Source organism: Prionailurus viverrinus, chromosome F1, assembly GCF_022837055.1.
Source record: "Prionailurus viverrinus isolate Anna chromosome F1, UM_Priviv_1.0, whole genome shotgun sequence".
Taxonomy (NCBI): Eukaryota; Metazoa; Chordata; class Mammalia; order Carnivora; family Felidae; genus Prionailurus; species Prionailurus viverrinus.
Window position 1 is genome coordinate 9721721 of NC_062577.1, and position 243793 is coordinate 9965513.

General features: G+C 43.4%; 6 protein-coding genes and 1 non-coding gene across 26 annotated transcripts in view; 1 reads left to right on the forward strand and 6 right to left on the reverse strand.

The window, feature by feature from the left end:
* Nucleotides 1-42200, reverse strand: part of SELP (selectin P) — a 47114-nt gene extending 4914 nt beyond the window's left edge. Inside the window, exons 1-14 of one of the 4 annotated variants that reach the window (XM_047840719.1) lie at nucleotides 41587-42200; nucleotides 26162-26252; nucleotides 24168-24554; nucleotides 21822-21929; nucleotides 21185-21370; nucleotides 20242-20427; nucleotides 19455-19640; nucleotides 17546-17731; nucleotides 15714-15899; nucleotides 11922-12107; nucleotides 5775-5960; nucleotides 4222-4431; nucleotides 2796-2981; nucleotides 1261-1380 (exon numbers count right to left, since the gene is read on the reverse strand). In XM_047840719.1, the coding sequence (XP_047696675.1) occupies nucleotides 1261-1380; nucleotides 2796-2981; nucleotides 4222-4431; nucleotides 5775-5960; nucleotides 11922-12107; nucleotides 15714-15899; nucleotides 17546-17731; nucleotides 19455-19640; nucleotides 20242-20427; nucleotides 21185-21370; nucleotides 21822-21929; nucleotides 24168-24554; nucleotides 26162-26252; nucleotides 41587-41751 (2569 nt within the window). In that variant the 5' untranslated portion in view covers nucleotides 41752-42200. Of the gene's footprint in view, nucleotides 1-1260; nucleotides 1381-2795; nucleotides 2982-4221; nucleotides 4435-5774; nucleotides 5961-11921; nucleotides 12108-15713; nucleotides 15900-17545; nucleotides 17732-19454; nucleotides 19641-20241; nucleotides 20428-21184; nucleotides 21371-21821; nucleotides 21930-24167; nucleotides 24555-26161; nucleotides 26253-41586 lie in introns of all 4 variants that reach the window. The other 3 variants (XM_047840718.1, XM_047840720.1, XM_047840721.1) reach the window with 3 other exon arrangements.
* A 19005-nt stretch (nucleotides 42201-61205) lies between these two features.
* SELL (selectin L) lies at nucleotides 61206-83126 on the reverse strand. The gene is made up of 9 exons (XM_047840728.1): nucleotides 82974-83126; nucleotides 82049-82130; nucleotides 79459-79845; nucleotides 78427-78534; nucleotides 73962-74147; nucleotides 72589-72774; nucleotides 70892-71020; nucleotides 66926-66944; nucleotides 61206-62121 (listed from the first exon to the last, which is right to left on the reverse strand). Exons 1-9 carry the CDS (start codon nucleotides 82986-82988, stop codon nucleotides 62103-62105), a joined length of 1131 nt encoding a protein of 376 aa, XP_047696684.1. The 5' UTR covers nucleotides 82989-83126; the 3' UTR covers nucleotides 61206-62102.
* A 6292-nt stretch (nucleotides 83127-89418) lies between these two features.
* SELE (selectin E) lies at nucleotides 89419-98988 on the reverse strand. The gene is made up of 13 exons (XM_047840671.1): nucleotides 98910-98988; nucleotides 98512-98595; nucleotides 97536-97922; nucleotides 97080-97187; nucleotides 96471-96656; nucleotides 95334-95519; nucleotides 94492-94680; nucleotides 94183-94371; nucleotides 93796-93972; nucleotides 93199-93309; nucleotides 92195-92216; nucleotides 92017-92089; nucleotides 89419-91120 (listed from the first exon to the last, which is right to left on the reverse strand). The coding sequence occupies exons 2-12, from the start codon at nucleotides 98567-98569 to the stop codon at nucleotides 92032-92034; spliced, it is 1671 nt and encodes a 556-aa protein (XP_047696627.1). The 5' UTR covers nucleotides 98570-98595; nucleotides 98910-98988; the 3' UTR covers nucleotides 89419-91120; nucleotides 92017-92031.
* Nucleotides 98989-144921: 45933 nt separating this feature from the next.
* On the reverse strand, nucleotides 144922-147888 carry METTL18 (methyltransferase like 18). Of its 3 annotated transcripts, none has more exons than XM_047839805.1 (2): nucleotides 147722-147888; nucleotides 144922-146291 (listed from the first exon to the last, which is right to left on the reverse strand). In XM_047839805.1, exon 2 carries the CDS (start codon nucleotides 146079-146081, stop codon nucleotides 144975-144977), a length of 1107 nt encoding a protein of 368 aa, XP_047695761.1. In that variant the 5' UTR covers nucleotides 146082-146291; nucleotides 147722-147888; the 3' UTR covers nucleotides 144922-144974. The 3 variants fall into 3 exon arrangements, with proteins under 3 accessions (XP_047695761.1, XP_047695759.1, XP_047695760.1); XM_047839803.1 differs by having other exon boundaries at nucleotides 147652-147788; XM_047839804.1 differs by lacking the exon at nucleotides 147722-147888 and adding an exon at nucleotides 147542-147669.
* On the forward strand, nucleotides 147768-193705 carry FIRRM (FIGNL1 interacting regulator of recombination and mitosis). Of its 5 annotated transcripts, none has more exons than XM_047839786.1 (24): nucleotides 147768-147967; nucleotides 150528-150567; nucleotides 151388-151476; nucleotides 153498-153602; nucleotides 154081-154221; nucleotides 155642-155807; nucleotides 157441-157525; nucleotides 159403-159541; nucleotides 167188-167268; nucleotides 168939-169003; nucleotides 172448-172596; nucleotides 172865-172994; nucleotides 174762-174948; nucleotides 175688-175770; nucleotides 176121-176172; nucleotides 177579-177668; nucleotides 182528-182713; nucleotides 184667-184789; nucleotides 185819-185914; nucleotides 187721-187834; nucleotides 189651-189755; nucleotides 190398-190478; nucleotides 191406-191525; nucleotides 193194-193705. In XM_047839786.1, the coding sequence occupies exons 1-24, from the start codon at nucleotides 147857-147859 to the stop codon at nucleotides 193392-193394; spliced, it is 2739 nt and encodes a 912-aa protein (XP_047695742.1). In that variant the 5' UTR covers nucleotides 147768-147856; the 3' UTR covers nucleotides 193395-193705. The 5 variants fall into 5 exon arrangements, with proteins under 5 accessions (XP_047695742.1, XP_047695743.1, XP_047695746.1 ...); XM_047839789.1 differs by lacking the exon at nucleotides 147768-147967 and adding an exon at nucleotides 148018-148278 and having other exon boundaries at nucleotides 150540-150567; XM_047839788.1 differs by lacking the exon at nucleotides 147768-147967 and adding an exon at nucleotides 148598-148667 and having other exon boundaries at nucleotides 150540-150567.
* Nucleotides 193525-237164, reverse strand: SCYL3 (SCY1 like pseudokinase 3). 11 transcript variants are annotated; one of them, XM_047839798.1, is made up of 15 exons: nucleotides 236906-237164; nucleotides 236252-236358; nucleotides 235822-235872; nucleotides 230441-230631; nucleotides 223257-223442; nucleotides 221143-221256; nucleotides 219159-219215; nucleotides 217884-217986; nucleotides 216541-216652; nucleotides 213679-213756; nucleotides 211754-211893; nucleotides 209848-210032; nucleotides 200105-200276; nucleotides 194673-195367; nucleotides 193525-194164 (listed from the first exon to the last, which is right to left on the reverse strand). In XM_047839798.1, the coding sequence occupies exons 4-15, from the start codon at nucleotides 230603-230605 to the stop codon at nucleotides 194105-194107; spliced, it is 2067 nt and encodes a 688-aa protein (XP_047695754.1). In that variant the 5' UTR covers nucleotides 230606-230631; nucleotides 235822-235872; nucleotides 236252-236358; nucleotides 236906-237164; the 3' UTR covers nucleotides 193525-194104. The 11 variants fall into 11 exon arrangements, with proteins under 11 accessions (XP_047695754.1, XP_047695753.1, XP_047695750.1 ...); XM_047839797.1 differs by lacking the exon at nucleotides 235822-235872 and having other exon boundaries at nucleotides 236906-237163; XM_047839794.1 differs by lacking the exon at nucleotides 235822-235872 and having other exon boundaries at nucleotides 230441-230671; nucleotides 236906-237163.
* A 5625-nt stretch (nucleotides 237165-242789) lies between these two features.
* Nucleotides 242790-242896, reverse strand: LOC125155925 (U6 spliceosomal RNA). Its single transcript, XR_007148433.1, has one exon. It is a non-coding gene; the product is annotated as a U6 spliceosomal RNA (small nuclear RNA).
* Between the last annotated feature and the right edge of the window lie 897 nt (nucleotides 242897-243793).

Genomic DNA, 243793 nt, shown 5'->3' on the forward strand with positions numbered 1-243793 from the left:
GCACAGAGCCCGATGCGGGGCTTGAACTCACGAACCGCGAGATCATGACCTGAGCTGAAGTCGGACGCCCAACCGACTGAGCCACCCAGGCGCCCCTAGAGCTCCTTTTTTGATGAACAGTCTGATAAACACAGCCTCCCTCATAGAGCGTCTTCATCCATTGGGTCACTTCCCTGCTTCCATCCTGCATCAGCCCTGCAAGTTTTCAGGAGAACGTACAGATCTCTCAGTGTGCCACCCCAGATCGTGACTAAGCAGCTACCCTCCACGCCTCCGGCTCTATCTCTCGCTTCCTCCACAGCATTTTTGGTTCAGAGGCACCAAAATGCTGAACGTAGCGCTTGCCTGGCCACTTACCCCTTTCAGGTCTTTCCACACACCATTCTCTCTGCTGGAACTCTATTTCCATTTATTTCCCTTTAGGGAAATCCTTCTTATTCTTCCAAGGTAGAGCTTAAAGGAGCCTTTGCAGACCTATCAGTTCGGTTGGGACACCTCTCTTTTGTGTTCCAGTCATATCCAGGGTGTGTTTTGGCCTCACACAGGTACTACTTCAGCATTAGCTTAGATTTCACTTATCCGTCTCCCTACTGGGCTTGCACAGTCTTTAACATCATGGCCATTACCCTGGGTCCCACTACCGAGCACTGCCGGCCAATAAATGACTATTGCATGAAAGAAAGATGAGGAGGGAAGCACGGTCCTTTCCAGTTGGTCTTGGTGGTAACTAAGGTTACCTAGACCTGAGGCCTCCAAATGCCAATGGGCCAAGGGGCATCATCAGAATTTGGAGGGGAGGGCTTTTGAGAAATTCAGTTTTCCAGACCAATTTCCAGATCTCTCTTTATAAGGATCTGTATTTTTAAAATTTTTTAAAAATGTTTTTATTTATTTTTTTGAGACAGAGAGAGACAGAGTGTGAGCAGGGGAGGGGCAGAGAGAGAGGGAGACACAGAATCAGAAGCAGGATCCGGGCTCCGAGCTGTCAGCCCAGAGCCCGACGTAGGGGTCGAACTCATGGATGGTGAGATCATGACCCTAGCCGAAGTCGCACGCCCAACCGACTGAGCCACCCGGGCGCCCCTGTAATTTTTTTATAAAGGTGATTCTGATGCGAGGTCAGTTCCCAAGATAACTTCTCTTGGGCTTGTTTCCTTTGAACGCAAACATGTTTTCAAACATGAACTCCTGACGCTGTGGTTTCATGGCCCCTCCCCCATGACACTAAAGAAGAAAAGGAGAAGACTCTTTCCTATTTACCTTTTTGCCTGAAACGCTTTCTTAGGAGAGCCAGGAGGGTCCCACACGTCACCAAACCTATTGTAGAAGTCACTGCCCCGCCAAAGTAAGTCAGGGCTTCCTGGATAGTCAGCGGCCCCGCTGCAAAACAAACATACACGCAGGGCATGAGAAGCATGTTGTGCAGAAGACCATCATTCTTCCAGAAGGGCCCCGAGAAGGGCCTCGGAGCTGTGAGATCAAGTCCTGTGCTGACAGCCTGGCGCCAGACATCCGGAAGCCATAAGACTACTGCAATAGAATGCTAACCGGGGCTCAGTTCTATTCCTAATGCTTCAGCATCAAACATAATTTCCAAGGGAGTCAGGTGGAGGGGCCCTAATAAAGTGGATGAAAGGATTACAGGGGGTGGGGGAGAGGGGCAAGTGGGTGATGGGCAGGGAGGAGGGCACTTGTTGGGATGAGCACTGGGTGTTCTATGGAAACCAACCTGACAATAAATTATACTAAAAAAATAAAAATAAAAATCTAAAAAAATGTGAATTAAATGATTAAAGAAGTAGAAACTTAAGCAAATAAAATAAACCATGGGTAATTTTTTTTCTTTGGCAATCAAAGACTTAGTTATGCAACAAAAGGTAGTCCTGACAAGCCGTAGAGAAAAAAATGAAAAAGAAAAAGGAAGGTGGGTGAGATAAGCCTTACAAACAGATGAAGCTTCATTTAAACAGATCCATGTGTTTTTAAATTTTTTTTTTCAACGTTTATTTATTTTTGGGACAGAGAGAGACAGAGCATGAACGGGGGAGGGGCAGAGAGAGAGGGAGACACAGAATCGGAAACAGGCTCCAGGCTCTGAGCCATCAGCCCAGAGCCGGACGCGGGGCTCAAACTCACGGACCGCGAGATCGTGACCTGGCTGAAGTCGGACGCTTAACCGACTGCGCCACCCAGGCGCCCCCCGTGTGTTTTTAGAGGCGTGTGGTACAGAAAATTCTTCTGAGATCATTAATTAGGAATCTTCACGAAATAACCTCCCATTAAAAACGTTCTGAAACTTCAAGATGTATTTATTACACACAGGTTATAAAGACATGAGAGGGTGCATCTGACAAATCTGAGCTCCGCACTGGAGTGGGGATTGTCTGTAGAGTCATTGAATTTAATTCCCACTGCTCTGCAGGAGGCAAGGAGATTCTGCTTGATTCATTGTGAAATATTTATTAAACATAGGGGAAACCCAGTGAAAGTGAGACCACTGTCAGAAATACACAGACCAGGGGCACCTGGGTGGCTCCCTTGGCTGAGCATCTGATTCTTGATTTCAGCTCAGGTCATGATCGCAGGGTCATGAGATCAAGCCCCACATCAGGCTCCGTGCTGAGTGTGGAGCCTGCTTGAGATTCTCCCTCTCTCTCCTGCTGCCCCTCTCCCCCACTTATGCCCTCTCCTCTAAACTAAAGAAAGAAAAAAAATTAAAGAAATATACAGAAAAGGAATACTGATTCTGTTATGTTCCTTATCAAATGACTTCCTAATCCATACAGAAAATATACCTTGGCAGGTTGGCGTGGGGGTTGACCACTGGCCATTCTCTTGGCATGCGGTTCTTGCTGAGCCATTAAGTAACTGGCCTTCTGGACAATGGAAGCTGCAGGTTGAGCCGTAGCTGAAATTTCCCCAGGGGTTGGAGCAGTTCATCGTGCCTGGCTCGGTAACATGCAGCTCAGAGCACTTGACGGCTGCAGAAAGAAGGAATGCGGGAAAAACAAACATTTAGAAGGAAGGTAACAGAGATTCTGGTTTCATTTGTGACCTGGCTAGCGTTGCCAGCAGCTGGGGTAGGAATGTGAACGATCAGAAAGGAGATGAGCCACTGCTGACATTCACACCAGCTCCTCCAAGATCACACATACTGAGATGTCCGCTCAGAGGATGACAGCTGAAGAACCAGGAGGGAGAATTCAACAAATACCTCCTAGTGGTTCCATCAATCTTACCTACAAAAATACTATTTTCAGTATTTGGCTTCTCAAAAGCACCGCTGTTCTAAATGTTATTCCTACTGCCATGGGCAATTTGCTGGCATGGCAGCACGTGTCTATCGAGACACTTGGTAAGCGTTCAGCATGGCTGGCCTCTGGAAGTTTGAATGAAGTAGAGAATGTCACCCCCTTTAAACTTTTCTTCAGGGAGGGGCGCCTGGGTGGCTCAGTCGGTTGAGCGTCCGACTTCAGCTCAGGTCATGATCTCATGGTTCCTGGGTTCGAGCCCCGCCTCGGGCTCTGGGCTGACAGCTCGGAGCCTGGAGCCTGCTTGGGATTTTGTGTCTCCCTCTCTCTCTCTCCCCCTCCCCCCTTGCACTCTCTCCGTCTCTCTCTCTCTCAAACATAAATAAACGTTAAAAAAAAAAAATCAAACTTATCTTCAGGGAACTTTGGGTTATTGTCCCTAATTTGTAGATAGGAAACTAAAGCTCAGGAAATAAAGTTGAACTCAAATAAACATTCTTGAGAAATGGTGACATTTACAAAGCGTTGTTCCTGTGCTTCATGGGGAATACAAAGACGGGAGAGACACGGTACTTCCCGCAGGGGGTGACAGCTCTTCCAGAGGTATCATACATGGCATATCTTTTCATTCAGGTTCCAGCTATGAAAATACGGCATGTTCACACTATCACATAATTCGTGGAACGGCAGCGCGTATTTCACAACTTGCTGTCCTCACACACTTGGACATTTTACAAGCGTTTCCTCCCTTACGTCTTCGAGAGCAGGCCACTCGCTTGTGACACCGCAAGGGGAGCGGCGACACGCCTGCGGCAGGTTACCTCTCACCGGGATCGGTGGGGACTTCACCGAGGAGCCGACACGTGAAGGGGTCATTGGGGCTGGATGCGATTTCAACAGGTAGGTGCGACGCTGTGCGTGGGCGCCAGCTGGAAGATAGCACCCGAACCGCCTGCCCCATTGCCATTACCTCTGCACTTGGGAGCTCCCGCCGTCCATTGTCCCGAAGGCCTGCATCTGAGAGCACGGCCTCCCGTGAGGGTGAATCCAGCGTGGCATCCAAAGTAACACGTGGTATTCGGGCCAAAGGTTCCCAGACCATGCCTACAGGACACTGTTCCCTGCTCCACAGTGATGAGGGCTGGGCATCGAACCTCTGAGACAGGAGCTGATACCACACCTGCTGTGAAAAAGCGTTTCCATTTAGAGAGATCCCAGTCACACGGGGCGTAACGGGGTGAAGACTGACGTGGCGTGAGCGCCTTCCGCTCTTTCTGTAGCAACCAAGGCTCTAGCGGCAGCTCCTCAAGGACGTTGAGGAAAATTGGCGATCTCAGGTATGGAAAACCAGGTGAGAAAAAAAAAAATACTGAAAAATACCCTTGGGGAGGTAATGCTCTAGGCCCCAGGAAGAACGGGGTGTGGGGCATGAGGTCAATGTTACCAATATTGACAAAAGAAAAAGAAAAAGAAAGAAAGAAAGGGAAGATTTGGTGCCAAAAGGTAGAAATTCAGTAGAAAGCGAAATACACACAGGCCAATTGCCTGCCCTCGCTGCTTCATTGGGACGTGGCATTGCCTGCTGGTCAAAGGTCAGCACGAAATGTAAGGTATGCACGATGCCACTGGCTTTGTCGCTGACTTTCCATGTCGCAGAAAGATGCTCATGACCTCTCTCTCAGTTCCTTGATTTGAAAAACCGAGTTAGTGACCCCACGCCTTGTACTTCTCATCACAATGAATACATGGAGAACATGCAATCAACTCAGTAAAGGTCTCTGAGCAAAAGAGGCCAAAATTACGAAAGAAAATTTCTGCTTAAGAATTGGGGCGCCTGAGTGGCTCAGTCGAGTAAGCGTCCGACTTCGGCTCGGGTCATGATCTCACAGCTCGTGAGTTCAAGCCCCTCGTCAGGCTCTGTGCTGGACGCTCGGAGCCTGGAGCCTGTTTCGGATTCTGTGTCTCCCTCTGTCTGCACCCCCCCCCCCACCACGTGCACTCTGTCTCTCACGTTACCTCAAAAAATAAACATTTAACAAAAAAAGAATAAATATAACTTCAGGGAGCCTGGATGGCTCAGTCGGTTAAGCGTCATGGCTTAGGTTTTGGCTCAGGTCATGGTCTCACAGTTGTGAGCTCGAGCCCTGCGTTGGGCTCTGTGCTGGGCAGGGAGCCTGCTTAAGATTCTCTCTCTCTCTCTCTCTCTCTCTCTCTCTCCCTCTGCTCCTCCCCAGCTCGTGTGTATGTGTGCACATGCTCTCTCTCTCTCAAAAGAAGGAAAAAGAAAACAGCACCAATATATCTTTTATTTCACAAAAGTGAGAAGTCCTGTCACTCCTTATAAATTCTTAAATCCATAAGCTATGTTTCCTAGATCCCAACAGATATTTCATAACAAGAAACAAAGCTTTCACGATAATAATGCAATCACGCATACCTGTCACATAGTAAGAGCTTATATGGGCTTTTGTTACTTTTGAAGAAGTTTCCAGAAGAAGAGTGGTCTCAGTGAGTGTATTTTACCTTTGCAGGTTGGTGGAGGTGCTGTCCATTTTCCGGAAGCTGTGCATTCAACATCATTAGATCCCTCCAGCTTAAAGCCCTTGTTACAGGAGAAATGGCAGGTGTAGCCAACACTGAATTCTCTGCGGGTGTCAGAACAAGCCAGGCTTCCCTGCTCTGGGGCAAATAATTCTGGGCACTTGATGGCTGGAGAGTCAAAGAAATTAGGTCACAATCTTCAAGTTTCCTCAGAAGCCAGTTTTGCACTGAATTCATTCATTCATTCATCTATTGAACAAACACTTATTGAGCACCTACTAGGTCAGGTGTTTTGCTAGGCGGCAGGTGTCCCACAAAAAATAGGACACAGGCCATTTACTACAGAGGCAGGAGGAGGGATGGCGGGCGCACAGGGGGAAGTGTAGGTAGGAGGGACAAAAATGAAGTCAAGGCTTTAAGCAGTCACACTGAAGAACCCACAGTTTCATCCTTTTCCCTCTGCGCCTGTGCCTCCCATGGCTCTCCCTATCCAGTCTGGATGGGTTCAGTCCAGGACTCACTTCTGCCCTGCCCGAGGCCGCTTCTTCTTAGGTAGCCTGCCATCTCCTCAAATTCAACATATCTAAAAACACAATGACCGTCCTCTGTCCTAAACTTTTGCCTCCATTTGGATCCTCAGGCTGCTTTTTTTTTTTTTTTTTTTTTTTTCAAATACCACAGTTCCATAGAACAGGAAAGCGGAAGAGCTCCTGGCTAAGCTAGATTAGTCCCTGGAAATTCCCTGAACTGACTTCATGTGGACTTGCCTCTCGTTCTTGGCTCACGCTGCCCTGAATTTCTTTCCGTTTTCATTGAAAAAAAATCCCACCCATCCTGGAGGATCCGACTGAATGCAGCCTCCGCAGAGCGTCTCCTGACCAGCGCAGCCTAAAGGCCTTCTCCTACGAACGCATCGGTTTTTCGTCTGAACTCCTATGTTGTCTTACCACATGCCATGTCTCCCCTCACCTACTGGATGGAACGCTTCTAAAACCCAAGAGCCATAAGACTTTGTGTCTTTCACAGCTCACGCTTCAGGGGCTCAAGAGCTAGTGTTCGGCAATCGTTTGCCAAGTGGATGAATACAGGAATTTTTAATTTAATAAACCATTCCCTTCAAAATCATTTTACAAATTATTGCAGTTGTATATTTCTGTTAGGATCATGTCTTTTTCTCCATTACATTCTGACATAAGACTGTTATTTGTTATCAAATATTTGACAAACTGAGTGACTATTCTTTTCATTTACTTATTTGTTCATTTATTGAGAGAGAGAGAGAGAGAGAGAGAGAGAGAGAGAGAGAGTGAGCATGCAAGGGAGGGGCAGAGAGAGGGGAGGGAGAGAATCCCAAGCGGGCTCCGCACTGACAGTGGGGCTCGAACTCATGAACTGTGAGATCATGACCTGAAGCCGAAATCAAGGGTTGGACGCTTAACCGAGACACCCAGGCGCCCCTACTCTTTCTTTAAATCCAAGCTTTCTGAAAGCAGTGCCTCGGTCAGTCAGGCTCATTTTGCTTAGCACTTTTGCCTTAAAAGCAAAAGAAAATAAAACCTCTTGAAGTCCTAGGTAATTACTTCACGGGAATGTGATATTTCTGGCCTTTCCATATCATCCCACGTGTTTTCCGGTGACAGGCTATCCACCAAAAGATTGTGGATCCTCATTGCCTGAGTCCACTCAAATAACTGAAGTAACACACTGAATTCCAGTTTAGAGTGCTCAGATTTTTGAGTAATTAACAAATGTATGTTGGCAGGTCAATTTCATTTACCAAACATCTATTAAATATATCTATTGGTGGGGCTCCTGGGTGGCTCATGGATTAAGCGTCCAACTTTCACGCAGCTCATGATCTCACGGTCAGTGGGTTCGAGCCCCACGTCGGGCTCTGTGCTGACAGCTCAGAGCCTGAAGCCTGCTTGGGATTCTGTGTCTCCCTCTTTCTCTCCGCCCCTCCCCCACTCACGCTCTGTCTCTCTCTCTCTCTCTCTCTCTCTCTCTCAAAAATAAACATTACAAAAAATTTAAAAAATCTATTGGTGTATGTCACAGACATTAAATCATCTGTGAACATTTTCACTAAAACAACTTTTTCAGACTCTTGGGATTTCATTCTCAAACCCCAGGAAATGCACAATGTCAGCGGCAGGAGAGCAGGGACCTTGTCATCTTTTCAACACCGCATCCACGGGACAGGGTCTGGCACATCGTAGGGGCTCCAGAAACGTTTGTCAAATGAACAAAAAAGCCCATGAGCACAGTTTAATTTGGATGCATTCTAACAAGTGTTTTTAGCTGGTCTGAAGAGAAGTGACTGTTTTAAAAAATTGATTCAAGTGACTTTCAGTACACAAAGAGAATTGCCGCAGCATTAAATCCACTTGGGGCTCTTGCTTTGGTCTGCGTTTTGTCCGTCTTGTTCCGCCAAGGTTGTCGATACAGGGGTGTGTGTGTGTGTGTGTGTGTGTGTGTGTGTGTGTGTGTGTGTGGTTTTTTTGGTTTGTTTTTGTTTTTGTTTTTGTTTTGTATGTGAAAGTCTCTGAACCCTCTTAGGTAAGAATTAACCTTGCCCAAACAAAGGCCTCTAAATAAATGTAAGGATTTGACTTTGAATCAAGTGCGGAAGTAGGTTTTCCTGCCTGAGGCAGCCTTGATGAGGTACACGGGAAGTCTAACTCCCATCTGGAACATCATGGGCTCCCGGCAAACATGGCCGAACTACATCTGTGGAAGAGCTGAGGGCAGACGTAGAGGAAGAGATTTTTACCAAAGAATGACCTCTTGGGTAACTTGAAAAAATAGTCCTATTCTTAAGCCTCCTGTAAAACTGTCCCCAAACCTGAGTGATTACAAGAAGAATAGAAAACAGATAAGGATTGCTTTTATCACATGATTAGTGCTCTATCTTCATGGACTTCTGAGACAGCGCTGTCTACCACAACCACCTTCACGGATATCTTCCTGTAACCCATGAAGTAAGTGTATGTGATTGCACGTCAATGCATAAATTGTCGGGTCCACTGGCACTCTGTCGTCACCTGACAGCATACTGGTTTGTATTATTTTAGACAGATTTAGTTAATTCTTCTCTGTTTCTTTGTATTATCTCTTTTGAGTTAGATATCGTTTCTGTCAGGAAACTTTTGGAAAGAAGATACAGTGTAAATAATGAGTTTAACCAAGTTGGCTGCTCTAGACTCCAAGTTTTGAAATGAACACTTGGAACCCCCATGGAGGTTCCCCCATGGGGAACACTCTGACCCCCATGGAGTCAGAGAAATGTTGGAGGAGGGGAGAGAAAAACAGAGACGCAAGCCAGGCCAGAGCTTAGAGGGTACTTGTGTGCTATATTATAGGACTTGGGTGAGCAGGGACATGGCCAAAAGGGCAGAGCTGGGACTGGGACTTGGAACAAGGACCTCCTTTCCCCACTAGGGGGAGGCTGATGATTAGGAGTTGGGTCCAGCGTCCAAATACGGTCTCCAGAGCTTCAATGACAAAGTGATGAGGAGAGCCGTGGTCTGAATCAAGATAGTGCCCCGACAGTTGGGGACCTGAGGGTCATAGCAACCAGATGTAAGCAATTCCGGAAAGGACTCTGGGTCCCAGAGGACTAAGGCAGTGAGGAGAGTGGGATATCAGGCAGCGCCCAAGTCCCAGAAGGCCAGGAACTGGTGTTCTAACTCGAAAGGAAATGTCTGCGGAACCACTCAAGAAGGAAATCTCTCACCGCACTCTGACGTGAGAGACCGAACGTTCCACTGCCACACTGGCCATGCTAACTTGGTGGCCCTCACACCACACCCTCTGATACAACCTAGGATGCTGCAAAACTGTGCAAAACTCAGGGTTCCGGGGTCAATGTTGAAGGGTTAAAACTTTATGGGTTCAGGCACGTAAGAAAAAAAGAGGGACTCTTTGCCCACATCTAGAGAATGCATTTGGAGAGTGGGGTGCAAACACAGGGCCAAAAACCAGAGCTCAAGATCAGGCTCTGACAAGGCTGAGGAATCGGAGGCCTGCTGTTGGCTAAGGCTGCTGTCCGTGGTCAGGACTGGTTCTAGGCCCCAGGTGGGGCTGGTCTGCTTGGTGGGGGGCAAATGCCTCCTCTCGTGGAGGACAGGGGGCTGGCAGGGTGTGTGTATGGGGGGGACGGGCTTCAGAGAATAGAGTTATAACAACCATAGTGGTTGCATGTATGATTTCAAATTTTAGTGAGATAGTTCTTAGGCGTTTTTTTATTCTTTAGCCTTACCACAGAATGTGGGAAAACAGAACTCACGGTAAATGTCAATGGAATAGGTGGATGAGCAAATGAAAACCAAGTGAGGAAGCACAAACCCTTAGTGTTAATCCCCCGTAAATGGTCTAGATTCCTCAGGTGCCTGTAGTATAGCGTTCTGACAGCAGATGGCAGCATTCTACGTCTTTAACCCCAGAATTCTTGACCACAAGAGACAACTCAGACATGATTGCGTCCACTCATCTCCTTTTGGAATCCAGAAAACTGAAGCCCACGGGTGCGATGGGACTTTTATGGCTCAGGACTTTGGGGAAGAGCGATACAGTTCTTTGGGTATTAATCTAGCATTCATTCCACAAGAAGGAATAAACGATATTTTAGCTTTTTTTTTCCCCATATAACTGATAGATTTCTATCAACATTCTCTCTTGTCTGATCACCAGGCACTGCCATCTCTGAAGTCAATTTCAACCCTTAGAGTGGCAACCTGGCCAGTGGAAAAGAGCGCCCTTAGGAGACCGACAAGGGACTTCGGAATGCTGCCACAGGGTGGCAGTGCAGGGTAGTGGTGAAAACACCAGCCCTTTAATCAGGTGAGACCTGGGTTGGAGTCCAGCTCCATACTGCCCAGCTACTTGGCCTTTGCCTGCTGTGGATCCTCTCAAAGTCTCTGTTTCCTCTTCTTTAAAATGGGGATCGTGGGCGTCTGGGTGGCTCAGTAGGATAAGCGTCTGACTTCGGCTCAGGTCACCATCTCACAGTTCGTGGGTTCAAGCCTCGCGTCGGGCTCTGTGCTGATAGTTCAGAGTCTGGAGCCCGCTTTGGATTCTGTGTCTCCCTCTCTTTCTGTCCCTCCCCCACTCACGCTCTGTCTCTCTCTGCCTCTCAAAAATAAACATTAAAATGGGGATCATAATAACCATGTTCAAGGTTGTCATGTGGATTGAATGAGATCCTGCCTGTGAAATAGCTGCTACTTATTACGCAAGCAATAAACATTGGCTATTAGTGCTGGTCTTATTATTACTGAGCACACTGAACAATAACTTGGGCCACTGGGGCCTTTGGAAAGTAAATGCGAGCTATGAATTAATTACTTCAGCAAACTCCTATTTTAGAGCACACTATATGCTAGGAACTCGTAGCCAGATGTTTTGGGGGAGACAAAGATAGATAGGATCCAGCTCCTCCAATCCACTGGCAATAGGGCTTGTGCTTGAGCAAATGTAACCAGTCAATGATAAGCTTCAGCTGAGCGGCATTTGTCACACAGCCACTTTGATTCTAATTGCTGCAGGGACACGAAGATGAAGAAGGCACGGTTCCTGTCCTCAAGGACCTCGTAATCCACATGGAGGCAGAGCCAGGAGAGAGGCGCGTGAGTAGACTGAGATCCTCAAGGGGCCAGGATGAAATCATCCGCATCCTTGCATAAGCTCGGTGCCTAGGCATTAGCAGTGCTCACGGACGGTGCATGGAGGGATAAATTAAGTCCGCAGAAAAAGACTTGATAAGGAAGTCAAAGTCCCAGGGACATAGCTGAACTTCATCACTTGTGAACCTGTGACTTTCAGCGAGTTACTTAACCTCTCTGAGCCTCTGCTTCTCTTCCGGAAAATGGAGAGGATACTGCCTTTCCTCGTTACATTTCAGAACGGTGGTAAACATCAAGTGTCATGATGACAATTAAAATGCTTTATAAAACTGTGCAATGTTTTAAGTTAGGAGAATATTCAAAGAGAGAGAGACAGAGATTACCAATGCTCTGTGGAGAGGGTGTTTCCTTTAGCTTAAGAACAGTTTTACATGAATCCCTGGTGATTCTTCATTCTATAATATTATCCGAGAAGCCGTAAGAAAGGACACACCCACGATCCTACCTTCACATGTTGGTGGGGGACCTGTCCAATGTCCAGATGGAGCACAATCCAATATTTCTGGTCCAGATAAAGAGAATCCTTCATCACAGGTGAATTGGCATCTGGACTTATAACTGGAATCTCCAAGAGGCTGGACACAGGTCATTGTTCCATTCCGAGGGCTTAGCAGAGGTGTGCAGGTAAAGGCTACCCAGAACATGGTACAGGAGAGAAGGATCATTTTAGAACACGGCAACCTGACATCAGCGTGTGCGCTGTGTATGTGTGCATGTGCGTGCTGAATCCACAGGGGCAGCATTCGGTTAGATATGATCGTTTGAATTTCATGCCGCTTTATCACCAGGTAGAGGTCGTGGTTGTATAAAATAGTGACCGACAGTTGATTGGCATTCTGGAACCTTCACCCACAGGGAGCTTTAGAGGTCATTTTAAAGCTGTTGTTGTTTTTAATGTTATTTATTTTTGAGAGAGAGACCAAGCATGAGTGGGAGAGGAGCAGAGAGAGAGGGAGACACAGGATCTGAAGAAGTAGGCTCCAGGCTCTGAGTTGTCAGCACAGAGCTGGATGTCCTCTCATCGGGCTTGAACTCATGAACTGTGAGATCATGACCTGAGCCAAAGTCAGATGCTGAACTGACTGAGCCACCCAGAAGTCCCTCAAGGTCATTTGAAAAGGAACTGGTGCTTTGGGAAGATAGTGACACAGCTCATTTCAGTTGTCCCCGCACAAGAGTGGAAGTGGCTGCTTCCTTGACACCTTCAGAAAGGGACCTAGTGACCTTGCCAGAAAACAATGACAAATGACTGGAAGTAGGAAAACAAAGTAAAATACTTTCTCCTCCCACAAAATCTACCTTCCCCAACCAAGGAGTATAAAGAATCCGGGTCTAAACCCTGGCTCTGTTACTTATTAGCAATGTGTCTCTAGACTTTTCTGAACCTCAGTTGCTTCATCTATGAAATGGGAAACATAATACTCCTTGCCTTGCAGGGCTCCTCAGTTATAAAATAATAAGCTAGTTAAATCATATGTAAAAATTAAGTTTGAAAATATTTTTTAAGTCATTGACATGCGGTAGGCACATAACGTAACTGGCCATCTGCAAAAGCTCTTTCCACCAATGTCATCCTACAGGGACCAGCCCCAGTGACTATACATGTTCACCTACAAAGAAAGGTAAATTAGATCTCATGGCTCTTTACCATAGTTTATGCATATAGAGTTTGAGGCTCCAGGGCATTTGCTTGGGTTGGAGATCATGCTCTGTGACTTTAGGCAAGTCACTTAACCTCTCTGAGCCTCAATCTCTTCGCTTTAAAAATGTGGAGAATAGGGGCACCTGGGTGGCTCAGTCGGTTGAGCATCCAACTCTTGATATCAGCTTAGGTCGTGATCTCACAGTTACGGGATTGAGCCCTGTGTGCGGCTCTGTGCTAAGTGGAGCCTCCTTGGGATTCTCTGTCTGCCCCCCCCCCAAAAATAAAATAAAATAAAATAAAACAAAATTAAATTAAATTAAATAATTCAAAAAAGAAAATGTGGAGAATAGCATTGCATACCTTCCAAAATTTTTACAAAAGCAAAAACACTCTGTGTGTAAATGTTAATAGTTGCCAACTAATGAAACTATAAAGTCCAGATTCAACGTGGTGACATTTAAAAATGAAGACTGAGAAAACGTATGGTTTAGGGTGTTTCTTTTTCACTGTTTGCTTTGACAGAACCATAGTCAGTGACAGCAGGTCTGAACCTGGGGCCATTCTCCAGCCGCTGACTTTGAACTGCCTGAGGTTCCAAGCGCAGTTTTTATACCTTTCTCTTCCCTTCACCTCTTTCTCTCTCCAGGTACATTCTCCTCGGTCTGATCGACTTTCCCAAAGATCTAGGCATTTTCTGCCACCTGAAACGTCTTTCTGTGTTCAGTGTGTATGTGTGTGGGGTGGGAGAGAGGAGAGGAGACAAGAAGACTAAGGACACAAAGGAGGGTCTCGATGACCTGGAGTCCATGTCCAGCTTTTGTGGCCGTGCCTGCTGATAGCTGGGGTGCATGTCAGAAGGCAACAGGGCAAAGGGGACACTGAAAAGGGAAACTGTCTGATAACACTCTCTCATAAGTCTTACATCAGCCAGTGGATTGCAAGCCTCGTGGTGCCTTCCTGCCCAGCCCACATTCAGGTATTTCACTTGATCTCACCCGGCAATAATAGGAGAAAGTTCAGTCGGAGTAAACAAAGAACTAAAAGCAGAAGGGAACTGGGAGGTCACAGGAAGCTGTGGTGAGTGTCAACCTCGTTGCTGTGAAACACAGGCAGGACAATGTGAGGCAACGAACTGTAATTCGGATTACTGTGATAGAATTCTATGGAAGAATTCTAATCCCTGTGATAACCCTCTTAGGGGACTCCAAGTTCTTCCCCAAAGTTCCATGGACTTTGGAATGTATCCAGTTTGCAATGTAGCCAGGATTAAAGCCGAGAAGGCGAAATTACAAGCCTTACTCTGGTCTTTCCAGACCCTGCTGGAAGGTGTATTCAACCCCAGGACCAGTGGCTTGCCTGCTCTCTGATGCCTAGAAGTGCAGGACATCCAACTCTGCTGAGTTCATTCATTCATTCATCCATTCATTCACTGTTGTCCTAACTTAGCTGTGGTGTGTGTGTGTGTGTGTGTGTGTGTGTGCACTTGAGTGTGATCTGAACAGCAAGTGGTTTCCTCTTCATTAAAAACACATGTCTGCCTGCTTTCACTCAGATGTTGAAAGCCTGTGCAAAGTGACAGGCAAAGGCAAACGATGCAGAATTATCTAGTATCATCCCTATTTGACTTTATTATTAAAATTGAATCTGCATCACGAAAATACTACTTGCATAGAGGGGAAAAAGGAGTGGGGAAAATTTTGGAAGAAGTCATACGAGAATGCCAACCATGCCTATCTCAGGCTGGGAGTATTTAAGACGATTGTTTTGTGTGTGTTTCTTTATTTCTTACTTTTCCGTAGCTTTTATAAATGAAAACCCTGCTTCGTAAAAGCAATTGCCGTAAGCCTGAAAAACTGGATGCACTGAGTGGAAAAAGGCACGAGGGGTATGAAAAGCCTCTATCTGTTCTTCAGTTGGCAAACACAAATGACCAGAGACAGTTCTGGTTCTTAAAATATTGGCAGACTACCCTGGCTTTCTTTTCAGCTCCATACGGTGTGGATATACATGCTGAGGCTGAATATGCATGTTTTCTCTACTGAGGATCCTGTAATCTTGCATTTATAGATTCATTGCTTCCTTCTACATCACTCTTCACTTTACCCTGGGTCTATTTCTCCATTCCTACGCAGATCGTGGAGGATATCTGCAGCACCTGTAGATCCTGCCTCTCCTACTGCACTGTTATACCCAGAGGTCATACGCCATGGTTCCCAGGAGCAGAGTGCTGGGTCAGCCTTGGTACAGCCATCCTGAAGCTTTTTTTTTTCCTTCTGGCCTTTCTAGGCACTGTTTTCAGCCACGTGAGAACAGTCTACCTGGTTCCTGATAGAGGCTTCCAGGTCCTAGTAAAGGTCCTGGTAAGGAGTGCACAGGGGCCATTCCCTAGCTCCGATTACCAGACACCCCGCCACTGGTGTCACCTGCCTGGCCCCGCATTTGGGATCACTGGGTCACAAGACGAAGAGTGTTTCTTAACTTTCCGGTCCATTTCAAGCTTCTGGCCCCTAGATGGTCACCGCCGCGAACATACAGCCTTTTAAAATGCAGCCTACCCTGGATTTCCCAGACGCTGGAGAGAACTCAGCTTACCCTGGCATTGTGGGGGAGGAGCACTCCAGGTCCCCGTACCCAAGCACCGCAGCTCGCCTGCTCCCACCAGGAGTAAGCCCTCGTCACAGGAGAAGCTGCAGGTGGATTGGTACCGAAAGGCTCCAAACGGGTGGGAGCAGTTCACCTGGGCCTGGTCTGGAGCCGGAAGATCCTGACACTGCAGCGCTGAGAGGTGAGGAAGTAAGGGAGTGAGGATTGGGGATCACACAAGCTCTCGTTCATTTTGACCCCTAATCCCGTCTAGCGCCAAGAGCAGGGATTTCTTTTTTTTTTTTAATTTTAATTAAATTAAAATTAATTTATGAATTTAATTTAATTTAAAATGAATTCAATTTAAAATTTTTTTAATTTAAAAAAATTGATTTTTTAAAACTTACATCCAAATTAGTTAGGATAGAGTACAACAATGATTTCGGGAGGAGATTCCTTAGTGCCCCTGGCCCATGTAGCCCATCCCCCCCTCCCACAACCCCTCCAGTAACCTTCACTTTGTTCTCCCTATTTCTGAGTCTCTTCTGTTTTGTCCCCCTCCCTGTTTTTATATGACTTTTGTTTCCCTTCCCTTATAAGAACAGGGATTTCTGAACGGGGCATGTTTAAACCGGAGGATGAGAAATGGCACAATGGCACATGAAGGATTTTATGAAGAAAATTCTGAGGCATCGTAAGCATTTTGGCAATATGCAGGAATAATTTTTTAAACCTCATACTTTTGGACCCACGAGTCTATGCTAAGTATGTAATCAAAATGAATAGCAAGAAATCAATCCACGGGGGCACCCGGTGGCCCAGTCGGTTAAGCATCTGACCTCACCTCAGGTCATGACCTTGCAGTTTGTGAGTTTGAGCCCCACGTCGGGCTCTGTGCTGTCAGCACAGATGCAGGGGATTCACATCAATTGCCCAAAGATCCCAGTAAATAGCAACGTGAAATGCCAACATTGCACTTCTGGGACCTGACTTCTGTGTGGGGTACCCCTCGTAAAAATAATCCTAATGACTTCCCTGTGTCTTTGTTCTCCTATAAGAGCAAAATATTGAAAACATGAACTACTGAAAGAAGGTCGCTTTGTAAAATCAGATCACAGACATAATTTATAAGGTAACATTATTATCCTTTTGTATACATTTGTAAAACTCATAGGAGTTTTTAAAGTGAATTTATTTATTTTGAGAGAGAGAGGGAGAGAGAGAGAGAGAGAGCACATGAGCTGGGTCGTGCCAGAGAGAAAGGGAGAAAGAGAATCCCAAGCAGGCTCCACACTGTCAGCACAGAGCCCCACACAGGGCTCGAACTCGTGAACCGTGAGATCATGACCTGAGCCAAAACCAAGAATTGGATGCTTAACCAACTGAGCCACCGAGGCACCCTCAACTCATAGCAATTTCAAGCTTGCTCTTTACCCACATTCATTCACAACAGTAATGAGGCACGTAGGTGAGGCAGATAATAATACTCCCGCTCTACAGAAGACACTGAACTTCTGAGAGACCAAACCCTTGTTGCCGGGGAATGACAGAACTAGACTAAATGCCCTGCCCCTTACTCTTCTACGTTGTTCCTCATGCATCATTCCTTCCTCCCAGTCCCATCTTCTTCATGCCAACCCACTCAGCGGGTTTCAATCGGTGAAACCTTCACCTTGAGTTCCAATATGCTGTAACGAACGGGTGTTTTGCTCACCATTTCGTCCCTGGGGCCAGCACAAAGGGCCGGGTAGTTCTTAGTGAACGTCTGAGGAATAAATCAATGACTGCTAACTGCATAATAAGCTGAGAGACACAGAAGGAACATGCCGATGTCACATTACCTTCACAGACCGGGGCGGGCGCTGTCCACCGTCCCAAGTCAGTACACTGGGCTATGTCAGCTCCTTTCAGCCTGAAGCCATCAGCACAATGGAAGCTACAGCTGGTGTTGTATGGCAGCGGTCCCGAGAGTGGGGAGCAATCCGTGCTTCCATGAACCGGACTCTCCAGTGGCTCACAGGCAATGGCTAAATGGAAAAAGTTGTCGTCTGAAACTGGGTCATGGAAGGGCTCAGTTCTTTCTCACAAGAGCCACTCAAGAGATGCGTCTTCCTACCCATATTATCAGTACGTTCAGAACCCTGAATCCTCCCTTTTCCAAAAGGGAAACTGCCTGGAACACCTTCCCGTGCCCTCTTTGCCTGGGTCACTCACCTGCCCTTTGATCTCAGCTTAGACTTCACTGTCCCTAGGAAGCCTTCCCTGACTGCCCCCCTCCCAGCAGCTCAGGGGTAGGGACTCCCCTAGTGTGCTCCCCACAGCCCCTGCACTGTGCGGAGACTGCTGTGGTCCTGCCCTTGGACCACAGTCTCCCTGAGGCTGGGCTTAGCCGTTCCTAGTTGCGTCCCACAGCCTGGCCATGTTTGGTACCTCGAAGGTACTCTTCAAATATTTACTGATGATATTTGCAGAACTGGATCAGGCAGGAGGAGATATATAACAGGCTGGACGTTTAAGGAAAAAGCTGAAATAACATGGCTTATTGTTGACATCCTATTAGCTAGGTTTATAAAATGGTCCTGAGTGGGCCATATCTCTGAAACACAGGATGTCAGCGTCATCAGACTTCAATTGCCAGGCGAGTGCAGGCCAAGGACAGTTCCTGCACAGAATTGAGCCCTGAGTGGCCTTAGCTCTGATACAGACCAGTTTCCTCATGTGCTTCCTTGATAAAGCATTTCATTTCCAGGCTATTCCTGGGTTTTTTTTTCAGAGTGTGAAGACCACCATCACACCCTGGGCTCAGACCTCTGGTTGTTACAGAATCGGAGCATCAAAGAACCAAAGATCCTCTAGAGCTTCTCTCTTTACAGAAGAGAAAAGGAAGGTTCAGGAATGAGTTACTTCCCTGACGTCTTGTATCCGGACGGTAGCAGAGTTGGGCTTGTGATCTCCATCTCCTGGGCACTCACTAATCCAATCTTCAATTTCCTGCTCCCCTATTCACCCTTTCTGCCTCAGAAGCTGAGGGCAGGGGCGCCTGGGTGGCTCAGTCGGTTGGGCGGCCGACTTCGGCTCAGGTCACGATCTCGCGGTCCGTGAGTTCGAGCCCCGCGTCGGGCTCTGTGCTGACAGCTCAGAGCCTGGAGCCTGTTTCAGATTCTGTGCCTCCCTCTCTCTGACCCTCCCCTGTTCATGCTCTGTCTCTCTCTGTCTCAAAAATAAATAAACGTTAAAAAAAAAAATTAAAAAAAAAAAAAAGAAGCTGAGGGCAGGAGGCAACTGCACAGAATTCAGCTTTGCGCTGTTGTGTAACCGTCTAGGGTTGCATCACGGCCCCCGTGGACGCAGCGCGCCTCGCTCCTTTGTCAAAGTCACCTCCAAACGCTAATGGGGAATCCCCCTCTTTGTCCTAATAGCCACCATTCTGGCTTCCTCTCAAGTAGAGGACATTGTCCCACAGCTTGTATTGCCAGTGAGGCAGAAAGGGAAAAAACGAGGCAGAAATGAAGGTTAATTGAATGCCCAGTCTAATGCTAGCTACTTTCTACGTGCTGTTTAACTGTGTGCTTTTTATATACTTCATTCTCACAAAAGCACCTTAGCTCATTTCATGGATGAAAAAACCATGCCTCCTGGAGGCTGAACAACCTGTTCCAATGTCAGAACCTGAAGGAGGCTACCCTGAGCCTTTCCACTGCGCCATGGCCCCTTTCTGGGTGGAAGAGGGCTACTAAAGGAAAATCCTACCCTCACAGGCTGGCAAGGGTGCGGTCCACTGGCCAGAGCCAATGCAGCGGAGAGTGGCCCGGCCTCTCACTTGATAGCCAGGTTCACACTCAAATCTGCAGCTGGAGCCATATGCAAAGGCAGTGAGGGGATGAACACAGTCCATGGTTCCTTTGCCAGGGGCTTCCAGGAGCGGACACCGCACAACTAGAGAGAACAACCAAGGACAGAGAGAAAGATACTAAGGAAGGAGAAAACCCAGACCCACAGCGGGAAAGTAATGATATAACTTCCAGGAAATCCAGGTAGAGCTAGGAATCTGTAAGGGTCAGGAGACCCTAATGATGATTTGTCCAGACTTGGACAATCCATCCACAGGGTGACCTTAATCTTAAAAAAAAAAAAAAAAAAAGACTCCTCCAAGGTTTTTATAATGTCCTCTATTCCTTTATCTCTATAAACCTGTCATGGTAGGTCTTCTCGTATCTAGAAGACACTAGAAGGATGTAGATGCCATCCTTTCCCTCTTGCGTGAAATTTATGAATGGAGCCATTCTGAAAACTGCTTGAGGGCTCTGAGTTTGGGCCAAGGGAGGACTTTTTAAATTTATTTGTAGTCAGATCAGCCTCTTGATTTTTCTGGAGCCTGGCCCTCTTTTCCCATCCTGATGTACTAAGTGGCAGGTGGAAAGGAGAGTCAAGTTGTGGCGATTCAGGCCAGCTTATCCATAGACCCCCACCGTCCTCCGTACTCACAGCAAGGACTGGCACGGTAGACGTCGCATATCCCCAACCACCGGAAACTCACCTTCACACCCTGGGGGTGAGGCTGTCCACACCCCCGAGGCTGTGCACTGCACCACCTCTGGCCCGACTAATGCAAATCCCTCTTCACAAGCAAAGTGGCAGCTGGACCGGTATTGGAGCGCTTCCGGAGAGGGAAGACACGTCATGCTTCCTCGCTCAGGAGTCTTCAGGGGTGGGCACTGGGCAGCTACAAACAACCACAGAGCAAAGGTGTGAGCCCTTGGGTTATGCCCAGCACCTGTGAAACCTTAGGATGCCCCAGCAGCCGTCTGCATCTTCCGTAAGTGATGGGCAAGGTGAAACACCTGGTTGGTTCAATGGTACTTTCAGGAGCCATTTGGAAAGATCCAAACATCCCCATTTTGCATTTAAAGAAGCAAGGTCAAAGTATCAAATTAATAAGACTCAACCCCTAAGTCCTCATTATTATACTGTTCACTCTGCAATTAGCAAAGGGAGAGAGGTCGCTTTGTGATGCTTTTGCCTGAGAATCAAGAGTTAAGGTGATCACCTCACTCTATAGATGCAAAACATCATGAAAATCAAAATCAGTGTCACTCTCATTGATGGGTAGTAGTAAAAATCAGAATTCCCCATCGAATGTAGATGCTCATTATTTCTCACGTTTTTCTAAGTTTTTTTTTTTTTCTTGAGAGAGAGAGAGAGAGAGAGAGAGAGAGAGAGAGAGAGAAAGACAGCATGAGGGGCAGAGAGAGAGGGAGACACAAAATCCAAAGCAGGTTCCAGGCTCTAAGCTGTCAGCACAGAGCCGGACATAGAGCTCGAACCCATGAACCATGAGATCATGACCTGAGCTGAAGTTGGACACTTAACCAACTGAGCCACCCAGGCGCCCCAATCTCTCGTGTTTTTTAATGGAGAAAGCTTATTTTCCCCTTATTTTCTAGTCGTCATCGAGGATGGAAAGAGTAGGGTCCACATACCTATACATTGCGGTGGGTTATTTGTCCACATTCCAGAAGCCAAACATTCCAGCTTGCTGGGTCCATTCAATTCGTACCCTTCGGCGCAGTGGAAGCTGCACTCTGAATTGAAGGAGAAGTTCCCGAGAGGGTGGCTGCAGTTCATGAGCACGTGTTGGGGGAGACCAAATTCCCCACACTCTTGGACTGTGGGGACAAAACATTAATTTTCTTTTCATTGCAGGTTTAAAGACAACATCAGGTTTGCTGGACGTTGGAACTATTTGTATGACCCTCTTAATCCTGTCTTTCTGGGCTTAGTCTAACCCAACCTGGTCATCTTTACTTGGTTCCTTTGTATTGGCTACATCTTGGGATATAATCAGTCTTTCAGTGGTTTTTATTTCAAGCTAGCAAAATCAGCCTTTGTTTTGCTTCCCTTTTACCGTGTAGGTTTTTTTGAACCAATGGTCTACGGATAAAAGGTTTCACCCAGAGGGTGTGTCTTGGGACAATTTGAGTGGGGCTGACTGACTGACCCCAGAGAGGACCGGGATGAGCTTTACCCCCTGGAGAGTTTCCAACATGATTTGCTTCCTGGACCACCTCCAGCACAAGACCAAAGGCCACAATAATATCAACAAAATAGCACCCTCACCGTATTCACATTCTGGTCCATAGAATCCAGGGAAGCAGGAGCAGGTGTAGTTCCCGATGGTCTCAATGCACTCTCCTTGCTTGCTACAGGACATGTCCTGGCAGGACGCTGCACGGATGCAAAAGGGTCAGTATGGTACGCATTCCCGGGAGGTGTGAAGAGAAGTTAGATTCCTTTCCAAGCCACAGACCCAGCCCCTCTTGGTATAAGACTGAGCTAGCCAAGCAACACAAAACTACAGTGTCCTCTGGAGCGCCAGCCTGTTCCCTGCAAAGGGCATTGTGGGAGCCTACCAGAGCATTGCCTAGCTTCCATTTTAAGCTGTTGTCTAAGGAGGAATTGCTTTGTGTAGCCCAGAGAGATAAAGAGCCACTGATCGATGTGTAGACAGAGAAACTCCTCTATGTGGTACAAAATAGATTGTGGCTTTTTAACCAAGAATGTGCATAGAGTTGTATTATTACGGAAACCCCTATGATGGGCATTACAACATAAAGGCTGGGCATCAGATGTGGCGGGGCGGGGGGGAGGGGGGTGGGTCACACATACGTCATCAGAGTCCTGGCTCGGCTGCCTACTATTACAGGACCTCAGGCAAGTGACTTCTCTGAGGCCAGCCTGCCCCGGGTTAGGGCCAAAGCCCTTCCACTGTTTGTTGATTTCAAATCTGTGCCCAGCGCCGCACAGTGGAGGGGCAGGGGAACCACATGAGACGCTTAAGACCTCCTCGTGGTACAGGACAAACAATCCCACGGAGAGATGTTTCACGGGCCTAAATATGCCAGGCTTAGGTAGTGCAGAGTACGACTGACTAGCCACACCCTTCTCAGTGAGTCCCAGTGGAGAAGGGCTGAGGTTCCTTTCCTACAAGAGACTCTTTGTGGGCGTGTGCATCATGCACCCGACGGAGGGTTCTGAGAATGTTGTCACTGATGAGGTCATAGCTGGGGGCAAGGCCTGTGGCTATATTTTCTGGTGGCGTTTCCTCTGCACACATTGGGCCACTTTAGGGTTGATTACAAGAGGGAAGTCATATGTCACATTCAGGCTTGTGCTAGATGATGTCTACCTACGTTCCCTCTCAACTCTGAGAGGCTCGAATTCTAGAGGTCGTGCCGGTTCTACAGGAGGGCATTCCCGAGGCAGCCGGCAAGTTTGGTGGGGCTGCACGGGGGCCCTGGGAAGGGTCCGAGTAAAGGGAAGATGCAGGAGGCGATAGAGGTCTGGTCCACATCTTCCATCGTATTCACCTTGACCCCACCAATGTCTTACAGCCGTGATACACGTGCCCTATGTTCTTGGAGCACACATGGTTTGTTCTGATCGTAGCTTCCTAAGGATCTCAGAATGATCTCATGTGCTACAGCGGGGGGGAGAAGCCACATCAGAGAGATGCAACCAGTTCCAGCGTAGGCGCGTGACCCCAGGAGGACCACGCTTCCACGCATGTCTGCCTACTCGGGAACCGCTCACTCTGTCGAGAAGCAAACATACTTGCAGGGTCTCTTCACTGTCAGTTCCCTTCCCTCATGCCACTGGTCCCTACCAGCACACCTGAATGCATGCTGCCGTCGAAGGGAATCTGTAAGCAGATTCCTTCATAGCCTGGACCTTCCTCTCATCAGTGAAATGAGAGGACCTGACTGATGAAGTTCTCACGAGGACTAAACGAAACTAATACGAAACAGGCTTACGACCCATGAACTAATAACATCACAATAACGTAGTGATGTACAATAGCTATCAGTTATAGCTGTGTCTCCTAGGGGCCAAGTTATCTTCCAACGTATACTGCCCATTATATGAGGGCGCCGTGGTGCCGAAAAGCTCTGGATATAAATTTTAGGGGACTAGAAACTCCTGAGCATGTATTTAATCAGTTATACACTGAGGAAGGTGGATCCGATGATTGTAAAATGTCCTTCCAGTTTCAGAAAAACCCAGGTTTCTCTACTCCTGATCTTATATTCTTCAAGGTGCTCCTTAATGCTGCATGATTGTAGTTTTTTCTTTTAATTAATTTTTTTTAAGTTTATCTATTTATTTTGAGAAAGAGAGAGAGAGAGAGAGAGAAGCAGAGGGAGAGAATCCCAAGTAGGCTCCCCGCTGTCAGTGTACAGCCCGATGCAGGGCTCAAACTCACGAACCGTGAGATCATGACCTGAGCAGAAATCAGGGCGCTTAACCTACTGAGCCACCCAAGCACTCCAACTGTCATTTATTCTTTGTTTTCACATACCTGACTTTGTGACTTGATGTTATTGACTCAGTGGCTCTATTAGTGAACCAGGGAAGGCTTTTTTTTTTTTTTGAAACAGATAAACTTCAGAGTACAGAAGCTCCTACCTGTGTAGCATAGTGCCCGCTTCTTTTTCCAGCAGGGCTCATCGTTCCACTTGCCAGGGGCCGACACGCTCTTGATGTAGATCTCCACACAGTCCTGGTTGTTCTTCTTGTTGTTGGGCTCGTTGTCAGCCCAGTTCTCGGCCTCTTTGGTGAGGACCTTTCTGGTTCCCACCCAGGTCCATTTATCATTGATCCTTCGGATCCCAATCCAGTAGTAAGAGTTGAAGTAAGGCATGACATCGTTGAGGTAAGCGATCTCTTTTTTATTCTGGATGGCCACTAAATCCGTGTAATGCTTCTGGCAGAACATCCGGGAATAATTCCATGAATATGCTTTGATGCTGTAATTATAGGTCCACGCTGCCACTTCTTTCTGCTTTATTAATTCTGAGTAAAGGAGAGCGAGTGCCAGGTTAGCTTCCTTCACCGGGAGTCCGTGAGCATAAATACGCTTCTGTGTAAGTCAGATGGGTTTCTGACTGGAAGACAAAGAGCTAAAATATGACTATGTTGTGTCTAATCTAGTCGTCTTAAGAAGGAAGAGTGGTTTCCATCTTTCACCCAAACACATATATATGTGAAGTCAAAATAAGAAAATGTACTGTTCTGAGGACGCTTGGTGCTAAAAGATTTGGAATCATAAGAGAACAGAGTTGGAAGGGACCTTATGAGGCATCTAGTCTCCTTTGGTAAACGGAAGAGACATAGTAAGTAATTTGTCCTGTTTAAAGGACACACAGAATGTCTTGGTGGCTGCCTCATATCTACAGGTTCAACCTCTTCACGTGGAAAATAAGATGCTTTATGATCCGGAGCCTACCTGCTGGGCCAGCCTCATCACCCGCCATATTTACCTTCTTAGCAAAACAGAACTCCCACTTCTGTGCTTTGCACATGCTCCCTGCTAGTCTGGCTGCCCTCCCCACTTATGCCTGGTAAACCTTTCCTCCCCCTGCTTTCCTTGACTTCCCCGGGTAGGCACGTCTCTGCCTCCACTTCCCGTTATCGCCCTCTGGGCGTTGGAACGTCTCTTCATATGACGCGGTCCACACCGGCCCGATTGTGAATTTTATCTCTGGGTCCTTAACACCAAGCACAGAGCATGGCGCTTAACAGGTGTTCAGTAAATACTTGTTGAGTGAAGCACAACGTGTTTGTGGCAGAGGCAGGTCGCAAACCAGATCTCCTGGCCTGCGATCCTACTCTCATTCCACTTGTTCTTGACTGTTCCTCTTTGGTAAGTTACGCTACGCCCTCCATCTCTGCTCACTCACGTGGCAAAACAGGGCTTAGAACAAGCCGTTTGAAGCAATGCCTGTGGCAGCAAGTAGAAATAGAGTTTGTGCCCTCTGAAAGTGTAAGGGGGACTCTGATGAAAGCTGTTGTTATCGTGGCCAGTGGGAGCTCACCCGGGCCAGAAGAGGCCAGATCCCACACGAAGAGGTGTACAATGTAAGCAATCAGGCCTGGAAGTGCCTCTTTTTCCTGTTTATAGAGTCTTGTTCCTATTCAACCCTGTCCTCTGCTGCCCGCACGAGGGTCATGTATGTTTGTCCCTCCCCCACTGACACCTCTACTGCATTGTTTTGCCCTAAGACTTTATTTTGGCATCACCAGGGCTGCATTATTGACTTTCATGGACTCTGGGCAGCTTTTCTTTTATAAGCTCCTTCCTCCGTAATAAAATACTAAAACCTATATTTTATAATTGCATTAGTAGAAAGACATACATATCAGTACGGTATACTAAGACGTTTTTGTGGGTCCCTGACAGTACTGTGGGCCAGGGCCTGCTGTGCCCAGTGGCTAATTGGTCCTGGATATGTCCATTTCGGTTTGTCCCAGAGCCTTTCCACCAATATGATGGTGTTGGGTGCATTTTTCTTCAAGGCGTCTGGGCGGGAACAGTTTTCCCATTCCTTGTAACAACTGGCTAGCATCCTTAACTTCCCCTCATTACTCAGGCCTAGACGAAAGGTTAACACCAAGTTTACCAAAGATTAGGGCACTGAAGCAAAGCAGTTGGGCAGTTCTGAAGATCACCGTCTGAAATCTCCAGTTCCAGATGGCTTTTAGGCAGCTGGCCTGAAACGAGAAAGGAAAACTTCCTTTTAGTCCCCATGTGAAATCAATGTGGCCCCCAAATCCCTGTTAGTAATCATTGTATTGAGTTCTAATCCTCCTTGTTTCCAGCAGGGTGGAGGTTCAAGTGCTCTGCTTCCTTCTTGTTTCTCCCTGCTCTGCTCCGAGCCCTGCTCTGCACCCAGGCTGAGGACAGAAGTTGTTTCTTCTTTCATTCGATAAGTATTTATCAAGTAACTACTTTGTGCAACTAAGATTTTTCATTTACGAAACATTTTATAATTTTCGTGTAAGAAGAGTATTGTCATTATTATTATGCAATAATCTCCCTTTAAGAACCACTATGCCATACCCCAAAATAATAGGAAGTTGCACGCAGACTCCCCGATCTGCACAGATACTTGGATGCACAGGGCATCGACAAATGGTGCTGGGCTATGCCGTCTGCTCTGTATTATTGACCTATGTCTTGTCTCCTTGCTTTACAATGGCGGCCTATGTCCACAGTACTGTTCAATATTTAATACATATGCACGGTACCTATATATTTAATATTTATTAATATGTATAGTAATTCTATTCCCTTTGGATCAATAGCAAGTACTATATTTAATGGGCTCCCTTCTGTGGGGACTTCATGAAATCTGTTAACATTTAAAAAATGTTTCGAGGGGCGCCTGGGTGGCGCAGTCGGTTGAGCGTCCGACTTCAGCCAGGTCACCATCTCGCGGTCCGTGAGTTTGAGCCCCGCGTCGGGCTCTGGGCTGATGGCTCGGAGCCTGGAGCCTGTTTCCGATTCTGTGTCTCCCTCTCTCTCTGCCCCTCCCCCGTTCATGCTCTGTCTCTCTCTGTCCCAAAAATAAATAAAAAACGTTGAAAAAAAAATTTTAAAATGTTTCGAGACAAATAAGTTCCGGGAACGCTCACCTTAGCCAACTCCCTCATGCTGCACATGAAAGTACTAGTACTAAACGTTGGTGAGTCTAAAATCGCATATGCTTTCAAAAAGTTGAACGTTTTAAATTTGGATTTATTATTACCTTTTTTGTAAAGGAAGTGAGATTTAGTGATCAAGAAAAGACTTCAAGCTTAAAGTTGTATTAGGTAAAAATTTTGTAGAGGAGGAGGAGAGAAGATGAATAATATAAAATTTCCTATTATTAGGAGCTCGCTTATATATTTTTTTAAGTGACGAGGGCTATCAGATCACTACAGTATTTAATTCCATTGGAATAAAAGACATGATGGGACATTTACTTATTGTAAAAGGCTAATCTTTACAATGTGTTGGAAATCCCATCGCTTGTTAATTTTAAAACTGATGATGAAAAATATTAGCTTTCCACTTAGACAGGTGTAAGGCGTTACACAATTTTCCAGAATTCTCTCAGAGGCACAAGGAACAGAAGCATTGCTGCTAAAGAGCACAATAGCGTAGGCTGCATGAAGGGGACCCCAATATTCACCTTTGACCTTGCGCTGGGCTCCTCCAGTAGACTAGAGAGAAGTATAGTATTTTCACCCTAATGGTGCTCTCCCTGTGCTCTTTGGAAGTGGTTTTCTCCCTGTGCAGAGCGTTTCTAGGGGTTTCTCTGGCTTTGGGGCAAGCTCAAGGAAGTGTGTGGGGAGGCTCCTGCTTCCCTATCAGCGTCCAACGCCGGCCACTATCCTAAAAGAGCTGTTTCATGTCATAACTTCTTTGTTTAAACTTTGAAATATGGTTTGGTTTAAACAGAATTGAGAGAGAGAGAGAGAGAGAGAGAGAGAGAGAGAGATGGTTTTAAACATTTCAAGGTTTTAGAGGACTTGGTAGATGCTTCTGATCAAGCACAACATGTAAGAAAGGGAAATACATTACGCATCTCCTACTTTGATCATATTTTTCCATTAAAAAAATCACTAAATATTAAGAATGACTCCTCACAGATTATTTGAGAGACGAAGGAGGCCATAAAGATTAATGCCAGGTCAGTTAAGCATTTCTCCAGCATTCTGCAGCAGATCTTTTGGACTGTGAATACTTGAGATGAGTTTCAGTGAGTAAGATGATTTGCCTAAGCTTGCTCACCTGGATGGATGTTGGGTTAGCATAGTGATTACCCTTGCGGGACTTTTGAACTCCTTTGAAAGCCAGATAAAAGCTATCATCAGGATTCTTAAAAAAAAAATAAAAATGCACAGTTGCAATGTTTTTAGACAGTTTCAGAAGACTCATAGATCCACTAAGTCTGTCCATGTTTAATGGACCGCAATTTCAAATCTCTGTTAACTGTAAGGCAGCACCTTGGCTCACTGGAAACTGACAAGGGTTGTATGTGGAGAATGGATGACGCCTTTGAGTGGTCGTTTTCCTCTGAGGCTTCCTTGGGGTGGGCAGGCCTTCCACACCTGCCCCTGTTCTACAGTGTCGTCTTCAGATCTAAGATCCTGGAAAGTTAAGAGCCGTGTCCTAGTGTTATTAAGCCTGTTTAGTGTTGAAACAAGAGGAAATGACTCTAGGAGAAATGGCCATGCGCTCTGCTAATCTTTAAAGTTCTCTGGCAGCCCACTTCAAACTGGAAGTAGCCGTCTGAGACTGGGTCATTAGAATAACATCCTGTGCCTGCATAAACCTTCATTAAAGCCACTTCACACCGCGATTGTCTTTAACTTTTACCTTTCCTAAGAACTACAAGTATGGGGTGAAGAGAGGGGCAGGGAGAAAGTGGAAGGAGAAAGTGTTTATCCCTTGCCCTCACTTGGCTTGGATACTGGATGCCAGCAGAAGTCCCATAGCTGCCGGCATTGCGAGCGGCGCACAAAGTTGGGAGAGATGGTACCGCGGAAAGGGATTCTGTTCTCCTGTCTACATTGTAGACCACAGCTTTGCACTTTTAGAGCAGAACTGACAAAGTCCCTCCCTGGACCCTTTGCCTTCTGCCCCGATGCTATCTGATTTCTCTCCTTCCTCTGGTTCAGCTTCCTTAACTTCCTTGCCTCCCTTTACTCTCCGGCCTCCTCCAAACTCCAGCCTGTGAAATGGCCCTTGCTACCTTTATCACTGAAATCCTAATTACCAAACCCAGTGAACATGTGCCCTTGTTATTTTCCTTGACCTTTCTGCAGCAATAAATACTGCTGAGTAGTTCCTTTTGTTTAAAATCCTTCCGTGGCTCCTTCTCTTGATTCTTCTCTTGCATCTTGAGCAATTTTGATGAGTCTCCCTCTGAATCTACTTCGACCCTCTTCTGGCACTTGTAGAGATAGACATTTCCCTGGGTTCTGGCCTCCATGACCCTATTCTCTTATCACTCATCTGCTGTCCTGAGGTCACCTTCTGGTCATCTCTTTGCCAACGGCCCCAACACTGTATCTCCATCCCTGACTTCCCTCTTGAGCGTGATGTCTGCAATCCAAGTGCAAAGCAAACAAATGATTGCCCAGCTGGAGGAGGATGCTGGCAGAGGCTTCTCAAGGGCAAGGGCTCTGCCTTAGGTCTGAATCTCAGCCATAGTAGAGAGCAGGTGCTTACTGCTTAATAAATATTTTATGAATGGATGAACAAATAAAGAGCAATGGCAGAGAAATGACTGAAAGTAAGACAGAAGGGTGTACTGAGTAGGAAAATGTTGAAAAATATGTGATCATTAGACCTAAGTATTTAAGGGCTACAGCAGTAGTTGTATCACATTTGAAAGTATATTATTAGGCAGAAGAGCATAAGAAATCGGTGCAAAAAAATGATCTTGGCACTTTTTCTCATTCTATTTGGGTGTGAGAGAAGCAAGGGGCATGATGGTTCACATCCCGCGTGAGGGAAGAAATGAGTAGGACTCACTCTCTTCACGCCATGCGGGTAAGATAGAGGGATATGTGGAGAAGTGCGGGAATCAAGGATTGTTAACATAGGTCGTGTGTTTCAGGAAAGCTGGGAAGGGTATCAAATAGCAGCAGCTCTTGGATGTTGGGGATGAGAAAGCACATTTCTCTCCTTTGCCCAAACCCTTCACATGAACCTGTCATCAAATCCCGCTGGCTTTACCTTTTGAGCTGATACCTGGTCGTTCTCCAGATTTCCACTTACTGCTACAGAACTAGTGCACACATCATCCTTTCCTTCCTGGACATCATCTGACTGGTCTCTTATCCTCAAGTTGCCCATCTTCCATTGTTTCTCTATAATGAAGTCAGAGTGATGTTTCTAACACAAAAACCTGACCGCATCACTTCACTACCTAAAATCCATCGGCTGTTCCTACCCCTTGAGCAATACCTACAAACTCCTCGAGATGACACATATAGGACCCCTCAAAATGTGGCCTCTACTTGTCAAGTCTCATCTCCTGCCATTAATTTTCAATTTATTTGTGCCTCTCCCCCCCCCCAACCCCAATTCTACAATGCATTTGTAACGAAACATCTCGTAGTTTCCAGAAGGCAGTGTATGTGCCCAATGTTCTTCTTATTGCCCAGAGCACTCTTTCCTTCTATGTGTGCCTGGCTCTATAAGTCCAAACATCTTCTCTTGAAAGGAGCCTTCTCTATGATCGATCCTTCCCCACCGGTCACCAAGACAGGCACTTCCTGGCCCCTTGTCTATTTCAGTAACTACTGATTTGCCAAGTGCCTACAATGTGTCAGGCGCTCTTCTAGGCACTGGCATTAAAATGGTAAAAACAGACATCATTCCTGTCTTACGGAATGTATGGTCTATTGAGAAAGACAGGTAATGAAGCACCAATAAATACATGGCAGTTCATGACAAGTAAACGTGAAAACTGGAAGCTAGCGAGAAGTCGGGGGAAATAAGGTGAGGCTATGTGATACAGGGACTTGTGGTCACCTTAGGCAGGGAGTTCAGGGCAGACTTCTCCAAGGAGATGATGTTGAAACTGAGAGCAGAATGGCCAGAAGAAGCCATCCAGGGAGAAGCAGGAGGAAGAGCATTGAAGACAGAAGGAAAAGCGAATGTGAAGGCTTTGGGTGGCAGCCAGGTGTGTGTGGAGAGTTCAAAGAACATGAAGCCATCAGTGTGGCTGGAATGGAATGAGCAAGAAGGGCATGACACGAAGCTGGTCACAGGTCACTCCGGGCTTTGGGAACTAAAGCTGGGCGGTGAGATTTGGTTCTAAGTGCAAAGAGGAGTCAGAGGCCGGGGGGTGTGAATTTTAAGAGAGGCAATGATGTCGTCATTTGGTGTGAAGAACTGGGAGGTCCCAGAGGTCAACTGGAAAGGTGAGTTGGGGCCCGATCTTGCGGGTCTGACATAAATGTCAGCAGAAGGGATCCAACCGTCAGTGTTCTGAACAGGTGCACGTAACCATGGTGGCTTTGATGACTCAGAGGTAGAGAGGCTGAGCTGTGGAGAGAGGAGACTACTGTACTAGTCCCAGTGGGAGTAAATGGGGGACGGGCTTGGGCTGGGGTCAATGGGAATGCAAAGTGGGGAGGTAGATATGAGGGTCTCTGGGGAGGCAGGACTATGCAAGGTGCTGGTGGCAGAGTCCAGGTTTCACAAGGCATTACAATGGACACAACACTTCCCTCAGGTTCTGGATGGGAGTGGTGGTGGCATAGCATGGATATTGGTAGCCCCAGCTTTATGTTTATGTGGATGTTTGCATTTTCATCTGGGACAGAGAGTTGTACTTTCCCCAGAATCCCAAAGAACTCCACAATCCAATGTGTTAATACACTTCCGAGATAGAGGAGGATCCCAAAGAGAATAGAAGGAAGAGATGACTAAGTCCTTGTCCATGTAAGTTGACCAATACCGGGAATGTCTGATATGCAAAAGAGGAGACAAAAGCAATCCACGTTCTTTTGTCACTGGAGTTCACACTCAGGACAGACTCAAACTCCTTTCCCCTCTCTCCCTAGTCCTCTTATCTCTATTTCTCCCCAACACAGAAAATCCCCATTGCCAATATTTGAAAAGTGAACGATAGTAAAGCAAAGAGGGGGTTGAAATCATGTGTGAGTGCTGCTCTCTTCTGGCATCCCGCAGAAAGGAGCTCAACAACAGAGATGTTCGGTTGGTTCCTTTCTAGCCACGGACTGCAGGGTTTGGGACTGTGGGAGAGACTCCTGGCAAGTTGGGGGTAAAACCGTGTGTATCTTATCTGTTGATAAGTTCATGAATGCCTAGTTTTCCTTGGATCTTCCCTGGATCCCAAACCCCCACGAATTTTTTTCTTTTCACAACAATAATAGCTGACATTGACAAATCAGTTACCATGTGCCAGGCTCAGATTTACACGCTTTTCAGAGCAAATCCTACTTAATCTTCAAAATGACACCATAAAGTAGAGCACCATAGGGGCACCTGGGTGGCTTGGTCGGTTAAGCGTCAGACTCTTGACTTCGGCTCAGGTCATGATCTCACTGTTCCTGAATTTGAGCCCAGCAACGGGCTCATGCTGACAGCACGGAAACTTCTTGGGATTCTCGCTCTCTCTCTCTCTCTCTCTCTCTCTCTCACACACACACACACAAAATAAATAAATAAACTTAAAAAATAAAGTAGAGGGGCGCCTGGGTGGCTCGGTCAGTTAAGCGTCCGACTTCGGCTCAGGTCATGATCTCACGGTCAGTGGGTTCGAGCCCCACGTCGGGCTCTGTGCTGACAGCTCAGAGCCTGGAGCCTGTTTTGGATTCTGTGTCTCCCTCTCTCTGTGACCCTCCCCCGTTCATGCTCTGTCTCTCTCTGTCTCAAAAATAAATAAAAACGTTTAAAAAATTAAAAAAAAATAAAGTAGAGCACTGTAAGTATGTCTATTTTACAGATGAGGAAACTGAGTCACTAACAGCACTGAGACTTAAGGCAGCTATGGAAACCATGTGGTTACTCTGCAAGAGTCCCAGCTGACTCCTAGGGCTCAGAGAAGGAACTAGGAGAGCCCAGATGAGAGAGCATTTACCCACAGGTGTGCCACAGGGCATTTGCTCAGCCTTGCCCTCAAGCCACAGAGAAGACCGATCCTGGAGAAGGGGGTTGAGGGTTTACCAAGATCTGTGCCCGCGAGAGTTTCTGTAAGCTCTAGTAGGAAAAACAGGCGCCGTGGAGCCAGAGGGCAGAAGTCTAGATGCAGACAACATCAAGCCTAATAGGGGGGCTGTAGGTGCAACACCTCATCTCCGCAAGGTGCAGCGACTTCATTTGTAACATGAAAATAGCAACCTCACCTCCCAAGGATGTTGGGAGGGTCAAAGCAGACAGCAGGTTTTCAGATGCTCACAGTCTAAAGGGCTACTCAACATAAATTGCCACGACCACTGCTCTTCTGCACTTTCTAAACCTTTGCCCGCCTAACTCAGCCTCCACGCAGCATCTCGTCCACTTCCCAGAGTACAGAGAAACGAACTTACCATCTCCTCTGCGCCTCGGCTTCCTCTAGGCTGTCTGCCCAACCCAGACTTTATAGCCTCCCTGCCTCCCCTCTGTGTCAGGCTGTTTAGAAAAGCAACTTCCTATTCAAGTTCCAGAATTTCACCACAGCCCTTCACATGAAGTTGGATGTTGATAACGCAGGAGTGGTTGATAATAGTTTGCAGTGGTCACCAAGGGGACAGGGGTCACCTACCTCAATGCGGGGGAGGGTCTGGAGACAGGGGCAAGTGTGAATCACTTCAGGACATCCCGGGCTAAGTGGTGCAGGAATAGTGCCCACACCCCCCCCCAGGAGTCAGGTTTCCTCTGATTATGCTACGAGCCCCAATTTAAGGTCGTACAACTGGAAAACATGCTTTGTCTTAATCATAATGTCCTAGTGTAAATATTCCAGTTACTGTGAAATCTCAGTGAATGTTGACTATTCCAGAAGCGAGGCAAGGGACCAAAAATTGTAATAAAAATAATTAAGGTGGGAAAGGAAAAAACCACTGAGAAAATCCTGGCTACTGGGGGCGATTGCCGGAAACAGTTTTGACACGAAATATAAAAGAGACATGGGTCGTTGTTAGGAAAGGGTTTCTGCTTCTTGTATCAGGAAAAAAAAAAAAAGATGTAAAACTGGAAGGTTTGTGTGTGGGGATAGGAGGCTGTGGGCTCAGGGCTGAAGACCTGGGCTCTGTGGCCCAGCTGCCTGACATCCGTGTTGGCTGCACGGGCGTCTCACCATTAGGCAAATGACCTAAACTCTCTATACCTGTCTTCCCACCTGTGAAACAGAACGATGGTACCAGAACTCACCCCACAGGGTTGTCGTGAGGTCGGATGCTTGAAGCAATGGCACACGGTCGCGCTCGACAGCCAGCTCTGCTGGCTCAGAGTTATCAGCCAGCAAAATCAAGTCTCCAGGACTCAGGTCGGAAAACCCTAACTCTTGATTTATTTTCTTGGGAATCTGGCTGTGCAGTACTGGGTGTTACTCTTCGCCCGCCGGGAGTGTGCCCTAGCAAGTTCCTACCCTCCTTGTGACTCAGTTCCCTCAGCTATCTTAGTAATAAACAAGGACTGTGGTCACTGCATGGAAGCATCAGGGCCATGGATGGATTTATACGGGAAGGACTTGGAGCATACCTTGTCCACGGTGGGGGCCAAGTACACGGGAGCTGTGGTTTTCACGAGACTTGCTTCCATTTCCTCTGTTTGTACTTTCACTCTCCAGACCCTCTTTTTGGCATTACCTGCCTTTTTTTTTTCTTTTTTTTTTAAGAGAGAGAGGGTGAGCAGGGGAGAGAGAGAGAAAGAGAGAGAGAGAAAACAAGGGAGGGGCAGAGAGAAAGGAGGACAGAGGATCAGAAGAAGCGGGCTCCGCGCTGTCAGCACAGAGCTGGATGTGGGGCTCGAACTCACGGACCTGGAGATCTTGACCTGAGCCGAAGTCAGATGCTCAACCGACTGAGCCAATGCGTTTTAAGTCGGATAATGCTGCTTTTAGGGAGTCTGAGGGAAGGAGAGAAGGATTTGGGGGAGGAGGAATGGCAGGACGACAACTTGACTTTGTTGAAAGGCTGTTCAGGCTGAACAGCCATTTGCTCACGTGGATATCGTCTGTGTGGAAATTTTAGGTTGTTTCTACTTATGTGGCCATTGACACAAGGAATCCAGACACACAAGGAATATTTGCATCCCTTCAAGGGTCCAGGCAGTGTGCTAGCACTAGGGATTCGGTGAAATCCTCGCGGACCTCACACTTACTTGTTTAAGGGAGGAGGCATTAGGCGTTACGTAAAAACCACACAAACGAATGCAGAAAGAAAAAAATGAGGCACCGTGAAAGGGTATGATAGGAACTTGACCTGGGGAAGGCTCCCCAGAGAGAGTGACTCCAGAGCCGGGGTCTCACTTTGAATAAACACTACATCAGGTGGGGAGAACGCTCTAGGCCAGTCAAGGTTTGGAGCAGCCTGGGAGTCTCTGGGCAGCCCCGGGGAGGGTGGTACAGGAGGCTGGACAGTAGGGAGCACTGGGACCGTGCCCGGTCTCCGGCCATGTTACAGCTGTCAGCACGTGCACCATCTGCCATCAGGTGAGATGGAAAGCAGTTAATTCCTCCTGCACAGCTGGTCCCTCTACTCGGAGAAGCGAGGGGACTTTCTACATCATAGGCTGTAGGATGATAGACAAGAACATAAAAAAAGAGCATACAGGTTTTCCCCCTTCTTGTTAATATAATACATTTGCTGTTAACAACAACAAAAAAGAGGCGCACCTGGGTGGCTCAGTCAGTTGACCATCTGACTCCTGATTTCAGCTCAGGTCATGATCTCACACTTAAGAGATTGATCCCTGCATTGCCCTCCGTGCTGAGCATGGAGCCCGCTTGGGATTCTCTCTCTGCCCCTTCCCCACTTGTGTTCACGTGTGCTCTCGCTCTCTCTCTCTCTCTCTCTCTCTCTCTCTCTCTCTCTCTCTCAAAATAAATATTTAAGGGGCGCCTGGGTGGCTCAGTCGCGGGGGCATCCAGCTTCAGCTCAGGTCATGATCTCATGGGTTCATGGGTTCGAGCCCTGCATTGGGCTCTGTGCTGACAGCCCGGAGCCCGGAGCCTGCTTCGGATTCTGTGTCTCCCTCTCTCTCTGCCCCTCTCCTGCTTGCGTGCTCTATCTCTCCCTCAAAAATAAATGAGCATTTAAAATTTTTTTTTAAAAATTTTAAATTTTTTTAAAAATTAAAAAAAAGTACTTTAAAAATTTTTTAAAAATAAAGAAAAAGAAAAGAAAATTCAGAAAAGCACAGGGAAGTGGAAACAAATCACCCGTGATGCCGCAGAATTGGAATGGAATTGGCATCCCATTACACATTCATTACGATGCTTTTTCTGTTTTGTTTGATAATACATCATAAACTTTTGTGATGCTTTAAAATATATTTCTGCTGTAGTTACAACTAAAAAAAAAAAACCCAATATACAAGTAGATGTAAGTACAGATACACCTACAACATAAAGATGAACAACGAAGGATAAAGTCAATCTTCCCATGGCTTAAATGGACTTTATCAAAACTTCCCAGAAAGGAGGGAATGGGAGAAGAAAAAAAAAAAACAAAACTTATCACACAAGGGGAGACCTTGTGGCCTATACGCCTGAAGTATCTGTCCCTCCCCTGATAGCTGACCCTGTCCTGAACAAATACGTCAATCTTCCCCGTACAGCTTTCGGAAGACATCCTACATCAGTTTTTCGAGCTTCTAAATCTTCCTGCTGAAACTCCATTTCAATTGGTCTGTGGTGTTATGATTAAGCATTTCTCTTCTCTATCTTTGCTCTCCAGCTTTTGAAAGGGAAGGAAAGGCAGTGAAAGCAGTCATCTTGGCAAAGGTCTCCGAAAGTAAGCATGTTCACCCACATAACCATGTTTATGTCCTCTCAGCCCTACCCAGGGGTTCATTTATTCATCCCATATATTTTTGTGAGGATGTGCTCCGTGCTATCACATAAATGAATATAGGACACAGTCCTGTCCTGAAGGAGTCAAAGACCTTTGAGGGACAGGCATGGAGACAGATAATGACGAATATCACGGAGGAGCCAGTATATACACCCATCCCTGCACAGACCCCATGAGAGGACAGCGAACTAACTGCCTGCTGGGGGCAGTGGAGAGGCGTTTGGAAGAGGTGCTGGAAGGACACGACCCTTCGGCTGGGTGGAATAAGCCGGCTTCTTTTGTTCAAGCTCAGCGGTTGGACACGGGCATGCAGAAGAGACTCTAAACTCAGCAGATTAACTAGGAAGTGGTTTTACACATTAAAAGTATTTTTACTCTTCCAAGAGCCTACGGTGTCTGGGGCCCTTTGATTACCAGAAGGCTGTGATAACCACAGAGAGGTTATCACCTACAATAGAACGCTAGCAACACAATTCAGTGGTGACCTGTTTATAAATGAACACCACGAATAGACTATTTAAAAGTCACTGAGGAAGTGGAGCAGAGATACTGTTTTTATGAGCTACCATTACTGAGCACTTAGTCTTAGGCCAGACGTTATGATAAGCTTTTAAAAATCTGTATCTCACTTAAATCCCCACAATGACTTTCTGAGGCAGATTCCATGGCACAGTTGGTCCAACTACTCAGAGATTATTACGATCGGCATTTTATTGAAAAGGATATTGAGATGGGGCGCCTGAGTGGCTCAGTCGGTTCAGCGCCTGACGTGGGCTTGGGTCATTATCTCACAGTTCGTGAGTTTGAGCCCCACATCAGGCTCACTGTAGTCAGCAGCGTGGAGCCCGTTTCAGATCTTCTGACCACCCCCCCCATCTCTCTCTGCCCCTCCCCTGCTCGTGCGTGCATATTCTCTCTCTTTCTCTCTCTCTCAAAACATTTATTTTTTTCAAAAAAAAAGGAAATTTTTTTTCAAAAAAAAAAAGGAAACACTTCTCTTGGTAGTCTGGCGAGTATTCTATGCTCAAAAGCTCTGATAATGAAAGATGAGTCCAGAGTGAAAGGAAATCAAGCTACTTCTCACATCCATGTCAGGACGTGGTGTCTCGTCTCAGGTCACCGAGGCTCTGTTACCGAGCCTGCTTGGGTTAAAACTGCCTTGATCAGAAAGGGAAACTGTAGCCAACTTGCTGATTGTATTCGTTGTCTGGAAACGTGAGGCAGACGTAAAAGTGCTCCGATTCAGAGGAAAAAAGGCAAGACCAGATGGGAAGTAGAACAGGCTAATTTCTGAGCCTCGCTGTTTTGCGTATAATAAAAGATTAAAGAGCTGCTCATATTTGGATCACATAATTTTCTTTCTCTCGATGCACACAAGGGAATGTTACCTCTAATGACAATTATGCCTGCTCTCTGCAGTCAGTTATTTCTTTGGGGATACATCTCCTAAATGGATATCAAACTGAGAGAAACCTACCTGACATATTTTCATCACACAATTTCATCCAGTAAAGCTGGTTTGATGACCCGAACTGCTCTTGAGACGAATAACAGCCTCACAGTTTCTGTAGGTCTGTTTCTAGCACCTCCAGCATTCTAGAGGCAGGGCAGCCAAATATAGAATTAAAAACACTAATTTGGCATTCAGAGGCACCTCTTGTGGTTCAGAAAAGTGCTCCTCTAGTTAATGAACTTTTTGTTTTTTTTAAACTGAGAACTAAGCAAATTATGCAGTGAGACCTCTCAGGCAAGCATCGGTCTATGTAACAGCATCATCACCAACAACTTATTGACTGGCTGTTGTGAGTAGGACATTGTTTTAGGGTTTGGACTTGACACAGCTATTGAAAGTCAGTTTGCTGAGTTTGCGCAGAAAGCTGCCTCTGGGTGCCCTTGGTCTGGTTGGAGATGTAGGTCACATGCACAGAAGGGAGAGATGGTGACCTGAGACGGGGCAGACCCACACAGACCGGGAGGGCAGCCTGAGCCCAGGGAGACAGCTTGCTGGGAACTGGCTACACACGAAGTGCATCTCGCACTTGCGACAAGTCTAGACGATGTGAATCTTCCCAGATAGCCAATTCTATTATTTCTGAAAACGCTAATATTTATTAGGTTTTAGAAACTGAGCAGTTTCAGATTAAGCAGAGAGGGATTGCAGGGGAGAAATGCATCTGCAGTTCCTTCTGATGCACACGTGCACACACACACACACACACACACACATACATAGGCTTTTTTTTAAAAAAAATATTATTTGGGACACCTGGGTGGCGCAGTCGGTTGGGCGTCTGACTTCAGCCAGGTCACGATCTCGCGGTCCGGGAGTTCGAGCCCCGCGTCAGGCTCTGGGCTGATGGCTCGGAGCCTGGAGCCTGTTTCCGATTCTGTGTCTCCCTCTCTCTCTGCCCCTCCCCCGTTCATGCTCTGTCTCTCTCTGTCCCAAAAATAAATAAAAACGTTGAAAAAAAATTTAAAAAAATATTATTTTCAACTACAATACATTTGTGGCACGCCTGGGTGGCTCAGTCGGTTGAACCTTTGACTCCGGCTCAGGTCATGATCTCACAGTCTGTGGGTTCGAGCCCCGCGTCGGGCTCTGGGCGGACAGCTCAGAGCCTGGAGCCTGCTTCGGATTCTGTGTCTCCTTCTCTCTCTGCCCCTCCTCCCACTCGTACTCTGTCTCTCTCAAAAATAAACATTAAAAAAAATTAAACATAAATACAATAAAACTGAAGAAATTCCATTTTTTTTTCCCCCCAGATAGATTTGGAGGTGTATTTTTGGAATGGCTTCCTGAGCAGTATCTCTGTCCTGAAGTTGGGACTAAGAAGTCTGACCAAGTGGATTCTCACCCAGAGGACGCAGATCCCCCAGGCCTGAATAGAACGAGGGTAAACTTTAACTGGACATCCCGCGGGCCTGACCGCCCCTGAGTGAGTCTGTCAAGTGCAGAGGTAATTTTGAACTATGTCCTTGTAAATATCTTGGTTCTCAAAAATGTATTGAAATACATATAAACTAAGACATTAAACAATAGATTAGAATAAAATAAAGAGCCGGAAAAACAGCAGCTGTTATAAAGTCCCTTGGCTGGAAGCAATCAAATCAAGTCCAAAGTTTTAATCTTCAAATAATTTTGCGATTCTGGCTCCTGATAAAAGGGAATTGTTTTGGTACAATGGCCACTTAGGGATTTGCTTTCCTTTTAACAATGAAGAGACAGGAAAGGGCGTAATTTGAGATTTTCATTTGGGTGACAGTTTTGCACTCACACTGTGCTTAATGAGTGCTCTCTTCCTATGGCTGATGTGTTGTTTTGCTCTTTGCTCTTACAAGAAAACTAAAATTTTGTAGCTCACCTGTCAATCTAATTAATGAAAGTAAGTTTCCACAATAAAATAGTCTTTTGCTAGAATGCAAACATAAAAGTAATATATTCTCTTATGAAAGATCCATAGCATACAAAAAGGCAAAAAAGAAGACGTGTAAACCATCCGTCCTATCAACCATCCCATCCCCCAACCACTGTATTTTTTAAGACAATCACTGTTAATATGTTGGTAGGCTTTCAGACTTTTTTAAGTTCGTATGTTCACAGATAAATTTGCGGCAAAAATGGATTCAAGTTTTATCTTTGTATATTAGTTTTTAAAACGAAACTGTACACTAAAGACATCTTTTCATGTTAATAAACACACTTCTACATCAGCCCTTATAATGGCTGCATAGTATTCTATTTTCTAATGCAGCATAACTTATTTAAACTTCATACTGATGAAATCTTGCTATTTTTGTTTCATCTAAAAAAAATTACAGGATGTGATTTCCAGCATATTTTATAAAAGTAATGCCTGTATCAAACATTTATGTCATTATTAATTCCATTGAAGAGCTGCCTTTTTTTTTTTTAAGGTACTAACTGCAACTAATGGGACACATGCCCTTAAAATAAAAAGTTTCTATTATGTATCCAAATGTCAAACTTAACGATTATTGAGAAGTGTACTGCTTTAAGGCTGAACACAAGGCTGCTACATTTTAGGTAAATAAAAGTCTTTATTAAAAACTAGGAGGTCAGGGAGCAGCCAAGATGGCGGAACAGCTTGGAAGGTTTTTGTGTCTCGCGTCCCTGAAATACAACCAGACCGACGCTAAACCGTCCTGCACACCTAGAAAACGGATCCGAGGATTCACACAACAATCTGCGCCACCTGAACCACCGAACTCAGCAGGTATGAGGCACAGAGATGGGAACTGGGGGAGAGAACTGTGGCGGACAGGGAGCCGCTTTTGCGTCTGGAGACAGATGGAGATGGGGGGTGGGGGAGAGGAGATACAGGAAAAGCACTCCCGCCCCCCCCCCCCCCCCCCCAGCAAAAGCAGCTAGAGAGAAAGCGGAAAAGTGGAAACAGCCGCAGGGACTGGACTAAAAAGGGAGAAAGGAGAAAGGAGAGGCTGTAAATTCCCTGAAGACTCTGTAAACATGGGGAGCAGAGGCTGAAACTCCGCAGCTCCATACCTGGCGGCGCTCGGGTGGGAAGGGCGAATCCCCAGGAGCAGAGTGGAGTCCGGGGGGCTTCGGGCCACATGGGAGAGGCGGTTCCCCCGCTGGGAGGACACCTGGTAGAGGCCGCGTGGCCCCCGCACAGGCAAAGACCCCGGCGGACCAGGAGAACGGCCACATTCGCTGGTGCTGGAACAAGGTCGCTGGGGGCGGAGCCTGGTGCCAGATGCGTGCTGTGATTTTCCATAATCGCTGAAACGCTGCTGCTACACGATGGCGCGAACTTTCTCTGGGGCGGGCTGGCCCCTGGCTGCAGTCTCGGGGCGTGGGCAGCAGCACGGTCCTGCGAATGCTCCCAGGTGCAGCCAGCACCCGGCCATTGCTCGGTCAGACCCTCCGCACAGGGGCAGAAAGGGTCAGAGCCCCGGTCGCTCAGAAGTAAGGCGTCGGGAGACACAGCCGCATCTGAGATAAAACTCAGGAGGGAGGTGCTGCCAGGGGCTTGGTCACGGACAGTGTAAGAGCGGGGAGTGGGCGGAAGCCAAAGACAGAAGACGGGTGCGGATTGCTAAACTAATCCGGGAGAAGGGAGTTCCATACTAGAGAGGGGGTAGCTGGGCCACACCATTGTCACCATCCCCGCGCATGCGCATACGCACCTACAAGCGCCACAACAACCCACCCCAGTAAGCTAAGCAGCGCCATCTAGTGGAGAATAGAGCCGTTACACTAAGCCCCGCCCAACTGGGCTAACCTCGCTCTTCAGGAACACAAATCTCTCCCCTTGCTTAGTTTATGGACTAGAAAGAAGTCATAGTTTGACTTCTAGGGGAAAACGAAGTAATTTCACTTGTATTTCAGTCTGTTCCCTGGTCCATCTATTCAATTTTCTTTCTTTTGTTCCCCTCTTTTTCATTTCATTTCTTTTTCTTGAATACAAAGAGAAAAAATTTATTTTTATTTTCAATTTTTATTAAAAATTTTTATCTTTAATATTTTTCTACTATATTTCTTACTTTTGTGTAATTTTTTTTCAAATTCTATTTTACTTCCATCATTTCATTTTATTCTACTTCAGTGTATTCATTTTTTTCAAATTTTCAAACAATTTCCTTTTTTTTCCTTTTTTACCCTTTTTTCTCTAATCTGTCAAGCCCCTTTCAACACCCAGACCAAAACACACTGAGGGTCTCGCATCATGTATTTGATGTGTGTGTGTCTTGTTTTTAATTTTAATTTTTTAAATTTTAATATTTATTAATTTATTTTTTTACCTCATTAATTCCTTTTCTCCCTTAAAAATTATGAAATGAAGGAATTCACCCCAAAAGAAATAGCAGGAAGAAACTACAGCCTGGGACTTTACCAACACAGATACCAGCAAGATGTCTGAACCAGAATTTAGAATCATGATAATAAGAATACTGCTGGAGTTAAAAATAGATTAGAATCAGATTATCAGATTATTATGCAGAGATAAAAGAAGTAAAAGCTAGTCAGGATGAAATAAAAAATGCTATAACTGAGCTGCAATCTCAAATGGATGCCACAGCAGAAAGGATGGTTGAGGCAGAGCAGAGAATCAGAGATATAGAGGACAAACTTATGGAGAACAATGAAGCAGAAAAAAAGAGCATGATTTAAGAATTAGAGAAATCAGTGATTCATTAAAAAGGAACAACATCAGAATCATAGGGGTCCCAGAAGAGGAAGGGAGAGAAATAGGAGTAGAAGCGTTATGTGAGCAAATCATAGCAGAAAACTTTTGTAACCCAGGGAAAGACATAGACATCAAAATCCAGGAAGAACAGAGGACTCCCATTATTCAACAAAAACTGACCATCAACAAGGAATATCATAATCAAATTCACAAAATACTCAGGCAAGGAAAGAATAATGAAAGCAGCAAGGGAAAAAAAGTCCTTAACCTACAAGGGAAGACAGATCAGGTTTGCAGCAGACAAACCTATCCAAAAAACTTGGCAGGTCAGAAAGGAGTGACAGGATATATTCGATGTGCTGAATCGGAAAAATATGCAGCCAAGAATTCTTTATCCAGCAATGCTGTCATTCAAAATAGAAGGAGAGATTAAAAGTTTCCCAGACAAACAAAAATTAAAGGAGTTTGTGACCACTTAACCAGCCCTGCAAGAAATGTTAAGGGAAACTCTCTGAGGGGAGAAAAGATGAAAATACATACATACATACATACATACATACATACATACATACGTACCAAAAGCAACAAAGACTAGAAAGGACCAGAGAACACCACCAGAAACTCCAACTCTACAAACAACATAATGGCAATAAATTCATTCTCACTCTAAACATCAATGGACTTAATGCTCCAATCAAAAGACATAGGGTAACAGAATGGATAAGAAAACAAGATCCATCTATATGCTGTTTACAAGAGACCCACTTTATACCTAAAGACACCTTTAGATTGAAAGCAAGGGGATGGAGAACCATCTATCATGCTAATGGTCACCAAAAGAAAGACAGAGTACTCATACTTATATCAGACAATCTAGACATTAAAATAAAGACTGTAACAAGAAATGAAGAAGGGCATTTTATCATAATTAAGGGGTCTATCCACCAACAAGACCTAACAATTATAAACATTTATTTACCAAACTTGAAAGCACCCAAATATATAAATCAATTAATCACAAACACAAAGAAACTCATCGATAGTAATACCATAATAGTAGGAGACTTCAACACCCCATTCACAGCAATGGACAGATCATCTAATCAAAAAATCAACAAGGACACAATGACTTTGAATGACACACTGGACCGGATGGACTTAACAGATATATTCAGAACATTTCTCCTAAAGCAGTGAAATACACATTCTTCTCCAGTGCACCTACAACGTTCTCCAGAATAGATCACATACTGGGAAGCAGATCAGCCCTCAACAAGTACAAAAAGATCGAGATCATACCCTGCATATTTTCAGAGCACAACCTATGAAACTCGAAATCAGCCACAAGAAAAAATGTGGAAAGATAACAAATACTTGGAGACCAGAGACCATCCTACTAAAGAATGAATGGGCTCACCAAGAAGTTAAAGAGGAAATTAAAAAATACAAGGAAGCCAATAAAAATGATAACACCACAACCCAAAACCTCTGGGACACAGCAAAGGCGGTCAGAAGAGGGAAGTATATAGCAATCCAGGCCTTCCTAAAGAAGGAAGAAAGGTCTCAGATACACAATGTAACCTTACACCTTAAAGGGCTGGAAAAAGAACAGCAAATAAAACCCAAAACCAGCAGAAGACAGGAAATAATAAAGAATAGAGCAGAAATCAATGCTATGGAAAGAAAGAAAGAAACAAACAAACAACAACAACAACAACAAAAAAACCCCAGTAGAACAGATCAATGAAATTAGTAGCCGGTTCTTTGAAAAAATTAACAACATTGATAAACCACTAGCCACTAGTTGGATCAAAAAAAAAAAAAAAAAAAAAGGAAAAGACCCAAATAAGTAAAATCAAGAATGAAAGGGAGAGATCACAACCAACACTGCGGAAATAAAAACAATAATAACAGAATATTACAAGCAATTGTATGCCAATAAAATGGGCAATCTGGAAGAAATGAAAAAATTCCTAGAAACATATACACTACCAAAACTGAAACGGGAAGAAATAGAAAATTTGAACAGACCCATAACAAGTAAAGAAATCGAATTAGTAATCAAAAATTGCCCAAAAAACATCTGGCCAGTGCCAGATGGATGGCTTTCCAGGGGAATTCTACCAAACATTTAAAGAAGAGGTAACACCTATTCTCTTGAAGCTGTTCCAAAAAATAGAAATGGAAGGAAAACTTCCAAACTCCTTCTATGAAGCCAGCATTACCTTGATTCCAAAACCAGACAAAGACCCCACTAAAAAGGAGAACTATAGACTAATTTCCCTGATGAACATAGATGCAATTATCCTCAACAAGATATTAGCCAACCGGATCCAAAAATACATTTAAAAAATTGCTCACCATGACCAAGTGGGATTATACCTGGGACGCAGGACTGGTTCAATATCCACAAAACAATCAATGTGATACATCACATCAATAAAAGAAAGGACAAGAACTACATGATCCTCTCAATAGATGCAGAGAAAGCATTTGACAAAATACAGCATCCTTCCTTGATAAAAACCCTCGAGAAAGTAGGGACAGAAGGATCATACCTCAAGACCATAATAAGGTAGGTGAGGCCTACGGGCCTCAGCCTAGTGGGAAGAACTGACTTAAAAACAGTAATTACTAATATGATATATTGATTGCAGGCTATCAGTGACACTTCACAGATGATAGATGGAAGCTTAAACCAGCTAGTTGCCTTGTCCAGGACTGCAGATCTAGTAAATACTAGAGCCACTTCCTGAATCCAAGGCCACAAAGTCTGACTTCAAAGCTCATGTTCTTTCCATGTCACCAGGCAGGTTTCTAAGACCTCATTTGGCCCAGAGAGGAGCCACTGTACATTACTCTGTGTGCCTCTGTGGCGCCACGAATGCTTCCAGAACACCCACACAGCACGCATTACCTGGGCACAAAGCTGCACAAGTCAGAGCTGCAACAGCAGCAGCAAAGTGCGTGTTGCGTGTTCACGCACGTCGGCACCGTGGGGCTCTGTTCAGGCCAAGTGGCAGCAGCCGTGATGTGATCACAGGGATGCTTCTCTTCTAAAAGCTATCCTCCCTGGGCTATTTCGGTTTCAAAAGATTCCATAATCGGAGGCTCAGGCTGCAGGAATTCTGGGAAGATGATGGGGTAAGTGCAACATCAGCGACCTCCTTGTCTTCAATACCTTAATGTAATTTAACGTGTTTCCAGTGACCGCAACGACGGCACAAAGGCTCCATCCTGCCCCACAAATGAGTAAGATTTTGCCACCGTCTGGCTTCCTCCTCTAAATTGCCTAATCTTGACATGTGGGTGCATCGTGGGGGGACACACTACATAGTGTGTGTGTGTGTGTGTGTGTATATATATATATATATATATATATATATATATATATACACTACTCCTCCGAAATGGGACCTGGGATCCCCCGCCTGGTGGCCCACCTGCTGGCAGTTCAGGGTTTCCACTCTGTACGGCCTGCTACTTCACCCCTGTCCTAAGAAGCTTCAGTGCGTAAGATGATTACTTAAAACTATCTGTTTGAGGGGCGCCTGGGTGGCGCAGTCGGTTAAGCGTCCGACTTCAGCCAGGTCATGATCTCGCGGTCCGTGAGTTCGAGCCCTGCGTCGGGCTCTGGGCTGATGGCTCAGAGCCTGGAGCCTGTTTCCGATTCTGTGTCTCCCTCTCTCTCTGCCCCTCCCCCGTTCATGCTCTGTCTCTCTCTGTCCCAAAAATAAATAAACGTTAAAAAAAAATTAAAAAAAAAAATATCTGTTCGAATTTGTGAATGACAACAGACAATGAAGATCAACAAGTCAAAATCATGGAAACTAAATAGTAGGGAAAATAAATGCTTCAGAATAAAGAGGAACCCATACAACGGGGAAAAGGCAGTTTTTAATAAGTGGTGTTGGGAAAACCGGACAACTATATGCAAAAGAACAAAACCGGGCCACTTTCTTACACCGTATAAAAAACTAAACTCAGTGTCTCCAAAGGCAAGGACAACAACCATAAAGATAAACACATGGGATCACATCAAACTGAACAGCCTTTGCAACAGCAAAGGAAACTGTGAATAAGATGAAAAGGCAACCCACGGAATGGGAGAAGATATTTGCAGATGATATAACTATGAGGGGTTAATATCCAAAATATATAAATAACTCACACAACTTAATATCAAAAATCCAAACAACTCAATTTGAAAGCAGGCAGAGAATCTAAATAGGCATTTCTTCCAGGAAAACATACAGATGGCTAACAGACACACACAAAAAAAGGTGCTCAACATCACTAATCATCAGGAAAATGCAAATCAAAACCAGATTGAGAGATCACCTCACACCTGTCAGAACGACCATTACCAAAAAGACAAGATATAAGTGTCAGGATGTGGAGAAAAGGGAACCCTGTGCACTATTGGTGGGAATGCAAACTGGTGCAGCCATTCTGGAAAACAGTATGAAGATTCCTCAAAAATTAAAAGTAGAATTACCATATGATTCAGCAGTTCCACTTCTTGGTATTTACCCAAAGAAAATGAAAGCATTAATTCAAAAAGATGTATGCACCCCATGTTCATTGCAACACTATTTACATAGCCATGAGATGGAAGTAACCTAAGTGTCCATCAATAGATGAGTGGTTAAAGAAGTGGTGTGTATATACAACAGAACATTACTCAGCTGTAAAAAAGAATGAAATCTTGGGGCACCTGGGTGGCTCAGTCCATTAAGCGTCCAACTCTTGGTTTCTGCTAGGTTATGATATTACGACTTGTGAGTTTGAGCCCTGCATCAGGCTCTATGCTGACACTGCGGAGCCTGCTTGGGATTCTCTGTCTCCCTCTCTTTCTGCTCTCCCCCATGCACACTCTCTCTATGTCTCAAAAAAAATAAATATTTTTTTAAAAGAATGAAATCTTGCTGATTGCAACAACATAGATGGACCTAAAGGTTTTTATGCTAACTGAAATAAATCAGAGAAAAAGACAAATAGCATATAATTTCACTTATATGTGGAATCTGAAAAACAGATGAACAACAGCAAAAAAAAAAAAAACCAAAAACAAAACCTAACTAAAAAAAAAAATAGAAAAAGACTCATCAATACAGAGAATAATTTGATGGTGATGGCCAGAGGGGAGGAATGTGGGAGAATGGGCAAAATAGGGAAAGGGGTAAAAGGTACTAACTTCTACTTCTAAAATAAAGACGTGGGGATACAATGTACAACATAGGAAATAGAGTTAATAATATGTAACATCTTTGCATAGTGACAGATGGTAGCTAGATTTATGGTAGTGATTACTTGGCAATATATATAAATGTTGTATCACTATGTTGTGCACCTGAAACAAATATAATATTGTATATCAAGTGTACTACAATAAAAAGATCATATGATACGGTTGAAAAGTTATAAAATATTGTCTACAACAGAGAAACCAAGCCATAAGCTAAGCAAAAACCTTCCTCCAGAAAGTGCTTTACTTCATGAATCTGAAAAGTCAGAAGACTATTTCATACAACTTGTTATCTGCTAGATTCAGTGAAAAGAGGAAGTGGCATCAGGAACAGGCATGAGGAAAAAAACAAGTTCACATTATGTGACAGAGCTAACAAAATAATGGCAGAAAGCAGTAAAACGCAGAATTGTTGCTCTAGAAAACGAAATGCAGAATATGAAAGAGTCTCCATGTTGTTATGATTGAGAACTTGGTTCTTGAGTCAGGTGGATTTGGTTTCAACTCAATTACAATTTGGCCACTTGTCAGCTATATGGCCTTGAGAAAATTACTAGAGCTTTATGCTTCATTCATAAAGTGAGGGGAATAGGATTGAAGAAGATAATACATTTATCAAGCTTAACACAGCACACGGCACCCAGCCAATGCTCCACACCATAATGCCTATTATTGTTTTTGTGTTAACCAATAAACTTGGTATTTGTTCTTTGGATTTAGGCACTCAGGATCTTCTATTAACATGCCATCATCCCTGGGAGAGATACACGTGCACAATACGATCATTATTGTTGAGCAAACACTTCACATAAGGCAAGTTGTTCAAGCAATTGCCTAAGAAAAAGGAAGAGATGACCAATATTTTGAAGAGTGAGGAAAGCTGAATTTCCCCAGTGCGACCATGACAAAGCAGGTAAAGAGAGGCACGAGGGAGGCACCAGATTCTGGGGTCCTCCCAATCTCCTGCACGCGACAGACCTGACTGCTGGAGAATTCTGATGGTGCTAACAGACCCTACCCCTGAGTATGGAATCATAAACTGTTCCCTATGGCCTGTAGAAGATTCATATTCTCACTAGGGTTCCCTGTGTGACTCGATTGTTCAACTTACATTCTTACTTTAGAGATGCTCAATCTTCAAGGATCTCGGGTATACAGACACAATTACACACAAAGCGTCATGGCATGGTCTCGAAAAATTGCCTTACTCATATGATCGCTAAGATCCCAACGGAGGTGATGAGTGGTGGCGAAACAAACAATCAGACCAGCAGATTCCATCGTTCCTAGGTGGTATGTACCTGTGGATGAAAAAGACGGTCAAAATCACGGCCTCCTTGAGGGGCAATATAAGAGAGCAGGTGGTGACGAGCAGAGTAGGTCAGCACCAGAGACTGGTCGTCACAACTGGGCCAGACCCCCGCTTTGGTTTGGGCACTGCCACAGGAGCCACGTGGGGGCAGCGTCCCTTCCTGTCCTCAAGCGCCTAGAAAATTACACAGGAAGCCGGTTACACTAACCTGGCAAATGTGGATGATGAATAGTGGCTGCCGTTCCCCAGGCATCCTTATACTTCCCCTGTGAGTACCTTCCATTGTAGAAAACTCTAAACAAACCAGAATTAACGGGAATTCGGCGTCTTCCTTTCCATCGTGAAAAGTTTCCTTGCCGAACCCTTTTAGGAAACTCCATTTGGGGAGGGAGGGTTAGAAATTGGAAAAAGAAAGCCTTAACATCAGCATGTTAACTATTTTTATGTGTGGAAAGCGAATATCTGATAGGAGAGATTTTACACAGAGAAACAGTTTGCTCTAAAAAGCAGTGATGGTGAACCCTCTCTACACGACATGGGCGAGTCTCATGCTGAGTGAATGAAACCAGACCAAAAAATTAAAAAAAAAAAAAAAAAAGTGGAGGTATACTGAAACTGAAAGATTCTATAAAGTTCAAAAACAGGTGGGCCCCACCTATGCTGCTAGAAACCAGGAGAGGGATTACCCTTGGTGGGTGCGGTCAGTTAAGGACTAGAGGAGGTAAGGAGGGAAGCTTCTGGGGTGTGTTTTTTTGAAATGGGTGCTGATTACACAGATGTGTTCAGTTTGGGAAAATTCATCAAGCTATACATCCTTGACATCTACCCTTTTTTGTGTGCATTTTGTATTTCAAACATTTCAAACTGGCAATAACAACTGGCTAAGTTAGTTAGCCTCAGCATTCTGGCTTGATCGTGGTTTCACCTTTCCAGAAGAGAAGCCATCAATCATTTTAAGAATGGGCAAATTTGGGGGGGGAGGGGGGAGCTGGAATACAAAATTCAGAACTTGGGCTTATTAGGTCATTTTTGGGTCGTGGGTTTCTTACATTTATAGGTTTATTCTCCACATAGCACAGCAGCATGGGTTTTTTCCTTGATTCCAGCCCTTAAATAGGGTATTTTCTCTTTTTTTTTCTGAGAAGACAAAAATGTGCCTCCAACACCAATACATGCATTTAACCACATTTGGTAAAGCAGAGAAAGGTATCGGGAGGAGAAATTTGGCTCTATTTCCTATCAGAGAGAGTAGAAAGTATTTAAAACTTGTCAGGGAAAACAATCTGCAAATGAATGTATGCCACAGAATGGAAGTTTCAGACTTCTCTCTTTGCTCTCAAGATCTGTTCCCCCATCTGCTGCCGTGTCTTCATTTCTCACTCCCAGAGCCAGCTCTGACAAAGGGCAGACTGGGCCAGAGACGGTTCACTTGAAACCTATCACCCAGAGATAATAGTAAAGAAATCACTGTATAACCAGTACATACAGACACGCGTGCACGCACACACATATATACATATATCACCCTAGACTTCTTTCTCTTAATACCTGCTGAGTATTGCTAATACAGTTCACCCAAAAGAAGGTGGGGGAGGGTTGACATGCTTTGGGTTATAAATCTGAGCATTTGTGTTAGAATAAGATGTTTAACTCACTGGAGAAATTAATATTTATTGAGCAAAGAGCCAGGTACCTTACATATATGATGTTTAATCTCACAATGAACATTAATCTTATAACAACCCTGCAGCACTGACATATCTATATCAATGTCTCTATCTAGCCTCAGAGAGATTAAATGCTGGGGGCAAGGTCACTTAACTAGGAGTGTAAGAATCAGACAGCTCAGAGCCTGTTTGTGATTCTCTCTCTCTCTCTCTCTCTCTCTCTCTCTCTCTCTCTCTCTTCCTCTCCCCTGGCTCTCTCTTTCTCTCTCTCAAAATAAAAAAACTACAAAAAAATAAAAATTAGATATTACAAAAATCATAAATAATTTTTAAAAAGTTGCTTGAAATCTCGGGATCCGGAGATAGGTGTGGTTAATAATTTGATGTAAAATATCTACATACATGCACACACACACATATACACACACATCCCTAGATTTTTCTCTATATAAATGCATCAATAGGTTTTAATGAAAACAGGTGAATAAAAAATAAATACAATGTTATGTGCTTTAACAGCATGCCTTTACTTTATGGCATGTGTCACAGCAGTCACGAAACAGCGATTTACATGATCATTGTTAGTATTGCCAGGAATTAAGTGCACAAAGTCTGGAGCTAAGCCCCCTGGATTTAAATCCCAGATCTGTCATTGACCAGCTACGTAATTCTGAGCGAGTTACTCTTCTTTCTCAGCTTCTTTGTCTGAAAAAAGAGACAAAAATAATACCCACTTTCCAGGTTGGTATGAGGAATAAGTGAACTGTACATAAAATATGTGGGACAATGTGTGTCACATATTAAGCCCAAACGTAGTAGCTATTGTCTTAGTTGCCCGAAGTTTTCCTTTCCAGTAAAATCCGTGCATGCGAGGACAGTCGGTTTTGTTTCATCCTGTATCCTCAGCCCAGTACATAATGTGTGTTCATTATTAATGGTATTTGATACATATCTATTGAATGGGTGAAGGAACACCCATTTACTGCTGAGGTATTTGAGATTGACAGAATAGTGGGAAACATCCACATTTTTGAGTCAGGCAAACAGATTTCAAACCTTATGTCCTCATCCTCAACTGTTGACTTTTTTAGGGGGGAGGGGAGGTCAACTTACAGAGCTTTTCTGAGCCTCTGATTTCCCATCTATAAAATGGAAGTAATAATTCCTTCTTGCAACACTGCTGCATGGATTGTGACAGTTTATCGATAAATGGCAGTGATTTTTTTTGTACAAATGTTACATTATAGTATCCAGAGTGACTGCTTTCCATGACCCAAGGGGTTGCGATCCATATGGCATCCAACATAAATGGTGTCCCCCTGATAACACAGCATAGGAGCCCCGAGGCCCCTTCCACAGAAGACTTTGCCGGTCATGATAATTATGCAGCAGCCCTCCATCAGAGTCTCTCATGGTTGGGTGTATTTGGGGTCCATAAGAGCAAATTAGGGTTAATATTAGCTGCAGAGACCTTCTACAAGTGATACTCCCTTCTTAAAGCCACGGAAAATGAGGCGCAGCTATAAACTTGGGACCTGGGTTTAAGCTCAACCCTTTGAAATTCCAGGTTCACTATTCTCTAAAGCCCAATAAAAGCAGTGGCAGAGGAAGAAGGGTAAGGTAACCTCTGAATGAACAAGTGGGTATTGGTGATTGAGCTATGTGCCGCTTTATTATTCGTCAACATCTGTCATGCTCCAGAGCTGGGTACCACCAATGTCATTCTGCACACCATCTGTCTCTTGCTAACCCACAAGCTCCTCAGCGGGCGCCCACAGTCAGGACAGAGTTACAGAGCACACACAGACCCTCCTCTGCAATCAGATGAACAGGATGTTTGGCAATAACAAGTGGCTTGTGAGGAAAAGTGAGTTTCTTGGCGTGTTCCTTGTCAGCATTACAAAGCTGAAAGCTAAATTTATCTTCCCTTACTCCACCGGCACACTCTGCTGCCCGAATGCGTTATTTGTCTGCCTCTGCTATTGTTGCTGCCAGTGTGTGAATCAGGCCCCAGCCTCGGGTTTCCCTAGGGCTTTCTTCTGGGCATCATCTGAAAGTGTCAGATGAGTAGTCACTGAAAGGCCAAGCTGGGGACCGACTAGGGCTCGTCCAGGGAGGCTTTACTTTTCAATAGAGCAGGAAGAGGAAGTGGTGGCCTATAACCTCAGGGAATTTTCCAGATGGCCCACCCAATCTTTCCCCTGCTCTGAGGAAGTGGCTCAGTCTAGAACACCGCCATACATGGGCGAAATGCAAACCCTAACCAGGAGAAGCAGACCCTATCCTGCAGCAGTAGTTCAGGACCACCACCAGATTCTGTTAAAACGTTTGAAAGCACTCAAGGACTGTCAACATGAAAGGATCTCAGGTTAACTGTGACTAGAACGTTGGCTTTCCCTTTGTGGAAGAGCGGGCCAATCACATCTGTCTCTACCAGTTCCCCCAAAGAAGAGAAAATATACTGAGGTTGCAGCAAGACAATCTGAGCTAGATGTAAAGAAGAACTTCCCGAATACTGGTTTAATCACATGTTGCAGCTGTTTGTTTGTTTGTTTGTTTGTTTGTTTGTTTTCAAGGGAGGATCTTTTCAGGGTCCTTCCTGGAAAAGGAAAGCTAAGATTATCTTGCAGCTGACCAGAACTCTGTAGGGTCTGGGTCCACCCTGACATTTATTCTAATATCCCTGTAATGAAATATGGTGGAATGAGGGAGAACGTTTTGTGTTCGAATGTTTTAATTTTTTTAGCCTTCTATTTTTTTTTTATTTTGGGACAGAGAGAGAGAAAGAGAGAGAGGGAGAGCGAGCACAGGCAGGGAAGGGGCAGAGAGAGGAAGACAGGATCCAAAGCGGGCTCTGTGCTGACAGCAGAGAGCCCGATGCGGGGCTCAAACTCATGAACCACAAGATCACGATCTGAGCCACTCGGGTGCCCCAAGATGTCTTTCTTCTTATTTACAAGACATAAATATATGGATTACATTTGTTTTTAAACCTTGATTTAATTCTAACATTTGTTGAGCACAGCTCAACAGTGAGCAGTTTTCAGGAGTTAATTATCTGGCCAGGGACAATATTTCAGGAGCTAATCATCTGGTAGAAGAATCACACACACACACACACACACACACACACACACACACACACCAGATATGTGTGACAGACTGTGATCAGTACTATAATCCCACAGAGTGCTGTTGCATGTTAGTAGAGGAAGAGATTACTCCAAAGTGGGGATTTAGGAGAAATCCCCTTTCATGAGCTAGGTCTTGTAGGATGGGCTGGGAGTCAATAAGTGGGGATTGGGGAAGGTATAGGCAACAGCTCCAGTGAAGATCTGGAAACAAGAGAGTGTAGAGCCAGTTCAAGGAAAGTCTACTCGTCTAGTGCATCTAGAACTGAGGACCAGAGACGGCACCAGCCAGACCCCAGCACACAGTGTAATGGTGACTAGACGCAGTGATAGCGTGTCAGGTCAGGTTTTCCAAGACACGGGCATTTAGATGGGCAGACAGTTAAATATTTAACTCACCTTCTGGCTCAAGAGCTGTGTTGGAAGGAACCCCCATGGAGGACAAAGGGAGCAAAGCAGAGGTAGGGAGGGAGAGCCTTCGGAGAAGGAGAAGGGGGGAAGGAAGGGAGGATGGGAAGGAGACTCTGCAGCCCTGACACAGGAGGAGACTCTGAGCCCTGACACAGCTTTGGCCAGACCGGCAGGAAATCCTCAAGGCCAAGTCCTGCATAAGAGGAGCCCCACACCCCTACGATGAGCCTGTACTGTATCACAAATGTCATCAGGCATTGGCCGGGAGCTGCTGGAAGGATGTGTAGCCCGGCGTGACATTGGTGGTGGATCCAGAGTGGCAGCAGCTGGGATTGCCAGTCAACTCTGCCCTCGAACAGGAGATCCGAGGGGGGGATGTCCATCCCACAGTTGGTCAGTATCACTGAATGACTCCTGATTAAAGACGCACAGCTTCCAACATTTCACCACGAAGGATAATGCTTGCTGAAGTATCTGCTGAGAATCCTCGTTCTTTGTTGTTGTTGTTGTTGTTGTTGTTGGTTAAGGCAATTCCCATTTCTGGCTTGCCAAAAGGCTTTCTTTTCCTTTTTAAAAATCATAAATTCTTTTTTGTGTGTAATTTTGAGATGAGTACATGGTTTTTCTCTTCTTATCTATTAATCTGGTAATTTATAGTTAAGGATTTTCTAATGTGAATTCTCTCCTTATATTCCGGAAATAAACCTAAATTGAACATGAGGTTATATTTTTCATTTCTGCTATATTTGGCTTATTAATACTGTGTTTAAAATTTTTTCACGTGTATTCGTGAGTGAGATTGGACAATCATTGTTTTATCTTACAAAGTCTTTATCTGGTTTTTGAATCAAGAATATTTTGGCCTTGTGGAATAATTGGGGAATGGTTCTTTAGAGCTCTAGAAATTGTTGAACATATGTGGGAAAATCTGGGATTTCTTTGTTGGTTTGGAAATTGGTAGAACTCACCTGTAAAACTATCTGAGCCTGATATGTATTTTCTCTGTGGCAAGAGTTTTAACTACAGATTCATATTTTTCAATGATTATGGAAGACCATTCAGTCTTCCTATTTTTTGGGGGGAGGAAAGCTGAGAAGTAATTTTTTTCCAGCAAATTTGTTTAGATTGACTATTACCAAATATATTTTTAGTGAGTTGTTCTGTTTTCTTAATTAAAAAAATTATCTGTGATGATCTTTAAATATATATTTTTGTACTCCTAATTTTGTAAATTTATACCATTTTTCTTTTTTTATTAGATTGTCTACTTTTTGATCCTCTTTGATCCTATTTTCTTTTGTTTCTCTATATTAACTTCTGCTCTCAAATATATTATTTCCATCTTTTTACTTTCTTTTTTTTAATGTTTATTTATTTTTTACAAAGAGACAGAGAGAGACAGAGTGTGAGCAGGGGAATGGCAGAGAGAGAGGGAGACACAGAATCCAAAGCAAGTTCCAGGCTCTGAGCTGTCAGCACAGAGCATGACGTGGGGCTCAAACCCATGAGCCATGAGATCATGACCCGAGCCAAAGTATGACGCTCAATCAACTGAGCCACAAAGTCACCCCTCATCTTTTTACTTTCTTATGGTTTATGCTATCGCTTGCTTTTCTAACTTCTTAAGTTAGATGTTTAATTTTTAGCCTTGTTCACTTTTCTAACATTAACGTCACAATGACAAATTTTCCTTGACATTTCTTTTGCTGCACCCCACAGTTGCTGGTGTGCTTTGTTTTTAATACCATTCAATTGTAATAATTCAACATTTTCTTTGTGATTTTTTTTTTACTTTTGAGTTACTTAAATATATTTAAATTATTAAGCATACTGGGATTTTTTAAAGTTTATTTTCTACTATTAACTTATAACAAATGGAAGAGGCTCTGATCTGTATGATCCTAGTTCCTTGAAATTTATTGACACTTGCTTTATAGTACAATATATGATCTACTTCTGTATATATTCCATATATAGTAGAATTGCCTAGTTGTTAAGTGAAATGTTCTATATCCATCCATGAAATCAAAGCATAGGTGTTTTTGCATGGGGGTTGCAGGTGAATACACAGTCTGAAAAAGATGAAAAGGCTGATTATCTATAGCATTGAACTCTTTAAAGAAATTGTAGTGTAGGAACAAGCAATGGTTTCTAGTCTCTGGGCCTTAACTACCCTCCAGGCAAGAGGTTTTTTTAAATTTTATTTTTGTTTTTTAATCATCTGTAAATACATCTGTATTTTCTCAACTAATGGGTTTACTACTATCTTGCAATGTTGTAATTTTAATGAGAGTTCCTCATAATAGAAAAGTTTAGAAACTAGTCCTGTGGTTCTATGCTTTCAAAGAGATACTGATTTCTCTAGAAAGTTCATACAATGCTCCAGGAGTATTTAGCACAATTGTGCAAGGCATGTGCACCATCCAACGTATCTTCCGCCTGTTAAGTCTAAATCCACATGAAACTGACCACATAGTCCAAGCGAGACCAACTGACAGGCCTTTTCAGAAACTTCCCTGCACATCGAGTCTGGGTCGGCTGGTCTGCATCAGGGTCTCTATCAAAATTGTGTTTTTGAAACTAGGTTTGCTTTCATTTAAAGAGTGAGAACTGATTCACACTATATTTTTTAATAATTTTTTAATGTTTATTTTTGAGAGAGAGCTAACGGGGGAGGGGCGCACACACACACACACACGCACGCACACACACACACACACATAGAATCTGAAGCAGGCTCCGGGCTCTGAGCTGTTAGCACAGAGCCTGATGCAGGACTCAAACTCACAGACTGCAAGATCATGACCTGAGCAGAAGTCAGAAGCTTAACTGACTGAGCCACCCAGGCGCCTCCCACAACCCACATTTTGAAGAACTCTGAGTTCGGGGACTTTTCCTATCCTCAGTCTCCACCATTTGTCTTTGTGAATCCAAAGCCATTTTGACTATATCCTTGACTCAATCCTATATTAACAATAAAGGAGAAATGTTCACGAAGAGGAAATATAACAAAGGAGGGACTTTCCTACAGGGTCTTTGAAAAAAAAAAAAAAAAGGACATTTGCATAAACCATATTTAACCAGAACCTTTGTTTTATGTTTTTCCTTTCTGAATGCTTTGTTGAACTCCCTTGCAGTTCCCCTCCCTGTCCCTCGACCCCAGCTAGTCAGAGACCAAAGCCTTGACAATGTTTCACACTGGAATCTTCCTGGCCCCGCCCTAATCATCATGCCTGAATAATTACAGTTTCTGACTTGTCTCCCTGCTTCCGTTTCTGTCCATTCTTAAACCCTTGGACACGTTAATCTTCCCAGAATATCACTGTGATTCTGTCCTTCTCTTGCTCAAGGGTTCCCAGAAACTACAGAAAAAACTTTGCAAGCTTTCATCTGGGATTTAAAGCTGTTCTTTGCCTTTCTCATTGCTGGTTCTCTGCTAAGCCCATAAGACCTATCTGACATCTCTGACTTCAACACTTTTGTCTTGGATACTTAACTCACCTTCTGTTTCCTAATTAGACTTCATTCGGGGTCTAATTCTATCTATAAATTCTGCTTCCCTTTGCCATGTGGTCCATCCCTCCTCTGAACCGCGGCATCTCTGGCTTGCACTCTTCGGCAGGCCATAGCACATGTTGCCTTGACTTCCAGTTACACATCTTTTTCTTTCCACTTCTAGATGCTGGGCCCTTCAGGGCAGGGCTCTGCCCCGTGTGGCCACATTTCTTGTAATGTTCTTCCGCCATAGAGCCTCATCAAGAAGAGACCGTTTTCTCCTGATAGGATACGGATTTGGATATCAGGTAAGATAACTGGATGTCAACTAAGTTTAAGAGAACTAACTTAAAAACTCCCTTACCCCGTTATTATCATCATCATGACAACTCCTGCTATCACAACTATTAGTGCTGGAAACACTACCACCAGATCTGTTGCTTGGACCAAGTTTCAACCAAGATATCAAGTAAAGCTTAATTCCAGTTAACCTTTCAAGGTCACACAGGGAAGGCTGTACCTCATGAAATGCTGAGACCTCACTAGATTAAGACAAGACTGCCAAGGCCAAAGAGATGTGAAAATCTCATTCTTTCTGCTAATAATTTCCCTGTTCCTTGTCGTGGGTTATGGGTTGTTTCGGTTCTAATGACTTTGCTTTCCTGAATGGGGTGTGTGAACAGAGGGAAAAATCAAATTGCTAGAGTCAAGGCAGAGAAATTTTCAAAGAACTTTGGGGAAAAGACAAAATGAAGATACAGTCAGCTGGAAGAGAATAGGATCTTTGAGAGGGAAGAGGATAGACATCTAAAGGATAACTCTATTAATTTTCCAAAGTATGATTTGGATATGAAGATTCTTACCTGACTCCTTGTTTCTCATTAAATCATCATGGAGCTAGGTCTGTTTCAGCCTGTGCCAAAGAACAGAGCACAGTCTTGGGGAGGTCAAGGGGTGAAAACTAGGGCATACGAGGGAAGTGTGTGACACTCGGGTGACAGATTTTTCTTATCAGAGCTAAGGTCAAAAAATTAAATATCCATTTAATGAAATGTTTCTGCAGGAAGCTAAATTATTGTAGCCCAGGCTCAATGAGCTCTGGTGAACAAATCCAGAGGAATGGATAATTCTGTGTCCCTTGGACCCTTGTCAATTTCATAAAAGCTGGTGTTCTGGGTTATGAGAGAAAGGGGTTATTTCATTGAATCTGGGGCACAACTGTGTGAGGAAGATAATGGCAGCCCCATTTCATAAGCAAACCAGAAATTCATTAACCATGACTTGGAGGGTCACACCATAGAGGCAGAGACAGGGTTCCCACTGAGTAGGACTGACTCCCCAACCCGTGCCCTTCTTTCTGTGTCATCCCAGCAAGCGTGCAGGTAGCAGAGCTGAGCTGTTGTGAAATTCGGAGTGCTGGGTTCCTACCTGGACACAAATGAAGGACCCTCTGCTTTCTAATCTCAGGACAAGTTCTCATATCTGCTTCTGCTCGGGGCCTTGCATAAAATCCAGAATCCTACACCACATGACAGGCACCTACAAAGCATGACAGGCAAGATTTGGGTGGAAAACAATCTCCATTTAAGGTTCAGTTCAGAAAACAATATCATACCTGACTCAACCGTTGCAATAACCGTGCAAGGTAAACAAGGCATCTTTCATTCTTATGTTATACGTAAGGAAACAGGAAACCAAGTCTCAGGAAGGTCAAACTCAAGGTTTTTGGGGAAATTTATCTTATGAACCCTTATTTATTTTCTTATGAATGCTATGAATCTTTGTTTAAGGATATAGCACGAGATAATTCCTAAGATCACATCGTAGCCTTAGGGTTTAAATAAAGCACTGTGTTTTTCAACGTACGCACATCTTATCCCCAGGAAGTAACCACCATGTGGGCTCTTTGATCCTGATGTCTTAGACGAAAAAGACCTTGCAGTCAGGGCTGCCATGTGAGTCTGTGCAGGATGGGCACTGTACAACTCGAGGGGATGTATCTTAAACTACATGAATGTGAATGGGATAGCCTGGATTTATAGTGTACAACATGGGGAATTTTTGCAACAGCCCATGTTATAAAGCAGAGTCTGAGATGGACTTGAGAAAGGAAAATATAATCAGCACCAAAAAAATCATTCTCATAGCGTGTACAAATTTGTATGAAAGCACTATTGGCCATGGGGCAGAAAGGTGTTTCCAACTAGGTTTTACCAGGCCCCTAGTCTCTGCTGAGAAGTTAGCCCTTGACCTTAGATGAGCATCATGCCATGGAGAGAGGGTTTTCTGCAGCTTATATCGACAGCACACCATAAGCTCTTCCTGACTTATGTGAACACACATTTACTGAATGTCAAGGAATAAGCTCGACTGTCCAGGGATGTGACACAATTTCTGCCTTGAAGGAGGGAAGAATTTCACTGGGAGAAAACATACCATGGAAAATTTCTAAATAACAGATTATGTAACATTATTCATTTATATTATTATTATTTGTTTATTTATTTTGGGAGCAAGAGAGAGAGAGAGAGTACAGGAGAAGCAAAGCGAGAGCAAGAGAGAGAATTCCAAGCAGGCTCTGTGACGGCAGCCCAGAGCCCTACACGGGGCTCGATCTCACGAACACAAGATCATGATCCGAGCTGATATCAAGAGTCGGTCACTTAACCTACTGCGTCACCCAGATGCCCCGTGGCAACATTTTCTTTAGAAAGACTAAGTACAAAACTGTATGTTAAAAAAAAAAAAAAAAAAAGACTATTTAAGCACAAAACCTAGACTAATCTTGCAGCAGGAGGCCACAGGTTTGGACTAGCTGTGACAAGCCTAGTATGAAAGACTAGTCTTTCTGGGGATGTTTCTGGGGATGTTTCTTTAATAAAAATATAGTGGTCATTTTTTAAAAGGCACCGAGTACAAGATGTTTCGGTGGATCTAATAAAACGAGTTAAACCAAAAGCCAGAAAACACAAAAAAACCAGTGCAGTCTCGCTGTCTCTCTCCTCTCTCTTTTCGTTTGGTGCCCATGAGATGCTATGTGTGGAAACCAGCCAACTGGGAAGAGGGGATGGCCGAAGAAGGTGGGGGAGGCCGGAGGCAGTTAAAGAGGATGGCCTCCATGTACAGAGGAGGTGAGGCTACCGTGCACGTGGCAGGACCTTTTCTGTTCGGGGCAGAACCCCACTACTTTGCTGCCGTTGGAAAGCGAGGACAACATCAATTTGATGAGCTTATGTCTAAGGATGGACCCCTACAGGAGACTGGAGATAAAATGTGATTTGCATCAAAACCGAGCCTGTAGGTGCAAGACAGAGAGCACAATAGGGCATCTTTATATTCCCCAGCAATCTTCTCCCCCCCTGTGATCTCGTTTCTCCACGAAAAACAGAGTAACAGAGTGCGCTATATAAACCACAAGGGGGTGGGGGAGGGGCGCAAAGGGAGCAGAAACTGCTGCCGGTTCCTCAGAGATCTTTCCAGGTGCACTGAGGGCGACACATTCATCTTCAGGGCAGGAGACACCACCGCGCGATAACTTTTCAGGGAGGGATTTGGGGGATCCGGTGAGGCGTTAGGATCCCGAGAATTTTCATTTACAGAGGGTGCTTTAATACGGATCGTCCACGCTGAATGGAAAACAAGAGAATGTAAATTAAAACCAGGACCTTACACATTGCAAAATTTAACAGCGTTCGTAGTAAAGGGCGATATTCGGTGTAAAAGTCGGAAGAGGAGTGAAGAAAATGCCTCTCAGGTGAGTTGGACGAGCACAGGACGTTCACTCAGGCAAAGGAAGAAGAAGAAAACCCTAAAGCAACATCTGTCACACTTGCAGCTGCTTGCCGCCCAGAGGTGGTGTTAAAAGGCAGATTCCGATTCGGTAGATCCGGGCGGTGCCCCGGATTCCGCATCATCCCTGCTCCTGCTGCCGGTGGCCCGTGGGCCACACCTGGAGACACTTCTGGGGGCACAGGCTTTGTCTTTAGATCAAATGAGTACGAAGGGCATTTGGGATAGATTTTGGACGATGGAAGTCAGTGAGCAGTAGAAGACGACAATGCTCAAAAGGAAAGAGAAATTTGAGAAAAATCAAAACTCATGAAAGGTGTGGTGGTAATTCTAAATGCTTGATTCTGGAGGGATGTGATTTAGGGAGGCAGTGACAAGTCTAGTTTCATGACACAAATGACACTGTGTGTGTGTGTGTGTGTGTGTGTGTGTGTGTGTGTGTGTGGCACAGTTGTCTCATCCTTGGAGGGGAGGGGGCTAGGGGTAGGGGAAAGGGAACCAAATAGGGCATGTCTTAATAGCACCTTTCAAAGGGAGAAGCAAATTCCGAGACTCTGCTGTCATGATGAACTGCCAGGGTAAACCACAGTTCAGCAGCTGCAAACGTGCTTTTGCCAATACAGAGATAAAAATGTTTCTGAAAACAAAATTTCACATATACCCTCCACTGAGGTTGGCATCGTATCTTCCTGTGTATCTTGGGTGTAGCTTTTACCCAGGCAGAATTTAGACACTAGAAACCAAATGAGGTGGTAAACAGAACCAGTTTGCAGAAGAGTGAAAATAACCCGGCAAGAATTGAAACCACAAATGCCCCAGGAGTTGGTCATTCACCAGCCAAGACCTAATAAGAATGAACACAAAAGACTATGAGAGCTGGCTGCAGAGCTTAAAAACAAAAAACAAAACAAACAAACGAAAAAAAAAAACCAAAAAAGAGCTTCAGTGTTTAATGTGATGGTTTTCATTTTTACCTTTGGCTTGTTCTAGAAACACACTCTGCCTCTTCCATCCCACCCTTCCTCGGTGCCATTACACATGGTTTCAGGGTGAAATCATTATCACATCACTATGGAAAGCAGGTGTCTGGGACTTAGAACTCTTATCATTGGAGTCGAGAGTCCTGAGTTCTAGAAGTGTAAGGATTAAAAGCAGGATCTTTGGATCCACATGGGTACAAATCTCAGCTTTGCCATTTATTCAGTGACCTCAGGCTAGATATTTTACTTCTCTTTGCCTCTCTTCCTTTACCTGTAAAATGAAGATATGAATAGCACCTCCCCCCACCTACAAGCTGGCAGGCGATATTTAATGATTTCAAACATGCAAAACTCACAGAGAGGTGTGCAACATGGAATTAATGTTTCATAAATGTTTATAATTATTTTAACTATGTCACTCTCTCAGGGCCCATAGGAAAGTTATTCATTAGCTCAGTTATAAAGAGAGTGAACATCATGTCCGTGAAGATCCTTTCAAGACCTAAAATTTTATAATTCAATGAATTAAAGTCACCTTGATCAATAAATGAGAGGTGTTGCAAGGCATCTGGGCAAATAATACTTCTTTGCTTAGTCCTAGCATCGGGTGACGCATTTGAAGACCTATATCGATGGGGCCAGCCTTCCCTTCCAATTTCTATTTATGCCTCCTGTACACCCTTGGCTCTTGATAGTTCTAGCTGCTGGCACCTGAACATCCTGTCATATCCCTGCTGCCATACCATGCTTCCATCATCTCCTTGTAGTCTGTCCTCCCTGCTTCTCTCCATACCCACAAACCCTATCCATTCTTCAACCAGGGTCAACCTTCTTTATAAGATCTTCTGTGATCACCAAGCTTCTTCTATATTGACAAAGTCCTTTAACACAGAGTTCGCCAGTCATTACTATACTCTGCCTTATATTTTTCTGAAAATATATAATTTTTTTATTTTTCTGTCTTCGCCACCCAACTAGATGATAATCTCCCTGAGGTCAGGGTCATGGACTCACTCCTCTTGGTATCTCAGTCAAGCTTAGCATTGTTCCAACACAAGAGTATTTAATAAAAAACTACTGATTGATTCATTGTCAAAGTCAGCGAGCCGTTAAACTTCATACGGCAATTAGCCGAATGTGGTAATTCACTTAATGCTAATACTCTTCCTGTCAGCCTCTCTTCCTGTCCCCCAAGGTTTTCTAAAAAAAATTGAATTGATCTGCTTCCATCTAGTGGCAATTAAAAAATTAGTGGTTCCTGTGACCAGAAAACGGCTCGGGGTGGATTGTGCCAAAAAAGACTTTCACTCACTGGGTGTGAGCATGAAAGAAATCTTTACATCTTGTGGATTTCCTGCCCACAGAGATAAGGAGCCCAGCCCAGAGAAGGGTCTAGGACCCCATCTACACTGTCGAATGGAAGATAGGGCACGAAAATAAAATAGAATAAAAGGACATCCACTGACCCGATTTCTTCATCCAGTTACCTTCCTAAGGATCTCATCTCCTAGCCAAGCTTTTTTTTTTTTTTATAATTTTTTTTTTCAACGTTTGTTTATTTTTGGGACAGAGAGAGACAGAGCATGAACGGGGGAGGGGCAGAGAGAGAGGGAGACACAGAATCGGAAACAGGCTCCAGGCTTTGAGCCATCAGCCCAGAGCCTGACACGGGGCTCGAACTCACGGACCGCGACCTGGCTGAAGTCGGACGCTTAACCGACTGCGCCACCCAGGCACCCCTAGCCAAGTTTTTAAAAAGAGATGGCTTACATTTTCTGCCTCAACTTCCTCATCTCCACTGATTCCTCGACACTTGGCCACGAGAGGTCCTCCGTGACCTCGACCCTGACAACAGACTCTGCAGATACCCTCGTTACATCCAGTGGGAACTCACTGGTTCTCCCAAAGTCACTCGAAACCACTTCTGTTTCCTTCTTTCCTTGGCATTCGTGACCCAGACTCTCCTCATTTTCCTTCTGCCTCTCTGGCAACCCCTCCCCATCTCCTTGTCCTTCACTGACCTGTTTGATATAGATGCTACCCCTGTTCCTGCCCTCTCTCCCACGTCCTCTTCTGTTCTCCCGCTCCTTGCTCCTCGCTCTCCCCAGATGACTGTACCTGCTCCCGAAATAGCAGCTAACCTCAAGGGACGTGAGAACCCCCAAATCCACTCTCTGGCCCCTGGATGGCTCCTGTGATACAGATAGAAGCAGTCAACTGTTGGTGAGCCACAGACACCTAAAGCTCAACACCGACACAACTGAACCCATGACCTTCACTTCCAAAACCTCTCATTCTTTTGTGTTCCCTTTTCAGTAAAGAGTATTGTATTGATAGTAACCATCTGCCAGTCCCCGATCGGAACCACGATGACTTCTTTGATTCTTCTCTCTCTCTCTCTTGGTTAGCCAATTAATAACCATATTCAGTTGATTTCACCTCTACCTCATGAACTAACTCAACCTCACTGCCATTTCTCTAGATAAGCACCATCAGCTTTAACTTAATAACTTTAAATGCCTCCAAAACAATTCTTTGCCTCCAGGCTCCCCCTACTCCCCTGTCTGCAGAGTGATCCTCAGAAGATGCAAATGTTAGCCTGACATTCTCCTGCTTTACCCCAAAGACCTCAGGATTAAATCCATACTCCTTCAAATGGCTTATAAATTAGTCTATGATCTGGCTCATGTTGTCTTATGTCTCCCCAGTTTCTCTTTTGCACTCAGAGCTACAGCTCACTGAACTCATAAGAACTTCTTCACAACAATTTGTGGTTGGTAGCGTGGTTGTCTGAACAAGCAACCAACCTTCTCCGGGACCATCTCGCTTCTTCCAGCATTTTAAAGGAGCTCGGCTTTCTAACTGGGTGCTCAGTGTGCCCCCAAAGCCCCATCCCCATCATTCTTCTTACTTATACTCTCCTTCTCCAAGTCTCTAAACATCTGAGAAACTGAAGAAATGTTTTGCCCTCTGCACTTCTGCCAGATGGACCATTGCATTTTCACATGTTTGCATCTCTTCTCGGTCTCTTCCTCCAGCTGAAAAAAATCTGAGGTTTAAGACCAAGCTAAAAGAATTGCCTTTTTGGGGAAGCCGCAGGTAGAATCAATGTTCCCCACCTCTTCCACATTTCTGAAGGTCAGTGCTAATCAGAGCAGTAGTCATTTACCTTCTTGTCCTAGGCACTGAAGGCCTGGGGGTCTAGAATGATACCTTCTCAGGGCCTGGACTCGTTAATGTCTCAATAAATCCTTGACCAATTGAATGTTTCCTGAATACTGTATTTGGTATTGCCCTTACATTCAACTGGGACAAGAAGAGATATGTCATAATGCTTCCAGTCCTCTAAAAATTTTTCAGGGACAATCAGAAAGAGCTCCCTTCACATAACTGCCCTTTCTCAAGAGGGCTCTACGTGTTCATTCGTTCATTCCAATCCACCAGCACTAAAACAAAACGACTCACACACACAGACTTCAAAAACACAGCTTTTAAGGGAGGCTAGTGGATTATCATTCTATATGGAAATTTCATTTGAATGAGACCCCATGTAAATAGTTACTAAGGAGTTAAGGTATCTAGCTCTAACAGGAAGTATCTCAAGGAAGGTAGAGAAAAGATCAACAGAGGCGGAAACTTCTCACTGATGAAACTTACTTACCTTTCCCGAGACTTTTTACCTAAAAACAGAAGAAACAGAAAAATACCATCAGCATATGTAGACAATTCTTTTTTTTTTTTTCTTGGTAAGTAAGAGAGAAGGCCAAGTCCCACTCTCAAAACTGTCTTTTGAAATGTATTATACATTCGTTGGGTGGACCCCACCTGTGTAGAAGGGGGTTTGAGATGTTGGCTTAGTGTTCTAATTCAAACAGTGGTAGATTCTCAGACGTAATAGACCCACTGGGACAGGTGCTTCTCAGGGTTCTGTCCCATCTTCGGTGCTGATCACAAAGACAGCAGCCTAGCTTGACTTGCCTGCCTGTCAGTTCCGACACCCCCATGCCCGTGTTTATCCCTTCCCCACCTGCCATCTCCTCCCACCTGCGGGTTCCTCCCTAACAGACTTAGCTGGTAGCATCGTAAGAATATGTGTCCCTACGTCTCACACCACCTTGTCTGCAGTGTGCCTCTGATTAGCTACTCACCCTCTGAAGCCACATCCCTTCATCTGTGAAAGGGGCATGGTAATTAGCTCCCTCTCATTGAGTTGATAAACTAAAATGTATTCAAAGTATTTAGGCCAGGGCCTAGCACGTGGACAGTGCCCAATTACTTTTTTTAAACCTTTCAAATGTTAGAATTTACCATTTTAAACATTTCTTCCCAAATCCAGCCTGCTGATGATATGGGCTGGATGCATTTGAGCAGGGAGAATGAAATCTGAATTAACCTCAGAGGCTGTTTGTTTATCTTAATATTTTCCTTTTAGGAACAACAAAACACATACCAATACATGAGCAAGAGTGTTCTTACTGAGAGTTCTTTTCAAAGAAAAAGGAACTAAGGGCATGTGTTCAGTTTCGTGCCCTGTTCTAACCCTGTGGGTTGTTGGTTCAGGTGGGGAATTCTTCCAACCAAGAGAGAAAAAAAAAAAATAGAGCCTCAAAGACCAGTGGTGTTAGGAGGCCTGTGTGAATGGGAGTCTGATCTCTGATTCTGGCCCCTGCTGATAACAGGATTTGGGAGATTTGGCCTAAAATCACTGCTTCAGTTTTATTATTCATTATGTCATTACTTTCTTTCTTTCTTCCTTCCTTTCTTTCTTTCTTTCTTTCTTTCTTTCAAACAGAGCCAATGGTGATGAGTCATCTGAGAATGATTATCTAGGGGAACAGAGTGTTTCTAGATAAGTCTATGCAGAGGGCACACATTTCTAGAGCCTGCATTTATTTCTCTTCCAGAAGAAAGGAGCTAAAGTCTGGATACCAAGACAACTAGGGCAGGGGCCAAAGTACAGGTTCTGAGGACAGGATAAGAGTCAGGATTCTGCTCATTTCCTCAGCTACTGTGTCCTAAATATTCACCTGTCCTCCTTTTTCAGCTTACTGAACCTGAAACACAACACGTAGGACATTCTCAGAGTTGATGACTACTACATACATGTGGACTTACTGTTCTTAACTTTTTTTTCTTGTAAATGCGTCAGCTACATGGTTAGAAAAGCTCTCAGGGGTTAGCCCAGGAACCTACCCATCACTCTTAACACTGTTTCTGTAGGAAAAACATTCTTCATGTTTCAAAGAACTAACTTACAACTAAAATCTTTGGAAGACAGAGCCACTTGGAGGTCGGAAATATCAGAAGATGTTCCACAGATGAAGACCATTGAAATGCTACATTAAAGATACCCTGACTTTCCTACAAAGTCAGTGCTCTTTCTGGGGCTTCTGTTCTCTTTGCTGGCATGAATGTACCTAGCCTAACTGCCCGTTATCTGTTTCCTGTTTGCCCCACACTTATTCCCACAGCAGGGGCATGTAGTTTTCAAGTTATCAGTTTGAGATCTTGTACAGAAATGACTCCAAGGTAAAAAATTTAAAAACAACCCCATTGCTTTTCTCACCACTGCTTATAGAACCACCTTAGCCAGCTAACCCCCACCCCACACCCTGCAGTTAAATACAAGTGACTGCATTCTATTCTTTTGATTCTACTAACATTTCTTTAAGTTTTGTTTTCATTTATTTTCAGAGGGTGGGCGGAGGCAGAGAGAGGCAAGAGAGAGAGAATCCCAAGCAGGCTCCATGCTGCCATTACAGAGTCCGATGCAGAGCTCGATCCCACAAACCATGAGATCATGATGTGAACCGAAATCAAGAGTCAGAAACTTAACTGATGGAGCCATCCAGGCGCCCTCTCTACGAAAATTTATTAAGAGACTTTGGAATTTGGGGATATCCTGCTTATTAAGGTGACTCACAGCCCCAAATCCTCAAAGGTTATTTAGATACCAGCCTCCTATCCCAGAGGCCAGCATATAAATGTGCACTGCATTCTCTACCCCTCAGTTCTGTCACCATCACCCAAGGCAGGAGGGAAAAAGGGATGACTGGGGTCAGATTTTGAAGTCTCAGTGGAAAGGATAATCAATGGTGGGAGAAAAATCTCATTCTTCCCTTAGTGGAATACTTAAGTACTTAGTCTCATATTATAAAATGATGGGATCCAATCTTAGCAGAATTTCCAACAACAGGGGCAAAGACATTTTAAACTGCTAATAATGAAGTTCTTGCACATCAACAGTGACCGCTTCCATGGTCTTTCTGGGTTGGTTATAAAACTAACCTAGTATCCCGATTCTTAAATTTGGAATGAAAGATTCCAAAGATAGTAGAAGACCATTAGGGATTGGCAGATTCTACTCCTGCAATTGGCAGTGGGAATGGGTGAGGGGCAGCCTTTATATACCATGTTCATTGAAGAGACTCCATACTAATTAATTGATGGAAGTAAAATTAAAATGTCAGTCAACTGACTCTGGAGAAATGCAACACCGAGCATTTGGTTAGCAGTTGTTTTGAGATCACTGATGGCCTCTGAACTTAAAGCAGGGATGTCTTAAAAGCTGCTTAATGTCCATGAATTTCATAGACTTCAATGTTTCTGCCAGGCGAATTTGGACAAATGTGGCAGTGCACACCCAGGACCTACCACAGACTGTGGATCTGTAACCAGGAAGCCAGTCCCACTCTAAGGTTTGGACATCCTCAGGAGGGAGGTGAGGGGAGTAACACGGTTGTTTTTCCCTGGTGGCGTCCCATGTATTGTTCCAGGTATTAGCTTCTCAAACAGCTCTTCTTATACCCTTTTCTTCTCCAGGCCAGAGCGAAGGGAAGCACGAATACACAGTGCATTTATTTAGAGCTGTGACCTCAGTGAATACACACTGGGGAGAAAACCAGGGACAATGCAATTCCCACATGTCAGAAGCCAGACAGGCACATGGCTCAGGTTTTGGAGAATAGTGCCTTAAAAACCTCATTGGACCTTAGATTCATTTTCTAGTGGAACTGTAGCACTGAGATCAAAGACATGCTGGCTCCTAAGGGGACAGAGATTATGCATCCATTTTGCAGAACTAAATAAGAGCAAAGAACCATTAAAATGTCTCATTTGTCTATTAGTGCACTAGTGAGGTGCCTTGAAGACAGTAGGCGTTTTTAAAAGGTTTGTCAGATGAAAAGCACAAATCAGCCACCTTGTTTTAATGAAAGGGTGTATGGGCCGTTTCCCACATCCCCAGCAATGATGTCTATAGAACACAGCACTTGGTATCCTGCTTCAGTTCAATCTAGCAATCTTAATTTCCTGTGGGTTTCTATACTTTTATCCACTTTGCTTTTGTTTCTAATTATTTTTTCAGTGTTTATTTATTTTTGAGAAAAACAGAGAGAGACAGAGCATGAGCAGGGGAGGGGCAGAGAGAGAGAGAGAGGGAGACACAGAATCCGAAGCAGGCTCCAGGCTCTGAGCTGTGAGCACAGAGCCCCACAGAGGGCTGGAACTCACAAACCGCGAGCGAGATCATGACCTGAGCCAAAGTTGGATGCTTAACTGACTGAGGCACCCCTATTTTTATCCACTTTGAGTCGTATTATTTTCGTATGAAGGCAAACTCACATACCTTTCTTTAATCTTCTTGCCAGCCAAATGATAAATGCCAACCCAGAAAAAGCAGTAACCATGACTGCCACCGGAATGAAGAGAGGGTTATAGTTACCCTCTTTGATCATTGAGAAACTCTGGTCCACTTCTGAAAGAGAGATCAGTAAGGCACATAGCATGAGGCCACAGCATTATATCCTTCGTGCCATCTCATGGCCTTAGCTTTTGTTCCTCCTTATGTCTCCCGGTAACAGTCCATTTGATGCCAGTTGATGGTTGGGGAAACTGGCATGGGAAGGACCATGATGACTCTGCAGCAGAGGCAAAGACAGGACAAGTTTCTCTAGCCCAGTGCCTATAAAATTCTTAATCCCTAGATTTGCGATTCACAGAACTCCTGGAAGAAGTACCTAAAAATCTGAGTAAGGGGTCACCATCGTATTTATCTCCATGGTCTTGTTCAACAGTTGGGACTCTGCTGCACAGAGAAGACCTAAAACATAGAATATGACTTCAGGAAAAATAACAGCCGGTCATCTTAACCAGGTGACATAACAGTCAAGGGAACCTATTAATGCTTTCCCTTTGAAACAGTTGGGCCAACATATGTACTTGCTGTTTACATGCTGAGGACCTATGCTGAACTGTCTTTTGAATGATGTTGTCCTACTACATAGTCCCACTTCCTTCACAAATAAGTAAATGGATCCACCTGTACCCTCTTGTAAGAGTCAACGTTTGGGAACTTTTATTGAAAAAATACCAATACGAAAAAGTCTATCTTCCGATACCACCAATTAAAGAAACTTATTTTTGCACGTTAGCATAGGGTTTGTGTCCCCCATTCTTTGTGTTACTTTGACAAACCCTTTCAAGGTGCTTCCACCCCCACACCCAAATATATCATAGGAAAAAGGCTCAAGTTCCCAGACGATCCAAAGAGAGGGTGTCTACAGGCTCCATGAGGATGAGGAAATGGACACTGGCCCAGCCTTAAAAGGAAATGTCCCATAAGCCTGATACACAATCCTCCCCTGCAGATCCCATGCCTTCTCCCCAGTTCCCTCCCACACTCCCTGGCCCTGGGCCATACAGAGATCAGCTTCTCTGGTAGTTTCTACTGATCCTACCACTTAAAAACTTTTCCACTGGTAGAGATGATCTCAGGGGCAGACATGAGTAGCTATTCTTTCATAAGCTAATTTAATGTGCATTTATTTAGCAACTTATTTAGCACAGGCACTGTGTCAAGTGGAGAGTGTATGGAAATGAGGAAGACAGTCCTTCTCATACACAGATGAGGGAGGCATCGGCTTAGTGATAATTGGTAAGTATACACTATTTGGGGAATTAGGTGGTCACTGGTGACTTTTGTAGAAACGTTTTAATGGACTAACAGAAGTGAGATTTTAGTGGAATGGAAGAATGCATAAGAAGTCAGAAAATAAAAGAAGTAAGTCAGAGACAGCGCATTTAGATGTTAAGAGTTGAGATACGATGAGTTAAAAACTGGCTGAAAACAGAAATGACGGTCATCGAAGGAAGAGGCAAGAAGAGCCAAGGATTTTATAGTAAATTAATGTGAACAAATTTGTTTTTAAGCCATATAAAGGTAGCAAAATGAAAACTTTAAAGTTTAATCTATCTTTCCCCACCATCTTCCCATCCAGCAGCTCCTTCTTTAAGTTGTCAACACATCGGGGCAAACTTACTCACTTTGGCATATTGGACTAGGGCTTGACCAGATTCCCGATGGTCCACAAATAATTTTTCTCTCCCCGATTAACTCAGTTCCTTCCAAGCAGTTGAAGGTACATGTGGACGTAAAGCTGAAGTTGGCCAGGGGGTGACTACAGTCCATGGTTCCCAGATCGGGTGCCATTAGAGGCTTACAGGAAATCACTTCCATGAAAAAGAAAAAAGCAATATTTCTGAGTAGAGGCCCTCTTTTCACCAAAGGTTTTTAGCCAAAGCTGCTCCACTCAACTGTGGAACCACCCAATTGAATCTAGACATTTCTAAATTCTAAAAATTAGTTCTGATAATGTTTCCAGATTTTATACTCTTGAGAATGATGGAGATTGTATATCAGAGGTGAAGCCAGGAGCACTGAAAACCCTTGCGGGTGGGGAGGTGGGGAGAGGAGGGGAGAGTTGGCTGCTCCAGGTTGCTGCTCCAGTCCAGTAGGTCTCCAACACTTCCTGGAAGTACTACATGGCCTTGGCCTCAAGAGTGCTTATGGAGTATCCTCAGTGAATGTAGAGAATTCCCACCCTTTCACTTGATCTAAAGCAAGCAGTGTTGAAAAACACCCCAATTCTCTGAAGCAACTCACTCAGCTCTTGTAAAATTCAGCAGGTTTGACAATTTAATTCAATGATTTCAGTATGACTTTGATAGTTTTTTTTTAGAATTAAACCACTTAAAATTAGTGCGTCAGATGCATAAATGTAGAAAACGTAACCAGAATTTCACAAGCTCAGATGTCACCAGTTTTCTCCTGTACAGGGATAGTCTTTTTAACAGCTAAGAAGAAAAAACCCACCATATTTCAAATGAAAAAAAAGATCAAGAGACTGTGTTTTTGTTTTTCACAGCAGTTGTTATTCCCCTGAGAGTTTATAGAAGATGAAAAGTAAAAAATGATTTCAAGAATAAACCAAATAAAACAATAAAAAAAATTCTACACCCTGAGAAGGAAATTGGTTGGTGTTAGGTAAGACACCACATAAAATAGGTGTTACTGAGGGGAGAGAACAATCAACATTTAACTGAGTTTCATCTGGACTATGTGTGCCATGACGATGAGAAAACTAAAGTAAAAAGTACACTATAATCACGCCGCATATTACTGAAAATTATGTATGTATCACGAGATGGTTTCAGAGGTATTTGGTTGTTGTTTTTTATTTGTGGTTTTTCTTTTTGATTTGAGTAACAATAATCCCTTTCAAAATCATCATAGTATGATCTAAGTTAGATTAAATTATGTTCCGAAAAGGACAGAGACTCCTTACAAGTCTCTGCTGCATTTTCTCAGTTAACCCAAGTCGGCCATGACAGAGCCTCTAGTCTGAAGACTTACTTACTTTGACAGGTTGGTTCTAGAGATGACCAGTTTCCAAAAGGTCCACAAGTGGTTTCCTCAACCCCAATGAGGTCTGTGCCCTTAGAGCAGTTGAAGGTACACTGAGAGCTGAAGCTGAAGGTTCCCACAGGGTGACTACAGTCCATGGTACCCAGATCAGGGGCCTCCAGAGGCTCACACTGAACCACTGCAGTAAGAAAAAAAACAGTACTGGCTAGTGTGGAAAGCACCTGGTGTCTGGGTTTGAATCCTAGCTTTGGCACTTGGTCACCAAATGCCTTTGCACAAAGTGAACTAATCCTTCCAGCTTCAGTCTCTTCATCTATGAAAGAGGAGTCATGGTAATTGTAATAACTTCCTAGAGTTGGTGTGGAGAATAAATGATCTAATGTAAGTCAAGGACTTAGAAGTGAACTTGGCTCATAGGAAGTCCTAATTAAACATCAGCTGGTCTTCTTCTTATTGTTGGCATTATCTGAAAAGATAATTGTTTGTGTTTATTTATTTTGAGAATGAGAACAGGGGAGGAGCAGAGAGAGAGAGAAGAGAGAGAATCGTGGGGCTCGATCTCATGAACAGTGAGATCATAACCTGAGCTGAAACCAAGAGTCAGATGCTTAACTGACTGAGCCACTCAAGTGCTCCTGAGGAGAGACTTATTAAACCTAGATAGGTTTAAGTGGGAATGACCAGCTCGATTTGGAAATAATTGTGACATCAGAACTCCTAGGTAGAGTAGAGTGCTGGGAGCAGGAGGTGTGGGAAAAGTGTGGGGAAGCTTTAGGAAGCATCTTGGCCTTGATCCTGTTTTTACCCTCTCCAGCTCGGCTCCAGACCTTCAGTTCTTCTGATTTTGACAGCCCTCTCCAGAAACTGTATCTATTTCCCTGCTCTGACTGGTGGCATAGGAGATTGAATTGAGCCTTGGAAATGAGTCTTCACATTTTTAGGCCCCACCATGCCATTTGAGCAAATATTTCAACTCTTGTGTCCTATTCTTTTTTTTTTTTTTTTTAAATTTTTTTTTTTTTTCAACGTTTATTTATTTTTGGGACAGAGAGAGACAGAGCATGAACGGGGGAGGGGCAGAGAGAGAGGGAGACACAGAATCAGAAACAGGCTCCAGGCTCCGAGCCATCAGCCCAGAGCCTGACGCGGGGCTCGAACTCACGGACCGCGAGATCGTGACCTGGCTGAAGTCGGACGCTTAACCGACTGCGCCACCCAGGCGCCCCACTTGTGTCCTATTCTTTATCCAATTTGAGCCATTGTGGTGACCTTGCTTTTGAGATTTCAATGAAGAAAGGACTTTAGGAACTGGAAGAATTTTTATATTTTCCATATACAGTACAAGTCCAAATTAAATTATGTTCTCCAATTCTATTCATGACTACAAGCAAGTGCTTTATATACTTCAGGCATAGTCTCAATCTGACATATTAAATTGTAAACAATACTTACTGACCTCAAGCTGCTGCTCGTCTACCAGGGAATACAGATAAGCAAATAGATGACTTCAACAAATGCGGGATAAACAAGAAAGAAATATGCAGACCTACTGGAACATGGAACAGGGGTACTTAGCCTATCTTAGGGTCCAAAGAAAGCTTTCTGGAAAAAAAAAATATCAATCCCTGAACTATGTCTTAAAGATGAACTGGTCTGTTAGCCATGTGCAAAATGAGAGAGAAAGCCACGAGCAAGTCAATGAAATACAAAGCACATACGAAAAGGGTGGAGAACTACAAGCACTTTGTTGTTACACGGAGGAAGGAGGAGGAAGGGAATATGTGAGATGAGATTAGAAAGAAAGGTAGAAGCTAAGAAAAAAATGCTTTTATCTTTTCTCTTTGATTTAATGAGTTCCTACTGTATATCAAGCATTTCTCTATGCCTTGAGGAGTTTCGATTTCATCCTATAGGACAAATGATAGGTAGAAATTGAAGGGTGGATATACGTGTGGTATTTGTTTGATTGTTTTTCATTGATCAGCCTGCCTGTAGCATGAATAGTATATTTAAGGGGAGCTAATTTAAAGCTGTGGAACTCGCCTAAGAAATGAATCCAATAGTCTAGAAGGAATGAGGGCAGTAGTAGCAGAATTGACAAATGGGAAGCAAATGAGAGAAACAGTAAGTTGTTAAAATGAATAGTGTGTTACTTTGCATAAAAGTAAGGGGAGGTGTAAGAATTGCATACCAGAGCACCCATATAAATGGTGGTGCCTCATACTGAGATAAGAAATACAAAAAAAGAAAGCTGGCTGGGACGATTGATTTTACAGTCCTTTGGGCATCCCAAAAGATACGCTTAGCATATTTGGAGTTCGGGGCTGGAAATGGATTTGTCAGTCCAAAGCTCACATGAATCTGTGAGTCCACAGAAGTTGGTAAGAAACCTATGAAGAAACCCAAGGAGAAATGATTATAGGTAGAAAGAAGACCAGAAAAGAGTGAGAGGATGAAAGCTAAGACAGAAAAAAGAGTAAAATGTTCAAAAAGGAGTGAAATGGGCATGCCAATGTTATAAGAATTAAAAAGTTAAAGATCAGGGGCGCCTGGGTGGCTCAGTTGATTGAACGTCTGACTCTTGATTTCAGCTCAAGTCATGATCCCAGGGTCATAGGATCAAGCCAAACATCGGGCTCTGTGCTGAGTGTGGAGCCTACTTGGGATTCTCTCTCTGTCTCTGTCTCTGTCTCTGTCTCTGTTTCTCTCTCCCTCTCCTACTCTTTGCCCTTTATTTTTCCCTACCTCCCTTACTCTTTGCCTTTATTTTATTTTATTTTATTTTATTTTATTTTAGAAAAAGAGTGCACATGAGTGGGGGACTTATGTGCACTTTTCTTCTAAAATAAAATAAAATAAAATAAAAATACTAAAATATTAAGTATCAATAAAGAAATAATAAAAAAGAAACTTCAGGAGTGGTGTGAAGGAAAGTACTGAGTAGGAATTAAGTGAAATGAGTTAGACTGTCACCAGTTGGTTGACACTTAAATTTATCTTGGCTTTAATTCTTTATTCTTTACAAACATTGCTTTTCTCTTCTTCTAATTTCTATCCTGTGCACCAGATACTTCAACCATAGTTTTGAAACTCACCCAATAACAACGAAATGATTTGATGCTTCTTTCAGTAGTGAGCTGACTGGGTCAAAGACTCCTTGACTTTGAGTCTACGTACTCTTTCCTTTCTGTTTCTACCACCATGACGCTGAATGATTTCAATAGACTCCTACTGATTCTCTCCATATTCTTTCTTTTAAATTTTTTCTTACATTGGTTTATTTTTGAGAGACAGAGAGAGACAGAGCACGATGGGGGAGGGGCAGAGAGAGAAGGAGACACGGAATCCGAAGCAGGCTCCAGACTCTGAGCTGTCAGTACAGAACCCAACCCGGGGCTCGAGCTCACAAACCATGAGATCATGACCTGAGTCGAAGTCAGACGCTTCACCGACTGAGCCACCCAGGTGCCCCTCCATCTTCTTTTTTTTGGTTCTCCAATCCGTATTCTGCATTGCTTCTAGGAAAATTGTCCCAAATGCAGGTGTCAAGATGCTAAGTGGGTTCCCATTATCCAATAAAGGCCATATTCTTTCATTAGGCAGTTAATTTTCCAGCTTATACCTTGCTTTCCATCAAAATAAATTATAAGCATATATAATTTCCACTAGCTAATTGCAAATCCTTCATGGACAGAATCTATAATAGATTTGTCATTGTATCCCCCAAAATATACAGCCCAAATAAACGTGTTGGATTTATTACTATATGTCTCTGACCTATATTGTGTATCATTATGTGAACTTCTCTTTTTTCTTTCTTTCTTTTTTTTTTAATGTTTATTTTATTTTTGAGAGAGAGACAGAGCATGAGCAGGGGAGGGGCAGAGAGAGAGGGAGACAGAATCCGAAGCAGGCTCCGAGCTGTCAGCACAGAGCCCGATGTGGGGCTCAAACCCATGAACCGTGAGATCATGACCCGAGCTTAAGTCGGATACTCAACCGACTGAGCCAGCCAGGCAGCCCGTGGACTTTTCTTTTCAGCCATGCCCTGCATGACTTTGAGGCTTACATACAAAAGCTAGATTACCTAATGGGTAACTCACCCTCCCAACAATAAATGGCAATGTATCTTTCAGACTTCCGGGTTCTAATGCGTCCAACCAATTTGCTGGATTTGGGTTCCCTAAGAACAGGAATCTACCATGCTTAAAGCTTTTTTCCCAACTCTGTATTGTCTGTGGCACTGAAAAAAGACTTGCTAAGAAGTGAATTGAAACTTCATGCTGACTTATGAAATCTTTCAGGAAAGGCAACAACATTGTGCAAGCTTATCCTTCTGATAAAAACTTCTCATTTCTCAGAATGGCTAGTATTGTTTTGTCCCTATCGACTTCTATAGGCTACAATAACCCCTGTAAGTTTACACAGAAAGAAACAAAGACAGAAAAGGGGCTTACCAAATTGACACTGGGGCCCGTAGTACCCAACATCACAGTTGCAGGTATAATTATTGATGGTTTCCACACATTCTCCATGGTCGCTGCATGATGAGGGCTGACAAGAAGCTTTAAAGGTGGGGGATGAAATAAATGATTTGAACATGATTACTTCTTAGTACTCAGAGTCATTTCTTTGGATACAGATAGCTCTTTTGGCTGAGACTACTTTAATAAGCAGGAAAGGCTTATTTGTACCTTCATAGCATTTTTGCACCAAAAGATAGGTCAGGATTTTTCTATTTATGTCATATACTGGCCATATAGCCACAGACTTAGAATGAATTTACCGACACCAACATTCTCTAACATTCTGGGGAAACTCACTGATGTACTTTGAACTCTTGGAATTATTTTGTTTTAAATGTCATAAGTACATTAAGTGATGGCCTATCCCCAACCATTTCTGCAGTATATTTGACAATCCCTCTCTTTTTAGAAAGTATTATAGAAAGATTAAGAAGTTAGAACTTGTTAGGTCAGTAGAGAGCCCAATGTACAAGAGATCAAATTAACTATGTTTCACTGATGAAATATGACTTGGAAAAATACCGTTTGGGAACTGAAAACAAATTTTCATCCTCCACAGATAACAAAACATGGCAGTATTTCATTATATAGAATTATGGGAGATTAGGCCAAGCACAAAACACGAGCATAAAGCCCCCCACCATAAGCAGGGAGGAAATGAGGGGGCGTGTGAGCCTGAGCTCTTGGTCAGACCCACATCTCTGTATCCGCTTCCCTGCCTCACTTCTCACATGCATTTGTCATATTGATGCAGATTGACTTAAAGATGTCATTTTTTGGGTGTTGGACCCAGCCTCCCACACCAAACGTACACAGAAGTGACATGCTTTTATTCTATTTTTATTTTTGTTTTTTTGAGAACTGGATTTACTTCCAAAGGTACCAGAAACTGCTTTCTTCCCTAACCCGCCCACAACCCCTGGGATCCATGCCACCACTCTTCCCACTCTGGCCACCGCCTACCTGTGTAACAGAGGGCTCTCTTCTGCTTGTGGCAGGAATCATCATTCCATTTTCCCGCGTCTTTGGCCCTCTTGATGTAAATCTCCACACAGTCTTCTTTGGACTTCTTGTTGTTCGGCTCTCCACGTCCCCAGTTTTCCGCTTCTTTGGTAAGAGACTTGTTGGTTCCCACCCAAGTCCATGTTCCCCCTACCTTCCGGATTCCTATCCAGTAGTAATAGCGGCTGAAGGGAAGCGTCTGCTCCAGGTATTCAATCTCCCCCTTGTTCTGGATGGCAACTAAATCTGTGTAATTTTCTTGGCAGAACTTTCTAGCCCTTGCCCAGTTCATGGGTGTTTCAGAATAGTGGTAAGTCCAGCAGTCGGTCCCGTGACGTGCAAGGAAATCTGAAAGACATCAATGCGAACTATGCGGGCTCACAGTCATGGCTGGAAAGAATCTAGAACGAATCCATGCTGGGCCCGCCACTTAGACGTGAAGAAACCGAGACCTCAAGGGTATATAGGTTACCTTCTCAGGGTCATAGAATCAGTCATTTGCAGATTTGAGGTAGAACCTAGACCTTTGGTTTCTATTTACTTTTCATGGTAACATTCAATAGTTTTTGTGCATCGCTCTATTTTAGATAAATCTGGTGGCTTCCTAGATTTATTTTCATAATTTTTTTCTCAAAATTCTTCCAAGTGAAATTCAACCAATGTATTTTAGAAATTCTTATTTCCTTTTCTATTTCTGTTAATTATATGCAGAAGATTTACTATCCACTTTTTTATCCTGGGATAATTTCTTAGAAGCCAATATTTATGTTTCTACTAGAGAAGAAAATAAGGATAGGAATAACAACATACTTTTAGTTATCTCTTCATCTCAAAAAGATAATCTTTTACCACAGGAAGAGCTGCTTCTGGGAAAGCCTTAATACATAGCCCAAGCCTTATATATGTAACTATGTTTTGTGGGTTTTTTTAAAAAGAATAATTTACAAAACCAAATGATGCAGGATTATGAAATTGATTTAGATCGTGTTCTGTGCGCAAAGATACCCAGCGTGTCTAGTGACCATATGGGTGCTTCAAATCTGAGGACTTTAAAGAAACAAAACCAAGAGGTGCCTGGGTGGCTCAGTCAGTTAAGCATCCGATTCTTGATCTCAGCTCAGGTCTTAATCTCAGGGTCATGAGTTCAAGCCCTGAACTGGGCTCCACACTGGGTGTGGAGCCTACTTAAAAAAAAAGGAGAAACCAAAAACCAAAAACCAAAAAAACCCCAGAAACACACAATGACTTCGTGGTAGCATATGCCATTCTAAGCACGGTATGATCTATGTGAAACACTGTTCTACCGTTACAGTAAATATTTTCACAGCCATAAACATCTACTGCGTTTCCACTGTGTAGGGCAAAAACCATAGAGAAATATCAAAGAGAACATGGATCCAATTTTTAGAGTCTCCTAAGGATTCCTCCTGAACAGATGCAAAGAAAACATAATTAATCTTGATCAAATTAAACATATCAGAAATGAACAGAGAACTGAAAAAAAAAATCCCAGATATGATTAATGAGTAAATAGTGTAATAAAATAAACATTTGGAGTGGAGTTTTGAAGGAGCATTCTACCAGAATATATGTTCGCAGGAGAAGAAATCGTTTTGTTCGGGGGGTCTCCTCAGTGCTAGAACAGTGCCTGCTACGTTGCAGGGACTCAAAAAATGTTTGTTGAATGAAATGAGCACTAGCTTTGCAGGTGACATGAGGCAGACGTGGTGTAAAGAATGTGTGAGGGACAGAGGAAAGCACATTTGTTTGGCCAGAGCTGAAAATCCAAGCTAGGGGGTAAGAAGACATTAGCTTACTTAGGAATGGGAAAGCTCAAAACAATTGCTGGAGAGTCTTCAAGAATCAGACATAAAACTTGTCACACCAATGGGAGAAGAATAAGAAAAAGAGGGGGGGGGGGGGCGCCTGACCTTAAGGAGCTCACCCTTTAGTTGTAGAAATGACACTGATGTACACTAAACTACTGATAAAAATAGAAGTACCGTGCTAAATATTTGGCACAGATTGGGGCGCCTGGGTGGCTCAGTCGGTTAAGCGTCCAACTTCGGCTCAGGTCATGATCTCACGGTTCGTGGGTTCAAGCCCCGCGTCGGGCTCTGTGCTGACAGCTCAGAGCCTGGAGCCTGCTTCAGATTCTGTGTCTCCCTCTCTCTCTGCCCCTCCCCTGTTCACGCTCTGTCTCTCCCTGTCTCTCAAAAATAAATAAATGTAAGAAAAAAATTACAAAAATAAATATTTGGTACAGATTGCAAATGCGCCATCAGATATTTCGTAATTGACTTTATTTCTTCATAATTAAGACTTTAGTGGTATTATTAGGATTTGGACCCTGCAACAAGGGTGTGGCAGGTTTAGGAGGTTTCTGGGCTGTCACTAAAGGTGACAGGAAGGAAAAGATGTTCACAGAAGGATAGAATTAACAGCTATGTACCTAATCATCTTCCCTGTGACTGTGTGCTCCCAGTGGATATTTAAGAAAAATAAACGTAAGTGAAAAAGGGCTTAGCAATATATCAATACTGTAACGTACCACAACAGAGCACTGTCCAGACCCACAACCTGAAGACATTCCATGAGTCCCTCTGAGCTCTCTGACATTTCCATGGAAATACCTGCAAAGAAAATTATAGTTAGATTTATATTCTTAACTCCCAAGTTGATAGCACCTTGAGGAGATGGCTACGACTCTCTTCAAGTTCAAAATAAAATACATATTCTTACTAACCTTGCCTGAAGTAAGAGGTTTCTTAGATGAGCATGAAAAGGTAGCGTTAAATTTGCTTCAAAACTGACTCAAAGTTCTTTCTTTTCTTTCTTCCTTTCTTTCTTTCTTTCTTTCTTTCTTTCTTTTCACGTTTTAGCCTCAGGTTGCTGATTGTTACAACTCTGATTTTTTTTCTACATTTAAGCAATTTTTCTACTTCCCTTCTGCTGAGCTATTAGATGAAACTATTTGATATTGAATATGTATATTTTTAAAGTGTTTTTGGATGCTTCATGAACTATTGATGTCTGAGATTTAAATGTTAAAATCTTACACTGGATTATAATGGTTCACTGCTTCGAATACTTAAAAGAATTGGATAGCCAGACACCGATGAAGAAAAGCAATTCATTTTCTTTCAAGTAAAAAAGAAACACGTTTTGCACAACCCAAACCACAAATGTTCTGTACACCTTAAAACTGTATTTTCTGAACTATATCACTTCTCAAGTAGCCCCAGTGTTTAGCTGCAAAAGTGCTCATTTCAACAAGAGAGTACTTCCTCAAGACTCTCACCAGAAACGAGTCAATGAGGAGAGATCAGTACATCTGAGAAGAAAAATTCTGGGAGCACTCTTTAACTCAGGATTTTTAATTCTTGGCTTTGTGAAAACCAAAAATGAACTCTGCCCCTGCAGTCCCAAGGGTTTCTCTCTGAGCATCTGGAAATCTCTGAGGCTGAAAAGCTCACCTTGGCTTTGCTCATCCCTTCTTTAGTTCTTCCGGACTCCAGCCTCTCAACTCAGCACCAGGGCGTCTGGGTCCTTGCCCACGGCTGGGCTGGGCGAGCTGTGCTTCAGGAGGCTGCGTGGAGTGCCACCAAAAAGGCTTGCTTTCTTTCATTTCCCTGACTCAGTCTCACATCCTCCTCCTCCCCTTCCCCTTACCTTCCCCCATCTCTTCTCACTCGTCTTTCCCCACCCCTTTCCTAGTCTGGCCTCTCTCATACCCTGAGAAAAGTAGAGCTGCTGACCATTGTTGATAGATTCTCTTCTCCTTCCCTCCTACCATTTTTTCTTCCATCCCCTCTCCCTTCCTTCCTTCCTTCTTTCCTTCTTTCCCTTTTTCCCTCCCTCCATCCTTCCCTTTTATCTTCCTTTCCTCCCTCCCTCCCTCCCTCCTCCTCCTCCTCTTCTTTCTCTCCTCCCCACCCCCCTATCTCTCTCTCTTCTCTTTTTGAATAAATACTGCACTTAACTCTTGGCCATCCATGGTAAAGGGCCCCAGATAATTAAAAACATCACGCAATGAAAACAGCATTTCGGACCAAATTTGTTCAAATTCAAATTCAAGTTAGTTAGCATACAGTGTAGTCTTGGCTTCAGGAGTAGAAGAACCCAGTGATTCAGCGCTAACATATGACAGCCAGTGCTCATCCTTAATGCCCATCACCCATTTAGCCCATCCCCCATCCACCTCCCTTCCAGCAACCCTCAGTTTGTTCTAAGAGAACTTAAGAGAGACTTAAGAGTCTCTTATGGTTTGCCTCCCTCTCTGTTTTTTTCCTATTTTTTCTTCCCTTTTACGATGTCTGTTAAACTTCTGCTCACCTGACAGGTTGACGTCTAGTTCCTTCTCCCTCTTTCCTTGCTCGCCCCCTAGTGGAAGTCCTCATTAATGGCACCTCCTAAAGTTAAGCTCTAAAGAGAGCAAAGCAGCTCCACCTTTTTACCCTAAGGAGTTTGGGGCCCTAGAGTACTTTTGTGGTTTTTTTTGTGTCACATGTGAAGGAACTAGACTTCATATGAAATTAGGACCTATATTATGGAGGGCAATGGAAAGTAAGAGTTATGACGTAATCAGATTTTTTTTTTAAATTTTTTTTAACGTTTATTTATTTTTGAGACAGAGAGAGACAGAGCATGAACGGGGAGGGTCAGAGAGAGGTAGACACAGAATCTGAAACAGGCTCCAGGCTCTGAGCTGTCAGCACAGAGCCTGACGCGGGGCTCAAACTCACAGACCGCAAGATCATGACCTGAGCCGAAGTCAGCCGCTTAACCGACTGAGCCACCCAGGCACCCCCAGATTTGTATTTTTTAAAAGACATCAGTAACAATGGCAATAGCCATAGAGCTCAACCCTCCATATGTATCACCTTATTTAACCTTTAGGAAGGTTAAGTACTACTATTCACCAGCAGGCACTGTCATCACCCCCATTTTAAAAGAGTCTCAGAGAGCTTAAGAAAGTTGGGCTTAGTCCCAAAGCTAGTAAGAGACACAGCTGGGGTTTGGACCCCAGGCCGGTTGGTTCTGATGCTCATGCTCTTGATTATTAGGCTGCACATCATCTTCTAGGAGCTTGGAAGACAAGCTGAAGTGGGGACAAACCTGGAGCCAAGGAGCCCTGTGAAGTGCCAATATGCCTACTGTTATGCCCGAAGGAACGTCTAAGACTTGTGTTTCTAAGTCTTCTTCAATTCTCCCTTGACCCTTGCCCAATCAGATCTTCAATCACAGCGCTTCCCTGAGACTGCTCCCACCAAGGTCCTCCCCTTCACTAAAGCCAGCACAACCAACCCTCTGTTCTCATCTTATTTCACCAGTCAGCCCCTGGTTTTCCTCCTACTTCATGGACTGTTCCTTCTCTGTTTCGTTTGTTGATATGCCCTCATCTCTCCATTTTCCACGCCTTAGCAGTGCTCCAGCTCACTGCTGTTTTCTTCTTTTCTCCCTTCACTGATGTGGTGATCCAAGCCAGCCTCTTAACTTTGAAGAGCCATCTAAATGGTGATGAGTCCCAAATTTGTATTTCCAGCCAGGACTGTTCCCAGCCCAATGCCCACTGGATATCTCCTTTTAGTTGTTGAAAAAGCCTGTCAAATTTTACATGTGCCAAACCGAACTTCTGAATTCCTCTTCCCAAGCCTCTTGCCATCTCTCCAAGTTATAAATCCATTCTTCCGGTTACTTTAGCCAAAGGCTTTGGAGTTAACTGAGCTCTCCCTCTTCTTCTGACCAATCACATCCAATATGTTAGCAAATTTTATTGGCTTTACCATCAAAATATTCAATCGCTTCCATTCTATGATTCATTGAGACCACCATCATCTCTCATCTATATTATTGCAAAGGCCCCCCACATCGAGACTCCATGTTTCTACCCTTTTCCTCTTATGGTCTGTTTTCAACAGAATAATTTAAGTGATTCAGTTAAAATGCATATCATTCAGGGTCCCAGCCAGAAACAGAATTCGCCCCTGGTGAGTGGAGACTTCACCTGCTGAAGAGCCTTTAGTAGAGAGACCACTTACATAGGCTGGGCAAGACTAAGAAAATAAACAAGAGAAAATGAGGCATCCAGGGACTGGAAGTAGCAAGAAGCGGCTGTATCCCTGGGACTGAAGATTCAAGGGAGGAGACAGTGTTATCAGAACCCAATGAGAATTGCAACCCTACAGGAAAGGCTGCCCATCAGGAGCTGTAGTGGAAGAGAGTTGCAACTGCTTCTAGAGAGAATACCCAAGCAGGGAAAGGCTGAGTAAGACATACGCTGACCACTCTCTCCTCTTTCTCTTTGATCTCCTGTAGGGCCTCTTATTAGTCAAACCAATCAGGCACCAGCCCACCAGTGATGCAGTCTGCAGGAACCAGCCTCCTGGGACATAGGGCAGGGAGGCCTGAGAATGCATGGATGGCGAGGGAGGGTAGCCGAGGGAAAGAAGATACCCAGCACGAGAGAATACAAGTCAGACCATTGTTCTGCTCAAACCCCTCCGGCGGTTTTCCAGCCTACTCAGAGTAAAATCTAAAGTTCTCACATTGGCTCACAAGCTCTTACATTGGTCAGGTGCCTGCTTCCTAATCATTTTTGTCCTCCGGGGTTCCATTCTTTTTTGGAAGCTCAGCTATTCATTTAAACAGGTTATTATAATCCACCTGGAAATGCAAAAGATCAGAGCAGTAGCGTTTTCAGAATATCAATCCTCTACATTTTCAGAAGCAGAAGGTCCAGCATTCAATAAATGTCAATTGAGCCAATGGATGAATAAATGGATAAACGAACCCGTCATAAGCTACAAGTGTCTTTTTCTTTTACTAAGAAAAGACTTCTGGGGCGCCTGGGTGGCACAGTCGGTTAAGCGTCCGACTTCAGCCAGGTCACGATCTCGCCGTCCGTGAGTTCGAGCCCCGCGTCGGGCTCTGGGCTGATGGCTCGGAGCCTGGAGCCTGTTTCCGATTCTGGGTCTCCCTCTCTCTCTGCCCCTCCCCCGTTCATGCTCTGTCTCTCTCTGTCCCAAAAATAAATAAACGTTGGAAAAAAAAAATTAAAAAAAAAAAAAAGAAAGAAAAGACTTCATATCTCCTTTCTTTTTTTTCCAGTCTTACTCTTTCGTTGGATGTCTTTGTGGTTCTACGGTTTGTTGGACATTTTTGTTCTTCTTTGAAAACCATATACCAATCCAGGGTTTTCTTCAGAAAGTCAGTTTAGGTCATCTGGCACCCAGACACAACTACCTTTAGGCTCCAGATTTGAACTATTGTCTACATGGTGTACCAGAGTTCCGGGCCCTTGATGGAGGGAAGAAACCTCAGGTCCATCCAACGTTGGTTTCTGAAGTGTAGGGAGAGTTATTTAGTGAAATGGTCAGATAAAAAATGCAATTTATTCATTCTCCTATACATTTACATTCTGACCTTATATCAAGTTAGATTTCTAGAGAACTCAGACCACATCACCATGCCCCTCACCAAGTTCCTCTCACTGAGTGCATCCGTGCTGTGGTTTTGGCGTTTATCAAAACATTTTTCAGACGGATGCTTCTGAGTCCTATGAATGGATTTTGTGTTTGTTGAAAGCATTTTTTCTTGAGAATACAGTGAGAAGTTTGGCTTAAATTGAATGCGCATTCATCTATACTATGGGATGTAATTCAGTCACAAAATGGAACAAAGTACTGATACAGGTTATGATGAGGATGTACCTTGAATGCATTATGCTTGGTGAAAGATGCCAGATACAAAAGGCCAGATATTGTGTGATCTCATTCATATGAAATATCTAGAATAGGTAAATCAATAGAGGCAGAAAGCAAACCGGTGGTTGCCAGGGGCGGGGAGGGGAGGGGGGTAATGGGGACAGACTGCTTAATGGGTACAAGATTTCCTTTTGATGAGAGTATCTTTAACAAGATAGAGGTGGTGACTGCACAACTTTAGGAACGCACTAGATATCACTCTAGATTGTACGCTTTAAAATGGTTGCTTTTATGTTATATAAACTTCACCTCAATAACAATTTTAAAAATGGTGCACCTTCAATCTGAAGAGATTTGGGGTAGGCAAGGTCACAGGACATGTTAGCAGTCACTTGAAGGGTGGGAAGGGTGGCCGGGGGAGGGGGTGGAGAATAGTAGTCTTTCAGTTATTCTGCGCTCCCCAAAGGGCAGAACTAGAGTGAGTGGGCGAGCATTATAAGCCATCACAAAACCCTGGAGAGATTTGAAACCAATGCTGGGGGACTATTTGCCCACCATGAGATGGCTGAAGGAAAACTCACTGGATGCCATTGAAAGCAGAAGCCCTAGGGTCCATAAAAGGAAGTGCCCTTCCCTTGTGCCTACACTCCCATCACAGATGCCTGCAACCGACCCAGGCTGTGTTCACTGCAGTTTCCAACATGAGCTTATCGTGGGTAGAGGAATGCACAGTCTCACACAACAACCAGTAACCCACGACTGGGGGGCCTAGATCTCCAATAACATCCTCCCCCACTCAGCTTCAACTACCCTCTTCCCTGGACACAGCCTCAACTTTGACATCACCCCAAACGGTGTCACTCTACAATCACGTACTCCAGCATCCCACTCTTTAATTGTGGCCACCTATTCTTGTAAATCTGGTGCTCAAGTATCTCACTGCGACACTTCTTCATCCTACCTCACTGAACCTTCAGGCCATTAACTAGTTCCTTTATTTCTTCTTCATTTCCATTCTGTTCCATCCTGTTGCCAAACATATCCTGTCTCCCTAACAGGGTTTTAAACCTTGCCTTCTGAGACAACTCATTCCCTTTGAGAAAAGGGGGTCCTGCTCCTTATCATGAGCCCAAATCTGTATTTGTTCATCCACCGATTGATTCATTCGTTCAAAACATATTTGCTGAGTATCTACCGCGTATCGGAAATCTGCTACATTCTAGGAACACAGCAATGAACAAGGTAATGTGTTCCTACCCTTAAGGAACCTAGAATCTAGTAGAAAAGACATGTATTCAACAATTACACAGATTATTTAATTGTAATTAAAGGAAGGCAGAAAAAATATGGGCGTGAGAGCATCGAAGAGGTGAGCTACTCTAAGAGCCACGAAGGGACATGTGAGCAGAGAACCTGAAACCTGAGTAGGACAGGAGGCAAAGAATGGAGTGTGTGTGGCTTGGCGGGGGGGGGGGGGGGGGGGGGGGGGGGGGGGGGGGAGGTTGTCCTTGATGGTGGTAGGTAACTCCAGGTGAAACAACCCAGTGTGTTCAAAGGCACCAAAGTGGGCAGACACAGCTCTCCATCCTGGATGGAATGCAATGTCTAAAGAGGCATGGTGTAAAGTGAGGCTGGAGACAGGAAAAGACGATATTTGTATGACTTGAGGGCTGTGTCAATGACTTGGGTCCACAGTCCCTCCAGCAGCCGATTCAGAGACTGGAGACCAACGAGTTCATGGGGACTTTTATCGTGTAATCCAGGGATGGTGACAAGGGTCTGTTCCGAGGCTGTCGTGGGAATAGAACACGGCTGGTTACAGGTTATTAAGAGAAGTGTTGATAGGATTTGGCACCATTGGGAGATTAGGGAGAAGAACAAAATCTCCTGGATTATAGCCACAACTCTTTGCAGGATGTCTGTACCCTCTTATGAATGTACCAAAACTACCGGACCATCCACTGAAAAAGGGTGAATGTTACGGCATGCGAATTTATCCAAATAAAATTGAATTTTTAAGAAAGAACCTACACACAGCACTAAACATAAACACGTTTATTATCAAACTTTGCGCTGGCCACGTCACATACAAAATAGGTTAGACATAAGCTTAAATAAATACATACTTTAAAAACCTGTAAAATATTTTGAATCATAATTTAAAATGCTTTTTAAAACCCGTTTTAAAAACCGTTTAAAACACGGACCATATTTGCATTTCACACAGCTATTTACATCACAGTATAATATTTACAACATTCGAACAATTTCAGAGAAAATAATAATTCATTCTATAGGTAGTCTGCTGGCAGTAGTTGTTTATTTCTCTCTCCTTATTTTCCAGAGTTCTTTTGCCCCTTAAAATTCTCTACCGTTCTGACCACTTAGCATACCTCCCTGGTTACTTAGGGCTTTGCCTTTACCAACACGCAGCCCGCATTTGTCAGAAACTTTGATTTTCAACACATGCTAAGTTAATGTACGTGTGGGAGAGTTTTGATTCTCACGTAACTTGCAAGACGGAGCGAGAAGCTTGGGCAATGGACTGGCCAAGAATTTCTCACTGCCAACGATCAGTGGGGATCCCTGAGGAATTTTAAACTCCCTGATAAATAAATACATATGCTCATTCATACTGACTTTCCTCTCTTCACGAACACTCTAACAAACAGAATAACACAATTAGGAATAAATATTAAAAGTCTCCACTCTTCAAAATACCCACCAGACAAATCTTTTACAAGGTGAGTTCCTATCATGGATTTAAAATCTAATGTAATATATGAGAATTATATGTGGACACGTCACCCCTGACAAACGTCTTTGGAGAAATGCTAAAGCACATCCGTATGACTACATGTTTTTGTCAACAGAGACATTCAAAGAGTTGTACCTTCGTCTGTCTGCATTTCTGCTTTTAGCAAATCAGAACATTTGGCCCCGTGGAAGCTTTTCATCATGGAAAACCACCTACCTCTGGAAAAAGAGCTGACAGTGTATAAGTGCGTGCCATTCAGATTCTACTGTGCTGATACTACTGTTTTGAAAAGCAACGGGAACAAAATTTTAGAACTTCACCTTGGTTAACATTATGAACAGTACTTGCCCTTTTTTGAAATAAATTTACTACAGATGGAACATTAGAAACTGTGACTGAACAAAGATCTAGGATAAGTCACTTCTACCCTGTTGCAGTCCTAATGTGTACATATTTTAGAGTCTCTACAACACATACACTGAATTAAGAATTAGGGAAGATTGTCCTGTCGTCAATGCAAATAAAGAGAGCACAATCTCTTACGGCACTTTAAAAAGCAGTGAATCCCACAGGGAGAAAAGTGATTAAGACTGTGCTTTAGTCATCCTCGCACAGAGCATTAAGTAGGATTTCCCCATGCGCTCGCCTGGGGGCATTACAAAATTGTCATTTTTTTTCACGTTGGTGATAGAATATCTTTGGCCAAGCGGTTTCCCCTAAACGCTTGACAATATTTCAGCCCCATGACAGCAACCATGTAATCAGCAGAGACACCGTGAGGGGCAAAAGAAAGAAGCAAGGCCACAAAATCCCGTGGTTCTCCACTGAGACCTCACAGTGAGCGGGGCGGAGAGATAGAACAGGAATTCTTGAGATCGTGGAGCCTGGGTCCCTTCACATTTGCCTGGAAGAGAATATGCTTTCCCTCCATCAGCCAGTACTTTCCAGACACAGAGAACAGCGAAGAGAAGGCTGACTCGCTGATGGCAGACTGGCCTTGCTCACTGGAGTTTGGATGGGTGAAGTCCTCATGGGTGCCTCGCTCCCAGCTTAAAAGGCAGCAGGTGTAGGAGGTGAGGAGGGCCAGAGACCAGAGGAGTGCTCTCTGTCCTTGCCATCTTCAGGGTATTGCTCTAGTTCCCTGGAGGAAACTGTGTTCCTGCGAACAGAGAGAGCATGCCATCAGGACGCTTAATATTCTGTATCCATAGCAACAACAAAATTCACCGTCTACCACGGACCACCGTGTTCACTATCACGGGGGAGTCCACCTATGAATCTCAAAGCCCTATTCAGTGAGGGCAGCAAAACTATTCTATATGATACTCTAATGGCGGATATAAGTCATTACACACTTGTCAAAACCTGTAAAATATACAAAGCCAAGAGAGAACACTAATATAAAGGGTGAACTTTAGCTAATGATAACGTATCAATATTGGCCCATCAATTGTAACAAAATGCCACACTAATACAGGATGTTGGTAACAAAGGAAATTGGAGGGTGAGGGAGTATGTTGGGAGTCCAGTTTCTGCTCATTTTTTTTTGTAAACCTAAAACTGCCTTAAAAAATAAAGACTATTAATTAACAAAATCTATTCGGGGGGAGGGGGGGGAGGTGAGGGGGACTTGACCCTTCACAATTCTCACAAAGCAGAGCACGGATTCTGGAACCAGACTGCCTAGGTTTGAATTCTGGCTATGTCACTCACTAGCTTTGAGATTTTAGGCAAGTTATTTAACTTGTCTGTCTCTCGTGTTCTTCATCTGTAGAACAGGAAATACAGCAACAAGTCTCTATCTCCTAGAATTCCCAACTCAGAACAGTTTCTGGAAGATACTAACTGCCACACAAAGGTTAGCCGTCATCATTTTTATTAATAACTTTCACAAGTGAAATGACTCAATAAAGCCCAGATCCTTGTTCCTGTCCTTCTACAAAGAAATGAAACAGTTTTCCATCCAACACCGTGAAGGTGGTGATTTTCCCCCCAGAAACTGGCAGATTTGGAGGATATGCTCTCTCAAAATCATACGTGGTTTTCAAGTCTTACCTGATGCCTTTGGACTTAAAGGGACTCAGAAGGCATCTGGTAGGATCCATCTGATTGGAGGCTTTGGCAGCTGCTGTGGAGTGCGTAAAAACACTAAGTAAAGCACCGTTTTCCGACATGAACAGGGAAAAATGTGTAGGATGTTCAAAGGCATGCTTTGGACAAGAATGCAACTTACCTGGCAGGAACAAATTTCTTGGCTGCAAGAAAAAGAAAACCATTAAGTTGGACTAAAAGACTCTCAGGGCCGTATTAAATTCAGAAACAATATGACTCTATCCTCCAGGGATTGCAAACCCAATGCCTTCAGGGCCCCTGTAATAATCAGAGTGCAAACACAGCTTGGGGGCAGCGGGCGTGAAATGCACACTCATCCTAGGGGCCCAGCAGCTTTCTAATGCTGGCCAATAGCTACCCGCTCGCTTGCCAAGTTCATCTGCCCGTTTGTCATGACAAGTCCCAAATCTAGATTTTATGTGAAAGTTCCTATTTTATAAATGTCAGAACTTAATTTTAAAAAATGTCAAATATTCTGTAGAGCCAAACTGTGAGTGTGGCTACACGCATTGGCATATTCCCTAGGAGATTTCCCACCTTGAAGCCTGTATTCCAAATAAATGTTTCGGAGCCGTTTTAGCCACTTCCCGGGAGCACCCATCATGGCAGGCTCACTGCACCCACTCCGAGGGGAACCACAGAATTCCATGTGAATGGCACCCCCTGGAGTTGTCTGCTGTGAACACAACTAACATTTTTGTTTCCTAAAACCCCTCCCCACTTCAAGCCGTACTGTAAACTCTTTCCCTAGGACCACTGCTCAATTATACTGCAGTTTCTTAGTGTTTCGTAACTAGAGTCTAGTTACCGCCGAGATGTTCAAGAGAGGGGACACCGGCGTGGCTCGATCGGTTGAACGTCTGACTCTTGATTTCAGCTCGGGTCATGACCTCACAGTTTGCGAGTCCGAGCCCTACATCAGGCTCCATGCTCGGGATTCTCTCTCCCTCTCCCCTCTCTCTCTGCATCCCCCCCCCCCCGCTTGTGCTCTCTTTCTCTCAAAATAAATAAATAAACATTAAAGAAAATGTTAGAAACGTGCAAGAGAGAACACGACTCACCGATGAGGAAAAAAAAATACATTTTTCAAAAACATTTTCGGAGGACGTCCCCCAGCTCCCTTACCTCTCCTCCGCAGGCGTTTCAGAAGCCAGAGGACAAACGATGCTACCGTCATGAGGGAGGTCCCAGCAGCGGTGAGTCCAACAGCCAAGGGAATGCTGGACTCAGTGGGAGCTGGGGAGACAGAGGAGGGAAGAACTTTCACGAGAAGGAACCGAACGTAAAGTCTTTCTTGGCACCTGGATAAGCCGTCTACTTCAATGCATGAGGGAGAGACAGGGCACTACAGGCCTCGGAGATCGGCCCAAGCCACCTGCGCGGGCCTGTCTGCGGCCACGGCCAGGAGCGCCCTCACCTGCCAGGCTTGAAGAACAGAACCCACTGCGCCTGGGTCCCTACCGCGCTCTCTTCTCCCTCCCTTGCTCTCCTTCCCCCCCCCCCCCCCCCCCCCCCCCCCCCGGTCTTTCACCTCTGGCTCCCCTTTCCGCCCTCCCCCCCCCCGGTCTTTCACCTCTGGCTCCCCTTTCCGCCCTCGTCGCAGCTCGTACCAGCTTTTTCACCTTGGCAACCCCCCCCTGGCCTGAACGTAAAGAGTGGTTCCTTGCTTTCCCCTCCTTCCGTCTAGTCCCCCCAGGCAACCACCAGCAATCAACGCTTCACCTTCGCAGGTAGGCGGCGTCCCGGACCAGTGTCCCGTGGCATCGCACGTCAGAGCTGCGGAGCCGTTGAGGGTCCACCCCTCGGGACACGCGAACGCACACACAGCGCCAAACGCTGGCTCCCCGTCACAGCTCACGTTCATTTTTCCCAACGCTGCCAGTCCCGAACATCGTACGGCTGCAAACGACAGGCACACGCGCGGCGGTTAATAAAGATCTACTGGAAAACGTCTAACCCTGATTGAAAAGCCATCAGCAGGCGTAACTTAGACGCACTACTTAGTTTTCAGCTCGTAGCAAGTTAGGATCAAGGCCCGCGGGGCACTCGAGGTTCAGATACATGGGAAGTTTTTGACCTAGGCCCCTTAAGGTCCAAATTCAGTCCTACCTTGGCAGGAGGGGACTTCCTGCGTCCACTGGCCCTGAGATGTGCACTCGACTTGAGCTGACCCACGCAATTTGAAGCCTTCCTCACAGCTGAAGGCACAGGAGGACTTGTAGGTGAACTCTCCAGCGGGGGAATGGGTACATGTCACAGAGCCACGCTGGGGCTGCCGGACGGCATCACACTTCACAGCTGGAACACACGAGCGAGCACATTATTAGAAATTTGTATCGGGCAGCGGCAGGTTTCACACGTAGTCGCGTCTCCAGCCCTCCCATGGTTTTTGTGTTAAAATAAAGACAAAAACTGTACCTTCACACGTGGGCTCCTCACTGTCCCATTCGCCTGTAGGGCCACACTGGAGCTTTTTGGATCCCTTCAAGACAAATCCCTGTTCGCAGAAGAACTCACAGCTGGACCCCTTTTGGAAACTTCCAGAAGCAGCAGGAAGACAACTCACGTAGCCGCTCTCTGGGCGGGACAAGGCTTTGCACTGAAAAGCTGAGACACCAAAATCATGGTCAGAAAACATTGCGGAGGAACTGGAGGGCCCTTGGCGTTTGATGAATGAACCCGGTTCATCATAGACGAAGCAACACTCAGAGGTCTCAAGGCTCTTCGTGACTCCCTGGACAACTGGGAAGATGCCTGTGTTTTCTGCGAACGCCAGTCCCTTCACGGGCAATGGCGTTCAGTAAAGGGAGGCCTTTCACGGAACCAGTGGTTCCTGAGCACTGCTCTGACACTCGAAGGAGTTACCGTCAGGACGAAAAGGTTATGTAGTCAGAAAGCAACTGATGGGTCCTGGATGCTTACAGATGATGCCAAAATGCAAAGAAGGTAAGAAGGTAGCGCATGAAATGTGTCTGCTTTGCAGCTTGATTCGGGTCTTGTGGCTTCGTGCCACTGGAAGTCATTCTGTGCTGTATCTGGCTACAAGAATACCAGTACCCGACAGCGAAAACTGCTTGCTTTCCACATTGTTGCTCTTGCTTTAAAGTGAATTAAGTTTTCGTGCTTATCCGGGTACTAAGTGTGCCTCTACGTATGACGCCATCCTCGACACATTCTCATCCCTGCCAGTTATGGGCAATTTCAAGTACAGGTTGAGAAAAAGAATGTTTATGGTCAATCTTGATGTGGAGCGACTCTACCTTTACACGTTGGCTTCTCGTCGTCCCATTTCCCGGATGAGGTGCACTGGAGGCGCTGGGATCCCATTAGTTCAAATCCTGCTTCACACTCAAAGGCACAAGTCGTGTTCCATGGGAAGTTTCCAGAGCTTTGGGAACAGTCCATGACTCCGTTGGCAGGATTTGTCAGAGCATCGCACTCGACCACTGGGGATTTGAAAGAGCACCATGAAATTTACAGATATGTTCGCTGCCTATTGAATTGGAGTTTATAACAGGGCGAGGAAGCAGCCTTCAAACGGTAGATCCCAAAGTCCTAAGATAAGTCTTGGGGACATGCGCGCACACAGTAAAACTTTTATGCTTTTTTATTAACACTTTCATCTTCTCTGATTGATTTATACTCTGACTATGCTGAGTGGTTTCTGGTCTACTTTACGATGTCTCTGATCTATGTTATGTAAGGCGAAAACGAAGAAAAAAACCCAGATTCTAGATCATGATTTATGTCCTGTTATGTCCTGACATACACAGGACATTCATTTATGTCAGCCCAGCGGGACCTGGAAGCCAAAAGCTTCCGTCTCTGGCCTAGAAAGATAAGACTGAGAGAGAGGGGCGCCTGGGTGGCTTAGTCAAGCCTCCGGCTCTTGGTTTCAGCTCAGGTCATGATCCGGGGGCCTGAGATTGAGCCCTCCATTGGACTCTGTGCCGGGCACGGAGACTTCTTGAGATTCTCTCCCTCCCTCTCTCTCTGTCTCTCTTAAAAGATTAAAAAGACTGAAGAGAAAAATAGATATGGGGGCTGCTTGACTACCATGGTCTTAAATCCACCCCCACTGCATGAGAGAGATTAAGCAGGAGAAGATAAGTCATTACGATTTCTCAAGTGGGTTCTGCTGTTATGGGCACTCGCTTACAAGTCACCAGAGCCGGAGAAGCATCCACTGCAAACATGGGATATAAACCTCTCTCAAACCAAGCAGGCACCCTATTGGCCATACATATTGGCTAAGGGAAGTCCTACTAAAAACAACCGAAAGAACTTTCCCTGGAGTCTTGGAAACGTTGTGACGTTGGATCCAAAACAAAACGAAACAAAACAAGGCAATGAAGGGTGAGTTTGAGAATGTTCTGGGCATTCGGAGAGAGATTTACCATTGCAGGCAGGAACGGGGGCGCTCCATTCTCCGGTGGACGTGCACCGCGTGGCCTCTGTGCTGCTTGGGAGGTAGCCCTTTTCGCAGCTGACAGAGCAAAAAGAATTGTAGCTGAAGGTCCCCAGAGGGTGGGTGCAAACCAGGCTTCCGTGCTCGGGGGCTTCCCGTGCTTGACAGGTCACCGCTGAAAGGAGAAACCACATCAGTGTTGCTCTCTGTCATCTTGCATGAAGTGAGAAAACCCTGGAAGGTGTAACTACTGTTTACGCTTCCTATGTGCCAGGCACTATGCATTCATTCCGATCAGCCTCACCATTGAAGCTGATACCATCATTAGCCTCCTTTTTGCAATGACACAGCTGGGACTCGGGGGGGGGGGGGTGGTTTAACTACCTGGTCCAGGTGCCCTAAGTCAGAGTGGTAAATCTGGGCTTTGAAGCTGGTTGGGGGTGGGGTCTGACTCTGACTTCACGACCTCGGCTCGTGACTGCCACCGGGCACCACGTGGCCCAGGGAAGGGAAGACAGGCAGACCCGACGCCAGAGCCAGCTGGGACGCGGGATGGCGCTACCAACTCAAGTGAAGGCAAAGGCGACACGACGCTTACCTTGCTCGCACCTGAGTCCCTTGAAGCCGGGGTAGCACTCGCACGTGTAGTTGTTGACGGTCTCCACACACTCGCCGTGGCCACTGCAGGATGTGGGGGTACAGGCAGCTGCAGGAAACACAATCCGTGGGGAGGAAGATCATTACTGTGCTTAGAATGCGTTCCTTCGCATCATGAGTGTGCCACAGAGATCATTGGCGACGTCGCCAGGGACGTGGACTGCCAGAGATCTTAACTGAAGTGCTTCACCCAATGCCAAAGCCGAGCTTTAAGCTCAATGAGGTTGGACCTTGATTGCTAATGTCAAAGAAGTAATCTCCCAAACGATGTTTTAAAGCCCTGTAGTTTAGAACGTAAAATTACCATAGCGGAGACCAATTCTTGCACACTGTCCGCACCTTGTCAAGACGCCCCCCACCCTGAAACTGCCTCCCAGGGCTGCCCCGAGCCCCGTACCTGTGTAACACAAGGCAAGCTTCTTTTTGCTACATCTCTCGTCATTCCACTTGCCCGCGTCCTTGTCTCTCTTGATGTAGATCTCCACACAGTCCTCATTGCTTTGCTTATTGTTCGGTTCACCAGGAGCCCAGTTCTGGGCTTCTTCGGTCAGAGGCTTCTGGGTCCCTATCCAGGTCCACGTATTGTTGACCTTTCTGATTCCGATCCAGTAGTAAGTTGGCGAGTAGCTCAAGATGGAGTTCAGGTACTGAATCTCTTCCTGGTTTTGAATCGCGACCAGATGCGTGTACCGTTGCTGGCAATACGCACTAGCTTCGTCGAAAGTCATGATTTCTGTGGAGGCGTTGTAAGACCAGGCTCCGCTCCCTTTAAGCAGGAGAAGCACTAAAGAGGAAAGCGTGAAAGGCATGGGACGTTTAGTCCTGCTGTGGTTTGACTCTTTTAACTGGGCTTTGCACTCTTATTTTCATCATGCGGTAGCCTTGGGGATGACTCAAATTTTTTTCCTCTTTTCCAAAGTAAGAAAGGGGAGAGATGGAGAATCTGCCATTCACTGCGCATATTTTTGGGGACTGAGCCCCCCGCTTGATGCTCTCCCTGCACTTGTCCACCACCATCTACCAGTATATCCACTACAGTAGAATAATAATCAGAATAACTGAGCTTTCTTGAGTACTGAATATGCGCCACCAAGCACTGTCCGAGGTCCTCTCCATGCTGCTGGAGCCTCACAATGCCTCTGGGAAGCAGGCCATTTATGATCAGCACTTGACACATTGGGAGGCACTAAGGGGTAAAGTAAATTGCCCTTAGCCCGGGGCAGAACACCCTGGGCGGAGAGACCGAGATGCTGCAAAACACCCTACAATGCACAGCACCCCCCCCCCCCCGCCACGGGGAGAAATTGTCCTGTCCAGACTGCCCATAATGTCAAGGATGAGAAACCTTGGTCTAACGAATGACATTGACTTACCAAGAGTGAGAGCAGGGAGAAGTCGTGAAGCAGTCATGACTTCCAGGGTTCTTGTCATCAAAAGATGAGTCTTGAAATGCCTTGCTGGGGGAAAAAGTACAACATTCATTACAGAAAGAAATTTTAGGTAGCCAGTCACTGAACTCATTCTACAATGATGTTTTCAGCAGCAGCAGATTTTAGGTAAAAGATAACAGCGCTCCCATCTTTGTTTCAAAGAAGTCGATGGGAATGAATGCCTACGCAAGTTAAGATTTTCATCGTTTAGGTGCAAGAGAAAAGCCAGATTTTAACGAAGTCTGAATACAACAAGAACCTGCCCAGGCCGTTTATCCAAAGGCTGTCTGCCTATCTGTTCATATGGATAATCTTGTTTCATGGCCTTACGCTGCACTTACTGTTTTGTGAGGCGGTGGCGTCCGCGTCTGACTCCTCGTGTCGCTGGCTGCTTCTGTCTTGTGCCACTTGGCAGTTCTGGGTGAAGTCAGCCAAGAACAGCAGAGCGCTGCTCCTGCGGCAGCCCCTTTATAGGGGCGCTGGCTTCCTGTGAGTAATAGGAGGATGTATCCAAACCCAGGAGACAGGAATTCCCCAGTAGCATCCAAAAAGTTTCCCGGGAATGTCCATAACGCCAAAAAATTACAGTGATGTCAGAAACCCTGGGCCTCCAAGCTAATTCACCTCTGTTCATACCATTTTTAAAACATTTTTTTTAACGTGTATTTATTTTTGAGAGAGGGAGAGGAAGCATGAGCGGGGGAGGGCCAGAGAGAGAGGGAGACACAGAATCCGAAGCAGGCTCCGGGCTCTGAGCCGTCAGCACAAAGCCCGACGCGGGGCTCGAACCCGTGAACCGTGAGATCGTGACCTGAGCCAACTCGGAGGCATAACCGACTGAGCCACCCAGACGCCCCTCCTGCTTTTTTATTTTACGTGAATCCTATTAATATGGCACAAATGGGGGGGAATTAATTCTAGTAACATAAACTGATGTCTTTAAAAAGTTTAAAACCTTTGCTAATCAGCAGCATCTCTCGTGTAATTGTGGTAGTAACCAGGATTTCACGAACGCAGGCAAACTCAGACTTAGTTTTATGATCTGTGGACCACTATTCTTAATTGTCTCACGTGTGGCTGTCAGTAGTGGGCCACCAATGTTTTTTCTCTCTCTCTCTCTCACTTACCAATTCAACTCATTTTAAGGTACCTGTCTCACGGAGGTACCTGTCACAAGGTATCTGTTAACCTAATTCTGTGCATAGTTATAGCTAAATTACTAGAAATAATATCTCCTAGTAAATTAGCTAGTATAGCTAAATTACTAGAAATAAATGTTTGACATGCTTTGTTTCTTAAAAATAAGATGAATGGGAAACAGATTTCGATGTCCATGTCTGGAAAACATTTATTCATGATTTGTTCAGTGAAAAAAAAAAAAAAGAAGATGAAAGCTATATGTACTCGTATTTAATTGACTCAAATTTTGCTTAAAACTTTTAAGCTATGAATGTGCCAAAAATAACAAAACTGTACCAAAATGTTAACAGTGACTATCTCTGGATGGCAAGATTGGGAGGAAGTTTGATATTCTTCATGACTATTTTCAACAATTTTTGCAATGGCCCTCTATTACTTTGACAGGAATTATAGCACCGTTTAAAGAATCCTGTGTCCAAATGCAAATGAAGGAGACATAAATGATATCATTTATTCTGCTTTCCAACGTTTATTTATTTTTGGGACAGAGAGAGACAGAGCATGAACGGGGGAGGGGCAGAGAGAGAGGGAGACACAGAATCGGAAACAGGCTCCAGGCTCTGAGCCATCAGCCCAGAGCCCGACGCGGGGCTCGAACTCACGGACCGCGAGATCGTGACCTGGCTGAAGTCGGACGCTTAACCGACTGCGCCACCCAGGCGCCCCTATTCTGCTTTCCATACTGACATTTCTCTGGGGGTGACGGAATGCCCCCAGCTCCGCATCTTGTCTAATTTAAATGCTAGAGACAGTAAGTGGGGATCACTTGAATTTGCATAGGAAAACTTGTTGACCTCTACACCCACTTTCCAGAAGATCCCAATTTCAAAGCAAATTCTCTCTGTGGCTTAATTTACATCGAGAGAACTTCCGGAGAGAGAGCCCCAATAGCAGAAGGGGGGATAAGAGACATAAAAAGTGGAATAAATTTGGCAGTAAAGGTAATTGATCCCCAGAGGTCTGATATTCCAAACCTGCTCACCCTTATGGTTATCTTGCATCCACCCAGAATATGCTCCTGAGGTTGGGCCAGCAAACCGGGCACCTGAGTACTGGGGGCTAAGAGGCTCTCCTCAGGCTCAGAGGGTTGCTGCAGAGGCCGTGAGCAGACCCAGCCTCCCTCTCATGGAGAGACCTCAGCACAGTGAGGGGCAGGAGGGGGGTGACGGCGACTGTCAGGATCTCATGAGGGCGCCCACTTGCTGGAGATGGAAGACGAGTTGAAGGAATTGGGGGAGAGTTGAGTAGCCAGGGTTGTTGGGTATTATCTCCCCCCCCACACACACACACAAATAAACCTAATTTCTCTGAGCAACAGGCTGATTAGAGGTGCCTCTAGGCCCCATCGAGTCTCCCAGGCTCTGAAGATGCTGGTTGCTGTCCAGAGACTTCTCGGTTCCAACTCTGGCTCCTTTACAGCCTCCACACTGGGGAGGCTGAGAGAAGGGGAAAGAAGGCAGTGCAAACACGGGTACACCCCAGGCTGCACCACCACAGCTCTGTCGTCTGCGAGGCGCCACACTTCTTGGCTTCTTCATCCCTTTTCCTGGAAGTTGCTTGTCCTCTGCTCTCCAGCCTTTAATGGGCATCAAGGACTTTACCCACTTTTCCTTCTGTGCCCAGACTCGTTCTCACTTTTATGGAAAAGAGGCATCCCTGAGGGAGCGAGAGAGAGAGCCAGAAAAATGATTTGGGGGTTCCTGAGACCAATGTTCCAATTTTATTCAGAGCCATCCTGTACACTATCAATAGCTGGGGACAGATAAAAACTACGGGCAGGAGACTATTGGGCCTAATAGAAGGCAGCACCGGCCAGAACCACATGGGACAAAACCAACTTTCAAGGTGTGGCTTTAGCTTTGGGTCCTCGCTGCTGAAGGGAACCGCCAGGCAAGGGCAGCGGCCTCCCTGGCACTTTGGGTTGGTTCCCTCCCTGCTGAGCCCTATTGCTGAACACTGATTTTTTTTAAAAACCTTGCCGACTTCTCTTCCCACGTTCTACTCTGCCAACACCTGGTGTGCTTCCATAGAGTCTAAGTCAGGGAGGAGAGATCCCAATATAGATACAGTTCTGTTTACAGAATTCAAATGTGATGTTTCTTGCACACCCAAAATGGCTAAACGAAATTAAGAAGATCATGGCACAAAATGGCATGTCTTGTTTGATCCAAACATAAGCCTGTTTGATGGAAAGTTGGTCAGGCTCCCTCCAAATTTGTTCCCCGGGAGGGCACGTTCACTCAATTGCAGTTTGTAGCTCTCTTGGAACAGCTGGGTCAGGCAGGAGCCCTGGGCTCTCTCTCCGCCTGAGCTCCCGCACCTGGGAGGAGAGAGGGGCTCGGAGACTTCTTTCATAGAAAGGAGGCTCACCGCGTAGTTTGTCGAAAATGCACGCCTTCAGGTCCAACATTCAGAGACACCGACTCATTGGGTCTGGATGGGACCCAGGAACCTGCACTTTCAATGAACATCTCAGGTGATTTTGATGCAGACGCCCAAACCCCACCCCTCTTAGAGATATAATGGCCCAGGGCCACCTAATTCAGGAGAGACTATCAAGAAAGTCTTATGGCTGGTGTTCAGTTGTTAAGTACCAGAATCTTGACCGGAGTGTCACTGTAGTTCAGACACCTTCTCTGCTGGAAGGCTAGAGGCCCCGTTTGTAACAGTGCTCGGCAAAAACAAGGAATATCTGGGATGAGTGAATGCTTGGAATTCTTATACGTGGAAAATCGGTGGGCTTTCACCAAGGAAAGAGAACGCTGCTAAAGAAATAGCGTGAGTATGTAGATCTTCACTTATTCTCCTCCTCTTGTTCCAAAGGACCCTGTAATTCTACTGATTCCCCCCTTGGAACTTCCTACACGATTCTGAGACTTACAATTTTAATGTGTTTCCTTGCTTCCTATTTGGCAACGCCTTATCTTGAGGTTTCCGCTTACTGTTTTGGGATCTAAGAACGAACTAATGGGAATATCTTCAAAATGAGCCAACCCTGGTGAATTTCCAAAGCGGAAAGGAACAAGTGTAGGCAGCCTGGTGAATTGACAGAGCTTTTCCTGAGTGTAGCCAGACTGTTTGCCGACGCTGGTTAAGAGACCGAGGAAAATGCCCCTGGAGTTTAGAAAAGTCCCCTTGCTTGTTTTCCTTGGCCACCATGCTGCTTGTTTTGTGACACAGAGGTTTCCTAAAGGACTATTCTTAGCTTGGCACTCGGTGTTTCATATCAGAAAAGTTGGGGTCGGGTCACTTTTTGACTGGCAAGAGATTGCTGTTCGATGCTAGTTAGCTCTGTGACTTGAAGCAAGCTCTTTGTCTCTTTAAGCCTCGGGTTTCCCATCTGAGAACCAAAGGTGTTTGGCGACCGCCCCTGCTGGCTATAGTATCACGTAATGTTATAATTTCAGTTTAATTAAATGTAAACCTCAGATTTAAGTCTTTCTATATTTATTTAACTTAAATTTAAAATCTGAATCCAAACTTAAATTGACATCCGAATGCTCATTATTCTTAGCTAATAATTAATAACGATGCCACATATAAAGTGCCGACTGTGTACCAGGTGCTTTACTCCACACAGAGTTCACAAGATAAAAGGCAGGCATTATCAAGTTCATTTTACAGAGGATGAAACACAGACCCAGAGGGGTTAGACAACATGCCTGTGTTTTTTCTCAGTTACTAAATGGTCAGCAGGGATTCAAATCCATGTCTGTGTTACTCTAAAGACCAAGTCTTTTGTGCTCATTCCTTGCCTGCTCAGACTGCAACCCCAGCGGAGAAATCTACTTTAGTTCTCATGTGAAAAATACGTTAAAGCAACCTTTTTCGCTTCCTATACCCTTAGCTGGCCCTGTGAGTTCAGTGTCTTAGGTTGGGTTCCTTTCAAGGTAGACCCTAAGACAAGGATGTGGGTGAAAGTCATTTATTTGGGAGGTGATCCCAGGAAGCATAGTAGGTGTGAGTGAGGAAGTAAGACAGGGAAAGGAAGGAGCCTAGCGCAGGGTGGGCTAATGAGCAGGTTATCACTGTGTGAACAAGGCCTCACCCCACCAGGGAACTCTGGGACATACCTAAGAATAGCGCTAAGGAGGGGTGATGGAGCTGGGGTGGACCCACCAATTCCACTTTGTCATTGGCTGAGGGCTGATCTCGGGAGGACGGGGTTAATTCCCCTGCACTTCCAAGTGGATTCCTGAGGCCACACAAAGTCTCCCACAAAGAGTGGCAGGTGCTTGCAGGTGGAAATGACGTGATCTTCTGTATGCTGCGTTCGGACAAGATGGGTGTGTTCGTTTCCTATCACTGCTGTAACAAGTGACTACAAATTTATTTTGCATCGTTTCTGTAGGTCACAAGTATGGTTGATGGTTTCTCTGCTCTGGGTTTCACATTGTCAAAATCAAAATGTAAGCCAGTTGGGCTCATCTTGGGAAATCTTGGGAAGAATCTATTTCCATGGTCATTCAGACGGTTGACAGAATCCAGTTTTGGGGGGGTTGTAGGACAGAGGTCTCTGTTTCCTTGCCGGCTGTCAGTCAGGAGTCCTCCTCAGCTTCTAAGGACCACCTGCATCCCTGGGCTCATGACCCCTTCACCTTCCAAACCCAGCGGTGGCTGAGCCCATCGCTTCAAATCCCTCTGACTTCTTCTTCTGCCTCATTGCTCTTCTGGCCACCACTCTGCTGCCTCTCTCTGCTGTTTCTGCTTCTGCAGAGCAGATAATCCGGGATAATTTCCCTAGTTTAGGTTCTGTTTGTTCATAACCTCAATCCCATCTGCAAAAACCTTTCCCAGCAGTACCTCGGTTAGTGTTTGATTGGATAGCGAGGGGACAGTAATCGGGGGATGAGGACACCTTCAGCATTCTACCTACCACAGTAGGGACTAAATCACAGAGATGCAACCTGGGAAGTAGGTGAATGGCTAGCCTAAATTAGCACCGGTGGGCTGAAGTTAATTCTGTGGTGATGCTGTCTGGTTTGGTGCTTATTACATCTCCTCTGCTTAGAAGTTGGACTAATCCCCTGAATCCATGGATGGTCCAGACCTTTAAGTAGGAATTAAAGATACAAAGTACAGCAGATCCTGTTGTGTCCCCCACCATGTGCCCTTGGAAGTCATCTTTCCTGAATCACGCAACCCCAGGAGTTCTTATATCACACTCACTTCTTCACTCTGCGAACTGATGTCCCGTCCACAGACACTTCATTTTGTCCGCCCTACTACTTGAATAAAAATTATGATCATGCACCCAGTAACCCTGTTACTTGGTCACTTCACACCAGAGGCAGCACTAAGAACTTTAAATATACCATGTCATGTGATCATCATAACATCAGGAATTAGGTAGTACTGTCCCTGTTTTACAGCTGAGGACGTTAAGGCTTAGACGGTTTAAATAACTTGCCCAAACAAGGGAAATAAAAGCAAAAATAAACTGTTGGGACTTCACCAAAATAAAATCTTCTGCACAGTGAAGGAAATAATCAATGAAATGAAAAGGCAGTCTGCTGAATGGGAGAAGATATTTGCAAGTGACATATGTGATAAAGGGTTAGTATCCAAAATTTACAAAGAACTTACACAACTCAACACCACAAAACCAAATAATCCATTTTAAAAATGGGTAGAAGAAATGAACAGACATTTCTCCAAAGAAGATATCCAGATGGCCAACAGACACACGGAAAGATGCTCAACTTCACTCACCATCAGGGAAATGCAAATCAAAACCACAATGAGATATCACCTCACACCTGTCGGAATGGGTAAAATCAAAAACACAAGAAACAATAAGTGTTGGCAAGGATGTGGAGGAAAAGGAAAGCCTTTGTACTGTTGGTGGGAATGCAAACTGGTGCAGCCACTCTGAAAAACAGTATGGAGATTCCTCAAAAAGTCAAAAATAGAACTACCCTACATCCAATAATCACACTACTGGGTATTTACCCAAAAAATGTAAAAACACTAATTCAAAGGGATACATGCACCCCAATATTTATAGCAGCATTATTTACAATAGCCGAATTATAGAAGCAGCCCAAGCGTCCATCAGTAGTTGAATGGATAAAGAAGTGGCACATATATACAATGGAATATTATTCAGTCATAAAGAAGAATGACATCTTACCATTTGCAAGGACACGGATGAAGCTAGAGCGTATAATGCTAAGCAAAATAAGTCAGTCAGAGAAAGACAAATACCATATGATCCACTCAAATGTGGAATTTAAGAACTGAAAGGAGCAAAGGGAAAAAAGAGCAAGAAACCAAGAAACAGACCCTTAACTATAGAGAATAAACTGATGGTTAGCAGAGGGGAGGTGGGTGAGGGGATGGGGGAAATAGGTGATGGGGATGAAGAAGTACACTTGTTATGATAAGCACTGGGTGATGTATGGAAATGTTGAATCACTATCTTATACATTTGAAACTAAGATAACCCTGTATGTTAACTACATAGTAATTAGATAGATGGATAGATGGATGGATAGATGGATGGATAGATGGATAGATGGATGGATAGATGGATAGATGGATGGATAGATGGATGGATAGATGGATGGATAGATGGATAGATAGATAGATAGATAGATAGATAGATAGATAGATGATAGATAACTTGCCTAAGATCTCATAGCCTGTGAGCGGTAGAACTAAGACCCAAACCAGGCCTATCCAACTTCTACATGTATGTTCTTGGCTACCACTCTGCCTCTGCTGTAATCACCCCGATGATTGCTGTTTTAAAAACCCTGCTGCACGGGATCACTGGGGAGCCCTGCTATGTCAGATGTGGCAGTGGATGCTAGGTCCGAGATCACCACCAAGGATCTAAAGGGGAAGTAGCAAGTTGCGGAGGAGGCGGTGGAATGAGGAGATGCGCCTGCTGGTGGGAGCGCTAATGAAGAAAGTAGGGGCAGAACGTAGATGGAGAGGAAGAAGAGGAGGAAGGCGATAGAGAGGAAGGGGATAGAGAGGAAGAAAGGGGAGGAGGTAGGTGATGGAGGAGGAAGGCGATGGAGAGGAAGGGCATAGAGAGGAAGGGGAAGGAGAGGAAGATGAGAAATGAGAGGTAGTTATGGGCAAGCGGGCACTAAGGGTGCTGAGGATGATGATGCTTGATACCATGAAGCAGAAGACCGAGGAGGAGGACTAGTCTGCAAAAAGGGGAAGTTAAACTAAAAATAAATGAAAAATAAGTAAATAAATAAATGACGGGAAAGCTGCCATGACCCCTTCCGCGTGGATGCCCATGTCAGGATCCGAACGTGGGCACCAGGGGAGGACAGAAGAACCAATATTCCCAGGGCCCTGATTTTTCTCTAGAAGGTGCTTTAAAAAGGGAAATGGTTGGCAATTTGAAGTCTTATAGGTTTTTTTTTATAGTTTTGTACCTGTTGTGAGGGGTCAGCCATTTTTAAGGATCTGGGATGATCTAACCGGCCTTCAGCGTGTTTTCTGTCCTACTTCCGACTCTACCTATGGTGTGACCACGTTTGCTGTAATCTTGAAGTAGAAAAATAAAACTTGTAAAAAAAAAAAAAAAAAGGCGACAGCAACAAATCCTGTTCCGAGTATTCCGGGAACTTTTTTGTGTGTTTATACCTAGTGGTACTATCAGTAGTTGGTTGGTATAAAGTGGTTAACGGGGCCAAAGAGAAAGTTTTCCTCTTCTTCTTCTTCTTCTTCTTCTTCTTCTTCTTCTTCTTCTTCTTCTTCCTCTTCTTCTTCCTCTTCCTCTTCTTCCTCGTCTTCCTCTTCTTCCTCTTCTTCTTCTTCTTCTTCTTCTTTTGTTTTTGATATAAACTGGCTGCTTACGTTTTGGCATGTGTGTTGTATATGTGAAACACTGTTGGCCAATGATAAATTGGAACTTCATGGTCCTAAAAAAGAGAGGTATGGAAGGACTGATTTATTACGTGGGGTCCTTTGCCAATAGGTTGATGTTTGCCATCATCCCGTTTTATTTCCTGTCCATTAGTTGCTGGTGTCAAATTTTTACTGAAAAATGGGGGTCATTCTGGACCTCGTAATGATGACTTCTCATACAGCATTGTACTTTCTGTTGCATCCCAAGCCCCCAACTCAGCCCGGCTTTTAGTAAATGGTCACAGATATGCGTTGAATTAATAAATGAACGAATTCACGCGAACTGTAAAACGTTTGCTCTTGTGTCCTAATCGTGCATTTCACAACAGTGGGTGTCCCAGGGAGGAAGTGTTCTTTCTACTTTAATTTTGTGCGGTGTAAAGACAGAAAACCATATGGGAAAAAGCTACCCGCCTCAATATCTCCTAGTACCAACCTAAGTGCCAACTTGGAGAAGCTAAGTGAGAAGTTTGAGGAGGCTTTTCCACATCCCTGTTCATGCTGAGCGCCTGCCTGTAGTCAGATCACAGAAGAGCAGGGAACAGTTATTACGGGGGATGCGTCACGCTGAAAATAATGAGGCTCAAATATTATGTGTTTTTATATTTGAAAGCAGTAGAAGATTTTTCTCAATAAGGAAATGTTCTGACCCGTAGCATTTGCAAACCCTTTTAAAAATATCTTAAAATTCTACTATGGGGCGCCTGGGTGTTTCAGTTGGTTAAGCTCCCCACTTCGGCTCAGGTCATGATCTCACGGTTCTTGGGTTCGAGCCCCGCATTGGGGCTCTGTGCTCACAGCTCAGAGCCTGGAGCCTGCTTCGGATTCTGTGTCTCCCTCTCTCTCTGCCCCTCGCCCCGCTCAGGCTCCGTCTCCCTCTCTCTCTCTGCCCTCTGCTGTTTGTGCTCTCTCTCTCTCTCTCAAAAATAAAGAAACAAACTTTAAAAATATTTTTAAAATATCTTCAAATTCTACTAGAATATCTGGAACCTTCCCAACTAATTCTGGGAAGTTATAACCTTCATATCAAAGCTGGACAGTGCTAGCACAAACAGAGGAAACCAATCTCTTTTATGATGAGGACGTCGAGGAGGAAGAGTCCTGGTCTGGACCCCTCCCCCACCGAGTCAGCCACCCCAGCGCAGCCTCTGTGTCCACAGACAAGGGCCACCTACGTGTGATGTAGGAGTCCAGGTAGCCAGCCGCATCCCGTTCACTGTTTGGCAAGTTGAGGCCAAGTGGATGTTTATGGGGCGCAGAGCATCTGGGGTGATGACAAGATAAATCCGGCAACGAGGAGCATGCAGGCATCGTGCAGCATGAGGACTGCGGAGGAAGATTCGCGGCTGGCTTTCAAAGTAGAATTTTTTTGCTCTCTGGATGTTGGCTTCCTCGACCTTTGAAGGTCAGAGGTTCCTTTCGTTGTTCAACGATGTTGATTTTGGAGAGAGCACAAGAGTTCAAAAACCCACTCCCCTGGGGAATGTTACAGGAATACAGAGGGCAGTTTCACGAAGCCAGCAAGGCCTTCTCTCTGCTTCTAACAGATAGGAAGACAGGAAGAGATGAACAATACCCTTTTAAGAAGCTCAATTTTATCACTTTATCTTACGGAGAGTTGCCTCCAGCCAGTCTGGCTAACGGCAATCGGCACGGGAGCGTCTTTATGATTCTGACAAGTGGAATGTTTCCCTTAATTAAGAGAGCCTTGTCTGGCTCGGGGAAATGAAACACTTTCTCCAATATGAGCGGGCCGTAATTCCCACTGATAGAACCCTCAGGAGAAATGAGGCGATTATCTGGAGTGGTCAGAATTGAGTCACTTTCCTGCTTTGAAATATTCGGAAAATTGAAGCAAAAGTACATTCTTCTGAGTTTTCTTTATCTAACAGACAACTGACTAATGGCTTCACTTAGCCGAAGTACTGGGAAGCAGCACGAAATAGAAGAAAAGTCTGGTGGCTGCAGTTATGCAAATCAGCAAAGCCAAAGAACATTGTGGGTGCTGCCACAAATTGGCTGTGTGACGTTCCGCAAGGCGTTAAATCTCTCCGAACATCAGGTTCATCATCTGTAAAATAACAGGGATCTGTGAAATGGGAATTCTTTCTACTTTGTCAAGCTGTGGTTTTTAAAAGAACTAAAAATAGATGAGATAACATGAATAGAGCACTTGGCATATAGAGTCACTCAATAAATAGTATCACGTAAAATGCCGTTCGAACGCTAATTTTAGACTTCACTATTCAGAGGTGGGCTGAGCTGGGTAGGCAATTGAGAATTTGCCCGGCCTTTGGATCAGGACTAAACAATTGTTAGCAAATGCCTGAATCCTAAAATAGGCCCTATCGGCCTGGGCAGGTGGGAGATTTCCAGGCTAATGTTGTGAAGTCTTTTCCTTGAGAAACAGGGCCTGGATGGAATGAAGGAGAAGAAATAGGAAAGACTTCCCATGGTAAAGCAATACAGCCCTCTAGAAAGTCTAGAGAGGATGGATTGAACCTCTGGAAGGTGAAGTAGGAACAGCACTTGACCTTCCTGTGAACGGTACCAAGGCCTACGAGAGCCCCCAACGTGTATAACCACCACCGCGGCAACGGTTCCCAAAATCTGTTCCAAGGAACGCTACTTTCCAGAGGTGTGAAAAAAATATCACAGGCAAATAAGCTTGGAAACCCTGCATAGTATAGCTCCTTTCTTGAAGAGTCTTGATACACCTTAGCATGTTAAAGGTTCTGAGAAGTCCTCCAGAATAGAAATGTGTTTCCTGTCTGTCTAACTCAGTGTTTTCCCAATCGACTTGATTATGGATACCTTTACCCTACAATACCATTCTCGGATGTACCTGTAATAGTATGGAAAAAATATCCACACAGTGAATCATTCTGGCCATGACTTTTAATAACAGAATATTGGGAACAGTCTAAATGAAAATGCATAGCATTTACCCTTTCTCCATAAACTATGTGTATATGATTAAAACTCACAGAGCCCTAGGGAAAATGACTCACCCGCTAGCTAGGGGAGATTCTACCAACATATCCTTGCCCTTCTTGCGTGCTGTGTCAACTATTCAAATCCCAGTCTTAGCGAAATTACCAATTACCAAACGTTGTGTCCATTTGATACTCAAATCTGCAAATAAATGATCTTTGTAAGCCAAGGGCCCACTTACAGACAAGCGTTTCTATGAACATTGGTTCTCCTCTAACACAAATAGTCCTGTTGATAAAAATAAGGAAAACATTTTGTACAAGATTAAGACTTTCTCAGCCCCCTACCTACACGAACAGACATATAAGATGTTTTCCTATCATTTTTTCCATCTATCTTATAACTCTGGCGCTGGTCTGGACACTAATTTTTCCTTTTGCACATAGTCATGTAAAAGTTCAGGGTAGCAAAAACTTGTTTTGAGATTGGTTTTGCTGAGTGATTGATCCCAGAAGAAATTCGGCTTTGCTTTTGCCAAGTTCAGCGTAATAGCATGTGAATTTTTCAGAGCTAATCGTTTTTAGAACTATTTCGTATTCGGTTAGGTGTTCCAAGACTACTGTGGCAGAGGCTTCCTGCCTTAGAACAGACTGGTTACTAATAAGCAGATTCTCTCAAAATGTTGTAAATATAAAAATTCCAAGGCAAATATGATATACTCCTAGTTTGTGCTATTTCTGGAGACTTAACAGAATCAAAGGAAGTCCCAACAAAGCAAAGAAAAAAATTACAAAAATTATGGAAGGTGGGAGGAAAGCAAATAGGGACCAGATGAGGAAAGCTATTGGAAGAGGGGATCTCTTCAAAAGCTAGACAGCACACTCTTGGTGAGGCTTAGGGAAAACATTGCTTTTGTACATTGCTGGTAAGGATGGTAACCACCATTACAGAGGGGAATTTGGCAATATCTAGAAAAACCACTCATGCATTTATTCTTTGACCAAGCAATCCCACTTCTAGGAATTTGGGGTGAAGATACCCTCCAACAATATCAAAGTATATATGCACAAGCTTATACATGATGGTAAAATTTTAATAGCAAAATATTGGGAACATTCCAAGTGGACAAAATAGGAAACAATGAATAGACTATGATACATCTTGACAATGGAGTGCTGTTCAATTCTGTTGTTCCTTAAAAAAAAAATCAAGGTACCAAGGGGTATATAGTGTGCCCCCTTCAGTATGGAAGAAGGGAAGGAAGAAAAATATGTGGTCATCTGCTTATTTGCAATAGTAAGCACAAGAAGGATAAATCAGAGGGGCGCCTGGGTGGCTCAGTCGGTTGAGCGTCTGACTTCGGCTCAGGTCATGATCACATAGCTCTGTGAGTTGGAGCCCCCACGTCGGGCTCTGTGCTGATGGCTCAGAGCCTGGAGCCTGCTTCGGATTCTGTGTCTCCCTCTCTCTCTGCCCCTAACCCACTCACATTCTGTCTTCATCTCTCTCAAAAATATGTAAACATTAAAAAAAAATTTTTTTTAAGAAGAATAAATCAGAAACTTACGAGATTGGTTATCTCTTGGTGTTAGTGGGGACAGGGTGGAAGAGAGTGAGGCTTCTCTGAGTATGTGTCTACAGATGGTTTTGACTTTGAGACCATATTTACGTTTATATATTCAAAAATAAAAATAAACTAACATGAACTCAGAGAAGGCAAAAAGAGCCAATTCAAATACCAGTGACACAGTACTCTGTCCATGCCCAGTGGATAGATGCTAAGAACCAAAAGAATTGCAAAAATATCTTGGACTTTAGCTTGTAGGATTTCATTGGTAGTAACATTGATGAGCTATGTTTTGTGTCTTACAAGATTGAGTAAGCGAGGGGCGCCTGGGTGGCGCAGTCGGTTAAGCGTCCGACTTCAGCCAGGTCACGATCTTGCGGTCCGGGAGTTCGAGCCCCGCATCGGGCTCTGGGTTGATGGCTCAGAGCCTGGAGCCTGTTTCCGATTCTGTGTCTCCCTCTCTCTCTGCCCCTCCCCCGTTCATGCTCTGTTTCTCTCTGTCTCAAAAATAAATAAACGTTAAAAAAAAAAAAAATTAAAAAAAAAAAAAAAGATTGAGTAAGCGAATAAATATATTGATAGTATCAGAAACTAAGATTATCACTGCCGGAGATGAGAAATATAAATGTGTATTTGACAAATGAGAGAAAGGCCCTGTGGTGAGGTATCTGTACAAAGTCATTAAAAATAAATAAATTAACTAATTAGTTAATTAATTAACAAAACATCTCCTAGCTCTATCCACTGATAGGGCCTAGACTCAGTGATATCCTAGTGGAAATAAGCACATCACTTGCCCAGCGCTTGATTTCTAAGTACCTTTTTCCACTTAAAGGGAACAAGGTTTCCTTGGGAAAATGACATTTATTTGTTTATTTGTTTGTTTGTTTATTTGTTTTCTTGTTTGTTTTGAGAGAGAGGGAGAGACTAAGTGGGAGGAACAGAGAGAGGGGAAGAGAGAAAAATCCCAAGCAGTGTGGAGCCCGATGTGGGGCTGGAACCCGCGAACCGTGAGCTCATGTCCTGAGCCGACACCAAGAGCTGGCCGCTTAACTGACGGAGCCGCCCACACTCCCCTAAGAAGATCGTTTTTATACTTAATTCAGTATCTTGGTAGTTTTAACTTGGATGTTCATTGCATTGCCGGAAATGGAAAGCAGCATGGTTTCTTTGGAAAATGTCTGCTTCTGCCCTTATTTGTGTGTGCCACTTAGAGTCATACAGGCCTTTTGCCTAGTAATGCAGGAGGGCTATAAAAATGTTTATACCCTTTTGCTCAATGATATGACTCTTGAGAATTTATTCTAAGGAAATAATTTAATAGTAACAAAAGACTATTAGCACATGACCTAACAATTTGATTTGGGCGACCAAGTACTGGAAACAACCTAAATGTCCATTACGGAAATCAGTAAATTTAAATTTACTGCGACCAGTAGAATGCTTGTTGTGAGGATCGTGGCAAGTTGGAAGGTCATCCTGATGCTAAATTTTAATTTTTTTTTCAACGTTTATTTATTTTGGGGACAGAGAGAGACAGAGCATGAACGGGGGAGGGGCAGAGAGAGAGGGAGACACAGAATCGGAAACAGGCTCCAGGCTCTAAGCCATCAGCTCAGAGCCTGACGCGGGGCTCAAACTCACGGACCACGAGATCGTGACCTGAGCTGAAGTCGGACGCTTAACCTACTGCGCCACCCAGGCGCCCCCTGATGCTAAATTTTAAAAGCGAGCTGTAGAAGTTGTTCTCAAATTTGTTCACCAACCGCAACTTCTAGCAAAGTACGGGCACATAAGGAGGAGATGATACACGAAAGGTGGTTGTTGGATTGAAAAACTACGGTTGATTTTGCCGCTGTGATTTTTTTTTTTTTCCTTTCACACTGGAGGCACCATTTGAATTTTAAAACGCAAAAGAGTTTTGCCACTTTGAGGGGAAAAGAGACATGGTTGGTTATTCTGTTCTTCCCGGAGCCTTGGCAGTCTCCTCATGTGCAAAATGAGGACACTCATTCCAGTTTGGATGAGGTGGTATTAAGGAATCTAGCTCAGTGACTGGCATATGGAAGATAGTTAATAAATGGTTATCAACTTTTTTTGTTCCTCATACCCACGCATGGTGCGGCAAAGACCTCCCCCTGGGAGGTCCAGCGTGGAGGGAAGAGCACTGTCCCCCCAGAGAGAAGACCTTAGGCAAGATGGCGGTTCCAGAGCAGACAACAAGGTGAGATTTCAGGAGCTGGTGCCTCCCTTAGAAACAGCTATTTGCTAATTACCTTCGTTCAGGGCTTCCCTTACTCATTGCACTTTGCTCACCCTTCTGTGAATGGAGGCAGAGGGAAGATAGCCAGGCTTGCTCCTATCTGTTTAGTGTGCTGTTTAATCCACCTTCAGTCTTTCTTGTCCGTTCCACTGGAATGTAGATGTGCATTTAAATTCCTGTTCTGCCATTTACAGTGTGACTCTGGGCAAGACTCTTATGTTCTCTGAACCTCAGTTTCTTCATTGGGAAAATGAGAATATTAAACTATACCCCGCCTGCCTCTCAAGGGTTTTGTAAGTTCTATAACCCAAACACAGGAAAATTGCTATTAGCATTATTCTGACGGATGATAGCAGGAGTGTTTGGTTTAACTCCGCTGGCACGTTCCGGGCTCAGAGAGTATGGACTTAAAAGGGTTTATCCTAAAAAATGACTTCCATCCTATTTTTTTTTTTTATCTCCATCCTCCACCACCAGCCCTCAGGAAATGCTGAAATTTACATGGTTAAAAATAAATCTTGCTTGGTGTCTGACATACACATGTTCACACCATATTTTGGAAAACTGGTTCTATTTGTGTTTTCTGTATATAAATTAGGGAGGTATTATTAAGGAGGTAGAGGACTACACATTTTTCAGCAAATATTTTGTCTTTCCAGGATGTCCTAGACAGTCGATAAGCCCCCAGTGATTGACGACTGTTAACCGTACTGAGACGTGGATGGATACGGGAGTCAAAATGGAGCTCCTACCAGCCTGAGTGAGGACAGGCACAGGGTCCAAATGAAGAGGTAAGAGGTTGTGAAATGTTGGTTAAGTGTAAAAATCGTGACAGTGTGTTGTGGGAGAAATGTCAATAGCTATCAGAATTTTACCTATTGACCCAGAAATACCCGTGTAGATAAACATATAAAACGTTGTTCATTGCAGTACTGCTCATAATAGCCAAAAGGAAAAAAAATGTAACAATGTACATAAAATGTAAAGTTGGGGGAGTAAAAAAGAAGTTCTTTTAGAACGTGTTCAAACTTGAGTAGCCATCAACCCAAAATAAACCGCTCTATACCTCGGGTGTCATATGGGAACCTCATGGTAACCACAAACCCCAAACCTAGGATAGATAAACAAAAAAGTAGAAAGCCAAGTGTAACACTACAGGAAGTTGTCAGTCACGGGGAAAGAGAGCAGAAGAAAACAAGGAACAGAGCAATTAGTACAGTGGTTAGTATGAGGGGGGAAAAAAGGCTCGGTAAAAGCTGGGAATGAACCACTGAGGATAGGAACAGCAGACCCCATAGAAAGAAAACTATGAGCCAAATATGTGACATCTTCCTGAAAGCAGATTGACTGTAGGCTGGAAGCCTGCACTTACAATGTAGAAAATGGGGGTTATAGTCAGTAAAAAGAATAGCATCTGTGCCTCCTCTTACCATCCACGTTATCAGTTCTACAGGTCTCTGATGCTTTGCTCTTTCTTTTTTCTGTTGTGCCCAACCTTCCTGTTCTTCAGATTGAATAATTCTTATGTAACTAACCGCAAGTTCATTAACTCTATTCTGTCTTCTCTACTTTCTGTGGAGTCCAGCCAGTGAATTTTTTTTTTTTTTTTAATTTTAGGTACTCTGTTTTTTCGTTCTAGAATTCCCCATTTTTTTTTTTTTGTAGTTTCCATTTCTCTGCTGAGGTTTCCTATTTGGTCATTAATTATGACCATATTTCCCTCTACATTATTGAGCATGATTATAATAGATACTCTGAAGTCACTGTCTCAGGTTTGAACACCTGGGTCTCTGTTGCATGGCCTTTTGTCAAGTATGAGTCACATTTTCTTGTTTATGCATATGTGGGATAATTTTTGGTTGCCACCTGGGTATTTTGAACTATTTATTGTGGAGACTCTGGATTTTCCAAAGAGTATGATTTTTTTTTTTCTACCAGGCAGGTAACTTAATTGAATTCAAACTTGAGACGTTAGCCCCTCTACAATAGGCAGTAGCAGATATCTTTGTTCAGTTCTTTAACCCTTAGTCATATGCTTGACATCTGCCATGTATACATGTAGGCTGAAGATTTGGATACAATATATACAGAATTTGGGGCCCCCTTTCTCCAGATGTCTCATTTTCTGGATTCCGTCCTTCCAGCTCCCATGACTGCCCTGAATTCTGCCTTCTGATTCTTCAGATCGATAAGATTTTGGACTTTCTAAGTTTTAGCTTGTGCTGAGGTAAAAACCTGAAAAAATGGGAAATTTTTTCATCTTTGTGCTATTCCCTTCTTCCGAGTGTGGACACCCTTCCAATGTCTACCGGCTGCAAGTTGCTCTCCAGAGTCCAGAATTTATGGCTCTTGTCTGTGGGAGAGTTGGTCTCAGAGGAACTACTGCTCCATAACTGGAAGCTGGAAGCCTCTAAATATAACTGGTTTCTGAACAGCATTTTTCTTTGGAAAGGACTTTCAGCTACTTCCTGTACACTTCCTCGTTTCCTGTTTTCCTCAGCCATGTGCTTTTTATTTTCTTACTTCCTGAGTCACATATGTCTGTACTTCTAAATTGACTGATTGTTCCCAAGTGTCCCCTACACTGTTAAATGCAAGCCCCCAATAGTTGCAATAGGATGTTTTTAAATAGACCTTATTTTTAGAGAAGTCTTAGGTGCTTAACAAAACTGAGCAGAAAGTACCGAGCTCCCTATAATTCCTTCCCGCTCCTCATGTATGGCCATTATCTACATTCTCCATACATTTGCGCACCTGTTACAATCAATGAATCTACAGTGATATATCCTTGCCCAAAGTGCATACTTGACATTAGGGTTCACTCTTTGTGTTGTGCGTTCTGTGGATTCAGACAAATTTATAATGCTATATATCCAGCATTATAGTAGCGTACAGATTAGCTCGATCGTCCTAAAAATTCTCTGTGCCCCACCTACTTGTCACTCCCTCCTCTCAACTCCTGGCCACCATGGTCCCCTTAGTTTTGACTTTTCCAGAATGCCATACGGCTGGAATCGTTCGGTATGTAGCCTTCTCAGATGGCCTCTTTCAGTTAATAATTTAAGTCTCCTTCATATGCTTTCATGGCTTGATATCTCAGTTCTTGTTAACACTGAATAATATTCCATTGTATGGAGGTACTCCAGTTCAGTTATCCATTTACCTAGTGACGACACCTTGGTTATTTCCAAGTTTGGCAGTTATGAATAAAGCTGCTGTAAACATCCATGTGCAGAATTTTATGTGGATGTGAGTTTTTGATTCATGTAAGAGTGTGATTGCTGCATCATATGGTAAGGGTATATTTCGACTTTAAGAAACAGCCTTCCAAACCGCCTTCCAAAGTGGCTGTACCACTGACACTCCCGCCAGCAATGATGAGAGTTCCTGTTGTTCCACGTCTTCACCAGCATTTGGCATTGTCAGTGTTTGATGTCAGTTACATTTTGATGTAATTTTTCCTAGATGTTATTTTTCAAAGAAGTGACAGATAACAGGGAAAGGATATATAATGACAGCGCCGTCTTTTCTTTAGAATCCATTAATTGATGATCGAGTCTCAGCCTTTTGGCTAAGATCAAGTGTAGAATCCATGAACCCATGAGATTCTCTGGCCACAATTGGTATTTTTAACTCCGATCCTCCTCTCCCTCCCCCCACCTCTGACATGCACAAGAAGTAAAGAAACTTTTCTGTTTCACTAGCTCACACTGGTTGTGTCTTTTCAGTCTCCCAGCGAGCTGAAGCATGACTTTTGCTCTAATTAAATGAACGATTGCTCTGCACTGGTATCAGACTGTTTGAAGTGCACATCTCCTGACCTGCATTGTTAGCTCTCATAGAGCAAAACCTGTATGTATGCATGCTAGCATGACACCATAGCACGCATCGAAGCTTTTTTTTTCTTTAGTGTTTACTTATTTTTGAGAGAGAGACAGAGCACGAGCGGGGAAGGAGCAGAGAGAGAGGGAGACACAGAATCCGAAGCAGCCTCCGGGCTCCGAGCTGTCAGCACGGAGCCCGACGCGGGGCTCGAACTCACCAGCTGTGAGATCATAACCTGAGCCAAAGTCAGACGCTTAACCAACTGAGCCACCCAGACGCCCCACACATTGAAGTTTTTATGTATTGTTACATCAATTGATTCTTTCTGAATTAAAGATAACTTTCACAGCAGTACCTCCAAATCATTAATTCCACACTTCACACCCAGCCCCTAAACTGTGAAAAGTGAACTGGATCAGCCTGGGAGTTAGAGACAGATGAGCACACACAACTACTATGGTTGTCTGAGAGTCTCCTCTGTCATCAGCTCCTTCCCAGTCCTCTTCTCCTTATGGACAATGAGTGTGTGGCTCAAGAGAAAATTCAGTAGGAAATTTGCTCAATGCAAAAATTTTCCATCGCCTCTCACAGTTCACAAGTGAAACAGGATAGAGCATCCAGTGCCTTGTAGATTGTCTTGTGTATAGTAGGCACTAAATGAATACGTGTTCAATAAATCAATAATGAATCCTTACCTTTAGATAATGTAGGAGGCAGAGTAATCGACACCCCTCTCCCCAAACGCCCAAACTCTAATCTTTGAATCTTGTATGTTACATTGCATGGCAAGAGGGACTTTGCTGATATGACGCCACACCTGGAAAACAAATAATCCGGTGAGGAAATGGGCAGAAGACATGAATAGACACTTCTCTAAAGAAGACATCCAGGTGGCCAACAGGCACATGAAAAGATGCTGAACATCACTCCTCATCAGGGAAATACAAATCAAAACCACACTGAGATGCCCCCTTGTGCTGATCAGAGTGGCTAAAATGAATAAATCAGGAAACTATAGATGCTGGCAAGGATGTGGAGAAACAGAACCCTCTTGCACTGTTGGTGGGAATGCAAACTGGTGCAGCCGCTCTGGAAAACGGTGTGGAGGTTCCTCAAAAAATTAAAAATAGATCTATCCAATGGCCCAGCAATAGCACTGCTAGGAACTTACCCAAGGGATACAGGAGTGCTGATGCATAGGGGCACTGGTACCCCAATGTTTATAGCAGCGCTTTCAACAATAGCCAAATTATGGGAAGAGCCTAAATGTCCATCAACTGATGAATGGATACAGAAGATGTGGTTTATAAATACAATGGAATACTACTTGACAATGAGAAAGAATCAAATCTGGCCATTTGCAGCAACGTGGTTGGGACTGGAGGGTATTATGCTAAGTGAAATAAATCAGGCAGAGAAAGACAGATACCATATGTTTTCACTCATATGTGGATCCTGAGAAACTTAACAGAAGACAGGGTGGGGGGAGGGGAAGGGGGAAAAAAAGTTACAGAGAGGGAGGAAGGCAAACCATAAGAGACTCTTAAATACTGAGAACAAACTGAGGGTTGGTGGGGGGTGGGGGAGAGGGGAAAGTGGGTGGTGGGCATTGAGGAGGGCACCTGTTGGGATGAGCACTGGGTATTGTATGGAAACCAATTTGACAATAAGTTATATTTTAAAAAATTATATATATATACATATACATATATAAACAAATAACCAAAAAAAGGGTACAGACCCTGAGATGGTGAGGTTACCCCAGATTTCCCATGTGAACCCCATCTAATCACATGAGACCTTAAAAGCAGAAAACCTTTCCCAGCTACATTGTAAAGAGATGAGACAGAGGAAAAACGACAGGACATTCGAATTGAGAGAATGAGTATACCCACTAGGGAGGGGATCACGAGCCAAGAAATGTGGGTCCCGTTTTGAGAAACTGGGAAAAGCACTCAGCTGATAAGCAAGAAAGCCCGGAACGCCACCCTAAAACCGCCAGGAACCAAATTCTGCCTACAGCTCAAATGAGCAAGGACACAGATCTCCCCCCTCGAGCCTTCAGACAGGGAATGAAATGCTGTGACATCTTGATTTCAACCAGGTAAGGCCCGTGTCAGACTTCCCACCTACACAACTGTAGGATAATACGTTTGTGTTATAAGCTGCTACATTTGTGATAATTTATTACTGCAGCAATGGAACGCTCATATAGAAAGAATTCAGACAGTGAGCTCTTGCCTGAAAATCTTGCAGGTATCTGGGCCTACGCTGGACAAGCTTCTCAGAAGATTAGCTAGCTCTACGGCAAACCATTATGCCCAGACCTCCAGCCTCACTTTCTTAGGCTCACTCTATGGCCAGTGTATCCAAAGGAAAACCAAAGCTGGACCCTGAGTAGCTGGGAAGAAAAACGGGATTAGAAATGAGTTGTGTTCCAAGGGAGGACAAGGGGTAGGACCCTGGATTCTTTTCTCACATGTCTCTGGCTGCAGTCACAGTAGCCTGTTGGAACCTGGTCATAATTAAGGATATAACAGTAATAATGGCTCTGACTTGCAAGGACTCCGACGTCCCATCGCACTAGTTGCACAAAACCGCTTGGAAATGAGCTTAGATGGGGGATTTCCTGAACATATTCCCTATTGTTACAAAGCTGAGTTGGCTTCCTCACCCACAATTATGCCAAGCAGTCACACTGCACAGCCCCTAGGGACGTGATAGTGCTGATTTCTTTCCACATAAGCGACTTCTTAATAGACTTGAGTACTCAGAGCAAAAGAGGCAATGGCTTTTCCACTAGAAGTCACATTGGCTATCCAACTGGAAGGGAAGACTGGAAGAGGGAGCCGCAGAGTAGATTGCCACCTGACTCCGTCGTGTATTTCTTTATTTTACTTCTCAGCAGGACGTTATTTCAGAACATCAGTGTGATTTGCGTTAAGTCGTGTCTCTGGGGATTGATCCAAAGGTAATTGTGGCTCGGACAAGGAAGATCTAGTTGGGTGCCTAGACTCACGTGGTTGACTTCAGATAAGTGCAGCTGGTAACGCCAGCGAGTAATGACTCTCAGATTCTATTGAATGCCCTGTGCTGAGCAGGAGCAAGTATGCTCTGGTCCGTCCCACAGACAACTTGAAAACTTTCTTCAGGAGTCTAACTGTGTCACCAAGGTACAATTATTATTAACTAAACTCCTAGGTGACTATTTTAGGGACTATTTTACAAATTAGTGTAACTGGAAGGGGATCTAAGGCAGCAGATGATGCTATATACGATTGACTGTCCACACTGCTAAAATAAGTTGTTTTATACGTTTGGTAGAATTCATTTGCAGTTTCTGCCGAAATCTGAGGCTAGAGCTTTGCCAAGAATAGGTCTCTCTTTTCCAGTCTGCTACCACATAGAGGGATTTGAGTCCATTTGGCAACTCGGACCTACTTATAGGGGACCAGCTAGTCTTTTTCACATCTCTATGCTTCAAGCATTAATATAACTACCAACTCTAAAATGCCTGTTCCTGGGGCGCCTGGGTGGCTCAGTCAGCTAAGCGTTGGACTTCGGCTCAGGTCATGATCTCACAGTTTGTGGGTTCAAGCCTGCGTCGGGCTCTGTGTTGGCAGCTCAGAGCCTGGAGCCTGCATAGGATTCTGTGTCTCCCTCTCCCTCTGCCCCTCCCCACTCATGCTCTGTCTCTCAAAGATGAATAAACATTAAAAAGTCTTCCCCTCTGTCTGAGAGATAGAAGATAAAATGCACCAACCCAAGTGATGGATATAGGGTTTTTAAAAAATAATTTTCTTTAATGTTTATTTATTTTGAAAGAGAGAAAGAGAGAGTCCATGGGAGAGGCATCTAGGCGGCTCTCAGTGTTTGGTTTGTGTACTAAAGGGTTATCTTAGTCCACGCAAAAAAATACAGGACTATTGGTGTGTAAGGGAAGATAATGAGCTCAAGTTTTAACAAGCTAAGTTCGAGGATTTGAGACATCCAGGTCAATTTACTAAATAGGCAATTGGAAGCAAAGGTCTGGAGCTTAGGAGAGAAGCATAGCCTAAAGCTGGTGGGACTGTAAAATGGTACAGACATTCTGGAAAATAGTTGGGCAGTTTCTTAAACTAACCATATACTCACCATGCAGCCCAGCAACTGAACTTTGAGCACTTATCCAGAGAAATGAAAAAGAAAAAAAGAGTCTGTTTTTAGAACAACTCGTATATGAAAATTTGTAGAAACTTCATTTATAAAAACCTGGAAACGGCCCAAATGTTCTTGAACAGGTGAATGCTTAAACAAATGTGGTGCATCCATTCAATGGAATGCTACTCAGAAATAAAAAGAAACATAGTTATGAGCTATATAATTTGATTGATATGTGAAATAACCTGGATGATCTCAAGAGAATTAATGCTGAGTGAAATAAAAAAGTACATAGTGTACGATTTTATTTATGTAACATTTCAAAATATAACACATAATACAAATAGAGAACATCAGTGGTTGCCTATGATTTGGGATGGAGAGTGGAATAAGGGTGTGATGTAACTATTAAGTGGTAGCAAAAGAGAGCTGTGTGGTTGAAGATTTCTCTATCTCAACTGTGGTGGTGGTTACGTGAATCTACTCGTGTGACAAAATTGCATAGAACCACACACACACACACACACATGCGCGTGCCTATAAAACTGATGCAACCTGGTAAAGCTCTGTGCATTGTACCAATGTCAAAATCCAACTTTTTAAAAACTGGGCTAGAGTTTTATACAAAATCGGTTGACTTGAAGTAAACTACTTTCAATAATGTGGATGAAATTCATCCAATCGGTTGAAGGTCTTAAGAGCAAACACTGTGGTTTCCCAGAATTTCTTCAAATTCTGCTTCAAGACTGCAGCATCAGGTCCTGCCTGAGTTTCCAGCCTGCTTGAATATATCTATTATACTGGAAGGAAGGAGGGAGGGAGGGAAGGAGGGAGAAAGGGTGGAAGGAAACTCCCAATCTTAAGGATTTTAGGGTCTTCGTTTAGAATTGACGAGGGACGTTGAGACTCGGTGCACGTAAAGAATATAGGGAGAGGAGTCCACAAAGGCCACCAGGAATTCAAGCACACTCACTCTTTGAGGAAAAGGACGTGTGGCTCACCACTTCCCTACCATGTTGTATCAGCACCATTGGCTGCCATCCTTCTCCTCTAAATATGCCTTTCCAAGCTACTTGCCAAATCTAAGCCTTCCCTTTGCACCGAATGGGAGACTCCAAACTAGTTTCTCTATCTCCGGTTCCTCCTCCTTCCAAAACAAGATACATTTTCCTTAAATTGAATTTGCAGCCTATCACTTGTACAATTAAAGATTTTTAATGTGCTCCTATTGTCTATAGGAAAAAGGCTCTGACTCCCTAGCCTGGGCATCAAAGCTCTCCCTCGTCAGACCTCAACCTGACAGCCTGGGACCAATGCCACCGCAGTGCCTGTCCACTCACTGGCCCTGTGCCTCTTGCCTAAGTCTTCTCTGCCACTGACTGCTTCTGGAGTAGTATCCTCTCTCTCTACTCATGCAGTCACTCAACTGTATCTACCCTCCAAAGCCATGTTCTTGTCCCATCCCGTACAAAGCATCCCACAACTACCTCAGCCCAGTGATTTTTACCTATTCTGAACTTGAGGACATTCCTCTGACTCTGTAATTCACACTTACTCATAGATGATCTTGAGATATTCCACGTTGACTGACTGACTTTGAATCTTCATTCAATCATCCACCCATTCAACAGATTCAACAAGTATTTATTAAATGCCAAGTCAGAATAAGATGATTGCCTTTAAGTAGAGTATGGTCATGTTTGAGATTTTATTTGCTAATTGACAAGTAGAAAAATAACTATAACGTACTAAGTTTTGTGATAGAAGAAGCATTAGTACACAGAGCAGGAGACACTTATTCTAATCTGGAAGTCCAGGAAAGATAACCTGCAGATCAGAGTGAGCATGTGTTTATGATGATACCTGCTTGTTTTTTTTTTTTTTTCTGCCTCAGTTGTCTGCCCTGGAGAAAGAAATATCTTTTACAAATGACAAATTCCCATTCTCAATTTCAAGGCTATTGCCCAGCTTAAGTTAATCAGATATCTGACTTTGACTTAGAAATATGCTCATGAAATTTGGTGATTACAGATCAATTCCCCAACATGATCACTTAGAAAACACGCAGAAAAGAGCTGAGGGGCCCATGGGCAGAAAAGTAAGAAATCAAAAACCATCAGTTTGTATAGGAAACACCCTGTCTAACCTAACCTTTAAATTATTATTATTTTTTTTTACTATATTAGTCACTAGGACTATTTTCTGATTGCTATGGTAATAGACCATTTAAAACAAGGCTTTGGGGCGCCTGGCTGGCTCAGTCAGTAGAGCATGCGACTCTTGATCTCAAGGTCATGAGTTCAAGCCCCACATTGGGCATAAAGCTGACTTAAAAGTAAGTAAATAAACAAACAAGGCTTTATTAGGAATTGTCACACCATTGTCTCAGTCAAAACCACCAATGTTTGTCTTATTATTGACACTCAGGGAAACACCCAATTCCAAGAAGGCAAAGAGACCTCTGAACTTTCTAAATGTGGACTCTGAGCGTTCTGGTCTGAACGGAAGCAGTTTGGCAAGATTACCAACCATGGCCCCACAGCAAATGGAGTCCCAGCTCAGACTTAAAATGGAAGTAGGAATGAGCCAGGCAAAGATGGATACAGAGGGGGAATACCCGAGGACAGAGAGCCATATATACAGAGTGGTAAATAGTGAAAATACAAGTCAAAGCCAAGAAGAGTTCAGAGGGAATCTGAATAGTGAAGGATAAAGCTAGACAGATAAGGAAGCAGTGAGAAGCTTGTAAGCCCCAGGTGGTAAGTATCCTGGACATTATTATCCATGCAGCGGCAAACAGCTAAAGGGTCCTTTGCTCATCTATTCAACACACGCAGATTAAGAGCCTTTTATGTGCAAGATACTATTATAAGCACGAAGGATATAGCAGTGAATAAGACAACTAAAGTCCCAAGACCTCATAGACCTGACATTCCAGAGAGGGAAAGGTAGACAATAAACAAGTAAACATATAATTGCACAAGGCGATTTCAGACAATGATATTTCTTGTGAAGAAAATACAGGTCATGGACACTGACAAGGTGAGGGAAGAAAGTCTACTTAGCTTGGAATGGTTGGAAAAGGTCTCTTTGAGAAGGTGAGCACATTTGAGCTAAGACCTGAAGGACACCAAGAAACTAGGTGTGTAAAGATACGGGGACAGGAGTTTAGAGTGAAAAGTTAAGCGCACACTCCTTGTTCAAGCAACAAAAAGAATGACAGTGTGCCTGTAGTGTATGCAGTGAGCAAAGAGGGGAAAAAATGGGATATGCTGAGGTTGGAATTATAAACAGGGCAGGATAATATAGTCCCTTATAGGGCATAGGAAAATTTATACAAATTTATCATAGATTATTTTCCAGCAGCATTTGAAAACCATTAGAGGTTTTCAGCTAGAGTGGGAGGTTTGATTTATATTTTAAAAAGATAATTATGCAGAATCAATTATGAAGAGACAGGAATGAAATCAATAAGGGGCCATTTTGGAATTGGATTAAGATTGTAGCAGTGGAAATAAATTAAAATGGCACATATTTAAGATCTCTTTTGGAGGTAGAGCTAATACAACTTGTTTATGGATCGTATGTGGAAGTAAGGAAAGGGGGGGGGAATAACAGTGATTCCTATGTCTGTGCCCAAGCAACCGAATGAATGGGTGCTATGAACTGAGATAAGGAGGCTGAGAAGGAGAATAAGGATCACAAGCTTTGTTTTGCCAAATATATCTTAAGAGGACGTTTAGACATACAAGTGAAGATTTCGATCAGGTACTTGCATATGAGCAGAGCTCGGTAGAAAGGAGAGAGCCAAAGAAAATACCTTGAGAGTCATTGGCTTATGCATGGTATTTAAAGCGGTAGGAGTAGATGAGATACTCAGAGTAGTGAAGATAAAGAGGTGATGAAGGCTTTAGAGCTCTGGGTGCATTTAGACAGTTATCAGAGCAATATGAACTGAGAAAGGAGCTTGAAATCGAGCAGGGAATGAGATGGGAGAAAAGCCAGGAAGGTGTAGCATCATAGAAGGCAAAGGAAGAGAGGGTTTTAACAAGGCAGTCATCAACTCCTGGGCAGTTGTGTAATGTAAGGACAGAAAAGTACCATTGGATTTGGAAATATGAAGTGATCAGTCCATTGAGTGAAATGGTGAGACAGAAGTCCATTGCAATGGTGGAACAGAAGGAAGTAATGAAACATGAGAACAAATGAACTGTAAGTAGAGACAATAGAGACTCTTTTGTACAAGGGAATAGAGACATGGAGTCTTAACATATCTTCTTTGTCCATGGGAAATGTAAACAGTTTGGGACATCTATACTACCTAGCATACACCTATGCTCTTAAGTATATTCTCAATTCTTACTGGCTGAATGATAGGATGGGTGGGTGGATGAATACTTGTGATTTGCCACAAAAAAGGACACTGGTAACAGAATAAATAAACATTGTAGACAAGAGGCTTTAGGGCTTTGTTCTAACTTCCATGTCAGTAAAACATGAAAGTAAGACATTGGGCGGGTCCCTGAAATTTGAATACATTGTTTGCTTAGAATTTTAAAATGTGATCGTTGAAATTGACATGTTTTTGGTGGAAAATGTTTGGTGTTTCATTGGTTGTGGCTAATATCTTACAAAGTTGTTTCCTGTTCAGGATAGAAAGCTTGAAGTCCCATATAGAAAGGTCCAAGGTTCACTGGGGTCCTTAGGACTAACTGTTTCCAGAATTCTGTCAGTAACAAGAAAATTGCTAATTTACTTGATTCGTCTAGACAACGGAAAAACAATCCTCAAACAAGACCTGGTTTAAGAAGACACTTTCCATAGCAATCAGACGATAGTCCTCAGTGACTAACATGGCAAGACAAAGGATATAAGCTGTTTCCCCCAACCTCTTGCCTTGTGTATCTTACCTCTCCGCCCTTTGTTCCCGAAATTGTGAAAATCATAAACTTACCAAGGGCTGAACAGCCTCTGGAGAATTGCTGTATACTCAGCAAACTTACAATGGGCAGATTTATAAGCCGTGATGGTAAGTGACTAATAGGAAATATCCTGAACTGAAAAATGAGGGGTTTTCATTTGCAAATGGAGTCCCTTTCTCAGAGCAATTACTGCAGAAAATGTCACGCAAGCCAAATTAATATTTGGTGTCCCTCTTTGGGTGTGTGTGTCTTCTCCCTTCATAGCCTCCACAGTTGTCACTGTCCCTAGGGCTCACCTCTACACATAGACACTAAAAAGCGGTTCAATAAAATAATTCAAATGAAACTATTAGTGTCCTAATGTAATTCTATTTTCAAAGGAATCCCAAGAAGAAAACACTGATGCAACAGCAGGCTCTCTACTCCATTTCAAATGTTTTGGACCTTGGGTTGGGAAGTATGCATGAATCTGTATATTTAATATAACATCAGCCAATATACCAAAGGAATAGTTTATAAATGGTCAGAATGATTGTAGAGTTTACCTGGAAAAAATAAACATATATGAATAGTGAATAACACCCTACCCCACCCTGCAAAAGAAAAGAGTTGAAGAGGAAAGTGTAAGGAAAGACTTTCCTGCCAGATATAAAATTGCATTATAAGGGTACACTGATGAAAACAGTTTGATACCTTTGCCAAAATAAGCCAAAACAATAAAGCCAAATAGAAAATCTGGAAGCATACTAAAGTATGCATAGGGATTTAAATTATGATAAACATGACATTTCAAATCATCAATGAAAGAGTAGCCCTAAATAGGGTTAAGATAACTAGCTAATATCGGAGGGGAAGAAGAAGAATAAAAGTAGATTCCTACCTCACATTCTACACTAAGATAAATTCCAGATGGATTACCTTTAATTTTTTTAAAAAAGGGAAATCACAAAGTACTTGAAAAAAATATGGATTATTAGACATATAATCTTTGATGGGACTTTTTTTTTTTTTTTTGACATCACACCAGTTGTCCTAAATGAGAAGTTTTTTTTTCAATTTTTTAATGTTTATTTTTGAGAGATAGAGAGAGAGAGAGAGATTGAGAGTGAGAGCAGGGAAGGGGCGAGAGAGAGGGAGACACAGACTCCGAAGCAGGCTTTGGGCTCTGAGCTGTCAGCCCAGAGCCCAACAGGGAACTCACCAACCGTGAGATCATGACCTGAGCCAAAGTCGGACATTTAACTGACTGAGCCACCCAGGCGCCCGGAGAAGTTTTTAAAATACTGATTTTTAAAAATTAATTTATATCAAGAATTTCTAGGGGCGCCTGGTAGCACAGTCGGTTAAGCGTCCGACTTCAGCCAGGTCACGATCTCGCGGTCCGTGAGTTCGAGCCCTGCGTCGGGCTCTGGGCTGATGGCTCGGAGCCTGGAGCCTGTTTCCGATTCTGTGTCTCCCTCTCTCTCTGCCCCTCCCCCGTTCATGCTCTGTCTCTCTCTGTCCCAAAAATAAATAAAAAACGTTGAAAAAAAAAAAGAATTTCTATAGACCAAGTTAAAAGGTAAGCAGCAAATAGAAAAAGAACTGAAGTATTTGTGACATATATATATTTGTAAATACGTATGAACATAAATATATACAGTTGGAAAACAATGAATATTCCCAATAGAAAAATAAACTGTGGGGGTGCCCGGGTGGCTCAGTTGGTTAAGTGTCCAACTCTTGGTTTAGGCTCAGTCATGATCTCATGGTTTGTGGGATCAAACCCTGCGTGGGGTTTTGTGTGCTGTTGAGTGTGGAGCCTGCTTGGGATTCTCTTTCTCCTTCTCCCTCTGCCCTTCCCCCGCTCATGCTCTCTCTCACTCTCTCAAAATAAATTCACTTTAAAAGTAAGAAAATAAAAACGGTGGAAAATGCAATTCGCAACAAAAAAAGTTTTTAAAAATCCAAATTATCATATACATATGTGAAAAGCTTCATCTCACTCCCAAAGCAATAAGCTCTGAAAGAAGGAAATATCCCTTTTTTCCCCCAGAAAGAGGCAAAATATGTAAAAATACTAAGCTGTCTTTCTGGGGGAAGAAAATAAAACATTTCACGCACAAATGTTGGGCAGGTAATTGGTGCAACTTTTCTGGATGGTAATTTTTCAATATGGATCAGAAATCTTAAAAAAATATTTATACAGTTAGACCTGATAATCTGGCCAACATCATTAGGAGTGTACACAAAGGTTTATACACAAGAACATCTGTTGTGGAATTGTTTTAATACTGAGGATACAAATGCTTTAAAAATATGGATTGAGACTATAAATTGTGGCACCATCACACAATTTATTTTACAAGACTGTTTTTAACTTTCCAACCCCTCTTCAAACTACAGCCTGCCCTAACAGCATTCTGTAAGAATGCTCTACCATCAGGATTTTTAAAAATTAATTTATATCAAGAGAGCAATAGAGAGTCAGTGTTTCACAACACTTTGCTAAAACCTTAAGTTGTTTTCCATCGTCTCAAAGACAAAGGCAAAGTGTCTTAAGATTTTAGGATTTGGCTCAACCGTTTTCAAGAACACTACCTTCAGCCTTTCTTTAACAAATCTTCTTTACAGCAGTACCTTCTAGAAAGTGGCTTCCCTTTCTTTTTCAATCTAGCTGCTTCTACACCTCAAGACCTACCTCTGTGAAGCCTGCCCTAACCACCCAGCCTCTAGCTTTTTTCTAGAACCTAGAAAAATGTTTTCTCTCATTCACCAGCTAGATATAAAGGTTTTTAGTGCTTAGTACCTACCCAATACAAAGTCATACAAAGTATGTGACTTACACTCATATCAGACAGGGACTTGACAGAGTGGAAGTTTGGCAAAGGTAGTTGATGGGTTAGTCAATGTGCAGAAATTTTCAGACCCGCCAGAGACCATACGTTATTTCTATCCTCATCAGCAATCAAAACTGAGGAAACAGCAATGCTCTAATATAGGAAAGCCCGAAGCATTGAAATGTGCACGGGAAAATCCCCCCAGATGAAACCAACCTACGTTTTTCATCTTGATCCAAGTTGGCAAGATGCAAAAAAGGTATGAAATGCCAATGAGTGGGAAAGACTAGAAGTGTTTCTTATGAAGGACTGTATCTCGACCAGATCACCTTCTTAGCACAGTGGGACGCACTGTACGTGTGTGTTCACACTAATCTTTTATCTCAGGCAATGCACACCGTGCAAGGATTCTGCTAAGTGTTACTATCAAGGGTCTGCTGGGCAGTTCACAGTTCCAGGGCTGTTTCTTTGCACTGGAGAGGAGACCTATTCCAAGTATAACTTGTATATAGTATACAACAAGTATGACAACTTGCCATTGTTACTTTACAGATGAGTCACTGAACTCTATGCCATTGGTTTCTCTTGGCTAAATCCCAAAGCTATGTAAATCTCATTCTCTGGCTATTACTCTGCCTCCACCCCTGTGGCTGGTCATGGGTGGAGAAAAGCCACAAAACCTTGCTCACTGATCTTCCTTTAAATTCATAAGTATGAACATCAAGTGGTCCCTACACTGTCACCTGCTAATCAGAGTACATTTCCCAAGTTCTAGTCATTCCCCTACTGTCTAGATGACTGCTCACACCATTCCCTCTCTCCTCAGACTTCCAGTTTCTTCTTCCCTGCCCTCAGTCTTAACGGATAACATTGCTATTTTCACTGAAAAAATAGGAGCCATCGAATGAAGATTTCTTTTTTTCTTTTAATGTTTTTTTTAACATTTGTTTATTTTTGAGACAGAGAGAGACAGAGCATGAGCAGGGGAGAGTCAGAGAGAGAGGGAGACACAGAATCCGAAACAGGCTCCAGGCTCTGAGCTGTCAGCACAGAGCCCGATGCAGGGCTCGAACTCACGGACCGCGAGGTCGTGACCTGAGCCAAAGTCGGACACCCAACCGACTGAGCCACCCAGGCGCCCCCGAATGAAGATTTCTACAAAGTTCTACAAAGTTCTTCCCCGTACCATATACTTTGCATTTCCTCTTGTTACCATGGATGCACTCTCTGTGTTCGAAGGCCAACCCTTCCACATGGCTTTGAATATAATCTCTTGTCAACCAGGGCCATTGCTCCAGCATTTCCCTTCTTTCTTTCCTTCTCTTCCATCAAGTCATCCGGTGTTTTATTTTTGTCCCCAGCTTAGGCAACTCTTCCCCAAATCCCACCTCTCCTTCCAGCCATCACCTTATTCCTCTTCTCCTCAAACTAGCCATATGTGATTTCTGTCCCTAGTTGCCCTCCTCCTGATTTCCTTTGAACATACTCCATTTATGCTTCCCTTTCATCACAACCACTCCACCAAAACTGCTCCTACTAATGTCGCCACTGACCTTCACATTGCTAAATTCAACGGCACTCATCTTAACTTGGCCAACCTACAGCACTTGACACTGGCAATCTCTCCCTCCACTCATCTGTCCATTTCCAAGATATCATACTCCCCTGCTTTCCCTCTTACCTCTCTAACATACTTGCCCAAGCTCAGGCTTTTTTTTACAGGCTTTTTCTTTACAGGCTCTCTAACATACTTGCCCAAGCTCGGGCTTCTTTTACAAGCTCAGGCATATTGCTACCTCATGAGTGAGGACTGGCCACAGTCACTTAAGACAGTAAGTGGTCAGTTCCTTTTTAGCATAAAGGTGATTTCCTTCCCAACACAGGGCATATTTGTGCTTCCAATGTGATTCTTCTATGTCATTCTTCGTATTCTTGACCTCTATGTCAATTGATCTACCATGAAGGAAACTAGACAAACATTTGCGTTGGTATAAACAAACGTAGGTGGACTTTTGGCTTGAGTCTTAACTGGATTCACCAACAGACAACTATGAAGGACTGAGGAGTCCCCTGGGTGTAGGTTTATTAGAATTAGCAGGTATAACAAACACAGGACATACAGTTAAATTTGGGTATCAGAGAAACAACAAATTCTTTTTTAGTATGCATCTATGTCCAGTAAAATATTTGTATTTTTTCTGACAATCCTACCTGGGACAGGACTAATCCATTTGCAAGAAAGAGCTTGGTTCTGTAGCAGATCCTTAGGGGATGGGAAGAAGGTTTGTTTTCTCATTACGACAACTTCCTCCCAGTTCTGCACCTGCCCATATCTGTAATGAACTCATAACAGAGTCCAGAGGAGGTGGAGGTGAATGTCTTGCTAGAGGGAAGAAAAACATTCTCAATGTACCTGAAGAAGCTTTTGCACTAACAGGATGTAGTCAAAAAAGTGGGGGGGGGAGCAGAAAGTTCTGTGTGCATTCACATCAGAACAGCTTTGGTATCTTGGAGCTGTGCCCTCTGGAAAGTGTTGGTGCTTGGCAAGAGATACTGGAACCAGTGGTGCCCAATGGAAGCCCTGTCAGTACCCACTAAAGAGAGTAGGGCCTTAAAGGAAACAATGGTGCCCAGTAAGATATGGCAGTTCCTTAAAGAGGCCGTGCTTTATTTGATTCAGCATAAAATAACAATCAAGGGACATCATGAAGAATAGGCCAGATTTCCTTTGTTTCAGGCTTGGAAATAATCTTCTGAGAACTGACAGTGAAAAGAGTGCGTGGATGGTCTACACCGGGCACAATTGACTAATCTGAAGGTCAAAGACCCAGAGGGTACCAAGGCACCAATTGCTGCATCATGTGCCTGTGTCTATCGGCTTGAGATGAAGGATCATGGTTGGTTACAGTGTGACTGTCCTTTACTTCCCTGAAAATACAAGCAAGCCAGCCCCAAGTAAAGCATAAAATAAAACAAAAAAATTATTTAAAATTCCACTTACCAGTTTTTCATATATTATAGCCTTTTGCTAATTTCAGAGCAAAATTTGGCATTCAGGTGGCTGGAGGATTTTTTTCTGTGCTCTCCCATCACTGGGAGAGTAATGAGCATTATTGTGACCAGGGGGCACTGTTTTGCACACAACAGTCCTAGTTTATACTTGATGTCCTAGTTTATACCTGTTTATATCTGATAGCCTGTTATTAAGGCTGCTTCATTTTACTCTCAAGTGTCCCAGTGTGGGTGATAAATTATATGACCATTTTCATTTGGAGTTACGCAGCCATATTACAGAAAAGTTCAGACAAAAGAGCCAGTATAGTGGATCAAAAGATTAGGATAGGCTTCACAGAGGGAGGACTTAAGGTAGACCTCAAATGAGGGGTAGAATGTTAAAATCAAAGAGAAAAATGGGGAAACAGTGTGGAGGTTCCTCAAAAAAGGAAAAATAGAACCACCATACAATCTAGCAATTCCAATTCTGGGTATATACATATGAAGGAAACAAAATCACTATGTCAGAGAAATATCTGTACCCCCATATTTGTTGCAGCATTATTCACAATAGCTATGATACGGAAACAGTTTAAGTGTCCATCAACAGATAAATAGAAGAAAATATGTTGTACACACATACACACTCACACACACACTCACACACACACTCACACACACACACACACACACAATGGAATAGTATGCAGCCACAAAAAAGAAAGGGAATCCTTCCATTATGACAATGGATCCTTCCATTATGGATCTTAAGGGCATCACGCTAAGCGAAATAAGTTGGACAGGAAAAGACAAGTACTATAAGATCTCATATGTGGAATTAAAAAAAAAACCTCATAGAAAAATAGATCAGATTTGTAGGGAGTGAGAGAATTGGATGAAGAAGGTCAAAAGGTACAAACTCCTAGTCATAAGATAAGTAAGTACTGGGGGTGTCATATACAACATGATACCTATAGTTAATTCTGATGTATGGTATGTTTAAAAATTTAAAAGTTGCTAAGAGCAACTAAGAGCTAAGAGCATAAATCCTAAAAGTTCTCATCACAAGAAAAAATACGCTTTTCCTTTTGTTTCTTTCTTTTTTGGTATCTATATGAGATGATGAATGTTAACTCAACTTGTGACAATCAATTTTCAAGGCATGTGAATCAAGTCATGCTGTGCACCTGAAACTCACGCAGGGCTGTATGTCAATTATATCTCAATAAAACTGAAAGAAAAAATAAAATTAAGAGTGAAAAGAAGAGCAGGTAGTCACAATGGGGTGAGTAACCTTTGATAATGAAAAATTGCTTTGGGTGGAATAGGTATACCAATATTTTAGAGACAGGACAGCAATGGTAGTTTTTGGCTACATTAAGCAGAATCTTGAATGCAGACTAAGTGATTACAACTTTATCCTTGAGATAATAGAGAGCTTCTAAAATTTCTTAGATAAAAGAGTGATGTGGTAAGACACTGGCCCCTTTTTCAGGCACTTAGAGCTTTTTTCCAGAAGTCTGTCAGGCAGTCTGTCCTGGGAATAACCAGTGGTACCCTTTAACATTTTCCCTGGAAAGTCTTCCATGATGGCGCCACTTTTATCGTTCTTCATGAAGACTTCATGAGCGCTCTTTCTTAGAGACATGGTCTTCATGGTCCTGATGTTATATAAATAAAGACAGAGGCAGTTATTAGGGGAGTATTCAGAGATGGTACTAACCTCCTGGTGTGTCTTATACCATGGAGATAAATCAAGAATTAATTTCTTTTTATGTTTTACATAAAAAAATGAATGCACGTGTTACGGTCCAGTATTTTCTTCCTGTATTACAACATGGTGTCTCATATCCCCCCATTTGGAGATCATGGTCTTTGAAAATGGGAAGCACTTAAGATTTTAATCAAAGAAGAAAAGAGATGAAATTAGTGTGCTGTGAAAACTATTGTGTGTGGTATGGGTTGAATGGATTAGCATTGGTTGAATTTGCATTGGGTGAATTGGGAAATCCTCGATTACAGAGAGAGATAAACAAAGGAAGCAATTAACTAAATAAAGGCAGTGGCAGCACTAGTAAAGTTTGTTTTAGTCAAATATGAGAACAATAAGGAAACATGAGTCAAGACCAGTGGTTTTAAAGACTAAGGTCACAAATTTATAGGAAACTTTAATATACAATATTACATTTGAAACTCAGTGGGGGGATAAACAGAATAAACACCAGTATCTGATTGAGGACAAAACTATTAGATCTTAGTCATTTGATGAAAGGCATGGTCACAGTTACCAAGGGCACGAGTCAGGTCTAGGACTCAGGTCTGTCTGACTTCTATTCCAGTGGCCTTTCTACCACACCACCCAGCCTGTTGCTTTCTTGGATGCTTATCTTGGCTCTGTGCTGCTGGTTCTGAGATGTGCTTAGTGATTAAGGAACAATAGAAAGTCACAGCATACTGGTGTGAAAATGTCAGTAAGGTTTCTGTTGCTTTCCCTGAGGGTTTTATAGACATAGCAATCTCTCAGTCAACCAGACTAAATTAAGAGCCTGAGCCTAAGTTTCACTCAGAATACATCACGGTCACCTCCTTGCAAGAAATAAACGTACTCTACAGATTGATCATTACCTGTGGTAAGTGAAACCCAAAGGTTTATGATCAGGGATCTGTTACTGACTTAACAGATAGGCTGGGTGGCACTTTCCTTGAATCTTGGGTGTAGGTTCTTAAAAGACTGAACTCACTCTTTAGAGAATTCAGTCTCAATCATACAATTTAAAACTAAAGTACTAACCTGCATGAGATTATTTTAAAAGATGCCATTTTTTAAGTGTGCGTAGAGCATATGGTTTACCTTGGTAAGATGAAGTTTTAAAGAAATTTAACTGATGGAGACCATTAACAGGAAAAATATTGACTTTCAAAGCTTTTGTCAGTTTCTGAGCCAGCTTCACCTCTGGCTAGGTCATGTAGCTCCATGATTTGGAGCTCTGCTTCTTGGGGGTACCGTCCATAATCCAGCAGCATCAGCATCACCTGAGACTTGTTAGAAATGCAGACTCTTCTCCTGCCCCAGCACCTAGAAATGGCAGAGCAGGTGCTCAATAAATAGTCAATGAATTAATGAATTAACATGCTCCCAGGGTCCAGTGCTTTTTCACAGACTAGTCCTTCCTGTTAGCACTCAGCTCTCTGCAAGTCCAGCCCCACTCCTCAATGAGTCTGATGAAAATCCACTTATCTTTGAGCCCGAGGTCAAGTGTTATCTCTCATGAGAAGCCTTCCCTCACTAGCCCGAAAGAATTTTTCCACTATGCTGGCACTAGCTCAACACTGACTGCCATTCTTGCCACTCTCCTGTTGCATGTGACTAGTTTGCTTGCATATTGATGTAAGGGAACTGGTAATTCCCCCTAAGAAAATAAAACCCCTGGCCTTTACAACTGTTAGAGATCTAGTTACAACCTAGTTAGAGAAAGACTCTAGATCTAGAGATTGTTACGATCTAGTTAGACAAAGACTCTAGATCAAGAGGTTGTTACGATCTAGCTAGAGAAAGACTCTAGATCAAGAGATTGTTACGCTCTAGCTAGAGAAAGACTCCAGACTGAGAGATTGTTACGATCCAGTTAGAGAAAGACTCCAGATTGAGAGATTGTTACGATCTAGTTAGACAAAGACTCTAGATCAAGAGGTTGTTACGATCTAGCTAGAGAAAGCCTCTAACTAGAGAGAGGAGGGGAGTGTTCTAGCATTCCCCTTATTAGATATAGGTTAGTCATCTTCCGCTTCTGGCTCCCCATAGCCTACCCCCACTTGGCAGAGGTCGTCTGCCCCTTCAGGACTGTCTTAATTCTTGAAGTTCAGAGCCAAAAGAAGAAAGGCAAAATTTTCTAACTCTGTGATCAATCTTCCAACTTCTGTTTCTGTCTGAAAATCTACCAAGTTGTCACCAGCTGATTGATATTGGGAAAGAATCAGTATCCATCCTTTCCTCCTTCCATCGTCTCCCTTGTACACCCCATTACAGGCATACGGTCTTCCTCTACAGCTCAAAGGACAAGCCTGTCAGGAGCCCACCCAGAATGTATAACATCTACACAAGAGTTTCAGTAATCGTGTCACTCTTTCCACCCTAGATTGGAAGCTCGCTAGAAGCAAGTAACATATCATTTTATCTCATTTTCAAGCTCGGTGCCATTTTCAAGCTTAATGCCTAACACATAATTGGAGGCTAATACTTACGGAGTGATTTTTCTTTCAATTACAACTTATTCCACACAATTGTAAAGTTAAGGGTAGTGCTGCAGTGGGTTGATAGAAATAGGCTCACCCAAATCGGTAAACTTTTGAGAGTGCGGGAATTTTATTTTATTTTTTATTTATTTAAAAAAATTTTTTTAATGTTTATTTTTGAGACAGAGAGAGACAGAGCACGAGTAGGGTAGGGACAGAGAGAGAGGGAGACACAGAATCCCAAGCAGGCTCCAGGCTCTGAGCTGTCAGCACAGGGCCCGACACAGGGCTTGAACTCACGGACCGCGATATCATGACCTGAGCTGGAGTCGGACGCTTAACCGACTGAGCCACCCAGGCGCCCCTGAGAGTGCTGGAACTTTAAACCAGATGGGACAACAGGCATAACCCAGGACTGCTTCAAGCATCCTGGGATGTATGGTCATTCTATGTATAAAGCTCAGCAGTGTAGTCCCATAAACCAACACTGGCTAGGATGAAATGCTGTGGCCACTGCAAGGTCATTTGGGCTGGCATTCAATGCTTCTCATTGGCTTCTTACCTTAGTCCCACAACCCAACCCTGTCCCTCGACTGGCTCCTCTGCCATGAGTCACCAGCAATTTCTCCTCTAGTCATTCATTTAAAAGTTCAACTACTGAGCAAATTCCAGGCAACTCTTGACTCCCTGATTGCGTGAACTTTTTCCTTGAGTTCCGCCATCTTACCTTTTCCAGAACTCTTTCTGCTACTCTAAATTTTAATTCATATAATTCCCTGTTTGTCTCACTATCATTCTTAATTTCTCCCCTCTCCTTCCTACCTTCCCTGGCTTTGTTTGCTTATTTGCTTGCCTGCTGTCATACATGTCTCTTCTTCTGAGTCTTGAGTCCAAAGCTACCAGTTATCTAGATTGTTCTGTTTCCTGTTAGTTCATCTCTGATCCCTCATTGATTAAATTTGACAAAGTCCCTTAATTAACAAAGGAAATGCACAAGTCACAGTAAAAGGGGTACACAGAAGTCAAATATATTTGGGGATATGTCTCTTCATCACATCACGTCTATAAAGATCCAGGAGAAATGGGGTGTAACTGGAAGTGTGTTCAGTTACTACACGACATGCAACTTTTCTTCCAAGCATTGCATTTCTTTAACAGGAATTATTAAAGACACAAATTGTCTTCTCTGTACAAAGTAATTACTTGGTGAATTCTTGTTGGAACGAGAACACATTAAGGCTTTAGAGTAGGGCAGAATGCTCTGTGATTTGCAAGTGTTGGAGAAAATTCAACATGAAGGGGTTGGCACGCAGGAGGGGTCAATTCTTCCTCTTGCTAAAATATTTCCAAGAGATAGAAAACTTGTGCATACATGTTTATATATGACCAAATAGTGGGCCCATTCAGGATGTCTTTTTTTTTTTTAATTTTTTTTTTCAACGTTTATTTATTTTGGGGACAGAGAGAGACAGAGCACGAACGGGGGAGGGGCAGAGAGAGAGGGAGACACAGAATCGGAAACAGGCTCCAGGCTCCGAACCATCAGCCCAGAGCCCGACGCGGGGCTCGAACTCACGCACCGCGAGATCGTGACCTGGCTGAAGTCGGACGCTTAACCGACTGCGCCACCCAGGCGCCCCCAGGATGTCTTTTTAAACCATTTTGGGTAAACTAATTTTTATTCAGGCTTTCACATTTGGCTTTGTCATTTATTTTAAGCAATTGAGTAAAATGTCTGTGTGATAAAATGGATGACAGCAAAGTAAAATCTCGAGCCATGAAAATCTCTAATGATTTTCACTTTAACTAAGGTTATTTCTCTTTATGCTAAACTACAGGACTGCAGAGACAGGGAAGGAGAATTTCTAATGTTGGGAGGTCACAGAAGGTGATCTCTTTCCCACTCTGGAAAAATAAAAAATAATTGCAAAGTGAAGAGAGTGGTGGCTTAATGTTTAAAATACAGGTTTAAACATATTTCCTGTCAAAGGAACTAAAATTGAGAGCATTAGAAACATCTGTGCCACTCTTCCTAGAAAATGTTTCTCTGGGGTAGTTTCCTTAGCACAGAGAATCGTTCTGGTTCTTATTATAAAAACTGGAGAAGCTTGAAAACAGCAAAGGAAACAGGAAACACAGTTCAATTTGTGGAAAGCTCTGGAGAGAAAAGCAAATCACTGAAAATGCGACTCCCTCTGAAGATTCTTGAAACACAGAGGCTGGATAATAAAAAAAGCTGGCATAGAGATGGGTTAATGAGAATGTGGTGTGCCAGTGACCAATTGGGTATGGTTTGAGTTTGTAGGCTCTATTCTAACTTTTCACACAAATTCTCCCCTAAAAAATGCCCCCTACCCCAAACAGTCTTCTTCATGCTATTAAAAACAAGTTCAGAATCAAGTTGATAGAGATCCACCAGAAGTTATTTAGGCTAGGCTAGCAGAGACCTAGAAGAATTTTGAGTTCTAGACATTTTAGACACAAATAAAGAATCTGAATGAGCCAAGACCTTTCCCGCCTCAGATTTCCACGAACAGAATGAGGATAATATTTTTTTCTATGTATCTCTTTGACTGAGTAAATTTCTCAGAGCGGTGAGTTTATTGTCACGTTCTAAGGCATATTGACCTGTCCTTTGTAGCCTCAGATTGAGAGATGGCTGAACGATGAATGTCTGTTACGCTGGGAGCAGGAGTTGGCCCTCGCTGGTGGCAGCCTGTTGGAGATGTCAGAGTGGGCTGAGGAAATTGCTAGACCTATACGTGTCCTTTATGGCTAGCTGGAGATGTTAGGTTTCCAGAATTGTGCACCAGGGCAATAGGGACGGGTTTCAGTAGCCACCTGACTGCAGTGCCCCTTCGATGATCAGCGCTACAGTGTCCAGTGTCCAGGGGGAAGTCACATGGGAATACTTGTCTCTGTAGCTCTAACCACCGGTTCAAATATTTCAGATTCTGAGCAAGGGCCGAAAGCCATCTGTGCCGCTGTGGAAACGGAGCTAAGGATCCAGACATGTCTGAGAAATGGGAAATTTAAAGGCAGACACAGATTATGTGGGGCTGAGTTTTTAGAAACAACTGCACAAAATGTATTTTTCTTCGTCCTTAAAGATCTGCAGTGCCAAAGCGTCCGAAGACAGGAACTTAGAAACTGCAAGGTGAGGGGGTGAGGGGTGAAGGGAGAAAATGGAGGTTGGAATGCTCAGTGCAAGGTCTGGAATTTACTTGTTTCTCCAAGTTCTGAACTGGGATTTGTAAACTGTAAAGGCACAAACCCAGTTAAAAAAAAACACACACACACACAAGGACAAGGCCTCATATTTGAGAGAACGGGATGACTAAATACTATGAGAATTTTTCAAAATAATAATTTCCGTTTATACAGGGAACCATTTGGAAGGAACCACGATAAGTGCTCAATATTAACTATTACTTTTAAAAAGAACTCTGTTAGGGAGACACTATTATAAACCCTGCTTTACAGATGAGGAAACTGAATTTTAACCCAAGGTATTGAATTCCAAGACTCATTGTCTTAATGTATATGCCTCTTTGGATGATTAAGTTAAACTATTTAGATTAGAAAGCTTATTATGCATCCGTCTCCTGAATTAGTAGCCGTAATTTATATCTTAAGTCTTTTTTGTTGTGATATTTATGGTAACGGTACCCCAGGCACAAGTATCTACTACCTGTCTTCTCCGTCACTACACCTGTGCATTGACCTGATAAGATAAAAATTATTTATGACTTTCTTCATTATTGTTTTATATACATACATATGTGTGTGTGCGTGTGTGTATATATATATATATATATATATGATTACATATACATAGGGATTTATGTAAATCTGATTTATTTATTTACATTCAAGTTAGTTAACATGTAGTATAGTATTGGTTTCAGGATTAGAACCGCTTACATATATGATTCATCTCTTACGTATGACACCCAGTGCTCATCCTTAATGCCCTCCTTAGTGCCCATCACCCATCTAGCCCATCCCCCCCCAACACCCTTCCAGCAACCCTGTTTGTTCTCTGTATTTGAGAGCCTCTTAATTTTTTTTTCTCTTAACATTTATTTATTTTTGAGAAAGAGCATGAACTGGGGAGCGTCAGAGAGAGAGAGGGAGACACAGAATCCGAAACAGGCTCCAGGCTCTGAGCTGTCAGCACAGAGCCTGACGCGGGGCTCGAACTCATGGACCGTGAGATCACGACCTGAGCCGCAGTCGATGCTCAACTGACTGAGCCACCCAGGCTCCCCAGAGAGTCTCTTAATTTTTAATGATGTGTGTAAATACGCTTAACTATGACTTCTGGTTCAGGATAATAAAAGGGTGCTAAGGAACATTTGTGATGAAAAACAGGCATTGGGAAGGTTAAGAGCACTGGGTTGGTGAAAAGAGAAAAGCTTTGAAGAAGATTTCAGTTACGGGGCACCTGGGTGGCTTAGTCAGTTGAGTGACCAACTCTTGATTTCTGCTTGGGTCATGATTTCAGGGATGTGAGATCGAGCTCCTGGTCGGGCTCTGTGCTGAGCGTGGAGCCTGCTTCAGATTCTCTTTCTCCTTCTCTCTCTGCCCCTCCCCTGCTTGTGCTCTCTCTAGCTCTTTCAAAAATAAATAAATAAATAAATAAATAAATAAATAAAAGATTTCAGTTAAGATTCTGGCTCAAGGTGAGAAATGATTGGGATCAAATCACCTATTTCCTTGAGTCTCAATTCCTTTATAAAATGCAGATAGTAATTATAACCTAATTCAGGGATGTTATGAATATGAAGTGTTAGTCTATGTAAAGTTCTTCTGCCCAGCATATAGTAAATGCTGAAAACTACTTGCTATTGTGATCTTACCAAACTGGGGATGATAATATACTTCACAAGGTTATATGAAGCAAGATGGTATATAAAGTGCCTACCTGATGTCCGGTAAATATCATGTTTCATTGAGTCCAAGTTGTAGTTTTATTTTAGGTACAGCCAAGAAAAAAAAAACCAAACACTTATGGTATAGTTACAGATAGGAAGGCAGATCCCAACTTCAGGAATGTCGAATGTGAAAATTTTCACACTAGGACCAAAATGTGTTTGTCTCTTCTTTCCTATTTAACTAGTAAGGAGACCATGCTCCCCAGAATCTGGGGTTTTCCTTTGCTAGTCTTTTTCCCTCGGGTCTCCTACTTATTTGCTATACGGGGTTAATCATAAGCATTACAAGTTTTTTTAAAATACTATTTAATAACAAAAAGGAAAAAAAAGGAACAAACTATGGATGCACGCAATAGCCTGCATGAATCTGTAGAATATTATATTGACTGAAATAAAGCCAATTCTGAAAGGTTACATACTGTAGTTCTATTTGTGTGACAGTCTTTAAATGACAAGTTACAGAGATGGAGAACAGGTCAGTGGTTTCAAGAAGTTTAAGGAAGGAACCAGAGAGGAAAGTGGGTGTGGCTTATAAAGGGCAACAGAAGGAATCTCTGTGGTGACGATAGTCTTTTATGTCTTGACAGGATCAATGTCAATTTTCTAGTTTGGATATTGTACTATAGTTTTGCAAGATGTTACCATTGGGAGAAAATGGGGGAACAGGTGAAGGCTCTACGAGATCTCTTTGTATTATTTTTCACATATATTTCTTGCATATGAATGCATAGGTATCAAAATTAAAAAGCTTGATTTTCAAAATCTTGCTTCAACACTGTGATACTAATTCTAAGTTCAATATATTTCTTTTTCTTTTAAAAAATTTTTTTCTTAATGTTTATTTATTTATTTATTTATTTTTTTGAGAGAGAGAGAGAGAGACACGGAGTATGAGCAAGAGAGGGGCAGAGAAAGAGGGAGACGCAGAATCCAAAGCAGGCTCCGGGCTCTGAGCTGTCAGCACAGAGCCTGACATGGGGCTTGAACCACAAGTTGGAGATCATGACCTGAGCCGAAGTCAGACACCTAACTGACTGAGCGATTCAGGCACCCCCCCCCCCTTTTTTTTAATGTTTATTTTTGAGAGAGAGAGCAAGCAAGTGGTGGGGGGAAGGGGTAGAGAGAGAAGGCGACAGAGGATCTGAAGCAGGCTCAGTGCTGACAACAGAGAGCCAGATGCGGGACTCAAACTCACGAACTGTGAGATCTTGACCTTGACCTGTGCTAAAGTCAGACACTTAACCAACTGAGCCACTCAAACTCATGAACTGTGAGATCTTGACCTTGACCTGTGCTAAAGTCAGACACTTAACCAACTGAGCCACCCAGGTGCCCCTCTAAGTTCAATATATTTCAATATTTGTTTTTATGCCTTTTAAGGTTGTACGATGCTCTTCAAATGCATGGATGTTAGAGTAGCTATCAAGAAAAAGACAAGAGATAACAAAAGTTGGTAAGTGTGTGTGGTGAGGGTTTGTTAGGGACTGTATTGAATTGGTCAATTTGGGGAATTAACAATAGTATGTCTCCCAACCCTGAGCACAGTGTCTTTTCGTTTAGTGAGATCTTGTGTAATTTCTTTAAAAAATGTTTTATTACTATAAGGTCCTTAGTAATATCCCCTTTTCATCATGGATTTTAATAATTTGAGACTTCTTTTTGTTGATTGGTCTAGCTAAAGATTTATCCGGTGTGTTGATCTTTTCAAAGACCCCACTTTTGGCTTTGTTGATTTTTTCCTATTGTATTTCTATTCTCTACTTATCTCTGTTCTAATCTTTAGTTCCTTCTTTCTGCCTCTGTTGGGTTTAGTTTGCTCTTCTTTTTGTTTTCTTAAAAAAATTTTTTTTGCATTCATTTGTTTTTGAGAGACAGAGACAGAGAACAAGTGGGGGAGGGGCAGAGACAGACGGAGACACAGAATCCAAAACAGGCTCCAGGCTCCAAGCTGACAGCACAGAGCCCGATGCAGGGCTCCAACTCAAACCGTGAGACGAAGTCGGACGATTAACCGGCTAAGCCACCCAGGCGCCCCTTCTTTTTCTGTTTTCTTAAGGTGAAAGTTTTGGTCATCAACTTGTGATCTTTTGTCTTTTTAAAATTTTTTTGTTTGTTTTCTGTGTCACTTTAATACTACCATGATTCCCCTTTATTTCCTCCACCTTAGTGTGAATTCAACTGCTCAGCATTGTTATGAGATAAATGAATATAAAAATAAAACAAAACAAAAACTTCTTCCTAGTTACCTAAGGCCTTTAGTCTCATATTTAGGTCCACTAGCATTTGGTGATGTGTATGTATGCCCTTAGAATGAAGGGCATGGTGATCTGACCAGGCACTTCATGTAAACAGACACTAATGAAGCCTGGGAAGAAACTCAAACTTGAAATAAGAAGTGTCAGTTTCCTCTGAAAACAAATTTATGTAACGTGAAAGGTGGTAGAAAGGTCAAATAGAATGAAGGTGGGGACAGAAAAGTTTCCCACGAAATAACCTCCTAGATCTCATCAAATGCTCGGGACACTATTTCTTGTCTCACTTAGTGACTATAGTTAGTAGATTGCTGGTATATTACTTGGATAAGCAAACAAATATACTTTCAGAAAAAATAATAGCGAAGCAGAAATCAAACATTCAAGACAAGTTTTTGATTATTCTCTTTATTTCACTTAGGACACTCAGTGGATATTAACTGGGTTACTTAAAAGTCATTTCAATTAGGTGTCTCTTTAGTCCTTCTTCAATTATTTCGAGTGTTCTAGTCTCAAATACATTCCTTTCTTCTACAAATTTCTGAAAGAGATGAATCCCTCCACCTACACCAAAATAATGTGCTTTGCTGGCCAAAAGCACCCGTCCGTTTTTATCTAATAATCTGAGGAATGTCTGGTGCAAAGAACCATAGTAATCTGGGTTGTAAATGGTTTCTGAGGTAAGAATGAGATCATATTTTTCAAAGAATTCTTCACTACTTAGTACAAGCTGACAAAACTCAGACCACTCCCCTGAAAAGAACCGGCATTTACATAATTCTTGTGCTACTTTGGATTTCCTGCATCTTTTCACATCTGGTTCGCTGACATCATTTCCTTCTTCTTCCAAGGTAGAGTTAGCCACTACATTAGGTAAGGTTACTTCATCAATCACCATACTGTTGTAATCTTGAAAATGAATTTCTTTGGCCCCTCCCTTGAATGCACTTATACCCAGCAACCCTGCTCCACAGCCAAGATCCAATACTTTTTTCCCAGCAAATTTCACTTGGGCCTTTTTGCAATAAGCCAGCAGGTCAAAGGTACATTCCCAGATTTTTAAGCCCCCTTCATAAACACCTGTAATCAGATCAGAGTGAGAAGAACAACTTTGCGAAACTATGTTTTCTCCAGGGCAGTTCTCTCTCAACGAGACGGTTTTCACTACCGATACGTTAACATGGGGGAGACCTGGTAACCTTTCTATGACTTTATTTGCTAACACTTTCTTGAAATCTTCAGGCATAGCATGCTCTTTGGCAACTCTCACGCAGGGATGTTTTTCACATGGCTCTAAGTTACTTGAACTGTTAGCTGCGCTGAGTGAGTTCTCTGTGTCTTGAGAGGGAGCTGCATTTCCCACTGGCTTATGTTCCAACACATGGTCCTGAGGCAAGTCAAACTGTTCGGTCGAACATTTTTTGTCCCTATCTTTTTTACTTTCTGAGACTAAAGACTCTTTGGAGGAATCCAGGGCCAAAACTCCATGTCCAACGGGTGTTAATTCATTTTCCAGATTGTTTTCTATAGTGAAATTAAATTGAAAAGTCATTCTGTCACTAAATGTACACAGTCCTTAAATTCAAAGGAAGATTCTTCAGCTTCTGGATAGAACTGATGACACATACATAAACCTGCCTCAATTATTCAATTAGTTTTGCTGTGGGTTAAGTTTTCTTTAGCTGCTTATACACAGTTACAAATATTTAGAGATGTTTCCAAATGACTTCTTAGAGGTCTCTGCTCTTCTTTTGAATTAGGTCTGCAGAAAAAAGAAAATTAAAAAGTAAAGTGAGGAGTGCCTGGCTGGCTCAGTCCATAGAGCACGTGACTCTTGACATCGGGGTCTTGGGTTCAAGCCACACATAGAGCTTGCTCACTTTAAAATGAACAAACAAAAAGACTAAGAAAAGGTAAAATGCCATATTTCGCTAAAATTTAACATTAAACAGCCCCCCTCTCCACCATACAGCTGCTTTCGCAGTAAAAGCTGTGAACGGTGAGGGAGATAAAATGATTTGGAAACACAGGGGTGCCTGGATGGCTCAGTGGTTAAGCATCCAACTTCAGCTCAGGTCATGATTTCACCATGCCTGACATCGAGCCCGGTGTGAGGCTTTGTGCTGACAGCTGGGAGCCTGAAGCCTACTTCGGATTCTGTGTCTCCCTCTCTCTCTGCCCCTCCCCGGCTCGCATGCTGTCTCTCTCATAAATGAATGAATGAATGAATAAATAAATAAAAATTTAAAAAGGTTTGAAAACACAGACACACACCCTTCAGGGTCCAAAAAATGGAGAAGAGAATACACTGTAAAAACTAAAGGACAACAGATCAACAACTAGGGGGAAAAAAAAAAAGTCCAAAATTCTCGGGCAGGAAATGACACACCTGATTGAGTCTTCCACTTAATCATGACCTTGCCCAAACATGTTTACCTCCTAAACCGCCAGAATCTCTTCACTTCAGTCTGTAACTGTTTCAAGTAACAGGTCTTCAAGATCTGATTTTGGCAAATGAGCATCCTTTATAAGAACACGCACAGGGAGGCTCTGGTGTGTGTCAATTCCCCCAAATGACCCCCGCCTACAAACATTTAGCAAGAACCAGCAGCCCTGGGTATACGGGAGTAGGAGAATTTTGGAGTACTTAGTAAAAAGATTCGTTTGGTGGTAGAGAAACACAAAGTAAGGGCACTGACCGGAGGGGCCCCTCGAAAGTGGAAGCAATGTACTGAGCCCCCTCAGGGTATCTACCGCGCTCGGTACTTTAAACACCATCAGCTTCAATTTGCACAACTCCGGCAGGCGGGGTCTCTGTCCCCCTTAACACAAAATGTACAAAGTCGGGCTGCCCCGCGAAGCGGGTAAAAAGGTGCCTGTTTCGACCCCACCGCGCCCTGGGGCTTGGATTCACTTCTGGCTGCAGGGCCCACGGCCACCCCGGCCGCAGGTGCGCTGTCTCCACGCCCCCGGGGGACAGACGCGAGCAAATCTGGGGGCTTCCGCCCTCACCTCCCCAAAGCGCCTCAGTGCAACGTTTCCGGCACCGCAGCCCTGAGAACGCTCGCCGCCCAGGAAGGGCCCAGCTCGCGGCGCAGACCCTGGGGACCGAGAGCGGGCACCTGTGAGTCGAGTCCTCCGCGGGCCAGACAAGCCCGGCTCTGTTCCCGGCCGGGCGCGGCCCGAGCTCACCGCGGAACGGCAGCAACCCGCCTCCTCTCTATGGTCCTGGTGCCGGCGGAGAGCTCGCAAGGCCCGCCGGGACGGCGGCGGTTTCCGGTCCTGGCGTTGGCGGGACGGGTTTGAAGGCGTGTTCCTGGGCGAAAGATGTCGCAGGAACGCGCGGTCGCGGCGAGCGCCGTCCGGCTGGAAGAGTTAAGTAGCTGGTCGCAGGAGCTATGCCGCCGGGAACTGCCGTCTGTCCTGCCCCGGCTTCTTATATCCTTTGTCACCTCCACCTGGACTGGGGTGTGGGGCAGCCCTTCCAGCCTTTCTCCGGCCTCGTCACGTTCGCCGCCGGGCCGTGTTGTGTTCCTGCGGCCTGAACCCTCTCCTTTCCTCGTCAATTGGAGAGATGAGTGAAGGAGGGGGAGCCCAGGGGACCGGGGCTGCCCAGGCCGAAGGCACGCCTCCCTCCGGCACTGGAAGGGCTCGCAGTGGACCTGATGATTTTGGCAGTGGATGTGGCGGGTTTTTTTCCGGGCGTTTGTGCCTTCGGGTTTTTCTGTGCTCGTCACGTGTAATTAAATGTAAATACCTTTACTTGGGGTAACGGGGGGCGGGCGGGGGGGGAGGGCAAGTGCTCAGACCTGAGCTGTAAGGTGAGCGCTGACTCCCTAAGAGGTAGATACTCTGACCTGTCTCTCGAATGGATGGGGCATCGGAATACCTTTCCCAGTATTAGGAGAATTAAAAGATGTAGTTCTGCCATGGTGCAGAGTTCCAGTCATTAAAAATGTTGCTCTTCTTCTCAGAACTCTGTTCCATTATTGCTGGTTAGGAGTTGCTTCCTTTTGTAATTGGCTTTCATCTGCCGGGTTCGAATTAGTTAATGCCTCCCTTGTGCAGGTGCATACTGTTTTGTAGTCGTCCTGCGGTTGTAAATGGCGCCTGGAATCCTATCCCTCCGTGTTGAAAGGTAATCTTTTTTTTTTTTTTTTTAACATCTTTGAGCTCACCTTCAACATAAAGCCACACTGAAAAGAAAAAAAGGGGCTTCACTTTAGAGAGTCTCAAATAATTTTTTACAACTAAAGCCAAATGTAATGTATTACCGTTACGCAGAAGTCATTCACATAGGCAGTGGCAAAATCCCACTTAGGTGCCAGAGATCTTTCTTAGTCATTGTGCATTGGCATCCTCAAGGATGTTGACTTGGGAAATATAGCCATCCTCCCACCCCAGAACATCTGGGCACATAACACATACCCCGCCAGGGTGTTATGCTTTGGGGGAACAAAGATAAGGAACACGGCTCCTCTTTTCCCCCTCAGGTTTATGGATGACATCAGTAATTGAAAGTCAACATTCCCACTTGGTTTTGCATCTCAAACTTAATGTTCAAAAGAACCTAAACCTATTTGTTCTTCCCCCAGTTTTCAACACTCCTTTTTTTTTTTATTAAAAAATTTTTTTAATGTTTGTTTATTTTTGAGACAGAGAGAGACATAGCATGAATGGGGAGGGTCAGAGAGAGAGGGAGACACAGAATCTGAAGCAGGCTCCGGGCTCCGAGCTGTCAGCACAGAGCCTGATGCAGGGCTTGAACTCATGGACCGTGAAATCATGACCTGAGCCGAAGTCGGATGCTCAACCGACTGAGCCACCCAGGCGCCCCAGTTTTTAACACTTTTCAACAAAAGAAAGTTAAGTTTTTAATCTATAGTCCCATCATCCAAACCTAATTATTTTCATGTTTTGCGTTTTACATTTATTTTCCAGTCTTTACTTGCATGTCCAGGTAAGCATAACTTATGTTTAATTTTGGGAGAGGCTAGAACCTTTTGGACCTTTACTGAAATTTTTCCATAAAACAAATCCAACACTACTGAACTAAAATGAGTTAGGGGGTGCCTGGGTGGCTCAGTCGGTGGAGCATCTGACTCTTGGTTCCAGCTGGGGTCATGATCTTGTGGTTTCTGCATTTGAACTCCACCTCTGGCTCTGCGCTCACAGTGCCTGCTTGGATTCTCTGTCTCCCTCTCTCTCTGTCCCTCCCCTGCTCGCTCTATATCACTCAAAGCAAACGTTGAAGCAAGAAAGATTTAAAATGAGTTATGCCTCATTTTGATTGCTGCGGTAAAATCCATATATGCAAAGTAAGGTGTCAGAAGAATCCATTCTTGTATTAGTGTGATGGGATTATACTTTATTCATTTTTTTTGATGACATGTTCTTTAATTATTATTACGCAGTAAAACATTTCCAACAATTCTTGAGGGTTGTAAGTGTACAGTTCATAATGCGATTATTGTTAACTTTTGTAATGAACATAGAGTAATTTTTGGTCACTTATTTGTAAGCATCTGCTGTGTGCAAAAGAATCTCAGACTTATCAGGTTGGTAAGATAGGTCCACAAGTAATATGAGAAGAAGGTAGAACATGTTGAGTGGCTTTAGACAGGTGCAAATAAAGTGCTGGAGAGGTGCTCAGGAGAAGAAATTTCTTTCCTGTGTTAGAAACCAGAAGCCTATGGATTAGTATCGTATTGTTCCTCATCTGTCAAAGGTATGTCGACTACACGTACTTGGAAAAGACAGTTTTATCCCTGAGCAATTTTGAAAATATTTCCTTGGATATATTCATTATATTGTAGTTTATTTACCTAATAACATTACATTTTTAAAAGCAAAATTAAGCCAGTCTAATTTCAGTTTGAGTCTAATTTCAATTTCTTACTGATCATTGCTTAAACTTCAAGAAGGCTACTTTTTAGATTGATTCTTAGTAGTGAATATTCTATTACTGTGATACTCGTATCTTCCTTAATTTTTTTACTCTATGTATCAGCATTCTGACGATTGGATCGAGCATATTCGTAAGTAAAATTATCTTAATTGTTTGATTTACCTTGATGTCATTAAGGTCTGAGTCGTATGTATCTCAATAACAGTTTCATATTCCCTTTAAATGTCTTCTTCTTGTAGTGCTCCAGCCTCTAAATTTCAGTTACTTAAAATGACCAATTCCTTCAAATTATTTAAATTCTATTTTGGGTGGATACCAAATCTGTTGATAATGCACATGTAAGAAGCACGTTGTAAATTTTAAATGTTAGTTGTTAAACTGTTCAGACTTATATAAAACATAATTTGCGGTCTGCTTTCAGGGTGACTTTCTCATGTTCATCTCTGTTCTTAATCTTAGTTGGCTTATTTACTTATTTAGCTGGGAGAAGGGATGAATTAAAGTCTAGACTCCACAGTTTACTCATATATTTTGAGTTAGCTTATTTACATTTCACTTGGTTGTGGAATATTTATAATTTTCAATCTATGTAGCCTGTTGGGTTTAATTTTTTAAAGTAATAATTACTTTTTATCCTGAGTATAATAATAATTTTATTTATTTATTTTTAATAATTTAAAGATACCAAATCCTATTCAATAGATGTATGCACATCCATTAAGTGGTCCTCAGTGGCTGGACATACAGGGTTGTTTTTTTGTTTTTTTGAGTTTTTGTTTTTGTGTTATTATTTCAGCTACTTAATAGTTTCTCTACATAGAATGTGGCATTTTGAAACTGTACAAAGTTCTGGTACTTACAGATTCTTGGATTTGGGGAAGGAGCAGTGATCTTTGTTGGCTGATACAACTTACTTTTCTTACAAAATATGTTGCTATTTCGCTTTATAGAAATTCTAAAAATTATCGTGGAAATGTTTTTACCTCATATGAACCACCTGACATTGGAACAGACTTTCTTCTCACAAGTGTTGCCAAAGGTATAGTACTATTATTATTTTAATCAATGTACATGTTATAAAGGCTGTTTATATCTAGCCTCAATTTTAGATAATTTATTCTTAACTGTGGCTCCATTTTTCCAAATGTATCACACATATTTGAAATACAAATAAGGTAGTAAGAAATAGATCTCATGTGAGAACATGGTGTTAGTGTGATCATTAGGTGATTAAAAACTTCTATTTTCAAATAGAATTTATATTAATTGAATTTATTAATTGAATCTTTCATTAATTGAATTTATATTATTTGTAGCTACTTTAAACACTCTTGTATTTTAAAGCTATTCAGTGAAGCCTTCCCCTGAGTATTCCTGGAAATGGCATACTCAATTTATGAAAACAACGAGCAGAATATATCTGAGGAGGCATTAGAGGGAGAAACTGTGGTGCTCACGTTGGTTCCAGTTAATGAGGAACCTAAGGAAGAACATCAAATGGAGCCAAGTGTTTCTTCAACCTCAGAAGTTGGCATGGAGGTGCCTGGGACAAACGATAAAGTTTGTCATCCTCAAATGAGTGAACAATTCAAGTCTTACCAAAACATAGCTGTTATAATACACCGATCCTTCCCTTGCCAACCAGTTTGCCTCCAGTTAATAAAGTATGTTGGGACACATTGCGGAGCTGGTGCCAACAATTTAACTTGAGGACCGATGGCCAGAAAGTGGATGTTGATCTGAGGCTCCAGAAACACGCTTACTCTGAAATAAACGAGAATATTCCTAAAATATCACGAGGCCAGATTGCAGTTGTGTTCGACAGAATGCAAGATAGCCTACATTGCTTGCATGTACCTTGGTTTGTTTATTCATTCACATATTAAAAGTCATCTTGGGTGCTTCCAACTTTGGGCAATTATGAATGAAGCTGCTTTATTGTGTGCAGGTCAAAATAAAAAAAAATAAAGCTATTCTGTGAAAATTTGGGGATGAATGATGAAGTTAGCTAAGTATCTTCTCTGTGGAGTTTATTAGTAATTGTTAAATTTTATTGCCTAGAAAAATGGAGCCAAATTTTATTCAGGAAGGCTTAGAATAACCAAGAGAAAACACTAAGTTCACCATCTACATTATTACCTTTTAGATACAGATATAGTTATAGATATAGATATAGATATAGTGTACTTTTTCTTTGAAAAGCACAGGCAATTTTCTTTTTTTTTAACTTAGGAAATTAAAGGTATTTTGGTTCCAAAATTAAACATTTTTTGAATGGTACCTTATCTCTTATTAGAATGGTTTTCTAAATTTACCTTTGAAGCAGATAATCATCAAAATTCCTGTTACTCATATTCACTTGATTGTTCTCTATCTAAAAGTTTCTTAGAATTTGTTCTTGGCCACCAGAAAAAGATCCAGCTGTTGTATAGATTAAAATAAGGATGTTGAGTGTTAACTTGCCTTTGGGAAATAACGTCCTCTTTAATTACATTGTGTTGTTATTCTTGCAATGTTTAGACCATTTAAATTGTTCAGAAAAATCTGAGTATTAAGATCTTAGGATAGCTAACTTCTCACAGACCAAAAACCTTAGTTCTGAGGTCACGTACTGTAGCCCTAACCCAGGAATGGTATTTTGAGTTGCTCAAAAGGAGGAACTGCTTAGAATGCAAGTGAACAAGTAGTTCACCAATTCATCATCACTAGCAGAAAATACCCTTGTAAATACCCATATGAGTGTTGATTGGTTAAGACCATCAACTTTTACTGTGTAGAGGAGCACTTACCTTTAATGGATGTTATTAAATAGATTCAAACCACAGAAATGGAAAGCAAATAAATTTCTGTCTGAGGCTTTTTTAGAGAGATAATATATGAATACTTTATACATATAAAAACATATATTTTTACTTTAATAAGTGCAGTTGTTAAGCTAGATAATATCCCATGGCTGTTAGTAATGAAAAATTGCCTGTCATTTTTTTCACTTTAAAAATATGTCTTTCCCTTTCTTGTGTTTTCTGTTACTCCTATTTATAATGTGCTTTGTTTTCACAGACTGTGAAATTATTTGATGACATGATGTACGAGTTAACCAGTCAAGCCAGAGGACTGTCAAGCCATAATTTAGAAATCCAGACCACTCTAAGGAATATTTTACAAGTATGTCAAATATATTAGAAAGGGTATAGAGGAGGAGCTTAAACAGTGTAAGAATTTTTGTACTGATATTAATTAAGTGATATATCCTTTGTGTAGTGGTCCAGTGCTGGAATTAAACTTATAGAATTAAAGATACGAATGCAAAAAAATAAATTTTGAATTTTTTAATACAGTTTCATGCTGAGTATAAGACAGCAAATAATCAAGATAGCATGCCCTACCTGTAATTTCCAAGTGTATATGGAGAACACCTACCATATGCTTTGATGTGTGGGTTAGTATTCCAACTTTTGTTTTTTAACCAAATGGCTAGCTAGTTGTGCGATAATGTAGTTCTGATAGATTGAAGTTCAATGAAAGAAGGAACAGTGTCCATTGTGTTCACAGCTCTATCCCTAGTACCCAGCGTATCATCTGATACCTTTATATGTTTGTGCACAAAAACATAACTGAATGAAACCTCTTCCCTTATTTCCAGACAATGGTGCAGCTCTTAGCAGCTCTTACAGGATGTGTTCAGCATATCTGTGCCACACAGGAGTCCGTCATTCTAGAAAATATTCATAGTCTTCCTTCCACAGTCCTACATGTAATCAAAAGTACATTTGTACATTGTAAGGTGAGTAATGAGTGTAAGTGTACTTTAAATGGCCTAGAATCCGCAGGCAAAAGGGCTGAAGAAAATAGTGTTTGTATGTAAGATTTTACATACTAGCCTATATTATTGGAATAAACTTTTCCATAGAACAAAGAACCACGAACAGGCATACTTTGTTTTATTGCACGTTGCAAATAGTGCGCATTTTTGCAAATTGGAGGTTTGTGACAACCCTATGTTTAGCCAGTCTGTTGGTGCCATTTTTCCAACATTTGCTTGTTTCGTGTCTCTGTGTCACATTCTGGTAATTTTTCCAATATTTCAAACATTTTCATTATTATATTTGTTATGGTAATCTGTGATTAGTGATTATAACTTGCTGAAAGCTCTGATGATGGTTAGCATTTTTTAGCAATAAATAATTTTTGATTAAGGTACATACATTGTTTTTTTGGACATAATGCTATTGCACACTTAATAGACTACAGTGTAGTGTAAACATAATTTTTATATCCACTGGGAAACCAAAAACTTTATTTAACTCATTTTATTGCAGTAGTTTGGAACTGAACCTGCAATATTTCTGAAGTATGCCCGTATGTAAATATTTGCTTCAAAATAAGTGGTTACAAGGGAGTGATTAAAAATGGACTTTTGCGGTTTTATGTTTGTTGTTTTATTCTATTTCCTTACTATAAAGAAAGAAGAGAGATGGATTTGTGTTGAATCACAGGAATCCTGAAATTGTTCTGTCATGGCATTGGTGGATGAGATGAATTCCTTAATGATTGGGTGCCTCTGAAAGGACACCAGCCCTTTTTCAGTCCATCTCTACATTCCTGAGGCAGCTTTAAAGCACCAAAGCTGGCCTACAATTTGTGGGTCTCAGGCAGTTTTGATACTGGTATGGTCCGGTGAATAAAAATCGCTAGTTTAACTAACACTTCTCTTTGGTGACAGGGCTAAAAGTCTGCACCTGACCGAATGTTGTGTATCTCCCTTTTAGTTTTTTTTATGTTTGCAAGGTCTCAGAAGTCAGAAATCCTATTTTAGGGGCACCTGGGTGGTTCAGTTGGTTAAGCGTCCGACTTCAGCTCAGGTCATGATCTCGCGATCCATGAGTTGGAGCCCTGCGTTAGACTCTATGCTGACAGCTCAGAGCCGAGAGCCTGCTTCGGATTCTGTGTCTCCCTCCCTCTCTGCCCCTCCCTCACTCGCGCTCTCTCAAAAATGAATAAATGTTTAAAAAAAAATCCTATTTTATGTGTGCCTGCATCTCTTGAAGTACACTGTTCATAATGAATGGTCATTTGTTTAATGAATAAATACGTGGTTCAGTAAAAAGCACTAAAGTTATGAGCTCTGATAAAATGAGTTAAAGTAAATTTGGCTCTTGAGCTTTTCATGATTTGCTGTTTCTTTTATTTTTATTTGTGATCAGGATAGCGAATCTGTCTATTCTGGGCATTTACACCTAGTTTCAGACCTTCTCCAGGCTCTTTTCAAGGAGGCCTATTCTCTTCAAAAGCAGCTAATGGAACTACTGGATATGGTTTGCATGGACCCTTTATTAGATGACAATGATGATATTTTGAATATGGTGATAGGTAAGTGAAGAAAACTTCCTACTTAGTATATGACATATATTGACCAAATTGCATATACATTCGATTACCGAATCCAACGTTGTTTCGAATGATTCATGGTATCTTATTATGTATAAAAAAAATTATGGGGCGCCTGGGTGGCGCAGTCGGCTAAGCGTCCGACTTCAGCCAGGTCACGATCTCGCGGTCCGTGAGTTCGAGCCCCGCGTCAGGCTCTGGGCTGATGGCTCGGAGCCTGGAGTCTGTTTCCGATTCTGTGTCTCCCTCTCTCTCTGCCCCTCCCCCGTTCATGCTCTATCTCTCTCTGTGCCAAAAATAAATAAAAACATGGAAAAAAAAATTAAAAAAAAAATTAAACACTACCTGAGAAGTTTTTAGTCTTCTAACTTTTAGAACTTATAGAATTGCTATGTGATGCCTTAACATAGATTTGTGTATTGTCCGTGTTCGCCATACATGATTTTTCCAAGAAAGTTGTGCAACTGTATACCTTGTAAAATAATTTAGATTTTGAGGCAGTAGTTTTTAGAGTGTTTAAAGCATTAGCTCAGTAGGAAATGAAGTTTGCATTTCTTCCCAGAACACATCTAGTTACATATATATGTACATGTTTCTAAATGTGTATGTATGCACGGTCATTTATTATACGTAAAGTAATAACCTGTTTCACATGTTTCATTTTTAAAGAATTGCTGATTGCTACCTCATAATTCTACCACCCAGAGTTTGAAAAACAGTAATATCAGGGCAAAAATTGCATACATAGCTTCAGCATAAAGAGATAAGTTGGTTTTGTGCAGTATGTCAGGAGTACCTCTTGGTCTGTAACGGACCACCCCAAAATCTAGTGGATTAAAACAGCTACTGGTGTATTTATTCACGGTTCTGTGAGTCAGCAGTTTAGGCTGGGTTCAGCTTGGACAGCTTTCTCTGCTCCACGTGGTGCACCTGTCTCACTTGTGTTTTTGTGCTCAGTGACCTCACGCGTATCTGGCTTTTGGCAGAGGCAGAAGCACTGAGCCAGCCCTGTGTGGCACATCGTCCAGGAGACCAGCCCAGGCTCGGTCATCAAGAGAGAATAAGCCCCAGTGTGCAAGCACTTTTTAAGTCTTGGCTGTCCTTATAGTTATTGTCCTGTTGAACAAAGCAAGTCGTGTGGCTAAGCCCCGGATCAGTGTAGAAGGAAACTGCCCAAGAGTGTGGACACAGAAGGGGAAGTCACTGGCCATTTTTACAAATAAAATGGAAGAGCAGAAGCTTTCCTTAAACACTGTGCAGATTTACTTTCATTCTTCCCTGTTGGGAGTTCTTTCCTTTGCAGCTTATTTTGTTATTTTGGATTAGAATATCTATAGAATATTTCTGTCATAACAGGGCACAACTTTTATTCCACCGAACATTTGAGTTTTATTTAGGTAGGTGTAAATGTCAGAAATTAATTTTCTGTATTTATAAAAACAAATTAAAAGTGTGATACTTTTTAATGATTATTCTGAATCAGTTTTTTTCTAATTGCATTACCTAATTTAACAGATGTCAAAATTCTTCAGTAGATATGTTTAAATATAGGGCAAACTCACCCCATATGACATTTGAATGTCCTAAGAGTTCTGTTATCTTTTTTTTTTTGTAGTTATTCATTCATTGTTGGATATCTGCTCTGTTATTTCCAGCATGGACCATGCATTTCATGCTAATACTTGGAAATTTATAATTAAGTAAGTTGTTTTTCTTTGCTTTTACTTTTTGTAATGTATTTTCTATATTCCAATTCTTAATTCTTTGTAAGTTTTTGTAGATTGCATTTTAAAACATTTTTGTATGGGTATGTATAAATAATGTTTACTGACGCTGCTGTCTGGTAATTCACATATTGTACATGTAGCTCCCAGACCGAATTGGACTTCTCCACTGTGCTACTTCTAAAATTAAAACAATATTTAGACTTTGTTACTAGTACTTCTGAAATAATGGGCCATGGGCCTTAACCACTTGACTACTGCTACCGTAATTTAACCCATCAAGTGTTTTGTTTCCAGGCTTAGATAAATAGTCATAATTAGAGCTAAATATAATCCCTTTGTTATATGCCTTTGAGTTGTTGAAGTTTAATTTCACTTATAAAGTAATTTTAGCTAGAGTGTTACGAAGGGTTACCAGGGAGAGTACCCATCAGATTCTCGGGGGTGGGAAGAGGTAGACTTGAGATGTAAAATGGCTAAGAATCTCTACTTTATACACACGCATAAAACATTAAAGGCCAGTGTAGTATTTTTAGGTCTTAGATACTTCTCTTGCACCACCAGGAGGTTACTAATTTGCCAACAAGTAAAGGTGCAGTGGTTAAAAGTGCCAACCCAGAGCCCATACTGCATGTGTTTGAATCCATTCTGAAATCACTTCCTCTTTCTGAGCACTCGGACAAGATGGTTAACTTCTCTGAGCCTTAGTTTGCTTATATGAAAATGGGAGTAATAACAATAGCACCTTCTTGGTGGGTTTATAGTGAGAGTTAATTTGAGTGTATCGATATGAAATGCTTACAGCTCTGCATGGCACGTAGCAAGTGCCTAATGAAATACCACATTATCATCATTATCAAATATTTTCTACTCCTGGACCCTTCCAGTTAATTTGCTAGCCAGTGTTCAGTCTGATCTTTTGAAAATGTAAATTAGATCATGTCACTCTACTGCTTAAAATTCATCCCAGTTTACTAAGAGATACAACTTCATCCTCTCCAGCCTCTGCCTTCTTCACCAGCTCATCTCTGCTGCTCTCTCCCTGCTCTTACTTCCTCAAACATACCAAACTCTCCAATCCTGGGGCCTCCTCATGCTCTTTCCCTCTGCCTGGGATGTTCCTCTCCCATAGTCCACACCTAGCTGACTCCTGCTTATCTTTTCAGTTCGCAGCTTCAGCGTTACATCCTCAAGATAACTTTGATATTCTCACCCTGAGAATAAGTTATTTCAGGTCTCTCTATTGTAGCACCCTGGACTTTTCTATCTCAGCATTTATCACAACTGTAATTATTCTTAAAATTATGTGATGTTCTCTCTTGTGCTAGACCAGAAGTTCCATGCAGGCAGGGCAGAGATTGTGTTTTCATTCACTTCTCCATCCCCAGGGCCTAGCAGAATATCTGGAGCATTAAATTCAATTAACATTTTATAAGGAGCAATAAAAAAATAGCCACTTACTAAGCTAACATGACACCTTCAGAAGTAGCATCAGCATATCTTAATTATGCCATGTCTAATATATATATGATTCATTGTGATTTTTACATGTTACTTCAAGTCCTAGTTCTTTTTTTTTTTTTTTTTTTTCACGTTTATTATTGAAAGACAGAGAGCATGAGCATGGGAGGGGCAGAGAGAGGGGGAGACCCACAATCTGAAGCAGGCTCCAGGCTCCGAGCTGTCAGCACAGAGTCCAACGCGGGGCTCGAACTCACAAACCGTGAGATCATGACCTGAGCTGAAGTTGGACGCTCAACCAACTGAGCCACCCAGGTGCCCCTCAAGTCCTGTTTCTATGGTCCTATGTTACTTGATGTATTACTTGTGATTGTTTCTTTTTATTCATTTAGGCAGAGCCTTAAGCACCAGTCGGTTATAAAGAGTCAGCTGAAACACAAAGATATAATTACCAGCTTGTGTGAAGACATTCTTTTCTCCTTCCATTCATGCTTACAGTTAGGTGAGCAGATGACGCAGTCAGATGCACAGGTAAAATAGAGTCTAAACAGCACGTTGAACAGTCGTTCTTTTTTCCTTTGGCAGTTAACTAAATCTCATTTGAATCTATGGATCGGCTTACCTTAAAGGATTTTCACTTATTTTGTTTTTGTTTTTTTCAATCTAGGATTATTTACAGCCCGTGATTACTTTTCACCCCAAACATTGCATTAGACTCTGCCAGCTCTTATTCCCTCTAGAGACTAGTTGTTCCCTTCATACATAATGACTGGTTGGTTGAGGCACTCCCCTCAGAATCCTTTGATTCTTTTCTACCCTCGGACAAAAATCTAACTCCTTAGTCCTGTGTTCACTTAAGGTCGTCTTGATACAGCCACAGTCAGCCTTTTTTTCACCAATCTATCGCAACCTGTAATGATGTGATACATAACTTTCCTGGGCATATGTATGTATCGGTGTTTTCAGATTGATGCGCGCTTACGTTTATTTTGATTTCAGAAAGTTACAGCGTTGAATGGACATCCCATTCATGAAACATACTGTACTCTAAAAATTTGTAATAAGCTTATTGGGAATTATAGTTCATTTTCCTAAATCGATTTATACATAGTGCCTTTTGTTCTCAGACTAGCCCTTTAAATTTTATTTAACTCATAATGACCCTAAATTATAGGACTGATAGTGGTCAGGACCTAAGAGTTGTATGTAATAACTTCAGTGGGAAAATGAGTTAAATATTTCTTCCTTAAAGTAACCGTAACCTTTCCTGCTGTAGACTTGCTAACTGATACAGGCAATTCCTTTGTACCTGTGCTCCTTCCTGCCTTGCCTTCAGGCGGGTGGGCATGTAAGGATTCATCCCTTTCCTAAGCACTGGTTGCAATTCCTGGGGCAGAGATGATTTGGAAAGACAGACCCTACGGGAGGATGGGAGTTTGAAACTGAGGTTGGTAAGAACGAACTGAGGAGTGGCTTTAGGAAGGGGCTAACCTTTTCCTTCTTGCTTCTCTTTCTCTTATCTGTTCTCCCCTTACATCTGTTTTCCCCTGTTGTTTTCCATCCCCACTTCTGTCCTCCTACTGCCCTTTCCAATTCCCCTCACCTTCCTGTGAGGAGGAGACATTTGGTTGGGTATCTTGTGTCAGTGGCAGGAAAGCTGTTTTCTTCTCCACCTTTATCCTCAACCCCGACCTTCTCTTTTCCCAGTTTCCTTCTTGCTTAACTTGACCCCCAGACTCTCCAGCTAGTGCTGGGAAAGTAAGATTAGACAGAGATTGCGGGACAGGAGAGAGACAGGGAGAGCCCAAGCAACAGTATAGTGGAAGAGAAAAGAAGTCCTGAGGCCTGACTAGGGTGGCTCTTTGTACACAAAGTATTTAAGTTCAGCTTGTTAGAAATGGCTTGTATATAGAAATCAAAGAATTTAAATTATATGGAGTGCTTGGGTGGCTCAGTTGATTGGGCATCTGACTTCGGCTCAGGTCATGATCTTAAGGTCCGTGAGTTCAAGCCCTGCGTTGGGCTCTGTGCTGACAGCTCAGAGCCTGGAGCCTGTTTCAGATTCTGTGTCTCCCTGTCTCTCTGCCCCTCCCCTGCTCACGCTCTGTCTCTGTCTCTCTCAAAAATAAATAAACATGAAAAAAACCTTTTTTTAAAGAATTTAAATTATAAACTTTCCTAACTGCCCAAGGAAATTTTCATGTATTCCCTTGTGAAAATTTGGGACTGATAAAGTGACTAACACTACTGACTGCCCACTGCCTGAAAGGGAGCTTTGAGATGGTCTGTGTAGGTTGTCCGTTTTGAACTCATAATTCTGGTCAGCAGCGCCCTCTGCTGTTCACTATTGATATTTACTGAGGAATTGACCGATTTATATTAAAGTCCTGAAGCAGTTTTCTCACTTCGTTTTCAAAAACATCAAAATAAAACCACCAGATTTAATAGCTAATATACTACTTTTGGAAGCATACAGATGTATCAGTCCCTGTATCAGGTTCCCTGCGCTGCCATAACAAACCACAAACTGGGTGCCTTGAAACAGCAGGAATTTATTCTCCCATAGTTCTCGAGGAGGGAAGTCTGAGATATAGCAGGAGGACCATGTTCTCTCGAAGGCTCTAGGGTAGAGTCTGCTCCATCTCTTAGTTTCTGGTGTCACTGACATTCCTTGGCTCGCAGCTGTAGAACTCCATGCTCCGCCTCCCATCGTCATGTGGTGTTCTCCCCCTGTGTCTTCACCTCATCTTCATGTAAGGACACCAGTCATTCAGAATTGAGGGTACACCCTACTCCAGTGTAACCTCATCTTAACGGATTATATCTGTGATGACCCTATTTCTAAATAAAGTCACATTCTTAGGTACTGGAGATTAAGCTTCAACATATCTTTTTAGGGGACACAGTTCAACCTATAACAGCTCTTAAGATTGATATTTATTTTCTGATAAGTCTTGAACAGGTTCAAAAAGAGAATGTCATTAGATTTTTTAACATACAGTTTTTTTTTTTTTCAACTTTTTTTGTTTGTTTGTTTTTTTGGGACAGAGAGAGACAGAGCACGAACGGGGGAGGGGCAGAGAGAGAGGGAGACACAGAATCGGAAACAGGCTCCAGGCTCCGAGCCATCAGCCCAGAGCCTGACGCGGGGCTCGAACTTACGGACCGCGAGATCGTGACCTGGCTGAAGTCGGACGCTTAACCGACTGCGCCACCCAGGCGCCCCTAACATACAGTTTTTTAACCACAAATGATTTAGTTTTTCTGTAAAGATAAGGAAATTTATTTGTAAAGCTCTTAAATATAAATTTAATTTCCACTGTAAATGCTACTTTTGTCTATATAATGCTTGTAAAATTTGTATTTAGAGAATAAATATACTTTTTTACATATAAATATATGGCTTACTCTAAATATGTAAATATAAAACACCTTATTTTTAAATGAAGTATCGTTGACTTACTGTTTAGTTTCAGATGTACAACAGTGACTTGACATTTGTGTATACATTATGAAGTGCTCAGCACAATAAATAGAGTTACCATTTGTTGCCATGCAGCATTATTACAATGCCATTGATTATATTTCCTATGCTGCACCTTTCATCCCTATAACTTTTCATTCCATAACTGGAAGCCTGTGCCTCCCACTGACCTTCACCCTGTTCCGTCATCCTCCTACTCCCCCTCCCCACCCCCACCTCTGGCAACCACCACTTTGTTCTTTACACTTATGAGCCTGTTTCGGTTTTATTTTGTTTGTTTTGTTTTTTAGATTCCACATATAAGTGACATCATATGGTATTTGTCTTTCTGTGACTTCACTTAGCATAATATTCTCTAGTCCATCCATGTTGTCCCAAAGGACAAAATTTCATTCTTTTTTGTGGCTGAGTAATATTCTGTGGTATATATATTTATATACTACATCTTCTTTATCCATTCATCTGTAGTTGGAAACTTAGGTTCCTTCTATATCTGGGCTATTATAAATAATACTGCTATAAACATCAGGGCGCATGTGTCTTTTTGAATTAACATTTTTGTTTTCATCAAAAACCCAGACATGGGATAATTGATTGTATGGCTTCTATTTTTAATTTTTTGAAGAACCACCGTACTATTTTCCATAGTGTCTGTACTGATTTACATTCTGACCAACACACACTGTTGGTCAGTTTGTGTTCCCACCAACAGTGCATGAGGATTCCCTTTTCTCTGTATCTTCACCAGCTCTTGTTATTTCTTTTTTTTTTTTTATACTAGCGTTTCTGACAGGTGTGAGATGATATCTCATTGTGGTTTTGATTTACATTTTCCTGATGATGTGTGATGCTGAGCATCTTTTCATGTGCCTGTTGATCATCTGTTGTCTTCTTTGGAAAAGTTATCTATTCAGGTCCTCTACCCATTCTTAATCAGTTTGTTTGGGTTTTTTTTGGTGTTGAGTTGTAGGAGTTCTTTATGTGTTTTAGATATTAACCCCTTATTGGTTATATCACTTGCACCTATCTTCTCCCATTCAGTAGGTTGCCTTTCGTTTTGTTGGTAATAGACGTGTACTTTTATATCTATATGCCTATGCTTAACTTTATTGCATGCTGCATTTAGATTTTATTAGTATTTTTGTTTTATTTAAAGAAAGGATGCTCAGTATTTTTGAAACACTGAAAATGATCTTCCTTGCTTATATCTTCACCCCTTTTTGTTGACAGTGGGATGCAAACTTTTTGTTTTGAACTATTCAGTAAATCGAGATGGGATAATCAGTTGTACACTCACTTTTAAAAATGTCAGAATAAAAGCTCTATATTTAACTAGTATGCTTAGTAATGAAGGAAAACTAGATCCTTCAACCAAATCTGTACAATGTCTCCTTGAATGAGAAAGAAAAATTGAAAGGAGGCAAACATAATAAGTAGTGTGTCACTGGCCATTCATTTCATAAGCATTTCCAGAGTGCTTATTCTGTGTAAGTTAGATTTTCTGCCTTCAACAATTTATAGTCTAGGGCAGCAGAAAAATAAACAGATAATTATAGAATAATTATCTTTGGAGAACTGGGTGTTGGCTTGTGGGAGTAAAGGTAGGAATCCAGTCATGAAGTCAGGGAAGATTTCTTGTGAATGACATCTAAGGTTAACATTTCTTTTTTCTTTTTTTTTTTTTTTTTTTTTTTTTTTCAACGTTTATTTTTATTTTTGGGACAGAGAGAGACAGAGCATGAACGGGGGAGGGGCAGAGAGAGAGGGAGACACGGAATCGGAAACAGGCTCCAGGCTCTGAGCCATCAGCCCAGAGCCCGACGCGGGGCTTGAACTCACGGACCGCGAGATCGTGACCTGGCTGAAGTCGGACGCTTAACCGACTGCGCCACCCAGGCGCCCCTCTTTTTTCTTTTTTTAATGTTTATTTATTTTGAGAGAGAGAGAGAAAGTGTGCAACTTTGGGGGAGGAGCAGAGAGAAAGGGGGAGAGAGAATCCCAAGCAGGCTCCACACTCTGTGTGGAGCACGTCACAGGGCTCCATCTCACACCCAGTCTTACGACCTTGAGAGCATGACCTGAGCCGAAATCAAGAGACACTTAAGCTTAAGATTTCTCATTGAGTGTAGGGGTACTGGGTGGCTCAGTCAGTTAAATGTCTGACTTCTGCTCAGGTCATGATCTCACAGTTTGTGAGTTCGAGCCCCACATTGGATTCTGTGCTGATAGTGCAGAGCCTGCTTGGGATTCATTCTCTCTCTTTTTCTCTCTCTCCCTCCCTCCCTGTCTCTGTCTCCCTCTGCCCCTCCCCCACTTTCCCTCTCTATATCTCAACTTAAATAAAACTTTAAAAAAAAGATTTATTAAGTGTATTATAAGGTCAGTGTAGATTCATAGCACTCTGTTAAGAAAATTCATGTTTGTTATTATCAGGAAGGTGAATTTTCATCTAACCTATTTCTGCTGAGGACTGTTTACTGTTTCCAGATATTTTTAATAAAGGTCAAAATGAAGGGTCATATTTAATTAATGAATCATCCATTTCTGTTTTGATTGGTTTATTTAAGGTTTTGCTGTATTGGAAAGGAATCCAACGTAATCGATTAACATTAAAGTTAGTATATGCTATTTCATATGAAATTATTCTCAGAATTAAAGACAATAAGGAATCTGTTTGGCTTAAGTTTATGGTACTGATTAAAGCTTTTTGGATTATACTGTGTATTACACATTGGAGTGACAAAGCAACCCACGTTTATTGAGTTAAGTTGCCCAAAGTGTCAGGCACTGTGTAAACCTCACTTTAAACTATGGTATAAGCCACACATCGCAGCCTCATAGAGAGGTTTAATAACCTTCTCAGGGTATGTAGCAGTTGTGATAGGGCCAGGATTTCAATCCAGGCAGGATGACTCCGTAGTCTCTACGTCCCCTGCAAGCACATAGCTAACTTGGCATCACCCACTGTTGTATCATTTTACAAATGTAATATATACTCACAAAATCCTCACATGTTACAGAAATATTTAACATGGAAAGTGAAATCCTACTTTCATCTTCTAGAGAGAACCGTAGGTAAAGTTTTGATTTATTTTTGTGGGGTTAAGAAGCAAATATTAACATTTTATAATGCATTTTAAAATAATAATAGGATTATATACATATTGTTTGCAACTTGATATTTTACTTAATTACCTCAGGGCTTTGTATGTCTGTGAATATAAATCTACCCAATTCTTTTCTTTTTTTAATGAATTCATTTTTAAGAGAGAGCAAGTGGGAGTGGAGCAGAGAGTGAGGGAGAGAGAGGACCCCATGCAGGCTCCGCACTCTTAGCGTAGAGCCCTACACAGGACTCGAACTCCTGACCTGGGAGATCATCAGCTGAGCTGAAACAAGAGTCGGCCGTTTTACTTGACTGAGCCACCCAGGCGCGCTACCCCCAATTCTTTTATTAATAGCTTTATGCAATTATTTATGAAAATACCTTGAATTTATTTACCCATTCTCTAGTTGATGGATACTTGGTTCATTTCAGTTTTCACTATATAAAAATGTTGCATTGCATTTCTGTGCTAGCTAGTATGTATTTCTTGTGTTTTCTTTTTTTCTTTTTTTGAGAGAGAGAGAGCCTGAGTGGGGGAAAATGTCAGGGGAAGAGAGAGTTATTGTCTTTTAATTCTTGTTTTGTTTATCCGTTTTGAGAGAGAAAGAGCAGGAGCAAGGGAGGGGCAAGAGAGAAACCCAGGCAGGTGCCGCGCTGTCAGTGCAAAGCCCAACACCAGGTTTGAACTCACACCGTGAGATCATGACCTGAGCCAAGAGTCAGGCTTAACTGACTAAGCCACCCAGGTGCCCTGAGAGAGAGAGAGAGAGAGAGAGAGAGAGAGAGAGAATATGAATCTTAAGCAGGCTCCATGCTCATTGTGGAGCCCGATACAGAACTCCATCCCATGACTCTGGGATCATGACCTCAACCAAAACCAAGAATTGGACACTCAACTGACTGAGCCACTTAGGCGCCCCTGTGCAAGCTAGTATTTCTGTAGGATCTAAGTGGAACTACTACTGTGTCAAGGGAATTCAATACTTTAGCTTTTAAAAATAACAATGCAAAGACTGTATTTTATGCTCCCATGAACCATAAAGTGGGTGTTACCCCACTTCTTCGGCAACTTTTCGATATTATCAGTCTTTTTTATGTTTGCTAATAGCCCGCCCCCTTTCCCTTTAAAAGATATCTAATTAGGTTGTAAATTGAATTCTTTCAATATTAGTTTATTGGCAACTTGTATTTTCTTTTCTTTGAACTGACATGAGAAGTCTTTTATCTGTTTTCTTTTATATATCATTCTTTTATTGGTTGGAGACTTTTTTGATCATCTGTTTGCTCTCCATATAGCAAAACATAATAAGGTAGTTAAATTTCTTTTACTTTCAGATCAACCAGGAATGACCACCCCTTTTGCTATTATAAAGTAAAATTTATTTTCAGTAGAGTTTAATTTTTTGAAATATCTCTATCATTTAATGTTTATGTTGCTCCTAACAATTCAGAGAGTTATGTTTACTTGGAAAATGGTTATGCTCTGTTTATTAAGAAATCTTCTTAGAAAATACTGTCTCATTTACAAGCTTAGCTAATTTCTTACTCTTTTCTTATTTATTATGCTTTTTTCCTTTTTTTGAACAGGATAATGCTGACTATAGATTATTTCAGAAAACACTCAAATTGTGTCGCTTCTTTGCCAACTCCCTTTTGCACTATACTAAGGTAAGGCTTATTTTGTTAAATGTGTAAATGTGAAATCTATAATAAATTATAAATTGTCCTGTTTTTATCATTCCTGCCAAAAGATCAATCTGTTGAAGTTATTTTGTGAAGAATATGTTTTATAGGTTTTTTAAAAATACTGTTATTAGGGGCGCCTGGGTGGCGCAGTCGGTTAAGCGTCCGACTTCAGCCAGGTCACGATCTCGCGGTCCGTGAGTTCGAGCCCCGCGTCGGGCTCTGGGCTGATGGCTCAGAGCCTGGAGCCTGTTTCCGATTCTGTGTCGCCCTCTCTCTCTCTGCCCCTCCCCCGTTCATGCTCTGTCTCTCTCTGTCCCAAAAATAAATAAACGTTGAAAAAAAAAAAAAAAAATTAAAAAAAAAAAAATACTGTTATTAAATGTTGAGCACCTGTTATATCATTTAAGTTGCTACCATCATCTTGTTACTATTTTTATTCAATTCTTTGGAAAAATCAGTTCTTTAAGTATAAATACAAATAAAATTACTTCTATAAGCACAAGTCAGTTATCAGAAGATAATTCAATTTGGCTTTAAATACTGTTCACAAATTACTTTTACTATATTTCTGAATTTTTTAATTATTAAAGTTGAAATGTTCAAAGTTGTAAAGCTGTATAATAATTCAAAGTAGACTTGCATATTTGGGAGTCCTTAAGATAGTAATGATAGTTGAAGATATCTGGATGGAGTAGGTAAGTTATCAAGGAAGATTATTTGGAGAGAAGAGCAGAGAATGCTTATAGCACCCGGTCCAGGAAACGTCACTAATACATGTTGGTGATTTAAAAAAAAAACAACTGTTGGTTGTCTGTGTGGAATTTGTCTTTAACTTTGTCTTCCTCTCTTTGGAGGGAAAGATGAGGGTCTCCAGTGACTGTTTCTTGTAGTTGGGACTCCCTCGCAGGCACACAGACTACCAGCACATTGCCCTCCTATTGGGTGTGCTGCCCGAGCTGGTCTGGGCATGTGCCACTTCCCGGTTGGCTGCTCGCACCTGGGTTCCCTGCAGCTGGCAGGGCCCGTGGTGGGAGGGTCCTGGCACCAATGGCACTTGATGGGTGGTTACCCATCTGATAATTTGCTCTGTGTGTAGGAGGCAAAATTACACCTAATCATGCCATTTTTAATCATTTCTTTTCTCTCAGGAATTTTTAATTTTTAAAAAAGAAAAATCAGCTTTTTTCTGTACCCTGTATTACACCAGGAACTATTTATTTTACTTCCTGAGAGGTAGCCTAACCATAATGGAGCTGCACAACTGTGCTTGAATCCTAGCCATGCTGGTTTTTAGCTGTGAGACTTGATTGAGTTACTTGATACTTTAGCTTTAGCTTTCTGTTCTGTGAATTGAATCTAAGATTTTTGAGAGGACTAAAATAAAGTGATACAAAGTCCTTTGCTACATGTGTACTGAGCGCTTAGTAGGTTCTCAGGAAGCGATCTCTGCTAATTGTGGTTGTAGTGACAGTTTTAACAGCAAATTAGGTGCTGATTAGCCTCATCCTCCTTGTTGTCCTCGTGCAAGAACCTCTTTTTTTCTTTAATGTGGCACATCCAGGATTTTATTTTATTTTGCATGTCTTTGTGAGGGGATGTGTATTAGAAAACCACAGCGCATTCAAAGAATGACTAGAGTTGTTTTATTTTAGGAATTTCTTCCTTTACTCTCTGATTCTTGCTGCACATTGCACCAGCTTTATCTTCAGATACACAGGTAAGAAGAATGCCATGTGATCATTAAAATGTAACAGTGCCATTTGAACTGTGCAGAGATCAAGCATATGCCATTCAAAATAAAACATGAAAGTAATTTTTTTTTTACTGTTTCAGTAAACTTTTAACTGCTTGCTTAAAATAATTAGATGTGGAAGCTTTTAAAGAATAGATTCCATGTGAGTTTTACTTACTCTTAACTAGTATCTCGTACCCGAGTGATGAATAATTGGTATGGTGATAAATACTAAAGGCAAAAAAAAAAAAAAAAGCCTCTGTATACATGGATGTATTGTTCTTTATTGTTGTAAATTTTTATTTTAACTTCTGTGAGATTTAAGATGTGTAGTAGTTAACTCCATCTGAGGGAAAACATTGAAATCCAGAAAAGTATTATTTAGGTAGGGGCTGAGCGACATGTGAAATTGACAGACCCTCCAAAGAGCCCTCCGTTTGACATTAAGATACTCTGTCATCTCATTTGTCCAGCAGTGCTTTCTAGTCTTCTAGACTCCTTTTTCATACCTCTCCCTCGTCAAATTTCCCACGTCTCTGACACCTCCTCCCCATTCCCCGTTGCCAGTTAACGTCCTCACTGAGTATGTCACTGAGAAGGCATGGCTTCCTCCGCTCATTGACTGTTGCGCCTGTGTCTCGGTCCATGTGGTTGCTGACCCGTGAGTGAGTGTCCGCACCCGCCTAAGGCCGGCCTGTATGCGCTGGTCCCCTGAACTCGCCTGCTCAGGGGTCTCTCTCTAGCAGTTGTTCCCTTCCCTCTTGCATCACCAGTCTTCCCTCCTACTAGGTCTTTCTCATCTGGATACCAGCATGCGGTTACTTTCCCCACGGTCGACATCGTAAGAATACAGAACAACACCTCTCGAGTCCACAGCCTCCTCCAATGCCTTCCCATTTCTCTGCCTCTGTTTACAGCAAAAGTCCCAGGAGTTGTCTGTCTATACCGCTGTCTCTACCTTTTTTCTTGGGGCCATTCTAGTCAGGCTGTCGATGCCACCACTTCGCCAAAACAGCTCTTGTCAAGCTCGTGAGTGACGTCCACGTTGCTACATCTGGTGGTCAGTTTTAAGCCTCCGCGTATGTAACCTGTTCACAGCGCTTGACCCTCCCTTTTGCACTTCCTTCCGTTGGCTTGTAGGTACCTCTCCCTCTTGTTCTCTTCTGACCTCATGGCTGTGCCTTCTCAGCAGGTCCTCTTCTCGGCTTCAGCTGGGTGGCTTGAGCGGCCAGTCCCCAGGCAACTTCGTTCTTCAAACTCATCAGGCCGAAATACCTGGTCATCTCTGACACTTTTCCTTGTTTTCGTATCCACATCTCGCCCAATAACAAATTGTCAGTGTCCCCTCCAGTATAAATAGATATACCTAGTATATGGGTTCAGTATGTATGTATACAGAACCCAGCCAGTTCTCACCACCAGAACTGCTCACATCTGATGTCACCCATTATTGTTTCTTACCTGGGTTTCCACGGAGAGCATCCACCCACTGTCTCCCTCCTCCCTTGCCTCCCTCTAGTCTGTCGTCCATACCATAGTCAAAGTGAGCGATAAGACATTAAGGAGATCATGGGACTTTGCTGTACAAACCTTCAAATGATTAATATTTGTTATATTATGGGTTTACTTGCTTCCTTGTTTGCTAACTGCCCCCCTTCGTTAGCATGTGAACTTTGTAAAGGCAGTGATCTGGTACGTTCTGTTTACCACTGTGTTACCTGCTTCTGGAACAGTGCATGGAGCGTATACACAGGCATTTAATAAACAGCTGTCACATAAGTCAATTTAAAAATACACCATTTGATTGAGGGGCATTTGGGAGGCTCAGTCAGTTAAGCATCCGACTTCAGCTCAGGTCAGGCAGTTCGTGAGTTCAAGCCCCGCATCAGGCTCTGTGCTGACAGCTCAGAGCCTGGAGCCTGCTTCAGATTCTATGTCTCCCTCTCTCTCTGTCCCTCCCCTACTTACAATTTCTCTCTCTCTGTCTCTCTCTCTCTCTCAAAATAAGTAAACATTAAAAAAATTTTTGATTGAAAAACAAGTACTTGCTTTGATGCTTAGTAGCTATATTTCAAGTCTGTGGAGTTTCATTACCTTTTATTTATGTATATCTTTCACCTTACTTATAATTTAATCTTCACAGCCACTCTGAATCAACACCACAAATGAAGAAACTGAGGTTCAAGGAGGTCAAATGAATGAACCAAACTCAAGCAACTAATAATTGACAGACTGTTGCTTTTTCCATCACACTTCAAAGGCCTCAAATGTGTATCTTAAGTGCATCCCTTCAGGGGCGCCTGGGTGGCGCAGTCGGTTAAGCGTCCGACTTCAGCCAGGTCATGATCTCGCGGTCCGGGAGTTCGAGCCCCGCGTCAGGCTCTGGGTTGATGGCTCAGAGCCTGGAGCCTGTTTCCGATTCTGTGTCTCCCTCTCTCTCTGCCCCTCCCCCGTTCATGCTCTGTCTCTCTCTGTCCCAAAAAAAAATAAATAAAAAAAAAAACGTTGAAAAAAAAAAAATTTAAGTGCATCCCTTCAAATGCTGTTATCTCCTGCTAGACAGGGTTTTCTCAAGTACCCTCAAGTTTGCCACAATTAAAATAACATGGCAGAAAGTACTGAATACACATCTTATTTCACATAAGTTTGGCTGAAGTTTCGTTTTAACTGTACCTCCTGAAACATCTTCCATGAAAAAGTCTTTGCATCTTCCTTCAGGACTAGTATACCATTTAATTCTCACAAAGCCCTTGTTTCTGAGCATTATTTCCTAGTAAATTCAGCATTCTGCATTATTTTAAAACAACTTTTAATAGAAGTGTGTAAGCCAGTATTTATCAGAAATACCTTTCTATATGTAATGTTTTTACTGGTTATTTGATAATTCATATTTTCATGGTCTTTTTTTTTTTTTTTAATTTTTTTTTTCCAACGTTTATTTATTTTTGCGACAGAGAGAGACAGAGCATGAACGGGGGAGGGGCAGAGAGAGAGGGAGACACGGAATCGGAAACAGGCTCCAGGCTCTGAGCCATCAGCCCAGAGCCTGACGCGGGGCTCGAACTCCCGGATCGCGAGATCGTGACCTGGCTGAAGTCGGACGCCCAACCGACTGCGCCACCCAGGCGCCCCTCTCATGGTCTTTTTTTAAGGACACTGCTGTCAAAATGGTATTAAAATGCATCAAAACAATACCAAAGATTTCTATAAGGTTATAAAACTTAATTTTGTGGAATTATAGTCATGTTATTTAGTTTGGAGGTCCTCATACAATTGTGGTATCAATTTAGTACCTTGAATTTTGTTATAAAATACATGCTACTTATTTTTTCTATATTGTCACTGCTAGAAGATGAATTTACAATACTCATGTCTACCTAAAATTAGGAGAGACCTATTAATGGATGCATTTTTTCCCTGCCTTTCCAGCAAGTTTCCTCCAAGCCTATATGCTGCCAGGATTTCTAAAGCACAACAGGAGGAAATAGCAGGGACTTTCCTAGTTACACTGGATCCGCTCATCAGTCAGCTTCTCACATTTCAGCCTTTCGTGCAGGTGGTTTTGGATAGTAAGTTAGGTAAGCTTCAAAACAGATTTACTTTTAAACCCTTCAGTAATTACTGCATGTTAGAGGTAGGGTTATTTCCCTTACATAATCAATCATCCCTTTTAAAAATTTTATTTAAAATTCCTTCTATTTTTTTAAAATGAAAAATATGTTCCACGAAAACAATTATGCCTCTACCTTCTTTTACACATCACGAGCAGATTTCTGTTGAAATTACGTAGAGTATGTTTTTACCAATTGGTTGTAACTTAACGAATGTGTTCTTATTACGTGTGAGAGCTGCCATGTGAACTGCAGTTCCCACAGTGTCTTCTGCTGGTTGTCGTCATGGACAAGCTGCCCTCTCAGCCCGAGGATGTGCAGGCCCTGTGGTGCACAGAACGCCAGCTCCTGGAAGCGAAAACCAGGTAGCTGACATGGTGGTGGTGATGTTCAGTCATGCTAGAGAGGGTTTCAAATGTCTGCCATTGGGAATGAATTTGAAGTTAAGGTCTTCCAGTTAATTACTCCTGTGTAGACCTCATCTATATTGCTACTTATAAATATAGATTCAAAATATATAAACCTGTAACAGATGCTAAAAATATTTGCAGTGTTTTAGAAGGTTTTGACTAATACTCAGTGTTATAAACGCTGAGAGTAATAGGGCAGATGCGTTTACTAACATTTAAAACTGAGCTCTGAGAAACAATGCTCTACGCTATAAGTTCCCTCCCGGGAGATTTCACGCGTATTTGTCCCCCTTGCCACCGCCAGGCAGTAGTCTTACTCCCTGGGTTATACCTGCTGTAATGTCTGCCCTCTCCTCTAGCCCGTGCCGCGTGCCACCCACCCGGTTAGTCCCCCTGAAGCCCAACTGTGAGCCTCCTGTTCTCCTCAAAAACAAAAGCGTGATGGCGGAACCGCTTAGCTTTGCATCTTGAGTCCATCGCATTCTGCCGCCATCACCCATTTTTGCTGCTCGTCCTGTCGCTTGCTTGCTCTAGTCATGCTGGTTACTCCTGCCTGCCTTTTCCTCGTGCTTTGTCTTCTCTGCCTGTTTATATTTTGCCTATTTCTAACTTGTTATTTAAATCCTCTATGAAGATTTCTTAAACCATTTCAATCTTACAAGGACCCCTCTATCTTTTTATTTTAATGTTTATTTATTTTTGAGAGAGCAAGAGACAGAGTGTGAGCGAGGGAGGGGCAGAGAGAGAGGGAGACACAGAATCCGAAGCAGGCTTCGGGCTCTGAGCTGTCAGCACAGAGCCTGACGCGGGGCTCGAACTCACAAACCACAAGATCATGACCTGAGCCGAAGTCGGACGCTTAACCTGACTGAGCCACCCAGGCGCCTCAGAATGACCCCTTTCTTATACCTATTTTCTATTTTATATAGAGTATCTAATCCATATTTAAATTTCAGGTTCTTTGATGACTTTTGTCTGTGACTTTGTGTAGTTCAGTACTATGATAAACATTTGGTTAGAAAAAAAAGGAAAAAAAGGTACAGAAAATTCTTTTCCTTTAAGAAATTTGTCGAGGGGCGCCTGGGTGGCGCAGTCGGTTAAGCGTCCGACTTCAGCCAGGTCACGATCTCGCGGTCCGGGAGTTCGAGCCCCACGTCAGGCTCTGGGCTGATGGCTCGGAGCCTGGAGCCAGTTTCCGATTCTGTGTCTCCCTCTCTCTGCCCCTCCCCCGTTCATGCTCTGTCTCTCTCTGTCCCAAAAATAAATAAACGTTGAAAAAAAAAATTTTTTAAAAATAAAAAAAAGAAATTTGTCGAACAGGGGCACCTGGGTGGTTCAGTCGGTTAAGTGTCCAACTTCATCTCAGATCATGATTTCGTGGTCTGTGAGTTCAAACCCCGCGTCGGGCTCTGTGCTGACGGCTCAGCCTGGGGCCTGTTTTGAATTCTGTGTCTCCTTCTCTCTCTGACCCTCCCCTGTTCATGCTCTGTCTCTCTCTGTCTCAAAAATAAATAAACATTATAAAAAAAAAAAGAAATTTGTCAAACAATGATTATATTTTATTTTTATGGTTATGTATTCACACACAGTGGAAACTATTGTTGATACATACCTCTTGAGACATTTTGCTTTGCTAAAATAACCCTCCTTATGTCATATTATTATTATACCTGCTAATTATTAAAATGTTCGTAACGTTCAGTGCTCTCAATGTCCCTGCAGGGTATCTCTATTTAAAGCCATTTTCTACAGTTTTGAGCAGTGTTCTGGTGAACTCTCTCTCCCTGTTCACCTACAAGGAGTAAAGAGTAAAGGGCAAGCGGAGGTTGCTGTCACCTTGTATCAGCATGTTTGTGTTCATCTGTGCACATTTGTCGCTTCCTTTCATCCCTCACTGTTTCCTGAGCTGGTAAGTTTGCTATCTGCTGGGCTACACTGAGACTACCCTTCTACTTTCTTTTCACTGAAGTTTTGATTTATAGGCAGAAGAAAGGAACAGTTCATGTTTTCAGATGTCATTCTCTGAGTTTGCACATTTCACCCTATAATTCAGTTGTGTCTTAGGAAATGGTAATCCTAGAGCCCTGTGGTATTCAGATGTAATGGTCAGCCAGAACATTTGAGAAAACATTTTAGGTGGCAAGATATGGAAATATGGAGTGAAAAGAGAAAAAATGTTCGGACTTTACCTAATTCTGTTCCATAAAGAGAAGGAGAAGTAAGTAGTAGATTGTAGTACCAAGTCGTAGATCTTAGGCATGATGTTGAGTTTCTTTAACGGAATTAAACTAGAAAAGATGTTGAGAAAATTGTGGGGAAGAAATTCTTAGGATTTACATAAGGATCAGTATCCTTTAAGATGTTTTACAGTGGTTAATATCTAGCACTAGAATCTTTGTGGATCCTAATGATTGAGTAAACACATTTAAAATCACTTTGGAATCTCCATAGCCCAGCATAATGCTTAACATAGAGTAGGTGCTCATCAATGTTGAGGCAATGGTGCTATAGGTTCTTTCAGATACTAGAGAGTTGAACCTTCCCATTGAGGATCTGTTGTTATTTGGATTGTGATGGTGTTTTGTTGTTTTATTTTGAGAAATGTAATAGTAATCATAATTTATCATGAACTTTCTGTTTTTCATTAGGATGTTGCTCTGTTGAATGCTGTGCTTAGTGCTAATCTGATCACCTCTTTGTTAGCTATGGATACATGGTGCTTCCTTTCACGGTACGATGTATTTTTTTGGTTTTTGGATTGATTTATAGTAGTAACTGAGAGTAAATGATGTTATAATGTAAGCTTAAAGAAAATTTCTGTCTCAATAACCCTTTACCAGCTGCCCAAAATGGTTTGATTTCATAGCATAGCACTAATTAGGAACTAGGTTCCCATTTTCGTTTCTGCGGTTCAAGCTGATAGATAACTGTTGCCTAGGTAGTTTTGTATATTGTGCTGTTCCTTGGCCGTGGATAAAATTGCAGGTTAGAATATTTAGTGCTTTTTAGAAGTTCATCTCCTTGCTTTTCTGAATAATTGTATGAATTATTTCATAAAGATTGTCTTCTCTTAAATCACAGGTATGGGACTGCTGAACTCTGTGCACACCATGTCACCATAGTGGCTCATCTGGTGAGGAGAATTACAAGGTCTAAAACACCTACTTTCCATGCAGTTCCTTTAAGGATACGATAATCTGAAAGAATGTGAATATCAAAAGGAGAAATAGTTTGATTGCTAAATTGTTTTGGCAGTTTCTTTGCTGTGCTTTAATTCTGACGTTATTGAGAAAGATGTATCAGAAACTGTAAAACTGCAGAAATTGTCTCATATTTTCAAAATCTTACAGGATTTCATTAATTGGTCTGAGAAAGAAAGACTAGGTTAACTGAGAATAAATTTAAAATTGAATGCAAAGTCGAAAATATAGTTGTAATTTTGCTTACTGAGAGTTATTCTTTTCTTTCTCCCTTTAATATGACTTACACAAGGTGCCTCTTGATTTTATTGTCTCTCGGTCAGAATGATTTGAGAGGAACTAATGTGACAGAAACTTACGCCTTTTGGGAAAGAAATCATGCTTTGTGAACGGATATAAAGAGAAAATGATGTAGTGATGATTTAATCTTTTCAGTGTTGATCTTTTTTTGTTTTCAGATTTTGAGATGTTTGATATATTCCATATGATATGGTCATGATTTGTTTGTTATTTTGGGTTTTTTGTCCCTGACCTGTGATAAAGATCTTATGTGGGTCCATGTGTCTTTCATTTCTTAGTAGCTATTATGCCATATATTTTTTAGTTTACTGTTGAAAGATGTTGTAGACTAAATCCAGTGAGGTCCAGTGACCTGAACAGCTAGTCTGTATGTCTCCATGGCTAGCGGTCTGGAGCACTTACCCACTTCTGAATCCTTAGCACGTCTCGTACAAAGCAGATCCATAGTAGTTTTTATGTTACGTATATTATTTTTCAAATAAAATAAAAGCCCTAGTACATTATGAAAGGAATTGATTGCCAGAACATTGATCTTATAAAATCTTTTAATGGAGCTTCTGTCTTAGAGTTATACCTGTCTCTGCACTGTTGTGCTTAGATCATGGACAAAATTCCATGAACTGTCATTGAGTAGGGGATTAACATATCAAGTTATCATCAAAATAGTGATTCAAAATAGAAATCCCAAAGGGTTGTTTTTATTTTTCTTTATTTTTTCTTCAGATTTTTATTTAAATTCTAGTTAGCTAGCATGTGGCGTAATATTTTCAGGAGTAGAATTTAGTGATTCGTCACTTACATATAACATCCAGTGATCAACACCAAAGGGTTGTTTTTAAATACGGTGTCAAAACCCTTTTCTCATAAAAATCATCTAGGTTAATGAAAGAAAAACAACTTATTTAAGAAAAGCTCTAAATAAAAAATCTGCATTATTTGTAATCTTATATTCCAAAAGAGCTGCTGCTAATATTTGGGCATATGAAAGCTTGTAAAAACTATGATTTTAAGTCTCCTCTCCTCTCTTGTCTTTTCCCAGATAAAATCTTGTCCTGGAGAATGTTACCAGCTCACCAACCTATCGATACTATTCAGGCGGCTCTTTTTCTTCATGGCCCCACCCCAGCAGGCAAGGATAGGATCTTAGTCACTGTCTTTGGGTAGCTGCTGAGAATTGGATTCAGACTCTGTGAAAGCTTCTCATTGTCCCATTTATGGTACATTTGAATGTTGACATGATCTGAGTATAAATTTTTAACGTATTGATTGCTTTGCTTATCGCTTTCAGGTGGGTTTAGATTTTGATGTTGTTAAAGAAAAATCAGAGCCATCCAGTGTAGTCAAAGTGATAAAAGTGGATTTTATTTTGGGATTGTTGCTATAGGGAAAAAGAGGCCTCAGTGTAGAACTGGGCTCGAGTCTGAATACAGCACAGACTGGGAGGGATTCACATTCAGGGTGCAAGGTGTAGGTCAGGAGGTGAAAACTGCTGAGAGGAAGTGGTGATTCTTGCTAAACACAGACCCAGGTGATAAAATATCAAGGCTGAGGATGCTTTCTAAAAGGACTTAGCAGAATTCTTGCTAAACCTGGATGCTGCAAGCCCAGGGATGGACACAATCCCAGATGGAAGACGAGTTGAGAAGAGGCTTGGAAGAAGAGCCTGACTTAAGTTTGGTCAGGAGAGAGCCTTTGTCGCTGTCTTTGCTGCAAGTTACAGACAGTCATTGTCTTCCCAAAATATATCTTTCCCCTTGTTTCTCAGCCATTTAAGATATTGACATGAGAAAGTTCTATACGCCCTTCTTCCCCTTTTAATTTATTGTAAAGACCGAGAATATCTGTATGCCGTTAAGGATGTCTCTTATTTTTTACGGCAAATAAGCTGAACTTTTTTGGGAAAATGGAAAGTACGATGAGCCTTAGTTGATTGGTCTTGTGAGGAAAGCCAGCTTTGCCACGATAAAGGAGAGTCTCTGGCTACGGACACCTGTGTCGGCCAGTGCAATCCCTTGGACTAGCACTTTGCAGCTGTTTCAGGAGCTGCTTAGGGCTTTTTGAAGCATCTAGGCTCCTGGACCTTCTCCTGTGAATGGGGTGGGTGCAGGGCGGAGACAGTACAGTGAGGCCCCGGCATTTGTGTTATTATTGTCGTTGGAATTCCTACATGATTCTGACATGGATACGAGCTTGGGAACCACTAGGTCAGGGAAGGGGGTTTGAATCCTGTCTAACTGTGACCTTGGGCACAGCATCCTTTCCAAACCTCTTTCCCTGTCTATAGAATGGCGGATATGTGTTAACTATTTTGAAAAATTTTGTAGCGACCCAGACGTAATAGAGGCGAGACACTTAGCATAGTGCCGTGCTTAGAAGGGTGCTCAGTAAATATTGGGAGTCGTTTCTGAATAGAGTATTTGCCTCAAGTTCACGTCTAAGAGAGAAGCTGGACAGGCACCAGAGGAGCCGTGCTGGCCTCCTAGCCCCCATCCTTGCAGGTGGTGCCGAAGCCGAAAGCACACCGGGCCCACCTGCTAGCCTTCTAGAAAACACAGAAGTGTTGCTCTTCTCCTCTCCAAAACCCCCAAAGAGTCGTCTGCTCCACGTCCCTTCAGATTTTAATCCCTTTTATTCCCCTCTCAGGGGTCTTTCTCTTGGTTTCTGGGACACCGTTCTTCACAGGGGCCCCGTGAACTGGGAAGCCCTTCCTGAGGGTCCATTTAACCTCAGTTTTCTCATTTATTAAATGGGAATAAAATTGTCCTTTTCCCAGGGTTGTTGTGAAATTTTAACTTGTAGAATACTACAACTCAGGATGAATGATCTAAGCGAGGTCTAGAAATGTGGTTGTAAATAAACTCTAGTTAACGTTTAGAGACATCTTAGACACTCCTCAATTGTCTAAGTTTTTCCAAATAATTGAGGCTATCAGATTTGGAAGTTAGGAATATTTGAGAGGTTACTTTTAGCTTTTTCCCTCGGTTATCAAATACTGGTTTCCTGGTCAGCTTACTGTGCTTCAATTTAAAGGGACATGTCTGAATTTGAAGTCTTGTCTTAGAGTCCGTGGCATTTAGCTAATCCTAAAACTGAGGTACTGACCTTCCCTAGACAGAGCTGAGACTTGAGATTCGAAACGCGAGCTGCTCGAAGGGAACACTTCACAAGTGTTCCTTCTTCTGCCAGGCTCTGCTCTTTCCCCTTTTCCCTGAGGACGTGATCCCGCCTCCTGAAGGCAGGAGGGAGGGAACGGGCCTTCTTTGAGATGGACTGGGCTGCGTTCTGGGCACTTCAGTTCTTGGAGTTCCCGCGTCAGCCTGTGGGTGGGGTCCGTGGTGTTAACGTTCATTCTGCACGTGAAGACACAGTAGCTCAGGGAAACTCACCATGACAAACGGCTGGGCCGGGATCTGTGCCAGATCCGTCTCACTCCATCCAAAAGCTGTGCTCGTATCGGCCCGGCCCCGGCTCCTCTCTCAGCTCTTCTGCAGGCGGCTGTTCGGGGCTTCCTGTTCGCAGGGTGCCGGTCTGCCTCCTTGTCCCCGTAGCTGTGAAATCTGCTTTTCTTGCTGAGGTGTGTAAAGCTCGCTCATTAATTTTTAATAGCGCTTTGTTTAAAAAAAAAAACTTGGAAACCACTGTGCTCTATCTCATGATACCAGAAAGAACATATAATCTGGTAGAAACTACAAATTTATTAAAGTGCTCATGGAGAAAGGTGCTGCGTAAGGAGTACCAAAACTGGCACAAACCAGGTTTTGTTGGGAGTTCATAGCTTAGAAGATCATTTGTGGGGAGGTATGGGTGGGAACGGGGGGAATAGGGGAAGCTGTTGGAGATGGAGGCATTTGTGACATAGGCTAAAGGATGGGGGAGGAAGGGCGGCTGGGACAGGGGTGAAGGGGGGAGAGCACGCGCTGGGGAAAAGGAGAGACAAGCAGCGAAGCTGGAAGTAATTACTGTTTGCACACAGGATGGTATCTTTTTAAAAGGTGAAATAAAAACCCAGATTTCGTATTAGTGGTGCAGCATTAACATAGTGGAAATAGTTGATCCCAGTTCAGTGATGTTTTACTTAAAAAAAAAAAAGTGTGGCAATAATTTGGGGGGAACTGCCAGTAAATAGGGAGATTAAAATGTGTTTCTGTTTCAATATGGAGAGTGATTATTGATATCCTATTGTCTCTTTCAGTGTGTAACTGTTAATAATATTTCTGTTTTATAGAAACGAGCAAAAGTACAAGGTTACTGAGAGGAAAGGATTTAATATACCTGGTTTAAGTAGACTGATAGTTGTGTTGCCATTTTTATCTAAAATAAAAAGTACTATGAAAAGAAAAAAAGTACTGTTGGTATTTGCATTTTAAGCCCACTGTTGTATTTTTCCTCTCTTCTCAATTTTAACAAGGGAAGTCCTAAGTCTCTGCAAATTATTCACTTCTACTTCACTCCTTATGAACTGTTGTTAGCACTGGCAGTTTTAAATATATTTTTTAAGTTTTATTTATTTGGGAAAGAGAGAGAGCATGGGGGAGGGGCAGAGAAGGGAGAGAGAGAGAGAGAGAGAGAGAGAGAGAGAGAGAGAGAGAGAATCCCAAGCAGGTTCCACATTGTCAGTGCAGAGCCCAATGTGGGGCTCAAACCCACAACCACAAGATCATGACCTGAGCCGAAATCAAGAGTCAGACACTTAACTGACTGAGCCACCCCAGTGCCCCTGAATATTTAAAATTGTATTAAGACTGGGGTTTTCAAACTCAAAATCGTAAATAAATCACTTTTTCTATGTAATAAATTTTGTCAACGCCTACCCTTTTATGTTGTCCAGGGCATTATTATTTGTAATTTCTATTTTGGCAAGGGAACTAGTTCATTCACTCACTGGATTTTATTATAAAGAAAGGTCATGTTCAGCTGATGTCTATCAGTTGGCACATTTCTCTTGGCCCTCCTGATGCAGTTTGGTTTCATGAGTAAAGCTGCTTATTATAATAGACACATAGCTCATCACAGGGTCCATTTTTCTGGCTTTATCAGCTGTCCCAGAAGATAGCCACACAATTTCTCCCTTGTTTTGACAGCTAAATATTGTCTGCAAACAAAATCCAAATATAAATATAATACACAATGTGAGAAAATTACTCTGTCAAATTTAACATGGTAGGGTTTTTTTTTTTAATATAGGAAGTTTTCATCAAGTAGATTTGAGATACTACAAATTGAAATATTCTTCTTAAAAAATTTAATATACTTCCTAGGTTATATTTAATTTAGAAATTCAGTGCACCATTATTTTTGCTGTTTTTCCACTGGAAAGTATTATTTTAACTTTTTGTTTTTTTAATGTTTGTGTTCTGTTTTTAGCTAGTCTGCTGATGCCTCATTTTTAACAAACTAGTGCTGTTTTTCTGTTAACTTGGCAAAGGCTTTGAATTATTTCAGTGGTAGAATGGATTTGCTAGCCACATGATTCTGAACTGGTGGCTTACGTTTGTGAAACAAATTCTGTGTGTCCTCTGAGAGCAAAGCCAACTAGCCTAGTGGAAAATCGAACCGATGAGCTTTGCTTCTTTCTGTAGGTCCTTTGTTCTAATCAGCTGAGATAACAGTAAGCCGCCAGGGTTGGCCGAATCGCTCTTTTGGCATACCTTGGAATATTACTTTTGACTTAACAAGGTCACGAGCACACATGTTCTTAGGAAGATAATAGACTTACTGGGTAGGATAAAATAGCTACCTGACTAATAATGAAATAGATTATTTTTAACATCTCTCAGTGCCTGCATATCATGTTCCACTTAAACTGCGTTTTGCATTTGCAAACAAATGCAACAACAGCGAATACAATAATGCATGTTCGTGTCATTTACCTCGGTCTGGTCCTTGTCAGTTAAAAGCTTTTTAAAAACATAAACCATGGGAGCCAGTTCTCCGCTTTTGTGTATCCATTCATCAGATCGTCTTCTGTTACTCTTCAATTTTTTTCAGGTGGATTTTATCCAGAAATTTTCCCCCAGAGAAGCAGAAAATCTGTCTCTGTGGCAATATATTTCCTTCCAGGCATTACCTGCCGAGCTTAGGAAACAAGCCGCACAAGAGGTCGTCGGAGTAGGCATTGCACGGTGTACGGAGTGGCTAAGCAATAGGCGTACTTTGGGAGAGCTTGACTCTCTGGTAAGAAAAGAATTTTGATTGATTTGGTTCATTTAGTAACTGTTTATTGAGCACTACTTAAGGTACTAGTGATGGGTTGTTAATAAGAAGGATACAGTCTCTGCCCTCAGGTTAGAAACTAGCAAGCTTTCAGATTCTACATTGTAAAGGGGTCTGTGAGAAACTTACTCCATCTTGATGTAAATTACATTGGGGACTGAGGGTCTGCAGTTCAAGACACGCTGGACCAAGATGAAACTCAGTATGAAATATTTTATTTGCAGTGATTTTGCTGACACATCATTAGATTAGGCAGACATGACTCTTCTGTTTGACGAAATGCAGCCCCCATTTTAGACACACCTATTCTGAGTCTTTATGTAGTTCTTATGAGCTTTATGTTCCCTCTTAATGAAACGTAAAAGAAGTTCATCCAGAAGAAGTAAAAACTACACGATTTTTTAAAATTGAAAAATTGACTATACTACATGTGGTTCAGTTTTCCCGTTTAGTATCATTTTCTCCTTCATTTATTTCATCCAGCAAACATATTTTGAACACTCTTGTGTGCCAAGCACTGTTCTAGGCATTGGGGATAGAATAGGGAACAAAACAAAAATTCCTGTTCTCATGAACTCGTACTCTAGCTCAGCTGTGGACAGTAAAATAAGTAATGAATATATTTGTAAATGTTTTAGATTAGTTTGGGATAAGTGGAGAAAAATCAAGCAGGGATGGGGACAGGATATTCAAGGGGCTAGGGGTCTATTTGCAATTTTAAATTACGAGGTCAGGGTTTTTTCAAGGCTTAGATCTCCACACTGAGTGTAAGTGTTCTGACACTCTGTTCTATTCATGGCACTTGATGATAATGAAGTCTAAAGGAGCTGAGGCCCCAGAGGTTATGAATAACTTAGAACTCTGCATAAAAACCTGTGTCAAATTTGTATTCTAAGACCCAGTGCCATCTTTTCAGCTACTTCATTAATACATTTTATTAAAAAATAATTTTAATAAAATAAAATTTTATTAAAAATAATTTTTTAAATTATCAGGATAATTTAAAACATATACACATATTAAAGGAAATACAAGTTTTTATTTGCATTTATGTTGAGACAATTTGAAATACACAGGAGTAACTTAGATTGTTCAGGTTTTACATTTATTGTGCACCGATTTTTGCAGTTGAAGATAAAACATTTTTTGGAGTAGGCAAAATAATGCACCTGTTTTCTAAACTTGAATATATCTTTGCCCTGACCAAAACTTTATTTCAGCAGGTCATTTTACATGCTTATTTGTAGAAGGAAATAGGTAAATCTTAAATAAAAAGCTGTGTGCTAATCCTTCAAACTTAAATGTTGTTGAAGTATGATGGGTTAAAGGCATTGTTACTAATCATTACGTGCAGCCCACTGCACTCCCGGCCAGTCAGAGAGAGAGATTCCATATATGGATAAGAGCAGATCCAGATAAGATGGTTTTTAGTTTCAAGTTCTAGGTAGTGTACTTCTCAAGTATTGTATCTGTTTATTGAATGCAGAGTGTTGTTGAGGAATTTTAAAGATTAATTATGAAACAACAGCAATAATCAAAATCTAGTAATGGTAGAAGATTGCTAGGTGCATCATGTGAAAAAAATAGACTCTGTAGTTGATGAATATTATAAAATTAGCTTGATTATAGGGACAGTCTGTATCATTGTATTAAAATACAATGCTGTTTCCATTTTGATATTAAACTTTAACCTAAAAGGAAAAAAAATATGTAGAAAATGAAGATGTTTGTCTGTAAGGAAAATTATTTTTAATAAAATGTATTAATGAAGTAGCTGAAAAGATGGCATTGGGTCTTAGAACACACATCGGCCACGGGTTTTTATGCAGAGTTACAAGTTATCCGTAACCTCTGGGGCCTCGGCTCCTTTAGACTGGGATCTAACCTCAGTTCTTTCCCTGTCTCCACTTACAGAACACACAGCTTTCTGCTCTGCTTGCTGTGTGTAATTCTGCTAGTGAAGCTTTGGATATTGCACAGCAGACTGCAATTCTGGAAATCGGGAGTCAGCTTTGGGCATTTTTAAACACTACGCTGGTAAGGAAAGCAGCTGATAATTTCTCCGGGGAACAAATAAAATACTGAAAAAAGAATAGCACCAAAATTTCCCTGTAGAGTGAAATGTATGTAATTTCTTTAGGTGCTTGATAGAACTTGCAATCAGAACTTAAAATACCTATTTGTGCTCTTTCAACCAGTTCTTTTTGAGCGTGACAGGATTCCACTAGTAAAACTAGAGCCTAGTAGAGTGACTGACAGTCCAGCTAACTATTTTCATGACCATTTGGACCCTATTAAAAAAAATCAAACCCTTCTTGGTATTGTTTCTCTTCTCTGTTGGGTTAGTATAGCCTGTTTCTGTGGTTCTGGGGTCTTCCATGAAATCTTTTGGGCAGTGGAGAGTGACCTGGCCTAAAGGCGGCAGGGACAAGTGGATGGCTATGGCTGCTTTGTGTTCCTCTTCCCCAGCGATGGCAGAGGCCAGGTGACAGGCTAGAATTGGGATGATGGGTGTCCCACAGATGATTGTGGTTTCCAAATGACATTTAGTTTAAAAATCTAAATAGGACATTTGTTTTCTTTGAGTAGTGCCAGCTGCTGGAAGCTGAAGGCAACATTCACACTTTTGGTAAATAATAGAAATGGTTTTGCAGATAATGTTTTATCATTAAAATTTACGTATGGTTAAATTTCCCTTCTTTAGTATTTTAACTTCAGGAAGTGCTTTCCCCCAATCCTCACAAATCATTCAGTAAATATTCATTGAGGATCTCTCTGCTGGTGATCTAGCTTACCATATCATGATAGAAACCACAGTTACAGAGAAGAGAAATGGAATTTCTGGTCATGTGATCTTGAGCAAATTATTTAACCTCTCTGCCCCTTTTTCTTATTTTTTGGTAAAGTGAGGGTAGTAAGAGCTACTTCGTAGAGTTATAAGGTATATGTGAGGTAATATAAAACACTTAGCATATTGCCTAGTGTATAATAAATGTTCATTAAAAGGTAGCTATCTTCATGTAATTGAAAATTTTCACCAAAATTATTTTGTGTTTCTTATTTAAGGTAACAGGTCGACCTTATGTTCAGCAGACACTTAGCCTTTTACTTTCACTGTTGGGATTTTTCATTCAAACTCTAGATCCTCATCTGATAAGTCAGGTAAGAACAGTGAACAAATTGTTGATACCTTGCTGAGGAAATTATTGAACTGGTATGACCTAAAATAGCTTTGTAGAAACAGCCCTTTTTAGCGATTTGTTGCTCAGTTTGCTTGTTCCCCCTTTCCTGCTGGACTGAATGTAGACGTCACAGGTTTGCTTTATCTTAGGGCGGTCCCCTCATTTCTTTCACTCATCCAGTAGAGTATGGTTAGGATACAGGCTGTTGGTTCAGCCCACATCTGTTCTTCCCTATCTCCCTGATGCCAAATAGTCCAAGCTTTAACTGCCCCAGAACATCCCTGAGGCCAGGAGTCATAGCTCATGTGTGAACTTTGCATGCATACCGTGCTCAAATGTATTTCAGCAGCTGTGGGAGTGCAGAATATAAGCAATGTGGACTTAGGGGCCATCTTCACGGTCTCTTTGAAAGCATGATTCTGACGTAAAGGACTACTGAATTTTCTCTCTGGCCCCCAGCCTGCATGGCTGGAGCAGGCAGGACGAGGTCACTGTCGGGGGGATCCTTTTGATGCTGCCTGGTCACTGCCTGCCTTTGGCGTTTCTAAGCCGATACAGAGAGGAGACGGCAAAAGGCCTCCGTCTTCTCTGAAATGATTCAGAGGCTTTGGAATTAGTCCATCTTGGACAGAACTGATCCCCCAAATCGAGAGTTGGCTTAAGCTTACAGGCACATTAAGAAATAAACAGTTATGAGGTAAAACTAATCATTCCTTGGAGGAGGATGGAAGGAATAATACCTTATCACAGGACCGTATATGCTGGAAAGCAGAACTACTAACACTTTGCTTTTTAGTAGCTTGGTTAGTGGTTGTGCACATTCACAACTTGGCATTAACAAATACATACTAATGAGGTGCAGTTTTAAATTACATATTTATAAAAAAATTACATATTTATATATGCATAATATGTATATGTGTATGTATATGTGTATATATGTACATATGTATATGTATTATATTAAATATATGTATATATGTATTATAGTAAGTAAATTACAAATTCTATATGCATAACATGGATTAAATTACAGAGAATGAGAATACAGTAAAATCATTGACTCAGACTTTGTGGATTCTGAAGTTTCTAATCTTTTTTGAAAAATCAAATATGGATAATTTTGATAGAATTGTGTCTACCTTTAAAAAACCCACATAACTAAAGTTCTAAAATTTCAGCATAAGTAAATTGTTCATTTAGGTGTTGCTTCTTTTATAGGAGACTTTATCTCTGTGTTCCTTTAAACCAGGGATTGGCAAACTATGGCTTCCTGGCTAGGTTCTCCCTTCCTGTTTATAGGACAAGAGCTAAGGATAATTTTTACATTTTTAAAGGTTTGTAAAATAAAAACTAAAAAACAAAACAAAAAAAAACCAAAGAGTATGCAGCAGGGAACATACTACCTACAAAGCCTAAAGTATTTACCACCTGGCCCTTCATAGAAAGTTTGCCGATCCCTGCTTTAAATAATGAATTTCCGTCACTATAATTTATAATACAGAACAACTATTAAGGATTTGAAAGGAGAGCACTGGTATGTAATTTTTCAGGAAGATACTTTTTTATTTTTAACAGCAGTTGGGAGGATGAATACTGTAATAATTGGGTCAGGCATTTGTTTTTCTTCAAATTCCACTTGTGAAGTGTAGGCTTTATTGAGTGTTCAGCTGTTTTGGGTTTTATTGTGTTTTCCCTTCCACACATCCATCAAAATCTTACTCATTAGGTCTCTACAAAATACTTGTTTTCATTTCTAACTGTTCTTTGGTCTTTGCCACTTTAGGTAGTAACTTTGCAGACCTCACTGCTTAAATTAGAGCCTCCTGACCATGTTTGTTTGGCAGTGCTTGATTTTGTATCTTCTCTGGGAAATTTTTTTATACCTCAAGCTATCCAGGTAATATTCTTCATGCTTTTGTTCCCCAAATTCCTTTAATTCTTTTGTTAACAAAATCTCTGTAAGAATTAGTAAAATTTTCAGGCTTCTGATTTCTGTCTGAAATTCTGTGGATTGTTGACAATGAAAGTTGGGGGGGGGGGGATGTATTTTGTGAAGAGAGGATGACTTTGTCAAAATAGAACTCATTGTAAGTTTTTTTCTTTTTAGAAAAATACATTTTGACATACAAATAATTTAGAGTTGGCGGTAGCCTGAGAGTCTCATTCCAGTTGGCCTTTAGTATACAATGTCTCTGAGGAAGGCAGACATTTGTCTTCTAGGGAATAGTATATAATGAGGAAATTGGGTAATTTATCAAACTGTATATACTCTTGGTTTTATATCCATGAAAAAGAACTTGTTTGTTAAGACAATGTTTTTGAAAATATTGCAAAGTATATATAATTGGCAAATGGATATTTACTTCTAAATTATACTGCAGGGGTCTGACAATATACTACTCAATTTCCAGATACAACCTCCTGAACTGAATTTTGCCTTCCTTATTACTGTGGTCAGTCTAGATAGTTGGCTTTTTTCACGTCCATGGGTGATGACAACCTTGTCATGTAATTGGAGCAAAAATATGATGGATGTTATCTCAGTAGATATTAAAATCTTTGCAATAGAAACATTTAACTGGCTAGTTTCTAAAGGGCTCTTATTTGCTCACAAGTAAACGGTATCATACTGTTTTCACCACACAGGGTTATGTTTCATGAGAGAAAGGTGGATGTTGACAGCTTCTTTTAAACTCTGGACAGAAGTATCCAAAGACGTTTGCATTCGAGCTGTCTTCTTTTTAGCATAAGATAAATTCCGAAATACTGTCTCATTCATGAATAGCTATGCACCCTGATGGGCCCAGATGCTGTGGAACAAATGGTTTATTAGCAGAAATTATATATTCCCCGGAGCAAAGGCCTGAAAAATATGGTGGATTCATCAGCGTGTAAGAGCCTTTAAAGCCAGGAGATGACATTTTATTCAAGAAAAATATTGCTGAGTTTTTGCTGTGTGTCAGGTGCTGTTTTAATCACTGGGGATTCATTAATGAACAAACTAATAAATATCCACCCTCAGCCTGTCGGAAGGCAACTAAGAAGGAGTGACGTAGCATATGAAATACTGTATGTGCTCTGGAGAGAAAGCAAGCAAGGGTGGGAAAGAGAGAATGTGTATGTAGTACAGTTTTAAACGGGTTATTGGCAGTGGCGTCCTCACCAAGGTGAGCTGTGAGTAAAATCCTGAAGCTGAGAGAGCAAGCCATGCAGGTATCTGGGGGAAGCGTCCTGCACTCGGGGGAAATCGTAAGCCTGATCCCTCTTGAGAGCGTGTCTGATACATGGAGGGAAGCCAGTAGAGCTAACACACCGGTAGTGGGGCTTTCCGGGCCATTGTAAGGACTTCAGCCTTTACCCCGAAGGAAATGAGAAGCTGTTGGAAGCATTTGAACAAAGGAGTGACATGACCTAACGTGGATTAGTATGTGTTCAGGGGGACAGAATTAAGGAAACCTGACGTTAAGAATAGTGAATATTGGAGGGCCTGGATGGTGCAGTTGGTTAAGTGTCTGACTCTTGATTTTGGCTCAGGTCATGATCTCACGGTTCATCGGGCTTCCTGCTGACAGCGTGGAGCCTGCTTGGGATTCTCTCTCTCCCCTCCCTTCTACCCCTCCCCTACTCATTCGTGCTCTCTCTCAAAATAAATAAAGAAGAGTGAATGTACTCTGCTGAGATTTTCCTCTAATAAGGTTTGGTTCTCTTTGTAGGACAAAATTCTGCCCAACCTGTCTTCTATTTTTGCCTTACTGTTAGCTGACGGGAACTGGATACTAGAACAACATACGTTAGAGGCGTTTACTCAGTTTGCCCAGGTAATTATAAGACCAACCTATCATAGTGACCTCCAAAACAGTTTAATATTTGCAATATTCTAAAACGTTCTAAAACATTTATTGAGCTACCTTTGATCTTGGTCATTAAAATTTTCCGCTGGAGGAAGTATTGTTAACGATCTATTTTACAGGATCTAAAAATGAAGCATAGAGAAATGAAGGGACTTTCCTAAGGTCAGGGGTGGTAACAACCAGAACCGAGCATTCAGACCAGGCCTACTAACTCGGACACTGTCTTCCAGACAGTATTTTTGAGTTTGAAATGAGTAACACGTTTCATCTCAAACTATCGTAGGAGTTAGGGAGAGAAACACAGAGCCCCGCGAGCTCAGGTCCATGGAGAAGGTGAGCCTTCTTGCCTGTCGCTGTGCAGTCACGCCTGTGCTCATAAGGGGCCCAGAGACCGGGCAGAGGTGACTAAAGCTCACAGTGCCGTGCCCGTGCAGAACGCTGCGTTGTCCTGAGGCGCCCTGAAGGGACTGTGAGCTGACGGTCTTCTGAGTGTCCTCGGAGAGTTTTCTTTTAAAATGCATTCTTAAGTTGCTCTTAAAACTCATGTATTTGTCTTTGCAAGTTGTTGAAATATATTAAAATCGATCTCGTTTATCAATCTTTTGATAGGGAACAAATCATGAAGAGATAGTCCCACAGTGTCTCAGTTCCGAAGAAACCAAGAACAAAGTTGTATCCTTTCTGGAGAAGGTATTTATTTATGTAGATCAAAATAGTGGGATCACGTATTTTGTCATTTTTTAAAATTGTATGATTGTAACCGACTTAAGTATCTTCTTAAATTGTTCATAGTGCTCAGCACACAGGTGACACAAGTTAAACAGCCGGGGCCAGATGACAGGTCAGAGACCGGGCGGAGTCGCTGTGAGTTCAGGCAGTGAGAGGACCGAGCGACCCCGAACGTTACCCTCCTAGATTCGCATGGAGAACCGGGGGCCTGAGAGGCCGCGTTTACTCCTCTCATTTACGTAGAATTTTACACGGCTTTCCTGCGCCAACAAAGACCTAGTTTTCCAAACTGTGACATTTCTAAAGCTGTTTTTAATAGTTAGAACCCAACTGTTGAGTCATTTGGCTCCCATGTCTGTGCACACCTTGGAACTTCTATGGGGGCAGTTCTGGGGCATAAGGGGCTAATTGCAACACCAGCAGAACATTAAGCCACAGATTTAGAAGACCAGAGAAAGTGCATTATGCACAACTACTGATTTTTTTTTGTACCACGCCCATTATTAAACTGGGCCATGTGGCTGTTTATACGCACGTATACCTCACACATCAGCTGGTGAAGTATGTGTGTACATGTTGTTTTTACCAGTTTCTCACCCTGTACAATGAAGGTTCGCAGACTATCAGTTTTTCCTGGAAAGAAGACACTTCGGCTTTTCTGTAGGGAAGGAGAACACTGGAGAGTGATTTTATCCAAATCACACGAAGATGGTGCATTTACCGATGAGTTCACCTTCCAAAACCTGCCTAGCTCACAGGCTAAGCCAGAATAGTTTAATACTGGGTGCTTACACACACATGCACGGCATCTTCTCATTTTCTGAGTATCACAGCATTTTCTGTTAGAGAATGCTTGGTGTTTACTTGATTTTTCACGATTTGTGGCAGACTGGGTTTGTAGATGAAACCGCGGCTGCCAGGGTGGAACGTGTGAAACAGGAAAAAGCCATTTTCTGGGAACGCTTTGCTAACGTCGCTGTAGAAGAAGCAAAGTGGTCATCTTTACAGGTATGGACTTTATAGTATGGGTCAAGCTTTAAGAGAAATTCTGCCCTTCTTACTGATAAAAGTGAAAAAAAAAACCAGGATGGTTCCTGGCCTCCTATTGAATATCAAAATATCACATCGGGGCACCTGGGTGGCTTAGTCGGTTAAGTGACCAACTTTGGCTCAAGTCATGATCTCACAGTTTGTGGGTTTGAGCCCCCATTGGCTCTGTGCTGACGGCTCAGAGCCTGGAGACTGCTTTAGATCCTATGTCTCCCTCTCTCTCTCTGTCCCTCTCCCACTCAAGTGCTCGCTCTCTCTCAAAAATAAGCATTTTTAAAATATAATCAAATAGATCTAGAAATGTAAAATTTTGTTTTACAGTAGCTGCTCTTTTAAAAATCCCATTTCTTCTTTCCTAGCAGGCTCCACACTGTCAGCACAGAGCCTGGTGTGGGGTTTGAACCCACGAACTGTGAGATCATGACCTGAGCCGAAACCAAGAGTTGGACATATAACCAAATTGAGCCTCCCAGGCACCCTTGCAAATAAGTTTTAACATCATACTATCCCTACTCTTTCAACAGGACTTTCAATTGTTTGTAGTAACTTTTGGGAAAGTTCTGTATTTGTTATCAGTGAAGTGACAAACAGTAGTTTCTGAACCACGGAAAACCAATGAACTCACCTTCCAGAATGCTTAGGCTGATCCCTTGCTTCATTCATCAACCCAGCCGGATAATTCTGGGCAGTGTCTAGAAATCACATCTACCTATTAAAAGGCAGAAATCTGATACCCCTAAGGATATTCAGAATATTGTTTTGAGCACTGAAATACACATGTATATAGAATCGCAGTCCAAATGAACGATATTCTGGTGAGTTTAGTTGTAACTTTTGTAAAAAGAAGTTTGTTTATAACTAGTTTTCAGGAAAGACTTAGTTTTACAGATTTCAAGCCTGAAAGTTACATATCAGTGTAAATAAGCCCCCAAGAATTTATTGAGACCATGGGGCCCTGGATGACTCAGTTGGGTGTCCGACTCTTGGTTTTGGCTCAGGTCACGACCTCATGGCTTGTGAGTTCAAGCCCCACATTGGGCTCTGCACTGACTTACGGAGTCTGCTTGGGATTCTCTCTCTGCCCTTCCCCTGCTTGTGCATGTTGTTTTTTTTTTTCTCTCTCGAATTTATTATGACCTTCCTTAGGAAGGCCGTGATCACAAAAGGTGGCTCAGCCCCAGTTCCCACCCCAGTGCGGTGATGCTAAAAGCCTGACAGTTTCTGGAATTGGCCGTAAAAGTTTCCGAAAGACCACAGCTCTCCTCATTTATAAACTTAGCATTAAAAAGTAAACTGGAACCATTTAGAAAATTCATACTTGGGGCTTTTTTGTCAGGACGGATTGCAAGATAATCCCAAAGAAACTCACTGGAAATGACTGGATGAGGCAGGCGTTTCTCTTACTTTCCTTGGGCCCTAATGTTAGTGGAACTAACCAGAAATGCCTTCCCAGAGTTTTCTAGGTGATTGCAGGGGTGGTGGTTCCCTCCTCCCCTGGTGAACCAATGACTAGATAAAATTAGCACATAAAACTTCACAGTTTCAGAACTCCAGAAAGAAAGTTCTTTATCATCTTTGAGATGGGTATCATGGCATTACTTATCGCAGGTTTTTCTCATTTGCCAGCCTTGCGCAAAAAGGGCCCGTCGTGAGCTCCCTGCGGAAGAAGAGTGTGGGTCAGCACTACAGGCGGCGTCCGTGGCCTTGGAGGCAGTGGAGCTATTACTCCAGAAGTCTCCTGCTCCAGACTGGCTTGTAGTGAAACTGGAGATGCTCCAAGAAAGGATGGATAGGCTAAAACGACTTGTACTCTCAGGTGGCCCCTGAACGGACTGGACCGACCCCCACCCCACCCCCCCCAATCATCTTTGTCAGCCTGCTCTGTGTTTTGTAAATGAATGCACTGATGGAACTATGCGTTTTCTAGCACATATAAAACAACTTTTGTAAAGTTGAATCTAGCGAAAATAGTCTTTATTGGACATTTATTTAGAGAACAGGTCGAGGGGGGAGGTTTCTCATGAAGAGCTTTGGTACAACGTGATACATGTGGAACAGTCAGGAACTGCCCAGGTCCCCACAGGGCCCCTCACTCGTACATCTGTAAACAAATAAATAAGCTGCCTAAGGAAACCTCAGCAATCTAAAATCATTTATATACTTTATAGCTAAAACTTTTTCAGTAAGTTGTATCTCGTAAAGCTTACTCTTCTGTTAAAGAAATGGCACAGAATTAAGCTAATCAGCTTGAATTTTTGTATTTATTTTCTTTACCTCTGGAATTGTCCTGGAAAACAAGCAGTGAATTCAACCTTTCCACGGCTGCTTGCCCTTCACAGAAACTGGCCTCGGGCAGACGCGCTCAGGCCCCTCCACAGGACCGGTGCCGGGGCGCCCGCCGCCACTCGGGGGCTCACGCTTCAGTTGGCACAGGCGGGGAAAATGGTGCTTCTGGGTTTTCCGGTCTGCAGAGCCCGCTTTTGAGGTATTAGTTGGATTTTTTAAAGAAATCCTTTGCCCTAAAGTTCCGCCCGTTGTCACCAGTTGTGATCTTCCCAGTTCAGCTCCCCTTCGTCTCCCCAGCCTTCGGACTCTCCCTGCAGCAAGATAAAGCAAACCAAGGGCAGCCTGCTGAAACCAGTCATTTTTGAATCGAAAGGAAAGGAGCCTAACGCTTGCCTTTCGACACCAGAACAGACTTCCTTGTGCTCAGTACACTCCCTCCCTCCCTGTGAACAGGAAGCTGAGGGGAGGGTCGCTTTGGTTCCAGAATCATAAAGCCGCAGCTTTGTAAGATAACCTCCTGAGGACCGTATCAATCCAAAATCAATCTGAAGACACCCTATTCTTGGCTTAATCCCTCTCCCCATAAAGAGATTATCCTGGTCATGACCAGTGGCCAGTTAAACACTTTGCTGAGCACGCTACATCCTTCTGGGGAAGGAAAGCCCTCGGGTACAGGAACTGCCCGTATCCTCATTTTAAGCAGCTGAGCGCGTCAGTCGCTTCCCTCCCTGGGAAAACGGCAGGCGTGACAAACGAGACCGGGCAACCGGCACGGACGACGACACCCTGATGCTAGCAACGCGATTTACCGATCCTCACCTCGGTAAGGTCTGCTGCAGCGAATTTCGAGGAAAACTGCATCACTGGTGGGACGTCATCCTTGCCGGAAACCATCATTTCTGTCCTCAGTTCAGGCAAAATGAGAATAGCAGCCGAAGGCTTAATTTCTGGGATCATATCCGCAAACCAGTCCAACTCTGGATCTCGTACTGGCTTCTTTTTCACTTGAATGGTGAACTCCTCTCCTAAACCCAGTTCAGATGGAACCTTGAGGCGTCCTTCTGGTGACACTTTTGGGGGCTCGGTGTGGCCTGGGTCATCCCTGCTTGGCGCAAGACCGGCCTTCTGGCACAGGCCGGGTTTCGAAGGCTTGGGCTCTTCAGTGAGTGAAAACAAGGCAGGAATGGGCTCAGGTCCCCCCGCGGCCCCAGGTCTCACAGCGGGGACTCCTCCTCCTGCGTTTGTTTCACTGTCTAAGCTGCTGGGCTCAAAGTCATCCCATGACGCCTCCTCCGTGTTCAAGTTAGGGAGCGGGGACGTGGAGGCATCGCGGGGTTCCGCGGGACCAATCTGTATGCTGACAGCTTTGTTTTCAGGCTCCTCTGGCTCGCTCCAGTCGGGCCACTCCTCAGACTTCTTAGAACTTGATGGGAAGTTTTCACGGTCTCCTGAGGTACTTTTCACGTCGGAGAGTCCGTTCATGGGGAATTTGATAGGCTGAGAATATTGATCACCTGTGGGGATAAGTACAAAAGTTACCCTCATAAAATGTTAAGAGCAAGCCATATATTTAGGAAAAGGTTAACACGCACACAAGGTCTGGCTCTCATTTCATAGAAATATCCAGGCTACTAAACTGTAGCTACAAAAGAGAATCCCCGCAGAACGTAACAGAACTAAGTTACTCAAATGCTTAACCCGAACTCTGAGGGAAGCACACCAAGCAGCAGGCGGAGCGTCCGATCCTTTCCCAGATGTTCAACGTTTGTTGGCGTAACTGTCTATAAACAGAGAAAGGTTCTAAGCCAGGCAGTGTCACCCCCAAAAAGTGTCATGTGCTCAACCGGACATACCCTCATTTTAAAGAGATTTCTCAAACGTGGGCAAGGCTGTGGAGTCTGGTGCAATGCGGCCGGACGCTACTCCTAACGCTTTCCCAAACGTAACCACGCCACTCTGTCTCTCACAGAAAACCTACTGCCATCTAACAAAACTGTCCTCCTCGGACCCAATTTGGAGAATGCTGCACCGAAGACCCGTCACCAGCTCTCCTCACCAGTCACGAAGAAATGGTCAGTAGGTACCCTATAGTCCAGGAAAAGCAGATGAGACCCCAGCTGACTACAAAGTCCCGAAGTGATACGAGAAATCAGCCTCAGTATTCCCAAGGTGCCCTTAATTTTCAGAATTTAAAACTTAATACTCAGGAAAACATTCATCCAAACAGTGGAAAAGCTACATAAATTGAGTATTTCTCCCTGTCTGCGTAAGAGTATTGGAACAATCGCTCTGCACATGCTTCTTGCTGCTGGGCGTGCTGCCAGAAAAACCCCAGAGGAGGGGTTCTCCAAGATTGGCGCATCTGAGCCTGCTGGCTACAGATGACGACGTACATGGGACAGTATAAAGATACATAAAAACTCCCCAAAGTAAAAGGGCTAAGAAATTGCTTCTTGTTCTAACAGGGTAGGTGGGCAACAGTTAAGAGAAATGGGTGTATTTAACACAGACAAAAGAGAAGTTGCAGGAAGAGAGCATCTTCAAATATCTGAAGAAACACCTGTTACGGAATGGACGCCTGTCCTCCGGGTGTTTACGGACGGGCTGAGTGTCTAAGTGGCGGTAAGGGACTCGAAAGGATTCAAGAGCTAGCTGAGAAGCTGGATTAGACAGAACCTTTAGGATACCTGCTTATAAGAGTTAACGGCTCTTGAACACTTTGGTGATTTAAAACCATAATTGGGGACGCCTGGGTGGCGCAGTCGGTTAAGCGTCCGACTTCAGCCAGGTCACGATCTCGCGGTCTGTGAGTTCGAGCCCCGCGTCAGGCTCTGGGCTGATGGCTCGGAGCCTGGAGCCTGTTTCCGATTCTGTGTCTCCCTCTCTCTCTGCCCCTCCCCCGTTCATGCTCTGTCTCTGTCCCAAAAATAAATAAAAAACGTTGAAAATAAATAAATAAAATAAAACCATAATTGATTCTACTAAGAATAAAAGTCCGAGAGTACAAGAACGCCAGCGTGAATGTACTTAATGCTACAAAACTATACAGTTAAAATTGGTAAATTTTATGCTATAGACATTTAACTTCCAATTGGGGAAAAAAATTGTTTCCAGAAAATGCTGTCTTTAACAGTTTACCTAAAAGTTCATACTCCACAGTGGACATTGGTCAAAAAGTTTCCAGCAAAATTTTTGGCTTAGTATTTCCTCTTCCTGGAAGGGCCTGGGGTAAGTCATCACAGTGAGGCCTGCCGGGCCCTGCAGGGTCTGACCTCTACAAGCCCAGCACCTCCTTGCTTGCTTCTGCTACCATCCTCCCCGCGAGGGCCTACCAGTGTCTCTTACCAATGTTCCCTCCTCCAATTCTCTTCCCTTTTCATAAATCTCACTATTATCCCATATTCTTAAGTCTGACCATATAGGTAAACTGCAAGGGAGCAGAAGGAGGAAAAAAAAAGCCCAAGGGTACTCTCCTATGGACATGCTCCTCCCCAGCATTCCCCCATGTTGTTCAGAAGAAGGTCCACTCTTAACTATAAACTTGAAATGCGTCAAAAAATGAAATGCAGGCAGTCACCAGGGCTCGGCAGCCATCTTGGATGAAGAGCTTAGCTAAGTCACTGAAAGTCTTTAGAAAAATCTATTTTAATAAAAATTCATCCCGGGGCACCTGGGTGGCTCAGTCGGTTAAGCAGCCGACTTCGGCTCAGGTCATGATCTCGCGGTCTGTGAGTTCTAGCCCCGTGTCGGGCTCTGGGCTGACAGCTCAGAGCCTGGAGCCTGGTTCGGATTCTGTGTCTCCCTCTCTCTGACCCTCCCCTGTTCATGCTCTGTCTCTCCCTGTCTCGAAAATAAGTAAAACATTAAAAAAAATTAAAAAAAAAAATTCATCTGTTCTACTTTGGTGCATTTTTGGTTTCTTACTAAGATTATAGGTCAACAGTTTATAGAAAGTCCACAATTAGGAAACTGCATCCAATAAATAAAACAGATTGGAGTGGGGACTCAACATGCAACAGAGCTGCCCTCGGAGACTGATGCCCCCAGCCTTATCCCAAAACTGCATCCCAAAACCCTTCCTCCCCTACAGATTCCTCTGGTATGAAATATAAATAAATCTCTCATTTGCTGTTTGGTGTACTCTGCTTGAAAACAAAAAACAAAACTACCTGGTACCACACAGACTCCATTCACTCAACGTGCTCCAAAATATCTTAGTCAGTGAGGGAGCAGCTTCGTCACCCTCTTCGAGTTCCTGACTGACAATGATTTCATCAGCACCAAGAAGAGTTGGACCTATCAAAACCTCAGGAAGCCAGCGTTGCTTAAAAAACCCTCCTGGAGCCACAAGGAGATACCACCTCCCCCGTCAGAATGGCTAAAATGAACAACTCAGGAAACAACAGATGTTGGCGAGGATGCGGAGAAAGGGGAAGCCCTCTTGCACCGCTAGTGGGAATGCAAACTGGTGCAGTGCTCTGGAGGTGCCTCAAAAAGCTGAAGATAGAACCACCCTACAATCCAGCACCTGCACTACTAGGTTATTTATCCAAAAGACACAAAAATGCTGACTCAAAGGGGCACATGCACCTCCAAGTTTACAGCAGCGCTATCGACAATGGCCAAAGTATGGGAAGAGTCTTAAATGTCTATCGACTGATGAATGCATAAAGAAGGTGTAGTAAATATATACAACGGAATATTACTCAGCGATCAAAAGAATGAAATCTTTTTGGAACTAAAGTATGCTAAGTGAAATAAGTCAGAGAAAGGCAAATATCATATGATTCCACTCGTGGAATTTAAGAAATAAAACAGATGAACATAGGGAAGGGAAGGGAAGGAAAAATAAGATAAAAACAGAAAGGGAGACAAACCATTAGAGACTCTTCAATACAGAGAACAAACAGGGTTGCTGCCAGGGTGTTGGGTGGGGGGAGGGGCTAAATGGGTGATGGGCATGAAGGATGGCACTTGTTGGGATGAGCACTGGGTGTTCTATGTAAGTGATGAATCACTAAATTCTCTTCCTGAAATTATCATTATACCGTATGTTAGCTAACTTGGATTTGAATTTAAAAATTAAAAAAATAATTAAATAAAATAAATAAAATAAATAAAATAAAATAAAATAAAATATAAAATAAAATAAAATAAAATAAAATATAAAATAAAATAAAATAAAATAAAATAAATAAAATAAAATAAAATAAAATAAAATAAAATAAAATAAAATAAAATAAAATAAAATAAAATAAAATAAAATAAAATAAAATAAAATTCTCCTGGCATGAGAATTAGAGAAAAGTCTATCTGATAGTTCTTTTCTACTGTAACGGTTTCTGTGCTAATTCACCATCCATGAGAACTGAATCAGAGATCCGTGTTTCCTAACAAGGTCACCATCCTATTCAGGGTTGTATCAAGGAGCAAAGAAGCAATGCCGTTGATACAAAATTTTTATTCTTGACTTTTTACAACCTATAAAGACCAGCAATTATTGCTACGTGCCATGTAATATCCAATTGGAATATGCCAGAAATAAGTATTTCTTGAAGTTCTTAAAAATCAACAGCTACTTACCTAAGAGGCCATCAAAATCAAAAGGACTTAAACATCTAGTGGTGTTTAGAGCTGCTACAACTTTTAGAAACTGACAGAGGGTATCCATAAAATTTTAAATATATTCTTTGACCCAGTAAGTCTACTTGTGGGACCTTATCCTCTAGCAATAAAAGGCAAACTACATCAAGATACAAGTACAAGGACATCTACTGCAGCAATGTAGTGGTTAAAAATCCAGAAATGAAAGCAATATCCATCAACAGGGAAATCACTAAATGAAATGTATTCAATGAAATATTAGGCAGCTGTCAAAAAAGTGACATTTCTACATATTGACCTGGAGACAAGTCCCTGAAAAGGCACTACACGAAAAAATTAAGTTGTAGAATTGGGCACAGTATTTTCTCATTGTTTTGTTAAAAAATCTGATACGTGGGAGTGTGTGTGTATACACAGATACCCGTGTATCTTTATGGGCCTAAGAAAAGGAAGAAAAGATTCCCACCAAACTATTAAAATTGATTACCTTATACACCCAGAAGGAACCGGGAGAGGGAAATTATGCTTTCTTTACAGTTGTCTCTATCCTCTGACTGAAGACAACCCACCTGCCTTACTTGTATAATGTTAAAAATTTCATTAAAACAACAATATTTAAAACAAAAAGCCCATTTAATCATTCTTACCTTCTGGGGAAAGGTCCACCATTTTAGTAAAACTTGGGGCAGTGCGTTTGAAGATCTTGGTTCTTTCACCTCCCACAACCACCTCTGGTCCAAGTAAGGACACCAGCACTGCTAGGCTATGAAGAGTAATTGCCACAATGGAATCACTGGTATCACGCAGGCCCAGCAAGACCTAGGAGTAAATCAGGTGGTAAGTGCACAGGACCACACGGCCTGTCTTTTTCCCCATAAACCAGCACCTGGGCTGCAATCAGACCGCGCTTGTTCAGATGACTTCATTTCTTACATGCGTGCTCCGAGTCAGCAGCTGTCAAACTACTGGTGGGCAAGGCCCAATAGGTTCCCCTCCCAATCAATCACAGACCCACACGTTGTAGAAAACAATAAAAGCAAAAATAAATCTATTGGAAATCGCATAAAATTATTGTGTTGAATTGCTATGAAAGGTTCTAAGCTTGTTCATGATGCCTGTTAGCTCCCGCCCCAGGACCAAAGGCAGCTGAGTGCTCTGGAGATCTCCAGTCTCTTAAGCCGACAGCACCCAGTACTCCCAGGAGGACTCCAGCAAATACCAACCAGGCCTGACTCTGCTCAGTGTCAGATCGGCTAAGACGGGGTATTCAGGGTAGTACTGCTGTAGAGGATTTTCCAAATTCTTGGGAGAATCTAAATGCTCCAATCAAAAGACACCGAGTGACAAGAGTCCATAACTGTGGCAGAGGGGCTAACTGCAGACACCTAGACTGACCAATCGTTTAATTTTTCTAGTTTCTAGTTTCCTCATTTATCTAAGATCAAGACTTCCAGCAAGACTAAGATGATGTTCAGGTCCAATGCTAACAAATCAGGCACGTTCTCAGAACAAAGCTGTACAAATAAAGTGTTTCTTTCACAAATGATGAGAATTCCATCAAGTAGGCTAACTGTACAATAACAAACCACCCAAGCCACAAACCTCAGTCATCCTCAAGCCTCTCCTCTCTCGTGAGCAGCTGCGTCCTACCCTTCTACCCTTTATATGTCCCTCTCCCATGACCACTGTCATATGTCCCCCAGACATTGCCTTCTCTTAGCTGGACTATTCTAACAGCCTCCTACCTCCTCTCCCCTCCTCCAGTCCATCTTCCACACTGCTACCAAAAGGAACTTTCTAGCGCATAAAAATCGGCCAGGCTAGTCCCCTACATAGGACAGAACTCCAGTGAGAGTCTTCACGGTCTTTCACACGCTGAAAACCTATGCATTCTTTGACCTCAGCTCAGGGCCAATTCTGAGACGTAAGAGGACTCCTCTCAGACGGAGGATGCTTCGTCCTTCGTCTATATGTTCAGAGACAACTACATCAGGGTAACAATTACTGCTGCAAATGGAAGCACCAAGTGCCATGTTGTGCTGCTTGGCCCTAAAGCCGGCCAGGCCCCCCGTGGTCCCCCAGTATCCATGCCCTATGCAAACCCACTCTTAATGAACCTCAGCTGACTTCTGTGACTCGCTCGAACCAGGAGAACATAACAGAAGTGACACTGTCCACTCCTAACCTATGCCTCCAGAAGGCTGCCCTGGCACTTCTGGTAGCCCCGGGCAGCCCTGTAAGGAGTCCACCTCCCTCGCTGGAGATGGGACGAAGGGGAACAGAGGCCCCGAGACATCCTGAGACCACGTGGAGAGAGAGGCCCAGCCATCCCCTTCAAGGTGTCAAGGAACCGTTTTGCATGCGTCAGCCTCAATGGGCCCCAGGGGACTGCTCATCAGCTGACATCATGTGGAGCAACAGAATTCCCAACCTGAGCCCAGTCAATGCAAAGAATTCTGAGAAAAAAATGACTTTTGGGGCACGTGCATGGCTCAGTCGGTTACGCATCCGACTTCAGCTCAGGTCATGATCTCATGGTTCATGAGTTCCAGCCCCATGTCGGGCTCTGTGCTGACAGCTCAGAGCCTGGAGCCTGCTTCGTATTCTGTGTTTCCCTCTCTCTCTGCCATTCCCCTGCTCATGCTCTGTCTCTCCCTCTCAAAAATGAGTAAATGTTAAAAAATTTTTTTTAAATAAAAAAATGTTTTAGGTACTAAGTTTTGGGGTGGTTGTACAGCAACAGGTGACAAACACCTATCTTTCCCACCTCCCAGCTCCTTGAAAGCAAGGTGTGTTATATACCCCTATGGCCCCAGGACCTATGCACAAGACCTGGCATAAAACCAGGCCTTACAAATAATTTATAAATAAATTAATCTCATAGGAAAACAAATTATTTGAAAGATACCACAAGGCTGACAAAATCTTTTAAAACCTCATACTGAGGGAGGGGCCAAGATGACGGAACAGCAAGGAAAGTTTTTTTTGTGTCTCTTGTCCCTGAAATGCAGCCAGATTAACACTAAACATCTTGCACACCTAGAAAACCGATTTGAGGGTTAACAAAACAATACGCACAACCTGAACCACAGAACTCAGCAGGTACATGGTGCAGAGAGGTGAGCTGGGGGAGAGAGACGCCGCAGAGGGCAGGGAGCTGTTTTTGCTTGTGGAGAGAAGAGGAAGAGTACACAAGGGACTGAACAAAAAAGGGGAGAAAGGAGAGGGTTTAAATTCCATTAAGACTCTAAAAAGGGGAAGCGCAGAGTCTGAGGCTCCACAGCTCAATACCTGGCGGTGCTGTGGTGGGAAGGGCGAATCCCCAGGGGCAGAGAGTGTGGCCTGAGGATGCCACGGGCCACAGAAGGAGAGGTGGCTCCCCTGCTGGGAGGACATTTGGTAGAGGCTGTGTGGCCCCCACACAGGCAAAGGTGCCACCGGACCCTGGAGAACCACATTCACTGGAACAAGGATGATAAGGGGGAAGCCTGGTGCCAGATGTGCGTTGTGATTTTCCATAATCACCGAAACGCTGCTACACAATCACGTGAACTTTTTCTGGGGCAGGTGGGCACCCGGCCATTGCTTGGTGAGACCCTCCCCCGGAGGGTCAGAACAGGTCAAAGCCGAAGTCCCTCAGAAGTGAGGGGATGGGAAACACAGCCACCATCTGAGATAAAACTCAGGAGGAGGTGCCGCTTGGCAGCCTGATGGCTTGGTCAAGAACAGTATAAAAGCGGGGAGTGGACAGAAGTTGGAGACAAATGAGGCTTGATTGCCAGTCGGGAAGAACACAGAGTTCTGATACTAGAGACAGGGTGAGACCGGGTAGCTGGGTTATGCCATTTTCATCTGACCCGCACATGCGCATACATGCCTACGTGCACCAAAACAATCCTCCCCAGTAAGTGAAGCAGTGCCACCTAGTGGAGAATGGGGCCGTTACACTAAGCCCTGATCAAAAGGCAACTACACATTTGAGGAACAACAAGAATCTCTCCGCCTGCTTAGTTTATGCACTACAAACTTCACAGTTTGACTTTTAGGGGAAACCGATGTAATTTCAATCATATTTCAGTCTGTTCACTGATCCATCTATTCAATTTTTTTTCTTATTTTTGAATAAAGACAAAACATTTATTTTTGTTTTCCATTTTTATTAAAAAGATTTTTAACTTTTTTCTACTACGTTTTTTAAAATTTTTTAAATTCTATTTTACTTTCATCATTTCATTTTATTCTATTTCATTGTATTCATTATATCTAATTTTCAAACGTTTTCCTTTTTTTTTTCTTTTTTCCTTTTTCTTTTCTTTTCCTTTTTTCTTGAATCTACCAAGCTCCTTTAAACAACCAGACCAAAATACACTTAGGATCTAGCATTATTTGATTTTTTTGTGTTGTTTTTACTTAATTTTTTTTTTTTTTTACTGATTCCTTTTCTTCCTTCAAAATGATGAAATGAAGGAATTTACCCCAAAAGAAAGAATAGGAAGAAATGACAACCAGGGACTTAATCAACAAAGATACCAGCAAGATGTCTGAACCAGGATTTAGAATCACGATAATAAGAATACTAGCTGGGGTTTAAAACAGATTAGAATCCCTTTCTGCAGAGATAACAGCAGTAAAAGCTAGTCAGGATGAAACAAAAAATGCTATAACTGAGCTGCCATCTTGAATGGTTGCCACGGTGGCAAGGATGGATGAAGTAGAGCAGAGAATCAGTGAGATAGAGGACAAACTTATGGAAAACAATGAAGCAGAAAAAAGAGGGAGACTAAGGCAAAAAAGCAAAATTTAAGAATTAGAGAATTAGGTACAAGGTTTATGTGAGCAAATCATAGAGGAAAACTTTCCTAAACTGGGGAAAGACACAGACATCAAAATCCAGGGAACACAAAGGGCTCCCATTAGATTCAACAAAAAACTAACCATCAACAAGGCATATCATAATCAAATTCACAAAATACTCAGACAAGGAAAGAATCATGAAAGCAGCAAGGGAAAAAAAAGTCCTTAACTTACAAGGGAAGACAGATCAGGTTTGCAGCAGACCTATCCACAAAAACTTGGCAGGCCAGAGAGGAGTGGCAGGATATATTCAATGTGCTGAATTGGAAAAATTTGCAGCCAAGAATTCTTTATCCAGCAAGGCTGTCAGTCAAAATAGGAGAGATAAAACATGTCCCAGACAAACAAATATTAAAGGAGTCTGTGACCACTAAACCAGCCCTGCAAGAAATTTTGAGGAGCATTTTTGAAGGGAAAAAAGATGAAACAAAAAACAAAAACAAACAAACAAACAAACAAACCAAAAAACCAAAAACAACAGACTAGAAAGGACTAGAGAACACCACCAGAAACTCCAACTCTGAACACAACATAACGGCAATAAGTTCATATCTTTCAGTACTCACTCTAAATGTCAGTGGACTAAATGCTCCAATCAAAAGACACAGGGTAACAGAATGGATAAGAAAACAAGACCCATCTATATGCTGTTTACAAGACACCCACTTTAGACCTAAAGACACCTTCAGATTGAAAGTAAGGGGATAGAGAACCATCTATCATGCTAATGGTCGCCAAAAGAAAGCTGGAGTAGCCATACTTATATCAGAAAATCTAGACGTTAAAATAAAGACTGTAACAAGAAATGAAGAAGGGCATTATATCATCAAGGAGCCTATCCACCAAGATCTAACAATTGTAAACATTTATGCTCCAAATGTGGCAGCAAACAAATACATAAATCAATTAATCACAAACATAAAGAAACTCATTGATAATAATACCATAAAAATAGGGGACTTCAATACCCCACTTACAACAATGGACAGATAATCTAAACAGAAAATCAAAAAGGAAATAATGGCTTTGAATGACACACTGGACCAGATGGACTTAACAGATATATTCAGAACATTTCATCCTAAAGCAGTGGAATACACATTCTTCTCCAGTGCACATGGAACGTTCTCCAGAATAGACCACATACTGGGACACATTTCAGCCTCAACAAATACAAAAAGATCGACATCATACCATACATATTTTCAGACCGCAACGCTATGAAACTTGAAATCAACCACAAGAAAAAATGTGGAAAGATAACAAATACTTGGAGACTAAAGAACATGCTACTAAAGAATGAATGGGCTAACCAAGAAGTTGAAGAGGAAATTAAAAAGTACATGGAAGCCAATGAAAATGGTAACACCACAGCCCAAAACCTCTGGGACACAGCAAAGGCGGTCAGAAGAGGGTAGTATATAGCAATCCAGGCCTTCCTAAAGAAGGAAGAAAGGTCTCAGATATGCAAACTAACCTTACACCTAAAAGAGCTAGAAAAAGAACAGTAAATAAAACCCCAAACCAGTAGAAGACGGGAAATAATAAAGATTAGAACAGAAATCAATGTTATCGAAAAAGAAAACAAAACAAACAAACAAAAAAGAAAACAGTAGACCAGATCAATGAAACCAGGAGCTGGTTCTTTAAAAAAACTAACAAAATTGATAAACCCCTAGCCAGTTTGATCAAAAAGAAAAAGGAACCAAATAAATAAAATCAAGAATGAAAGAGGAGAGATCACAACTAACACAGCAGAAATACAAACAATAATAACAGAATATTATGAGCAATTATACACCAATAAAATGGGCAATCTGGAAGAAATGAACAAATTCCTAGAAATATATACACTACCAAAACTGAAACAGGAAGGAATAGAAAATGTGAACAGACCCATAACCAGTCAGGAAATCGAACTAGTAATCAAAAATCTCCCAAAAAACAAGAGTCCGGGGCCAGATGGCTTTCCAAGGGAATCCTACCAAACATTTAAAGAAGAGTTAACACCTACTCTCTTGAAGCTGTTCCAAAAAAATAGAAATGGAAGGAAAACTTCCAAACTTTTTCTATGGAGCCAGCATTACCTTGATTCCAAAACCAGACAAAGACCCCACTAAAAAGGAGAACTACAGACCAATTTCCCTGATGAACATGGATGCAAAAATCCTCAACAAGGTATTAGCCAACCGGATCCAACAATACATTAAAAAATTATTTACCACGACCAATTGGGATTTATACCTGGGATGCAGGGCTGGTTCAATATTTGCAAAACAATCAATGTGATACATCACATCAATAAAAGAAAGGACAATAACCACATGATCCTCTCAATAGATGCAGAGAAAGCATTCAACAAAATATAGCATCCTTTCTTGATAAAAACCCTCAAGAAAGTAGGGACAGAAGGATCATACCTCAAGATCATAAATGCCATATATGAAAAACCCAATGCTAATATCATCCTCAATGGGAAGAGAAACTGAGAACTTTTCCCTTAAGGTTAGGAACAAGACAGGGATGTCCACTCTCACCACTGTTACTCAACATAGTACTGGAAGTCTTAGCCTCAGCAATCAGAGAACACAAAGGAATAAAAGGCATCCAAATTGGCCAGAAGGAAGTCAAACTTTCACTCTTCGCAGGTGACATGATACTCTATATGGAAAACCCTTAAGATTCCACCAAAAAACTGCTAGAACTGATCCATATTTAGCAAAGTTGCAGGATATAAAATCAATGCGCAGAAATCGGTTGCATTCCTATACACCAAGAATGAAGCAACAGAAAGAGAAATCAAGGAATTGATCCCATTTACAGTTGCACCAAAACCCTTAAGATACCTAGGAATAAATCTAACCGAAGAGGTGAAAAATCTACATACTGAAAACTATAGAAAGCTTATGAAAGAAATTGAAGAAGACACAAAAAAATGGAAAAAGATTCCATGCTCCTGGATAGGAAGAACAAATATCGTTAAAATGTCAATACTACCCAAAGCAATCTACATATTCAATGCAATACCTCTCAAAATAACACCAGCATTCTTCACAGAGCTAGAACAAACAATGCTAAAATTTGTATGGAACCAGAAAAAACCCGAATAGCCAAAGCAATCTTGAAAAAGAAAACTGAAGCTGGAGGCATCACAGGCCCGGACTTCAAGCTGTATTACAAAGCTATAATCATCGAGACAGTATGATACTGGCACAAAAACAGACACTCAACTCAATGGAACAGAACAGAGAACCCACAAGTGGACCATCAAATGTGTGGCCAACTAATATTGGACAAAGCAGGAAAGAATATCCAATGGAATAAAGACAATCTCTTCAGCAAGTGGTGCTGGGGAAATGGACATGCAGAAAAATGAACCTGGACCACTTTCTCACACCAGACACGAAAATAAACTCAAAATGGATAAAGAACCTAAACATAAGACAGAAAGCCATCAAAATCCTAGAGGAGAAACCTCTTTGACCTTGGCCACAGCAACTTCTTACTCAACACGTCTCCAGAGGCAAGGGAAACAAAAGCAAAAATGAACTACTGGGACCTCATCAAAATAAAAAGCTTCTGCACAGCAAAAGAAATAATCAGCAAAACCGAAAGGCAACTGACAGAATGGGAGAAGACATATGCAAATGACATATCAGATAAAGGGTTAGTATCCAAAATCTATAAAGAACTTATCAAACTTAACACCCAAAAAACAATCCAGTGAAGAACTGGGCAAAAGAAATGAATAGGCACTTCTCCAAAGAAGATATGCAGATGGCCAACTGACACATGAAAAAATGCTCAACTTCACTCATCATCAGGGAAATACAAATCAAAACCACCATGAGATACCCCCTCACACCTGTCAGAATGGCTAATATTAACAACTCAGGCAACAACAGATGTTGGCGAGGATGCGGAGAAAGAGGATCTCTTTTGAACTGCTGGTGGGAAGGCAAATTGATGCAGCCACTCTGGAAAACAGTATGGAGGTTCCTCAAAAAATTAAAAATAGAGCTACCCTATGACCCAGCAATTGCACTACTAGGTATTTATCCAAGGGATACAGGTGTGCTGTTTCGAAGGGACACAGGCACCCCCATGTTTACAGCAGCACTATCGACAATAGCCAAAGTATGGAAAGCGCCCAAATGTCCATCGATGGATGAATGGATAAAGAAGATGTGGTACATACATACACTGGAGTATTACTTGGCAATCAAAAAGAATGAAATCTTGCCATTTGCAACTATGTGGATGAAACTAGAGAGTATTATGCTAAGCGAAATAGTCAGAAAAAGACAAATATCATATGATTTCATTCATATAAGGGATTTAAGATAAAAAACAGATGAACATACAGGAAGGGAAGCAAAACTAATATAAAAACAGGCAGGGAGACAAAACAGAAGAGACTCATAAATATGGAGAACGAACTGAGGGTTGCTGCAGGGGTTGTGGGAGGGGGGATGGGCTAAATGGATAAGGGGTAAGGGGCATTAAGGAATCTACTCCTGAAATCACTGTTGCACTATATGCTAACTTGGCTATAAATTAAAAAAATAAAGAAATAAAGAACTCCTACTGAGTCAAACATTATCTCCTAAAAGTTCGCAGCGACCCAGAATATGACCTTAAAATGAGGTCATCCTGGGTTAGAGTGGGCCCTAAGTCCCATGAAGCAGACGGGCCTGAGTTACGAGCCAAGACACAGCAGGGACCGGCCGGAGTCAAGCTGACACCTGGAGTTCAGACTGGCCTCCAGACCCAGGAGAGAACTTCTACTGCTTTAAGCCATGCAGTTTGGGGTCATTTGTTAGGTGAGCCATGGCAAACCGACATAAACCGGAGCCCCAGAGTGGGTGACTCATTACCTGGTTCCCCAGAGGCTGATAGACAGTCTGAAAACCACTGGTAGGAGTAAACTCATCTTCCTCTCGGTTATAATTTAATTTGTTTATGGTATTTAATTATGGACACGTATACTTTCTGTCACAAAACATCCACAAAGGGTTCTTGGTCCCTTCCCCAAGGGATCACACCTGGGCGGCTCAGCCGGTTAAGCGTCTGTCTCTTGACCTCAGCTCAGGTCCCGATCTCAGTTTGTGAGTTCGAGCTCCACATCGGGCTCTGCGCTGGAAGTGCAGAGCCTGCTTGGGATTGTCTCTCCCTCTCTCTCTGCCCCTCCCCTGCTTGTGCTCCCTCCCTCCCTCTCCCTCTCTCTCTCTCTCTCTCTCTCTCTCTCTCAAAATAAATAAATAAACTTAAAAAAACAAACAAACAAAAGAATTAGCAAACAGAACTACGGTTTTTCCCAGCTTAAGACCAAACACCTTAGTTTAATCGATCTGCCTATGTGAATGGGATGGGAATGCAGTCTGAATTTCAGCCCTGGGTATCCGAGGAGCTTTTCACCCTGACGGGGGCCTCCCGACCCCCTAACCTATCACCTCAGCGCTGCGAACCCGCCCCCTCCTTTCAGCCCCCAAACTAGCAGCGGCCGTCCAGCCTGCGCCCGCCGGCCGTCTCTGACCTGTGGCAGGATGACTTTCTTCAGCTGCTCCGGAGTGAAGTGCTCCACGTAGGCCTCCAGGTGAGACAGCAGCACCATCCGCACGTGCTCCTCGTGCACCTCAAACAGCTGCAGCAGCACAGGGATCACCCGCGACCGGAACAGGGCCGGCGACAGCAGGCAAGGCACTTCTCCCCGCGCGCTGTCTACCCCGCGGTCAGAGGCGGTTCCGCGTGAAGAAGCAAATGGTCATTTCAGCGGAAGGAGCATGAAGGATAATTTAGAAACTGAGCCCAGAGCTTCCCACACATTCTAGGCCCCAAAGCAAAGGACACCTTTCTGGGTGACTCAGATTACTCAAGGGTCAACGACCTTAAACACGCTCTGCCTTGTGAAATACTGTGCCACGCTGAACCTGCAACAGAGAAAGCTGGCGTATTTTAAGGGACTCCTGAAAATCAGTAACTCTCTATACATCTGTGTTTAACCAGTGAGGAATTTCATATACTAGGGTAGATCAAGGACCGTGGCTGCAATTTCATCTGCAGAACCAGGAGGTGTTAAATGTCACAACGGGATTTGGTGCCGGGCGGTCCTCTCTTCCTGCCAGTTATGGTAGCGGTGATCAGAGATCGCCGTCACAATCGTGTGGGGGCCTTTACAAATAAATAAATACATATACAGTCCTGCCCCGGCTGTCCCACCATCAGTGGATCGGCCATACAGGCACATTTTTAAAAAGGTCCCCAGGTGATTCAGAAGCACACCGCCATCTAAGATCTACGGAGTGAAGGGATGGCAGCTGGGAAGAAAAACTCCGGGACCTGAGACGGATGTCATGTGTGTCAGCTACAGTTGAACTGAAAACAGACACAGAAACAAAAACCCTCAGGGAATAACAAAGGCTGTAACAAAATTCTATGCTGCAAAACAGTTACCTATGCTGCTGCTTTGTTGGGTGGAGATCTTTTAAGAAAATAAATTCTGAAAATAAATTCTCTAACCTGGTACGTTCCCATCTACAGTGCTTATGAAGTTATCGAGTATCAGAATAATAACCTTAACTGCACATTCAGAAAAAAACTGAAGCTCCAGGTAGGAAAGTCATCTCCCGCCTTTCAGTCTTTCCACTGAAAATATAAAATAAGTGGGTTGCTCTTGGGAAGCCAGAAGGCACAGGCGTAGGTGCGCCTGGGTGACTCAGTCAGTTGAGTGTCCAGCTCTTGATTTCAGCTCAGCTCATGATCCCAGGGTCATGGATTGAGCCCCGTGTCGGGCTCTGTGCTGAGCGTGAAGCCTGCTTAAGGTTCTCTTCCCTCTGCCCGTCCCCCGTTTACACTCTCTCTAAAAAAAAAAAAAAAATTAAAGGGGCGCCTGGGTGGCTCAGTCAGTTAAGGTTCTGACTTCAGCTCAGGTCATGATTTCACGGTTCATGAGTTTGAGCCCCACACTGGGCTCTCTGCTGTCAGCACAGAGCCCGCCTCAGATCTTCTGTTCCCCTCTCTCTCTGCTGTGCCCCACTCACATGCGTGCTCTCAAAAATAAACGTTAAAAAAATACATTAAAAAAAAAAAGAAGGCACAGGCCTAACTGCAAATGCAAAAGCCCTGTGAGGACGTACGCCTTATCTTAAAACTTCATGTGCGTTGCATACTTGAATCTCACGTGTTTATGTGTGCGTGTGTATGTGTAGATGTATGGTTTTTCCAATATCCCACCTTCTACAATAAATCTGACTCTCCAAGAAGATGCTCCTTATTTACTCCGTGGGCTCTGGTACCCAGGTTTGAGTCAAGATAATCACCTCAGGGACCAATGACTCTTTTGGAGCCATACTCTACACCATGCAGTAATCTCAGTCTGCTCAAATAAGGACTAATAACACCCGAACTCCTTAATTACCAATAATCCTTTGAAAAAAATTCACCTTTTTTGGGGCCAAGCAGATGAGGCAGAAAACTCTTAACGGCTACTGGCTCTGCAAACACCAACTGATTAAGCAGAAGAGGCACCAACCGCGAGGCGATCAACTCCTCGGACAAGCAGCTGACTCTGTCCAGCAGGAATCTGAGGGGAAAGAAGAAAAGCCTGGGCAGCCGGTGGTGCCACTGTATCCACTTCCTCATCCAGTGTAGACACACGCAGCCCTCCCCTACTTCAGTCAGAGGGAGGCACGGGGAAACGTGGCCAGAGGAGGTGAACGGCCAATGCAGGGGATCTAAGAAAAAACTCAGGGGGCGCGAGACAAGGCCACCAGTGCGCACACAAGGTCCCATCCACGCTACGAAGGATGCAGGATGTTAGATTATCTGAAGTTTCCATAGGAAACAAAATTCAGGCTTTTCTTACTAACTCCCTAAGATCACACCTGTCAAAGCCCTCTGTCAAGAACACACAGGTAATGGGGGGGGGGGGGCGGGGGGGAACAGTATCACGGCCGCTGCACAGCCACCCTGCACGGACGGTCCTGCTCCTGCTGCGCGGGGAGGCCGTCAACAGGGCTCCCCCAGGCTCGTTCCGTTCCCGCCACCTCTTCCGATGGCCACCCCCACGCAGCTGTCGCCCTGGAATCCCGGCCCCTTCCAGGACCCTCAGTGGGCTGCCCTCCTCCGCGAGCCCGGTACCCCCGCCCACGAACGTGCTCACGGCTCTTCTGCCCTTAAAAAAGTCCTTCCCGACTCCATCCCCTTCTTCGACTACTCTCCACTGGCCCTTCTCCAAACCTTCCCGCAGGTCTTCCCCAGTGTCCGGGCTCTCACCTTCCTAGTGAATCTCTGCCCGCGCGGCCGGGATCCCCACGCCCTCAAACAGCTCCTCAGACGGGGTGCTCTCCGGGCGCCTGACGGCATCCCCTGCCCTTCCTGAGCTTTACTCTGCCGGGGACGCCAGCCTTCCCGGCCTCCCCCGCACCTCCTCCGGCCATCGCCGCTCCATCTCATTCCTCGACCACCATCTTAGAAGGCTGGGTGGGGGCCCCACGGTCAGTTTGGGCATGCCGTGCCCCCCATGCTACCGCTTTCTCTGGGAAACCGCCACCAATGGCAGGCCAGTGAACCCCAATACTCCTCTCCGGCTCATCGCATGCGCGCGTCTCGCCCGGGCTTCAGAGCCACCTGGTCAAAGGCCCATGCGCATCTCCATCTAGAGTCCCATGGCCCCGTCACGTGCCCTGAACACCCAGCTCCTCACATTCCCTGCGCGCGAGGGCCTCTCCTTGGGTATCCTCCGCGCGCTCTTGGTGACGATCGCCACGGCCCTGCCAGCATTAGAAGCGGGGCTCATCTGTGTCGTCCTCCTCCTACCATCCCTGCCTCACCTCAGGCCTCCCATCGAGGCCCACCACAGGCCACCGGCCGACCCAAGTCCCGTAAGGAATCACTCTGCGCCCTCCAAGGGCAACAGAGGGAGCCACCTCCAGGGAGATCCGACCGTTTCACAGCCCGCGTGCTCCGCTCACAGACAGCGGCAATGCTCCTCACGGCCGCGTCCGAGGGTGCCCACCTCTCACCCACTGCGGTGTGGGAACGCGCGGACTCACCCACCTGCCTGCTGCTCCGTACACGAGGCACAACGCCTCCGTGCGTTACTTCGCGTTGCCCTCTGCCTGCCATACCTCTTCTCTAACCACCTCCTCCCTCGACCTCTGGGCCGTCGGGACGTCCCCCGCGAGCTCAGTCACCGCTTAAGCACTAACTAGCCATCCCAGGGCCCAGCAGAAAGCCCGACACGCAGGCAACGTTCGAAAAACTTTGTCCAAGAAAGTAAACGTCAGACTCATCTCTCCGGAGATGAGTCATTACGCGGACTTAACCCAAGGTACTGAATTTTAAGCCCTTAACTTTCTGGACTTACTTGAAGAATTCAGTTTTTTCCTCTTCACTCTTCAACGTTAAACTTTTCAAGAAATTCACAACTTCTAGAAAATCATTCCTAAATGCCAAAGAGAAAAAAAAAACATGCGGGACAGCAAATTAGAGAAGGTGTATTCAATACTGAAGCCATAACCACAGACCGGGCTGTAAAAATACTCTAGGAAACATTCTCCTCTGCCAGTTCGAAGACTCCATTATATAGGGGCACCCGGGTGGCTCAGTTGGTTAAGCATCGGATTCTTGATTTCTGCTCAGGGTCACGATCTTGTGGTTTGTGAGTTTGAGCCCTACGTCAGGCTCTGCGCTGGCAGCACAGCCTCCCTGGGATTCTCTCCCTCCCTCTCCTTCTCTGTGCCCCTCCCCGCTGCGCGCACGCTATCTCTCTCCAAAAAAATAAATGAATGTTTAAAAAAAAAAAAAAAAAACTCTTAAAAAAAAGAAGACTCGGGGCGCCTGGGTGGCACAGTCGGTTAAGCGTCCGACTTCAGCCAGGTCACGATCTCGCGGTCCGTGAGTTCGAGCCCCGCATCAGGCTCTGGGCTGACAGCTCAGAGCCTGGAGCCTGTTTCCGATTCTGTGTCTCCCTCTCTCTCTGCCCCTCCCCCGTTCATGCTCTGTCTCTCTCTGTCCCAAAAAATAAAAATAAACGTTGAAAAAAAAAAAAAAAAAAGAAGACTCTATTATAACTGAGTCGCTCAAGAGACAAATACTGCGAACGAGCCCGTGAAGCATCCGGCGTCTTAAGAACAGCAAAGAGATGCGCGAAGAGGATTCAGGCTCCGGCACACACGGTGGGCACACCGACTCCCGCCACCTCGGCGGTGTTTTTGCAACCACAGTCACGGGAACCTGTGCTGCCACAGGATGTGGTGAACGGAGCCGTCCTGGCAGAAATGGAAGCGATGCAGTGAAGCATTGCAAAACAGCCACTGAACCTCAAGTCCGCTCCGGTGAGAGCCGTCAAAGGGGCCGGGGAGACTGGCATGTCCGTGCCAGTCACGGGAGCCTCCCCATTTCTCCTGCCGGAAGCCGTGCAGTCATCTCCTCAGCCAGGTGGGGGCGTGGGAGGGAGGGCTGTGGGCCCCCCGGGGGGAGGGCAGCTTGCATCAAGTCCGGGGGGACGAGGCTGCCAGGCCGGGGGCCGACACTTCAGCACACGACCCCACCGCATGGCCAGCCACCTGGGGCTCCCCATTTACACCTGCACCCCTTTCCCTCTGGCTTTAGTAGCAGAAGAAAAGCACAAATGTCACAACCGAAGCCTAATCGAGTTCGCGCAGCTGCCTCGGCAAGAGATGCCGGCCCGGGTCCTCCTGCTGGCTTCTCCTCACGGGCAACCGTCAGATTTCAGGAACGGGGAGCTGGTGTGCGTTCTGGCTTTCTCTCCCGTCTCTGTTTAAAACACAATCCTTGGGGGGCACCTGGAGGGCTCAGTTGGTCAAGCGTCTGACTTCGGCTCTGGTCATGATCTCATGGTTCATGGGTTTGAGCCCTGCATCAGGGCTCTGTGCCGTGTGCGCGGAGCCCGCTTCGGATCCTCTGTCCCCCTCCCGCTGCCCCTCTCCCACTCGCGTGCTCTTTCTCTCTCAAAAATAAACAAACGTTTAAAAAAAAATACAAAAATACAATTCTTACTAAACAACTCTTTTATCAAACAGTGGAGAGAATCTATTTGCTATGAAGGATTCTTTGTAGAGACCTTGTATCAAGGTAAGATATTGCTATGAATCCTCTAAAAGGACACAGAAACACCTTGGTTAAAAGACTCCTGGGGCGCCTGGGTGGCACAGTCGGTTAAGCGTCCGACTTCAGCCAGGTCACGATCTCGCGGTCCGTGAGTTCGAGCCCCGCGTCAGACTCTGGGCTGATGGCTCGGAGCCTGGAGCCTGCTTCCAATTCTGTGTCTCCCTCTCTCTCTACCCCTCCCCTGTTCATGCTCTGTCTCTCTCTGTCCCAAAAATAAATAAACGTTGGAAAAAAAAAAAAAAAAAGACTCCTGTGACGGGAAAGGTTTTGAACAGTTTCTTTGAAACCAGAGTGGCCAATAAAATCCTAGTAATTATAGTGAAACTACCTGTGCCCCATTTAATAACATGGATCCTAGTCCTATGGGAGAGGTAATTCACCCCCTCGGAGGAGAGCACCGGCTTTCCCTCCACTCCGGTTTGTCTCGGGCTCTCCAACCGCTGACATGTAAGGATCCTTAGTTTCAAAAGGACATAACATCAATTTTGCTACTAAAAGTCATGAATGTGAAATTAACCCGTGCGGAATTTCTGCGGTCACGGAAATGAAGAAAAGGAGGACACGTAATTGAAACTAACCTTGAAGAGAGGTCCAAAACCATCTCTGAATCCAGCGGCAGTATTAACCTTATATTGTGCCCCTCCCTCTAAATCGACTTCCTTGCGTTTCCATCACGCATTACCAAACAAAGACGACAATCTTCTGCCTGAAGACAAACGAGCTCCTTCCCCCTCCCCCAACAAGAAAACTTTTCAACAACAACAAACTCCTAGAACACAATGGCAGCAGAAAGGAGTGGCCGTGTTTACGAAGTTTCTCGATTACCTGACCAGTGCCACCCACTAGATGCAGCGTGGCTTCTAAGGGCTCTGGCTGTAACTTCCAGACCCAGGCCTTCACCACAGTTAAAGATTTCTAGAACTTCCTGTGGTAGGAACCTGAGAGGCAATCCACTCTCGCCCCCTATCCTCCCATGCGGATGTGACTTGACCTCTCCTATGCCAACAGAAGGGACTGTGTGACCCGGGGGCCCCGAAACCCCACCACGGGACGCGGCACCTGCGAGCGGCCGGGGAAGCCCGCTGGGTGCCCTCACCTGAAGAAGTCATGGGACAGTAAGGTGCGGAGCGGCGGCCGACATGTGGGGATGGGATTCAGCAGGGTTGAGTGCAAGGTCTGTTGGAAGCTGGAGAGAACATCCGCTGAAACTGAAATCCAGAGGTACAGTTAGTTTCCAAGCCTTCTCCCTCCTTTCAGGACCTCTATAGCTGGAGACTGACGGGAGCAAAAACCAACCTGTAAAAAGCCCAAACAAACAAAGCCCTGGCTGTTGCTAAACAGCTTCCGGCTCACCTGAAGCCACACTCCTTGGCAGGTGTAGAAAATTCATCTGCCAACACATCCAGCCCCACCCCCACGGGCCTCACCTCTGTGTCCTTATCTCCCAGCGGCAGGTGTAACTCAGCTCGGGCCTAGAGGAAGTTTAAGAAGTGGCTGGTCTGAGGGCCTTATGGACCAGGGTTCCTCACCCACAGAACAAGAAAAGTTATCTGAATGACTGTGTTTTCTATTCTCTCCAGGATGGTGCATAATTACCACCATTCTAGACACAGAGGAGTAGTGGGTTCATTCCCCACAGGGCATGCCTTAGGGCCTTAATGGGGTTTAATTCTCAAGTATTCAGGCTGAGACAATTTAGAGCGAGCAGCCGAAGGGTGCTTGTAACTTCAGGATGCTGCAGAAGCCTGGTAAAAGAAGTTGCGTTAGAAGTGCCCAAAGCTTCGGCAAAGTGCGAGCCAGGCCGGGAAGGGGCCTAACGAGGCATGTACCCCCCCGCCCAGGCCCGTTAACAGGCGGACAACCTAAGGCCTGGGGTGGCTGGACCAGAATGAAGCAGGCCACCAGGCACGCCATCAAAGAGCTCGAAAGAGAGAAGAAAACAATGTGTTCAGGAGCCTGGGCTCTTCGGGGCAACAAAAGAAAAGGTAATGAGTAAATTACATCAAGAAGAAAAAACTCAAAAGGACTTGGAAAGAATAAAGATAAGGAAACGTCCAGCTTGATTCAGATTAAATAAAAAGTGCCGAATCCTCCTCTCTTCTTCAGATCGTTACATATAAATCGATAACAGCACTCATTTACCTGACTGACTCAATAAGGAACAGAGTCTTTAGACCACAAGTACCAATACCGATTGATAAGATTATAACACGTGATATAAACAGAGTCGAAAGTGGTTCCTACTTAAAATTCTTTAAAACTCTGCAAAGAAATCAAAGCTTCTTTCCTCAGCGCTGTTAAGATCTGCCATACACAAGTTATCTGGTAAGTAACAGGTTCCTTACTATGGTCAAAGACTGTGGTCCTCTGAATCCACCCAGAACAGGCTGTGAATGACCTTCCTGCTTATTCTGTGGATGTAATAGTGCAATAACTCACCCTGTCCACTTAAGACTGTGAGCAAACTTTCCACCAATGTCCCAAATGAATAGGCATCCCGGGCATGTCCATGTGACTCTGGCAGAGTTGTGAATTCTGGAGACTAAAAGCAGTAAAGATCATTAAACCTAGAGAATCTGCCTTAGAAACCCGATCTACATTTTCTCTGAAGCACTCTCTCCCATTTTTGCATTGATTATACTCAAAGCCAACTATAGAGTACCACACACTGGCTTACAGGCTCTTAAAACCATGAGGGAATGCAATTTATCAAAGATTTTAAAATATCAAACAAGGGCCAAAAGAGAAAAAGGGCCTAAATATGATATATGTCTGTGGCTTTCAAAAATATTTTTGACGGCAACCCACATTTTTAAAAATTTTATTATTATTATTATTGTTAGTGGTGGTAGTACACACACACACACACACACACACACACAAATACACATAATGGAAACAAAACTTTTATAAAACAATACTCAGACTTACTGATATTTTCTATTTTATTCCTCCTCCCCTCCCCCCCCCCCCCCCCCAATAACTGTCAGGACCTCTAACTTGATTTAAAACCCACAAGTCAGTCTGAAAAACACTAGTACATACACATAGTACTGATTTGGAACAACCTGATTTATTTCAAGTCTTAGGTCTATATTCAAGGTTATAGTTGGGTTGGTATTTCCTGTATGTCTCTGGGGATCGTGGTCTGTTTTACGGTAATTGTAAGAAAAAATTTAGAGGGAGCGACGGCCTTCGCGTGTCCTGGTAAATATAATCTTTCTTCACCGGCAGCTGGTGGTGAAGATAAGAAACAAAAACAGAATAGAAAGGTTCATCAACCTAGGGGAGAGATCTGTAGATGGACCTTTGTCAGACAAGATCATTAACGTCAATAATCACGCTTGCGTGCACGTTGGAGCCCTACCTCACGACCGGCGGGCAGACGAGTGGCTTGGGTGCAGCTCAGGGACGGCTAGGGCTGCTGCTTCCCCAGCTCTCAGGGCTTCCAACAGAACACCAAGACCGTGAAATGGGGATGAAGCACCAATGAGGTATTTAATGGTAACACAGGGGTCTGTACGACCCAAAAATGTACGCAGACTGTCCAGAAAAAGGCTCCCTGATGTGGTGATAAGATTAATCTCAGACGCCGTCACGGCCAAAGGAATTATGAGGCATCTACAACTTAGCTAAGAAAGAGGGGGGAGACGAAAGGTTCTTTTAAGTTTCATACAAAGAAGCCTTCGTTACAGCTGAAGCATATCATCTTACCATCTCTTCAGGAGGGATAGATGCTGGGTCTCTTACTGACTGAATACTCCTCAGAAACTAGACAGAGAAATAAATTAGGGAAAATAATTCATACACAGGTTTGGTGAACCAATGTCTTACACCAAGTTACAGAAGCAACCAGCAATGCAAAAAGCAGCAATGAAGCCTTCTAACTGACACACATGTTAAATACACAAACTTAAAATCTTGCTACTTAAAAAATGTGAATACAGTACCTGGCACAGCACGAGGCTCAGCAGAAAACACCTGTACCCTTTCCTCTCCCCTGCAGCTGGTTTAGGATGCCCTCTGCTGGTCAGAGGCATCTCTGCACCCTGCTTTCCTTACACTGATAATTAGGAACACTTCTTTCACATCCTGCAGAGTTATTAACGAGTGAAAGCCTTTTCTAGCATAGAACAAATCTATCAATAATCTTCCTGCTGAATTAGGTCAATCTTAAGGCCCGCTGCCACATGAGATATAAAAGTTGAGGACCTTGTCAACTACGGAGATAACATCCGCAGAACAAGTACATTCATTCACCGATTCAAAGATTAGTTTTCAAGTGCTTCTATGTCCCACACACCACTTAGGGCACTAGGAGCACAAAAGGAATACGATACAGTCCCTGCCGCCGGCCAGGTGCTCACAACCTAGAATGTAAACTGAGAACCGCAGTAACAGGTGCTGAGTGCCATATGGAAGCACAGAAGGAGAGACTGATTTCGTTGGGCGGGGAGTACCCAGGGGAGGGCTTCACAAAGAGACTGAGCTAGAACACAGACTTCAGCTTCATCTCACATGCCACAGAGAGCCCGTGGGAAGAAAGCATCTCAGCGACAGAAAGGCACACATAGGAAGAAGCGGGTGAAAGGCACCGCCCACCCAAGAGCACAGCTGAGCTGCGTAGACCGGGGTGCGGGTGCAGCCCGAGAGGAGCTCAGTGACTATACGTGTAGGTCGAGCTGAAGGCAGGCTCGGGGAGAGCCTGTGAAGGGCGTTACACGCCATGGTAAAGAATTTGGAAGAGAAGTCAAGGAGTGAGTTACAAGCCATTATACTGAGATGGAAGGTGAATTCTGAGAAGAAAGGGACCACCTGGGGCAGAAATCATCAGAGGAACACCTTTGCGGGGAGAAGGAGCGTCTGACCTCGGCGAGAGCCCATGAAGGTGTGCATTCAACATGGCCCCCTTGTGGAGGCCCCACGAGAGAACGGGGAACCAGACTGAGTCAGTATGCCAATGAGCCAGCACTTTAGTACGGCTACCGTGATGGGACTGGGTTTGTTGTTGTTATTGTTGTTTTTAGAAAGAGCAAGTCTAGTGGCAATGTGCAAAACGATTAAAAACAAGAAATAGAACAGAAAGGTTCATCAACCTAGGAGGGCAACGTGTAGAACCTGGTCAGGCAAAACCATTAAGAGGTACCAGAAGCAGCAACAACACAGCCCACGAGGAGCTGAGATGTTCGCGTCCTAACTCCGGCTGTTAGCGCACGATGGAGGACTTCGGACAACTTGGACGGCTGTTCGTGAACATTTCCTGACTACCTAATGCGTGCCAGGCACTATTCCGGGTGGAGATGTTAAAAATAAGCCAAAGAGACTCTCGCACCCTCAAGAAGCTCAAATACTGGGAAAGAAATCAGACACACAAAGGTAATTTCAATATTAAACATTAAGTGGTGTCATTAAGGACAGGGTATTATAGGAATAGAAGGGAAGAGCATTTAATTAAAAATCTGACCGAGCCATTTTACCCCTCGGTCTCAAGTTCCCGAGCTACCAATCGAGGAGACGAGAATAAAGGAAGCCTCTGAAAGAATAAACTCCTACAATTCTGTGAATCTGGCATCGACAATAAAGTCCAGTGTCCAAAGCTAGGATCACCCGAACACCGAAGGAGGTTCCCGAGGTAAGAACCGCCCACTAAAATGCTATCCGATTCCAGGTGCCACAGAGGGCCTATCCCCTGGCTTACCTCGGGTGTGGCCTGAGGAACTTTGCAGACGGTCTCCATCCCCCCCAGCTTCCAGTGGCCGTCCTCACTCACAAACACAGATGACAGGCAGACGTTGTTGTGTGTCAGGTGCCCCTGGAGAAAAAGAACAGGAAGAGGCTGCCGCTAGAATCTGTCAGGCAGAAGTTCTAAAGAACTAAAAACTGATCGCCGAAAGAAGCTAAGGCAGGTCCGCCCCCCTGTGGCATAATAAACGAAGCACAACTTTAAGGAGCGACAAACCGAACAAGCCTGCGTATGCATTACGAGGTCGGAGGGAAGGAAAAACGCGATGGACAGGCTTTTGTTCTGTCCCCTGCCCAGTGAGGCAGGTTAATGAAATAAAGGCATGACAGCAGGGCGCAGATTCTGCACGTCCCTGCCTCCACGCCAGGCAGGAGGGATGGTACGCACACAGGTACACGTCGTCATGGCCGAGAGCGTGTGCCTCCCTTTAAAGGTGAAGTTTATCTTTGCTCCCCTAGGCTGCTGTACTCTCTCCTCTAAATTCTTTCTCACCTACATTCTAGCACGAACCCAGAAATCTTCCCCTGAAATCTTGTCAGGAGGCCTTAAAAATTTCTGCCGGAAGAAGAGGAAAATGGAATAACGGTAAGGCCCACTAGAAATATCTCACAGAGCACAGATGTGACAGAATACAGGACCAGAAAACATAGTACAGTCAAATAAGTAAGAAGGAAGAAGGCAATGAGAACAGAATTCAAGTACGTGTATGTTTTTTCCCCCAAACTGGAAATCATTTCAGTAGACAAGTGCGTTTTAAATATCCTACTTGCCAGAAAAGTGTGTACATATTTTGATATAAAACATTCCAAGATATATATATCCGTTTTAAAGGAAGGTTCAGAATAGTACGGATGGTATTTTTGCATTTGAGAAATAAAGGAGACTAGGCGTAGGGACATTTGCTTTATGCACACACGGAACATGTCCGGACGACCAGGCTCATCACTGTGGTCGCCCCTGGAGGGAGGTGGGGTCCTGGACTCACGGTGGGGGGCTTGCTCTTCCTTCTATGTGCTCCCACACTGTCCAGGCCTTTCACCACGTGCACACACTTTTTCCAACAAAGAAAATATACCTCCACATGAAGCCCTAACAATTCTTTAATGTTTGTTTGGTTTTTTTGGTTTTTTTTGAGACAGAGAGAGACAGAGCATGAGCAGGGGAGGGGCAGACAGACAGCGAGACACAGAATCCGAAGCAGGCTCCAGGCTCTGAGCTGTTAGCACAGAGCCTGACACGGGGCTCGAACTCACAGACTGCGAGATCATGACCTGAGCTGAAGTCAGACACTTAACCGACTGAGCCACCCAGGCGCTCCTGCAATTCTTTATATGCATCTTAGACAAGCTTTTAAGAGATGATAAATCCAAAGTGATATTTGGAATCTGTCCCCCATTAATAGGAAAAGTGAAAAAAACCCAAAAACATATACTGAGATGAGTCATATGCAAATGTTTCTAACCTGTGACTGGTCATTTTAATCTTGGAGGACGACCAAAGGTTTTCTTACTTCAGAATGCAAATTCCATTAAGAAACAGCTCTGTAATACTGTCCCGAAACAGACCAGAAGTAAACAGAGGAACTACCCTTATCCCCATGACAGTGAACCTGACTGCAGTGTTAACAGGCTGGCTCTCAGTGGCACCACCTACTCGAAAAGAAGGGAAAGTCTCTCCTGAAGAAATGGTCATTTCTTTCTTCAAAATCTAAAATGGAACAAAACTCCTGGAAATGCCCACAGCGGTATTAGCGTCAAGGCTTTCTCTCTGTCTTAAGAACAGTCATACAGCTGCAGCTATTTTTAGGGAAAGGCTTACCCCAAACTCGAGGGAGACCATCATCAAGGGAGTCAAGTTCTAGGAAACACTGCGCAGGGTCAGAGCGCTGACCGCCCGTCCACAAACCATCTGTCTGTGGCACCCCCGTGCCTTCCGACGTGCGGGTTTCCGTCAGGAAGCTTCTGAGTCAGAACGGTGCCTTAGGATTTCGACACGTCCCATGATTGCCCCCCCCCGCCCAACCTGGTCTATACCAGAGCCTATGAGCACACTGCGTGCGGGCCGCTTACTCTGTCGTGAAGGAAGACGAGGGCCAGCAGTACGTCGTAGATGCCGGCACAGACCTCCGCCGAAGACAGCACTTCCAAAGCCACTTCCAGAGGCTGCACTCGCTCGGTGACCAGATGGATCCCATCCGCCTCCACGGTGCATGATAAAAATCTCAGCAGGCAAGGGTGACGAAGTGTCTTCAGATGCTTTAAACACACAAACAGAAGGGGTGGTGAAGTTAACGACTCAAGACCAGACTGACGGCAGTTTCACGTAAGGCAGGGTGAAAGTCAGAAAACGTATCCTCGCAGTCAAGGTCCTGTCCAGCTCCCCTGCCCCCAAAATTCCAAACAAGGTGAAGGAACATCTGTGACCTGTTCTGACTTTACCAACATTTAAGTCACTCTACGGAGACCTGCAGCTCCCTTAGGGCAGTGTCAGCCCCCCAGGAGCCCAGGCCTCCCGAAGATCACTGCTCTCGACTCTGAAGCAGGTGCCCAAAATAATGACCGGAGAACTCGACAAAGCACTCAGATTCTGGAGCGGAGTCAAAATGAGGAGAAGACACATCGTGGCGGTCCACGTCCTGGGTGAGGGATGGCACTTCTCACAGCTGCGCACCGACGGCGGGCCCCGCTCGCACAGCAGTGCAGCAAACGTGGCTAGAACTCTGACAGAGACCCTGCCACCTTTCCGGCCAGAAGAACGGCGGGAAGGAACCACGGCAAGCCTGAGTCCGAGGACATCCCAGAGGCGAAAGGACTGGAAAAGGAGACGTTCGAGGTGTCTGTCCGCGCACAGGTCTCAGACCAAGTCCCGAACCGACGTGGACAAAGCGGGCCGACACCAGCGCAGCAGAGTTTTGAGAAACGACCTGGGGTTTGAGCACCACGCACAGCAAGAGCGGGTGGAGAGTAGCTGGAAAACTTGAAGCCTGAACCTGAGGGGACTGACGGCCTGCAGTCAAAACCTCAAATACCAGAAACACCAACAACCTCCGGAGGATTAAAACAGAACCAAGAGTCTATGCGACAGGACATTCAAAATGTTCAGTATGCAATCCAAAATGCTCTCACGTAACAACAACAAAAAAAGTGAAAAGACAATCAACAAATATCAACCCCAAAATACACCGGATATTAGAATTATCACAAAGAATTTAAAACAGCGTAACCATTATATTATAACCATTCTCCCCTAGAGGTAAAGGAAAACAGTTACGAAATAAATAGAAGTTCTCAGCAGAGAAAGAACTGTTATTTAAAACAAGTGGAAGTTTCATTATTTTTTAAAAATAATTGTTTATTTTTGAGAGAGAAAGAGAAAGAACACGAGCGGGGGGAGGGGCAGAGAGAGAAGGGGACAGAGGATCCAAAGCAGGCTCTGGGTGGACAGCTGACGCAGGGCTCGAACTCACAACCGTAAGATCATGACGTGAGCCGGAGTCGGACGCTTAACCGACTGAGCCACCCAGGTGCTCCAAAATAAGTAGAAATTTTAGAAAGGAAAAATAAAATATCAGAAACTAATTCAATGAGAGAGAAACAGAGCACGAGCAGGGGAGGGGCAGAGAGAGAGGGAGACATAGAATCCGAAGCAGACTCCAGGCTCTGAGCTGTCAGTACAGAGCTCGATGCGGGGCTCGAACTCATGAACCGCGAGATCATGACCTGAGCCGAAGTCGGACGCTTAACCGACTGAGCCACCCAGGCGCCCCAACTTTTCTTTTTTAAAATAATCATAGCCTTGGGAACCTATGTCACGATAGCAAAAGGTCTAATGTATATAACTGGACTCCCCACCCTCCCAAGAAAAAGAATGGGGGCATAAAAATTGTAATGGCTGAGAACTTTCCAAATTCAGCCAAATACTAAAGTTTACAGATTTAAAAAGTTCAATGAACACCAAACAGGAAAAAGCAAAGAAAACCACAGCTGTGCATGTTATCATCGAACTGGTGAAGATCAGATAAATAAAAAACCTCAGGAGGCAGCTAGAGGGAGAAGCCTGTGCAACCTGCAGGACACCGAGCAAGGCTTGTAAACCTGTCACCGCACGGGAAGGGGGCGGGGCATGGAAGACGTCACTTGGGACAAAAACCCTCAATATAATGTTCGGTTTCATCTCATAAATGAGCACTCAGCATGGAACACTCCAAAATACCTTCTTGGAAGAATGCGAGCTCCCATGAGAGTCTGGAACACAGTGCTGGTTCAAGGTTTATATCAGTCATTTCAAACTAGCCTATTAGGTGAGACCACAGGAGAATCTTCTGAGGAAATGAATTTGCCCAGTTTCTTTTCTTTTCTTGTAATAATCCCAAACTTTGACAACTCTAGGAATAGCTCCAGTAGGATTTCTTGTTTGTTTTTAAGAAGAAAGCTGTTACCCTCCCTGAGTCACTCTAATAACAAATAATTAAGAAAACTCTTGGGGTGCCTGGGTGGCTCAGTGGGTTAAGTGTCAACTCTTTGTTTCAACTCATGATCTCACCGTTTGTGGGTTCGAGCCCCACATCAGGCTCTGAGCTGACAGTGCAAAGCCTGCTCGGGATTCTCTCTCTCTCTCTCTAAATACATACATACATACTTATAAAATTCTTTAATTCTTAAACTAATAGTTTAAATATGAACTATTAATTTGTACATATAGACGCAAATACAGCAAAGACCCAGATGAGCCAAGAGTCATGCTAGCAAGTTGGCTGAATATCTGAGCTTAAGTGGACAGAACTGCTTGGAAGGGTCTTTGGAGCTATGGTTTCTGAGTAAAATTATGCAACCTCTTTCATATTTTTTTCATTTTAAGGATCATCTCAAGTAATTTGCAAACCCAGCATGGAACACTTTTGAGTTTTTACTTTTGCCTGTTCAGGAAAAATTATTCATTCAGCTTTTATTTCTTAAGACTCTAATTATTTTCCTTTGGTTGTATGTAAAAGAAGTTTTATGCTTCTAGTAGTCAGGGCAGACTAGTAAGTCAGAAGAAATATCACCGGGCTGAGTACTGGCATTAAATACAGAGTCAGTAAATTTCACCTAATTAATACATGAAATAATAAATTGCAATCTGCTTATTTTTTTAACCCTACATTCCCAGGAAAATTCTCAGTCCAAAGTGACTTGTGTGTTTAACAAAGGCAGAAAGGAATAACTCATAGCGTGATTCTGAACACGGCACTTAACTGGCCGAGAACGTCATGTGTCTCTCCCCTTCAGCACACACGATATTTTGCATAAATTATGCATACAGACTCACAGGGAAGTCAGCAATTACGAATCAAACAGAAACGCTTCTTGACTCAAGATTCTGTTGCTCCAGAACAGAGGGGGTGACAAGATGCGACTGGGAGATGTTCTCAGTGAGCATCGACCAAAGAGAGCAACGGCTCTTGTGGAGGGAGGCGCCTTTGTGGAAGGGGTGCCGAAAGTACCTGCCCCTGAGTCACCACATCCCCGTTCTGCCCATTCTGCTCCAGGCGAATGCTCTCAGACAGAGGATTCCGAGCAAGGACTTTTATCGTTCAACATGAGCAGCACTGGATAACCTGTCAACATCTGTACTTCTCCAGGCCCACACAGAGACGTTAGGTGTGAGAGTCAAGTCGTGAATATAAACTACTTCTACTTTTTAGGACGGGTTAGGACGCAGCTATCCAGAGAATTAATTCAAGCCTTAGTGGCTTAACTTTTCGTTACCGTAAGTTCTATCTCTGGTTCGTTATTTCACTTCAGGAACTGCACAACATAGTAGTTATCAGCTCACGTCTACCTGCAAGTTTTTCGACAGGAAGCAAGCCATAGTTTCATTCTTTTAAAGAAATATAACAAAGTAACCAGGACGCCTAAAACGAGAGAGCAACAACTCTCAGGGAGAAATACTCTGGCTTCTGCTGAGATGCAAGTCTGAGACAAAGACAGAAGCACACTCTGTCTTTGAATGCCCACGAGCTAGAGGTTAGATGAGACACTAGGAATAAAATGCAGGAAGAGGAAGGGATAAAGGATCCTGTGTTGGAAAGCCTGTACCTGAGGTGCTAAGGGAGTATCCAGGTAGAGATATTCCACAGGCAAGTGGGAAAGTGGACCTGGAGCTGAAACCAGAGGGCTCAGCAGTTACTTCGTCGGGGGCAGAAGGCCAGACATAAACACCAGAAGAGAAAGGACGAGAGAACCTGAAGTCTGGAAATTGCCGGGGAGAGCCGAGGCTGGGAAGGAGCCTGCGCCATCTGGAGGTGGCCCAACACACCTGGGGGATGGGGGCACTTCTTAAGTTCTTCTGAATGGATGATGATCAGGAGCCTTGGAAGAGAACCAGCTGACAATGGAGGGCAGTTGATTTATTAGAATAAGGGTTGTAAACAGCACAGAAAAGGGCGAAGGGGGAGAGGAACAGAAAGAGCATGTCAGTATATAAGGAAGAGCGGTAAAGCATTCCCCAAGGGGAAGCCAAGCGATCTTCTATTTCTTCCTCATGACCACACACTGTGCAGCCCCAAATATATTGACCAACCCTTCCAGAAAGCGGCCTGAGTCATGGAGAAGAGCACAGTGTCTCCCAAGGCAGGTGCACAGCGTCCACAAACGCACTCCTCGAGTTAACGTGGCTGCCTGGTTATGAATACACTCAGGGTCATTCACGAGCTTGTCCTCACCACAAGGTCCCACCTAAGCACTGGGATTAGAGCAAACTACGGGAACCACACTCTGATTTAGGAGTTATCATTCCTTACTGTTCCTCAGAAATGAGTCCTAACCACCGGTGAGAAAATTATACTATTATAGCTAGTGGATTCAAGATAAAATGATAGGATCTGATGGACTTGAAGAACTTCTAGTATCGTTTTGTAGAGAAAGGTTATACCACGTTTCATCTTATTCCACAGGCTGCCCTGCATTGTGACTGTAGTTTATTTATAATACTAGAGAAACACTACACTCACGACCTAACAGCATACGCGAGGAAAACACTGTCCATCTGTCGGAAGTGGCCACCAAAACCGTCAAAGGTAGGACCGGGAGCCTGAACTCTACAGAAAGTGAGGTGAGCTGGACATACTGTTCTACTATTTCAGGAATCTAGGAACACCAAGGTCCTATAACCCAATGAAACGTGACACGTTTTCAAGAACTGTGACCTGCACTGAAACGCCTTATCATTTTGTAGACATTTCAAATTTCTCAGGTTCGGGTCTCAGGTATTTAAAGCCACAAGATGGCCTGAAGAATAGAGGAGACAAGTATAAAGTACTGGAAAAGACTCAGCCTTGGTTTAGAAGGGTCTGTACTAAGGGGGGGAGAAATCTTCTGTCTCAAGCTCACAGTCCCTGCGGCATACGAGCCCTCGGACACCGACAGTGCAGCTTTACTTTTCTCGTTTAAAAACACCATGATCTGGGTTGTTCAACTTTCTTGGCACACATATCATAAAGAATAACATAGTGCTAAAAAACCTTGGGGCTCAGTTGGCTAAGCGTCCAACTTCGGCTCAGGTCACAATCTCACGAACCAGGAGATCAAGCCCCACATCAGGTTCTGTGCTGTCAGCACAGAGCCTGCTTCAGATCGTCTGTTCCCCCCCACCCCACCTCTCTCTGCTCCTCTCTTCTTGTACTCTCTCTCTCTCTCTCTCTCAAAAATAAACAAAACAATGTTAAATAATCTTACAAACTTATTTAGAAAAAAAAGCTAAGAAAGATGATAAATCTCTAGTACTTCACTAATAACAGTCACCCTCATTTTTTTACTTAAAAAACGTGCTACCTTACAAGATGAAGATAATAGGAAGTATGTCAGATATTAACTGCAAGTAAGAATACGACAGTGAAGCAAGGCATTTTATCTTTTGCAAAATTACTATAAAAGAAGTTTTAACAGGGGCAGCTGGGTGGCTCAGGTGGCTGGGTGTCTGACTCTTGATTTCAGCTCAGGTCATGATCTTGCAGTTCGTGGGTTCAAGCCCTGCATCAGGCTCTGGGCGGTCAGTGTGGACCCTGTGTGGGATTCTCTCTCTCCCTCTTCTCTGCCCCTCCCCTGCTCATACACACTTGTGTTCTCTCAAAATAAAATAAACTTAAAAAAATAAATAAATAAAGACACTTAGGGTTGTTCTATTGAATTATATTCCGAGGTACAATCACGTTTTCTAATCAGAGGCTGGGGTCCCCCTACAGTGCACAAGCACCTGCTAATACACTGGTCCCCTTCCAGGATCAGCATCTGGAAGGTGTGAGCCAGGAGGACCCCCTCCCTGAAGAGGAAACTGAAGCCTCTAAAAGTGAATGAAGCGACTAAGGTCCCTCAGCAAGAACCAGAACCCAGGCCAACGTTCTTTCTGGGACATCACAATAGTCCTAGAAAAGAAAAAATAGTACCTGCAGTTTCTAAACTACTTTATTTCTAGGTCCGTCATCAATACGCTAAAGGTGAGCACAGTATGTTGTATAGAGAAGGTGGATCAGTATGTTGTACGCCTGAAACTAACACTGTGTGTCAACAACTATACTCAAATTTAAAACCTGAAATGCAAAAACTAAAAAGCTAAAAATGAAAATAAAAGTTAAAAGACATAAAATAAATATAAATAAACTTTACAAATTAAATCATATACTTACCAAAATGTCAACACTTACAGATTTTTGCTAAACTCGATTAAACTCTACCTTAATTTAGCCATGGAAAATTACCTTCCGAACTTCCTCACTAAAACAATATGATAAAAGCTCTCACCCTGCGTTTTCCGAAGCTTTTTGGTTCCAACATGTCCTGCAAGTTGGGAGATTTTCCCATGAGGGAGGACAACTATGTTCTTTTTTTGTTGTTGTTTAACGTTTATTTTTGAGAGAGAGAGAGAGAGAGATACAGAGCATGAGCAGGGGAGGGGCAGAGAGAGAGGGAAGCACAGACTCCAAAGCAGGCTCCAGGCTCCGAGCTGTCAGCCGGACGTGGGGCTCGAACCCACGAACCGCGAGATCATGACCTGAGCCCAAGTCGAGAGTCCGACGCATAACCGACTGAGCCCCTCTCCCCAACCCACCCCCCCCCCCGCCCCAGGACAACCACGAAGGTCATGAACAAAAACACGATTCCTCAGGATCGCCCTCCTGTGACCCTCGTTAAGTTCCGCTTTGTATTTCTTAACAGGAAGCGAGCCAGTGAACCCCCCCCCCCCCCCCAAAACGCGAGCGCCGCCGCGCACGCGGTACCTTGGCGGCCTTGTTCACGCGGTCCTCGTGGTCTCTCCGGTACACGAAGACCGAGGCGCGCCGGCCATCCTGCAGCGCGGCGGGGTGCACGGCCAGGCCGGCCGGCAGGGTGAACGCGGGCTCCGTCAGCGCGTAGCTCTTCAGGGCGCTGCTCTCCGAGCCCATGCCTTCCGCCGGGAGGCCCGGCACAGCTGAGGAAGGAGGAAAACACCTGCACACATAAGCCTCCACCTGCGGGGGGTCGGGGGGGAGGGGAGATCACTGCGTGCGGGGGCCCCGCCGCTCCCACCCACCCGGCCCTCCAGTCCCCATCCGCCAGGCCGCCCACAACAAGGACGCCAAATGCTGGCCAAGTGCCCCCCAAGTCACCGGCGGTGCCTGTCAAGGAACAACCGAGGCTCTACGAGAAAACGCACCTACCAGGCCACGTGCAGTGACTGCCCCTCACGACCCTCCCCCTACACATGTGCGCGCGCGCGCGCGCACACACACACACGCACACTCACGGAACGCTCACAGCGCCAGCTGATCAAAACCAGAATAAGATCACCCGCGCTCCCTAACCTGCTCGCATATCCTGCCTCACAGGAGCCTGTTGCAAACCGTCATTATTCACCAATGAGAAAACTGCTGTATGTCTATAAGAACTTAAAATTAGAACAAGAACCAAACAAACTGGAGAGTAGTTCTCTCAATGATGAAAAACGTGTTAACAAATGGAGAGTTCACGCGCCGGGCAACGGCCCGGGAGCACCAGGAAAACAGTGAGATAGAGACAACTGGCTGAACACGATGACAATAAACATAAGAAACAGGGTGCCTGGGTGGCTCAGTCTTGGGACTCTTGATTTCCTGCTCAGGTAGTGATCTCCCGGTTTGTGGGTTAGAGCACGGAGTCAGGGTCAGCGCTGGTAGTGTAGGGTCTGCCTGGGATTCTCTCTCTCCCTCACTCTCTGCACCTTTCCTCTCTCTCAAAATAAGTAAATAAACTGAAAGGAAGGAAGGAAGGAAGGAAGGAAGGAAGGAAGGAAGGAAGGGAAAGAAAGGAAGGAAGGAAAGAAAAAGAAAAAGGAAGGAAGGAAGGAAAAAAGAAACTAAGAAAGAAGAAAGAAAAAGGAAGAAAAAGAAAGAGAAAGAAAGAGAAAGGAAGGAAGAAAGAAGGAAAGAAAGAAAAAGAAAAAGAAAGAAAGGAAGGAAGGAAAGGAAAGGAAGGAAGGAAAGAAAAAGAAAAAGAAAGGAAGGAAGGAAAGGAAAGGAAGGAAGGAAAGAAAAAGAAAAAGGAAGGAAGGAAGGAAGGAAAAAAGAAACTAAGAAAGAAGAAAGAAAGAGAAAGGAAGAAAGAGAAAGAGAAAGAAAGAGAAAGGAAGGAAGAAAGAAGGAAAGAAAGAAAAAGAAAGAAAGGAAGGAAGGAAAGGAAAGGAAGGAAAGAAAAAGGAAGGAAGGAAAAAAGAAACTAAGAAAGAAGAAAGAAAGAGAAAGGAAGAAAAAGAGAAAGAAAGAGAAAGGAAGGAAGAAAGAAGGAAAGAAAGAAAAAGAAAAAGAAAGAAAGGAAGGAAGGAAAGGAAAGGAAGGAAGGAAAGAAAAAGAAAAAGGAAGGAAGGAAGGAAAAAAGAAACTAAGAAAGAAGAAAGAAAGAGAAAGGAAGAAAAAGAAAGAGAAAGAAAGAGAAAGGAAGGAAGAAAGAAGGAAAGAAAGAAAAAGAAAAAGAAAGAAAGGAAGGAAGGAAAGGAAAGGAAGGAAGGAAAGAAAAAGAAAAAGGAAGGAAGGAAGGAAAAAAGAAACTAAGAAAGAAGAAAGAAAGAGAAAGGAAGAAAAAGAAAGAGAAAGAAAGAGAAAGGAAGGAAGAAAGAAGGAAAGAAAAGAAAAAGAAAGAAAGGAAGAAGGAAGGAAGGAAAGAAAAAGAAAAAGGAAGAAAAAGAAAGAGAAAGAGAGAGAAAGGAAGGAAGAAAGAAGGAAAGAAAGAAAAAGAAAAAGAAAGAAAGGAAGGAAGGAAAGGAAAGGAAGGAAGGAAGAAAGAAGGAAAGAAAAGAAAAAGAAAGAAAGGAAGGAAAGAAGGAAGGAAGGAAGGAAGGAAGGGAAAGAAAGGAAGGAAGGAAGGAAAAAAGAAACTAAGAAAGAAGAAAGAAAAAGGAAGAAAAAGAAAGAGAAAGAGAGAGAAAGGAAGGAAGAAAGAAGGAAAGAAAGAAAAAGAAAAAGAAAGAAAGGAAGGAAGGAAAGGAAAGGAAGGAAGGAAAGAAAAAGAAAAAGGAAGGAAGGAAGGAAGGAAAAAAGAAACTAAGAAAGAAGAAAGAAAGAGAAAGGAAGAAAAAGAAAGAGAAAGAAAGAGAAAGGAAGGAAGTAAGGAAGAAGGAAAGAAAAGAAAAAGAAAGAAAGGAAGAAGGAAGGAAGGAAAGAAAAAGAAAAAGGAAGGAAGGAAGGAAGGACAGAAGGAAGGAAGGAAGCGTGCGCTCCCACTGCTCTTCAAAGTCGGGCTAGGTAAAAAGGGGAAAGTGCAAGACTGTATCATCCCAGATGCTAAAAGACCCACACAGACAGGAACACCTAGAAAACGCAGTGATAGAAAACAGATGAGCGGTTGCCTGGGGTAGGAGCCCCGTTACAGGGACCAGGAGAGGGGAAAGGATTGCAAGGGGTGTAAGGAGACTTGTGGGGGAATAGATTTATTCACCAACTTGATTATGGTTGAAGGTGATAACAAATACCGACACTTCTAACTGTAGGCTTTAAATATGTTCAGTTTATTGCACATCAATTATACCTCAATAAAGTTGTATCTGTGCATGTGTCTATATACATACAGATACACACAGACATAGAAAGGCCTGAAAAAATGCTCAAGTATTAATAGAGGTTTGCTGTCTGTGTCGGATCACGAGGAAGTCACAGACAGACATGCACCTGCATTTCCAAACCTTCTACACTAAGCACACACCTTTCTTTACAACGGGGGTACGAACTTCCACGGCTACAGCAGGCATTGCAAAGTGGCCCCACAGTATTGGGGGAGGAGCAGAGGGCCCTGCGTGTGACAGGCACCTGCTGACAAGGCCTGCACTCTGCAGGGAGCGGCCGTCACAATGTCCCAGCCAGGCCTGCCAGATCAGGTCATTTATCATAAGGATCCAAGAGCCTGAATATTTATGTGGAAATCTCCGTATTTTTCAGTGCTGGCTCGAATGTGTTCAAACCTGTACGGGCCAAACAACACACGTTTGAAAAATCTGTGGCAGTCAGTCTGCAGTTCTGGCTTTACCATAATAGAAAAAATAAAACATAAAAAGAGTTCTTACTAACTCTGGTGGACGTGGTAAGAAGTTGCCAGTTCTAAATAACATGGCCAAAAATTCTACAGAGACCTTTAAAAATTTCAGTTTAAAAATTGCACCCTTTGAACACACACACACCCAACAATCATTATACACAGACCCTCTACTTAGATTTTTTTGTTCCACTTTAGAGAAGTTCCACACAACACTTTCTGTGTTACCAAAGTGTGAGGGGCTGCTGAAGACACATGCCTAAAACAGAGAATTCCAAGTGCCTACAGACCCACACACATCGTTATCTAAAGAACACAACATGGACAAAGCTAAAACTATCTAAAATTGAAACTGTTCAAAAATCCAAGAATACTTCTGAGGATAAGAACGAAGTCGCCTTCGTAACAAATCCACTGGGCTCCTCCCTATTCTGCAGTTGACCTTAACAACAGCAGGGGGATAAACAGTATTAAAAATGCCAAGTATCCGAACTATGTGTAACGCTCACCTTTCTACCGGGACTACAAATAAAGTGTCTACGCGGGCTCACGGGGAAAACCAGCTCCCGTTAACTCCCCTGTTCTGGAGACGGCATGGTACCTGTGACAACGCCCCCGCTGAACAGCGAAGGTCACGTTGAGTAGTTGGATGCTGCCCCTCTCCTCTAGGACACAGTTAATGGGTCAGGTGCCTACCCTGGGCCAAAGGGCAGTCAATTCACACATTAGCCATCTCTAGGACCCCCGGCCAGGTCTTTATCTGCCTCGGGAATCTGAACGCGCAAGACATATTTCTATTTGCTGAAGGTAAAAGGATGCCATGAGGTGGAGTCAGGGCCATGGCCGGCCAAAGCCACGAAGAAGCAGAAACTTGGCAAGCACAGAGGAAGGCAACTGGCAGAAGGAAGAGCAAACACTGGCAGTAGCTTCGTCAGATCTGCAGGGGCGCATTACTACCCTCCATCTCGAGGCTTCCAGAAGCCCAGCTGGAAATGCACTTCCTCACCGCCACATGGACAGCCTTACAACCAGGGCTGGCATGAGGGGGCAGCTTGAGTGGTCCATGTTCTTTGACCCCAGCTGCCATTTCATCAGCAGAAAATGCCTACCTCTCTAGAACTCCTCTGTGAGAACGGAGGCATTAGTCAGAGAAGTGTTACTTTGAAGAGTGTGTAACGGAGGCCAGTCTAACTTCCTTCTCTCTTAGCCGCAAAATGCAGCTTTTCAAAACCAACACGGAGAACTGCAAGAAAATGAAAATCCTCTTGGGAGGAAAGCACGGTGTTCATGTAGTTTTAGCATTCGTCCTCAAAGGAGATAAGACGGCCACCAGGATGCAGGGGCGGTGCTCTGGCTGACTGAATGGCACTCGGCAGAGGCACAGCAAGGGACATATAGTTTACTTAGTCATTTCTCAATAGCAAACTACGTCGTTGCCAGAACACTGGGCCCAACAACACCTAGAGTTAGGAAAGCTTTAAGCAATTAAAACCAGTTTTTCTTAGCAGTGGATATATTGGGTCTAAGACCCCAAGAAATACAACTTAAAAAAAAGAAAGGGGGGGGGTGCCTGACGGGCTCAGTCAGTTAAACTTCTGACTCCTGGTTTCAGCTCAGGTCATGGATCTCATGGTTTGTGGGACCGAGGCCATGTCAGGCTCTGCGCTGACAGCACGGGGCCTGCTTGGGATTCTCTCTGCCTCTCTCTGCCCCTCTGCTGCTCTCACTCGCTCTCTCTCTCTCTCTCTGAAAATCGACAAACATTAAAAACAAGAAAAGAGAAAGAAAAGAAAAAAGGCAAGACGAGACTCCCTCTCTTGGGACAAAGGCTGCCATTTTACTGTTTTGAAAGCGTGATTAACGTGGACAGAAGTCTTCCCACGTCAGGACTGCAATGCTCACGTTAGAGTAGGATTACAGCCTAAGTGCAGGGCAAACTTCATCAGGTGGCAACAAAAAGATGTGCTGTTGTCTGCTTTGAAGTCAAGAAGTCACGAGAAAAAAAAAGTTACAAGAAGACAGAAAAGGAGAGCATGGATATTCTGCAGAATTTACCATCCCCTCTCTCTATAATATGATGTTGGGTCGGCAAGGTCTGCTCTTGAAACATGGGTTCACCTACCTTCCTCCACCCTTTAGCTTCCTTGGGCAGCACATCACATTTCTGGGCCACCTGTGGATTATGCAAGCGCTTGTCTAGGTCACCGGGCAACTCCTACTAAGAAATCGATGTCATCTGGGGAACTCTCTCTCCCTCTGTTCTTCCACAGCAATTAATCGAGATGATCTTGGTTCTAGCTCTCTTAGCTTGAGGTTCCAAAGATAAAGGCTTGCATCGTGAGTTCTAAGGACGCCCTATACTCATCGATACTTTGTTACCTGGTGCTAACATTACTCGGGCCCTTTGCTGTGATCTGTTTCAAGTACACGTTCTCTGTAATGAACTCAGTCCAGCATTGCTAGCTGACCAGCAATACGTAAAGACGCCTTTACGGACCAAAACAAGTAAGTATGATTTCAGCTAGGATTCGAAATGTTACGTGGGTACGCACACAGGTCCTTAAAAACAGCAGTAACGGTGATTCCAGAATTCAGGACCCGACTCAGTATTCACATGGTTTCCTAAACACGCTCTTCCGAGAAATGTTTCATCTTTATTCTAAAAAAAAAAAAAAAAAAAAAAAGGCACTAGGCAAGGACAGAGCCGGCTGGGCCTCCGGGGGCCCGGCACTCGTCTTGGAGCAGGAACGCAGGCGGTTTCCCGGCGCGGGCGCGACCCCCGGCTCCCACCGCTCCGGCGGCACCGCGCACACTCGCCCGACCCGCGGCGGGGAGGGCTGCCCGGGGGCCAGCGGGGTCCCACCGCGACCCGGCTCGGGGTGGGCGGGGACGGCGCTCCCGCTCGCTGGCCCCTCACCTTCCACACCTGCCCGCGAGGCCCGGCTCCGCGGCTTCTTTCGCTGGCTCCGGCCGCCAGCAACGCGCCGGGCGGGGGTCGCCCCCGAAGCCCAGAGGCGAAGGGCGCCCCGCACCGAGCAGGGGGAGGCTGCGCGGAGGCGGAGGGCACAGCTCAACCCGCAGCGGCGCCGCGCCGAGCGCGGACCCGCGAGCGGGGCGCGCGCCCACCGTCTCCGCGCCCGGCCCGGCCCCTCCCCCGCGGCCCGGTCCCGCACGGACGGAGGACGCGGCGCAGGGCGCCCTGTTACCTGCGGGAGGCCGGCGGGGGAGGCGGCCGAGGGTCTTGGCTCCGGTCCCCTCTTCGCCCCCTGTTGACACCAGCCACCCTCGCCTACCCTGTGAGGCTGTGGCCACTACACCCACAAATCTTCGGGGGGTATGCTCCCTCCGACACCATAGAGACGGGTCCGGAAACCGGACAGAACGCCAGCCTTCAGCCCTCCGACGCCACCACTGAGGCGAACGAACCCGGAACCGAGAGAGAGAGAGAGGCGGCACAGGTGACGCTCAGGCCGGCGCCATCTTGAGTGTGGGCGCCGGTGCCTGTCGGCACTTCGCGCCCTGCTCCCAGCGGCCTGGCTGGTTTGTGAAGATGTCTCCTTTCTTGGCGTTTGAGTTGAACTCGCGAGTTTGTCTTGATTTTAAGTTTTAGGCTTTTAGCCGCGCGGTTTTAATTTGACACCCGCCCGAATCCAAAATGGCCGCCGTCGCCTCCAACAAATAGTAAAGGGGCTGGTCGCAGAAAAGAAGTATGGAAATTGGCCTGGACTTTTAGGAGAGTGACGTCACTCACCCCCGCGGCCGCGATTGGTTGCGCCGCGTGGGCTGAAGTCGTGCGGAACTGCGGCTGAAGCTGGCGGAGGTGATGGTGGTTCAAGCTTAAACCTTTGAGTCGGGAAGTTTGAAGTTACGCTTAATTCAGCGTACATTGGGCTTAATCATGTTAATAGCACCTGTTAATGTTAATGGTTTCTACTTAATAGGATTCTGTGTGTGTTTCCCTGTTCTCATCTGTATGATCGCAGTAGTGGCAGCCATCACTACTGCTTAATACAACCTCACAGTTGACAGCTGACCTCAATAATTTGATCATCCAAAACTTGTAGTTTCTTTCTGGGAGCTGAAAGTTTCTGGTCGCTGAAAAGGTTTAAGATGGATAAGGACACCACAATTTCCTCCTGAGGTTAAAAGAAAGCAACTAGGCCTACTTTTGCTCCATATTCAGAAATGTATTAAACGCATGTTTATTGGGAGGTAGGCACATATAGTATTTAATCTGCCGGATAAGCTTGACAATGGCTGAGCTGTCTATTCTGGGTCAGCACTGGCCTATAGAAACTGAATTCAAGCCACATATTAACTTCGCTAGAAGCCACCTTAAAAACATTTCATCTTTTTAAAACTTTTTAATCTTTAAAGATTTAAGTCTTTAAAACTTTTAAATCTTTTACTAAAGAAAAAAAGATGAGGTGAAGTTAATTTTAATGTATTTAAACACAGTATATCCGGAAGATTGTCATTTAAATATGCATTCAATAGTAAAAAAAAAAAATACTGTTTTACTGACATTTTTTGTACTGTCTTCAAAATCTGCTATGTATATTTTACAATTTGGACTAACCATATTTTAATGCTCAGTAGTCACCTGTGGGTAGTGACCATCATTTTGGAGACTACAGCCCGAGGCCGTGTGACCACCACCTTGCACTAGAAAGTTGAGAGGCAGAAATGGGTTCACCTCCCTCCCTCCACCCTTTGGCTTCCTTGGGCAGCACATCACATTTCTGGGCCACCTGTGGATGATGCCACATAGTCACCATCTGGCAACCAGAAATCTTACAGACCAGTGGTAGAGCCAGCACCATTAGGGATGCAGCCTCAAATGGAATCTCCGAAGGCTGAGGACACCTTGAATTTTTAGACCCTGTTCACTCAGATGTGGAGAGCATTTTCTAAAATATTTTAAACAATTCACCCAGCTTGAATTCTTTTGAGAGCCCATTTCTACTAGTCATCATGATAATTAATAAGTTGTTACTTTTGCCAATAAATACTTCTGACACTCATCATGATAATTAGCAAAGCATCCAGTGCCATCAGCGATCCAGTTGGCTAAAGTGTTTGTAGCTCCATCTCTGGAATGTAGCCTTTCTGGAATGATTCCAGCTAGCAACCTCTGGAGTGTAGATTCTTGATTACTAGAATGCTGCGTCTAGGCATAGCTTCAACCAATTAACCCACGCAGAATATTCCACTGTCAATGCGGAAATCATTTAAATCGCCAACAGACATCGTGACACCCATGCTTTAAGGAATATTGGCATCGCTTTGGAAACTGTGAACACTATACAAATGTTGCAAAATTTAAACTTCATGTTGTTACACACTAATATTTATTCCACAAATATTTAACATATACCTTTTCTGTGTCATGTACTATGCTGACCACTAAGAAGGAAGAAGACACAATCATTGCAAAAACGTGAGTTCAAGGGGCCCAAATAAAACTTTTTTTTTTCCTTTTTAAGTGATTGAGGATGTGTGAGTAGCTTAATGCTAGAAAAGTTATCTTAGTTTTGCGAAGTTCCCTGCCCTGGCTTCAGTATGTAAGTTTCAAGCTACTGTTGTGTGAGGCTAGATAGGAACTAAATGACTCTACACTTCCCTGATTCCTCTAAGGCTTTCCTGACATTTGCTCCTTGTTTACTTACTCAGTACAGCAAATACTTTATTTTTTTCTAATGTTTATTTATTTATTTTTGAGAGAGAGAGAGAGCGCGCACAAGTAGGGTAGAGGCAGAGAGAGAGAGAGAGAGGGAGACACAGAATCTGAAGCAGGCTCCAAGACGCAGGGCTTGAACCCACAAATCATGAGATCATGACCTGAGCTGAAGTTGTATGCTCAACTTACTGAGCCACCCAGGCGCTCATGGTGTATCAACCTCTGCTGTAAAGACTGAGGAAACATCGGCAAACGAAGTAAGATTAATTCCCTGTTCTCACAGGCCTCCCTCAAATTTTAGGGGTTTGACGGATAAGGGGAGAAATAGACACTAAGTGTATAAATGAACAAAGGTTAGTTTTCACAATGATAAGTTCTATTAAAAAACAAAACAAGGTGTTGAGGAGGAGGAATTCTACTCTGCTCTTCAAGATTCTTCCAGCTCTACTAAGGATTAAATTGACATGAAACAGATGAACTGGAGAAAATCAAACAAAAGTTTAATAACATAAGTGCTTCCTATACACATGGGAAAGACCCAGGAAAACTAAGTAACTCACCAAAATGGCCAAAGCCATCACCTTAAATCCCATCTCCAGCTAAAGACAGAAGGGTTTGTGGTAGGGGAGACATCTCTGGAAGGTTACCAGGAAAAGTCCAGTAAACAAGGACAAGGTTAGTAGGTAGATTTAAATCCATTTCTTCTCCATTGATAACGGTTTCTAGAGATTTAGGGTCATCCCTCTTTTATGAATGGAGATTTCCCTTCTACATGTAAATATCTCTTACAAAAGGGTAATTTCTTTATTTTTTAATGAAATTTTAAAATTTTTTTTTAAATTTTAATTTTAAAAAAATTAATTTTTTTTAAATTTTAATTTAAAAAAAATTAATTTTTTTAAAATTTTTGAGAGAGGGAGAGAATATGCAAGTGAGGGAGGGTTGGAGAGAGAGAGAGAATCCCAAGCAGGCTCTGCACTGCTAACATCAGAGCCCAATGTGGGGCTGGAACCCATGAACTGTGAGATCATGACCTGAGCCGAAATCAAGAGTCAGATGCTTAAACGACTGAGCCACCCAGGTGCCTGCCCCCCTCCCCCTTTTTTTAAAGAATAGTTTTCCAGCCCCACCCTCCTTCCTATAAAAAACCTTCCCTTTACACAGCTGCTCAGAGCTCCCTTCTGCTTGCTAGATGGTATTCTGCCCCATTCCGGAATCGTTTAAGGAAGCCAGCTAGATCTCCAAATTTATTTGGTCGAATTTTGTTCTTAACAGAATGAATGGAAATATAGAAGGATATCTACTAGTCTGTTAATGGTCCCTGTATAGGGTTAGAGAGGGGATTACTTCTTTTGTAATATGTATCTGCATATTGCTTTTTGTGTTACAGTGAGCATATGTTACTTCTATAATTTTGAATTTAATAAAGGACTGAGGAGCTGAAATGTAGACTTAGATTGGAAGCTCGTGTGGTCTTACATCTATAAAACTGGCCTCGTGAGTCTTCATTATGTGGTAACAATGTTGCGGGGGGGGGGGGGCATGCAATAGTAGCTGAGAAGCATTTGATAGGAAAGACGGAAGGATACAGCACGTGCACATTTCCTGATAAGGTACAGATGGCAATTGAGTTAATGTCACACACTTAAGCCGAGAAATAGTGATGCATGATTCTCTGCGATTTTCTCAGTTGTCTTCAAAGCTGCACTTCTAGCTCAGAATAAGTTAAACATTATTTGCTCGATTTCCTTAAGAAAAAAAAAAGTCCCTGTTCTTGCCACTCCCCCGAGTCTTCCTGAGTGACTCCTGCTGCCTCCTGAGTTACCCCCTGCTCCCTGCAAACACTCACCCCAGTCTATGTTCTAAATCGAGGAAGAAGCATCGAGACGGAACAACGGAGTGCTCAGAGGACAAACGGAGTCCACAAAGAGTCTGTCCCATGGTCAGCAAACATGGTTTTAAAAAAAGTAAGCAAAGCTCTCCCAGAGATTTCAGAGCTCCTCCTGCAGGCTTTGGCCCCCACTTTAGGCAACCAAAGTTCTTAAAAAATTATTTTCGCTTTTCCTCCCAACGTTTCTCTTCACTGATCCTCTTCATTCTTTCATTTACTTTTCCCCACCGTATGGGGTAAATAGAATCCAGTGACACTGTCACCACACTGGTTTGGACAACCAAGCGGACAGGAGAGATGCCTGTGTCACAAAAGTGCAAAGGATGGCACCACCACTGCTTCCTGTTCTTTTTTTTTTTTTTTTTAATGTTTATTTATTTATTTTGAGGGAGGGGGCACAGACAGAGAGGGAGAGAGAGAATCCCAAGCAGGCTCCACCCGGCTGTGAGCATAGAGCCTGATGTGGGGCTCGATCCCACAACTGTGAGCGCATGACCTGAGGTGAAATCAAGTGTGGGATGCTTAACCGACTGAGCCACACAGGAGCCCCCCCTGCTCTTTCGAGAAGAGGCAAGAGTGGAAGAAGGGCTCATCTGCCTTTCCTACCTTCAAGACACCGAGAAAGACCTGATGGAATCAGGTAGACGAGTGCTGAGATCAGAGTAACCCTACACAAAGTTTGTAAACAGGCATTTTAATAACAGAAAATCAGACCAAGGGAGAATGATTAGGTATTCTATGAAAACATGATCACACGAAAGAGTTTGGGGAGAGAACAACTAAAACAGAGGGAGACGCCATCAGACAAACTCACAACAAAGGCAAGGCTGGGGAATAAGCTTGGTCAGGTTTCAGATGGGGGCTCAGTACCCCGGCACTCTTCTGCTCCCCATGGTGGTAACCACATTGCTTAGGTAGATGGGTGCACTTGGAACTTTACTGTGTCTTCATTCTGCGTACCGTATTGCTGCCTAAGGAGTGGCGACAGTGATGAATGGAAAAACAAGATGTGGTATATCCATACAACGGAACATCATTCCTCCATATAAGAAGTATTGATACATGCTACAACACAGAGGGAGCCTGAGGACCTTCTGCTACACGGAAGAAGCCAGACGCCAAAAGCCACACATTGTCTGATTCCATTTCTATGAAATGTCCAGGACAGGTAAATCCGACGAGACAGAAAGCAGACGAATGGTTGCCAGGGCCTGAGGGTAGATGGGAAATGGGAATTGTCAAATGGTATGGCAATTTTGGGGGGGTAATGAAAATGTCCTGGAATTAGATCATTGTGAAGGTTGCACAACCTTACGGGTATACTAAAACACACTGAGAGAACAAGCAGGAGCAGGGGAGGGGCAGAGAGAGAGAGAATCAGAGAATCCCAAGCACGCTCCGTGCTGTCAGTGCAGAGCCTGACGCAGGGCTCGAACTCACAAACCTGAGTCGAAATCCAGAGTGCGATGCCTAACTGACTGAGCCACCCAGGCGCCCCTGAACTGTACTTTTTTTCTTTTTTAAATATGGAAGCTTCAGGAATTTGTGTGTCATCCTTGTGTCGGGGCCAGGCTAATTTTCTCTGTATCGTTCCCATTTTAGTATATGTGCCGCCCAAGCGAGCACTGAATTGTGCATTTAAATGGTGACTTTTACATGAATTATTTCTCAATTAAAAAATCAAGCCCACGTAATGTGTGTGAGCAGGCACAGGTGTGCATGTGAAGGAGAATGGATATATTCATCAGGTCATTGTGCGACACTTGTAACAAAAGAGAATTCTACATTGATAGCAGGGACTTGTGTCATATTCTGTGTTATTGTAACTGAACTAACGTGAGTTCACAGCGCGGCAAGTCCCAGATAGAAACTACATCAGGAGGAGTTGCCGCACAAAGTAAATTTATCTGCAGCACATACAGAGATCACCGGGAAAGGTTTCCAAAGCCGTGATTCCTCCAGCAAGGGTGGATGGGTTAGAAGGAACCCTCTTTAGGGTTAGAACGAATATTCAGATAAGGAAGCCTTGTCCTGGGATGTAGGGGCGGGCCTAAGGCTGCGCATGCGCCTTAACGAAACAGGCCTATACATACTTTGTATATTATGTAAACGAGGTTTGTGCTCCTTCTTGGGCGGAGATCTTAGTATTATAATGAGGTACAGGTAGTTGTCAGTCATTCTAGTGGTCGCTCTATCTGCGCAGGCGCCAGTCAGGGGTTTTGCTCACACCGGTCTGGGTGGTCCGGGACTGCTGGAGGTCGCTATCAGTGGAGGGGCAGTTTCAGTTCCACTTGACCTGTATTAAGAGATAAGCTGGAAAGAAGAGCTGAAGGAAAAATGTGGGACAAAGTTCGGTGAGTACCAGCAGGTGGGCAGTGAAGGTCGGGTCTTGGGGTCTAGCTGGTGACCTTGTTGAAAATCAAGTGTCAGAAAAACGGAAAATTAATTGGCAAGTCATAAAGATGGCATTAGAAATGCTCCAAGTAGGTAGACTGAACTAATCTCAACGAGAAATGATTGACA

Bases quoted from the DNA above. Each gene is read 5' to 3' on its own strand.
- FIRRM (XM_047839786.1), top strand. From the start codon at position 147,857: ATGTCGCAGGAACGCGCGGTCGCGGCGAGCGCCGTCCGGCTGGAAGAG. The intron at 172,597-172,864 runs GTAAGCTTCAAA...ATTACGTGTGAG, and splicing joins GGTTTTGGATAGTAAGTTAG to AGCTGCCATGTGAACTGCAG. The intron at 189,756-190,397 runs GTAATTATAAGA...ATCTTTTGATAG, and splicing joins CGTTTACTCAGTTTGCCCAG to GGAACAAATCATGAAGAGAT.
- SCYL3 (XM_047839791.1), bottom strand. From the start codon at position 235,856: ATGTGCTGCCCAAGGAAGCTAAAGGGTGGAGGAAG. The intron at 223,443-230,440 runs GTACCGCGTGCG...GTGTGTTTAAAG, and splicing joins GCGTGAACAAGGCCGCCAAG to CATCTGAAGACACTTCGTCA. The intron at 219,216-221,142 runs GTAAGCCAGGGG...TTCTCTGTCTAG, and splicing joins TTCCTCAGGCCACACCCGAG to TTTCTGAGGAGTATTCAGTC.
- METTL18 (XM_047839805.1), bottom strand. From the start codon at position 146,081: ATGACTTTTCAATTTAATTTCACTATAGAAAACAATCTGGAAAATGAA.
- SELE (XM_047840671.1), bottom strand. From the start codon at position 98,569: ATGACAAGAACCCTGGAAGTCATGACTGCTTCACGACTTCTCCCTGCT. The intron at 96,657-97,079 runs GTAAGCGTCGTG...TTCTCCTTTCAG, and splicing joins GGGACTCAGGTGCGAGCAAG to CGGTGACCTGTCAAGCACGG. The intron at 94,372-94,491 runs GTACAGTTTTTG...CGTGTGTTCCAG, and splicing joins TGAGGAGCCCACGTGTGAAG to CTGTGAAGTGTGATGCCGTC.
- SELL (XM_047840728.1), bottom strand. The intron at 78,535-79,458 runs GTAGGCGGTGGC...CCACCTTTAAAG, and splicing joins GAGAGCCCTCTGTTACACAG to CTTCTTGTCAGCCCTCATCA. The intron at 71,021-72,588 runs GTGAGTAAGTTT...TCTCTCTTTCAG, and splicing joins CCCTAGTCCAATATGCCAAA to AAGTGGACCAGAGTTTCTCA.